This window comes from Rhinolophus ferrumequinum, chromosome 22 (genome assembly GCF_004115265.2).
Source record: "Rhinolophus ferrumequinum isolate MPI-CBG mRhiFer1 chromosome 22, mRhiFer1_v1.p, whole genome shotgun sequence".
Classification (NCBI taxonomy): Eukaryota; Metazoa; Chordata; class Mammalia; order Chiroptera; family Rhinolophidae; genus Rhinolophus; species Rhinolophus ferrumequinum.
Window position 1 is genome coordinate 19,293,156 of NC_046305.1, and position 282,570 is coordinate 19,575,725.

At 39.3% G+C, this 282,570-nt stretch overlaps 4 protein-coding genes, 1 non-coding gene and 1 pseudogene across 18 annotated transcripts; 2 read left to right on the forward strand and 4 right to left on the reverse strand.

Annotated features, from left to right (window-relative positions):
- Positions 1–14,464: 14,464 nt before the first annotated feature.
- RPS6KC1 (ribosomal protein S6 kinase C1) lies at positions 14,465–152,830 on the reverse strand. Of its 7 annotated transcripts, XM_033093399.1 has the most exons (16): positions 152,560–152,664; positions 139,313–139,348; positions 137,593–137,709; positions 132,654–132,774; positions 126,556–126,671; positions 116,797–116,890; positions 105,343–105,705; positions 82,656–82,771; positions 74,493–74,585; positions 54,782–54,829; positions 53,425–53,557; positions 43,729–45,321; positions 43,368–43,457; positions 27,257–27,339; positions 26,089–26,184; positions 14,465–16,606 (listed from the first exon to the last, which is right to left on the reverse strand). In XM_033093399.1, exons 7-16 carry the CDS (start codon positions 105,632–105,634, stop codon positions 16,496–16,498), a joined length of 2,655 nt encoding a protein of 884 aa, XP_032949290.1. In that variant the 5' UTR covers positions 105,635–105,705; positions 116,797–116,890; positions 126,556–126,671; positions 132,654–132,774; positions 137,593–137,709; positions 139,313–139,348; positions 152,560–152,664; the 3' UTR covers positions 14,465–16,495. The 7 variants fall into 7 exon arrangements, with proteins under 7 accessions (XP_032949290.1, XP_032949287.1, XP_032949293.1 ...); XM_033093396.1 differs by lacking the exon at positions 137,593–137,709 and having other exon boundaries at positions 152,560–152,829; XM_033093402.1 differs by lacking the exon at positions 74,493–74,585 and having other exon boundaries at positions 152,560–152,828.
- Positions 152,831–158,409: 5,579 nt separating this feature from the next.
- On the reverse strand, positions 158,410–160,524 carry LOC117015019 (60S ribosomal protein L17-like; annotated as a pseudogene).
- LOC117015475 (U1 spliceosomal RNA) lies at positions 159,725–159,889 on the forward strand. Its single transcript, XR_004421717.1, has one exon. It is a non-coding gene; the product is annotated as a U1 spliceosomal RNA (small nuclear RNA).
- Positions 160,525–160,695: 171 nt separating the features above from the next.
- On the forward strand, positions 160,696–179,648 carry ANGEL2 (angel homolog 2). Of its 8 annotated transcripts, none has more exons than XM_033093403.1 (9): positions 160,696–160,891; positions 163,153–163,478; positions 167,727–167,983; positions 168,684–168,753; positions 169,891–170,321; positions 171,195–171,321; positions 171,746–171,803; positions 175,989–176,152; positions 177,763–179,648. In XM_033093403.1, the coding sequence occupies exons 1-9, from the start codon at positions 160,833–160,835 to the stop codon at positions 177,912–177,914; spliced, it is 1,644 nt and encodes a 547-aa protein (XP_032949294.1). In that variant the 5' UTR covers positions 160,696–160,832; the 3' UTR covers positions 177,915–179,648. The 8 variants fall into 8 exon arrangements, with proteins under 8 accessions (XP_032949294.1, XP_032949298.1, XP_032949301.1 ...); XM_033093407.1 differs by having other exon boundaries at positions 160,720–160,850; XM_033093404.1 differs by lacking the exon at positions 160,696–160,891 and adding an exon at positions 160,958–161,338.
- Positions 179,649–179,800: 152 nt separating this feature from the next.
- Positions 179,801–218,820, reverse strand: VASH2 (vasohibin 2). The gene is made up of 7 exons (XM_033093411.1): positions 218,545–218,820; positions 210,739–210,827; positions 207,018–207,074; positions 206,391–206,465; positions 197,159–197,540; positions 195,868–195,983; positions 179,801–183,747 (listed from the first exon to the last, which is right to left on the reverse strand). The coding sequence occupies exons 1-7, from the start codon at positions 218,818–218,820 to the stop codon at positions 183,675–183,677; spliced, it is 1,068 nt and encodes a 355-aa protein (XP_032949302.1). The 3' UTR covers positions 179,801–183,674.
- A 25,156-nt stretch (positions 218,821–243,976) lies between these two features.
- On the reverse strand, positions 243,977–266,792 carry FLVCR1 (FLVCR heme transporter 1). Its single transcript, XM_033093732.1, has 10 exons — positions 265,873–266,792; positions 260,621–260,765; positions 254,826–254,966; positions 252,460–252,527; positions 251,682–251,785; positions 250,081–250,191; positions 249,481–249,586; positions 249,148–249,259; positions 246,528–246,595; positions 243,977–246,367 (listed from the first exon to the last, which is right to left on the reverse strand). The coding sequence occupies exons 1-10, from the start codon at positions 266,608–266,610 to the stop codon at positions 246,293–246,295; spliced, it is 1,668 nt and encodes a 555-aa protein (XP_032949623.1). The 5' UTR covers positions 266,611–266,792; the 3' UTR covers positions 243,977–246,292.
- Between the last annotated feature and the right edge of the window lie 15,778 nt (positions 266,793–282,570).

A 282,570-nucleotide genomic window follows, 5' to 3' on the forward strand; every position in this document is an offset into this window, starting at 1 on the left:
GTCGAGCGATAAATAAATTACAAGAAATACCAAAGGTCAAAAACACAATTTGAAGACACAGAACGGGACATGGCAGAGATATTGGAATTATCAGACTGAGAATTTAAAACAGCTATGATTAATATGATAAGGGCTCTACTGGATAAGGTAGATAGCATGCAAGAACAGATGGGCAATGTAAGCAGAGACATGGAAATCCTAAGAAAGAACCAAATGAAATGCTAGAGATTGAAAAAAACACACATTGTAACAGAAATGAAGAAAACATTTGACGGGCTTATTAGTACACTAGACATGACTGAGGGAAGACTCTAAGCTAGAGAATATTTCAATAGAATCCTTGAAAACCAAAAAGCAAAGACTGAAAAACACAGAACAGAATACCCAAGGGCTACGGGATAACTACAGAACATGTAACTTACAGGTAATGGGAATACCAAGAGAAGAAGAAAGAGAGAACGGAACAGAGAAACTATTTGAAACAATAATGACTGATAATCTCCCCCACATTAATGTCAGACATCAAACCACAGATCCATGAAAACAAAACAAAACAAAAACAACAACAACAAAAAGCTACACCTAGGCATATCATTTTAAACTACAGAAAATCAAAGGAAAAATTCCAAAAGAAGCCTGAGGGAAAAAAAATACCTTACCTATAGAGGAACACAGATAAGGATCACGTCTGACTTCTCAGAAACCACGCAAACATAAAGAGTAGAGTGAAACATTCAAAGTGCTGAAGAGAAAAAAAAAACACCAATCTAGAATTTGAACCCTGAGAAATTAATATTCGAAGTGAAGGAGAAAAAAAAGACTTTCTCAAACAAAAATTAAGGAAATTTGTTGCCAGTAGGCCTATCTTGCAAGAAATGTTAAAAGAAGGAAAACAATATATGCCAGAAATTTGGAACCACATAAAGCAACAAAGAGCAACAAAGAAGGAATAAGTGAAGGTAAAATAAAAACTTTATTTTCTCATCTTAATTGATATAAAAGACAAGATTTTGTTCAAAATAACATCAATAATGTATTCAATTGTGTATGCTTATGGATATGTCAGATATATACTTATGTATGCATATATATATATACATGTGTATATATATATATATATATATATATATATGAAGTGAATGACAGTAATAATGAAAGGGACAGAAGGGAGGAATCAGGATTATTTTGTTATTATAACATAATCACATACTCACACCACCTGTGAAGTAGTATAGTATTACTGAAAGTGGACTTGAATTAACTATACGTGTATATTGCAAACTCTGGAGTAACCACTAAAAAAGGTTTTACAAAAGTATAACCAATATGCTAAAAAAGGAGGTAAAATCGAATCATATAAAATGCTGAATTAAAACCACAAAAGGCAGAAAAAGAAAGACAAAAATAGGAACAAAGAACAAGGGCAACAGATAGAAAACAGTAATGAATATGGTAGATATTAATTCAGTTATACCAACAGTCACTTTGAACTAACGGTCTAATTATTACAGTTGATATTAAAAGACAGATTGTCAGAGTCAATCAAAAAACCAGAATCAATTATACCGTGTTTCCCCGAAAATAAGACCTAGCCGGACAATCAGCTCTAATGTGTCTTTTGGAGCAAAAATTAATATAGGACCCAGTCTCATTTTACTATAATATAAGACCGGGTCATATATAATATAATATAAGACCAGGTATAATATATATATAATATAATATAAATATAATACCGGGTCTTATATAAGTCTGGGTCTTATATTAATTTTTGCTCCAAAAGACTCATTAGAGCTGATTGTCTGGCTAGGTCTTATTTTCGGGCAAACAAGGTATGTTGTCTACAAGAAACCCACTTTAAACATAAAGACACATATAGATTGAAACTAAGTAAATGGGGGAAAATATACCATGTTAACACTAATTAAAAGAAAGGAGTAGTTATATTAATTTCAGACAGAGAAGACTTCAAAGTAAAGAAAGTTATCAAAGAGAGGCATTATATAATGATAAAGTCAATTCACCAAGAAGACATAACAATCCTTAATGTGCATGTGCCTAACAACAGAGCATCAAACTATACGGGGCCAAAAAAAAAAAAAAAAACCCTAGTAGAATTGCAAAGAAAAATGAATCCACTAATTGTTTAGAGACTTCAACACCCGTCTATCAGAAATGGACAGATCCAGCAGGCAGAAGATCAGCAAGGACATAGTTGAACTCAATACCACCATCAATCAACTGGATATAATGAACATCTATAGGCTACTTCATCCAACAACAGCAGAATATACATTCTTCTCAAGCTGACTTGGAACGTTCACCAAGATAGACCATATTCTGGGCAATAAAACACATCTTCACAAATTTTAAAGAACAGAAATCATACAATGTCTACTTTTAAACCACAATAGAATTAAACTAAAACTCAATAACAGAAAGGTAACTACAAAATCCCAAAATACATGGATATTACACAAATAAACAAAAAATTACTTCTAAATAACAATAAAGAAGACATCTCAAGAGAAATTTTTAAATTTTAATAGTTTTGAACTAAATGAAAATACAACTAATCAAAATTTGCAGAATGCAGCAAAAGTGCTTAGAGAGAAAATAATACGTTGAATGCACATGTTAGAAAAGAAGAAAGATCTGAAAACAGTCATCGAAGTTTCCATCTTAGGAAATTAGAAAAGGAAGAGCCAAGTAAATCCACTGGAACAAATGGACATCCCCATGCAAAAGAAAAAAAAATGAATCTAGACATAGACCTTACACCTTTCACAGAAATTAAAATAGATCACAGACCTAATTATAAAACAAAAAACTGTAAAATCCTTAGAACATACGAGAAAAAGATAGATAAATTTCACCATGGCGATGACATTTTAGATAAACCCAAAATCACGATCCATGAAAAGAAGGAATTGATAAACTGGACTTCATTAAAAGTTAAAACTTCTGCTCTGCAAAAGGCAATGTCAAGAGAATGAGAAGACAAGCCACAGACTGGAAGAAAATATTTGCAAAAGACAAATCTGATGAAGGACTGTTATCCAGTATACACAAAGAACACTTAAAACAAGAAAATAAACAACTCATTTAAAAAATGGGCAAAAGATCTTAACAGGCACCTCACCAAAGGAGATATGCAGACAGCAAATAAACATATGAAAAGATGCTCGACATCATACGTCATCAGGGAACTGCAAATTAAAACAACAATGAGATGTTACTCTAGAAATAACATCTGTTATTTCTAGAAATCTGGAACACTGACAACGCCAAATGCTAACAAGGATGTGGAGCAACAGGAACCCTCATTCGTTGCTGGTGGGGATGCAAAATGGTGCAGCCACTTCGGAAGACAGTTTGACAACTTCTTAGCAAATGAAATATACTTTTACCGTACAATCCAGCAATCGTGTTCCTTAGTATTTACCCAAACTAGTTAAAAACTTACGTTGCACATAAATATTTATAGCGGCTTTATTTGTAATTGCCAAAACTCAGAAGCAACCAGGATGTCATCAGTAGATGATCAACTGTGGTACATCCAGACAATGGAAAATTATTCATCGCTAAAAAGAAAAGAGCTATCAAGCCAATAAGACATGGAAGAAGCTTAAATGCCTATTACTAAGTGGAAGATGCCAATTTAGGCTACATACTGTATGATTCCAACTATATAACATTCTTTAAAAAAAGCAAAATTATGGAAACAGTAAAATGTTCAGTGGTTGCCAAGTGTGTGTGTGGTGACGGGGGGTGTAGTAGGAAAGGATGAACAGGCGGTACAGAGTTTGGGGCAGTGAAAATACTCTTTTATACTATAATGATGGTTACATATCATTGTACATTTGTCCAAACTGGGAGAATGTACACCACCAAGAGTGAACCATCATGCAAACTATGGACTTCAGGTGATAATGATGTGTCAATGTAGGTTCGACTGTAACAAATGTACCACTCTAATGGGGGATGGTGATAAGGGAGGTCTGCATGTGTCCGGGCAGGGGGTCTATGGGAAATCTCTGTACCTTCCCCTCAATTTTGCTGGGAACCTAAAACTGCACTAAGTGTTTTTTTAAAGTCTTAATTTAAATTTTTTAAAAATATTTTCTTTCCACCTCATATTTCTCTTATGGCGATTATCTGTTGTTTGTTCACTCTTTTGTTCCCCCTGGTTTAAAACGTCTTCATTTCTGAAACAATTTTTTTCTTTCATTTCTAATTCTTTCCTGAGTTGTCACCTCATTTCCCGAGTTTTCTAATTATGATTTATGTTGTTCTTTCATGTCTTATTTTCTTAATGTCTTTCAGTTCATTTTGAAACAGTAAATTAGTTTTGATCTGTTTTGTGAACACATCTTTCTGGAATGCTTTTAGTGTCTGTAAGGATATTATTCTATTCCTAAGTCTACTTTTTTCTTATAACAACTTTGTATTTATTCTTGATATTCTTTTCTGCTGTGCATTTTTATGTAAAATTCGTTTTTCTAAACTCTGAGAACGAAGCAGGTTGAATTTTAAAAGGCTTTAACTTCACAGAGCTCCCTCTTCTGTTGTTTTTGTGAAGTGCTAAAAAAAATAAATTGTGTGACATCTTGCTTTCTGGCTTTCTGAGATTTCCTGGCTACTCTTCCATTCCTTTAAACTGGACCTCTCTCTTGTCCTTACCCTGCTCAATTTTTATTCCATTCCCAGCAATTTCTCCTCAGTGTAGAGCCCTGGCCTACAAGGCAGTTCTGGCAGGTCAATTTCTAGAGAGAGTTCAAAGGGCCAGCACCTTTAATCCCTCCATTGCAAACTCTTTGCACTTACCAGGTGTTAGATGGGCAAAGAGCCTTGACCTTCAGCTGTTTTTCTCAAATTGGCCCAAGCAGTGTCAGTGCACCAGTTGGCTATTCAGGGCTCTCCTGTTCTCAGATTCAGTCAGAAACTACACTGTTGCTTCTTTTTGTCTCCCACAGGGATGACCATCTCATGCAAATCTTGTGGTTATTGGTATTTTGTCCTCACCTGTTTGCATTGAGATTCACTGTATCTTGTCAGCTGGTTTTGTTGTAAATGCTGCCTATGAATTTTTGATTTTGCAATCTAGTTGCTTGGTACATTTTTACGTGGGATTATGTGGGCAGTGTGCTACCGCCATCACCACCGCTCCCTTCCCAGGATCATCATCGTAATTCCAGCTAATGTTTGCTGTGTCCGTTTCTTGATTCCTTCCTTCAGCCTGTCACAGGAGGAACTTGGCCTCAGTTTGTAAAGAGCCCCTATATGTACATATATGTATATATGTATGTGTGTGTTTATATATATATACATGCACATATGTATATATGTGCATATATTATATACCAGGGTGCCAAAAAAATGTATACAAGTGGACACTTTGGTCAAGGTTACTCAAGCAGTAGTTCCCCGTAATCAGAAGTGTCTGGAAGCTGATGGTAACCACTTTGAGCACCTCTTGTAATCGCAGAAGTCAAACGTGATTTGTATTCATCTTTTGTTATCAGTATATATTATTTCACTTTTAATATTTTCCTTTCTTAAAATGTGTATGTATTTTTTTGGCACCCCTGGTATATAATATACGCACATATATATATATATAGGTGTGTGTGTATACACACACCTATATATATACATATATATACATATACCAGGGGTGCCAAAAAAATATATACACATTTTAAGAAAGGAAAACTATTAAAATTGAAATACATATATATATATACACATATGTATATATATTTTATACATATACATAAAATATAGTATATATACACATATATACTATATATTATATATGCACATATATGTATATATTTGTGTGTGTGTGTGCACGCACGCGTGCTTGTGTATTGGGGAGAAATGTGAGGAAAGTGGGTCACAAGTGAGTGGAGGTTGCTAATTGGAGGCAGAAACTGCAAAAAGTTAAAGACACAGTTCCTGCCCTTAGGAGTTTATAACCTAAGAATCCAACACACATCCGCCCCGTGAAGCACGACCACACTCCCGAGTTTCCAGTCGTGGCTCATACTGGCTTGCCATGCCAACTGGGGCAAGTCAAGTTCCTCCATTGTAAAACACAGAGTGCATCACTGCACAGGTTGTGGGGAAGAAAGGAATCATGGAAGCCAACACAGCCTGCTCAACCATGACCTGCGTCCTGGGCACAGGAACCCTGCGTTCTTCATCTGGCTGTGCCCCTCCCTGCTTCGGACAGCGCTTGACACGTTCTGAGCACACATCTTCTTGTACCTTGAAAAAAGTACCAGCAGCCCTATTATGTGGTAATTAATTTTAAAAGCTCCTCAGCTTCATCAATGATGACAAGAGTTAGTATGTCCGTGTCTGGGGGCTGGAGAGGCTAGCCTCAAAAAAGGACCCTTCACATTGAAGAAATGGCCTTCACTCCAAAAGTCAACCATCAGAAGACAGGGAAGAGCTGAGCTTTTAAAATGCATTTTTTATTATTCAGCCTTCAGCAGAAATGTCACCTTTCTAAAGCAAGCTGTTATCATGCGCTCCCCGTGCCAAACAGGCGCCTCTAAGGAGCAGGATTTTATCTCCACGTTTTTAGTGATTTGTGTTTCTCTTTCAAGGAGCTCCATGCCTTAAGGCACCTGAAACACTAACAGCACAAGAAGGTAAGGTTACGCGAGGGGCAGACTCCAACCACATGAAACGGGGATCTTTGCAAAACAGGTCCCGGATCAGCATCAAAGCTATAGTCTGCAGTCACCCTCCCCAATAATTCCTGTCCTCTCAGTGCTGCTGTTTCTGGTGGGCTCCTTGGTCGAAACCATATTCTCAAAGAAACTCCGTTTTGTGACAGGACCCCCATTAGCAGGCTCAGCCACATGACAGGCCCAGAAGCAGCCAGCACAACTGCCGGCAACGCTTGCCAATGAGCCAGATGCTGCCACATATTGGCATCTGGGTCCTGGAATAGCAACCATGTTCTCAGTCTGGCTAGGGATTCTGACCCTAGCTCCGGAAGGAGACAAAGGAAGGAAAGAAAGAGACAGAGCAAGTGGAGGGAGGGCAGACTGTGGAAGAGTCTCCTGGTAATTTCCCTACCATGGATTTAGAGCTTCCACAACAAAAGACTCGCTGGAAAGCTGCTACCAGTGCTGCTGCAATGGGCGGGAGAGGTAGAGATGGGGAGCCTTCTAAACCCTGCGAGCTATTTTGGCACCTGGGGAGTGGGGGTGGTTGGTTCAAAAGGAGACAGCTGCAGCAGGCAACAACTGCTCTCCCCTCCTCTGCCTCAAACCATGATAGCCCCCAGTGGAGATAAGCTACTGGATAGAGCTTAAATCGGCAGCAGAGGGACCGAGAGTGGCAACACCAGGATGACTGCCGCTTTCTGCTTTCTGGGTGCCAAGATTTACCAGTGCCAGGAAGGCTGGCTAAATGGCGAGGGTGAGATCCAGACCAGCAGGATCACAGAAATCCTTACACTCAAGACAGGTGTGATTGGGACATTCTGGTCACAGGAACAGGGTGCAAGCAAAAGGAAGCCCCGTGCCTTGCAGTGACCTTTGACACTAAAGTATATAGCCACCTGCGCGAGACTTCCGGTCCTGCCGGCGTCATATGAGGTAGAGGGATGGCCCAGGACGATGGATTGAACTGAGGTAAGTTTTGTTTGAGTTAAGAGGTGAGAAAAATAAAAGCAGCCAGTTTTCTCAAAATATCAAATTCTATCCAGCATCCCCTTTACCCATTTCATGTTTGTCAGGAGTTGCTCGGGGCCTTACACTCGACAGGTTATAGGAGCAAGAGAATGAGAGACCAACTTCACAGTGGAAGGAGTCCCAGCCTTTGCAGCCAGAAGGTGAGGGGAACAACCCCAAAAGTCATTTCCCAGAAGGAGGGTTCATTCTCTTAGGGCCAAATTGGCTTCTATCTGTTCACCAGACACTGTATTCATTCCCTCTGGTCACACTCGGGTGTGTGGGGCGAAATAGGGGTGTTAGTGGGAACCTCTGACTCCCATTAGAAAAAATTGTGCAAAGCATGTCCTATCGGTGGTGGTTTAAGCAATGCCATTTTTAAAAAAGAAGGACAGCACCGTACTATTGAGGCCGAGTCCAGGCATAGCAAGACCATAGAGACAGAGGAAGCAACTGCTGACACTAAATCCCACTTACTGAAAACGTGAAATTATCCAGTTTGCAGATGCTCAATGAGAGGTCAAATACACACACACACACACACACACACACACACACGTATGTATATGATGGTCACAGTATTTTTCATTGATGATCTCATCTAATAATCTTGGTACCTTATAAACAAGAAATATTAAAGTGAAAAATAAAGACAGTGGGTCACCCACATTCCCCTCACCCCCACACATACACAACACAACCTTCAGGGAACATCTAATACATTTCACTTGACTCCTGTGATGCTTGATGCCCATTTTCAAAAGGCAAAGCCAAGTTCGCCCAGAGTGCATACCCAGCTGAGGACCTCAGGGCTAACGAGAACACTGAGCAGCTCTGCTGTGACATCAGAATCAGTGAGAACATTTTGGTGTCTTTCCCAAACTTGGCTTAGTCTTTACATTAAGCTTTTGAATAATACAGGGATCAAATACTAAATGTCCACTGTTGCTCTGCTTACAGGGCATAAAAACTCAACAATATTCAAGTAATCAAGAATGTTGTAATTGTAATGTCGTGTTTATTCTGTTTCTAAAATGGATTTGAGGTAACAGAAGCTGTTGAAAAAAGGTGGGTATTTGACTTGAGAACTACTCTGACAGAAGGTGCAGAGTCTCTTGAGGGAACAGAACCATGCCCCCCTCCTCTGTTCTCCGTTTATCAGCTGGCTCTTCCCCTTGCCTCTTCCTTTCCTTGTCCTCATTATCTGTCTACTCCTGTCCTTGTCCCCAATGAGGCAAAGACTCCTTGGGCCAGTCTCCTGGGAAATATGCTAAGCATTGGGAAATGTCTTCAAACTCAAAACACACACCACAGGGAGTGAAGCTTATATTCATACAAGGCAGAGGTGATAAACTGATGTTAAACTAACCCAGTGGTTCTCACACGTGATCATGTGTCAGAATCACCTGGAAGAACTTGTAAACACCGACTGTTGTACAGGCCCCCGAGTTCTGATTCGGTAGACTGGGGATAGGGTTTGAGAATTTGCATTTCTTCTAACAAGTTTTCAGGTGATGCCCATGTTGGTCGTCTGAGATCACTTCTGTTTTTCATTTCTCTGAAACTTTTTTATTTGGGAATAATTTCAAACTTAAAGAAAAGTTGCAAGAGGAGGAAAAATCACTTTGTTCCCTTGACCCAGATTGGGTCCACTTTTCAAGAACCACTGAGCTAAGTGAGTGTATGTCAGAGGTCTGGTACAAAGAGAACAATCCCTGGCAGGATGGAATGCCTTCTAAGAGCAAGAGCAGAACGCTACCCAAATAGAAAGCAAACTAACGATTAAAAAGTGGGAAGAAGTGTCATAAAATGATGAAAGAGAGGTGGGGCCCAGGAGGGGTATGCACTGAACAGTAATATTACCAATCAATGGGGGAAAGGGCATGAGTTCTCCTGATTTTTCTCTTTGATGATTCCTTGGGGCTGATTTTACAAATAACAAACCCATAATCTGCCAGTATAAAGTATAAGCCAGCTTCAAGAAAAAAGGAAAGCAATTATTTGATAGGGAAACTCTACTCTGTACACTTGAGCGACATGGACGAGAGGATTATGCACCCTTTCGTATTCTACCAACTTAACTCAGGACTTTATCTCTTGCCTGAATTTCTGCAATAGCTCCTAACTGATCTTTCTGCCTCTATCGCTCTCTTTCCAATGTATTCTCCATCCTAACCCTAAAATTATCTTTTTAACAGTAGGCTGTAATACCAGCTCTCTAAGAACCTTCGCTAGTTCCCTACAACCTAGAGAATGACGTCCAAATGTCTCAGCACGGCATTTAATCTGGCCCCAAGTTACCTTTCAAATCCATATTACCTACAAATCAGCCAAAACATTTTCCCCATCTCCACGCCTTTGTACACAACTTTTTATTTTTCTGTTGTTCCTCTGGAAACTTTCCTTCTCCCCAAACAAAATCTTGGGGGGTGGGGGGTAAGTCCTTGTTTAAAAATACTATTCAAACTTCAAGGTTCTGCCCCAGTACAGGAAGACTTCCTGTAGTTCCTTAGATCTTTCCTTTGTGTGCTCACCGTCCTCTATCTGTACCTTATAACACAACATTCTGCCCTACTTATTATTTATGCTTTCTTTCCCCTGGGTTTTATAAGGTCCTTGAAGGCAGGCACAGCGTCTTTTGTTCAGTGACCAAAGAAGCACCCAAGGTGGGAGGAGGGTAGATGAAGAGAAGATGGAAAGGAAGAAGAAGAAATGAGAAAACAGGAGGAGGGCATGGCAAGGGGAAAAGTTCAATTTTAAAGTTTTCTTAATCATTCAAAAACTTTTGGTTGAAGACAGATCCTTCAACTATTTAACACATTTTCTTTCCAGAACAATCCCAAGAGACTGTACAGACGTACAAATTTCCTTTTGTTTTGCCAACACTACACACCTTCCTATTTTCTATCTATGCCACTATTGAGTCAAATATATGTCTACATAGATCTCCCCTTGGGATAAGGGCGACTTATCACTGCAGCCGTTATTTTGGCACTAAAATAGGCTCAAGTCCCTTTACATTTGTCAAATCCGCTTTGACTTTAGCCTCCTGGGAGGGGAGGGGAGAGTGATCAAACTCCTGCTTTGCGGATTAGGTTTAGGAGGAATTTGATCAACGTTCCTGAAGAGTTTATGAATTTTTTTTGCGATTTACAAAAGCAAAATGCCAGCAACTCTAAGTGTGACCAAAAGCTGGTTGTCATTCTTCCTCATCACATTCAGTAAAAGGTATTCTTGCCCAAAGAAATCACGGCAGCTCTTCACAGACACACATGGTCTCTTCCTTGACCACCACTGTCTTCAGCAAGGAGATGGACATAGTACTAACTCTAGAAAAGCTTGTCACTTAATCCTTTCCAAAGAGGCAGGTCAGCCTCTCTTTTCCTGGGATAGTAGAAATAGCTTGTTTCCACCTAACTCTTCCTGGAGGAAGAACACAGAATTGCACTTTAAATCTAGCTCAACAAAGAAGGCTCTCGAGATACTTGGGCCCACGTGCCTGACGGCTGCCCTCCTTAATTTCTCCAGACCATCACTCAATTTACCTTTTTTATTACATCTCCACAAATTTTCTCTGCTTCGATTTCTTCCTGGGATGAGACATCTGGATCAAAGAAGAACATGTGATAAAGACAAAAAATGCAAAGTTATACCATCTGACTGTATCACCACTATCGTAAATCTTCCCCAAAAGGAAGCTTGTGCTCTGGTTTCCTGTTTACTGTCCTTGAGAGAGTAAGTGATGCCGAGTCACAAAAACCTGTAGTATTTTGCTTCCCATTTCCCTACTGCTATTCTATTTACATCTTTATTTAAAAATAGCTGACTTCACAGCTTTTGCCATTTGGTAACACTTCAACATAAGGACTTAATGTGAAATCCTTAAAATGAGCTGATCAAATACTCAAAAGTCCAAATTACCTAGACTGGCGGAGGTTAATGTTCTGCATTAAATAGGAACAGAAAGTATCAATTTTGTACTCTGATGATGCCTGCCAAAGAACTAAGTCAAATAAACACATAAAATATGATAGGTGAGGGCAATAGGGTAGGAATACATCACAGTTATTGAGAAAGGTCTAAGAAGTGAGCAAATGTAGGTGTGTCCTAACCTCTTTTCACCTCCATATACTTGTATCTGGACCTTTTCCAGTGCAGAGCTGACTGAGAAGTAACCTTCTACTATTTCATTCTATTTGTAATTTTTATAGCCACATAACCACTAAGGGCTATGCTACTGAGAGGATCTGGGTAGCATACCCAAATAAGGATCTGGGATTACTAGAAAAATAATTACAAGACAACAGGTAAGTACCAATTTAAGACTGTCATTAACCTTGTCTTTCTACAACGTTGGTTTATCAAATCAGTTCACTCTGTAACATACAAAGTCCATCATATGCTGGTGGAGCTTAGAACACACCTACATTTTCATTCTATAGGTGAGGGAACAGGTCTAGAATAGTTATTGGATTAAGGTTAAAGGCTAGTCACAGAGATAGGATCAGAACACCACTCTAAGACTTTCCATTAGAGTCCACAATCCTCAAAGAAAGAGCTTGAAATACCAGGCTCCGTTACCCAGAACATTTAGCTAGACCAGAGGTACAGCAACTACTCTAAGATGATCCACTCGATGCCATGGCCTTTGCTATAAAGTAACCCCTAAGAGAGTCCAATAAAGATACTATAAGGTGCCCCTAGAGAGGCAGAGAGCATGTCAGTGCTATTGTCAGATTTCTTTCTGTTTGGATTCATAAACGATGGGCCAGTGATTTCAATCAAGGTGTCCTACGTACGGGGTCCTAACATGGTCTTACTGGTCAGAGTGTGAGTGTTATTTGTAAGTTTTATACTCTTCAGGATAAGCATTACAAGGAAGCAAAACTCAGGATTGGTTCACAATGACTCTGAAATAAAATAGGATAGGAAAAGCTTGAGGGTCAAAACACAACAGGAATTGTAGCTGTTTAAAAATGTTTAAAAGGCAGGTTTAAATATATCGTCAAGAGATCAGTTATTATAACAAGTGACTTGAAAAGAGCTATGTCTCAAAAAGTATTAACTCATGTGATAGTTAAAACAAATTGCATTCTTTTTTACTCTTGTGGGGGCTTAACTTACCCATCTGTGAAATAGAAATGGTAGATTTTCGTATCATTACTTTAAGATAGGTGGCAATACACCATAATGTTATTGGCAACCTGATGGAAAAGCTTTCTTAAAAAAGCATAGCAAGGGGCGGGCCCAGTGGCTCAGGCGATTGGAGCTCCATGCTCCTAACTCCGAAGGCTGCCGGTTCGATTCCCACATGGGCCAGTGGACTCTCAACCACAAGGCTGCCAGTTAGATTCCTTGACTCCCACAAGGGATTGTGGACTCTGCCCCCTGCAACTAAGATTGAACACGGCACCTTGAGCTGAGCTGCCACTGAGCTCCCGGATGACTCAGTAGGTTGGAGCGCATCCTCTCAACCACAAGGTTGCTGGTTCGACTCCCGCAAGGGATGGTGGGCTGCGCCCCCTGCAACTAGCAACAGTAACTGGACCTGGAGCTGAGCTGCGCCCTCCACAACTAAGTTTGAAAGGACAACAACTTGACTTCGAAAAAAGTCCTGGAAGTACACACTGTTCCCCAATTAAGTCCTGTTCTCCTTCCCCAATAAAATCTTAAAAAAAAAAAAAAGCATAGCAAAATAATAGTCAATGACATTGGTAATTTCATATAAAAATATGAAATCAAATGAGAGCGACTCGAACAAATGTTTGCACATCAATGTTCATGACATTGTTCACAATAGCCAAAAGGTGGAAACCTTATTGTTCACAATACCCAAGGGCCACTGACAGATAAATGGACAAACAAAATGTGGTCTATCCATAAAATGGACTATTATTCAGCCTTAAAAAGGAATAAAATTTTGATATATTCTACGTCATGGATGAACCTTGAAAACATTATGCTAAGTAAAGTAAACCAAGTACAAAAGAAAAAATATTATATGCTTTCCACTTACAAAGACTTAGAAAAGTCAAATGCATAGAGACAGAAAGTGAAATAGTGGTCACCGGGCCGGGAGAGTAGGAATGGGAAGTTGTTGTTTAAAGGGTACAAAGTTTCAGTTTGGGATGATTACAAAGTTCTGAGATGCATAGCGGTGATGGTTGAATAAAAATGTGAATGTACTTAATGCCACTGAATTGCATACTTAAAAGTGGTTAGAATGGTAAATACTACATTATGTATATTTACCACAATAAAAAACAAATGAGAAATACTAAGTGGCAGGTTCTTTTATGATTTTGACCCCTAGGACATATGCTTAAAAGTCAGCATCAGCCACAGCATTAGAAATGTGATTTCTAATATACTTATACACCATCAAATGTAAACAGACTTGAGTTCATCAACCCAAAGCCATCTGTCCTGTGTATTTATTACTTATTAGGCACGGTCAGAGGAATGAGTCGTGGGAGACCAAGATTGGTCTATTAGAATTTATTTGGCGTGTTTCAGCTGCGGGAGGTCATGCTAGAAAAGACCATAACCTCTCCGAGCAAGGAGTGGTATAGAGTTTTATAAGGGGGGTAAACGGGGCAGTTTCCCCTTCAATGCTTCAGGGGGTTTTCGTTGACAAAGGGTTTCAGGACATGACCAAGTCCTCCAACTCCACTCCCTGGTCCCAGGTCGCTGTCCGGACCACCCAGGCCCACCCAGGTCCGCTGATCACAGGCCCCTAGGAGATAAAGCAAGAAAGGATCAAGACGAGATGGCTTTTAAGATAAGGTTTCTGCTCCTGGCCTAAATATGGCTTAACATTACTAAAATAATTCATGTCCACCATGATTATGAATGATGCATTTACACGAAGCACAAGTTCCAATCAAAAATACAGAGAGAAATCGAAGCAATGGAATTGTGTCAACTCATTGACACAGCAACCATCTGTTGACATTGCTGTTCTCTGAATCCATGGGACCAAAATCACGTGGTAGGGCTGGGAGCTTCACCTTAGTTGTGAAGTCCTACTTTGGTGTCACAGGGCACTTCTGGAAGGAAGCGCTTTAACGGCTGGTTCTAAGTACTTGCAGATTTCCTACCAGTCCTACACAGGAAGTCATTCTTCTGCCTCACCTGCATGTGTTCCTGTTATGAGGCCAGGGGGCTGGTAAGTTGAAATCCAGTTCCAGGGAGTGATGTCATCTTGACTGAGCTATGATCCTGGTGACCTGCTCCCCATCCTGGTGTTGTCACAGCCCTTCAGCTGGGGTTCAGGTTATAAGGGGACCAAAAAGGAAAAAGGGGGAGTAGGATAAGAGGAAAAGAAAAAATGCTTGCACATTTCCTTTGTTTCACTAACGCATTTTCTGCTTCCACTGAATTGGACGGGAGGACCTAGCCGATGGCAGATGGAAGCCTTGGAGTACGGATGGGCTCTCACACAGCTCAAAAATACGAAGGAGGAAAACACACAGGAAGCTTTCATTATTTCTGGTGGCATCTAACTTGGAAATAGTGACTTATATTTCTTCTTTGCAGAAAGTTAAAAAAAACAGACATGAACACTTTAAAAATAATTGTAAATTGTTGTAAACAATGCATGATTACAGGAGCTATCTTAGCAACACAAAGAAATAACAAATACAAATGTTGGAGATAGGTAAATACCCATACTCTTTCTATACATTGTCAAGTAGATTAGAAGGTCAGATCTGGAAATCCCATCGTTATAGGTAATAAAATAGGATTGCCGTTCAATTCCATTTAGATGAGCTCCTTTGGTTCTTAGCATGTCAAGATAAAAATCTAAAATGAAGTCGAGCATAAGAAGCAGCAGAAATTGCTAACATTCAAAAATGAAAGGAAGAGAGGCTTTTCTACTAAAAACAAAACAAACAAAAACAACTTCAAGAATTAAATGAAGGAGAGATTTGAATTTTTGCCACGTTTATTTTACATCATGATTTCTTAATCCTTATCAAGTTGACACAATTTGGGAAAATAAATACTCCTTTCCCTTTCTTGTTGCATATGTTTTAGTAGGGGTAGGAGGAACAGAATATGAGCGAATAGGCAAAAGGTTTAGGAAGTCGAAAAATACGGTTGAAGAGAGTGACAGAGTGAGTGTGCTTATGAACCCTTCTGTAAGCAGTCTCAACCAACCAATTACTAAGTAGGCATCATGAAGCGTTTTCTTCTCATGTGGACTTCTGACAGTATGAAACGATTTGGGTCCACATTCAACATCCATTAATTATATGGCTTCATGGTACACATTTCCTATCAGGCATGATGTGCATTCTTTTTCCCTCACTTTTTTAAGATCCATAGATCATATTATTCATGAAGCACTTGTAGTATATTATCCAACAAATATTAATTTGATCATATATACCAATCTTGGTTAGCAGAAAGCATGGTTAGCTGCCATGTCAAGGTCCTCCTTTCAAGTACCATTTAATTCTACACTTGGAGTTCCCTATCAGAGGAAGTTCTTGAAGGGCATTCTTCTTTCAGTTGAGTTTACAACTCATCTGTGACATTAAATGCAGATAAAATAAACATCACATCTTGGTTAAAGGTTTGTACATAACAGCCCCTTGCGAATGTAGCCAGGATCTTGTCCAGACACTAATTGTAGAAGAATTGTCTTGTTCAGCCTTTTCTTCCCCCGTTTCCTCTAAACGTCGTGATCCCAGGGCTCTGGGCTCCACAAGTGACTGGGCGGCAGAGGCGCCTGTGTGCTGGAGACGCCTGTCCCAGACAAGATCAGAATGTGTGCAGGTAGCCCTGCATTACGTTCATCTCGTCAGTTCTGCCCAGTCCACAGGGGTAAAAAATGGATGAGATTTGATATCTTCAACACCGGCAACTCCGGCACCAAGACGCTCCACAGGGTTGAACTGCAAGAGCTAAAAAAGAGGATTTAGTGACTAACAGGAATCCAATAAGCAAATCAAAGGAAAATAAAACATGTATGAAAGGAGAGAACGTCTAAATTAAACTCAGTGACAAATGGACTTAAAAGCCAACTGACTCTGTTTCCTCGAAAGGGAGTATGTCTAACATCACTCTAGCTGCTGGGTGACTAGAGAATTTGGGAGACTCAGTAAGTCTTTCAGCCCCTAGTAAATTATATATGCACTGGGACTAAACTTTACCAGAGTCTGAATTAGCCAATTTTTATTCCAAAATTGTTTTTTTTGAAATAGCTGACCCAATGTGGAATAATTAGATCCACTGACTAAAAAGTGTTTTGACTTCCTCACTATTAAGAATCATATATAAAATAAGTTAGTAATATTATATTGTATGCAACAGAATTGTTGAGTGTGGGAAAACAGAAGGAGTCATATACGATTATAGCAGACTCTGGGTGTGCTGGAAGAATGTGTCTTGAGACATACATATATTCTCAAATTTTTGAGGGATAATTTATATAGCATAAAATTCACCTATTGTAAACGTACAATTCAATGATTCTTAGTAAATTTAAAGAGTTGTGCAACCATTACCACTATGCAGTTTTAGAATACTTTGATCACCCTAAAGTTTCCTGTGCTGTTTGCAGTTAATCCTCACTTCCATCCCAATCCTAGGCAACCACTGATCTGCTTTCTGTCTCTTAAACTTGCCCTTTCTGGATATCTTATGTCAATGGAATCATAAAATATGTTGTATTTTGCAGCTGCTTTCTTTCACTTCACACAATGTTTTTAAGATTCATGCATGTTATAGCAGGTATCAACAATCCATTCCTGTTTATTTCTGAACAGCATTCCACTGTTTGGATATAACACATTTTCTGAATCTATTCACCAGACAATAGACGTGTGGACTTTTCTGGTTGAAGCTAGAATGAATAAAGTTGTTTTTAACATTTGCATATATATCTTTGTGTGGACATACAGATGTTTTCATTTCTCTTCTGGACATTCCTAGGAGTGGAACTGCTGAGTCATGTGATAAGCTTATGTTTAGCTTTTAAAGAAACTGCCAAACTTTTCTAAAGTAGCTGTGCCATTTTACATTCCCACCAGCAGTGTATGAGGGTTCCAGTTTCTCTACATCCTTACCAACACTTGATACTGTCTATCTTTTTTATTATAGCCTTTCTAGTGGGTATTGGTGGTATCATATTATGGCTTTAATTTGTATTCCCTAATGATTAATGATCTTTTCATGTCCTTCTTAGCTTCCTCGGTGAATCTGCCATTTTTATAAGTGGTCTGTTTGTTGAGTTATAAGAGTTCATTATACATTCTGAATACAAGTCCTTTATCAGTTACATGATTTGCAAATATTTTCTCCCAGTCTGTGGCTTGTCTTTTCATGTTCTTACTAATGTCCTGAAGTGTAAAAGTTTTTAATTTTAATGAAGCCCACATTATCAATTTTTTTCTTTTTGGTGTAATATCTAATAACTGCTTGCCTAACCCAAGGTCATAAAGATTTTCTCCTATGTTTCCTTCTACAATTTTTATAGTTTTAGCTCCCATAGGTCTATGAGCTATTTTGAGTTAATTTTTACATATGGTACAAAGTAAGGGTCTTAGTTCATTTGGTTTGATAACATGTGAATATTTATTTTCCCAGCACCATTTGTTGAAAAGACTTTTTCACCACCCAATTATCTTGGCATCTTTATTAAAAATCAATTGACCATAAGTGTATGGGTTTATTTCTGGACTATCAATTTCAATCCATTGAGTTGTATGCTTATCTTTGCTCTAATAACACAGTAATTAAGTAATTATTGTGGCTTTATACTGAGTGTGGAAATCAGGTAGTGTAAGTTCTCCAATTTTGTTCTCTTTCAAAATTGTTTTGAACATTCTAGGTCCCTTGCCTTTTCATATACATTTTGGAGTCACCCAAAGATTTCCCAATCTTGCTCATCTTTTCAAAGAACCAACTTTTAGTTACCTTGATTTTTCTCTTTTGTATTTCATTGATTTCTCTTCCTTTCTTCTGCTTGCTTTAAATTTATTTTGCTTTGCTTTTTATAGTTTCATTCTCTAGTTTCTTAAGGTCCAAAGTGAGATTTTTATTTGTGACTTTTCTTCTTTTCTGATATAGGTGTTTAAAGCCATAAATTTTCCTTAAGAACTGATTTAGCTGCATCTTATAAATTGTGATATAATGTGTATTTGTTTTCATTTCATTAAAAACATTTTCTAGCTTCTCTTGGGATTTCTTCTTTGATGCATAGGTTATTTAGAAGTGTGTTGTTTCATTTCCAAATATTTGTGGACTCACCAGATCTCTTTCTATTGATGACTTCTAATTAAATTACGTTGTATGATTTCAATTCCTTTTAAATATTGAAACTTGTTTTATAACATATCACATGGTCTATATTGGAGAATGTTCCATGCACATACCATAAGAATGTAACCAGCAATCATTGTGTGGAGTGTTCTATATATGTCCGTTAGAGATGTTTGATGCTGTTTGAGTCTTCTTGATATTCTTGCTGATTACATATCAATTATCAAAAATGGGGTACTGAAGCCTCCATGTATTATTATTGAATTGCCTGTTTTTCCCTTCAGGTCAGCCAGATTTTGCTTCATATGTTATGAGGCTGTTATTAGAGCATGTACCTATACTTGTTATGTCTACCTATGTATTGACCATTTTATCATTATGAAACATCTGTCTTAGTCTCTAGTAAGTCTCTTGTTTTGATATCTATTTGTCTGGTATTTGATATAGCCACTCCTGCTCTCTTACTGTTTGCATGGTTTGTCTTTCCTTTCAGTCTGAAGAATTTCCTGTATTATTTCTTCAAAGGCAGGTCTGTTAGCAATTGATTTTCTGTCTTTAGTTAGGAATTTCATTTTTGTTTTTGAAGGATGAATTTGCTGGATATAGAAATTCTTGTTGACAGTTATTTCCTTTCAGCACTTTGAACATGTTGTTTCACTGTCTTCCATTTTTTCCCTTTTTCATTGAGGTATAATTGATATACTACATTTTATTAGTTTCAAGTGTACAACATAATGATTTGATGTTTGTATATACTGTGAAATGATCACCACAATAAGTCTAGTTAACACTGTCTTGCATTGTTTTCAATGAGAAGTCTGACATTAATGTTAACGTTTCCTTGTATATGAATTGTTTTTCTTTTGCTGCTTGTAAAATTTTTCTTTGTCTTTCAGTGAGTTGACTACAATATGGCTACGTATGGATCTCTTTGTATATTCCTACTTAGGGTCCACTGAGTTTCTGAGATGCATATCAATGTTTTTTTCATCAAATTTAGGACACTTTCAGCCATTATTTCTTCAAAAAGTTTTTACTTTCCTCTCCTTCTGGGACTCCCACTGTATGTACACTGATATATTTAATATTGTCTTACGGGTCACTATAGTCCTGTTCATTTCTCTTCAAATTTTTTAGTCTGTTTTTCAGACTGGAAAATTTCTATTATTCTATTTTCAAGTTCATTGATGCTTCCTTCACCTATCTCAAATTTGCTGTTGAGATATTCTAATGAATTTGTTTCCCCTAGTGAAGTCTTCATTTCAATTACTGTATTTTTCAACTTGAGAATTTCTATTTAGTTCTTTTTTAAAAATATAATTTCTATCTCCTTATGGAGAATCTCTATTTGTAGATTCATTATTGTCATACTTTCCTTTAATTCTTTAAACATGGTTTATTTTAGGTCTCTGAACATATTTATAATAACCACTTTGAAGTCTTTGTTAAATTCAAAATGTGGGGACACTTAGAGACAATTTCTATAGACTGCTTTTTCCCCTGTATATGGGTCATACTTTTTTGTTTCTGTGTGTATCTTCTATTTTGCAGAAAAAGGGACATTTTAGAGAATATGTTTTAGCAACTCTGGAGTCTGATTTTCTTTCCACAAAGACTTTATCATTGCTGTTAGATGGTTTGTCCTTTGCTTAGTATCTTGTTTAAGCTAAATCTGTAAATTTGCTTCCCCCATCCCATTGTAACAAGCAGCTATTAATATCTGCCCATTTTATTTCTTGTTTTTGTTTTTAACCTTGGCTTCCAAGCCTACTGGTCAACCAGTGACTGAAAAGAGGCTGCATCCAAATACAACAAAGGAGGTAAGGATATACAATGGGGTGAAGACAATCTCTTCAATAAGTGGTGTTGGCAAAACTGGACAGATACATACAAAAAAAATGAAACTGGACCACTTTCTTACACCAAAGGTAAACTCAAAATGGATTACAGACTTAAATGTAAGACCTGAAACCATACAGTTCCTAGAAGAAAACATAGGCAGTAAACTCTTTGACAGTGCTGTTAACGATGTCTTTTGGGATATGTTTCCTCGGACAAGAGCAACAAAAGAAAACATAAACAAATGGAACACTACATCAAACTAAAAAGTTTTTGCACATAGGAGGAAACCATCAACAAAACAAAAAGACAACCTACTGAATGGGAGAAGATAGTCACAAATGATACATTAGATAAGGGGTTCATATCCAAAATACATAAGGAATTCATGTAACTTAACACCAAAAAATCAAACAATCCAATTTAAAAAAGGGCAGGGCAACTAAATAGACATTTCTCCCAAGAGGACATATAGATGGCCAACAGATATATGAAAAGATGCTCAACATCACTAATCATCAGGGAAATGCAAATCAAAACCATAATGAAATGTCACCTCATACCTGTCAGAGTAGCTATCATCAATAAATCAACAAATAACAAGTGCTGGCAAGGATGTGGAGAAAAAGGAACCCCCATATACTGTTGGTGGGATTGTAAATTAACGCAACCACTGTGGAAAACAGTAATATGGAGATTCCTCAAAAAAATTAAAAATAGAACTTCCATACAAGACAGCAATTCCACTTTTGGGTACTTATCCACAGAAAACAAAAACACAAATTTCAAATGATATATGCACCCCTATAGTCCTTGCATTACTTACAAGAGCCAAGATATGAAAGGTGTACATTGATAGATACACGGATTTTTTAAAAAATGTGGCATATACACATACACACTGGAATATTACTCAGCAATAAAAAGAATGAAATCTTGCCATTTACAACAATATGGATGGACCTAGAGGGTGTTATACTAAGCAAAATAAGCTAGACAAAGAAAGACAAATACCATTATGATTTCACTTATATGTGGAATCTAAAAAATCAAAAGAAAGAAATAAAATAGAGACAGACCCACAGATATAGAGAACAAGCTGATGGTTGCCCAAGGGGAAGAAGGTAGGGGCGAGGGGGATTGAGGGGCAAAAAAAACCAAATCCCTCAGCCACTAAAGCTTCCATCCTTTGCTAATGGGTTGGAGAACACAACCAAAATTGAGGCCACTCTCAACTATGCCCTGGTTTTCACTTTCCACTGGGCCCTCTCCCTGCTCCTACGCACCTGCACAGCCTCGAGGTTGGTCCCCATGGCCTGCCCCAATATGGCAGAACCCTCATACCTGACCAAGCAGGGAAGAGAGAATGGGATCAGCCCAGGCAAGAATACCGCAGAGTCGCACTGTTCTTTCCTAAAGTTCCACTGTTTTTCAAGCATAAACACTTTTCAGATTGTTGTACCCCTCTGATCAATTTCCAGAACACTGAGATGGTTGTTTCTGCCAATTCTAACTTTATAATTTCCTTTTTTGAGGAGAGAATTTGCCAACTTCCTCAAATGACTATACCATTCAAATCTGAGAATATTCCCATAGCAAATATTTTTACCTACAGAATTTAGCCAACTGCAACTGAAATATTTAAAATGATTTCTTTACATTAATGGTTCTATACATATAGGAAATTCCACTATTCAAATTACACCACAACTTCTATTTCTGCTCTTTTTTCCTTTATTTCTACTTTTTCTTTCATTCATGATTCATTCATTCAATCACTTGTATGAAAAATATCAATTGCTTTCTTCCTATTACGTTCCCGTCTATTACTTGTTGAGGCTTTCCAACCTGTATCATCAGCAGTTGCCTCACTCTTATGTTAGCAGCCCTACAATTCAACTATATGCTTCGTCAAACTACAAGTTACTATATGTCATGGACTTTCAACATTGTCCTATCAATAATAATAATACGAAACATTTATGTGACACTTAATGTGTGTTATTCTAAGTGCTTAACATAGATTAATTCATTTAACTCACAACAACTCTATGAACAGCTACAATTATTATTTCTATTTTATAGATGAGAAAACAGAGACTCGGCGAAATTAAACAACTTGTTTAAGATCATACAAGTGGGAAGTAGGAAGCCAGAATTTGAATTCAGGCACTAAGGCTCCAGAATCCATGCTCTTAAACCACCATGTTACGCTACTTCATGAGTGTGTGATCTGCAAATGCCAAGAATCCATTGCTTCACTTTGATATCACCAAGTCCACAAGAGGAGTGAAGCACAGACTTCAAAAGACTGCGTTCACAGTCTTTTCACTTGAAATTATTGTATCTAGCATTCAAAATGGTTACTGTTTATTAAAGCTAATTGCTCAAAGAATTTTCTATTAGAAGTTGCTAAAATGTGCTAGGAGAAAAGCTATTATAAAACAAAAAATCTTAAGACTATCCTAAATTATCAAATCCATTTTCAAAATCAGACAATTCAGACTGACTGAAATGTGGCAGGCATCAGACTTTTAATATAAATCTAAAACATCAAATATTGGTAAGAATTAACTATAACTATAGCATGTTTGTTTAATATTGCAGGAAACATGTAAACTCTTTCTTCTTTGTTACAACTGGCTTTTCCACCCCAGTTGAAAAAGATATATGCTATAGCTCTTTCTAAAACATGACCTCATTATGAAATTCCAATATATGTTCAAATTTTATTTTTTACTTAGTTCATGGGACTCCTCTATAAATTTGCAAGGATAAATCTATAGGCAAAAGTATAACTGTTTTACTCAGGACGACCTTGCATAATCTGTCATTTTAAATACCATAGCAGGCCTCAAGAGAGATCATGCAAAAATTCTACTGCTTAAGAGAATGTGTCAACCAGTGGCAAATCCAAGATATTCACTGCCAACTTCCTTTCTAAGAAGCTGAGCAATAAAGACACAGAAATTTGTTCTTAAGGTTTTTTTTCTCATATATCCTTCAACTGACAAAGCAACTGTGTCATAATTAACTAAATGTACACTGTGAAGTATAAACATTCATGCTCTAAGGATTTGTAAAATGTATCTTTTTTTTAAAATTGCACTTAAAATGTAACTACGTTTACTTTAGCACCATTCATTTGCCTGAGATGACTGAACCACGGGGTAAAGGGGATTATGAAATCTAAGAAGCAAGCAAGGAGCTGACAGAGCAAAGAGGGGGGAAATCTCCCCAAAGCAGAATAATTATGTCCATATAAATCATTTTGTGATTTTTTTTTAAAATGACCTCTACGACCTGTGAGGTAGTGGAAGAGGAAAAGTCAAAATGACAAATTGCTAATCATGCCAAGAGACCCCTTTTCCCTTTCCTGATGATGTTTCCTCAACATGAGTGGTAGTTTCCTTAGGCAGGCCAATGACAGAGTGCTGATTTACTATATAAGCTACACGTATCTGTATTTGGGATTTAACATACCTTAAGTCTAGACTCCTTCACAATGTAATTTCTGATAAAGAGAGCAACGGTAGACTTTCATAAGTCAATGCAGGGAATTCTATTCCCAATATTATATGATGATGACAACTTCTTTAAGGAAGAGAAACAAAACATGGCCTTCCTTAAATTGCTAGCCTTCCTTAAATTATTTACCAAACAAATTACTTTGAATTTACCTTTTTGTAACACAATAAGTAAGATGAAATCAAATGAACAGGCTGTCCTTTTTCCCATCAGAATAAAATGTTTTATATATCTTTGTATTATCTCTTAGTCCTTCTGCAAAATGCTCAGGGTATTCTCATCTCAGTATTTCCAACCTATGTTTCTTTATATTTTACATAATCTGGAAAAATTAATCTTCATGAAGCACAATTCTGATCCTTTCACTCTTCTGCACAAAAATTCCAAGTCTCAATTTTGTATTCAATTAAATATTATCACTCTACCCTGCTGTTCATGACCATAGAAGCCCATGAGAGAATCCCAACTTATCTTTCCACACTTATCCACTACTATCAGTCATCACTATATTCATCCCTCCACTCTAGATAACCCAAACTTTGATTTCCCAAATTGAGTCTTTCGGACTCATTCTTTGTTGAAGTTGTTCATTCCACCTAGCTATTCCCCCCACATCCAATCCTGTCGTGCCAAAAATCTGTCGAAGGCAACACAAAAATAACGCCCACTACACAAAAACTTTCCTCCTACCACCACCACTGCATCAATAATCACCCCTCCTTATCTTCACTTGCCAAAGTATTTTTTTAAACCTCTTTGACAGCCTTTACTTATCACATCCATCTGCGATATAGTTATTTGTAAGTCTTACCCTTACAGCTTACAACACTATGCCTTCCATATAATTGTTGAATGGAATCAAAATCATTCTTCAAGAGAATACTAGGTAATTCTCTTCTTAATATATTCCCCCCTTTTAAATTTGTTTTCCATGATTAAAAAAATAATTCATGTTTCATTAAACAAAACTAAAAATTATTTTAGTTCTTGATCTTTTTCAAATAACCTTTCTCTTTATATTTTTCACAAAAGTATAAGGATCCCAGGCCTGACAGTTACTGATTTGCTGTGAGCCCATCATACCACAATGTAACAACCCTCAGTGTATACTCACAAACCCACTATTCAAAACCAGAAAGGCATTCTAAATGTGGGGAATCAATTTAAGAAGCTCACCAGAGTTCCAAGCCTATCTTTGTGATACTTTATGGTTTAATTTTTTTTTAAATCAATAGTCTCTTTCTTCAAAGCCACCAGAAATTCATTGACACCAATGCCCAAGTTCCATCAATGGATGAAGCTAGGAGTGATCTAACTGGGCATGATTTTCTAACACACTTCTCTCCTAAGCAACTTGAGTGGCCCATTCCTAAGTTGATACATTTTTTTTAAAAGACTGAAAATAGCCATACATACGTGGTTACAAAATGTAACAAAAACAGAGCAGCATCAAACAAGCTGAAAGCAATACTTAAATCTCACCTGCCTACACAAATATATGGAATTGACTAAATGTTAGCCTGGATTTTCGAAAAACAAAAGAAATTTTAGTACCAAGAAGCTTTAACTATTCTCTCTGACCTCAACAATACTTACATAATATAGCAGAAGCCAAAAAGATATACAGTATTAGGTCTGAATTTGTAATTAGTAGTGAGTCTTCCTTGCCCAAAACTAATTTCTTTAAGGTGTTGGAGCTGTGGGCTCGGTTAATTTGCATGGTTGACAGACTTGGCCAATAGGTCAATTAAATTACCTGTTGAATGAGTGAGCGAGCCTCTTCAGAGACACATTCTGGCATGTTCAAAGTAGTGTGAGTATTTATTCCTGCTGGATGACATTCAACCAGAGTCTGAAACAATCAATCAGGTATACTTCTTACCCCCAGTAACACCGTATTCAGTTCTATCACAGGATTTACAGACAGCAAGTACAGAGAGCTCGAGGACCTTCCTAATCAGAGGTGCAGTAATCCACACAGTGCCACCTAAGGAGGGGCTCTGAGCCTGCACAACTTCTAACTGGAATGAAGGCAATCCGCGAAAGCACATCCGAACTTACGCTACTAGCCGTTTTCTCTTATAAAGTTATATTATAAAGAGAATGGTTCCTAATAGGAAAGCTAACAATAGACATAAAAACAAAAAAGGGACTTGATAGCCCCAAAATTTTTTAATGTATTAAAAACCTTCAAAGTTTAGAATTTCTTAATAATAATACTTTATGTATGCATAGCACTTTATGGTTTAATTGCATGTAGAGGTGATTTCTAATTCCACACCAATCTTGGGAGTTCGGTATCATCTACATGTTTAAGGTGGGTGACTACTTACAAAAACATGACTGTTGATTTCCTCTATTTTCTTCCCAGGAGACAATCTGCATGATACTCTATTAAAGTCTATTAACCTCAAACATCTTACTTACAAGTTATTGATCAAAGAGCATAAAGTCTGTCCTTTCTCTAGAACAGACTGGAAAAATTCACAGTATTGAGAAAAAAGATGTTACCTTTAATATCCACATTAATTTTCTAAAGTGAGAATTCCCTTCTGATTTCGGACAAGATGTTTAAAACATCCAGAGAATTCTAACATATCCTGACATGAAACTTACAGATTTAACTCTGTTAAAAGGGAATCATAGAAAATGAAGAGAAAAAAATGTTTAGTCTTATATCTGACTGTGTGCTACCACTGTGACATAATAGAATTTAAACCACCAATTTACTCAGTGTAATACAATCCTATTTTTTTTTAAATCTGGTATCTTGATAAACTTACCCTTTTTTTTTTTTTTTTGTATACCAAAGGTTTTCTTATCTAGTCCCTGATCTAAAAACTAAAGGCAAAGGCTAAATGTTCTCCACTTGAAATCAAGGTAGCATCTGGGTACACTTATTCAATGTCCAGGTCACGGCTTACCTTGCCAGTGAGAAGTTCAAAGAGGACAGCACCCAAACTCCACCAATCACAGGCTTCAGTTTCTTCAGTGATTGCTCCAACCTCTAAACACAGCAAAAAAGGTTGATATTAAAATTCCAAAGGTCAATTCAACTTTCAAAATTAACATGTATTAGCAAGGTGACCTTTTTAATGCTGAGAGAGCATATACTAAATACTACTGGGCTTTCAAAATTCCTGAAAGTTACTTATCCCTTTGGTCACCTACTGTGGTTGCATTTTTTTTTTTTGATGCAGTCATATATTAAACTGAGACATGTGTTCTTTAGTTGATAGAGGGACACCTTCAAGATGCTCTACTTAAAAGTTACATGAATCTACACGTTCAGCATTTTGCTTAATTTTTCAAATTTGAGAAGGTATAGCCAACTCTACCGCAGAGGTCATGTTTTGTTTTAGAAATAAAGACTCTAGGTTCAGAAGGAACTGCAAAAATCATTTAAACCCGTATTAATTATCCTTTTACAGATTAGAAACCAGAGGTGAAATGCCTTGTCCAATGTCATACAGTAAATCAGTCGCAGAACTAAAACCTCGTTCACAGTATCCCCCCCCTCCTATACAATCATTGTTTTCAACTAAAGGAGCAGCATGTAAAATGCAAATTTACCCCTTTTATTATTCAGAAGTACAGGTAGATATGCTGTTTTAAGCCACAACTGAAACTACTGGCTAAGATAAGGGCTTTTAGAATATCAACAAATTACAATTGTATCTGTTATCCCTATCTCTCACCAGCACAAGCTCTGAAATGTAATACGAGTTTTCAGGTGTCCTGTTTCAGGTTTCTCCACAAATCAGCAAAAACTCCCCATTTCACCATTTCTGAGGCTTTTAGCCCTTAAGTCTTGTTTGATGTAGTCTTGCCTCTTCCTAACCACATTCGGGAGTCATTAAGTCTTATCAATACCTGCCCTTTCACTTCCATTAGACTGACCAAATACACTCATTAGTTGTGGCAGGTAGCCCACAACTCCTAACGGTAATGCTCCAATGTTTTTAACTAGTTAGGTCGGAACTTGGAAAGTAGTAACGGGATGTGGTGCTCTGGTGCCCTGCCTTTTAACCAATATTTAGTAAATATATGTGCAGAAGAACCACAGAACTCATAAAATAGCTTAAGTCTGGAACCAAAGGTCATGTGGACCAGAGAAAGAAAAAAGGGCCATTCCTATGCAAAATACTGAGTTACTCCATTTCAGCAACCTTCCCCCATACCCCGGCGCCTACCCTCCTCTTCTGGGTTTCATAAGATGCATGTAGAACTACGGCCCTTCACTAGCCCCTCCCCTGGCTTTCTTCTCTCTACTGAACTTCATGCCAAATCACAACCTCCATTCTCCAACTAGCCGCTCTCAACTAGGTGGCAAAAAGAACACACAGATATTTAACTAACTCTAACTTTTGCGTGAGTGACCAAAAGTTTCCTCATCCTCCTAGAGTTGTTTCCATTTATAAACAGCAGCTTGTTTGAAAAACCAAGAACTACCTAACCAGAGATTTAATCATATATATTGTGGCACATTCATATGATGGAATAGTACTACATAAGCATTTAAAATGATACATTCATGGAAGGTTTAGGTATGTAAGTCAATGTCTGGATGTATGATATTAAAACAAAAAAAAAAGCTATAAAACAACAGAACTCTAATTTTAAAAGTATGTATTTTGACAAAAAAAGACCGGTGTAATGTTTTAGCGATTTGCCTCTGCGGTGATGAGATTTTTATTTTCATTCTTATACTTATTAACCTCCATGAATATCTTGTGTTCCCACACAACTTTAATGTTATTGTACATTAGGGAGAGCAATGGACTAGGAATTAGGAGTCTAGGACTAAGAGTCTTGAGGAATACACTTGATCTCATCTGTAATATGAGGGTTAGATCTGAGGGCCTCTAGGTTAAATTTAGCTCTAAATTCTTTGACCCTCAAGGATTTCCTAAAATAGTGATTCTCTTGAAGAACAATTCCTTGGGGGCTCTCATTCAAAGTGCTTATACTACCTTTCCCTGATGCAAATACACTGCGCCCACCCCCACTCCCAACCTCCCCTTAGAGAGCCACTGACACCTTCAGAAGAGTGCTCTGAAAACTTGAGAAAGAGTGTACATTCTTAGAAACTTCAGAAAGTGAAAGCAATTTACCACGGTCCTGTCGTCAAGTAGAAATTTTTGCACATTTCCTTCCAGCCTAAAGCAGGCAATACATCATTTTCCTGTTCAAAATTCTGCAATGGCTTCTCATTGACCATGAAATGACATTCTAATGTCTTGCTTAATCAGGCATGTATATACTCAGGCATCCATGAGGTCTCAACCTATGAGCTCCTTCAACCGACACACATGAGCAGCACAGACCAGGCACTATTCCTCCCGGGAGCTCCACGCACTGGCCGCAGGGCTACATGATGTGAGGCCAAAATCCGTTTTCCCACTCCCACAGTTAATGGTTTTGTCTTCTAACGTGTTTTTGCTCAAGAATTTAAGTTATTCTATTTTCATTAATTATACAGCAAGTATATATATTTCTTAGTTTTGTTTATAATAAAGCGGATATCGGTTCACAAGACCCAAAATTATTGATCAACCATCCGTTATGAATATGCTACCAACATGTCTCACCACTTTCTGTGTATGATTTGTTGCTTTGCTCATACAGAAACACACTGTAATAACGGTAATTGCAACAATTAAAAAGCAGCTAACATTTATCGACTGCTTGCTGTATGTAAGGAACTGTGTCTAACATTTTACATGACTTATTTAAAATTTCCAAGCAACCTTATGGAGAACTTATTTGGGCAAAGTGACTCTGGAGGAGAAAATATTGTATTTGTGTGTCCTGGGAAATGAGGAACACATGACCCAGTCAGCTTAAGAAAAGCTGTGAAAAGTAAAGAGATGGTTTTATAGGGTCTAAGAACATACCCTGAGGAGTTCTATACTAGAGACACACCCCAAGTCTCTGCTCAGAAAGGTTTCCTGTTAGAATTAAGCAGAGGATCACTGAGATAAGTCTACAGAATGTCATCAATCAATGGCTAACGGAATTTATGAAATTCAGTAAAAGGTCCAAAGTGCCATTGCCAGTGTAGCCTAGACCATCCGAAGCGACATGCGTCTGTATCCCGTATCACTGCTGGGGATGTGCACCGGAGGTGAAATGTGGCACTGTGTGTGTGTTTGTGGGGTGAGGGGGTCCTTGAAACCACCAGATAGGCACAGTACATCTTCCTGTGCATAAAGATTTTTATATGTGTGGGAGGAAATATTGTTTTACTATTAAAAAAAACACAAATCTATTATGGAACAGAACGTAAAATTTATATGGAACTTCAGGATCATATTTCACTAGTTCCCTGGGGTACCCATTTCATATCACCTTCACAGTCAGAAGTACAGTGGTACCTCGGTTTTCTAACGTAATCCATTCCAGAAGACCGTTCGAGTTCTGAAACGTTCGAAAACAGCCGACAGCTAGGCCTCAGGATCCTGGCACTCAGCGGAAGCCACATGACATGTTCGACTTCCAAGTTCGGTTCGAAAACTGAAGCATTTACTTCTGGGTTTACGGCATTTGTAAACCAAAATGTTCATCAACAGAGACGTTCGAAAACCGAGGTACTACTGTACTTGGGTAGAAAAGTTTGAGAGGCACTTCATGAAACAGACAAGTTGTATTCCTTTATTGGTTTCTGTAAATTTGCTCAGCTAAGGAATCTAAGAACTATGTAGGTTCATTGGTTTTACGCTTTGAAATCCCTCGTAATTTTCTTCCAGAGTCCTTAACAGGTAGATAATGACCAATATACTGCTTCAAATGTGGACTGTCACAATGTCTGGTGAGCCTCAATCTGAATTATATTAATATATTGTAATATAATATTAATATATTAATATAGCATTATTACAAATATGCCCCAATTCTAATTCTTAGATTAAAATTGTAAAGATATACCCTGAAATTGCATTGCCAAAAAGAAGCCTAAAGTTGTGAGGCTATCCAAACTGCTCTAAAACTACTTTATTTGCAAAATCTATAGACAAAAATTAAGTATAAACCAAGAGTACTGATTTACAATAAAGCTTCATAATAGCTACTATAAACACCAGGTGAATAGTCAGGTATATGTGTCTAACTTCAAAAATAGAGAATATAAAGAAATACCAAATAAATTTGTGAGGCTATCTTGAAAGTATAACATGGTGAAGCTGAGAAATCCCTTTAAGCTCCCTTAAATTTTTTAAATCTCTGATGGAAAAAAGCAGAAACACATTTTAAATGATAAATTCTACCACTCTTTTCTCCATTTTAAAAAATATTTTTCCTATAAAACCCAACGTGTTAAGTTTCTGTGCATGTCCCTCCCCCACTACTATATTCTATATTTGCAGTTTCTAGGATGGTAAAATAGTGTCCTTATTCTCCACAAATGCAGCAGTACAACAGGCATTAAGCAAAGTGATCAGGGGGGAAAATAACAAAACGAATTCTCAGATTAACAAAACAAATTCTCAGATTCACTCAGAAAGAGCTGGTAATATTTTAAAATCCTGGATTTTTGTCTCTGAGTCAAAGAAATGTTTTGACAGGGATCTATAGTTATGCTACTGTGTGAGCCTGGCTGGGGATGTCCCTGAGAATGAGGACAGCCAGACCTCTAACATTCTTTTTACCTGTAATTTTATGATCCTGAAAGTGTTTTCAAAAGCACTCATGAGCCTTTCTCATAACTTCTTCTCCCTCCATTAATTTAAAATGCCCAAAGAGTGGGATTATACTAAAATGAGCTAGCATTCCTCAATCTTCCTGTTTCTCCTTTCTAGAAACAGCCATTCTTCCCTTTTCCTAAAAGACCTGGTGGCAAGCGAAATGAATCCGTGTCACTAAATCTAACCGTGGTCATCTTGTAATGGAGACACAGAATCATTTCCAGATTAGATTTCAAACCATCCAAAATTTTTTAACGATATCAAATATGTGAGAACTGTTGAGTATAATTTTAGAACCCTCACTTTAGTACTATCAATCTTCATAGTCTAACAATATAGAATCTTATTGATACATACTAATGATTCAAACGATCATATTCCACAAGTGAATAAACAAGTTTCCGTAAAACAATGAAGATACCACAAAATAAATGTGCTTTGCCTACCATGGATTTTCTCAGGTTTAACACCTCCTAGAACACTCTACAACAAGCCAGGATATTTTTCAGAAAAATGCTGCCGCCTTGGTAACCCATATCGTCAAAGGGCTTGCTAAAACTTAGAATAAGAGAGTTTTATAGTCCTTATGATAATCAGTAGGTTTACTAAGTCTCCCTCTTATAGTCCTCTTATATAACGTTAACCTGACCCCAAAACTATAATAAGCCTCGCTCCTAAAAAATAAAGGAGCACAAACGCAGAAAGCTTGGACTCAGGAAACCATACTATATGAGAAGTGAAGGGAAGGCAGGAAAGCATCCACTGAGACCTGAGGAAGTCTGAAAGACACTGGAGAGACCACGTGATCCGTGCGTTACTGAAATCATGACGGGTACCTAGCTACAGGCCTGCCTTTTAGGACTGTACAAGTTAAACCACATGGATTTGTCAGAGACATGACTCAAAAGTAACCAAAGATAATGATGAAACTATGCTGGAAATTGTACAGAAAAATGGAAAAGGTCAGAACACGCGTCTCCAACTCAAGCTTTAAGTGAAGATCAACCTTTCTACATAGTTTTATAAAGATGTCTCATCTTGCATCTCAAGCAACTGTGGTGCTCTCGACATCCCAAATTCAGAATTGACTCTTTAAGAGCCATCATTTTTACAATGCCTGATAAGGGAATTGGACATTCCACATTTACTTCCCCCCTTATTTTTACCCCCAGCATTTAGTCCTTGATGGATTTGTTGAGATTCACCTTCAAACTGGTGACATCACTAGATTCTGTTCCCTGGTTTTTCCAGTAAGGGAGACACACAGGTCATCTCATCCTTCCACTTACCTCTATTACAACTAACCCTAGGTGCCCACACCCATTCCAACAATCTCCAGAGACAATTCCATAAACTCCACCTTGTCATTATGCTCTGTTGTTGCTATATTCCTTCCAAGATATGGTAGGAAACAGAGTAAGCAGAATTTTCTTAGACAAGAATTTCACATATAGAAAAATTCTATTTTAATTTAGGACAAGCATTAAAAAAAAAACTGTGGAACTATGAGAGGTCATATGTTAAACCTGAAACTAATAAAAAAAAGATTTTTTTAAGAGGTCATATAAAACTCAAGGAAAAAGCAGCAATTGTTTCAAGTAAGTGCTTATGTAATAATCAAATTAAACCACCATTTAGATTCTGGAAGAATCTGTCACACAAATGACATAGCACTTTAACCAAATATCAGAATGACAATTTTAAAGGCACAGACATATATAATACACTTAATATGATAATCAGTAATAAGTACATTTTGAGGAAGGAGAGTAAATATATTTTTCTAATGCCACAGGAATTTTTCCAAAATAATTTTTAAAAATTATCTTTAAACACCTGACCTTAAGAATTCCAACTCTTTCTTTTGGAAAAGAAACATAAGTAACAAAAATACATTAGCTTTTGGAATAAAAGAGAGATGAGTAAGACAGTATGAAAATTAAGCCATATTCTTATAAACATTAAAATTAAATACCATGTACACTTTTATAGTGTCAGGAAAAGAGCTGGAGGGTACACATTTTCCCGAAAGTCTGTAAGTGTTCGATAAGATTTAAATGCTGTAATAAATGATCAAAAATTTGTTAACTTTCTTCCCAGAGAGCCAAACTTCATTAATGGCCTTATGTAGGAGTAGAGAAAGGTTAAAAAAAAAATGTGATCTATTATTAATGACATACTTGGACCAAGGAAAAGAACATCTTTCTTCTGCAATGAGCATTCCACGTCAGCTAGAACATGGAAACACTAGCACTGTGTGCCTGCAGTCTTTGCCGGCAGCATCTGTTGCTAATTGAAAGGGACTAGAATTATAAAATTCTAGTCAATTTCTCTCACCAGCTCTTGCTGTGTATAAAGATTTTCTATGCAGGGGCTGAGCATTAGTTTTCCACTACAGCTGATGACTAAAGAGCAAAGAAAAAGAAACACAGAAGAAATTTTTTTTGTATCCAACAATATCTGGAACTGAACTGAGAGTATATAGCGTATCTTTTGCTAGCTTGGTAAATTACCAGCCTATATATACAACTATTCACTAACTTTAAAGGTCTATTAATGTCCTAATTAACCAATGGTATATACCTTCTGTTTGGGTGATCTCTTTTTTATATAAATCTTCAGAAGTAACTGTCAGTGTTATACCAATTATGTCCTTTATTTCTAGCTCCTAAGATACAGTGCCTGGGACACAGGAGGCAGTTAATAAATGCTTGTTGAATAAATGTATCGCTCTTGTGTCTGGGAGCACTGTTCTTTCGAGTCATTCATTCAAAGTTCCTCCAAAGGCCTTATCACATTCATTGAAGTCCCACTGCACACAGAGATATACATTATGTCCTTTTGCACTTTTACATGGGGCAGCTAGAAAGTTTCAAGCGTTATCTAAGGCATACTCTAGCTGCTGGATGAAACACAGAGAAAAGGAGGGTGAGAATGGAGGTCGGTCAGCTGATGACTGCAGTTGTCCAGACAAGAGATGATTAAAGTGGGATGCTGGAGGGGTACCTCCAAGTGCTCCCCTCTGCAGAGCGCAACGACCACTACAGTTTATTCTGGGGAAAAAAGCCCTGGGAGCAGGAAGAAGACAGGATTGGAAGGTAACTCAAGGTTTCCCCTGCCCCTTTACAAAGTAAGAAATCCAGGAACACAATTACATGAAACTTGCTACGAATATAGTAGCTGGCCATATTACCTGGTTGCTGGTCTGGTGACATAATTGTCAGCTAAAAAGCCCTGGGAGCAGGAAGAAGACAGGATTGGAAGGTAACTCAAGGTTTCCCCTGCCCCTTTCCAAAGTAAGAAATCCAGGAACACAATTACATGAAACTTGCTACGAATATAGTAGCTGGCCATACTACCTGGTTGCTGGTCTGGTGACATAATTGTCAGCTAGAAATTTTGTTTAAATGTTATCAAACTCATATGCATTTAAGTATGCTGTAGGACAACTATACTGCCTAGTTCTCCCTCAAGGTGTCATTTTAGATATACAGACATTTTTCACAGTTTCCACCAACAACACAAAATGTTTCAACTGAAAGCAAAACCAAAACTAAAAGCCATTCTCAACTATGAGAATAAAATTGCATTTTAATTCCAGGTTTGGGTTATTCCTCTAATACCTATAACCTAAATCTTCAAAGTTTAGAAGTTTAAAGTTTAAAAGTCTGAAAGTGCACAACTGTTTAGAGAGAGACCATGTATTTGAAATGAGGTGATTTAGACAGAAGAAATTTACCTGCCGAAGGTCTCACGTCTCTGTGCAGATCTTAGTTCTCAGGGTGAGAGCTATCCTAGGGCCTGGAATTAGCATTTCCCAGCCCATCCTTTCAGGTGGGCATTTTGCTCCTTTTTCCCTATTTTATACTAGTTCAGAAAATGCTGGCAGCCCAGTTAGCATTTCTACATTCCATAAAGTCCTCCAACATCGCACTCAATTGATTATTCAAATGCCATACTTGGGGCGGGGAAGAGGTATGTGAACTGCTTAAAAGTTGCCTGTATCACTTTCTCCAATTTGTCAGTGTTATCCAGAGAAGGCCAATGACAGAGGCTAGCACTTTCCAGACCGAAGTGTCTGCAGCCATTGGGGCTCTGCTTTTGTCCACAGCGCCACAGGTGATGGGAGAGGCGTGGTGCAGCTCCACCTTTCACATACTTGCTTTCTTGGCTCATCCCAGTCTCTAGCCTCTCCTCCTGACACCACTGCATTAATTCAGTTGGTTTTCAGGTAATTTAATTTCCTGAAACCCTGGGCCTGCTGTATTATACATGGGGATTTGGACGTAAGTACAACACTACACTCAGCTAACTCAGGCTAGGCTTGACAAAATATCGAATTGTGCTTCTCTCCCACTACCCCGCTCTAAATTTCTTGTTGCCGTGGTGACCTGGCAACCATGTTGAGCTTTTCTGCAATTAACTACACAACTTGAGTCAAAACTCTTTGATTTAACTTGATTCAGCATTCCAAAGCCAAGAATTACTTGTTCGAGGGAGTTTATAAATATCATCACTACACTGTTTTCTTGTGAGATAAAATAAGAAACAGGTAACTAACTTCTGATTGACTGATTATAATTACAATTCTGAGCTCTATAGAGTCTTGCTTACTCTCTCACTCTGCATTTCTAGTTCAAAAAAATAACAGCATGCTCCATTTCCCGTTGATCACATCACAACAACTCCATTCTGAATAGCCATCAGGTGTCACAATGTTACCCAACCAACGTCGTTCAAGTTGAATAAGAAAAAGGCTAACTGAAAATTGTGAAAATGACAGACGCAGTGTGCTCTCTCCCTTCCCTGCTCCTTCCTCTCTCTCTCCTTTCTCTCCCTCTTTCCCTTTCTTTCTCCACTGCTCTGTTGAGATGTTAGGCAGTTATAGCTACATGCACTGTTATTAAAGGAACTTCAGGAATTTGATTTGCTTTACTATCTTTAATTTTTTAAAACCTTAGTAGCATTTTTAAAACATTTATTTGAAGGAAGTATTTGCAAATAATTGCTTAGAAAGAATAAGTCCTGGTTACTTCACGGAAATTCAAAATGACAAGATTTTACATGGGACAGAAACGGATCGTTTGGTCGAAGTAGTTAGCTATAGTTCTAGTACCTGAAGTTTAACTCAGCATTGCATCTTCTTTGTTAAATGTCAGAGGTAAAAGATAGTCCACTTTCTTCTTTATAAAAATATGGTGGTGAGGTCAATTAACTGCATAGTTGCCAAAATTCAATTTAGACCTGAAAATTAAGAAGCACTACACTGCCACTACTACTTCAGACTACAAGTATTTAGTCTTGTGTTCCTCTTCTAAAAAAAAAAAAAAAAATTGTCCAAGATCATAAAGAAAAAGTTCTGGAGTAAATAAGAGGTTAAAGTTAACTTCCTTTTAATAATTGAAAGCTTGAGGTAAACCCCCCAATTCTCCAATATCAGGGAGCATCATGAAATGTTCACAGATGATGTTTTCATACAGAAGAGGTGAACGACCGTATCAATTCTTTCACTAGTTCCACCAGCTAAAGCATTTCTTCTCTTGAGAGGGGCTAGTATGTTATTCACATTCACTAAGGAGCCAAATAACAGAGACTGAACACTTCACTATTAGGTCTCATTCCTACCCCTAGAGATAAATCACATTCTGGCCTGATGAGAAGTATGATTTCAGACTGGGTCTGTTTCAATATGGAGTGACCTTAATGCAGAGCTGAAAGTGACTGGCCCATCATCAGGAGGTTTGTGAGGGCTCCAGGACACATCCTGCCTAAGGATGGATCCCAAGGTTCCAGACCTTCAAACCTATATAAGGCAACCCTTTACCCTTCTTTCCATCAGAAGGGCCTTGTATGAACAAGGTAAGACCTGATTTGACTTGATGCTCTTTTTGCTTATCCTAATAGGCTCTATACTCAGGGCATAAGCTTCTCAATATACAGGGACTGCCATCAGGCAATTCCCCTCAGTGTAAAATTTTCACTACTCCATCACAAACTTGAAAAGTTACTGGTTCTCTCGAAAAAGATACAGTTTTTATGACAATAGCAACCAAAGGCAAAAGATTAAAAGTACTTGCTAATCACTCAAGAAAAACATTAAAACATTTACTATGTACCAGAGCGCTACTGTTGAAGTTTTGCTTAAGGGTAAATGAAACAAAAGAGTTACTGTTTGAAGCATAATGTTTAAATGTTAACCACAAATATTTTATTCTTTTAAAATTATTTCTAAAGCTGCCTCGTCGTCTTCTTTACTCCTTTGGAGGGGAGACAAAAAAAGACTACACCAGGGACATAGCCATGTTTCCTGGTTATATCATTATTATTTCAAAATCTGTATCTATATTTGTTTGCTTTCTCTATCAACGTTGCATTCCTAAATTTAGATTCCTCCTGCTGATGAAGTTACTTACCCAGGACCCCCAAATTTTCAGATCTAAATGATTCTTTCTTCTTCAAACAATTTTTTTTTGGTGAGAATCTTGGCATTCAAACTTCGCCCTACTCAAAAGTTGTCTTGGCTGTTTTCTTCTAATTATTTTCCATAAATCCCTCATTTCTACATGATGTGCTTTATGTAAAAACTCTAAAATATGTACTTAGAAAGTCCTATACATGAAATAATTCTTTTAACCCTCGATAAGAAATCAGTATTTATCCTTGGAGGAAAAAATTCTTGCCTTGATAAGATAGACTTAAATTTTGACTAAATTTTGTATAAGAAGGGTATTAGAGGATTTGACGTCTATGATCTTTTTTATACTCAGCAAATCTATTTCACTGCTGGTAAATTAAGGCCTAGAAAGTCTTAAATAACTTGCACAAGGTCATACAATGTGTTTATGGCTGATACGGGACAAACATTGAGGTTTGGTAATTCTCAATTCCATCTTGATATTCTAAATTTTAAAACTATGATGGCCTCCTGATATTTTACACCATTCATGGTCTTGGTCCTAGATCTAACTATCAAACGCATAACTATCACACAGAGCACCATGCTTAAAAAGTAACAAACTGAGTGTAAAACATGTTTATGGAGAAGGGCGGGGGACACCACCCTCCAAAGATATGTTCATGGACTATTTGATCACGTCAGACTAGAAGAGCAAAGGCTGGTAGTAAATAAATGTCATGCTCTAAAACTGAATTTTGCAGACAGTTTTCAAAATGATTTTTTCTGTTTCACTTTTCCCTGTCAGCTGGGAGCTGTTTCCAAGTGTGAAATCGCCTGAGAGAGGAAGCAAAGCTGTCATTTGACATCTGGGAGCATGGAGATCGGGCTGCAGTAAAGAACATTTTGGACTTCTTCGATTTACACACATATCTACTTATAAATTATCAGGTCTGAGAAGTATTCAATGAGAAATGTCAATGCAAATTTCAAGAATTTATAAACGCTTACAGTGGGGTGAAAAATAAAGGTGACAGACACAGACTGATAGCATACCATACCAACTTCTTAAAGGCTAGAAAGGGAAACTTCAGTGGTGACACATGCATAATAACTAACATATAATGTTACTTGTCTTAGATTGCATATTAAACTTTCAAATACAGTCTTTTGTATCTATATGCTTACTATTATAGGTTCTATTTTCTAGCAGCTTTTTTAAGAGTCAAAACTGCTAAAGAATACTGATGAAAAAAAATACTTCCCTGACATTTTATTTTTCCTTTTGACTTAAAATGCAACAACAGAAATTTATTCTATATTATGATAAATTAATACTTGCAATGATAAAACACACCAACTCCTTTGAGTGCGTGTTCATGGTGTACACAAATAGAAATAAAATCAGCAGAACGACACGGAAGTCCTCTGGAGAACAATAACCAGTTTACTCCAGGTTTTATTCTATAATCGCACACAATGAAGAACAGGAGAACCTGTCTAAAAGTCTCTTCACACAGCATCTGAACATCTCCTAATATGGAAACTGGACACAGTGATGTTTATATTGTCATGCTATACAATCTGCTCCTACTCTGGGGACTATGTCTTTGCTCTTTCTCTTCCTGAACTCCGGTCTGTTTCTCTGGTATGAAAGGAACCCATTTACTATGAATGATGTTTATTTAAAATAAAACCTTTCTAGAGAATCACCCTCGATAATCTGAGGATACAAAGTGAACCTAAAAGGAATGGCTTCTACTTTGAAAACAGGGCTGGGTTTGATCAGTGAATTCGTATTCTCAAGACCCTCTTGATGGGCCTGCAGCTGCAGCCATTTATTTGCTGGCTTTTTCACAGATGTAGACAGAGAACGCTCCATGGTTTTTGTCTTTTTGTTATTGGATTTGTTTTCTTTAATATAAAAAAGTGGCAACTTTTTGTTTAAAGTTCTTCGTTTTGTTGTAGAAACTTGTGAATATTGAACACCCTTGTTGCAATGACTATGGCTTTTTAAAATCTAAGATCACCAAGTTGGCAGAAACTGTACTTAAATAACAGAAGGTGATCATTTGCATATCAAAATTTATCTATCTTGCTTTTCCCCTCAATTAGACCAAAACATGTTGATTCACAGGTTTCTGTGTGTGTGGTTTTTTTAAAAAAATCTTATTTATAGAGCAGAATAATGGACCCCCTGCTAGTTTGGCATTTGCTCAAGTTTCTGTCCATGTAAATCGAATCTGTTACTGGAAATTTTTCTCAAAATATAAAGGCACATCATCCACAAGATTAAAAGATACATTGCTGATATTTTAAAGCACAGGGGCAGGTGGATGATGTTTTTAGGACAGATATGTGATAAGGGTTCCCAGGCGGGAGGAGTGAAGGGGGCGGGGGGTAGAGGCTGCAGGCTGTTTAAACATCACTGAATGATTCTCATCATAGTCTTGTGACAACTTTCCTTTCTAACCAAACATCAGGTGCTTAACATGCTTTAGAGTTACTTGGGCAATAATTCTAAGGTTAGGGCTGGGAAACGGGAGGGTTGTGGTGGGGGAGAGAATTATTTCAACCTTTAGTGCTTCCAAAAGAGGACTAAGCACTCTACGTCCCCGTGTATTCACTGGTTTGTGATGTTGAGGCATTGACATATGAGTATATTATCCTTACCCCCAGCCCTTTGCAAGGAGGAGGAAAGCCTGCTTGCAGTTTTTATCAGGAGCAATGCTATTCAATCTGGGGACAAACAGTAATCTACAAATTTTTGCTCCCATTTCCCTTGCATTATAAGAAAGGGGCAGGAGTACACAGACTTCACTGAGTTCTGTACTCAGTCGGTTTAAGATCCTCCAAATTAGAACACTAGCATTACTTTTGAGTCAAGGCCATTACTGGTTTTATTTTATCCTGTTGATAAAACAAATTAATAGGCCCAAGGAATGAAGAGACTTTCCACATTGTTCAGTGCGTGTCATAATACTAGAACACTTTTGCAACTCACAAAGCTTGAAAGTACAATTCTTTTATGCAAATAATTAAAACAAAGCAAGCCCTTCTTCAGACTACAGCTTTTTTCAAATGTTAGTGAAGGACAACCTGGAAGATGAGAGCAAAAAATTAATTAATGGTAGACTGCCACCTGCTGGTAAACTAGAAGAATTGTAATTTCTGAGAAGACTTAAAAATCAGAACTTGGAAACTGATCTGTATTAAATTCAGTATTTCAATACACAAAACTGAAAGTATGTATCTATTAATTAATGTAGTATGTTTTTTTTCCACATATATTAAAACTCTCAAGACTTCAACATGCCATAATGTTAAGTAAATATGACTGTACTTCAAACTGAAGAAAAATAATCTGCTAGAATGCCAAAGTACAACCCTATAGATAGTTTTCAATAATTAAGTTAACAATATTAATAGGAAATAATGAGTCTGTTATAAACATTAAACAATGCCTGAGACAATTTCGTTTTAATATAGTTTACACTGCACTTGACTTCAGGATTTAACAGAATTTCACTTAAAATACTCCCCAGATTTAATTTTGATTCTAAAACCTCCAAATTCATTATAATTAACTCGTATATTTATGTACATTGGTACATAAAATGTTATTTGTCATCAAATTAAAAAATCAGACGATCTGTTGGGAAAAAAAAAAACCAGATAATCATAATAAAGTGATTTTACTGTGAAATTGTTTTTGTTATCCTAATTATCTAAATCCTACTAATAAGGTTTAAAAAAACAGCATAGTACATATTACCTATTTGAGAGAAACAAAAAAATGTTGACATGCTCTACTGCCCCTAGGAAGACATAAAAACAAACAGCTCTAACTTGGGAGAAGAAAGAGAGTAACAGTAACAAGAAAATCCAAATCATTGTTTTCAGGAAATAGTTTTAGGATATTTGCTTTGCAGGTTGAAAAACTTTGCTATTCCCCAATACAGAAATAATTCTTAACAATGAAGGTTGTAACTAAAAGCAAGATCACTCCTTCAATCCTAATCATAATCATTTGCCATTATGCAGGGAAACAATGTTTGCTTCAGTAATACACTGGTCAGCTAGTAAGCACTAAATACTGTATTAATCAACAGCTAAGCAGATCACGTCAATATAATCAGCCTGAGCCCCCTTTGAAAGCCGGTGGGGTGACAAGTGAAAAAACTTTGGCCAGCCAAAGAGGCTGAATGCTAGGCAAAAGGTGAACGAACTTTGGGTTCAAATATAGCCCTATCTGCACTGATGACAGAGAGAAACTAACTCAAATCCAAACCATGTGCATCAGCGACCTGTAATTACCAACACCCCCAGAAGGAAATTTCCAATTTTTATAAAATAAAGACAATACAGTAAGAGCAAGAGAAACCTGCTGTTGTAAGTATTTGGCTAAGTAGACTATTTTAAAACAAGAACAAGCTTCCTAAAATTTCTCAAATATAGAAAGAACACTTTTAAATCTGCTCTAAAATGCCAGGTTGGCTCATCACTGAGTCACAACATTGTATTACTGTCTTTTTTTTTTTTTTTTTTTAATTCTGCGTTTTACCCATATTTCGCCTTAGGAATACTGACTGTCCTTTTAGTCAACTGCCTCACACATCTTAATAAAAAGCACCCATTTAAAAAGGTTCGGGGTATTTTAAGGTCTTTCTAAACACTAAGAAGTTAAGATAGTTCTAAGACAGAATTCACTGCCCATTCTACAAGTACAAACCCATTTAACAACAAATAAATATATACATACACACATATACATGTACACATAAAACATTATAAAACTATATAATGGTTTTAGTCCCCCAATTTTCTTTTTTGAAAGGTTAAAGAGAGAATCAAATCCAACATATACGTGGACTGCTAATGACAAACACAACTTCTACAAAGAAACGAGAGCTTCCGAACTACTTTTTCAAGTGAAACACGGTAGGAGATGGCGCTAACCTGGAGCACAGTACATTCTCTCTATGGCATCGCTGTCACAGGAATCTTCAACCTCACTCCACCTGCTAAAATACGTTAGCTGAATGTGTCCTAAAAACAAAACGACAGGAGAAATCAAAACATTTTTCTCTTCCATTTTCTGCAGAAGTGAACTGTAATTACTCCTTTTGTAGCTAAAAACAGTATCATTAAGAATAATGGCATCATTAAGTACTAGAAGCTATTACTGGGGGTGAATTTGCTGCACTGATAATGAAGCTCTAGACAGGAAATGAAGATACTAATTACAAGATAAAACGCCTACTCAGTTAATTGGAAGCAACAGCGAATAAAAAGAAATGCATTTGCAAAAGTTCCTGACCTCTATCATTCAATAAGATGTTGTTTGGGTTCAAATCGCGGCACACAATTCCCTCTCTGTGTAAAGCATCAAGGGCTACCACCATTTCAGCTGCCCATCTTTGAATGCAGCCCTCTGGGATGTAAAACCTGGAGTTTAGTGCTAATTTTTTATCAAGGTCCTCAAAAATCTGATGTATTTCCTGGTCTCCTTCTAGTGCTAACTCACTGGCTCCCGTAGTCACAGAGTTTCTCTGAAATAAAGTCTGTTCCTCTTCAACCAAATCATCAGCAGGCTCTGTAAAGAGCAATACTTCTTCAGTTATTAAAGTGTCTGTGTTCGCATTACATTCGTTAGCACCTGAGAGTGGGTCAGAAATAGGAAATAAGTTTTCTTCTGTATTGTTTGCAGTAATTGCTGACTCAACCGCTCCAAGTCCTTGAAAGTTAGGATCTGAGCTGTGTAACAAAGACGTGTGTCCTGCACTACTGCGATCAACAGCTGCTGCAAATAACATCCCAACACCCCCCTGTACATAGTGTTTCTCTGTTATAATATGGGGTTGAAGCCTAGAGGGATCACTCAATTCCTCTGAGTCTTTTTCTTCTAGAGTTTGGCACTGATCAGTACTAAGCCTGAGGCATAAAACATCGGGGGCTTCCAGGAGTTTACTTTCTATTATGCCTACATTAGTCTGTGTAAACTTAGTAGGTCCCATTGCTGCACCATCTTTTGTTGGCTCCAATTCACCAGGTAGATTTACAAGAAGATCAGGCCTTCCTTCATCAGTACCACTGACGTCATCAAAAGCAGCATCTTTAAAAGAAATGACTGGGACAGAGTCATCTGAGCCCCCGCTAATGGTGTCCTGAGCTATAACCTTGCTTTCACAGATATCAAAACCCCTGGAAGTGCTGTCTCCATCTGAAAGAGTAAAAAATGGTTTCAAAGGCTCTGACTTTAGACTATATATTTTTCCTCCAAAATCAAGTCCTAGGATTTCACTAGTGCTATCTTTACTATCTATCCTAAAGAATTCCATGGGGCTGTTTTTAGATCTACTGAGGGAATCATATGTTCTTGGAGAACTAACTGTTTGCAGGTCATTGTTTGCAGGGAAGAACTTCAGCTCATGAGCTGACAGCTGTGTGCTGGGGCTGTCACTGCCAGCAGCAGCGAGGTGTGCTGGGATGCTTTCAATGGCTTTGGTAGTAACATCATGCCCTTCGGTCTTCATGAAAGGCTCCTCATTCAATGACCCGGGTTCAATCTTTTCTTGACCATATTCATTGCATAATGTTAAATAACTAGTAGTACATTCTTCTTCTGAGCTTGAGCCAGAATCTGGCCATTTTGGAGAGCTATCCTGGCCATCATCGTCTTGGTTGCTATCATCTTGAGAGCTCAGAGTAAGACTAGTCTTCACAGGCTGAACTTTAAGCACCGTTCCGCCATCACTTCCTCTGGATTCAAAGCTACTGCTGTCGTGAGGACTAGAACTTGGCTGCTGTAGGTGGACTTTAGTAAGTGTAGATTTTTTCACTTCCTCAATGTCAAAGCTTTCTTCAGGACTTCTGTTTAGAAATTTACTGATGTATGACCAGAGTTTGCCACCTGTGAACAAGTATAACCAAAAAAAAAAAAAAATTAAGGTCCCAAATTAATGGTTACTTACTAAAACCATTAGAAAAATAAGAAGTATTCAAATAATCAATCAAAAGCCAGTCAGTGATACCCATTAATACATCAAGTCTGATATAAGACAAGCATTTTAATAAAATGTCTTCTTGTTGTTGCTGACTGGTGAGTACAGTTTCAAGCATATCTCCGAATACCAATTATTTTTGAAGTGACAACCTATTTCTTCCTTTGAAGGGAAATTAATTGTAACAAATACTAATATGAAATCTCAAAGCTGAATTTCTGCTAAATATAATTTAGCTTTAGAAACATTTATGTTCTGATATGTTATGTAATAATTTTTTCAGGCATGGCCCATTGGTTAAGTGGAAATCCATAAATAAGCACTACTTAAGACTGTATACTTCACTGGGGAAAAAAATCTGTAATATTCCCTTTTGAAAAAATGCCCAGTCCAGGATTAGAGGGGAGATTTGGCAGCTGGTATATAATTATGTCATTATAAATGATATATTAATAATATTTTTCTCATTTTGTCCCCTCCCCATACACATCATGTGTGGTATGAGACCAAATAATGCCATTAAGGAATATTAATTGGGCAGCCATTAATGAGGCAAGCTATTGTAATTCTGATTCTGTATTCTGATATATACCAAAAACCTACAAAAACCAAAATCATAAAAATCAATTTCATAGAAATCAAACAAACACAAAATAATCCAATGTTTTACCAGCAATATTTGTTCGGAAGTTATTTCACCTTATTATTCTTTTGGGGTTTTTTTAAACCATTAAAAACGAAACCTTTTGCTAATTAGAATTTTTGAGTAAATAAATATGATAAATAAATAACTATGTTAAGTATCAAAAACCTACCAAAGCTCTACTGACTAGAAACAATTTTCCTTGGCTAACTTTCTGTCCTCACTAGATTATACTTAGTGTTTAATATTTTCCCATATTCAATCTAAAGTTTAAGGATTCATATATGGCCTTGAAACTCACGCACAAGAGGAGCTAGGTGTTGATTTCATCTTTTTCAGTCTTTTGACAATAACCGCACTCCTGTAATCACAAATACATCTACTGTGGCACACTAACAATAATGCCTAAGCGTGAAGCTGGGCCTCTTGTATGCAACCCCAAAAAAATGACGCATGTTGTTTTCAATTCTCCTAGACAGTGACTACTACTGTGAGGACAGAACCAAGTCTTTTTCATCTTTGTGTATCTACTGCTTGTACAGTATGCAGGACATAACAGGCATTCAGTCAACACTTGTGAGCTCGGATGATAACTCATCAGAATGACCTGTGCCATCACAACGTAGACAGTAGCTACAGCTATAAAGCTCCTTCCAGCGGTCAGCAAGAAACAGTATCTAGTAAAGTTCTAAGAAAAGTTTCCTTCATTCCTGGGCCAACTCCACTTGGATGAGCTACTGAAATCTAAAATTCCATGTGCCTAAATTCTTTACTTTTACCCTCCAAAATCACCTCCTCTTTCTGAATTCCGAGCACTCTGACACAAAAGCTTTGGACCTAACTTGGATTATTTTCTCTCCTTGTCCTTTCTACATCTGACAAGTTTCCAAGTCCTATAAGATCTACCCATAAGGTTTTTACAGTCTTTCTCTTCTTTTAATACCTTTGACCACTCTTTTTGTTTCCTGGAGTAACAAACATTATAGCTACAACTAGATCTCTACTTTAAGTCCTTCCTGTATCACTCTACCATGCTAACTGTAGCCCAATTAATCTTCCATTTTAGCATTTTTCTATTCAAGAACCCAGATCCCTTCCACCCATTGAATAATGGACCAGCTACATCAGGGCACTTGAACCCCACAGTAATACAGTATCAACTCATGATCTGGTCCTCTCCTTCAACTCAAGTCATCATCTGTCTGAATTGGATTTCTCCACATATAACCCATGCGGGGCTTTTGTTCAAACTATACCTACCACTTAGAAGTTTCTTTCCTGTTTAATTTCCCAATTATCTGCCTGTCATTCAGAATTTGTTTTTACTTTTTTTTTTTTGTATTCCCTAGCTGGATACAATTCCTATCTTCTATGACTCCTCTATATCATTTTGTCCCTCTTATGACATTTACAATATCTATTTCATATTGATATTACTTTTATTCTTTTATTATCTCCTTTACCAGACTGCAGGGTCTTCCTAACTACAGGGAGAGGAGTCTGTCCAGTATGTAAAATCATAGGTATTAAATAAACATTTATTAAATTGGGAATATAAAAAGATGACACCTTTACAAGCTTTTTTAAAACCTTTCAAAGAAAAGGGTCTACAAATGATAATAATGTCATTAGTTTGGTCTGTCTTTCTTCCTATTTTAATACAAATATACGGTTTATTGTAAAAATTTTTAAATACAGAAAAAAAGAAAAAAGATTCAGAATATATCACGTTACCCATAACGACTATTAATTAGTACATTTATTTATCTTTTTATGCACAACTAACATATCATAAACATTTTCTGATTTTCATGAGACTATGAACTTGAATTGCTATACAGCACATCTATGTGATAAGATATTATGATATATTTAAATATTCCTCTATTGATGGACACTTAAGATACTCCAGTCTTTTACTATTAGAATTAAAGTAACACATACTTTTGCATACAAATATTTGACATCTCTGATGATTTCATCAGGACAGAATCCCAGAAATAAAAGTACTAAAGTAAGAAGCATGAATATTTTTAGTACTTCTGATATGTGTTGTTAACAACTTTATAGAAAGGTTGTCCCAGAATCCACCACTATAAGCAATGTGTTGGTACCATCTTTATAGCAACTTGCTTATATTGGATATTAGCAAGTTTACCACTTTGATTAATACATATAGTATCATATTTAATGTCCTTCTTTTCAGTATTAGATAAAAATTTCTAAATGTATACACCTGAAATTAATATAAACTAATATAGAATATAAACTATACTGAAAAATTTTTAAAGGGGGGGAATGAAAAAAAATTCTAAATGTGTTTGCTGGCACTTTCTTTATGGAATTTGTTCTTAGACTAAACAAGTACACTGAATTATTAAAACTTTGCATGTTCAAGTGAAAAAGAAACTGTTTTAGCTCTTCTCCATTCTTTGCTGGGTGCCCAGTTAAATTTAATGCTCAATATAGAGCTATAGAAACAAAAATTTTGTTCCTATCACATACTTTTTTTTAAATTAAAAAACCATGAAAATCACATAACTTCCAAGAACAGATTATTCCTATTGAAGTTTCTCACCTACAAAAGCTGAGCAGGTTTTACTTTCTACAGAGTAAAGATCAGGCCCAACAGACAAGCTTACACAAATGTCAACTTTGTTATTGTAACATTAAAAACATTAATCTAAAAAAAACAAAAAAAATAATCCCTGTTATTGCTAAACCACAAAATATAAATAGAAAACCCCTAACATATTCATGATTTTTACACTTTAGGAATATAAATGACACCTTTCTAAGTCCCACTGAAGCATAGAAAGCTATGAAAATAGCCATGAAGCGATGAAAATAGCCAATTCATAAGGTTTAATAAAAATTCTCTCTGTCTCTTAGCAAATTTTAATCTATTGGTTTTCTACAAGATTGCAAAGAAAATCTGTTAAATTTGTTTATAGCCAGAATTAGGACTTTAAATTAGTATGTATGATAAAATATTGCTGGACCAATGTTCAAAATCATCTTTTGACCCAGAAATTCTACTTCAATGAATTTGTCCTAGAAATGGTTCTCAAAAAACAAAACAAAAATACACAAAGATACATAAGTAAAAGCACTAGAAACAAATTAAACACCAATTAACAAGGGAGTAGTCAAATAAATTATGGTAAATCTGCACAACCAAATACTCTGTATCTATTATTAGGTTGGTGCAAAAGTAATTGCAGTTTTTACAATTAATTTTAACCTTTTAAACCACAATTACTTTTGCACCAATCTGATAAAAAAATAATAGCAATATGTGAAAACACTTACATAGTGTTTACCATATACCAACTATTTAATCGTCACATCAATCCTATGAAGTAGGTAATTACTACCATCCCTATTTTACAGATAAGGAAATGGAGGCACAAAAAGGTGAAGTAACTTGATCAAGGTCACACAACTAGTAAATGCTGAGCCAGCCTTGGAACTAATGTACTGGCTCCAGGATCCACACTATAAATACTGCCTCTCTTAGAGCAGACCTATATATACTCAAAAGGAAAGCTGTCCAAGGTACATTGTTAAGATGAGGCGGGAAAGCAAGCTACAGAACAATATGTAAGACCCATTTATGTGTTTTTTTTTAAAGCAGATAGGGAGTATATGTTTATATACATAGGAAATTTTCTCCCTATTTCTGGAGAATGAAATTGGGTATTAAAGTGAATATGGAGGGGAGATTTTAATTTTAATTTGTATACTTCTACATAGTTCAAATTCATTTCGTTAAATATTAGTTTTTAAAAAGTTTTAAACTAGTTAATAAAGAAAATAATTTCACCCCTTGGGTCCACAAATAACTTAGGGAGAAATTCTTTCCCATCCCCCATCTATTTGGTGTGTCCACACTTGGAGACTTTTCCAATCATTTTCTTCTAACCTAATCATTCATCTTCTCTCTTAGTATTCAACAATTATACATTGAGCACCTTCTGTGTACTAAGCATTCTGCTAAATGCTGGGATATGTATGATGAATATGACAAAAATCCCTAACCTTAGGAACTTAAAAGGTTTTAATAACACTCATGACTTTGACTGAATACAATTATTTTCCCATGTTTTCTTCCTCAGAGTTAAAATAAGAGATTCATTAATAGAAACAATGAACATTTTAAACTTCTGTCCTCGAATCTTGTCTGGTATATCCAACTGCATACCTACTCAACACCACCTTTCTTTCAGTTATTTTAGCCAAAACCTTGGAGTCATGCGAGAATCATGCCAGTTCTACCTTCAAAATACATTCAGAACCTAATAACCATTTCTCACCACCGCCAGTACTAGCACTTTGTCCAAGCCCCCCTATTTTCACCTGGATTGCTGCAACAACTTCCAAACTGGTCTCCTGCTTTTTTGCCTTTGCCCCTCTATATTCTATTTTCCACAAAGCAACCAGAGTGCTCCTTAGAGGTCCCTCCTTTGCTCAATGTCCCCTAATGACTTCCTACCCATTCAGACTAAAAATCAAGTTCTTAAAATAGCCTACAAGACCACAAGCCTACAAGATCTGCCCACCTGCCTACCCATCTCTCTAAGCTCAGTTCCTGCCACTCTTCCCAGTCTGCTCCAGCCACACTGACCTTGCTGTTTCTTGTACACCAAGTATACTCTTGCTTCCAGACCTATGTACTTGTTTTCTCTTGCCAAGACATTCTTCCCTCATGTATCCACACTGCTCCCTCTCTCAAGCTTCCTTCAGGTCACTGGCCAAATGTCTCTTCTTAGTAAGGAGCCCACTCTATATAAAATAGCAACGCCTACCTCACCCTTCTGGCATTTCCTTCTCCCTTCCTTTATTTAATTTATCTCCATCTGATATATATTTACTTATGTATTTGCTTATTGCTTATTCTGCCTCAATAATGTAAGCTCCATGTGGGCAGAGTCTTGGTCTATTTTGTTCATGGCCATATTAGAACTAAGCCTGTATCCCAGTAAGCATTCAATTCATTTCTGACTGAATGAATTAAAAAAAAAAAGCGTGCAGCCAAATGGCTCAGTTGGTTAGAGCGTGAGCTCTTAACAAGGTTGCCAGTTCAATTCCCCATGGGATGGTGGGCTGTGCCCCCTGCAACTAAGATTGAAAATGGCGACTGGACTTGGAGCTGAGCTGCGCCCTCCACAACTAGACTGAAGGACAACGACTTGGCTTGGAGCTGATGGGCCCTGGAAAAACACACTGTTCCCCAATATTCCCCAATAAAAAGAATTTTTTTTAAATAGACAGAAAATGAGTCCAAGAGACTCATGTGAATCATGAATAGTTTTGTAAGCAGAGGGAAGCTAAAACCACAAATCATAAATATTCAAGCATTCATATTATGGAAAAAAACAATTGTTCAACATTTACCTTTTTAGTAATAGTTTATCCCACATATGAAAGTGATCTTTTTATGATATATGCACAACTTCCTAATTCACAGAGGTAACAAAGAAAGTACCACTAACATGTGAAAGACAACACACTGTCCAGCTCACTTGATTGCTCAAACCAAATCCGAGCAATTACTCTTGAGTCTTTTCTCCCAAACATCAATTTCATCACAGGTCCCATGGCCTCTACCCTCAAAGCATCTCTGCTAGTACCCCAGAACGCCATGCCATCATCTCTTGCCTAGACTACTTTATTTGCCTTCTCACTATTTCTATTCTTGTCTTTCTACAACAGCCAGTGATCTTTTTGTAATGTAAATCAGACCTTGTCCCTGCTTCAAATGTCCAATGGTTTCCCAATACACTTGAATAAAAGCCAAAGTCCTTAGCCTGCCATAGAAGGCTCCTACCTACTTCTCCAAAGCCTCATACCATATGTCTTTGTCTTTAAAACAGATTAAAAGATTTTCTATGCTACTGAAGTAAATTCAGTTGAAATAGTCTTAGGGAGTATAAGAAAAGGTGAGAAGATGGCAGAAGAAAAACTGAAGTATCACTGGAGAAGGAAGAGAAGAACAGGAAAAGAAAATTGCAAACAGCAGAGGTAAAGTAGGATTGAAAATTTGCCACAGATAATCTCCAACATGAATAATCCACCCTGGGTAATAGAATATGGACTATAATTACATTCATCCTACTGACCTTGTTCTAAATTATTATGGATTATTACTATGCAAGTTATTTTTGTTCCACACCAGAGGTGGCTGTATTCCGCTATCAGATGACATGACCTCTAATTCAATAATGTCTGTAATGCACTGGTATCCTCAGATAAAAGCTGTCTATAATGTCTGAATAAAGGTGAATTAGTTATCCAATTCACACACGCAATTAACTCTCTTAATACCTGAGAGACCATGGAGCCCCTTCTGAATTTCCTATTAAATACCACATATGGAGGTCTTCCCTCCATCTGTAGTTATCTTGTACTGTACTTCATAATAAACAGTATTAATAGTTTATTGCCCCCGTCAAAAATCTTGCATTCGTTATCAAGAGACCTCATTCCGCAAAGCAATAACTCATTTGCTTGGGAAAATGAATTAAAATCAAATGTTATACCTATTAGTAAAGCACAATAGTTTTTTTATTCTCAGGAAAATAATAACACCTTCATGAAATTTAAAAATAATTTAATTTTTTTCACTATTTTGAGAACATCTCTTAAAAGCCAAAAGTTAATATTTATTATGTGAATTTATACTTATATGCTGTATTCAGTCATTCTAAATAAAAGACTATTATTTAAATTCAGGCATTAAAGGGCAAAAACAAATCAAAACACAGTATTTTTTTTTTGCCACCTGTTCCCTCTACTAAGCGCTGAAATTTCATAAATAGTTTGAAGGCAGAGTACCATGCCTCTGCTTTATACCCATATGTGATGCCAACGGCTGTATTAGTAAAAACCCAGATTAGAATAACGAGGTCATGTCAAATGTCAAGCAAATACCCGTGCATTCTAAAAAAGGAGGGAATTAATTAATTCTTCAGGGGATGCTTTTTATTTTAGTCATCTAACATTAATGTATCCTTTCAGCAGAAAACAAGAGAACAAAATAAAATCTCTAAAATAAAACTTGGCTCTCGTAGCACCCACTCACCGGAAAAGTTCTCATTATATCAGATCACTTCTAGGAGATAGTAAGTAGTTAAGTACATCTAAGAATGTCGTATTTCCGATGAAACCTGCTGCCTACCTGGGTTGTGATGTTTCCCTCCCAACTCAAAGTGCGGAAGGAAAGCAAAGGAATAAGGAAACAGTTCCTTACATGTGCTTCATTATGTTTTACCTGCTCATGTAATGACAGAAGAAGGACATTCTAGAAACTACAAAGCTAAGTAGGTGACGTTCTTCGTTCCATAAACAACTGAGAGCACAAACCAACCTTCCGCGTGCTGCAGCACAAGAAACACCGACTCCTCAGAAACGATGTACTTGTGCAGACACACCATGTTGGGTACACGGCGGGGGATGATGGTCTTTCTGTTCCCGCTGTATTCACTGCTTTTCCTGAGACCCTGACAGAGAACAAAAAGGTCAGTTGTACCCTCAGCTGCCTTTGGAGCCTGCTGTGCTCTGTGTTTATCAACCAAACTAATCTATCCAAGTTACTCTGGGCTTCAGAGAATCCACTCATCTGCTGCTCTATGCCCCTCAGTCCCTGGAGGCTCTGCTGATGGCATCTGGCGTGAATCCAGAGAACGGAAGATGCCACAAAGCTGCCATTAAAATCAATTACGTGGGTCAGTGTTTTTATTAGAGATGCTCTCAAACGAAGTCATCAGGATGACACACAGTTATTTCTCTATGACCTTTTCTTAAGTTTTATTTTACTTGTGTATATCTTTGAAAGCAGTGGACCCTGTGAGATCAATTCAGATTCCTGAGCCACAATAGGTAAATTCTACATTAAACAGGTATTTCTAAAATTCTAGTCCCAAAAAGTACAAAGATTACTTTAAGTTTTCTCCAAAGAAACAAGTGTATGTAGTTTCTGATGTCATACCTCGTTTTGAAAATCTAGGGAAATGTCAGTGATAAGTACACTCATAAAAAGAAATTTGTTTCAGTATATGTCAATGCGACCTGCCATGCTGATAAGTAAAAGCAAACGTATCAGAAAAAGAAATGTGAAATTAATGTGAAACTGATTAATTCTACATTCTGTGGCAATGCTTAAATTGGGATACTTTTAGAATATGTACTGTCACAATCCATTTCAAATACAATTTCGAAATTAAAAAATTGAGGGGTTTTTCTCTTTTTTCATTTAATTACAAATTGAGTTACATGGAAAATCAAATTGAATTTAGATCAAAAAGAGGACCAGGGATGTTGATAACATTTCCCAAATACCTGTAACAAAGACATTAAGGCAAAATTTCAGCACTTAAGAACTAATCATAACCAAAGGTGGGACTGTAAGTGGTCTTCACAAATTATACAAATTGTATTAGAGACTTATTTAAACTATACACTACACATTTAAACAGCATGAAACGAGTATTCAACGTATTCATATTATTTCCTCCATGCTCTCTTACTTAAAACGCTTCTTAAACATATGCTATAGAGTATATATCAACTGTGATGGAAGGACAAAAAAATAAAATAAATACAGATCACCACAAACATAAAAGAACATTCAAACACCCAAGAAAAAAATATTAAATAATTTTTCTTTCAGAAGCTAAATTTGAAAATAAATTTCTATTTTCATTAAACGTACAAATTCTACTTACTTTTAAAATGAATGTCTGTTCTGTCCTTGTGTCCATTACAAGTAAAACCTACATAAAAGATGAGTAATAATTTATTCATAATACAATGAAACATTAACTCATAACTTATTAAAACTATACTCTTAGGATTTGCGGGGGAAGTACTGGAATTAACTCTGCCAAGATTGTTCATTTCTGAATAGATGTTTTTTTAAAGCCACCAAACCACAGGATTAAAAAATAGTCTTATCTAAAGTGAGCTTTATTATGGTTTCCTTTTCTAAAAATGCCATATTTTGGAAACATTACTGAGTTTCCTAGATTTATTTTAAAATATATTTCTTAAAAGGAAAGGAAAAATTATTTAGACAAAGAATTTTTCCTCATGAAACATTTATGGTTAAGAAGTAAAAAGACATTTTACAGGAAATACTGAAGTCTCAATTTTCTTCCTAAAATCCCTTGCGTAGCAACTGGCTATGGTGTGATCTCAATAACTCAGGCTCTAAGGTATTCTTCTTGTACTACTTCTCCATCCTGGACTCATCCTGCACTTCTCTTTTTCCATCAGCAAATCCTGTCGGCTCTATCTTGAGAGTGTATCCAGAATCTGAACTCGCCTCCCCATTTCTACAACTATTACCTGATCCAAACAAAGACTCACCTGAATCATCACAACGGCCTCCCAACAGCTCTCTCTGCTTCCATCTTTGCTGCCCTATGGTCTGCCCCATGGTTTTCTTTTCCAAACGCAAGTAGACCACGTCACTCCACTCATTCAGAAAACAGGCCTTAGTCCAAAAAATGATCTCAAGACCTTTCATAACCTCACACACTGTCCACTCAAACTACCCATTACCCTCACCCATCTGGATGGATGGGAGAGAAGGGGAATTATCCTACCATATTAATATTTTATTATTTTGCATACATTACATCAGAGGTTGGCAAACTTTTTCTATAAATATCCAGATAGTAAATATTTTAGGCTTTGCAGGCCCATGCGGTCTTTGTTGCAGCAATTCAAACTCTGCCATGTAGCACAAAAGTAGCCACCATCTGAAATGGGCTATGGTGGTGGAGCTTTTACACCCCAGAAATCTGCGAACACTATACAGAGGTGTTTTTCCTCCAATTCCAGAGAACTGGGAGTCAAGGATGAAAACAAAAGATGTCAAGCTCAGGAAAATAAAGAATGGTGAGAAGAAACAGGCCAGTTAAGATGGAGAGTCACTGTGAGAAAAGTATGGCAAATTCCATTTTAGACAGGATGAATTTGAAGTAATAGCCACATTGTCACCTTTGACCTCTCTTCTGAGTATCTGACACAGTGTGTATGTCTCCATTTAATTTCAATTGAATATTCCCGCAGATAGCTCCTGACCTCACCTCTTCCTTTTCCCAAAGCCCTGCCCCTACTGAAAACAAACCAAAATCCTGTTGCTCCTCCTGTAGTACTGAATAACACTACCATCCACGGAAGCCCCCAAACCACAAAGTTCCATGCATCACTAAGAATTTCCTGTGCCCTACCTTCACGAGCAGTGACCAAGTCCAGTCAATTCTACCTCCTGAGTATTTTTCTTATCTACCCTCCACTCTCTCATACCTACCATGCTTTAAGTGTTTACTATGTATTAAGCTTTAGCCACGTGTAATCAAAGTTAATTCTTCCAACTACCCAATGAGATCTTTTACCATTTCTACTCTAACTATGAAGACATTACAGCTTCACCTCTAGAAGCTATAATGGTAGATAATAATGGTGCCTACCATATGTGAGAATTTTAGTGAGCTAATCCTGTAAAAGCGCTTGGTATGGCTGGTTATTATTACTGCTACCTCTACTATTACGGCGTCTCCCTGAAATGCGCCCCCACCACTTACCAAACAAGTGCTCATCTTTCCACATTCAGCTCAAATGTCTATCTCTCAGTAACACTGATTCTTTTCTTCCTTTGTTTTCCCACTTGTATACAGTACCGACTTCTACTGTAGCATTTCTAACCCTCCAATTTGGTTTTATGTTGTAGGCAGAATAATGGTTGCCAAAGACGTTCATCCCTTAATATCCAGAACCTGTGAATATGTGATGTTACTGACAAAAAGGACTTTGCAGAGGTAATGAAGGTCCAGACCGTAAAACAGATTATCCTGGATTATCGGAGTGGGCTCAATCAAATCACATGAACCTTTGAAAGTACAGAATTGTCTCTGGCCAAAAGTGGAAAGTACAGAAATGACACAACAGAAGAGGAAATCCGAGAGACTCAAGGTATGAGAGGGGTACGCGGTTGCTGGCTCTGATATAGAGGCCCACAGGTAAGCACTAGTGAGAAGCCTCTAGAAGCTCACAGCAAGCATGAGAAGAACAGGCAGCTTCTAGGAGCAAAGACCAGCCATTTGCTGAAAGCCAGGCAAGGAAGAGAGTTCAGTCTTACAACCACTAAAGAAAAAAAAGAAGAATTCAGCCAGCATCTGAATGAGCCTGAAAATAAAATTTTTCCCCCAGAGCCTCCAGTAAGGAATGCAGCACTGCCAGCACCTGGATTTAAGCCCAAAGTGACCCCTGCCGACCTCCAATCTGAAGAACTGTGACATAACAAATTTAGTTGTTTTAAGCTGCTAAGTTTGTGGTAACTTGTTATGACAGCAAGAGAAAACTGTACATGGCAAAAACTGTATTTCTTCCAACACATGTGTCTCCCATAGTAAATGTTCAATAAATATAAGTGAATGAATTCAGGTATGAAAGTTTGGAAAGTAGATGGTAATAGGTGAATGGAGCTTAGAAATTAAGTCGAGACTAGAGATTTACAATTGAGCATTCTCCACAAAGACATGAGAATACAACTGGAATGCTTACTGCATATACCAGGCACTATGCTGGGTTTTAAAGCATGAAATCATGTCATGCTCTCAACAATTCAATGAGGTAGGTATACTTTTATTAACCAGTTTTACAGAGGAGGAAGCAAACATAAAACTGTTAGCTTGATCATGCCCACAAAGCTAAAAAGCAGTATAGGTGAGATTAAAACCCTAACAGTCTGGTTACATGGTTCTTCCTCTTTAACTGCAAAACTATACTATTTATGTCTGAATTTTGAAAATTATAAGCAGTTGGAACATTGAAGGTATGTAAGACAACCACCAAAACTGTAGTGAAAAAAGTGCAAAGAAAATATAGTGGTTCAGAAAGAAGAAAACCAGAAAATACAGTAATTCAGATGTCAGGGAAAAAGAATGCTTGAGATCAAAGTAATCATCTATGCCAAACACCAAAGAGAAGCCATGAAGAACAAGGAATGAGATCTGAGTATTGCCTCGGGCAGTTAGGTAGCCACTGGTAACTTTCAATACCACATTATGCAGTGAATTGGTCGGGACAGAAGCCAGACTCCTCTGAGTTAGTAACGGACGGTAAGAAAACGGAGGTGACATACATAAATCTTTCAACAGAGAAATATGTCAGAAAAAGGAAAAATACTAAAATGAAAGAGTTGGTACACCATATACAAGAATCAACTCAAAATGGATGAAAGACTTAAATGTAAGACCCCAAAAACTTAAAACTCCTAGAAAACATAGGCAGTAAACTCTGACATTGCTCTTAGTAATACTTTTCCTGATTTATCTATCTCCTTGGACAAGGGAAACAAAAGAAAAAATAAACAAATGGGACTACATCAAACTAAATAGTTTTTTGCGCAACAAAGGAAACCACCAACAAAATGAAGACAGTCTACTGAATGGGAGAAGATATTCACCAATGATACATCTGATAAGGCGTCAATATCCAAAATTTATAAAGAACTCATACAACTCCACCAAAAAAAAAAAACAATCCAATTGAAAAATAGGCAGAGGACCTGAATAGACAGGATGGCTATCATCAATAAATCAACAAACATCAAGTGTTTGCAAGGCTGTGGAGAAAAGAGAACCCTCGTGCACTATTGGTGGAATTGCAAATTGATGCATCCACTATGGAAAACAGTTTGGAAGTTCCTCAAAAAAATTAAAAATAGAACTACCTTCTGACCCAGCAATTCCACTTCTGGGTATTTATCCAAAGAAATCAAAAATACTAATTTGAAAAGACACATGCACCCCTGTGTTCACTGAAGCACTATTTACAATAGCCAAGATATGGAAGCAACCCAAGTGCCCATCAAAAGACGACTGGGTAAAGATGTGGTACATTTGTACAATGGAATGTTACTCGGCCATAAAAAATAATGAAATCTTACCATTTGCGACAACATAGATCGACCTAGAGGGTATTATGCTAAGTGAAATAAGTCAGACTGAGAAAGACAAATACCATATGATCTCATTTATATGTGAAATCAGAAGAATAAAATAAATAAACAAAACAGAAACAGACTCACAGATATATAGAACAAATTGATGGTTATCAGAGGGGAGAGGGGTTGGGGAACTGGGTGAAATAGATGAAGGGATTAAGAAATACAAATTGATAGCTTCAAAATAGTCATGGAGATGTAAAGTACAGCACAGAAAATATAGTTAATAATGTTGCAACAACTATGTATAATGCCGGGTTGGTACTAATCAGGGGATCACTGCATAAATTATGTAAATGTCTAACCACTACGCCGTATACCTGAAACTAATACAAAATAATATTGAATGTCAGTTATAACTGAAAAAAATAATTGTTTAAAAATTAGAGCACTCACTTTTAATAAAACGACTGCCAAAAAAACAGATACGTAGATCTATTCTCTCCATAATTTCCTTTTAGCTACATGCGCCACCAATCTTGAACCTTCATGGCATGGAAACACATTTAAAGAACTTGAACCTTGATAGTTAAATTAACACACCATGAGAGCAAAAGGAGATACCAGGGCCCTCTCTCCACCAAAAAAGGACTCAATTGAAGATTGAGCCTGTGAAGACATTTAGGGTTCCTTAAATCTCACTTGTTGTGTGACTCTTTTAAGCCACTCACCAGAATGTCAATCCTATTTAAATAAGATACATCTCATTTATAAGAAATTGAAAACGTTTCACTCGGTCAAAGGTATGGAATCTGTACAAAGGAACGAACTTCTCGTTCCTACCAGAAGCCTCTTAATTGACTGAACAGAATATACATGCATAAATCAGAAATTACATCTCTTTGCTGGCCTCACTTAACCATGAAGCATGAAGTGGATCAGATAAAAAGGCCAAATTAAGATCGATAAACGTGGCTGGGAAGTGCTGCTTTGTTTACATTTTACTTTCTTCTCCTACCAAGTTTGTTTGCAGCTAGACAATGTTCACATTGAGGCAATAAACACAAGAACATATGTGATTTTTTTAAAATGTGCCCTTTGACTGTCAATTTCTCCCAAACAGGTGTTGGCTAAATGATTATAAATTGGCCTCTGGATACACCTCTTCAACTGAGCCGTATAGGGCTGGTGATAATATAATTAGACCTAAAAAACATCAGGCTGCTGAATGCTTTCCATCTGTTTGGCAATAATGTTTAGTTAACAATAGTCTTTAAAAGAAGCACCTTCAACTTCAGTTCTTAAAGTTATTTATAGAGCCATTCTTAACACACCAGCACTCCTGCTAACAGGAGCTTAAGCCACTTGGAAATTATTAGCCATACGGCTGTATACAAAGAGAAACGACTGCATTTAACATCTCTGTCTTTCCACATGTACACGCTTCAACCTCATTTAAAGTCATTTCTTAATGAACAGTGCTGTGGAGCTGCATTAATATTACAGTTGCACGCACAAAGATCATAAGGAGCTAAACATTTTTGTAATGCCAACAGTAGACCAATCTGTAATGAAGCTGTCAGCATAAAGGACAAAATAATAGCTTCTTTAACCCTCAAACAGGATTTGTTCATTTGTGGACTAGAACACATCAATTTAAAAACTACTCATGGGTTTGCTCACCTTTGTGAAGACAAAAATCTAATTTGGTACTAATTTGATACAATTGTCTTTCCAATAAAAGGCTCCTAAAACCATCTTTTATTTCATAATAAAACAAGTACTATAACTAAAACTGTCATGAAATAATTATCTTGGATAGCACACCTTATTGAGAGAATACAATTAATGTATTTCTCCCTTTCATTTTTCACGCTTGCTTATCAGCACTATATTAACATATGGTCTAACGGAAGAGATTACTCCGTCTTTGCCCGTAGTAATAATATACAGAATGACTGCTCCTCACTGGGAGAAAAAAAGCAGACAACTTATCCCGTAAGGATTAGCCTCATTTGTTCTTCAGTTCCACAGCACATTGAGACTTCTCCACTCTTCTTTCCTAACAGCAGTAGGAAAAGCTCCAACTGACTATAGGTCTGGGTCTGTTTGTTAATTATAATTGGGAAGGTCTAATATTTAACTAGGTTCCACCTCGAAAGACAGGGAGAGTGAGGGAGTATATCGAAAGCATCAAATGATGATTTTTTAAGCAAATGAATAAATTTGGAGAAAAGAGAAAGGTGCTACTATAAAAACACAATGATTGTGGTGAAGAAGCAAGTAGAGACAGCTCCCTTCACTGAAGATTAAGTGTCACCCATTCTTGAATCTTTTTAGATATTTAATTTCAATGTTGACATTCAAAGTCTGTAAGTCTCTAAAAATAACTTCAGCTCCAAGTCCTTTAAAAAGAAAGATTACCTGGGTAATTTAAGGGAACATCTGTCTCTACTTTGGTGCCTGTGACTTTACAGGACTCCAGAGTAAGTAATAAAAGTTAGAAAAATGTTTAAGAAAAGTCTACAGAGGGAGGGGAATTACTTATCTTCAGCAAACACAGCCTTTCCCTTAGTGGTGTCACAGTACTATTCATATTTGCTACATACAATCTGAACTTCAATCGTGCAAGTTTTACTACAGGGCGTTCACACATAAATAACATACTAGAAAAGAAAGGGAGCAACATAAGGAAGCCAGAGAAAATATACAAGCCCAATTCTGCAAGTGAGACAGATTTTCTCGACATAGTTTCAGATGAGTAAGATTTTACTTACTGTATGCTCTTAAAATAGTCCACCCTTCACAACCATTATTAGGTGAGTTATAAACTAAATTCATCTTGGCGGCATTGCAGGAGCTGGTAATGTTACTTACTCGCAGAAATGGATTTAAACAACAAACCTAGAGCAGCAGATCTTTGCTTTCCCCCCAAGACCACATGGTGATATTCAAATGTTATTTATATTCACTGCTAAAAACCCATCTCATTTTGTATGCTTATAATATTCCAAATGTATTTCTACTGTTAGTTGTTCATTCCATACCTTATTCTCACAAGACTAAAATTCAACTACCAGAAAACAAGAAATAGGTGACCTTTACTACCAACAATTCTCCCCACTGGGGTCTAACTGTCGCTTGCTTTGGCATCAGAAGCCTAGCAGTGTTCCCTGTACCACTGCCCAGCAACTCCAAAACAGAAGATGTTGAGCCTACAGCTTTAGCCCGTCAGAAGCTGCAGCATCAAGAGCGTCAGCATGAACAGACTGTGTAGAGGCACTTCTCTCATGTTTTGCCACGAGACCAATCTGTTCTTGGTGGTCATATACACACAAAGGTTTCACTGATGAGAACTGAAGTATACAGAGGAAAATTCGACATGGGTACTTATAACCTCTAATCTAAAGGATATTTTCATTTACTACTCCCAAAGATCTATTTTCAGTAAAGCATAAAAGGTACTCCTAGGATTTAAAGGAAAACAGAAAGAAAAAAGTCCTTTGGAGTTTCATCAGTCTTAGTTATGCTAGAACTTTCAACATGGCACATTATCATGAAGTGAACAAACAATCCAAAGAGGGTAGTACTTTGTGGATTGATGGCAATCAAAAAATCACCAACCAACTCCGAACAAAGAGAAACATGTACCTCTTTGAGGCAGGTTGAGTTCTCCAGGCTTCTATATATACCTAAGAAATATCTTCAAAGGTCGGAAACAGACTGAATCTACAGTCTGTTTATATGTAGTATTCACGATGCATATTTCTTTCTAGTTACTAAAATCCAAAATACCATAATTCAAAGTATACTTTAAATGTTTATCCAAACATCTTTAACTCCTAAAAAACATCCCCTATTTCAAGTTATCTAAGGATCTGTGGTAACTACAGACAAATTGGGGCAGGAACAGGAGGAAACGGACGACATTAGGAAGAAGAAACAACACAAAACTATGTTGGCAAATAACTAATTTCTCTATAAGAAAACAACTAATTTTAGATTTCTTTAAATGCCCAGACATTTGTAAAGGTTTTAATATGCTAATTTTTTAATTAAAAGATATTTCAGCAGTGAAAGCTCTTTCATATGCACTACTGATTCTTCATCAAACGTTAACTTTGCAACTTAACACCAGTATAGCCGGTGGCAGCCTGAAGGTTTGCCATCTGCTGCTACCCAAAGTCGCTATAGCCACCTTCAGAACATATGCATCAAAGCCCCAAGATAAGAGACTGAAGAGATACTGCCTAAGTCAGCATAAGGGGGAGGACGAACCCAGAGGCAGGCAACAGGCAGGCTACCAGAAGAAACAGAACATCATGAACCACCAAGTCACCCTTTAGAATATGTGCCCAAGGTCACAGGGGATTCTAACGGCTGAACAAAAAGACGAGAGAAACACTACTTCTAATGGAATTTACTCAAGTACTTTAAGTAAATGGGATGATTTTTCTTTAAAGAGGGACGGGGGATGGAGTCACGTTTAAAATCACCTATGATTTTATTCTAAATAAGCATACAATGAATAAAATGAAATAGAAAATTTAAGGTGTGCCGATCAGTCTGTCTATGAATAACAACAAAGGTATATTTTTTTTATATACTCACAAAATAAAGCACTTTGTTTTGAAAGGTTTGTTTTCTGGGTACCATCACACCCACAATCCAAATGTTACCCAAGGAAAATGGAATATGAGACGAGGTTTTACAAAATCCACAAAATTCCAATTAAAAACTGATTTCTGGGTACTCAAAAATGCCATTTATTTATGGTAATGACGACAATATCTCATATAGTAGAAAAAAATACTGTGGTATCTTTTAAAATACTAAAAACAGAGAACTTCAAGAACCTGACTATATTCCATTATAATACTGAATAACTGGCATAGATTCAACTTAAAAGAAATTTACTAATATGTAATTTTCTTGTGCTTCATCTTTGATTTTGTTTGTTTGTTTGTTTTTTTAGTATTTTAAATGCAGCTAAAAAAATCAATATAAAAGTATTTTTTTAAGAAAAGAATGCAAAAAGTACCTTCTTATTCTTGGTTTGTAACAGCAACAGATGCATTTAGTTTGCATTAGTTATAATCTTAATCCAGATTTTTTAAAGTTCTTCAAGAGTTCCACAGGGAAGTAGTCATAATTTAAAATTAGGGCATCGTGAATCCCGTTTGTCCTGTCCTCTATTTAAACTGAATACAACTATATAACCTGTTGAATGCAACCAGGTATAGTCTCTATTACCTAAAACAATACTGTACTGTGTGTGTATGCCCCAGGTGAACTCAATTTACAGCTCTGCATACTCAGTAACTTCAATAATAATTATGATGATTGCTTTCCAAGGATCGTAGTTTGTCATTGTGGTAGCTAAAAATAGAGTCAATGCTACCAGAATAACTTTATTTTCTAAGATGTTATGAATATATTATGAATCATACAATTAGAAAAAGAAAATAAACATATTTTGGTGGTACTGAAACAGATTTGCAAATAGAGGTAATTTACTCAAAATTCAAAGCTTACATTGTTTCATTCCTCCAAGGGACATTGAAAAATGATTGGCAAAGTTTGTTTTCTTTGACAGACTAACATTAGGATCAGTAGATAAAAATGTTTCTCCACTTCCCATCTAAAAGCCACTTGGCCAAACCTCTGGATTATTCATCTTGAGGCAAATAGCTAAAACTAGTCCTGCCATGCAAAAAACATGTTATTCTCCAGAAGATAGTCCAAGAAGTAATTATTTCAACCACAAACATTAATTTGCAATTTCTTATATTCCTATTAACCAATGTCAGTAAATGTGGGGCTATTGTTCCTCAATGATGTCTCAGACTAGCATGTGAGGTTAATGATTTGTGAACAATGAAGTTATCACAGAAATATCATGTATATACGAAAAAAGACTTTCATTTTGTATAATTTTCATATCCTAGGCCTATACATTTATTACTTCATAAAACCTGCTTCCAAAGGACATTGAGTGTCTTTGTAAGAAAACTGGGTATAAATACAGCAGAAGGCAGAACACAAAAGAAAAATTGGGTTTAAAACAGAAATGCGGAAGAGCTAGGAAAAACATCCACTTAGGAGGCTCTTCTCAGATCCAAAAAGGCTTTAAAAGCTAGATTTCTACACCTTTGTCATTCTCGTTTTGATTGTCTGTTTCTGTGAAGCAACTTGCCCAAGGACACAGAGTAGAGACAGATGAAAACTCTGAAGTTCTGGGTGTATAGGACCAAGTTCAGCTCATGCCACTCAATTCCATAATGAAACCATTTATACAATTTCTCTGGTTTGAATTCTGGAGGTCACTTGGGATAATGATTTAACACTGTTAAATTTAGATGAAATTAATTCAATTAAAAGTACAGTCTGCTATATTTAGCTTTAGATCCCTTCTTATTTGCATTTGTTAGAAAAACCTAACACTCTAGTGCTGATATAAACTGTCTATTCATACCCTGGTTTAATATTTTCATTCTACTTCTAGATGCGCTCTATAAATATGTTCAAATCAATTTGTAGGCCCTGAAAACTGACATACATCTCCCAAAAGCAGGGAATACGTCCATAGTTTTTACATAGTGTTCAGAATTAGTAGTGTATACTTGAGACAGTTAATAAATGCTATTTAATAATGATGATGGATACAGAGGCTACATCTTCAAGTCAATCAATACATATTCAATTAAGTTGCCAAAGTCAAAGGTAGCCTGATTACAATTCAGAAGAAAATGCTTCAAGGGCAAGGAAGCTATTAGTTTTTAATGCTTTTAATGAGTTTTGTACTTTTACAGCAGATGGATCTGAACTTCTGGTAATGATTAGAAGTTAACAACGATTTAATCTGACCTAGAAAATTTATTTAGTGTAAGAATACAATGTGTTCATGTACTGAAAAATTCGAAAACATTTTAAAGCATATATGAAACACCAAGGCACAACCCTCATTCTCAAATTGACAATTTCACTGACTGCAACAAAGTGCCCTGTCAATAATCTATAGCTATACTCCATGAGAGAAGGTGGAAGGGAAGGAGGAGGAATGTTCTGACAGTTTTCAGTTCAAACTACCCTCTTGTTCTGATCCTCCAGGTGTAGTATATTTTGAGGAGCAGACTCAAGAGTATTTGGAATCTTAAAACCTGTATATCGTCCCTTTGTTCTCTTCACAACTATTCAGCAAGCACTTACTGAATTCTTACTGCATGGACAGCATTCTATTCAATTAGGCATCATCAGAGAAAATAAAAAGGAATACGAGATACAGTTCCTGCCCTCCAGGACAGGTTAACAATATATTTAAGGCAGCTAAAATAATATGAGTGAAAATAATACACAATTGAATGCTACACTTCATTCAAAGAAAGGAAAGATGAGTGTTAGAGTTAAGGAGGAGGTAAGCTGTCAGCTGTCTTGAAGAATGGACTAAATATGGGTGGGCAAGAAGGAAGATTTTAGAGTCGAAGAAGCTAGAGAGAAGGCATGGTCCCCGAGCCTCCCACACCTTCAGCCTGGAACACTGTTCTGTGAGCTAAGTCCTACTCCCCCCTCACGTCTTTGCTCTGTGTGCTCTAAGAAGCCTCAGCAGAATCCCAGGCGAGGTGTCCCTCCTACATGTTCTCACAATAGTGCACTTCCTTCACCCAAAGAACTTTCACACTGTACTGTCAAGTCCAGTTCATTTTTTTTATATTTCCCACTCGATTACAAGCTCTAAGAGGGTAGAGATGAGGTGTTGTCTTATTCACCATTCTATCTCTAGTGGCTAATACCACCCCTGACACGTAGCAGAAACTCAATAAATATTTACTGAATGAATGAATGAGAAAACAGGAATGGAAAAGACATGCAGAGAAATGGTGAGGAGGCAGGCCAATTAGAATAAATGGGTCCTACCTTTTGGGGGGTAATGTGAGTAGGTAGGTATCATTCATTTTTTTTCAACACTAGATACAAATAGTATCTACTATTTGTAAATCACTATGCTAAATGCCAAGAATATAAAATTGAATAAGATATAGTCATGAAGCTGGTGTTTGACATGTTATAGAGACTTATTCTCCAAAGACGTATGTCTTGAGCACAGGATTTTCTAACAGATGTCTGTAAATACAGTGCCAAAGCATTTGGGTCATTTGAGGCATATGAAGGCTTGTTGGAGGCGGCACAGAAATAATGTCAAAAGCTACCATACAATATGGATGGATGCTATCATAGGTAAGTTCAAGCCATGAAAAGGACACAGCAAAAGATATTTAAATCAGACAGCGGAGGTAAGCAAGGAACACTTCCAAGAGACAATAATTAAGAACAAGAAACAATTAAGTGAGGAAGAAAAGGAAGAGTCAACTCCAGGTAGAGGGGTACATAATGTGTGAAACATGACACCTTGTACACCTTACAGCTTCAACAAGGCTGTAACCATGACAGCATGTGTGGTGTGGTCTGGGAGAAGAGGGGAAGGAGTAAGTTGAGAATCAATAGAAAAAATAGGGGCTAGATAGATCACAAAGGTCTTTGTAGGCTTAGCTAAGAAGTTTGAATGTCATCCTAAAAAACTATGTGAAGGCATTAAAGGATTTTAAGAGGGTTATTAGTATTAGAATGATCACGTGTAGTTAATTTTTAAAAATTGTTCTGGCAGCAGTGTTGATGATAAACTAGAGAAAAAGCAGACTAGAGGCAAATAATAGTACATCTTAAAAAAGAGATAAAGAAAATAGTGTACACCTTTAAACTTAGAAACAGTTTGGGATGCCTAAATTTTAATTTGAAACAGTTCAAGGAAAGATGGGTTAGCTATAACTAACAATACCCAGAGGATACTGGGTCAACCTGAAATAATTATTCTAGCTATATGTCACCTATAGGACTCTTTTGTTGAAAAAAATTTAACTTGAAAAAGGTCAACGAAGACATATTGATCAAAATTATGAATGCCATGAAGCTCAAAGGGCTACATAATATGTTAAATGTAACATTCTCTTAGTATAGACTAATCCTTAAAGAAACCCCATTAAAAAACATTCAAGAATTTTTAAAAGATACACAGAGATGACTACAAAGAAAACAAGATGAGAAAAGATGGCAACATTTTAGTAGACAGAAAACAGATGCTAAATGTCTATAGGCAAAAAAAACAACAACAAAAAGCAAGGCGATTCTCATTATGCTAAGTGAAATATGTCAGAGAAAGACAAATACTGTATAATATAACTTACATGTGAAATCTTAAAAAAAAATGAACTCGGAGATACAGAGAACAGATCAGTGTTGCTGGGGGTGGGAGATGGGCAAAATCCGTGAAATGGGTCAAAAGGTACAAACTTACAGTTTTAAGATAAATAAAAACTGGGGATGTGATGTACAACTTGGGGACTACAGTTAATGATACCGTATTGCGTATTTCCAAGACACGAAGAGAGGACATCTTAAAAGTTCTCATCACAAGAAAATAAAATTTGCAACTCTGTGTGGTAGTGTATGTCTAAAAACAGCAAGCCAGTTCTTACTGCAGAACTCCAGAACTGAGAGGTACCAGGTTATCTCCTGAAAACAGGACTGAGAAAGCATCTACACACTCTGTGCTGCTGCACAGCCAGCCGGACAGCTGCCCTCCTCCTCCCTGGCAGAAGACTAGCGGTTCATTCTCTGAAGATGTGAAATCAGACAGCTGAAGGTGGGATTGAAGGGTGGTACTAGAAACGGGAGCAGTACGTGAAAACCTGCATACCAAAATGGTGAAGACATCAGTCCCCCTTTCACCCGTGAGCTCCCAGAATGCTGCTGGTCTTGCACTAGATCCCCACGTAGGAGTTTGTAAGGTTCTTCTCCGTGCCATTATTTCTCAGCATTTAAAAAATGTTGTGCCATCCTTATGATGCTGATGGTTTCTGATGAGAAATTGTCATTCAAACTCTTTTCCTCCCATGCGTAGTGTTTGCTTTCAAATTTTCTTCATCTTCACTTTTTAGAACTTTTACTACGAGGTGCCTTGCCGTAGATTTCTTTGGATTTATACTGTTCAGGGTTCGCTAAGCTTCTTCAATCTGTTGGATTATGTCCAGTCATGATTCCTTCAAATACTACTTTTTAGCTCTACGCTCTTCCTCCTCTTCATCTGTGATCCCAAATGACATGAATGTTAGAACTTGGGATTTTAGTCTCTTAGGTTCCTGAGTCTCTGTTCTTTTCTTTTTTTTCCTTTCCCGATTATTTTCTCTTCAGATTAGGTAATTTCTATTGCTCTATATTCAAATTCACTATTTTCTCTGTTCTATCCATTCTTCTATTGAGCCTAATGAGGTTTTTTCCCCCCACTTCTCTCTTATCATATTTTTTGGTTTCAAAATTTCTATTTGGTTCATCTTTATATCTTTCCTTTCTTTGCTGAGACTTTCTATTTTTTGTTTGTTTCAGGCATGTCTATAATTGTTCACTGAAGCATTTTTACGATGGCTGTTTTACAATCCTTTTCAGTAACTCTAGCACTGTGTCAGCTCAGTGTTGGTATTAGCTGATTGAATTTTCTCAATGATTTTCTATAGAAACCTGGACATTTTGAATATTATATTATGAGACTCTGGATCTTATTTAAATGTTTTATTTTGCCAGTCCTCCCTGACATCATTCTGACAGGGAAAGGGATCATCGGTTGTTACCCCCAGATAGAGATGGAAGTTCAGGGTCCCCATTCAACCTTCACTGATATCTAGGGGAGGAAAATGGGACTCCTGGTGACTGCTGGGTAGGGGAAGGAGTTCAGGGCCCTGCTGCTGCCACCCTGGCTGGGAAAGGAAAAGGTGCTTCATTACTGCTCCTCACGTAGCCTCCAATGACACCAGGTGGGTGTGGCTTCATTACCACGGGGCAGTGGTCAAATCCAGAATCCCCACCAGGCCTCCTCTGACACTTCCCCAGGGAGGAGAGAAAGGGAACCTCTTTACCACCAGGTGAGGCTAAAAGTCCAGGTTCCCCAAGATACCATCCCAACGGGGATGCAGCACCTTGTTCCAGCCTCGCAAGGATGAAAGCTTAGGTGCTTCCACAGCCCGTTAGCGGTGGTGAGGTAGAACCAACATTGCTCTGTGCTGTCTGGCCAGAGTACAGGAATTACTGTGCAAAAGTTTTTGTTTTCCTAAGCTGCCCCTTTCCTCGTCCTTTGGCTAGAAAGAGCAGGCTTTTGTTCAGTTTGTTATTTTGGTTTGTGCCTGTTGGCTTTTCCAAGCTGCCCATTTCTCCAACATCCAGCCTGGAATATGTGAGGCCAAAGAAAATGCAGGGATTCCTCACCACACAGCCCACTGGGTCCCATGGTCACCGGCCAGTCTCCCTCTGCTCTCTACTTTTCAGTGTCTTCTGATGTTTGTTTTCTATGTAATGTCCAGAGTTTTTAGTTGTATTTAGCAGAAAGAAGAGGGAAAAGGACTTTAACTCCATTTTTCCAAAAGCAAAAGTCAACACCTGTCATTTGATACCGTATCAAAGATACGAGGTAATATTTTCACCATGCTGTTTAGATAAAGGACAGATTCTTATTAATCCAGTTCCATTCAGTGTCCCCTCAATGAGCAGATATCCAAATACAGATGCTTATGGGTGCCCAATGACAACAGTTTTTCCATGTCATCATAGAGAATCCTACTTAGGAACCTTAAAAAAATAAGTGCAAACCTCTCAACATCTACTCAATTTGAACAATCTCCACAAATTTTCTCAATCATATTTTAGATACACAATAGAAACTCCAATGTTTTTCCAATAGCACATCAACCTAAGAATTCTGCCTGGCAAGCATCAGACAAAATTGGGAAGCTATCCTGATTACAAAATGCCAAGGCACTTGAAATAATAAATAGTGACAGGTTTACAAAATATGTCGCATTTCTTATAACAATGACTTACATAGCACCCCAGTGAAGTGGTTTTTCAAGGAGTAGCAATGAATTCTGGCACTCCAGCCACACCATCCTCACTGGTTAACCCTGTGAACACTTATACACACACCCACATGCTGGATGACTCTCTGGCTATACACAAACCAGGAGCATTAACGCGACATGAGGTGATCACATCTTGGCACCATTACTCTAGGGTTCAAATCAGTGTTCCTCTTAGACATTCTTTTAACTCTTTTTTTAAAAACTCACGGGAAGTTGTAAAAATAGCACCATATACCCTCTACCCAGGTTCTCCCAACAGTGACATCTTATACAGCTATAGCACACGATGAAAACCGGGAAACTGACATCAGTCCATTACTGTTTATTACCCTATGGACTCCTTTAACCTTTTTATATATAAGTATACAATAGTGAACTTTCTCAGAAAGTCTCCCAGCACTTAGACATCCTATCACCAGTCAAACTACCAATTCAAACTTCAAACTCAATTGCAAATTACCTATATACAAACATCCTTATACACTCAAACATATACTGCCTCTGTATATTCATATCTGACACACACAAACACCAAGGTTGCACCCACACATGCACAAACTTATATGAAAACAACAGCAACCCATCATTCTCATCTGAGTATGGTTTTCCACTATTCTCTACTTTCCCCTGCTATTACTACATGAAGATTATGTGTAAATGAATCTGGGGGCTAAAAGAAATCTTTAAAAGCTACATAAGGTAAAAATCCATCCAATGCTTTAATTCTTCTACAACATCCCGACCAATGATTCTTCAGCCTTTGCTTGAATACCTCTAATGATGTGAAATAAATAAGGTATGAAGGAATCCAGTCCTTCTTTGGTCAATCCTAATTCTTGAAAGGTATCTCTAATCATTAACCAAAATTTTGACAACTTACACTCATTTACTTCTAGTTTTAGCCTATAAGGAAATTAACAAGTAAGTCTTATCCCTTACTACCTTTCTCCTAGGAAAACTAGACATCCTGATTTGCCCAAGATATTGTTCTGGCATAATTAATATCCCCTTTTACCCTCAAGATTTGAAAAAAACATTGTATAGTCCCTCTAAACTGGATATCCATGTGTAAATATGAAGATTACACATGTTTTTACCAAGTTTATCATGGCTCATTTTTCACTGTTCTTTATATGATATGATTTGGAGGGCCTTCACTAGCCTTACCATTTCATCCTTGCTTCTGAATGCACACCAGTTTATTTATAATCCAAGAGCCCTAATGCCTAAATTCCTTGTTGCACATATATGTTAATGAAGCGTTTTCTAATCCCATTTAAAGACAGAAAGTCACTTATTTATCTTTGAATACTAGACCAAGATACAGCTGTAGAAGGACTGTCTCTCAGGGTAGACACACGTGAGTGTCTTGAACAGAGGTACTCGTTAGCAGTCTCACATTATACCAGTAGGTGTCGCTCTGTATATAATATACTTAAAGTTATTTAAGTTTCGATTCATTCATTAAATATTTACTGAGCATCCTTATGTGCCAGGCATAGTCCCAGGTGCTGAAAATATAGAGGTGAACAATAAAGTCACAATCTTGTTCTCGGGAACTTATGGTCTAGACATTAATGAACAAATCTTTTATCTACTTTTTATATAAAACTTATAAAATAATCCTATTTCTGGGGAAATTTTATTTTCTTAAGCTAAGAGGCAATAACACTCAAAATAACTCATAAAGGACAAATACTGTAATGAGACGGAATCAGAGAAACTGTGTTCTGTACAAGCTAGATTAATGTACCCTGTGTATTTTCTAGCTGTTTGAATTTAGTCAACACTTCTCTTCCAAACGTCAAGTTTCTAAAACCCAAGTTTTACGTATTCCTCAGTACAGTGACTCTATCTTAAAAAATAATTCAAATGTTTAAAAATCTACCTATTTATGTTCTTACAAAGTAGAGACTGTGTTATAAATTTTAAGAGATTATTTGCAAAGCTTCTTTAATTCCCAAACATGTTGCCTTACCTCTACTTAGAAAAGTTCAATGTCACCTTCTAAATACCAAGTACACTTCTCAGGCTAACAGAATAAAGACAGTGATGAAATGTGCCTCAGCCAAGACTTGAGGAATTTCTCTACTGTCAAAAGTCCTTAGTCGAATAAACCAGAACTTCACAGTGACTTACTCATAATTAGAGCATAGCAATGAAAGAACACGCTTTGTCAAAATAAACAGATCTAGGAGAAGGAGCAGGTACTGTGCATCAAAAAAGTTGATTTGCCTGTACAGAAGAAATCCAAGAACCTAAAAACTATTCAATTCCTATTTTACTTCTCTGTACTCTCAAATAGAATGTTCTCCCACTGGAAAAGCTAGGGAAAACATGGTTAAGGCATTATTTCAGGCTCAAAACTCCCACTGCTTAAAAATCTTTAAGTTCAAAACTCAGTCCTATGAATTTATTTGAGAAAAATGATGTTTGTGAGAATTTAACAAGACACTGACAGCTTCAAGTAACAGCCAACCTAATGTCCCCTTTGGAATACCTCAAACTATTAATTACTGTCTAAATTCCCTGAGATACATGGCATATTGTTCACTTGTATCATGGAATCACATGCATATTTTAGAACATTAGAGTTACAAATGACCACTAAGGTGGTTCATAAAAGATAGTTAATGTAAAAAAGATCTAAATTAATTTTTACCTTAATATTAAATAAGGCATTTTCTTTGACGTTAAACGTAAAATAGTGATTGATCAAATATATTTAAAACACAGTTTATGGGGTATGGTTCTTAAGTTACACTTGTAAGTTCTCTGCGAGGCCCAGTACTATTAATGTTTGGCATATCTCAGATGGGGGAAACTCAATGGCAGATACCTCCGTAATCTCAGTATTTTTATTCCAAATATGAAAGCGTGGGGGGTGGGAGTTAGTGTATTGGAAAAGCACAGTTTTTGAAGTCACAAAGATCTAGGTTTGAATTCTAGCACTACTCTAAATTATTATCTACGTGATTTGGGGGCAAGTAACTTAACCTGTTCTAAATAACACTTTCCCACCAAGATGCAAGTAACAGAGTTGTGAGAAGGATTAAATAAGGATTAAATATAAAATGACTAATATATGGCCTGACACATAGTCGGTGCTCAATAAATAGTAGTTATTAGGAAAATGCCATTTTTCTTTCTGACCATTAGGTTGACTATACCAGTTAATGCTGAACAACTACCGACTCACTAGTAAAGACACAAAATGTCTGGTAAAGACACAAAATGTGTCTTTACCCTGTTGTAACAGGTTTAAAAAACCAAACCCCTTACTCCACTGAATGCCAACAAAGATGCCCCTTCTCCTTTAGCTCCAATATATTTTGCATGACCTTACATAAATTGCTTAGATAAAAGCTTTTTTCTCTTCTGCTTTTGTTATTTTAAAGTGCAGATGCATTTGAGTCATTTTCTCCTTTTGTTTCATATCCTTAAGATCCTAAGCTTCAAAGCCATAATGTCAGCATGCAGTCAATTTATAACTGAACTCTTGAAGAGACACTGAAGAATTACCTTGTCAATCACCCCAAGGACTCTGAAGGCCTTCAGCTCCTCGGCAGGGCTCCTTAGGTTCCAAGGGGGCCTTGAACTTAGTGATCCTGGAGGCTAATGGAAGATATCAAAGATTATACATCAATCAGGGAGGTACTTGAAGGAAGACTGCCTGCTGAAGCAAATGCCAGGCCAAAAGAAACTAAATTTATCATAAATCAGAGGATGGAAACATGAAAGGAGAAGTTGCTGTTTGTCTGTAATGTAAAATAAAAAAAATAATAAAATCAAAACTAAAGAAAATCAAAAAGAAAAAGCAAGAAAAAGTTCCAAGTAAATAAATCATGATAACACTGAAAACAAAATTTTAAAAAGAAAAATTAATGAGCTGATACAGTTTCTAGAGCAATAATTCAGTTCAGAACTGTACAACTATAATGAACCTTTGTAACAAATGGATAACTGAGGCAACAATCAATCACATCCTTATATTTATCCCAGGCGGCCCAAGAGTAATTTACAACAGGGAACTAAAAAACAATGCCATCATAGATAAACTTGAACACAAGTCATTCTCTCTCATCCTGAAACTACAGTCCATTAATGTTACTTTATAATTATAAACTATGTTTTAAGAAGGATTGGCAGATTCAAGTTCAACCATAAGAAATACCAATAATGGTGAAAAATTAAGGAACTCCATCACATAACCAATAATTATTATAACTAAACTTGTTGAAGCTAGGAAGCAGATGATTTACAGGAGAAAAAAATTTTTTTGAATATCTGTGATGTGGACAATTTAGTCTGTTAGCTACAAAAAGTCCACAAAAATCAGTGAACACAGGAAGGGATATTTCAGTACCACACAATAAAAGAATCATCCTAACTTCCCATCTGTTGGTCTTAGCTTTTCCCTATCACTAAAATAAGACATTAGACTAGGTAAATCCCAAAGACACCTGCATTTAGCATTTAATACACAAGCAGAAAGCAATGCAATAGTAATCTTTATATTAAAATGGTGATGCTGCAAAGGATGACAGGAAACACAAAGCCTTATATCCTCAAAGCAGACCTTTCATTGCCAAAAATCTATTAGACTATATAGGAGATATGCCCCACCCCCACCCATGAGTGGAAAATAAATATCCTGGTTAATCGAGTGTCATGATTAACAGCTACTGAGACACCAGTTTGGTACTTAAAGCCCTTGTGCAGGCCAACATCACCAGACAGGAAGCTCCTTGAGGACAGGAAATATGCCTTATTCATCTTTATATTCACAGTCCCTAGCACCATTAGTTGAAAGGAGAGAGGAAGAGCACACTAGATAGGAAGAAAGGAGAGAGGAAGGAATCAAGAGAGGGAGGCTGCACTGATAAATTAGGTGTCATTTACAAATGGGAAAATTCTCACTTGGGAAATTTGCTAAAAGCAGCAATTCTAATTGCTTTCAAATTCTGTGTGTGTGTGTGTGTGTGTGTGTGTGTGTGTGTGTGTGTGTGTGTGTGTGTGTTTAGGTTTAGCAAGCAAACACCAACTTCAATATACCTGAAGAAGTGATGTTTGATTAAAAACAGAAGACAACTATTTATTTTTAAAAAACACTTTAATAACGGCAATTGGACTGAATAATCTTTTAAAATCAATTTCATTTACACTTCTAGGATGTGTTTCAAGAAATACTTATTTAATATCTCATTCCAAGAGATGCTGAGCTAGGTGACATAAAAAACCGATACATCTCTGCCTCCCTAAAAGCTTAAAATCCAAGGGGAATTTTTAAGGATATGAAAACAATTAGAAGGGTATTTTTAAGACACAACAGAAATAGTCTTTCCTATCTTAATTTATATTACATTTTTCCACCTTCATTCCCTCATTCCACCCTAAGCGTAGTACTTACAAGAAGTTATTTTAATCCCCATTTTACAGACAAAGAAGGGGAAGTTTAGAATGGTTGACAGTGGTCAGAAAGAACGGTGGAAGCTCCCAAACTAGAGCCCCACCTCTATTGCCTGCAGTCTTTCTACTACACAACACAGTCTGATAATTAAAAAGTCATCTCCTCCTCCTCTATTATCAAGAAAGAATAAGAATTGCTCATGATTTGGGTAAATGGAATGTTGAGAAAAAGTTACAGAAGGAAAAAGAATACTTTAAACGATAATGCATCCATTACATCTGTCTTTGAAAATATGGCCAAACGTAGCCAACATCACTATCTCCTACTTACACTTTCTAATTCTCTGATGTCATTGGATCTATCAGTTTCCATAGAAAGTTATCGGTTCACTTTAGCAATCTCAACAGCCAAGACAGCAAACTACAAAATCTCTACTGCACCTTTCAATAAATAATTGAAATGTGTGTCCACTATGTGCATGATAACTGAAAAAGATATAAACTGTCAAAAAGGCACAGTTGCTAGCTTCAAGAAGTTTACAATTTGAGGAGCTAAGCCAAATACATGAAAAAGTTAAATTACAATACAACTTCTTCTGAAAATACACGACAATAGAGATAAGTCACTAGTTAGCGTATGATAAACTGTGGTCTCAGAAAGAAGTAGAACTAAAGGTGATTTTTAAATGCTATGTAGAAATTAGGTTAGGAAAAGGAAATCATATATAGGTTTGGAAAGAAACTTGCCTGGTTAGGGAAAAAACAGTCAAATTGTAGAACAGAGGGAAATAAAACTACACACTTAGGGTCAGTTTTCACAGGCCTTGAATGCCAGGAAGAAAAGTCTGGGCTATTATTCTCCAAAGTCTAGAAAACAAGTTTTTCCACGAGAAACAACCCAATGAAATCAGTGATTTAATAGGGTTACTTTTGTAAAGATGGGAATGGTGAAGTTGTAATGGGAAAGACCAAAGGTAAAGGGATCATTAAAGTTCTCTTTCTACTTTAGCCATCTATAAAAGTTTACGATCAAAGAGACGAACAAAGAAAGATCATGAAATAAAATCATCAGTAAAAAAATCCTGTATTTCTTATATGCAGCATTTAAATTGGGTAGAATCCCTATAGATCTCTTCCTTTTTTCAGACGGCAAAAGGAAACATAAATCTACAGAATTTGAAGAACAGAAAGAGACAGAGATCAAGTCTGACATTCTTTTTTTTTTTTTTAGATGAGAAAACTGAGAAGCAGCAAGGTTAAACAACTTGTCTAAGATGACGAAACTAGGTAATAGGTAAGGGGATGAAATCTTACTGATAAAATAATAGGACATTGTTTGGGGAAACTTCAGCCGATTCTACAGGGTTGGGGGAGGAATGCAGTGTATGTTCAGACAACAAGGTTTATTTCCTTAAGGAAAAAAGCCAAATGTTCACTTAAATGTATTAGTTACTGTAGCAGAAGATACCTAGAGAAGAAGCAAGGGGTGGTTGTATTCATCTGAACCAAAACTAAATACAGGGGTTGTGGAGGGGGGAAGGCAAAAATATATGACGATCCAACAACCTTCAAAACCAAAGACAGCAAATACGTATCACTCAACGGCTCAAGCCCATGGCAGAGATCTCTGTTAATCCCACATTCTTTCCCACAACGCAGTGCTCTTTGGATTAGACAGCACACTAGTATTAATAGAACTTATTTACTATCCTTCTTCTCATTCTCTAAATGGCTAAATGAAGCTTACCTTTGTGGTTTTTTTAAATGGAATTTTTTTAAGTTACTGTTTATCCAGCCCACCGTCTTTTTCACTCAGTATTATTCCCTATTCTCAATGTGTTCTCTCTCTACTTTTACCAGTCAGCGAGTGCAGTACTTCTCAAACTTGAACATGTGTGCACATCGGCTGAGGACCTTGTTAAAACGGAGATTGTGATGTGGGGAAGGGGGAGGGAGGGCTAAGATTCTGCATTTCCAACAAGCTCCCTCTGGACGTGATGCTGTTGGTCTAACAATCACGTCTGGAGTAGGCTCAGCTATTCCTCCTTCAATAACCTCAGAGTAAGTCACCATTACTTGGGGGGAAATAAGTCATCAAGGGCCAAAGGAAAGCACTACAAAGAACTTACCCAGAAACCACACTCAAATCCTGATAGCTAACTACACTAGTTTCTGAAGTTGGCTTTATATGTTCTATAGATGTTTGGCTTTGCCAAACTTTCACTAGGAACCTATTAACCCTCAATATCCAGTCTCCAAAGCCTCTCTTAGACCATTTCCAGCATGACGCTTCATTGCAGTCTTATTACTCGCTCATCTGGAATACCCCTGACTGCCATCTCTGCTTTGCCTATGTCTAAGAGTGACACAGTATTCATTTTAAAATATTTTCTGAAGAATTGGGAAATACCAAATATACTAGCAAACAAAATGCACAATAGAAAAATATTTTCAGTATTATTATAGCAATTGTACTCAAAATCTACAAAATATTCAGGAAAGACATACACATTCTACATATTAATTTTCATTTACATCTTGCAATGGCATGACAAAAAAATGTACTTACACTTTAGAAATTACACAATCTTTTATGTCCTAAATTTAGACTATTTACTTTTTCTAAATTTCATTTATCTTGAGTTTAAAATTCCTAGAGCTAAAAATAACAACAACAAAAAAAGCTATGTCCAGTCTATTCCAGGGATCTCCCTTTTAATGTTAATTCGTAAATCATTCAGTCATCTATAATTTTATTTTTTTTAAAGGAGAAAAAAAATCTGTCTCCTTCAGTTAAGATTTCACCTTTACTGCAAACAAAGCTCATTTCCTTTTTTTTCTAAAACCTGCTCTTTTCTTGGAGCCTTTTAGTAATGTAGTAATGGAGGGAAAAAAACAGTAAGAGAGACTTTTGCTCCTTTCTATCCTTTTTTGAAAAGGGTGTTACCATCAGTGACTGGGAAATTCAGAACTTCTATATTTACAACTTAAGACTCTCATAAATAAATTCAATAAAGCAAAAGCTTACACCATTACAGAATACTCAGGTGGAGTGAGACATGACCTAGACTGCACCAAAGGGAAGAACAGTAATCAACAAAATAATTCTGAAACCAGACAGGATTCCTTTATTTTCTTAATCAACCAGGCTCGAAAAAAATGTTTGCACATAGATTCAAAAGAGAAATAATATCTGCTTTGCACAGAATTTAAGAGCTAAAAGAGCCTTAGAAACCATTTATACTAGTCTTCTCATTGTGTTCATTGAAATTGGGGCCCAAAGAAGGTTAAAAAGAGAAATACTGAATTCACCAAGCTAATCAATAACCTGCAGAAGACATTTAAGTTAAATTATAGATAAGAAAATAATAAAGCATGTCCCTGACCTAAATAAGGGCCAGGTTTAATAGAATGAAATACAAAGTGAAAATAAACAGCAATTGCTCATCATAAAAGAAAAACAACTTGCTCTGTCTGGAGCAAGAAAAACTCTCCTCCAGCCTCCTTGCCTAGGAACTGAAAAAAAATCCTAGTATATCTAAATTGATTCACTAGGTACCCCTATTTACCTTTCTGACCCAAGTTCCCATTATTCTACATGGCCCTTACCATTCTCTCTTTTATTTCATCAATTGTGTACCAATTTTGGGCCCTCAATTATACTCAAGGGTTTGCAAGAGCAGAGACTGTGTCATCATCTGTCATATAACTCCAAAGTATATCTAGTTTGACACCATACACAGCGTCTTAACAGATGCTTAGTGAATATACAACCTAAAACAATCAACTTTCCTATACTGTATCTCCTGTTTTATTTTCATTAGAAGCTATGCATGAAGGGAAATTCTGACTGATACACTTTCTGGTTCCTTTCTCCAAGTCAAAAGCTTTGTATGTTTATTTTCCTAATAAATTATTGCTCATAGAAGTGATTATGGGAAATGTAACAGGGGGTGCACAGTAAGTAGGGTGTTTGAATAAGTACAGGTAGAACATTCAAAGTTAACATTAATGGAAAGAATAGAATACTGGTCATTTTGACTCCCTACAACTTTTACACTATTTATAGACAAGATGGATTTAGTAAACAAGTAAGTTCACAGAGGCTCATTTTATTTAATACTTTTATTATAATGCCCCCCAAAACAGAATTGAGAACGTACACATTAGGACTGCTCCCAGGAAGAGTTGCCAACCCCACAGAAAACAATAACTGAACGCAAAGTAATCTTTGGATAAATACTCCATTTCAAAAAAGTAAAACTTAATAGTGAAGAGTTAAAGGAAATAAACTTAATATAACTAAAACAACAATGATTAAAAAACAGGAAAAGATTCGCAAAGAGTACAGAACAGTCCCAATAATTAATAATCTGAAAAGGAGTCTGCATATCTCTTATTTAAAACATATTCATTATGTTAGAATAAGTAACAAGAGTCTATTACTTCCAAGTTGGAATATAATCTTTTTGTTCCAAAAGGAATGGTCTAACACATAACATCGAAAATTCTCACTAATAAGTATAGTTTTGATAACTGCATGTTTTAAAAGGTCACACAGGAAATAAAAAGGGCTCACAAAATTAGCAACAGTTTTAATGGTTCAATGACTCAAGATTAAGTATTGAGTTGTTTTTAAACTAGAAAATTGAAACATTTTATAATTTTTTAAAAAGTATAGGGCCAGCCCAGTGGCTCAGGAGGTTGGAGCGCTGTGCTCCTGATGCCGAGGTCGCCAGTTCGATTCCCACATGGGCCAGGGAGCTGCGCCCTCTACAGCTAAGATTGTGAACAGCAGCTCTCCCTGGAGCTGGGCTGCCGTGAGCAGCCGGAGGTTGGCGTGAGCTGCCATGAGCTGCTGTGGGCTGCTGTGGACTGCCGTGGGCTACTGTGTGCCGCCATGAGCGGCCGGCAGCCAGCGTGAGCAGCCAGCAGCCAGCAAGAACTGCCGCAAGCTGCTGTTAGCGGCCAACCGATGACCGGTGACCGACTGCCTCAGCCGGGGGGAGTACAAGGCTCATAATACCAGCATGGGCCAGGGAGCTGTGTCCTACACAACTAGACTGAGAAACAATGGCTTGAACTGGGGTGGGGGAAGAAAGGGGGGAAAACAAAAAAAGTATATCAAGCACTAAAAAATGTAGAAAAAAAGCATATAAAGGTATATAAAGCAGTATATAAGAGGAGATGAAAATAGGACTAAAACTAATTAATCTAATCTCATACATATGGCTTAATGGCTGGTCTTTTTGGCACTGGATTTGTATTTGTGTATGGGGGTGGGGTGGGAGAGTGTTTCCGTGTGTGTGTGTGTGTGTGTGTGTTTCTGTGTGCGCGCGCTTTAAAAAGGAAAAAAAAAGAAAACTCATTTAATTCTAAAGACAACCCAGCAAGGAATTACTATTATCCTCACTGTTCAGATGTAGAAGCTAAGAGGTGGTGTTAAGTATCTTGTCAATCTTTCATGGCTTCAAATGACAGAGTGGGGATATGAAACAAGCCTGTTTGCCTCTTAGGTTAACTAAGAAAATAAACACTTTCTTCTATCTCCAGAAGATATGATTCTTAAATTGTATCAGGAAAAAAACTTAGTTTTATATAAACAAAAAAAATAACAGAAAAGTTTCTTCCAGAAATTTACCAAATCCAGATAGCTAAGACATAAAAACAATAAGCCACACCTCCCTTTTATTTCAAATATATAAAAGAAGCTGTAGAACTGTTATTCTCCAGAGCATCTGAGATCTTGCTCCCCGGCATATGTCATCAGACTGGCTCAAATAAACTTAAATAAACAAGCCACAATATTCCTAATGTTTTGAGCATTCACCTGTTTTCTACACAAGACTAAGGGTAGTCCCAATAACCTACACATCCCTGTTAGAATTATGCCTTTATAATTCTAGCAGCCACTTATAAGACTTATGGTTAAATGATTAGTTTTAGCATGAATCAATAAAACTTAGTTTTAGCAAGAATTATAATTTAAGATTCAGACATTCAAATAAAATTTAGTATCGATTACTTTCTTTCTACACATGAGGATACCAGGGATAGAATAAGGAAAAAAGGGCCAAGAAAGAGGAGAAAACAAGCCCCCTTTTATTCCACTTTTGGTGGTTTGCTTTAATGCTTTCCTTACTACCAATAACTTAAGAAAATTACTGATAAAATGCCAAAGACCAAAATTCTCAAACATTCTAATTAGAAATAAAGCTGAGAGACAAGACAGCAAAAATGGCAAAAGAAAATACACAATGGAGCGTTAAGACATACCTGAGACACATCATCGAACTGAGGTTTTCTATAAAAGCTACAGAGACTCTCTGCTCGCATGAGATACTCTGCTGTTCTTCTCTTCACAGCTTCTCGCCGGGTAGGGCTTGACTCTCCTAAAAGGAGAAAACGAAAGTCAGGATATGTGAAACATAAATTAACTTTCTTTTATCCAATCTGAAGGTTAACTTCTTTCTACCCAATTCATCACTTGTTCACATTTCTAACTGAAAAGAAGAACGATTCAAAACAGACATCAAAGTGATTAATATCAGCAAGGTCTAAGTATCACCTGCATGAATTTTATTTATCCAAATTCTGAAACTCTCCTATTTAAACATGTATAGAGAACTTGATGTTTTATAGGAGGAGTCGAAATATAAGAAGCGTTGTATAAAAAGTTCTGCAGACAAAACACTAGCCTAGCCCAGAGAGTATACAATAGTTCAACTCAACAAATAGGACAAAGTGCAATAGATGTTTAATAAGACCTGTGACATGGATATGACATGCTATGAAAGTACCACCAAACTGGAGAATAAAATTAGGTAACTGAATTCATTCTAATTGATTTTTGTAAGTGTCACAGTTTTTTCATTAACAACAAATGAAAACAAGAATGTGATTGAAATCCCTGTAATATGTAATTATGTGAAAGTGACAAGTCATTTACCCTGTCTGGCTCTGTTTCCCTAAACAAAAGTATTCAAAGTGGCCTCCATTGAACTCCAGATCTCAAAAAAGAGGTGGTCCAGCCCATAGCGTCCTGGGTTCTCTTCTCTCCAGAGTAGGAGGATCCTATGCTTTTATCAGGTTCATATGGTACTTGACAGTGAACGTTTCATGGCTGAAAGTCAAAAACTTTAAGAACCATTGTACTACTTATGATCTCAAAGGTTCCTTTCATAAATAATATTCCATACTATTCATGACTCATTTTAATCAAAGAACTTAACACATAGTACTGGTTTTATAGCTGACCCTATGCATCTTCTGAATGAAGTTAATAAAAAGCAAGTTATCATTCCAGAAACCCTGGTTATCTGAATTTTGGCTCTGTCTCTCACCAGTCTTATAAACCTCTTCCTCATTCCCTAAAATGAAAATATACCTCAGATGATTATGGAGATTGAGATAAAAGAAGACAACACACATAAAAGATACTACAACAGAGACAGTAACATAGGAAGCACTAAATCGTAAAGGTCTCCAATCTTGATTTTTCTCTCAGAACCAAATCCTACAAAATAATGTTACCTGGTTTGCTGAATGGAAATGACTGTATTATAGCAAAGAAGACAAAGGACTTTTTGTAGTCTTTTCCCACGAAAGACTACTAGCGGGAAATACTCTCATTTCTGCCTGGAACAGCATCTTCTCTATTTCTTCTGGGAAATGCCCCCTTCTCCTCCCCGTCTTTCTCCCCCACCTCTCCTCTTCTCACCAACTCTTACCAAGTGGTTTGAATGAAAACTGCTATCTTGTTTGAGATTTCAGTCCTTCTAGTCAATACATACTAGTTAAAAAAGGGTCACAAGATGGGCCAATCACAGGCCCCACCCTCTTGTCCACAGCTGGAGAAGGGAGGAACTGGCCCAACACAAACTGGACCAATCAGTCCTTCTCTGTTATTGACACTGGAAATAAGAGGAGTGGAAACTGCCAGCGGCCACAGTTTCTACCAATGAGCAAAAAACCAACCTGAAAGAAGGAACCTGACAAAGAGAAGCAAATATGAGAGACACACATATAAAAAAAATCCTAGTGTGATTAGGGTCCCTGATTTCACCGGAACCTATATTCCTGCCATTCTCTGCCTAAGATAGTTCAAATGTGACTGAATACAGACCTCAAAGAAAAACTGCAATAAAGTTTTTATTGCAATTTTGCTAAATAACTTTCCATTCACAGCTTTTACATTTTACTATTGCATCTCTTCTCTCCTTAATTCCCAAATATAATTGGTCTTAGTGAGGGGGGGAAAATCTCTTTTGCTTTTCAACTGTGGGACAATCTATATTTATTAACTCTCCAGCTCCTCAAACCTCAGTTAAAATATCAGTATGCATCCTGCCTCTGACCTTTAAATTTATTTAATTTCTAAACCCAAGGTTTTTATTTTCCTCAGTTGAAAAACAGATGTAATCTGTGGTGTAAGTTATACTTAGGTGTAAGTATAACATATTTCAAGGGTAAAGTTTGCCACATAAATAAGAAACTTTCCCTATTTCTTCACCTACTAGCCCTTTGGTTTTGAGTTTGCTGTTCATGGACTTGAACTGCTATTTCCATTATCATTAGCTCTTCTCATTTCAGATTATACCTTTCAAGCCCTAATTTAAATCCCCATTTACAATTTTCGATTCCTCTTAGGCTCAACTCTAGTAGAAACTGCAGCAATTTAATCTTTTCACTCAGTATGATTAAACTTCAACAAAACTTCAAATTCTGCTTTATTCAACTCAACTTGCCTTCCAAAACAATTTGAAAGTCAAAAATGCCAAGAATATGGAACCCCCAATTAGAGCTAGAGTTAAAAACGGTATTTTGTGACCAAATCGCTGTTTTTTAAACTTTTGGGATTTCTGCTTTCTAGGCAGTCTCCATAGGAACCGAGAAACAAGAACCACAAGCCAGCAGTTGAAATGGACTCCTGCTGACTATAGTGGTTCAGCTTCCATGGAAACAACAATGAAGTGATGGAAATACTGGAAGGCTTTTAAAACATAACCTTAAACATACATACTATGACTCCTTCCTTATCAGCCCCTTAAAAGTGGGTCACAACCACTGCTGATCAATAGCAGCAGTCAAGGATGAAAACAACCTCTTGCAGCTTTCTGCTGCTGGATACTTACTGAGGTTTGCGAGGCCTATACTAGAAAGAAAAGATTAATGTACAGATTTCAGGAATACTTCTGTCAACTTATTGCTGGATGTGACTTTAAACAGATTTTAATTGATTAAAAATTTTTAATTGACTCGAACCTTAATTTCTTCATTTTTATTTTAAAATGCACACTACCCACAATGATTATTTTTCAAGGAAAACTAAGTTCACTGGAATTCAATTTTTAATCCCATAAGAGGTCATGTGGCTATTACCCTGTTTCCCTGAAAATAAGACCTAGCCAGACAATCCACTCTAATGCGTCTTTTGGAGCAAAAATTAATATAAGACTCAGTCTTATAGGATCTTAGAGTAGAATAAGACCTGGTAATCATATTATATTATATATTATATTAATTATGTCATATTATATTATTTAAGGGCCGGTCTTATAGTATAGTAAAATAAGACCAGGTCTTATATTAATTTTTGCTCCAAAAGACGCATTAGAGCTGATTATCCAGCTAGGTCTTATTTTCGGGGAAACACAGTATTTCTTCAGTAATATATCCATGTAGACACTTAATAACTGCTCTTAAAAATGGATACATATTTTACATTCTACCTAAAGATAAACCAATACCTTCACTATGTTTCTCTACATTTCTGTTAATCATTCAGATAAAGCAAGAATTTCCATTGGGCTTTGGCATTCAAAAAAGAAAAACTGCTCCCATAAAAGATGTCTTATGTATTCACTGTATCATCCTGTATTTCTTTACCTTATCAATCTCTGATCAGGAGAGAAGATGGAAATATGGTGATTTAAAGTGTAATCTGTGAAGAGAATGTAGCTAAAATGACAAAAAAATTCCAAAGTTGTCACTGAAATTTTTGGAAACAGTGGATTGCCTACCCTGCATTTCTCAGAGCACCAACTGCTTTAAAGTTACTAAGAGAAGTTTTATAGAAGACATAGTCTGTAGATAATAGAATCATGAAGTTCTAAGTTACCCAAGAAACCATCACCATTTGGCACTCCTTCATTATATCAAATTCTATTTACAAGGGATATATTATAACTTCCCTTTATAACTAAAGAAATCAAGGCTTGGGGATATGAAATGCCTTCTCAGTTACAAAGTTAATATTAAAAAAAAGTCTAAAACTAAACCAGGTCTTATAACATCACACACTTTAAGTAACTGAATTTGAATTAGATTATTCTAGTGTTACTGAGCAGAAAAATAAAAATGCAGAGTACAAGACTAGTACAGGTGAGTATGGGAACAAAGAAACAAGAGAGAAGCCTATCAAACAACACAGCAGAGTAGAATCAGAGAGACAGAAGAGACTGAAGATGACAGACAAGCACACAGAAAAAGGGGAGCTACAAAGAGGTATAAATTTCATTCCATGTAAAAGAGAATGGGCCTTTCTGAGAAAAACTGGTCTCTCAAACATCCTTGTTACCCAAGGATTTCCTTGGAAAACAGAGGTCTTTTCTCATTTAACCCACAAAAAAGCAAAAAGGCATTTTTACTCATAAAACTACCGTGTTTCCCCGAAAATAAGACCAGTTCTTATATTAATTTTTGCTCCATTAGGGCTTATTTTCAGGGGATGTCTTATTTTTTCATGTACAACAATCTACATTTATTCAAATACAGTCATGTCATCATCTTCTGGAACATCGTCGTAACGTACTAAATGCGTCCGTCTGGCTGAGATCTTAACTGGGGCTTATCTTCGGGGTAGGTCTTATTTTCAGGGAAACATGGTAATGAAAACCAGTTTCACAAACTAGAGTAAAAAGCAGTTCTTCCAATTCTGTTACTCTTCTCTTAGTCCCTAAAAAGAATATAGCTAATGCCTTGTCACTGGTTCAACAAAAGAAAAACAATACTAGAGGAAGAACTGGCCATGTTAGACTTCTCGAAAGACAGTATGTCTATATCTGTATTTTATGGGAAATTTTAAGGGATTTTTAAGCATATTTTGACTGTACTTGATTTTCATCACATACACAGAATTTAATCCCCACATAAGACTCTACTTAGTCACATCTTATATTCTTATATTTTTCTACTCCACAAACACTATCCAATAGGCCCTATGAACCTATCTACACTCTTGGTCAACCGTGCTTAGTTTTCATTCAAATTTATCACATTAGAAAACACATCTAAACTAACCTGGGTTTGCTGGAATGAGTTTTGTTTGTTGGTGCTTTTTTTATTTTTTTTTAACAACTTTAGCCACATAAAAGAATATGCCTGTTTGAGATGACCTTGGTGGTTATAGTTTTTTTTTTTTAAGTGCTGATTTATTATATTTAATGGTATTTTGTTCTTTTCAGGTATAGCCTACCATTTATGACTTATGCTAAGTGTTCTGACAACAAAAGGCAACCTTGAGAAGAACAGTAATTTATTGTTCTACACATCTACAACTCTGGAGCCATCAGCCTTTCTGTGTATAACATGAACCCGGTCAGTCAGGGAATCTGTTTCCCATCTGCATTTAACCAACCCCCTATAATTGTTTTTACAAAACCAAGTTATGTGACCCCTATGAGTTCAGAGTCACCAAAGAAGAGTAAAACCAAAGTCATAATAAAATTCATGCCCATGCGTTGCCTCACTTATGACTGCTTTCAATGTTGCTGAGCAGTTTTTCCACCACCAATAATACTGAATGAAAACTCACACATCATTAGATCAGTCTTAAATGCCCACACAGACAGCCTTCTCTTAGATTCAACCATTTTCTTTTGCTCCCTAACCTATTTTTCTTTGTTTTGCAATTTTAAAGGGGAGTACCCAAAAAACTAATCATTTAATCCCTTCAAAACAAAACTGCCTGGTCAATCTCTTTGTGACAATAAACTTGTCAATAAATAATCCCGTAAGTGTCCCTTATGATAATAATAATAATTCCCTAAGTGTCCCTCATCTGCTAATCAAAGGCTTCTAAAGGATATAAAGATAATTAAGAGCTAGAGATACGTTGAAAGAAAAAGGAATACAGAATTAAAACCAAGGAGCCAAAATTTTGCCTTATGATATGGAATAAAAATAACATCTCCATAAACTCAAGAATCTTTAATCTGTCACACTGCTAAACACGGGAAGTCCCCCAACCTCACACCGGCTTGCGCTCATGCTTTCATTGGCTGTAAGACACATCTTCAGAGAAATAGTAAATCATTGAAAGATGTTTAATTATAAAGATGTCATTTAAGCTATAAATTGCATGAAACTATGTAACTCAAATAATTACAAAACAATGAATAACTCTTTCTCAAAGTACCTAATCACCTGCTAGTACTGAAATAGAAGTAGTTTTCCATTTAGTGATTTTTGTTTTACTTTAAAATACTCAGATATCCACATTTCTTCCGAGCAGAATCAAGGTTTTTTCAATAATCACAGGGATTAAACCAACCCTCTCATTTTAATTTTTTAAACTGTGTTGCTAAAGACATAAAAATGTGATACTGATGACAGAGACCATCTAATAAAAAACCCTTTGCGAATCCTCATCTCTCTCTCTGCTTCTGCTATAGAGCAGCTGTGCCTCAGAGATTCACATGAATGAAAATATTTAGATGAGAAACCACCCACTTAGTTTATTTTCCATATGACTTTCCTGTAATTATTTTGTAAACTGTTCACACAACAATACATAAAAACATCTGCAAAAACAGGTAATTAATGTGTCAAGCCAAACTAATGCATTTTTTATGGTGTCCATGCTTCGTCAACTGTAATTATAACTCTTTTTTTAAGCAAATGATGATGTGTTTGTTGCAATGTGCAAGTGGTTATTTTAGATGCTCTGTTTACTGTTCATACAATCTGAATATAAAACTCCACAGCTACTTTCCCCCACAGCAATGTTTTACCTAGCTTTTTGCAGAAGCAGGAAAGTGGTTCTCTTTTCCAAGCTATAATTTCCAGTAAATATTTTTGGCATTAAAACATGAAACCCTCAACATAAAAGTTGACACCAAAATAGCCAACAGTTCAAGAAACATATGCCAGCAATATCCACGCAGACTTTCTTCCTTCAATTGTAACCCTGCAGGAAATACAGCATTTTACGCCAATCGGCTGCAGTATGCCAAGTCTCATGAGTATCAGAAGTTTTTAATGTATAATATCCATTACTGTTTTAAATGTATATCCATTCTATCTAAATCCACCAAACACATGTACCTTTGACATGAGACCAACAAATGAAGAACAAAATCCTGCCCAAAACAGTTTCACATTCAACTTATCCTGCTTGAGTTCTAACAACATGAAAGATCATAATTATTATTGCTATTATTACTACATAATAACTAATATCGCAAACCAATAACCATCCTCAGATGGACATGCCTGAAGGCCCAAGGTATGTGATCTGTAAAGTTCTGTTTTCAGAGCTAACAAAATCTAAAATTAAGTAAGAAGCACACCCTATAGTATTTTCTAGGGTCCCTTCTCTTTTTTTAAGAATTTTAAAAACATCTACAGAAAAACCTTAGTAATAAAGAACTCCAAGGAAACAAGATTTTTCTATTTATTTTCACAATCAAATTTTTTAGAATTAGCCCTCCTGGGCCTAAGTTCACGTAACTCTTTATTTTGATACAACTATTTCTAAACTGAGTATTGACTACTACGATATGCTACAGGTGTCAAGTCAGCTACTGGGATATGCCATAGGTGTGTCTATCTCCACCTGGTCTCCAAAAAGAACATGAGAAACGTATTATAGCAAATCCAATGACAGTTTCCCAATTGCCAAACCTGAGCTTTAGATCAAATGCTTATTTTGGAAAATTTGGGGTTGGGTTTGATCAACACAGAACAAAGCCCTAGTTCCAAACATTCTGGAATAAGAAAATACATGATCAAGACAAAAAGGGGAACAAGACAGAAGCTTATTTATTAAAACAAGAAATCAAACTTGGGATCAGCTATGCAAGAAGTCTAAATACTGAATTCCACTGCTTATATAGCTATAAATGTAAAGGTAATAATGCATATAATGAATGCTATTTCAAATGGCTGAATTCTACACATTGTTAAACCTTCAGGACAAATACACCACGTCTGTGAGGAGTATTGTACTGATATACCAGACGGGGCATTTTAAGCCTACTTGATATTTTCAGAAACTACTTCCTACACATACTTTGAAATTCAGCTTATTTATCACCTCCTCCAGAACCCTCCCTATAAGCTTTCTCTTTCTACTGGCCAAGCACCCGTTTATATCTATCTTTAGAATCGTTCAGATTCAAAAATGTTTATAGAGAATTTCCTAGATAAGAGACACTGTACTAGAAGACACAATAATGGAAAATTCCCCACCTTCAAGGACATTACAAGTAAATACATATTCATTCAATAAATAATTGCACAGATAATTATTTCATTATAAATACAATAAGTATTTGAAGCAAACAGTGTGCAGCACAGTTCAGGAAATCTATTCTGGTCTGAACAGAGGTAAGGAAAGGCTTCCTTTAGGAAATGTCATTGAAATGGAGAACCTGATGAAGCAGGAGGGGGTATCACTGAAGCAGTTCAGTAAAACACTCAGGGCTCACCTTATGTAAAAGTTCTAACATTTGGGAAGGACCTTGGTGCCTTCCAGGAGTTAAACAGCAGCCACTGTGGCTAAAGAAGAATAAGAGAAAAGAAATGGTTCAAGATGGGCCTGCACAGGGAGGCAGAAGCCAAATCATTCATATCTTTGTAGACCGTAATATCATTAAGTTTCATCCTCAAAGCAAGAAAGTGACATGATTAGACTCTATTTTCAAAAGATCACTCAGACTATTGGCAGAGAAAGAATGGATTAGAATCAAGGACGAACAGAAGCAGAAAAACCATTTATAAAGTTGTTAGAGAAATGATGACAGAAGGTGGGACTTCCAGAATGTCAGAGTGAAAAGCTAGACAAAACCTCTCCCCGGACAAAAGCAGTCAACATTATCAAAACAATTCTGGAAACTAACTAGAGACATACAACAAATTGGGAAATATTTATATAAGAAGAAGTACTGAACTGTAAGCACTAAGAGAAGCAAGGGTGTTAACATGGAGCTACTCCCACCCATCCCCTAGCACAACGCATAGAAGATGCGAGGAGCACAGCCTTCCTGCTGCTGGAGGGAGTTGGTCTGATCTGTCTCCAGTGAAAAGCTCCATGCTATTGAAATCAACAGCAATCAATGACAAACAACAGACAAGTCAAAATTTTAGCAGGCAAATCTAGAAAACGAGATAGTCATAGTGTGCTTTGATAAGCTCCAACATCTTGAAAGTGATACATATACACAGAAGAGACCATAGAGGGCTCCAGCTATTCGCTCATTCCTAGTGAACGGGAGGCCTTACAATAAGCAAAAAATAAAAACATACCAATAACCGTCCTAAAATGGACATTCCTGAAATATGTGATATGCCAGGACGGACTTGAATTTTGAATGCCCTAACCCACACAGACACTCTCAGCAAATGACAGAGCCTCAATGACTCATGCAATTTAAGCACGATATCTAAATAATCACTGGCCAACGGTCTGGGGGGATATTAGAGTCCAGAGTTGCTATATTACCTACAATGTCAAGTTTTCAACAAAATATTATGAGACATGCAAAGAAACGAGTATGGCTCATAAAAAGAAAAAGCAATCGATAGAAACTGTCTCAGAGAGGACTCATATGTAAATCTTAGTAGACAAACACTTCCAAACAACTATTATAACTGTCCAAAGAACTAAAAGAAACCATGTTTAAGGAATTTTTAAAAGTACAAAGACAATGAATCATCAAATACAGATTAATAATAAAAACATAGAAATGGTCAAAAAGAAACCAAATAGAAATTCTGTTAAAAAGTACCCAACAGCACATTGAGCTGACAGAAAAAAGAAATCAACAAATTTGAAGACAGCTTAGTAGACATTATCCAGACTGAACAAAATTAAACAATAAAAAGGGGGGAGGAGAGAACAAGACTCAGACACCTGTAGAAACCATCAAGCACACTAACATACACATAATGCAGTCCAAGAAACAACAGCGAGAAGGGGAGGGGAGGAAAGGCAGAAAAAACTATTTGAAGACATAATCGCTGAAAACTTCTCCAAATATGATGAACATTGACCTATACATCCAAGAAGGTCATCAAATACCATGGAAACAACAAACACCAAGAAGGATAAACTTGAGATCCACACATAAATGCATAATAACTAAACTATCAAAAGCCAAAACAGAAAATCTTAAAGGAGCAAAATGTGTAAATTAATCATGTATTAGGGAATCTCAACAAGATTAACAACTCACCTATTACCAGAAAAAATGGAAACCAAAGGCAGCGGGATGGCATATTTAAAATGCTGGGTGTGGGGGGGAAATACCAAACAAAAATCCAATAACCAGCAAAACTACCTTTCCACAATAAAGGCAAAAATAAACATTCCCACATAAAAAATGAAAGAATTTGTTGGTAATAAACCTACCTTACACAAAATACTGGAGGGAAAATAAGGAAATGACACCACAGAGGAACTCAAATCTAAATGAATAAAGAAACTGAGTAAAGGAAATTACACAAATATAACAAACAGTATAAATATTTTTCTCATTTATTCTCCCAACTAGTTTAAAAGTACATTTAAACAATAATTATAAAACAACACTGTAGGGTTTATATAAAATGTACCATATATGAAAATACTAGCCAAAAGGAGCAGAACAGAAATGGAGCATATTAAAAGCAGTTTCTACATATTACTAGAATTAAAATAGTTTTGCTCTGAAGTAGGATGTTGTAAGTTAAAATACTTATTACTATAATCTTCAAAAAAACCACTACAGAAAATAAGAAACTCAAAATGATACAGTCTAATGTATAGAGAATGATGCACTAGAAAAATATCTACTTATCATAAAAGAAGGTAGTAAAAAACAAGACATGAGACAAATAGAAAACATATAGCAAGATGGCAGACATAAACCCAACCATATTATTAAATCAGGGATGTCCAAACTTTTTTCAACGTGTTTCACCAAGGGCCATATGCGGTAAAATCCACAAACAGCCGGGCCACTCACTCGAGGTGAAGTACGTATTGCCTCACCTGGTTTATGTAAGTAAACTAAATATATTTTTGGAATATGCTGCGGGCCGATAAAAAATGGATCGCGGGCCGCAGTTTGGACACCCCTGTATTAAATACACTAAATGTATATGGATTAAACATGCCAATCAAAAAATAGAGGTCAGGGGGAGGCCAGAAGGCTCAGTTGGTTAGAGCACGGGCTCTGAACCACAAGGCTGCCAGTTCGATTCCCACATGGGCCAGTGAGCTGCGGCCTCCACAACTAGATTGAAGACGAGCTATAGCTGAGCTGCTGGAGGGGCGGCCGGATGGCTCAGTTGGTTAGAGCGCAAGCTCTCAACAACAGGGTTGCAGGTTCAATTCCCGCGTTGGGTGGTGGGCTGTATCCCCTGCAACTAGGATTGAAAATGGCAACAGGACTTGGAGCTGAGCTGCGCCCTCCACAATTAAGATCGAAGGCCAACAACTTGGAGCTGATGGGCCCTGGAGAAACACACTGTTCCCCAATATTCCACAATAAAATTAAAAAACAAAACAAAAAACAGATATCATAAGACTGAATTTTTATTTTTTCAGTATCCAACTATATCCTGTCTACAGTAGATAACATTTTGATTCAAACAAATACATAGGTTGAAAGTAAAAGGCTGGAAAAAGAGATATCATGAAAAAATAAGAAAAGTGGAATAGCTATACCAATATCCAACAAACCAGTTTACAAAAAAAAAAATGTTAATACAGACAAAACCAGACATTGTATGTTAAAAAGTTAATCAAGAAGATATAACAGTTATAAACATGCATGGACCTAATAAGTGTCCTAAAATAGATGAAGCAAAAACTGACAGAAATAAAGGGAGAAACAAACAATTCAACATCAGTCAAAGCTGTCTCAATAATTGCTAAAACAAAGAGACAGAAAACCAGCACTGATGTAGACGACTTGAGCAACAATATCAACCAACTTGAATTAACTGACACCTACAAAATACTCCACTCAAAAACACCAGAATATACATTCTTTACAAGCACACATGAAACATTCTCCAAGACAGATCATATGCTAGACCACAAAACAAATGAGCCTCAATAAATGTAAAGGAATCTAGATCATACAAAGTATATTCACCAACCTCAAGAGAATTAAACTAGAAATCAACAACAAAAGAAAATTTGGGAAATTCACAAATATTTGAAAATTAGATACATTTCTAAGTAACACATGGGTCAAAAAATAGACCACGCTGGAAATTAGAAGTATGTCAAGAAAATGCAAGCAACATATCAAAATTTATGGGCTGTCGTGAAAGCAGTGCTTAGGACTTTATGGCTTTAAACATTGAAAGAATCTCAAATTTTTTTGACCTAAGCTTCCACTTCTTAAGATGAAATCTAAACTATGAAGAAAAAACTATGCAAAATCATTAGATAGTAAAATTCATGCTAAAATTGCAGTTTTAGGGGTTGATTTTAAAGGTCTGGAATGGATTAAACCATTTTGCATTACTTTCTATGGGGAAACTGTGCCTAGGTTTTCGAACGTTTCAGAACTCAGTCTTCCAGAACGAATTACGTTAAAAAACGAAGGTACCACTGTAATGAACATATCCATCACTCCCAATTAATAATTCTTTATTTTTGCCTTCATTTTTTAAATATATTTTCACTCGGTATAGAATTCTCAATTGACAGGGTTTTTTTTCTTCCTGTATGTTAAAGATGTTAATCAACTCTTCTTGTTTGCATTGTTTCTGACAAGAAATCTGAGGAAATTCTTAATCCTTGTTCTTCATTACATGTTTTTTCCTGCCTGCTTTTATGTTTAAGATTTTGTCTCTGGTTTTGAGTAGTTTGGTTATAATATGCCTTGGTGTAGTTTTCATGTTTATTATGCTTAGAGTTTGTTGCACTGCTTGGACCTATACAGTCATGCACCACATAACAACGTTTCAGTCAATGATGGACCCCATATATGATAGTGGTCCCATAAAATTATAATGGAGCTGAAAAATTCCTGTGACCAAGTGACATCATAGCCATCATAACATCATAGCGCAAAGTATCATTCATGTGTTTGTGGTGGTGCTGGTGAAAACAAACGTACTACAATACCAGTCACATAAAAGTATAGCACATACAATTACAGTAGTAGGCTACACAACCTTGGTTATAAGTACACTCTCTATGATGTTCACATAATGACGATATCATCTACTGATGCATTTCTCAGAATATATCCCTGCTGTAAACCAGCACATGACTGTAGAATGTTTTCATCATATTTGGAAACCTTTCAGGTATTATTTACTCAAATAATTTTCTGTCTCCCTCTCCTCCTTTTCAAGGGCTCCAATAATACATAAAGAAGTTGCTCTATAGCTTACTGATGGTATATATTAATTTTTGCTTTATTCTTTAAGCTGTGTTTCATTCTGGATAGCTTCAATTGCTATATCCTCCAGCTCATTAATCCTTTCTTCTATAATATCTAATCTGCCACTAATCCCCTTCCTTGTATTTTTCATTTCTAATACTATAGCTTTCATCACTATAAGTTCAATTTGGATCTTCTGTAAATCTTCCATGTCTCTACTTAAATTTTGAATATAATGAATACAGTTATAATAAGTTTTAAAGTCCTTCTTGGATAATTCTAACATCTGTGTCATTTCTGGGTGGGTTTTGATTGATTCATTTTTTTCATCATTATAGGTTATATTTTTTCTGCTTCTTTGAATAAATAGAACATTTTTAACATACGCCAGTCATTGTGAATTTTATATTATTAGGTAGTGGGTATTTTTCTAATCCTACAAATATTATTGAGATACAAATGTACTGAGATACAGTTATGTTTCTTGGGAGAAGTTTGATCCTTTTGGGTCTTGCTTCTAAGATTTGTAAGAGTGGGCCTAGAGTACAGCTATTATTGCACATCACTGAGGCAAGATTCTTCTGAGTATTCTATTCAGTGCCCTATGGTTGAGGTTTTTGAGACTACCTGTTAGGAAAAGATATTATTCCCAGCCCTATGGGAGTGACCAGAATGTTTCCCCTAAACCTTTCAGTGTACCCTTCCTGGCCTTGGGTATTTTCCCCACATCCACTAATCAATACTCTGCTGAATATTCCAGGGAACACTCTCAGAATCTCTGTACTGTTATCTCCTCTTTACATAAAATACTAGACATCAGGCAATGGTCCTGCAAGCTCTAACTGTGAATTCTACCTTTGGTCTTACTGGACTCTCAGCTCATCTCTTCAACTCGGGGGTTTTGCCAGGATTCATCTGATTGATTCCCTCTTCCTGAACCACAGCCTGGATCACAATGCAAATTCCTGTATCACTGGATCATGTCATTTAAAGGGATTATTATCATGTATTTACATGTCACGTCTTTGCCTCTTCTCATTTATTCCTTCTCATCTTGGTTTTTTTTACTTGGGTAAAAATAGGTCTTTTATTAACAATGAAAGACAGATTCAGGGTATTGTTCCCCCTCCAAGTACCAAACCAATCAATTACAACAACAAAAATCCAATGTGGGGTTCTCTGCTTCTAATCTCTGCTTTTATTTGTCCTGGGTACACAAGTCTTTGTTCTTTATTGTCTTTGTTCTATAGTGTGCTTTTCTTTTGTAGGGGAAGGAGCTATCACTGTTCAGGACTCATTCAACTATCTACAGCAAGATTTTACTATACTTGTGAGCTTTTTCACCAACAGCCAATAAAACAGATATGCTTTCATTAATCAGAGAATAATTTAATGACATCTCATATAGTTCAAAAATCAATTTAATCACGTGTACCTAAGATTATTCTATAATCAACTATTACAGAGTGACTATTCTGTAATGATTGGTTAACTACCAAAAACAAGGCGGAGACTACTAAAAGGCAAGAAAGTGTCCTACAAACATAAAAATGATAGCCATCATTTATACAAAGCACCATGACACCCTCAAATACTTCTTTGAATGTATCAAGCATCCCTTGTATTAAAATGATTAAATAGGCAGGGTGGCTTGGCCATAAAGAAAGCCTCAAGACATTTCAAAAACTGAAATCATTCAGACAAAGTTGTTTGAACACCATGGAATTCAGCTAGAGATGAATAACAGAAAGATAATTTGAAAAATCTCAACTGCTAGAAAATTAAATAGTATACTTATGATATACTTAGAAGTAATTCACAAGTGCAGTAGGCAGACTAATGGACCCCTAAACATGCTCGTGTCCTAACCCAGAAACTTGTGGGCTAATGCAACTTTACAAACATGATTAAGGGTAAGAATTGTGATAATTATCCTGGATTATCAGGGTAGACCCCACCAAATCACCAGGGTCCTTAAAATCAGATCATCTTTTCTTCCTGAAGATCAGAGTGAGATGTAACTATGGGAGAATGGTCAGACAGACAGATACAACATGGTGGGCTTTGAAGATGGAAGAAGGCACATCCTGTGTTCACGGATTGGAAGACTTAATTAATAGTGTTTAAATGGCAATACTCCCCAAATGTATTTAGATTGAATACAATCCCTATCAATATTCCAACAGCCTTTTTTGCAGAAAGATGATTTTCTTAAAAAATTTAAATAAGAATAAATTTAAAAAATAAAAATATGTCATTTACATCTCAATTTAAAAGGTGATTTTCAGGGGCCAGCCCGGTGGCTCAGGTGGTTGGAACTCTGTGCTCCTAACACCAAAGGCTGCCGGTTCAATTCCCACATGGGCCAGTGGGCTCTCAACCACAAGGTTGCTGGTTCAACTCCTCGAGTCCCACAAAGGATGGAGGGCAGTGCCCCCTGCAACTAAGATTGAACACTGCACCTAGAGCTGAGCTGCCGCTGAGCTCCCGAATGGCTCAGTTGGTTGGAGCGCGTCCTCTCAACCACAAGGTTCCCAGTTCGACTCTCACAAGGGATGGTGGGCTGAGCCCTCTGTCCCCTGCAACTAGCCACGGTAACTGGACCTGGAGCTGAGCTGCGCCCTCTGCAACTAAGACTGAAAGACAACAACTTGACTTGTTGTACACACTGTTGTCCTTGTCCTGGAAGTACACACTGTTCCCCAATAAAGTCCTGTTCCCCTTCCCCAATAAAATCTTTTAAAAAAAAAAAAGGTGATTTTCAAATTTATATTGAGTTATAAGGGGACCCAAATAGTTAAAACAAAATTGAAAAAGAACAACAAAGTTCTCAAAGGTGAGCATAAATTTAAAAAGCTAGGAGCCAATGCATTAGAAGGCAAGGTCACACCACCAATGCCTATTAAAAATACAGCGTTTGGTTGTTAGCCTTATGCTATACCAAATTTTGTACTGAACTGGGCAATCCCTTAAAAATAAAATGGTTTAAAAAAAAGTACCATAAACAAGCTAAATTAATTTTATTTTTAAAGCCATACATTTTTACTTTCGAAATTCAGCAACAAGAAATCCTGTGACTTGCCTCCCTTTATCAAACGGAGACTCATTACTGCCTTTCTCATATACTTAGAAGTATATGTGGGTTTGTGGTTTCTCCGGGGATTTTATTCCTCATTATGGGGGAAAAAAAGAATAGTCAAGACCCAGTTAAGAGACCCAGAACGATGCAGTACCTCAGCACACTAAATCACAGTTTTTAAAGTATGTCTGGCCATCCCTGAGAACCTAGCACACATGTACCCAGGGACGGGGTAAATAAAAAATAGCTTGATATTGCTTTTTATACCATTTACCAGGATGAAAATTGCAGAAGATTGTTTTCATCTCTCAGTTGAGTCATAACATCAGAAATAGTCTCACTGGTCAAAAAATATCAACTATCCAAAAAAAAGAGAGAGAGAGAGAGAGAGAGAGAGAGAGAGAGAGAGAGAGAGCGCAACAACAACATCCCGGAACACTTTTCCATTCTGAGGTTCATAATATATGCAGGAGAGGGGAGGGAAGGGGATCTCATTTTGAAGGACCATCACTATTTTACATTTTTACAAAAAACTATTTTGTATTCACTGTCACAATACCTTGGTATATATAAGTAACAAAAACTTGTTGAAATGTCAACTGAATGGATAGATGACAGAATAAGTAAACAAATGGGTAGAAAGAAGAAGAATAAACACTCAAAATACAGTTTAAAAATATTTGATACTGGAAAAGACTTGTTGCTTCTCCATTTTAAAAAGCTAGTCTAATTAAGAGGGGAAATGTGTGAGAAGCAGCAGGGCATTAGGGAAAGAAGACAAGATTTGACCTCAAAAATATCCAGATTTAAATCCTGGCTGAAACCCTTACTGGCTTGGGCCACTGAGCAAATGCTTGCTTTATGTAAATCTGGTTTTCTCCAGCTGTAAAATGGGGATTACAGTATCTGCCTTACAGAGTAAACCAGCACCTAGAACACACTAAAAAAAAGCAGCTCCCAAATCAATGCTGCAGTTCATAACATAGTTCCCAAATGGGTATTACTAATAATCCTCACCATCTGGTAGCTTCTTGTTTTAAACAATTATTCTTGCTAACTAGGTGCCCAGCTTTTAAAATCATTATATTAAATGTCTACACCCTCTAAATTTTGGTGTCCTAAGACAAAGCCCAATATGATCAGCCATAGTTCAGCACATAGGCTTGTTCTGAGAACTAAAAATAACATTAGGAAAAACCCCTTGTACAGTGACAGGTATATGATAAATAATAAATTGTTGTTATTTAAACATTTCATTAATACCTTTATGTCATCCATTTACCACTCGACATTATCACAATTATTCCTATAAATCCACACTGAGAATACAGATAAATCATGTCAGCCACTTACAGAAATATATAAACAAGACAGAAATGAAAAGGTATGTACTAAGACATTCTCTTCAAAGATTCAAGCTGTTTCCTTCAATCTTGACTTGGATTTTCTCTCTTAAATCCATAAAGACTTAAGGACTTAGAAGAGTAGACGGTACCTTAATTTCATTTCTAGATTGAATTTCATTTCATTTCTAGATTGAATAAGTAAAGTGTCAGGTTCAAAAGGAAAATTCAAAGCTACCACTATCAGGGTATACTTTTTCTCTGCTGGATGGGCAAAGAGATCTGCTATTGTGTTTTGCATCTAGTGTCAGCTGTGCAGACACCAGTTAAGTAAGAAAAATATCAAGTCCTCTTGTCAGATCTACAAACAACTCCTTTAGGATGAATAGTTAGGATGAATAGTTACTATTTAGAATAACAAAATTTGCCAACTCTAAAGAACCCCTGTATAAAGCACTCCTACTTAGCTCTGGAAGATTTTTTCCCCTGGATTATCAGATATTCAGAAATGATTACTTTATTATAAAGCATCCCAATCCAAACCAAGGTCACAGGTAACAATTCTTATAGCAAGAGTTAAATTCAAATGACTCACTCCTATTACTGGTTACGGTGATGTTTCAGTAACAGTTCTGACACACTAGAACAAACTTTCCCCAAGGAAATATCTCTTTTGCTCATATATGTCAAGTCAGCTCACATTTCCCCCAAATGAAAGAACAGTGTCCATTATACTCAACATCACACTCAATGGTGAGAAGCTGAAAGCTTTTCCTCTAAGGTGAGGAACAAGACAAGGATGTCCCTTTCGCCATTTTATTCAACACAGTACTGGACGTGCCAGCCAGAGCAAGTAGGCAAGAAATAGAAGTAAAAGACATCCAAGTCAGTAGGAAAGAAATAAAACTGTCTCTATTTGCAGGTGACATAATATTACATAGAGAAAACCCTAGAGAGTCCCCCAAAAAAACTTAGAATTAATCATTGAATTCAGTAAAGTTGCAGGATACAAAATCAATACACAAAAATCAATTCTGTTTCTATACACTAAAAACAAACTATCAGAAAAAAATTTTTAAAAATAATCCCACTTATAATTGCATCAAAAAGAATAAAATACCTAGGAATAAATTTAATCAAGGAGGTGAAAGATCTGAAAACTACAAATCATAGATGAAAGAAACAGAAGACAAAAGTAAATGGAGAGATATTCCACGATTATGGGTTGGAAGAATTAATACTGTTAAAAATGTCCATATTACCCAAAAGCAATCTATGAATTCAATGCAATTCCTATCAAAATTCCAACAGCATTTTTCACATTAGTAGAAAAAACAACCTTAAAATTTGTATGGAACCACAAAAGAACCCAAATAGCCAAAGCAATCTTGAGAAAGAACAACAAAACTGAAGGCATCATACTTCCTGATTTCAAACTATATTACAAAGCTATAGCAATCAAAATAGTATGCTACTGGTGTAAAAACAGATACATAGATCAATGGAACAAAACAGAAAGCTCAGAAATAAACCCACACGTATATGATCAATTAATTTATGACAAAGGAGCCAGGAATATACACTAGGGAAAGGATAGTCTCTTCAAACAATGGTGTTGGGAAAAACAGACAGCCACATGCAAAAGAATGACACTGGACCCCTACCTTACATCGTACACAAAAATCAATTCAAAATGAATTAAAGATTTGAATGTAAGACCTGAAACCACAAACGCCCAGAAGAAAACATAGAGGGTAAGCTCCTTGACATCGGTCTTGGCAATAACTTTTTGGATTTCACACCAAAAGCAAAGGCAACAGAAGCAAAAATAAATAAGTGGGACTACATCAAACCAAAAAGCTTCTACACAGTAAAGGAAACCATCAACAAAATGAAAAGGCAACTTAATAAATGGGAGAAAATATTTGCAAATCATATATAAGAGGTTAGTATCCAAAACATACAAAGAACTCACACAACTCAATAGCACAAAAACAATCTGATTAAAAAATGGGCAGAAGAACGGAATAGTCATTTTCCCAGTGAGGAAATACAGATGCCCAACAGGTACATGAAAAGGTGCTTAACATCACTAATCATCAGGGAATCCACAACACACCTGTCAGAATGAATATCATCAAAAAACAAGGTAATAAGTATTTAAGACGATATGAAGAAAAGGGAACTCTTGTACACTATTGGCAGGAACGTAAATTGGTGCAGGCACTATGGAAAACAGTATGGCAGTGCTTCAAAAAATTAAAATAGAATTACCATATGATCCAGCAATTCTTCTAGGTATATATGCAAAGGAAACAAAACCACTATCTTGACAAGGTATCTGCACTCCCATGTTCATTGCAGTGTTATTTACAATAGCCAAGAAAACAACCTACACATCCATCAACAGATAAATGTATAAAGAAAATGTGGTGTGCACACACATAAATAACGGAATATTATTCAACCATAAACATCAAGGAAATTCTGCCATTTGCAACAGCATAAATGGACACTGGGGGCATTATGATAAGAGAAATAAGTCAGAGAAAGACAAATATCAAATGATCTCATACATAGAATCTAAAAAAAACTGAACTCACAGAAAAAGAGAGCAGACTGCTGGTTGCCAGAGGCAGGGGGTGGAGGGTAGATAAAATAGGTGGCCAAAAGTTACAAACTTCGATTTATAAGATTAGTACGTTCTGGGGATGTAATGTGCAACATGGTGACTATAGTTATCAATACCGTACTGTGTATTTGAAAGTTGCTAAGAGAGTAGATCTTAAAAGTTGGTCATCACAAGAAAAAAATTTATAGCTATGTGAGATAATGGATGTTAACTAAACTTACTACGGTAATCAGTTCACATCATTATGTGGTACACCTTTAATTCAATGTTATATGTCAATTATATCTCATTAAACCTGGGAGGGAAATGTTTTTAAATAACGTCCATGTCCATACGTCTGTTAAGAGGAGACTGGCATACTTTTAAATATAGTCCATGGACAAGAAGCACTGCCCTGACGTTGCATCTGACATATAGTTAAATGTATAACCTCCAGGACTGAAACAGAGGTTATTTTACATATTGGTTAAAATTAAAACTCTGTGATTATGGCTCTAACAGTTTGTATGAACAAAAATTGATCACATTATGAATAAACACAAAAAGGCTAAAAGCAATTAGTATATTACAATTTGTCGGATTTGATGGCACATTAACAACAAAAACCAATCCAGGGCAGGAATGGATATTGTGGTTTCAGAAAGACAGGCACACATTAAATAGGAAAAATATGTTTAAATGGTAACATTCCTTAAGATAGGAGGGTTTGGTTTCAAGTTCTACTGGAGAAATAATTCACCACAATTACAAAGTAACTCAAATGATGTATTTTTTGTTATTTGCTGATATGCATCCATAATTCTCGTTTTGAAGCAAAGATTTTTATTTTTCTGGTGCCATCAAGTGGCAACATTTTGAAGTGTTCTAGGGTGAAATGAAAATAACTTTTAGACAAAAGATATCACACTGAGGTATTATATCTATGTCAATTAAATACTACTGATGTTTTAGCACAAAAATTATCTGAAAAGGAAAAATATCAAGAGCTGATAGTTTACAATTATTTTAAACTCCCAACACAAAATGAAAGCTAAGACGCGGAAAAATGAGTAGATCTTTAGCAGAATTCTCCAGTAGCAAACAAAAAAGCCAGAGAATTATGAAAGTATTTGAAAAACAAAAATTTGTTATCAAAATTATGTATCAGTCAAACCATGAGAAATGCGCCCTCTTAAACTCCATTAACATGGCTGTAAAAGAATTATTTTTAAGGTAAAAATCCCACAAGGACAAAGAGATTGAAAGAAAAGATAGCAGTAACAAAATTTTACACGCTAGAAAGAAGATGGATGAGTGGTTACTGATGGGAAACTCAAGAAAGCTGCCTAAAAGTGAGAGTGAAGGATTAAAACAAGAAAAGTAGTCCAAATTAGTTAAGCAGTTAGGTCACCAATACATACACTCCCTCTTCCACTCCCCACAGCCAAGTACTCATCTCTACACCCCAATGGAAGACTGAAAGTTTATAGTCTAGGAAGAGGAAGGCAGAAGGCTTCTAGACTACAGGACACCAGGCATAGTGAGGGAAGGAGTACCAGCAGATAACAACAAAAAAAAGTGTTAAAAACACAGGAGATTGTGGTCATCTCAATGGTCCTGACAAACAGTGAAAAGGATAATTTTCTGGAAAGAAAACCATTCGAAAGAAGTTCCCATCAACCTTTGATTCTTGTGTTCAAGAAGTCATGTAACTAACTGCAGCATGCTTCATTCTGTTTAGATAAGGAAAAGGCAAAAAATTAAAATAAAAATTGATGCTTGAAGGAAAAAAAAAAGTAAGTTCTTACATTCAGCAGAAACATTCGCTCTTCATGTCTCATATCACCACCATTCATTATCTGAGAATTTACTGCAACTAACGAAGAACAGAACAGTAGGCAAATCCGAGAACCTTTACAGTCTTAGTTTAAAAGCCCATTTCATCTCATCTCTTCAAGCCATTGAGTAAATGCACTAAAGAATCCCTGTGAACCCTCCTGTGAGAGCTGAAGGCTGGTGAACACTGGTCATGTCAGAAAAAAACAGACTATTATTCATATAAGACGTGGAGACTTGATTTATTTTTACATCCTGTTTTTGTTGATTAATTCATCAAAGTAGAAAGTTAAGTATCCCTGCTACTGTCGTGCAACTAAAAGCATATAACCATATTTAGGTCATTTAATCTTCAGTCATTTCTCATTTTCAGTCTTGTTTTTACATAGGATTATACATGAGATATAGTTACATGTATACACTTTTTCCCCCAGATACCAACATAAGAACATGCTAAAATATATTAATACAGATAAAATTGTACCTTGAACACCTTCTAGGAGTAAATCAACTCCCTTCCTATAAAAATCAGAAGCAGCTTCATAGTCGTCTTCTTCTTCCTTTTTTAAAGCCAGCTTTATTAATTCTCCTGCTTTCTCCAAATAATCTCTCTTGCCAAGCTTGGATTTTAAACTGCCAGGAAAGAGGCTACGATTTTCCCGTTCTTCTTCTGCTTTGTTCTGCTCACTGTCAGAAGCAACAGCCCCTAGTGCTGAAGGATCCGAAGAAAGATTGAGACCAAAAGTTCTACTGGGAGAATTCTGATTGGAAGCCATTCCATCCTCTAACTCAGCAAGAGATTCCACGTCAACAGTAAGAGATATCAGGTCACTGTCACTGGAGAAACCTGGAAATACGATCACAACAGTAAATACATATTAAACTGAGAACTAGCCTAAAGAATACAAATCATGCTGCCTATTCATTTTTTCAACTATCCAAGTCAATTAGGAAAGCTGTAATTTACTGATGGAAGTCAGTGTCTAGCAAACTGTTTCAGCTTAGTTCATTCATTTTTGCACTTCCTCTAAAGCTCTGGAAGACCATCTTCTTGCCTTAATTATCAAACTAAAACTGAAGAAAAGTCTTTATCTGGCCTCACTGTCAAAAACAACTCTTACCACAAGATCTTGTAAACCATTTATAGAAAGCTGAAACTTGTACACACAGCTGCTATGAACATGATAAAGGAAAAAGAGTAAGAGCTTTAGAGAAGACAAAAAGAAATCCTTGAAACCCAGCTCTTAAAACTTACTCTGTGACCAACAGCAAGTTACTGAATAGTATTATTATGCAGGGCTTTTAATGAGGAACAGAGTTAATGCGTATACAGCATAATATACTATCATTAAATCGTAACTATTGTAGCAATTATATAATAATTATTTAACTATTAGACAATGTATCCTCACAGGTGTGCTTTTAGGTCACCATCTATATCTGCAAAATGTATGTCATTTAGTTTTCTTTTTTAAGAATTGAATTTTCAGAATATTTTGTTTCAGTCTCTTCCACAGCTTTTGGAGAAAGTTCGGGTCTGTATTTGCATCTTAATTTTCTAGCAGAAAATGAATAGGTGCTACTGAAATACATAGCAATGAAAATTACTCCTCTTATTTCATGTAACTGACTTCAGGGTAAATGAGCGTGATCTACAATAACAGTTATTACACTTTTTGGTATTAGAACCTCCCTTTACATTCTTAAAATGACTGAGGACCTCAAAGCGATTCTGTTTATGTGGATTATGTCTGTGAATAGTTACCAATCTTGATATTTAGAAAACAGACTGAAAATGTTTTAATTAAACATTAAACCCCATTACATGTTAACATAGCTTTTATTAAACAATATATTATCCAAAACAAAAAATATTTAGTGAGAGAAGTGGCACTGTTACATTTCTGCAAATACTGTTAACAGATGACGACTAGCTTCTCTGATTCGCACCCAATCTGTTGTCATATGTTATAATTGAAAAATTTGAATAAAATACCACATATATATGTAATTGAAAATGCGGTAAATATTTTAGTAGCCTTTTTAAATAATTGTGGATATTGTTTTTTGATACTACACCAAAACTTGACAAGTGGTAGTTTCTTAAGGCTACCATGTAAAATATAAGTTTCTAACAATGAAATTTCTATTTCTGTTACATTCAAATCCATTGGTCTGTCTTGCACTCTGAATGGATCCATCATGAGTTTGTAACACCACACATTGGTCATTTTGAAAATACTGGTTCCCTGGGGCGGCCGGATGGCTCAGTTGGTTAGAGCGCGAGCTTCTGAACAACAGGGTTGCTGGTTCAATTCCCACATGGGCCAGTGAGCTGCGCCTCTACCTAGATTGAAGGACAACTACTTGGAGCTGTTGGGCCCTGGAGAAACACACTGTTCCCCAATATTCCCCAATAAAATTTATTTTTAGAAAAATCAAATACTGGTCCCTGAGTTACACTGACCTTCCAAATGGTGACAAATTTCATTATTACAATATCATCCAAAACAACACATTAGAACTATCACTACCAATCAAACTAGGAAATTCTTTAAGTATTCAAAAACTTAGTTCTTAAAAAAGCAAATTAAGCGACATACATTTTGCAGATATAGACGATGACCTAAAAGCACACCTGTGAGAATACATTGTCTAATAGTTAAATAATTATTATATAATTGCTACAATAGTTATAATTTAATGAGTTATATTATGCTTTATACGCATTCACTGTTCCGCATTTAAAGGCCTGCATAATAACTATAAAGTAACTCAAAGTGGCATGTAACTTATGACTTCCTAAAAACTTACCTTCAGTCCCTCAGTAGCCACAGGGGGTTAATTCCAGGACCCCCTGCAGATACTAAAATCCAGGGATGCTCAAATCCCTTATACAAAATGGTACAGAACAGTGCAAAGAGTGCAAACAGTGAGTCCTCCACACCCAACCACAGATAGAAAATACTGTTTTCAACCCATAGTTGGTTGAATTCGTGGAAAACGTGGGGATACGAAGGGCCGAATGTATATTTACTGAAAAAAATTTGCATGTAAGTGGACCCAAGCAGTTCAAACCTGTGTTGTTCACAGATCAATTGTGTACACAAATATTCAATCATTATGTTGTATACCTGAAACTAATATAATGCGGTATGTCAATTATACCTCAATAAAAGAGACAGATAGATAGATCCAATTTTGTTTCTTAAAAGCAACAGATTTCATTAAATGCACAATCTCAGATGAGATCCATTGGACCTAGCAGAACTCTTTTCAATTCTTTGACATTTCAATTGTATAGACAGTACTTCAAAATCTTTTACAACAACGTATAAAAGTATCTACTGTTCTGAGAAATATATAAACTTTATAAGAGTTTTTTAAATAAATTTTAAATATTTTATGTACTTCAATGCAAATTTATTTCCTTAAATGATGCCTTTATATAACCTAGCCCATTGAAATGAATAAACAAATGGACAAAATGTAAAAGAAAGGTCCTCGTTTATGTGGCTAATCACAGAAAGGAAATGCTGTTACAGATCTTTCGTCGGCGGTCCCGTGTCTTGTCACTATAACCCACACTGTCTATCGCATTGTGCTGTTTCATGCTTTGCCTGATGTTCCTTTCTAACAAGAACAATAACAGCTAAGGGCAAGAGGATAAAGTTATGTATACTCAGTTTCTTGGCTTTTGACAACAAAAATCTAGTGTCATAGTCACGTTTCCTCTTACCTTTCCAACTTTATTTTATTAGCAAAGGAAATCATGATTAAATGAAACGAGATCAAAAAAGTTAAGATCATCAAAATACCTAGGGAGAAAGTCAGATAGTACAATAAAGTAGTAAATAAATAAATATTCTATACAAATTGTTTCCTTTTCAATTTCTACATAATTCTAAAGGAAAAATCTTTCAAAGTAAGCAAGCAAGTCATAACGAGCAGGTTAGGAAGAGGAATTTTTTTTACCCTAAGTGGGAGAAGCAAAGGTAAACAAAAAAACTTCTTCTGGTTTAACTTTTTTGGAGGACAATTTGGCAATACATATCAGATGCCAAAAAACACTTATATATTTGACCCAGAAATTCAGCAATTTATACCAAAACAACCAGAGATGTGAAAAAAGATCTAAATATAAGACTATCCATCACAAAAATTAGTGAGAATTTTGAAATAAATTTCTAACAATAGAAGAATATGGTTCATCCCTATATATTATACAGCTATTAAAAATGTTATAGAAGAATGTTTAATGCTAAAGTATTCGTGACCTATTATACAAAGACAACAAACTGCAAAGTAGTATATAGGTGTGTGTGTGTGTGTGTGTGTGTGTGTATATATATATATATATGTGTGTGTGTGTATACACACACACACACACACACACACTGTAATTCTAATTTAAAAACACAAACAAAAAAAAGGCTAGAAAAATACACTAAACACTAAAAGTAATTTTCTCTGTATGGCAGGATTACAGCTGACTCTTACATTCCTTGCACGTGTGTGACAAGCCCTTAAGGCTCCGTACATGAAGGATATCAAAGGAGATACAAAAACGACTAAAATTGGGAACCTGAAAATAAAGATATGTTATACCAATATCATTTACAGAATACAAGCCTGTATGAATTATCTAGCAGCCCGTGCCAAGAATTTCTGACTCAGAAGACAGAAATGATTATAAAGACAGATTTGTTTAAAGCAGACTAACTCCTGACACTTGTTTGCCTATCTTCTTCAATTCTCCTCTTAAGGTGTTCCCTCCCAAACCTAAAAAGCCTAACCCTATCATATCTCAACCATATACAACTAATCATCTTTTCTAGGGTTCTCTGATACCATTCTTTTCCATATTGAAGGAATTTCTAAATTCCCTTCTTCTCAATGAGGTATTCCCCAAACAGCTCAAGAATAGCCCCTTCAGCACCACAGCAATAAATAATATCTATTTAAACATTCAGTAACTAGTTTATTCCTCTAATATCTTTAATATATCTACTTAATACAGTGCTTGCTCAATTCCTTGAAATCACAGTCCTGTCATTCAACCTGTTTTATACAAAGCTACATACTCGTAAATATCACATGAAACAGAGACTAGCTCTCTATAACCCAGAAAGAGAGTTAACAAGTAAAATATAGGGAGCAACAAACAAGTAAGAGGTTTTCATTAAGGTGAGTAGGAAGAAAACTGTCGATAAGGCAAAGCAACAACTGACAATAGACACTATTTGTCAAAAGTCAAACCAACCTGAAGTCAATCCATGTACAATATTTCCCCAGAAAATAAGACCTAACCGGAAAATAAGCCCTAGCATGATTTTTCAGGATGACATCCCCTGAACATAAACCCAAATCGTCTTTTGGAGCAAATATTAATATAAGACCCAGTCTTATTTTCAGGGAAACACGGTATAAAAGGGCCCTCTAGGTGATCGGGAGAGTAAAAGGTCCATCCTTCACCAATGCCATCAAGTCAAAAACCTAAGCCTTTTTTGGAAGGGATGAGGGCAGGGGGGTGGGGTAGGGAGTCAAAGGTTCTATGAAAGCGTTCTGCCTCCAGATTCATTTCACAGAGATTCAAGTCTCGGGGCTATTAGAGGGCCCCAGGTGACTGGTTAAAAAGCAGCTACAGACATAAGGGGTTTATTTAGCATCCCAGTTCACCTACCTACCCTCACCTTCTGTGCTTTGAACTGCTCAGAGTAAGGCAGTATAGTGCAATCTGTCTAGGACACCACCTCTCAAAGACAGGCACCAGGGGAAAAGGTTGAGTTGCCACAGAATAAATCTTTATACTGTAAACTATCAGAAATCTGTATTTGAAGACCGTCTGCAAAAAGATACCAGTTTTCTTTAGAACAACAGGTGGTCTCTCATGGTCGACTATATATAAAGTACATGGCCTCATTATTATTAGCTGATAGCTTTCACTGAGCCCTGAGGTTCAAATATTGCCACAGTCAACGAAAGGGAATTTCTACTTTTCCTAGTAGCAATGACTCATGCTTCACACACAAAGCAAGATATCTAGCCAGCAGAACAAAGGTCACCCTGAGATAGAAAAAATACATATCAATCTCCATTAAGAAACAAGCCCTTATAAATATGATTTTAAGTAAATACCTAAATCTAAAACTAGTTAAGATTCTAATATTAATTAAGATTCTAATACTAGTTAAGATTCTTGAACTTGATTACCGATTCATGATTCATTAATAGCTATTGTTCCTAAAAGAACCATTCCTTTGATGTTTCACCTTTTTATAACATCCCTGAGACATGTCTATGCTTCACCCTTGAAATTTTATGAAAAGAGCATCAGAATATCTACTGTATGTTTGCTGAAAAACAGAATGAGCTCAGAAAACAACACATTCATCACAATTATAACCCTAATACTGTTATCATATCATGAACAACAAAGATCTATGAGTTGGCTTCCCTTTCTATCTAATGAACATTTAATGCTGCTACTCTCCATAAACTTCTCTGCAAATCACACCTGTTTGTTACCAGCACACAAGCAGCTCACACTAAGCTTTCTATACCAAATAGTATGTATTCCCGCTGTCTTCCTCTTGATAAAGTTAAAACTCTTCATTTCACAAAATACAGTTCTGTCATTGCTATTAAACACCCAGAGTACCTTGACTGCCTTAAGCAGAAGGCGTACTAAACCTCTCGGAAATTCCAATTTTAATTGTAAAATATGGGAGAAGGTACCCTTACAGCGTGAGCTCACCCTTCTCATTTCCTCATCAACGAGTCAAGTTTCTACTCAGTTTTACCGAAATCAGTCTCGTTCTATTGGCGAGACCAGTACTGAGCAGAGGGACCTTGGGTTGCGACCCTGACCCAGAAGGGTCAGCAACAATTTCGTAAAAAGGAATTTACAAACCTCTTCACCCTCAAAAATGAATTTTATCCAGTACTTGCTTTGGAGAATGAAACATAGTGCAAATATTTCTCGTTTCATTAAAATTATTTCTGCTCCACAATAAAAAGAAAAAGCAAGACAAGAAAAAATAATTTAAAAAATTAAAAAATAATAATTGCAAAATAAGGGACTTATCTATATCATTCCTGATGTTCCTTCTATTCTCAAATACATTCCTACAACATATTAATATCTTGAGTTTTTATTTGCCTCCCCCAACGCCTAACGCCCTATTCAACATTATCTCAATAGCCCTTGGGTTTTTAAGAGTCAATATTTGTAATGTGTATCATTTGTTTTACATGCACAAATACACACAATGACACATTCTCATTTGTGTTTATCTTGAGAACAACGAGCTGTTCTTTTTTTCCCATTTATTTTAAGCTCCCGACCAAAGAAAATTTAACTAATAAGGGGCAGTGAATAAAAGTTAACAAGATAAGCCCTTAAGAGAAAAAAAGAACTTCAAACTAAATAAGCATACTTTAAAATAGAGGGCCTAGACTAATCCCAATAACAGATTTAGAGTTCTCGTGGTGCCACCTAGTGGACATTTATTATAAATTCTACTTAAATTTAAATTACTTTTAATTAGACTTGCTGTATTTTGTCAACATACACTAAACCATGTAGTGCAGATTTTAAGTTTGTCTTAAAAATAGATTTAAGTTATTAAGCATCCAATCAACTGAAGAATATTCCTTTTTAAAATAGCCCTGCCTCAAAGCGTCTTTATATCAACTAAATGAAAATAATAAAAAGTGAAAGAAAACATAATAAAAAGATATTTTGACACCACATAATTTTTTTCAAACTTAAATAACTACATACCTTTCCAATTAATCCCCCCGATATAATATAATCAACATTATTCAATTTAACACTTATTAATTATAATCTTCATGCTTATCTATTATACATAATGGAAAAAATTATTACCCTGCCATCAAATAAATACACAAATCTTGGACTGGAAGTGATTTTACGAGATCCCTTACATAGACCAGCAATAGATGTTCAAGATGTACATACATCTCATCTATTTTAAAAAAATTAGTTCAAGAAAGCTTAATAATAAATCCTTTGTGGAGACTATAATTATTTTATTTAAATGAGCACTTAGGAGATCCTAAGCCACAAGTTACAGGCCGGAAAAAAAAAGCTAGATATGGCTACTCCAGAAGACCCCTAAGACTATTCACTCTTGCGATCTACTTCATATTAAGAAGTTGATCTCTCAATTTGTGTTTGTGGTCATGATCCCCTAATTATTCTCTTATTGGTTACATACACATGGAAAATGTCCCTCCCAAAACTGCAAAGGAAGTAATGTATTAGAAAGAGGAAATGACACAGGTTACCAGATGAGACTATACCAACATCAAAGTCTCCAATATCAAGGCCAGCATGGCAGTAAAGCAACCTACATCCTTCAAACAGACCAACAGATGAGAGAAATATGTCAAGAAGCTCAATTCCCATGCATTGTTTTGGCCAGGGTTCCACAAATGTCATAGTAACTTCATGGCTAAGTTTAATCCAACAAAAGATGGAAGTTTAAAAAGGAAATAATATGTTAACAATCAATTAAATCTTTCATCTTTGAGAAAATATATAGCTTAATTTTTCTGAACAAAGGAGATCAAGAGTAACCAGCATTTCATTTTAAAATCATAAAACAATATTAACTTTTTATCTAAAACCCTACTGAATAACTTTATAATTTCATATTAGATAAAATATATTTACTAGTTAATCACCAAACTATTGGTTTTATGAAATCTTAAGGGGGTTTCCTCTATACCAGGGGTGTCCAAACTGCGGCCCGCGGGCCAACTGCAGCCCACAATCCATTTCTAATTGGCCCGCAGCAAATTCCAAAAATATGTTTAGTTTACTTAAATAAACCAGGTGAGGCAATACGTACTTCACCTCGAGTGAGTGGCCCGGCTGTTTGTGGATTTTACCGCATATGGCCCTTGGTGAAAACCGTTGAAAAAAGTTTGGACACCCCTGCTCTATCCCATTGTACTATAATTTGTTTTAAACCACTAATCCAGGTCTTTATGTTTTCCTCAGAAAACTTTTTTTCAAGGTAACTTAAAACTTACTGCATTTTTATGGTTCAAATAAAAATAATGATCACTTAGCCTCTACATCTGTTCTCTGAGAGGTGATACACTTGCCCGCATCATTCTACAATAATTCTACCTTGAAACAGGTAGAAGGACCTTGAAACAGCAGACTGTATATTAAGATTTGCCCTTCTGGTTCATTCCACTAGCAAACTAATTCACAAGTATGAAAACTGAATCTACCTTCAAAACACCATGTAAAATACTACACTCAAAGGAGTTGTTATAGAATGAATCATCTCCTCGCATTTTGGCTCTATACCCAAACCACAGCATTTGCCAACCACAATCCCTCTATAACCCTCCATTTCACTGCATACCTGTGGGGCTTGGCTGGCTGCCGGCTTTCCTGCTCTTGCTACTAGAAGGCCCTCTCCTTTGGTTGTCTCTGGGGTTTGCAGACCTTTTGGTACGAAAGTAAATCTTACATTACCCAGTCTGCCAGACAATCTCATGATGTTTAAAAGTCATTTCCCCTCTCAAACAGCATTGAATTTGCAAGCTGTCTAACACTCCAATCCGTATCTGTCAACAAGGTGTCTTTCAGCAGGATTAATTAGCCAAGCATGAAGGCTTTTTGTAAACGGAGGGGGTAAAAAACATAAGCATTAAGGGCATTTCCAGTTCCACGTTTTTCATTCTTCGTGGATCACAGTGTATTTTAGAGATGATAACATAACTGGAAAACTAAACTGTGTCCTGAAAGGATAAAATGGCAACATTACTTCTAGGAATCTTAAGTCTTTTCCTATGTTTTTAACAAAAGTGTTGCCCCCAATTTCTCTGATAAAAGCATATTTCTAAAAGAGAAAGTCTTCCAAGGAAAACCCATCTTGTAAACTCTGAAACAACTACTTTACGTAGGGTGGCCCACACTGCCCAGTTTGCCCAAGGCAGTCCTGGTTTATGCTTGGTATCTTCTTGTACTTATTAAAGGGCTCTTATTTAATTTTTGGAAGTGTCCCAGATTGGACAATAAATTACTAACTCACCCTAGCTTTAGGTTATGTTTCCTTTAACACTAATACAGCCACCTTTTTACATAGAACAGCTCTGCATCCTCTAGAACACCACCCTAAGAATAGCCTTTCCTACTAGTAATGCTCCTCCTCCTCCCCCTACACTACAGCAAAGGATAGACGACCTCTACGGTGCTCCCATCCATGATTACCCTACACTACAACAGGCCCCCGAAACACCCTTATCTCACCGTGGCTGACTCCCACCTCGTAATAAAGGCTTATAATGGATAGCAAAAGAATATAACCATCCCCAAATCACACAACCTTCAAGTCCTGTATCAAAAAACAAAAAGATAAAAGAAATATTCTGCAATTTCTAAGAGCTCCTCATTGAATACTCTCCTAGAAATACTTCTAACTCTCCCATGTGTCCTCTATTGGACGTCACCAAACCAGCACGTTTTATGGGCAGTAAACACACTCTGCCTCTTTCTCAGGAGTAGGGTATCTCTAAGACAACAGCCAGATCAGGTTATCCCAGATACATTACTTCCCAAGGAAACTAGTTCTAGAAAGAGAAATCACATTAGGATCCCAAGAAGGGACTAGATTTTCCAAAGTTTAGTAAGGATCTCGGATCAAAACAGATTGCGGAGAATGGATATATTTTTTCCAAAAAACATGATGGACTGTAAAGTAAAATTACTGTGAACAATGTTTTTCTATGACCTTGGCTGATTCAGGATAGAGTCAAAGATACTGCGGATTCAATGGAGACCCCGGGGCCTGAGGTCCCCATACATTACTCCAAACACGGAGTATAAGTTAATGGACTTTGCTTTAAAGTTAACAGGAGCCACCATGAAAAACAAGAAAAGTTAATCACTTCTCAACATGGCGGTACCAAAAGAAAAACGTATTTTAAGTGCATGAGCCTACTTAATGGATGGGAACTTGTTGCTCCCACCAAATCAAGATGGGACTTTACTGCAATAGATCTACATCAATATGTCTATTGATGTGTGACATCAATATATATCCCCACACAGAAACATCACTACAATGAAATTATGGCTACCACCCATGTTAGGCTCATAAAGCATGCTCCTCTGCCATAAACTCTTACATATGAAAGAGATCAAGAAGTACCACCTAATCTGTAATTTTACTTTGATATAAATCAAACCTAAGCCAAATCAAACAAATCTACCTATTTTTAAAGACTCGCCCCATCAATGTCCCCAAATCTTCTTTTTTTAATTCCAAAATCTTCCCTAGAAGAAAACTAGCTAAGGAAATCCAAAAACCAAAACATATGTATTTTAAATCTTCATAAAAATTCAAGGATGAATTAACAGAGGAATAAAACAAAAGAATAAGCATTCCTGACTTAAAGTGATTAAAAGTACAAAAATCGCTTTGGTTTAGGCTCATGTTATTTATTATAAAACACATCAAAAACACTAAAACTGCCTTAGCTTCATTCTTTGGGTACATGACTAAACTTTTAAAGTCAATCTTGAAATTAATTGTCTAAAAGTCAGATGCTGCTAAGTAAACTTAAGTAAGCCATTCTTATTCCAGAGAAAACAAATTTGTAACACTCACTGTACCACATTTCATCAAATCTAAGATGCCATTAGCTGTAGGAGGAACGGTTATATCACTAAGAAACAAAAAAGCTGTCAATTACATGCAAGACAGAATCAACCCAATATCCTCACCCAATACCAGTGACGTTAAAATAAATATGAAGGAAAAAACAGCATCCTAGAATTAATGAAATACTCTCAAATTCCTATATTCATTTTTTTTGCAATGCAAATATGATTTATAGTCTTCTGTAATCAAAACTATTTAAATGAAAAAAGAAAAACATCTCTTACCTTCTGTACTACACTCAGGTAAGCTATCAGTGAGGGAATCTGAATAAGCTTCAACAGGACCAATCAATTCAGAACCATCATTAATTATTCCACCCTAAAAAGATCAGAGTAATTATGTTTCACCGTCAATAGGAGTATTAAAAAAATCAGTGATAAATGAACAATACTTATCTCAACTGAGTATGTATAAGGATTACAAAAACTATTCATCTATTAAACTAGATCACAATTGTTTTCAAAAATCGATAGGAATATCAATATTGGTTCATCAATTGTAACAATGTACCACACAAATGCAAGATGTTAATAGAAAGTCTGAGGGAGAAGGGGGATATATGGGAAAATGCTACACCTTCTGCACAACTTTTCTATAAACCTAAACTGCTCTAAAAAATAGTCTATTATTTAAAAATTCAATAGGAATATTACCATTTTTTAAATAATACATGGTTTTTTATAAAAGCATTATTTTTAAAAATCTTTCAAAAGTATTCATTAAAAAATGTAGAGAAAGAAAACACCCACCAGCTAAAGGATATTGTTCACAATCCTTAATGACTGGTCATTCTAACTAGTGATAAATGGATTCCATTAGGAAGGCATTTAATTTTGTCAAATGAAAAACTATTACTATATCACACAGCACCTCAGGAGATTCCAGAAGTGACCTGAATTTGAAAACCACTTAAATACAATGTAAGTAAAACTAAATAAATTTAACATATTTTTATTAAAGAAACACATTTTTAATAAATGTAAAATCTATTTCTCAATGTGACCACCATTTTAACCTATAATTAGATTTGCCAATTAAGGCCTCAAAAGACTATTTTCTCTTGCTTACATGCAACTAGAGAATGCTATTATCAGCCAAACAGTAGTGGTATGATTTTGTGCTGTGGTTTTATGCACTGATACAATCATGATAATAATGGACTTATAATCCTTAATAATTACAATTAATTAAAAGAATAGCTCTTCTGCTCCTTAACACCTTTTCTTCTACCTTCCACCAACAGTTTTATGCCCCCAAACACAACTTCCAGGATAACAAAACCCAAGAAAAATACAAGATTCCTATTTCCTTTTCTCGTCAGCACAAAGAATTCAATAACTATCTTTACCTAATTAAAAGTCTCCCTGCCAGCTTACCTTTAAGAAATAGAAATTTGAAATGGTCCTTCTCAAATTACAAAATTTTAATACTTAGAGAGTTAAGTGGACTGAGACTTTAAAAACAATTATTCTTTAGAAGCAAGAATTTATATTACTTTAGTCTATTTCTTTATTAAAATATTCAAATCATAGCTTAGAAATGAATGTTTCTCCAAAAAGGAATATCATTCTAGACTAAGGCATCCTTTGAACATCATCCAAACCAAATTTTAAGAAAATATGCAAATATTCTTAAGAATTTTAATAAACAAAGTTGATTCTATTTACAATCTCACTTAACAGAAAGTGCTTTTTTAACTATTCCACCTCCAGGTGTATAGTGACTTGAAGTTCCCTACTTATAAAATGGAAATGATGCTTACAAGTAATTCAAGGAGTTGTTAGGACTAAAAGAGTTCATACATGTAAAGTGTTTACAACAATGTAAGCACTCATTAATTTTTTGTTATTATTAATATTGGTTGATGTAAGATCTGCTTGTAAGATAAAATTAAAAAAAAAGAACGAAAAATGAAAAATGTTTTAGTTCATAATCCTAAAGAAATTTTATTTACTTAATTTAAAAACAATATCATACAAAATAATAAAGAAATAAACAATATTATACAAAATAAAGAATAACTCTTTAATTAAACAATAAAAACTTTTCTATAGGAACGCAAGGGAAATAGTAGGAAAATATGCCACAATTCTATTTTAAATCTCTAGTTCAAAAACATTTACCTTTTGGTATTCCTGATTATGCAGTTAAAAAAACAAAACAAAACAAACAAACAAAAAAAAAAAAACCTCTTCTTATATAGCATCTCAAAGTTTCTGATAATGAAAAGTCAACCTATCAGGGAAGGAAGGAGTTCGGGTATGGTAGAATAAGTGAATAAGTAGATCAGCAAATGCTCTCCCCAAAAGGCAATATAACTTGGGAAAAAAATCTGTCAAAACAACGATTTGAGAGCTATGGAAATTGGCCAAAAACATAAAACAAATGAAGAAGTGGTTACTCATGAAAAACCGCAAAACCACAGGTAAAAACTGTGGGAATCTGTGGTATTCTTGCCTGGGGTTGTTCCCATCTTCCATCCCAGCTGTGTTACCATGGTAATTATACAAGGGCAAGGCAAGCCTTGAAAACCAGCAGATTCACTTACAGAAGAGGCTGGCGTAATTTTGATTGAAGCACAGAGAAAAAAAAAAAATTCACCCCAAACAGCGTTATCAGTAATAGTAGTGATCTCGGTGCCAAACAAATGGCAAGGAAGCGTAAGTGGCTCAGCAAGCATAAAGTTGTGGCAAGCAAAGGACTAACACATTAGCCAGACATTCACCAGGAAAATCCAGAAAATAAGACAGCCACCGGGGTTCTTAATCAACTCTCTACCACCCATGCAGGAGAGACCACAGAGGGATCAAGCTATCTACAAATCCCTGGCAAACCATGAGATGGTGCACACGCACAGAGGAAACGCAAGAGATCCCAAAGGAAAGTAAAAACCAGGGCAAACTTAATAAATTGCCTGAACTTTGAAAACATGCAATCAGCATAAGGGAGAAGTATACAATGGAATAAAGTATGTAAGTACAAGACAAAACCAAACACTGTTTGACAACTAGCTATAATGATACAAGGCTAATTCCTGCTAAGTCAGGATTAAAAATACAATAAAAACTAAAAATTGAGCATAACAGCCGTCACATACTACACATTAAACAGACTCCACAGATTTAGTACAGACATGTTACTAAACACACTAACAAAACAATGGCAACAACCCTCGGGGGGGAAAAATCAGAATTCAGAGTTGCTATACTATCCAAAATTTCCAATTTTCAACAAAAAATTAGACATCCAAAGAAAAAGGAAAGTGTGCACTCCATACAGAGAAGAAAAAAGCAGTCAGTGGAAAGTTAATTCTAAGAGGGCAAAAATGTTGGACTTAGAAGATCAAGACTTCAAAGCAGCTATTTACAAATATGTTCAAATAACTGAAGAATATCATGATTAAAGCATTAAAGGAAAGTATGATGACTATGACTCATGAAACAGCAAATATAAACAAACAGAAATTATTTAAAAGAAATAAATGAAGCATTACCGTAGAGCCAAAAGTGGAGACAACCCAAATGTCCATCAACTGATAAATGGATAATGTGGCACGAGATCTGACAATTAAGTTCGCGAACCCATCCTAGAAAAAGCGCTACATACCTCATTGCTGAATATCACTACAGTCACCTTTGAAGTACTGCCCTTGGGAAGCTATGCACCGACACCAGTGCCTAGTGCACCCTTCACAGCAATTCTGGAACTCTTTTTCTGGAATGGCCATCAAAGCTGTCGTCCTATTACTCTTTATGTCCTGAATATCATCAAAATGTCTTCCTTTCAATATTTCCTTTCTCTTCATGTAAAGAAAGAAGTCATTGAGGACCAGATCAGGTGAATAGGAAGGGTGTTCCAACAGTTATTTGTTTACTGACTAAAAACTCCCTCACAGACAGTGTGAGCTGGTGCACTGTCATGATGCAAGAGCCATGAATTGTTGGTGAAAGGTTCAGATCGTTTACATCTTTTTCACACAGTCTTTTCAGTACTTCCAAATAGTAAACTTGGTTAACTGTTTGTCCAGTTGGTACAAATTCATAATGAACAATCCCTCTGATATCAAAAAAGGTTAGCAACATCGTTTTGACTCGATTTGGACTGATGGAACTTTTTTGGTCGTGCAGAATTAGCTGACTTCCATTGTGAACTTTGACGTGTTTCAAGGTCATATTGATACACCTATGTTTCATCACCAGTGATAACACGGCCCAAAACATCGTCTTGCCTCTCCAAAAGGTATCGGCAAACTTCGACTCTTCTTTGCTTTTGTTCATCGGTGAGCTACTTCGGGACCATTTTTGCACACACCTTTCTCATGCCAAGATTTTTAATTAAAACTTGCCTAACTGTTTCTCTATCAATGTTTACATGGTCTGCTATGCTTCTCACAGTTAGCTGATGATTTTGACGCACAAGTCAATGAATTTTTGCAATGTTTTCATCAGTTCTGCTCATTACTGGCCACCCTGACCTCTCTTCATCAGTGATGTTCTCTCCCCTAAGAAAACGTTTAATCCATTTGTAGACTGCCATTTTCTTCATGGCATTATCCCCATAAACGTGGACTAACATGTCCCTGATTGCACTTCCACTCTTGACAAGTTTAACAATAAATTTAATGTTTGTTGGTTGCTCTAATACAAGCTCAGACATTTTTGCAATGGCACACAAAAACACACAACAACAACAATGAACACCACTTAGCAAGACACCACCACACGTCGACACAAACACAGCTGTGAGACACTGATATACCAAGGTTATGAAACTTTATCGAGCTGTTTGTACGGTGCTGCCAATGTAAGTGCACAGTGGCAAGTTCACAAACTTAATTGTCAGACCTCGCATATTCATATCCACTTAATGGAATACTATTCAGCCATAAAAAGAAATGAAGTTCTGATACATGCTACAATATGGAGGAACCTTGAAAACATTAAGCTCTGTGAAAAAAGCCAAATGGAAAAGGCCACATATTGTATGATGCCATTCATGTGAAATGTCCAGAATGGGCAAATCCATCAAGACGAAAAGTAGTTCAGTAGTTGCTAGGGTTTGGGCCAAGTGAGGAAGGAGTGAGTGCTAATTAATGGGTATAAGGTTTCTTTGTGGGGTAATGAAAATGTTCTGGAATTAGTGATAATGGTTGCATAACCTTGTGAATATACTAAAACCACTGAACTGTACATTTTAAAATAGTGGATTTTATGTTATATCAATTAATCTTAATTAAAAATAAAAAGAACTAGATGGAAATCCTGGAGCTGAAAGGTATTGTAACAAAAATTTTTCATTCACTTGAAGAGTTCAACAACAGATTTTGAAAAAGAGAAATAACCAATGCACTTGAAGATTAACAGAAACTATCCAATATGAAGATCAGAGAAAAAAAGGCCAAATAACAATAAAGAGAACCAGAGAGACATGTGGTACAATACCAAGCATACCAAGTTATGTGTAACGGGAGCATCAAATGTAAAAGAGCAAAAGGGGCTGAAAAAGAAATATTTGAAGAGGGGAAGACCCAGTGGCTCAGGCGGTTGGAGCGCTATGTTCCTAACTCCGAAGGCTGCCGGTTTGATTCTCACATGGGCCAGTGGGTTCTCAACCACAACGCTGCCAGTTCGACTCCTTGACTCCCACAAGGGATAGTGGACTCTGCCCCCTGCAACTAAGATTGAACACGGCACCTTGAGCTGAGCTGCCGCTGAGCTCCTGGATGGCTCAGTTGGTTGGAGCACATCCTCTCAACCACAAGGTTGCCGGTTTGACTCCCACAAGGGATGGTGGGCTGTGCCCCCTGCAACTAGCACGGCAACTGGACCTGGAGCTGAGCTGCGCCCTCCACAACTACGACTGAAAGGACAACTTGACTTGGAAAAAAATCCTGGAAGTACACATTGTTCCCCTACCAAAATTAAAAAAAAAAATTATTAAAAAAAAAATTTTGAAGAGATTAGGGCAGAAAACTTACAAAATTTGACGAAAAACATTAATCTACAAAACAAGAAGATAAATTAAAACCCAAATAGGATAAATAGAAAGAGAGCAATACCTACACTAACACTGCTGAAAGACAAAGGCTAAATTCTGAAAGAAGCAATAGAAAAACCTTATACAGTGGAACTGCAGTACAATTAACAGCTGACTTCACATAAAAAAACAATGAAGCACAAAAGGCAGTGGAATGATAAATTCAAAGTGCTAAAAGAAACACTGTCAATCAATAATTCCATATATCCAGCAAAACTATCCTTTAAAAATGAAGGGTAAGGTAGCCGAATGGCTCAGTTTGTTAGAGTGTGAGCTCTGAGCTGCAGGGTTGCCAGTTCAATTCCCACATAGGCCAGTGGGCTGTGCCCTTCACAACTAGGTTGAAGGACAACTTGGAGCTGATGGGCCCTAGAGAAACATAATGTTCCCCAATATTCCCCAATAAAAAATTTAAAAAAACATTTAAAAAAAAAAAAAAGAAAAGAAAGGCACCATGCAACAGTGACTATAAGAAACCAAGAGTGGCTACATTAAAATCATACAAAATAAGCTGTAAAACAATAATATTACTAGAGACAAAGAAAGACATTTCGTAAGATTAAGAAATGTGATTAACCATGAAGACATATCTATTATAAACATACATGTACAAGACAACCAAACCCCAAAATAAAGTAAAAATTAACATAACTGAAAGGAGAAATAGAAAATTCAACAATAACAATTGAAGACTTTAATACTTATCTCAACAATTGATAAAACTAGACAGAAAATTAGCAAAGATACAGAAGACAAACAACGCAATCACCTAACTTGAACTAAATGACATTTACATAAAACTCCATCTAACAACATAATACGTATACCTTTCAAGCACACATGGAACATTCTCCAGGACAGATCATATGCTAAAAAATAAATCATGTCTCAATAAATTTAAAAGGACTGAAATTATACAACATATGATTTCTGATCACTACCACAAGAAAACAAAATTAAATACCAACAATAGAAAAAAATTTAGGAAATCCACAAATATTTGGAAATTAAAGAACATATTTCTAAATAACCAATGAGTCAACAGAAAAATCACAAAAGAAATCGTAAAATACACTGAACTGAATAAAAAATGAAAATAAAAAATTATGGGATTTGAGGCTCAAGCAGTGGTTAAGAGAAATTTATAGCTGTAAATACTTATGTTAGATAAGAAGAAGCATTTCAAATCAACAACTTAAGCTTCCACTTTAAGGAATTAAAGAGTTAGATAAAGAGCAAAACAAATTCAAAGCAAGCAAAAGGAAGGAAATAAAGTTTAGAGTATAAATAAATGAAATGAAATGAAACAGAAAAATAGAGAAAAAAAAACAATGAAACCAAGTTGGTCCTTTGAAAAGATTAACAAAAATATCAAATATTTAGCTACACTGACCAAGGGGGGAAAAAAAAGACAAGACACAAAATTACCAAACTCATGAACTAAAGAGGTGACATCACAACCATCCCTGTAGAAATGAAAAGCATTATAAGGGAATACTATGAGCAATTTTATGCCAACAAATTGAAATGCAATCAGCAGATGAAAATAATTTGGTGACATTATGATAATTTTCAAAGCTGAGCAATGAGAAATGGAGGCTCATTATACTACATCTACTCTTGTGTGATTAAAAAAAAAAAAATCCAACCAAGTGGCTAGATGGTTATTTGCACATGGTTATCTATCTATCATCAGTGTTTCTACAAAGAAAAAAACTATAGTATGATAGCACATCCTGTGGACTGGCTACCACAAAACCTCCCATCCATACCTTCATCCCCAATCAGAACTAGAAAGCTAAAGGAGTCACCCACCCAGACTTTCTGAAGCTAAGGATTTAGCCAACAAATCCTGTGACCAGTTCTAGCCAATGAGATATAAGAAAGACTATCTCTCCATAGGGAGGTAGCTTTACTTCTCTTAAACTACCCAATCTTTTCTTCCTCTTTGGTCTCTCATTTCACAAAGCATAAAAATAAGTATCTTCCAGGGATCAAATATATGGTGATGGAAAGAGAACTGACTCTGGGTGAACACACAATGTGATATATACAGATGATGTATTACAGTATTGTACCCCTGAAATCTATGTAACTTTACTAACAATTCTCACCCCAATAAACTATTTTAAAAAAAAAAAAAAGTGTCTTCCATTAGGAATTCCCAGACCCAAAAGAAATGGAATGAACAGTTAACTTTTATTTAAAGTGTTCAAAGTCTACGATCTGACTTCTTTATTCCTAGACTGATTCTTTTAGCCCTTGGCATGTGTTACTTTGCATAACTGCCTTTCACAATTTCTATAAAGCAATATTCTTCTTGCAATAATAATGCTGCCCTTTTCTATAAGCATAGACTCCCTGCCACACAGAAACAGCTGGAACTCCAAGTAGCAAAAAGCTAAATACTTTATCAATTTGACTTGGCCTTTGATCTTAAAGATCTGCGTTAGGTCATAATGAGGAGCCAAATTTATCATCTTGGCCTAATTTGCAGGGTAATGAAAAATTAAGCAAAAAAGTCAATCAGTGGGAATTTTATTGTTACTACAAACTTTTCTATTATTATTTCTATTTCTATTATGTACTGTATAAGTCATAAGTTTGTAGTAATATCTTTCAAAGATCAACTTTCTTCAGTAAACTAAATCAAAGTCATAAAAAATAAAGTCCTTTTGTAGGTCGACTAGCATCAGGAAAATTTAAAATCCCACTCTTTATATAACCTTGCTGGGTATATGTTCTAAGAAATTACATTTATACAAATGAGTAGCTTTTTAGTTGAAGAAGGAAAAAAACAATTGTGGCACAATCACCTAGCTTTTTCCTACAAAGCTAAATGCAAATTGTGGTCATTAAAGGCACTTATCAACCAAATCAATTTGCACAGGTTCAATTAAAAATAAGAAAATTATTATTACAAATGATGAAGAACTCAGAATGAAGGCATTACATGTCAAGGAACACTAATATCCAATGAGCTCTGGCAATATAATCTGTACTAGTCTACCGCTCTAAAACTATACAGTGACTACCTTAGTTCTATATTTACACAAATTAGTATAACAAATTTAATATGGACTTACAGTGGTTTCTATCCTAAAAAAATATCTACCACTGAAAGACACCTCAAAAAGTGAAGATAACTATTCGAGTTTCTTGATATTTAAATGTATTTCAATTATGATGTTATAAATTAGATAATCTCTAAACCCTCTGCATCAACTTCTTAAAATCTATGAATCAAACATCTTATACATTTCTCTACTAAAAATAGAAGATAGGCCAGTCCGGTGGCTCAGGCGGTTAGAGCTCCATACTCCTAACTCCGAAGGCTGCCAGTTCGATTCCCACATGGGCCAGTGGGCTCTCAACCACAAGGTTGCCAGTTCGATTCCTCAAGTCCTGCAAGGGATGGTGGGCTCTGCCCCCTGCAACTAAGATTGAACACGGCATCGTGAGCTGAGCTGCCGCTGAGCTCCTGGATGGCTCAGTTGGTTGGAACATGTCCTCTCAACCACAAGGTTGCCGGTTCAACTCCCGCAAGGGATCGTGGGCTGCGCCCCTGCAACTAGCAACGGCAACTGGACCTGGAGCTGAGCTGCGCCCTCCACAACTAAGACTGAAAGGACAACAACTTGAAGCTGAATGGCACCCTCCACAACTAAGATTGAAAGGACAACAACTTGACTTAGAAAAAAGTCCTGGAAGTACACACTGTTCCCCAAGAAAGTCCTGTTCCCCTTCACCAATTAAAAAAAAAAAAATTTGAAGATATGCCATAGACATTGTTATTAAGCTACTAACTTACTTGTTTTAGTGAATAATGAAATTCCAAAGTAAATGACACTTTGCTTTTAAAAAAACCACTTGAATCTTGCTTTACTACAAATTAGAAAACAAAGGTGTTTAATAAAATAGAAAATATTTCAGAAAGACTACCAAACCTTGAAAAAATCTTCAAGCTGTTTGCTGTTATAAAGAGCGGGAATATTGGCAGAGAACTGTAGCAGATCTTCAGCACACTGTCTCCTCTCTTCAATAACAGTTTCATCAAATCGTCCTAGAATGAAATAAGAAATCAACCCTACGAAGAGAAGGCTCAAACACGGGTTCATAACAGTTTATGTTCACTGAGAGCAGCAGCAGACCTATCACCGTACTGCCTATCTGCAGTCTTCTGAAGTCAAATCCAGTCTCCACAATGGAAATCAGCCACACTCTCACCAGAAAAGAAAACAATGTTTCTGATAAAACAAGAGGCAAGGGTGTCAACTGATAAATAAATGGTGCCATCATAATCTAAAGCCTGTCAATGTAAGAAACTTACCATTTAAGAAACTGGTGGTTTGAAACTAAAATTGAAAAGAGAATTATAAAGAATTCAAATGGTTTTCTATAGTAATTTAATACTGTAATTACTCAAATAATTTTCTCTTTCCCACTCTTTTTGATTTCTAAAGGAACTGAAGAGAGGAAATTATGAGAACATCTGTGTATCAATGGGGTCAAAACTCTCAGTTTGAAGCAAAAAGCTTTTAAGTCAAATTCCATGTGTGATGCTATCAGCATAGATGACATTTTGCTTGTGAGAAAAAAAGAGAACACACACAGCACCCCTGAGCTCTGGTTTACAAGGTGACCGAAAGGCGGTTTTCCCAGAATTTTTTTAATGATACATATAATCTGATTGCTGACAAGGCATTTTTCAAATAGATCATTTTGTTTCTACCCCATATCAGATTATTGGTTGGCATTTGTCATATGCCATGTACCATACTAACTGCAATACAGGTTTAAAAAAATACAAAATCAAAAGAGTAGCATCATCATACACTTAAAACATTTTCAGTTGCTTTGCAAAAATGTTAACAGAAAACTGAGGCACAAAAGATTCCTAGTATATTACTCAAGGCAACTGAAATTGAACCACTAAATATCTCAGCTCAGGGGTCGGCCCGGTGGCTCAGGCAGTTGGAGTTCCATGCTCCCAGCACGGAGGGCTGCCAGTTGGATTCCCACATGGGCCAGTGGGCTCACAACCACAAGGCTGCCAGTTCAGCTCCTCGAATCCCACAAGGGATGGTGGGCAGCGCCCCCTGCAACTAAGATTGAACACGGCACCTTGAGCGGAGCTGCCGCTGAGCTCCCAGATGGTTCAGTTGGTTGGAGATGCAGCATGGGCTCTCAGCCACAGGGTTGCCGGTTCGACTCCCGCAAGGGATCGTGGGCTGTGCCCCCTACAACTAACAACGGCAACTGGACCTGGAGCTGAGCTGTACCACCCACAACTAAGACTGAAAGCACAGCAACTTGACTTGGAAGAAGTCCTGGAAATACACACTGTTCCCCAATAAAGTCCTGTTCCCCTTCCCCAATAAAATCTTTAAAAAAAAAAAAAAAAAAAAAAAAAAAACCTCTGCTCTGAGTCTCTCACGCTTATGGTGAAGTGTCTGCTTCATGGTCACTAAATGAAGTGGTCTTAGCGTTAAACCTGGGTTCAAGTACTAGCTCTACCATTAACTAGCTGTATCTTATGCAGATTATTTCCTAATTTATAAAATGGAGAAAATGAACAATGTACATAAAGCTCCCAGTTCCATGCTAGGCACAAAGTAAGTACCGTGTTTCCCCGAAAATAAGAGCCAGACAATCAGCTCTTGTCTGGTTGTGTCTTTCGGAGCAAAAATTAATATAAGACCTGGTATTATATATTATATTGTACCCGGCCTTACATTATGTAAGACCAGGTCTTATATTATTGTAAAAAAAGACCGAATCTTATATTAATGTTTGCTCCAGAAGACGCATTAGAGCTGACTGTCTGGCTAGGTCTTATTTTCGGGGAAACACAGTACTTAATAAATCAGTCATGGTGTCCTTGAATCTTCAAGTACCATCACGGTGTCCAGCTCACAGAACATGCTAATAAACTTTTGCTGACTGCACGAGCGAATAATGAAAACTTATAAAAACCATCTAACAAAAAGAACTCTCTTACAGTGGAACATTCTATCCTAGAAAATAGTAATATTTCACTAATAAGAAATTTTAACAGTGGGTCCATAAACAACCCCCTAAGCTTAATGGATGGGTTTCAGAGACAACAATCCTACAACAATCAATGCATATGTCCATTGGCACATTTTTCTAGAAGGGTCTCTAACTGTTATCAGCATTCTCAAAGAGCCCAGGGCCCAAGTCAAGGTTAGCAGGGAAGTCAATTAGAGGATTCCTAACATCCAGTGTACTTTTTATTTACTACGGAATAGGATTCCAATTGCTATCTCAATTTGTTCTCAACTTCTTCCTAAGTAAAATAACCCCCAATTTCTAACTAGGTACATGGCAGCCCAGGAAAAAAAGGCTGTCATTTCCAGCTTGCTTTTGCAGTTACATCTGGAGGTGGACTAAGTTCTGACCAATAATATATCACAAAAGTTATACTGCAGCTTCCCAGAAATCTCTGTAAGGGACAGCTATTACACACCTTCTCCCCCCTCCCTTTTCTCCTTTCTGCTTTTCCCTTTCCCAGGATTATGACTTGGAAGCTAAAAACTGACAGAGCAACAAGCTAGGAGTTTCGATTCCTGATTTCTGTGGAGCTGCCCCTGCCTGAGGCTACCTCCAAATCTTATACCACAAGAATGAAATTGATGTCTACCTGGTTTTCAGTTTTGTCACAAGTAACCAAATCTAATATAATTCATTATGCTGTATCTGTTTTTCTATTAGCTGTCAGTTCATGTGCAACAATTCAATTAAACCCAATTCTCCCCATGACAAAAGCACATCTAAAATGACACTGCTAGCTTGCCTATCAATAACATTACCTGGAAAAAACTTCCAAGAGCCCCAACCCATAGAGCAAATTCTCTGGCCTAAAAACAATCTAAGTTAGTCAATCCTGAGGAAAATCTACTGGCCAAAAAATTTAAAATGACACTTAAGTGTCCATTATTCATTCTTTTTCCTAAATAAGAAATTAAGTATGCTTATAATTATCATCCAACATATTTATCCTTTAAACAAAAAAAGTAAATAAATTCCAGTGCCTGTGAATATTTGTAATTTTGTGATCATCAATAATTTTAGAACAGAAACCCAGAAAATGCACAGATTATAATATATTTTAACCCATAAGACCACCTGCTATTATCTTTAAATGCATAACTACTGATTAATAAATTTTAATGAAACTCTTCCTAATATTTGATGACACCCTTAAAAAATCTTATTGACTAGCTGAAACAAACACATAAAAATTTGGGAGCTTTAATTCCAGAGTGATCAATGACTCATTCCACCTCCCCAGTAAGCTAGACTAAAATGCTTAAGCAATGAGCATATCAACTTCTAAATAGAATACATATGTCAAAAGTCTTTGTTGTACTTCTATTGATCTATGCATTTTCATTCCACTAAACTTAGACAAGCATAGATGAATTAAAACATTTTTCAGAGTGGAGCACAACCAAAAATAAAGGCTTATGCATTAAAAGATTCAATGCACTGAATGCTATCACCAGAGCAAATGTGATGAAAGAACATGCTCACTTCTTTATTCCTAAGATTTCAGAACAAACAAAAAAGTACTGGTAGCATCGACAAAGAAAGTAGATGAATTTTAATAACTACTGGCCCTAATATATATAACAAAACCACCTAATTTTAAAAGGAAATTAGAAAGTAGCAAGATTCAACAGTCATCCCAATGGTAAACAATACCCTGGTAGCTATTCTCTAGCTGTTAACTATTTAATACCATCAAAACTTCCATTTATAGACAGCAACAATGAGAAGCAATAAATAGGCACTTCTCTTATCACTGCTTTAAATTTCCCTTCACAGAGTAAATGTTCATTTTCCTGTGAACACAGTAGAAAAATTGAATATACTTTACAATAGAAAATGAAAAACAAATTTTTCTGACAAAGTTTACTGTGCAATATTATATATAATGTATATTATTATTTGTGCGTGAGTATATATTATATATAAGCCACTCCATTGCTCCCAAGTACTCAATAAATAATGGTTTATTAAAATCTGAGGCAGGAAGGTAAATTCAAACATTCTAATAAAGCTGGTAAAACACTGGAAATAGTCTCTCTCTTTGATTTAAAAGCTGCCTTTGGGACATACAAGAAGGTATTATCCCTATCTTACCAATGGAAAGAAAAAAAAAAAAAAGAGGCTGGGATGTTAAGTTGTACAAGATCACACCACTGGTAAATAGTGGATTGAAGATTTGGGCTTAAATCTATCTGATTCCAAAAGGCATGTTCTTTTCACAATAACACCAGAATAGTAATTACGTATTTCATGGTTCTGCAAATTACACCAGGAGTCTCTTTTGCTGCTGAGGCTTACGTACAGAAAGTGTGAGAGTAGCTAAAAAGATAGATGATTAACCACCAGTCCCCTCCACACAACCACAGCTGCCACCTACAGGGGTCACTGCGGTTATCAAGTATTACAAATGGACTGTACCATTTACTAAAGAGTGATAAATTGCTTACTTATTAAGATTAATAAGAAACTTTCACTCTATAATATGTAAGGATGTGAAGAAAAATTGAAGATAATCCATTAGCAACAGAAAATAATAGCTAAGAACCAATTTAGAAGCCACTCCCTTTCACCCACTGACAAGCTTATTGTTCAAGAAGCCAGGCTGTATATCGTCCAACTTTAAATTTAAAGACATGTGCACAGTTAAATTCCACAGTACAAAAGGTTTAAGGTAAAAAGTAAAACTATCCCTCTTTCCACGCACTCAGAGGTTTCACATATTATACAAATGTGTGTAGCTACATCTTCACACAAATATGTTTTGTCTATTTAAACATAGAGGGAATCTTACTAAACATATCTCTGTGCAACATTTGTTTTTAGATTCTGAAAAACATATCCTGGACATCTTTCCATCTAGTAGATCTCAAATGGCTGAAGAATTCTATTAATTGGCTAAATTATGGCACATGCATACAATTATGTATTGAGAAAATTCAGTGTAAATTTCTTCTATTAAAAATGCTGCAAGGAACACCCACATGTATGTACATATGTGTGTGTACATATTTGTGTCTGTGTGTGTTCTCAAACTGTGATCCACAGACTGCTGAAGAAATCAACAAGATCAAAACCATTTTCATAATAATACTAAGACAGTAGATGCATTTGCACTGATAATCTAATAGCAACAGCAGTAAAACTGCTGACCTTTTAGCATGAATCAAGACAATGGCACCAAACTATACTTACTACTAATCACCATATTCCTTACTGTCATTCACTCATATTGAAATTTTTTTAAATGCTAGTTTCCCTTAAGAATGTCCTTGACAAAGCAGAAAATATATTAAATTTATTAAATTTCAACCCTTGAGATCATTTCTTTTTAAAAATCTGTGGAAAAAACAATTAATATGCAACTATTCAGACTTAGACAGCTGGCAGATATTTTCGCAAAAATAAACAAAATGAACCTGACACTTCAAAGTAGCACTGTTTCCAGTGATGAAATTCAAGCTGCCAAGTCACTGTGAGCTTGACAACTTCTCAATACTTAAAAAAAATTAAAAAATAAAAAAATCAAATAAAAAATAAGCTAAAAAAAAATTTCCTTCAGAGGTCTGTGATATTAACAAATTTCTTTTGATATTTTATAATGAAACGGGTCAACATTCACCAAGATACAAAGTATAGACATTTAAAAAAAAAAAAATCAAAAAATTTCAGAACTATAAGAATAATGCAACATCATCTTTTCTTATGATCCTATAGGTTTTCTTTCTTTGTTTGGTTGGAGTTGGAGTTGTTGTGTTATTGTTTTATGGAAGGGGAGGAGTAAATGCATTTTGAGTTAGCAAAACTATACCAAGAACCTGAAAAACAATTTCGGGTGCTTGCTGCATGATATGAATTACCTTAACAAATAAAGGAGCTTCTGACTTAATGGTACAGTATTTCAGGGTTTAGCATATATACCTAATTAGGTAATCATCACTTTTAGAACCATAAATTCAAAATAATCACTTACCAAACACTATTCCTTTAGCAAACGGAGGAAACAATTCTGAATGTCGGAATAAGTTTTTGTGAATTTGCCATAGTTCTTTGTGTAGTTTCTTAAAGTCACTGTATCTCTTCCACACGATTATCTAGAAAAGAAAATTAAATGTGTATCTCACAGTGAAACTATTTAGGTTCATATATCTGAACAACAAATAGTCTTTTCATGGAAGCACTAAAAATTGTCATGCAAAAGCAAAAAAATAAAACTTTAAGCAATACATGGTAACCGTCTAAAATTAACTAAAAATATTGGCTTTAAAAATATAAAACAGTAATTCTTCCTCCAAATGTTCTATTTTGGTTTTTAAAACAAGCACTGTTTTCTTCATACTGGAAAAATAGTCACACTAGTACAAAGAAGGTCTATCCTACATAAAATGTCACTTAATCTCTTAAAAAGCCAATTACTAATGGTCTGGAAATGAACTATACGTCAAAATATATATTTTATTCCAAAAACAGCATGTTTATAAACAAAATAATTGATGTAGACAATTTTTCAACATAAAATACATACTCAGCATTTGCCTAAAAGGATAAAATAACACTGAAGAAGAGATAGCTGTGTAGCAAATAATTAACATGAACTTTTTTATTTCATAAATGTCAATTTAAAGTAGTAATAAGATTTCTGGAGGCAAGGTGAATCCTGATCAGAATACCATTAAAACTAGTATATTCCAAAAACAAAACAATCATCTACATTATACAACATGTAAAAGTTTACCTTAACTAGTTTGAATTATTGTTTAGCCTCATTCAGATTAAATTAGAAAAATAAACTTTACAAAGAAGGATTTGACACGTGGCTTTGATATCACTGATCTCAGTCTCTACAAAATAGAGTAAAAACTGAGTTTTAAATTCCGTCACCTGGTGTACTTGGGCCTTTGCTTCTAAAAAAACCTACTTCCCTCACTTATAACAAGCTCAATATTAGAGTGCAATGCTAATAAGCAAAACTTAAGCCAAGCAGGTTACCAAGTGTGATTTAAGACTCTTGTCAAAAATTACTCTCTACACATAGGAATTTCTTCACTAAGCTTGTCATACTACCAAAAATTTGACCATGATTAATAAGCTTCTTGTTTCAAATATAGTTATAATCCTAGGAGACTAGACAGACTATAACATGAATTAATTTAAACAAACTACTCCCTCCTGATGCTTCCTTTTATTCATTTACTAAACAACAAAAATAGTCATCAAAACAAATATTTTCATGGCCCTACTTTGTGATAGGCACTGGATGAAGAAATGAGAAACATACTCCCTGTCTGCAGAGAGTTCCCAGTGTCGTTAGGAAGAATAAGCCAGCACAATAACTACATCACAAGACAGCCACGTGATAAATGCTAGAAGAGCAGTGAGCCCAACGATGTTACGGAAGGAGCACCTAAACCACCAGCCTTGGGATCTCAAAGGCTTTACAGAAAAGTATTATCTTAGGTGAGCTGCCTGAAGGGAAACAGTGCTTAGACCAACAAAAATAAGAGGAAAAGAAGAGGCTGTGGATGAAGTTTTTAAGAGGACAGCGAGATGTCAAATATAATTACTAGAATTTAAGCTTTTGCAACTGGATAAATAGTGATGCTGTTCCTGAAGATGAAGAGCCAAGGGAGAAGCTGTTTTGAGACAAAAACAAAGTTCAATTTTAGACATATCTGATAGGTAAGGCCTCTAATTCGAGAAGTCCAATGGGATACATGTGTTTGGGGTTCAAGAGAGCACTAACCAAGACATATTAAATTAGGAGTCTTCAGTAGAGAGGTGGTAATCACGCAGGAAAGGTTTCTCAGCATTTGTAACGAGATGAGGAGTCTAACAACAGAATGATGAGGAACCCTAACACTGAGGAGGGGCCAGCCAGAAGAAGAGCAAACCAAGTACAAAGTGAGTGTTCAAGAAGTTTGACTGTGTAGTGAGAAAGGCCACATGGATAGAAGAGATTTTATTTTTAAATAGAAGTGAATGAGACAAATGCTGATAGCAAAGAACCAATAATTCCAGCAAAAGACAGAGAGCAAAGAGGAACTAACTGGGACGGCCAGATGGCTCAGTTGGTTAGAGCATGAGCTCTTAACAACAAGGTTGATGGTTCAATTCCCATATGAGCCAGTGAACTGTGCCCTCCATAACTAGATTGAAAACAATGGCTTGAGCTTGGAGCTGAGCCCTCCATGGGCAGCTGGTTGGCTCAGTGGTTAGAGCGCAGTGCTCATAATACCAAGGTGGCCGGTTCGAGCCCCACATGGACCAATGAGCTACACCCCCCACAACTAGATTGAAAACAACAAATTGACTTGGAGCTGAGCTGCGCCCTCCACAACTAGATTGGGGGGGGGGGAGGGAAATAAAAAAAAAAGGCAACTTGACAGCCTAGAAAAACACACTGTTCCCCAATAAAAATTTAAAAAAAAAGAGGAACTGGGCCGGCCCGGTGGCTCAGGCGGTTAGAGCTCCATGCTCCTAACTCCGAAGGCTGCCGGTTCGATTCCCACATGGGCCAGTGGGCTCTCAACTACAAGGTTGCCGGTTCAACTCCTCACGTCCCGCAAGGGACGGTGGGCTGTGCCCCTGCAACTAGAAAACGGCAACTGGACCTGGAGCTGAGCTGCGCCCTCCACAACTAAGACTGAAAGGACAACTTGAAGCTGAACAGCACCCTCCACAACTAAGATTGAAAGGACAACAACTTGACTTGGAAAAAAAAGGCCTGGAAGTACACACTGTTCCTCAATAAAGTCCTGTTCCCCTTCCCCAATAAAAAATCTTTAAAAAAAAAAAAAGAGGAACTAACTGAGACAGACAAACCAAACACTTGGAAAGTAAAAGTCTTCAGGATAGTGAAATTAACAGTGACTTTAATTTTCCTATTTTATGCTTCTCTCTAGTTTCTAATGTTGATACATGAACATAATTCTGTCGTGGGAAAAAACAATGTTGGTTTCATATTTTTTAAATAGACTAAATTATTATGGTGGTACTACATTAACAAGAGCTTAAAAGGGAAGTGGGTGACAGACTTGTAAAAGTCATCGTAAGACAAGTGCCATCCTTAAAGCCATCAACTAGACATGAGAACTATTCAAAAGACTGTTGCTCATGGAAACAATTAAATCTGCAGATAAAATTCATATTCTAGTTAGGGTCATTTTAAAATAGAGGCAGAGTAACTTAAGGGGCAAAAGTTAACAATTCAATCACAATAATAATAATACCATGGTATATAAACCAGTAGACAGTTTGTCAGAGCTAGAATCAGAACACCCCCTCCAAGATGAGCATCTGTGTTTCTTCACCATGCCGTAATTTATTCACTCAATTATTTCTTATTCTCAACACTAGAACTGTAGAACTGAAATACCTAAGAGCAAATATAAACCCTCAAGAAATGTGGGAAACCAAACATCACAAAATGTCTCCATCCACTGCCTCCTTTTCTCCTTACTTCTGTTAAGCTTGGACATTTCTAGAAATCTTCAAAATGGAAGAGTGAAAAGAAGCACACTTCCATTAAATCAGAAAGTATTAATGTTTATAATTGGACTACACAAAGTCCCAAAAGATACATGCAAAAATCATTTTCTTTAATAACCAATTTTTCCTATTATAAAAATAAAAATCAACGTATAACAGCTATTGCTTTATTGAACCAACTCTGCAGAAATTTCTTATTCATTAAACTTATCTGAATAAAATTCTTCAATTAAATATTAATTCAGTGACAATCATATGTAGACTACAAATTTAATAAAAGCTTAGAACTGACTCTGGGTGGTGAACACACAATGTAATTTATAGATGATGTGATACAGAATTGCACACCTGAAATCTATGTAATTTTACTAACAATGGTCACCCCAATAAATTTTAAAAAAAAATTTAATAAAAGCTTAATTTTCATTTAAAACATTCCCTTAAATATTAGGTTAAAACAGTTTTCTTTTAAGAGAATTTCGTTTAATGATACCAAAAACCTTTAAATCTCTTGTATTTTACAAAACCACTCAATTCAATTAACTTCACCCCTTTACTGTCCTATACCACTTAAATTTCACTGGGTCATCTTTTCTTGCAACCAACATCACTACCATACTATTTGCTTGAATATTTCTTTTCCCCCCTTTTCAAGAGCGTTTTCTTTCCCGTGACAATTTCTGACACCAGTGAAGTTTACTACCTAGAGAGACACAGAGCTCTATGTAGGCTACTGTTTTAAAAGGTGGGGAAGGAAGGGTACAACATTTCCACCACTTTCTCTACCCTGTTGCAAGTGTTTGTGTTCTAGAGATTCTCCTGAGCAAGAGGCCACATTAACTGTTGTTGTCCCCCCTCAGATTCACCCATACTGCTCTTAATAAATAAAAATTTAGAGGGAATTTATAAAAGATTTAAAAAAAGAACAAAAAAGGTACCTGGATAATTTTAAATTATTTACTCCATGTCAGTGTTTAAACATTCTTGGAGGAAAACACTGCTGTATGGTAGCATGCACCAAGGTACATATAGGGAAAAAAAACAGCAAAATTTCTCCAGTTTTAGAGGGATAGCATATTACCAGCCCTATATTTGGTTCGATTAACTGTACATCTACTAATCCTCAATAGCCCTCGTGAAGCCTGACTAAATTCTCAAGCAATAACGAAATGAATCTGTTAACAGAGAGAGAAAGAGTAAAAGAAAAGGAAATAGAAACAAATTCTAGAGGGTGAATTCCTCTCCTAAATGAGAATTCCAATTAAATGACATATGCGAGAAACTAAAAAGTGTTGTTATAATTTCAAGGTTATTCTATATTTTAAGAAGCTAGCTAGACAGAAGACATCATTTTTTTTTAATTTTATAATTTTATAGCATTTCTAACAAAGGACCATGCAATCATCTAACTAAAGGACACTTACAAGAGCTTTCTGATGAATGGTTCACCAACAGTTGTTATTATAAAAGACTGTTCCCCAAAAAAGGATTAAGGAAATGGCAGAGAGTATGTTCATGGATAAGTTGGTTCAGGATTCTCCCTGGAAAAGGGGAACATCAAGCTACAAACTACAGCAGAGCAATCAGATAAGGTATTCAAAAGAAACACAACCCATTTTCAATTTTAACAGAGTTGTAAATTTTCCAAAGTAGAATAGCCTAATATTGATTATTAATTTAACATTCTAAAAAGTTCCAAATTCTAAAGAATAGTTCATACTAATCAACTGACACTTAAGTAGAGAGAGTACTTTGCTACAAATCACTTTCACCGCCATTTTAGAAGAATAGATATATAGATATAGAAATAGATATATATAGATATATAGATATCTCCTTTTCTTCCAAAATAACAATATTACAACATTCTCTTCATGGCTATTGGGAATGGGGGAGGGGGGTGAGATATCTTAAAACCCTAAGGAAAATAGTATGAAATCTTTTTAAAATATGTCTTTTATTAAAATATTTTTGGCCATGGGACATAAAATCAAATATAGCAAGAAATGTTAATGTATGAAAGTTAAAATATTTGAGTATTCTAAACCTGATGTCAGATACTCAAACCAACCAGTACCAAACAATCACCTTAAAGGTATGAATCAAGCCAGATTTTTCAGTTAGGAGTAATGTAGCTTGCAGCTAAATAGAAAATACATACCCCACTTAAGACATTAAAATTCAACAAGAGAAAAAACACTGTTGCAGAATCAAGACTGCTAATTTACAATGTCTCCTTTAAACACTTTAGTAAAAAAAAAAAAAGTTCCCAATATATAATATATATGCCCTTCTAATCTTAGTGAAAATGAGATTGGGGTGATCACTTCATAAAATATATAGATGTCTAATCAATATGTTGTACACCTGAAACTAATATAATATTGTATGTCAACTCTATCTGGAAAATAAATTAAATTTTTAAAAAAGAAAATGAGCAAGTATCAAAATGAAAGTAAATAAAAAAGTTAAAAGCAGCAAGCTCCTCAGTTAGGATTCCTAAAGTATATAACAAACACAAAGTATACAGAGAATTCCACAGTTTTAAGCTGGTATCATTTTAAAGAGAGGGAAAGTGTCTGCAAAAGAACTTACTATAAAACTACAAAATTTTAAAAAGAAACACCTACATCCAAAGCAGTTTTCCAATATGTCAACATGTCAAGTCAATATAAAAATGGAAGTGAATGGAAACCCATAATTTAATATAATAATCTTTAAAATTAATGCAGCTACCCAATACTTTTCATTTTTTTTACTAAACAGGCATCTTGATTTTGAAATAGGTAATTAGGGGCCCTTAACTAATATTGAAATCTTGAAATTATCACATTATTAATAGCACTGTAATTCCTGAAATTCTTATTTATATAACTTAACATTTACTAAAATTTAACACAAACTTAATAGGTCTGAGTAATTCTTCAATTTCTTATTTATATAACTTAACACCTACTAAAACTTACCTCATATTTAATAGGTCTGAAATAGGATATTTCAGTTACTGTTTTGTGAGCTGAAGACAATCTCCACACAAACATACAAAGACTGACATACAAATAATTCAATCTCCTCAATGAAGCCTTTAATTAAAATTTTTGTCAAATATATAAAATAAAATTTTCATATGAATAAATATGTTACCTCCTGGACATCCTCTGGATTTCTTCGTGAAACAACCTGCAATAAAACATATACAGAAATATCTAATCATTATCAAAATTTAAGATTTCACATTTGCGTAATTACTTTCAATCATATTTGTATTAAAAATTCAATATGCTTAAAGGAAAATACCGTATTATATCACGAGAAACTCAGCTATATAATAACGTCACTAGCTGAATAAAATACATACTAAAAAATTAAGCAAAAAGGCAGCTGAAATAATCCACATACTAAAAGTTCACGTATTCCATTCAAAAGAGAATGCCTCAGGCCTTTACTCTTACTTGACATAATTCTACCAAACTTGTCTATCCCGCTTCCCAGCCTCCACATAAATTAGAAGCATAAAAAAGAGCTGCATCTGGACAAAGTATACAAGAGATTGCTCTGCATTATTTCTTACACTTGGATGTGAATCTACAATTAGCTCAGTTAAAATTTCAATTAAAAAAAGAGCAGCCACACCTCAATATCTGTGAGAAGTAATCACTGACCACCTAATGGTAAAGAAGACAACAAAAGTAACTTATAAAAAATTATGAGGACAGCATTCAAGGGCAATCCTATCTATGTTCTTTGAACAAAGAAGAAGGGGATTCCTATAGAATTCTCTAATTACAAAAGGCCAAAAAAATCTAACACCGTTTTGAAAGATTTCCTCACAAAATTTTTGAAAAGAAGTAGGCTGGGTGCTTAAATCATCAAACACCATTGTAGAGAGGGAAAAATCTCACCTTAGGTATTAATACATAATACTATCTATGTAAATGTAAAATTCAGGAACTTGGTACCACACACATTTTGCAAAAACAAACAGAAACAGATATCAGGTAAGCCATTCCTGGAAATCAAATATATGTGTACTACATAAGTAAAAATATATTAGCTAACAAGAAGAAAGTCACATAAAAATGGCTGCCTATGGATGAGAGGAAGAAAAATTATTTGATGACTAGTGACAATACCATGAACTGGGAATTATGATCAACTCAACACTACTGAGGTCCAAAACAAAAAATTACCATGTAAAGTCAGACACACCTGGGTTCAAATTACAGTTCCTCTACTTACAGGCTTGATATCCTCTATAAAATGGGGATAACAGTCCCCACGTGGCCTGGCTATTGTGAACCTCAAATAAGAATACAGCAAGAACTCCGTAATTAAAACGTTAGCTCCCTCTCTCCCTTACTAGAGAATTTAACTATCTTGAAAGGTCCCACCTAAGAATTCCAGACAGGAAAAGTTCTAATTTCTTGCCACTCTATTCTCCAACTTCCAGGATATATAAATTTGGTAAACATCTTCTAGCAATTTTCATTAATGTAGCACAGTGCTGTCCAACAGAATTTTCTCTGATGATGGAGACAAATGCTCCCTATCTGCATTGTCCAACAGTAGCCCCTGGCCACATGGGTGTGGCTGCTGAACTTGAAGTATAACTACTGTGACTGAAGAACTGAATTTTTCATTTTATTTCATTTAAATTAAAATAGCCACATATGGCTAACAGCTACCGTATTAGACAATACAGATTTAGAATAAGAGGCTATAACTAACAACCACATGTTATTCAAAGATTAGACTTTAGCTATTATTTTCAAATGCCACCCCCCTTATTCCACCAAACACACACACACACACACACACACACACAACCTTTCCAAATTATGATGTTTCACATAATAAAATGATTTAATTTTGCCTCACAAATTTTCTTATATTTTTGTAAAATGAGCTAATGAGAAGAAAGTCAGGAATAATCAATCCACTAAGAACCCACCCACCAAAAATAGTCAACATATAATCATTGGCAATAAGGTTTATTTAGGTGTACCTTACATTCTACAAGTTATATTTTTCTGAAAAATCAACAGACTTCCTGAGTTTATAACTCAATCATTTTACAAACATACTAAGGTATCTTATTATTTTAAACAACGTTCCTTTACACATACAAATGGTCTTTTTGTGACAAAATAAATTATTTCCTGATTTGATGTATGAGTACATATTACAAGTCACACATTTTGGATTTTCTTCAGGTAAGCCATTCCTGGAAATCAGATATATGTGCACTACATAAGCAAAAATCTATTAGCCATCCCCTCATTATATCTATAGTTTTAAAACCACCTTACCAGAAATAACCAGTTTGATTATGACTTCTCATCCATATTCTGAGTGGCTCACATACTTCTGCTATGCACTGGGGCTACGATATGAGCAAGAAAAGTCCCTGCCTACACGATGCCCACAGTCTCGGGGTGCACATGACTGTGTGGGTGGGTTAAGGGGAGGGGTATTTCCCAAACTTATTTTAGTTATCTCAGAGAAGAGTAGTGTGCTAAGCAACAAACAGGGGAGTGCTTCATCCTAGACCCTTCCCCTGACACTGAATGCTCAGTGTCCAGACCACAGCAGCAAACTGCATCCCATTAGCAAGTCAAGAACACCGGTTAGTGATATAAGACTTTTAATATTTTCAGGATAATAAGTTACTTAAGGTTATTACAGAAAATACAGAAAGTCAAATTTTAAATATTCTTAAACTATCTAAGTGAAGATGTTTAATTTTAAGCTTACAAGAGGAACTTCTCTTCACCCTTAAGTGAAAGGGAGAAAGAAAATATACTTAGAGTTCAGAAAATTAAATCAAAAGCTATTTGCTGACTATAGACTATCTCTTTCCCCAACAGCATAAACAAAGCTCAGTGAAAATCAAGTCTGGAAATCAGAGGGCTATACTTTCCTGATTCTCCTGTTCTTTCCGCTTTGGTTTTTCTGCTTCTCTTTTGTAGGTTCCTCTTCCTCTCTCTACCTGCCAGCACTCTGTGAGCACTCCAAGAATCTGTCCTAGAAGGTTTCTTAGCCTCTTTTTTGTTGTTAAGAGAGAAAGTCTCTATCTGTACTAATACTGTTCCAGGCACTGTGCCAGGCATGGGGAAAATAACCTTGACTTTGTACATTTGCATTTGGAAAGCATCTTATATTAATGATTCATTTTATTCCCTCAACAATCTATGAATTAGGCAGGAATGTTATAATGAGTGCCCCTTTCATAGACAAGGAAACGAGACCCAGATACTTATATGATGACATATGACTATTCACCTTTAGATTTGGAATGAGAGCTCAGATTTTATGAATCCTGGTCTAGTGCTGTTTCCACTGTACTACATTGCCTCCCTCATTTATCTGTGGTATTTTCAGCAATAATTAAGTTTAATTACTTCCACAAAACCCTGTCACCACAGGCTTCATTTATTCTTTTACTTATTCAACAAATGTTAGTGCCTACTCCACAGCTAGGTACTGAAATACAAAGGAGAATACACCAGGTCTGATTCCTGTGCCACTACAATATCATCATTTGCCAGACACATTACCAAGTTCAACCACTTGCACCCCACCCTAAGGGATTCAGTAATCTCATTTAAATAGGTTAAGAACGTATCCTCTGAAATGGAAACCAAAAACATGAAACGATTAGGATAACATGAACTGAGACCAAGTCCATTAGTAACAACTTTCTTTTTTTCTTTTTTTTTTTTTTTAACTGGAACTCGGATTTTTTTCCTTTTTAAAAAAAAGAGTTGTATTTTAAGTGTGCTTTTCCAGGACTCATCAGCTCCAAGTAAAGTAGTTGTTTCAATCTCGTCGTGGAGGGCGCAGCTCATAGTGGCCCATGTGGGGATCGAACCGGCGGCAACCTTGTTGTGAAGAGCACTGTGCTCTAACCAACTGAGCTAACCGGCCGCCCCACAACTCTAACTATGTAATTCTCTTCAGCAGAACTGCAAAACTGATGAAAAATAAGAATATCAATCAGAAATTTAAGAATATGACCATACTGAGAAATGAACAAAACTGAGCCCTCAGACCCACCTATTTACAACTTTTAATGCTGTATTAGCAATTATCTTAACAAGTAATACCACGTCTAAAATAAAAATATTTCAATGCACCCTGTAGATTTCAATATTTTGTCATAACATTCAGCCAACAAATTCCTCAAAAGTTGGAATTTAAAGCAGTGATATCTTTCATTTAAAGTTCACAAATTTCCACTGCAAGCGTTAACTACCAATGGCTCAGTGAAGTACTATATTTATCTTGAGAATTCTCAAGATATATATAGAAAATTCTATTGCCAAGTCATCCTGAAAATTATTACCCTCAAGCAGTGCTTCACAAACATTGCCGCCTGGAATACCAGTATTCTTTAAAATTAGACATCTCAAAGGGAAGGATTAATGATGAACTCAGTTTACCTTTGTTTAAAAAAGAAACATATACTACATTATCATGCCTGGTAAATCTCCAAAAGGAAGATATACAGTATTTCCCAAGGTCATCTATCCACTCAACTTTTTATTTTTAGCATATGTTGTTTATTATTGTTTTATTTACTTAGTGCCACACCTACTAAACTTTGGAACACTGTTGGGAAATGCTACTGCCCATGTGCCTTTGTTAATGCCAAAAGCAAACCTGAATTTAGGAAAACAAATAAGGGCTCTAGTGAAGGTAACCATCTCTGACTGTGCTAAGTAAGAAAGTAAATCCTTCCCTTCGTTCAATCATCACAACAATCCTGCCTGATGCGATAACCAAAGTCAAGAGCACACAGTAACATACTAAGCATATTAATCAGCGAGAGGCAGGACTGGATCTCACAAGTCCATGCTTCCAAACAAAGTGCTCTTTCCAGGACAAAACTAAATCAGTCCTCCTAGAGATTCAAATTCCAGCTATGGGAGTAATGTGCCTCATGCCCACTAAGTGAACTCTTTTTGAAGAAATGTAAATCAACCAAAAAATAGAAGTTGAAGAAGCACTTTGGCAGAACAAAAAGAACTAAGAAAGGGATCTGAATACTGGCTCTGGCACTAGCCATGAACTGATTTTAACCAGTTCACCAATAAACCAAAGAAAAAGCCACCTTAAAATGAGCCCTTTTGCCTGTCTTTAGAACAGGGACCAGACATTGTAGCTTGGCCTAGGCTCAGGCCCATAATAATCAACAGACTATACCGTCATTAGGTCCTCTAAATCCTTTCCAGTGTGCTAACTTATTTTATTTACTTAATAAATATGACCAAGTTTCCTTAAAAAAACCAGTCAAAAGCACTCTTTTACCTAATTACCATTACAGCAATGATTTGAAATCACCCTCTTGATTCAGATATATCCAAAAGAATTGTCTTCTTCGTAAGATTGAGAGATAGCTATTGGAAAACAAAACTGTAAAAGTTATTCAAATCTAACTGTTATATTTCCGACAAATAGAGGATCACAAAATGAGTCCTTTTAGAAACAAGTAGAATAAGATTAAATATACATTTTAAGAAGGTACTTTTATGAGCAATTTATTATGTCAAGATTTCTGATGGCTACTTCACTATTAGTGTTAAGCTGCTAGTTTAGGGTAATAGGAGAACTTAGAGGATAAAATGTTTACAAAAGTAACACATTTTTTAAAAAACTAAGTGTCAAGGTACAAATAATCAAACATGGGCGGGGGGCGGGAACAGGAACACGCCCACCCTTCAGTTTTCAAAGACAAGACCGTCCAAATGTAGGAGAGGTATAATAGGATATATAAAAATGTAGGGCTACACTATCCTGAGCAGTTCCCATTGCGGTGATCAGGTAAAGCAAATGGCACATTCATCAATATAATGCATGCAATCCTTACTTTCAGACATTTGACTTTCATAAAATCCCTACTTTTATATAAACATACTGACACCTTTAAACTACATTTCATACACATAAAACAACTCTGGCAAGAACAGTAGGCACCTCCGAGCGCCCAGCTCACAAAGGCAAGGGTTCCCATACCAACCTCAGCCTCCCTCCCACTCCATCACCTGCATCTCATCTCGTCTCTCCCTCTTTTCCCTGCAGGGCTGCAGGTGTAACTGGTTGGCAAGAATATTTGGGCTGGTTATCACCCACCAGCCAGGTAGTCTGGACCCAAGAGACAGCACCTGCACAAACTATAATTAGACATTCTACATTTTTTAGTTCTCTGGAGTGTTAGAACTCCCACATCAGATAGACAAAAGTCAATGGGACAAATTTTAGACATTCAATTTTCTAACAAGTTTTTATGAAAGTAAGGAAATTGCTGCTTTCTACATTATTAAAATCCCAAAATCTCAAGAGAGAATAAAGAAGCTATAAACAGCAAGTTACCTCTGGGTACTCAATAAATGTTTGCTGAAGTTGTTTTCTCACTTAAAATTTTGTCAATTAGTATAGCACCCTCAAAAGGTAAACTACTTTCCAATCAAAGTTCAAGGAAATCAAAATCCTTAATGTTAAAGAAAGTTTGCAGTTTAACATAAAATCTTAATATCTGGGCATACAAGTTGTCAATAAACAAGATGGAAACAGAAATTTTTTAAAACCCCCTTACTAAAACTTTTGGTATATGAGACAGTCTTCTACAAAACAATATTAAAGTCAAAAACAAAAAAAGAGTAGAACAAAACAAGAATTTAGAAAAAACTGAACTTGAGAGCCATGATTTTTCAAAATTTATAAGCATAAATACATTTTACAACAAATTAATCTCCCTATCCCCATGATTACTCTATTTGCTGAAAATATCTCCAAATTAAACCAAAACCAAGTATTACTTCAAAAAATCTTCATGGACCTACTGTTTTAACAACTGAATTCTAATAATTCTCACTGCTTTAACACCGGCCATTTGTAAAAGGTTAATGGTTTAAAATTTAGTGGATTCTTTTATTCCTTTAAAGTAACTTAAATTAGTACTTGAAATGTTTATGAATATGCATTAATTTCAAAATAAAAAGGTAACAAAACTAAAAATTAAAATATGCTGCCACCCATACACAAAAACTTCACAGTGAGTATCATACTTAAGAGGAAAAGACTGAATGCTTTCCTCCTATGATCAGGAATAAAGCAAGGATATTCATTCTTACCACTCCTATTCAGCATTGTGAAATAAGGCGAGAAAAAGAAATAGAAGATTAAAAGGAAGAAATAAAACTATCCCTTTTGCCAGACAACATTGATTGTTTATGCAGAAAAAACAAGAACTCTACCAAAACTCCAAGAACTAGTAAGTCACCTTGGAAAGGTCACAGGATGCAAGGTCAACAGAAAAATGAACCAAATTTCTTTATACTAACAATGAAAAATTGAAAACTGAATTGAATTTTAAAAAAAACACGATTTACAACAGCTATGAAAAGATGAAATACTCAAGAATTAGTCTAATAAAACATGTACAAAATCTGTATGCTGAAAACTATAAAATGCTGATAAAAGATATCAAGGAACATCTAAATAACAAGACATATTATTATGTTCATGGATTCGAAGATTCAACATAGTAAAGACGTCAATTCTCCCCCAAAATGATCTACAGATTTAATGCAATTCTAATCAAAATCCCATCAGGATTTTTTGTAGATATATAGACAAGGTGATTCTAAAATTTATATGGAAAAGCAAAGGGACTAGAACAGTCAAAACAGTTCTGAAAAAAAAGAATAAAGTTGGAGGAATCATACTACCTAACTTTAAGACTTATAAACCTACAATAATTAACAATGTGGTATGGAACAAAACAGAGAACCCAGAAACAGATCCCCTCACATGGCCAATTAATTGAAAGAGGTGCAAAGGCAATTCAATGAAGAAAGGCTAGTTTCTTGAGCAAATGGTACTTTGTTACATTTGGACATCCACATACAAAAAAAATGAACCTCCTCCTAAACCTCACACCTTATACAAAAATAAACTCAAAATGGATCATAAAGCTAAACGTAGAAACCAAAATAAAACACCAAGAAGAAAACACTGGGGAAAAAAATTTGTGACATGGGGCTAGTAAAGAGTTTTCAGACATGACTCTAAAAGCACATCATTCCATAAAAGAGAAAAATGATAGACGGAAATTCACCAAAATTTTTAAATGTTGCTTTGCAAAAGACTGTTAAGAGAATTAAAAGATATGCTACACATTTGGGAGAAAATATTTGCAAATCACATACTGACAAAAAAAACTTACATCCAGAACAAATAAACAATTCTCAAAACTCAACAGTAAGAAAACAAAAAACCCAATGAAAAAAATGGGCAAAAGACATTCTCAAAAGGTGAAATACCATATGATTCTATTGATTTGATACTCTAAAAAGACAGAAGTAACACTGGTAGAGAGTGCATCAGTGGTGGCTAGAGGATAAGAGGTAAGGGAAAGGAACGTGAAAAAGCAATGGCATGAGGGAGTTTTTTTTAGAATGATGGAACTGTTGTTTCCTGATTATGGTGGTGGATATATGAATTTATACATGTGTCAAGATTCATAGAATTATATTAGGTTGGTGCAAAAGTAATTGTGGTTTAAAAGGTTAAAAGTAGTTGCAAAAACCGTAATTACTTTTGCACCAACCGAATATAACAAAAGATCTATTTTACTGTATGTCAATTTTTAAAACAGTTTAAAAAAATATACTGCCTATTTCCAGGCTTCTCTCAAGTCCCTACAATAGCCCAGGCTCTGTGCTAGGCTCCAGTCTCCCCTCAGATGAGACAATCAAGTCCACTAAGACAAAGGCATTAATGGAGGAGTATGTAACTCACATGGAGTCCTACACCTAAGAAAGGATTCCTAGAGAAAACAGGGCAGGAGCGGACCCTTGAGAGGAGCAAGAATTGCCAATACAAATGGGAAAAGCATTTCAAACAGAGGAAGAACATAATACACGGTCACTCGGGAACTTACAATTAATTCCTTCCCCAAGCACAAGCAGACCACGTTAAGAATACGGTCAGGAATTGAAAGCAAGTTCCCTCCGAGCAATAAAATAGTGCTTCCATTTGAATCTTTGGAAGTGGCTGTTTTTAGACTCAAACCTAGCAGCACTTCTTCCATTCATTCCATTGCTCCCTCCCCTTTGATCACATCGTCATCGTCATTGTATTCTCTATGTATCGTCACTTTTGCCCAACTATAGCAAGGCCCCGTGGGAACAAATAGGCGTTCCCACATGTACACCCACATCGTCTACTAAAATGGGTTGTATAACGTAAGTATTCTGCAGCGCAGCACTGGGATTAAAAGCACTGTGACTGGGGCCAGTCAACCTGGGTTCAAATCTAGACTCTACTGCTTGCTAGCTGTGTGCTCCTGAGCAAGTTACTTAATCTCTCGATGCTTCAATTTCCTCATTGATAATGTGAGAATAATAGCACCTACTCATTGGGCTACTATGTAAAATGTGCTAACTTAGATAAAGTGCTCAGAACAGGGCCTGACTCATAGTAAGCACCATATAAGTGTTTACTATTACTACTCAACAAATATTAGCTATATAAAATGAGGACTTATGTATTCTCGTATTTTGAAAACAAACCCAAATTATTTAAGTATGTGTTAAGGCCTGCACGCTGAAAGCTAGAAAACATTGTTCAGACAAAGAGCTAAATAAATGGAAGATACATATATATGTTCATGGATCAGAAGACTCAATATTACTATCAATTCAGAAACTGACTGACATTCTCCATTTAATCCCCAGATCTGGGTAGGCATGTTTATAGAACTTGATGAGCTGATTCTAAACTTTATATGGAAATGAAAATAATCTAGCCAAAAAATTTTGAGAAAGATAAAGTTAGAGGACTTAGACTACCTCATTTCAAGACTTAGTATAAAGCTACAGTCAACAAGGCTATGTACTATCAAAAGAAACAAAAGCGCATGTCTATACAAAGACTTGTATACAAGTGTTCATAATAACTTTATTCATAATAGTCAAACACTGGAAACAAACCAACTGTCCATCAACAGGTGAATGGATTCACTGCAGTATAACCATATAATGGAATACTGGTCAGCAATAAGAGAGAATAAAAACACACAACATAGATGAGTCTCAAACACTCATGCTGAGTTAAAGAAGCCAAAACAAAAAAAATAGTGCATACTGTAAAATCCCATTTAGATAAATTTCTAGAAAATACAACCTAAACTATAACAGAAAGCTGACCAGTGGTTGCCTAAGGTGGGGGGGTAAGGAGAAGGGACTGACTGCAAAGGAACATGGGGAAACTTCTGCAGTGATAACTGTTGTGGTGATTCAACAACTATCGATAGATAGATAGATAGATAGATAGATAGATAGATAGATAGATAGATAGATCTATATATATATTTGTCCAAACTCATCAAACTGTACATTTAAAACTGGTGCATTTTATTGTATATAAATTTTGCCTCAATATAAACAAAATAAAGTCATAGGGCAACACTGTCTTTTAAATAAAGGCATACCTTTTGCTATCCATACTTATGGAAAGAATGCAGGCAAGAATCACCATTCACTTAATGTTGTTGATAAATCTATATTACAATATAAATACACTATTACAGTGTTACTCAGCATGATGAAACAACCAAAAATTGTTAATGGTTCTTTTATATTTCTGTCTCCTTCAACTAAAGACTTAAAGGAAACCTACAAAATAATTTGTGAATTCTGAACAGAGGTAGTTATTTTACATAAAAATTAATAAGCATCACAGAGTTTAACTAGGAAATCTGTCAAACAAGCTTGTAACTGGCCAGAGGTTGTCTAAACCTGCCAGGTTCCAGAGAACTGTAAGAAAAAAGTATAAAGGAGATTTAAAAAGATGAGCGTTCTTATGCTACCCAAAATTTAACAATGTTACTTCCAATGATTCTAATTCTACTCCTCCATAAAGATCAAGAATATAGAGATTATTCCTTAAAGCTAAAAGTAAATCAGAAGTAGGAAACACAGAAGGCATTCCTAGTTTGTATCTCATGGAGTTCTCTCAGGAGAGCACTACTTACCTGGTTAATTCTCCTGAGGAAAGATGGTTTTCTCCTTACACCTCAAAAAATAATAAACATTTTACTTGTTTTATACTATTAAGCACAGTTATTTTTTTTAGTATATCTCCATGTTGACCCTCAAACATTAAAATTAAAATATGTAACATAAGGAATAAATGAGGACAGAAACATTTACAAGGAGAAACAAGGCAGTGTAAGCAATTTTCAAGTTCAAAAACTACAGCAGTAATATATAGCATGCATATTATATGGATTTGGTTAGTTCAAAGGCAACGTTCTACTTTACGTTCTAATTTATGTTGTCATAAAAGCTCAGTAAATAGTTCACAGCTTAAGAAAAAATTTTTAAAGTCTGAATTGGGTTAACCTTCCCTTTTGTGAAGAATAAAAGTAATTACCATTATCATTGCTCCCTCTTCCAAGTTCCCCACCCATTCATACGTTCAAGCCTTTCTGGGCTCTCTCCCTTCCACCTATCCCTCTCCTTCTATCCCACCTCTCACTACCTATCTTAATTGGTACAGGCTCCCTGATCCCTTGAACCAGAAGCAATCTCTATCTTGTGAAATCCCACAGCTCGTTCCTATAGTCTCTTATGACATTTAATACTTTCTATCTTGCACTATGCTTCTTCAAGTCCAGTGAACTCTCTTCTACTCTGAGTATCCTTGAAAGGAAGATCCATGCTTTTTTCAGCCTTGTATCCCTCACAGCACTTAGTGCCTGGAACTAAACACTTATTCATCATGTCGCCTAGAGTAGAGAGGAAAACATTCAACAATGTTTTTTAGGCACTATGTGCCATGCACTGCCTTTGGTGTTATAAAAGGAAACAAATACCAGTGATACAGACCTGCTCTAAATCTACTGGAAACCCAGACATATAAACAGTAATACAAAAAAAAATGTGGCAACTGTTATAATACAGAATGAACAGGGTGCTATGAGGGAAACATTACGTTGAAAATCATTCTAATTCCATAAATTATATTAGGAAACTAAGTCTAGATTTTTGAAGGGCCCAATGACGACAAAGATTTTAAGAGTGGTGTAATAAGGGCCCCTTAATCTTAAAAAAATTTCTTACACAACCTACAACTAACACTACACCTATACAGGGAGCAGCAAAATTCCCTCTATTCTCAGTACAGTGCCCTGCAATAGCCGGGCCTGATCTTATTATCTGTAAATATACTTGCTCATCCCGTCTTCTCACATTTGGTTCAATTCTGCACCATTTCCATATACCTCATGCCACTCCCATATCCCAAACTCTGCTTCTCTAAGTCTACTTCATCTTCAAGGTTCTTCTCAAGGCCTCCTTCCTGAGCTCTCTATCACACGATTACTATATCCTCCAAATGTATATCATATTATTACTATACCAGTACCTCTCTTTTTTTAACAACTGATGATAATGACAAAGTTAATTCTTAACCTTTTATATAATTTGGAGTTAAGCAGAAGTGGCCTCAAATCCCAGATGTGCTACTGCCTTGCAATGTAAAGCTGGGTTATGAAACTCCCTTGAACCTCAGTTTCCTCATCATTACAATTAGGATTCAACTGATGATGTGTACAAAATGCCTCATATACATACATACATACTCATACATACATTACATACATATAGATATATTTAATTTTATTATTCTTATTTTTCAAGAAGGGAGATGCAAACTCTCTTTAAAAGGAGCAAAAGCAACGAAACATAAAGTGGGTACTACAAATTGGACCGATTAGTTCACGTAAAGAAGACTCACAACTTTTAAATGTGCCCTCAAGACAACTCACACAAGACATCGTAACTGGAATTTCTCATGTCTCCTACTGTAAACCACGAAATACTAAAGGCCAAAAGACAGACAAAGATCCTAGGCTGGTGGCCCTAACACTTGACATCCTTCTCTAAGTCTGTCTGCCTCAGCGCAATCCTGACGCTGTATGAACGGTGGAAACAAGAAATATCACCCATTACATAAATCAAACAATACATAAATTATTTCTTGAATCTGCATTATCCCTCGGAAGCGAGCAAAACTACTTCTGCAAATTTCAGCCTCAGAAGAGAAAATCCAAATGGGATGGGGGCTGAGTCATGAATTAAAAGTCAGCGATCTCTGCTCCACCCTGGAATAAGGAACCCTACCGCCACCTTCCCCAGTGGAATCCCAGGCATCCCACATCCAGCCCTACCCCCGCCTTCCTGAAGTCCCCACCTCCGACGCAAATCCCGGCCCACCCAGTGCCCCTCTCGGTTGTGACCCGGGGTCAGGTACCCTCATAAGAGGGTCCCCACACCAGCCCGTCCCAATTCAGGCTCCTACCCCCGCCCGACACCGGCACTCACCCGGGCGGTAACCTTATACACCGTGTAGCCCCTTGGGTGTCGCTGGGGCTCGGTGACAGTGTAGAAACGGGCCAGGTCGGCACCTCGCTCCCGGGTAGAGCTCATCCTCCCGCCACCTCTGCCGCCGCCGCCGCCGCCTGCGGGGTACCATCAGGGTAACCCCTCGCCGCGGCTCTCCGGGTTCCCCAAGCGGCGGCGAAACGGCGAGGGGGCGGTGGCTCCACCAGCGCCACCGGCGCACAGCTCTGCTTCCGGGTCGGCAGAGGAGCTTCCGGGTCAGGCATCATCTTGCATCCTGGGAGAAGAAGATTTCATTTCATATTCTGAGCCGTATTTGGGCCTGGGCCCGGCACGTCGGCGAGGGTCAGGTGGTCGCACCGCCACTCTCGTCACTGAGGAGATCTGAGTCGTCCTCACCGAGTCTCGTAGGGCGCTAACTCTGTCACTGCTGTATTTTGTGACAGCTGTTGCAGCCACGACATACCGGTGAGAGCTTGGTCCTCCACAGCCCTACCCAGCCCTTGTACACGCTTGTTTGGAGTCCTAAAGGGGTGGAAGATGCGCTAGCCGAGCATCTTTCCTTCCCTACCCACGGTCTATCATTTTAAATACCCACAACATCTGAATTCTCGCAGACATAACCCGTCCTTCTAACACGAATCCCGTCCACCTGTCTACCTCCACAGCAAACCCCAACTCTTATCAATCTAAACATTTATTCCCTTAGATTCTAAAAGCGGAAGCTTGCGTCTGAAAGGAAAATAAATAAAAATCACACGACCTCTCAAAGCTCTAGTTTCAATTGATTGCTATCCACTGCTTGGCAATTCCTTTACCTTTCATTGATCAGGAGTCTCTCTCCATAAGTCATTCCACGTCTGCCATTTTCTTCAATCCTCTATTCCTCTTCGGATTGCCTCCCTACCCTTTGCAGTGTTGCCTCAAGTGGGCAACTTCTTTACAGGGGAAAAATTAAAAGGAGCCCTTAGTAACAATCCCTCCCTCTTCTCACATTTGTATTCTTATCTAATATGTAGACAGATCCCTACTTCATTTTTAAGACTAATCACTCCACCTGTGCACTGAAACCGACCATCGTTGGCAGACATTGTTCCATCAATGACATCCCAACTATGCTTTTTATGCCTGTAATCTCTTCCTCACTACCAGCTCCTTCTCAGCCTACAATGCCTAAATCTGTCATTTATTCATTAAATTTGAATTAATCACGTCCTACATGCCAGACATGTCAGTTACGCATTGGAGTTACAGAATCCCTGCTCTCAAGTGCCATCTAGTAGGAAAAAACAGTTAAGATACATTGTGACAAGTACGATGACAGATGTACATATGGAGTGCTATAGAGTACATCTAATTCAGAACTGAAGATTAGCTAAGCTTTTCTGATAAAGGGGAAACTATGGCTGACTCTTAAAACAAGAGAGATAGGAATTAGTCAAGCAATAGCAGTGAACTCCGGGGAGGAAAGAAAAAAAATTTTTTTTAAATATTTTATTGGGGAAGGGGAACAGGACTTTTTTATTATTATTATTGGGAACAGTGTGTACTTTCAGGACTTTTCCAAGTCAAGTTATTGTCTTTCAAAGTTGTGGGGGGCACAGCTCAGCTCCAGTTGCCGTTGTTAGTTGCAGGGGGTGCAGCCCACCATCCCTTGCTGGAGTTGAACTGGCAACCTTGTGGTTGAGAGCCCACGCTCCAACCAACTGAGCCATCTGGCCACCCAGCAGCTGAGTGGCAGCTCATTGACTTCATTCTAGTTGCAGATGGCGCAGCTCGCTGGCCCATGTGGGAATCGAACCGGCAGCCCCAGTGCCCAGAGCTTGCGCTCTAACCACCTGAGCCACCCTTCTCCCCAAGGAAGGAAAATCTGATTTCCAGAGTTGCCACATTATAATATTCAAAATGTCCAGTTTTCAACAAAAAATAATGAGCCATCCTGAAAAACAAGAAAACATGGCCCATACATAGGGGAAAAGCAATCAATAAAAACCATGCCCATGAGGAAGCCAAAATGTTGGTCTTTTCTAGGAGAAGATTTTAAATAAGCTATTTTAAATATGTTCAAAGAGCTAAAGAAAAGCATGTCCAAACTGGCCAAAGCCAAAACCAAAACTGGCTCAAGAAAAAAGAAAATCTGAATAGGCCTATAACAAGTAAAACTATTGAATCAGTAATTAGATAATGGTGATGATTGCACACACTTGCAAAAACACTAAAAAACCACTGAATTGTACACTTTAAAATGGTGAATTTTATGTTATATGAATTTTATCTCAATTTTTTTAAAAGTACAAGATATCACCTTAGAACTACAACAATGGCTAAAATCTTAAAAACTGACACTACCCAATGTTGACAAGGATAGGAGCAACTGAAACTTGCATAGGTTGCCAGTGGGAATTCAAAATGATACAGCCACATTGGGAAACAGTTTAGCAGTTTCTTATAAACATACTCGTACACATACCAGATGTCTCAGCTATCTCACTCCTAGGAATGAAAATATATGTCCACATAAAGACATATGTGTGAATTTTTATAGCAGCTTTATTCATAACAGCCCCAAAATGGAAAAAATCCAAATATCCACCTAATAGACTGTAGTACCAGAATGACTAAAGGTAAAAATACTGATAATAATAACAATTTCATTACCTGGATAGATACTCAAGAAAAGTGAATATATCCAATATAAAAAGACACACATAAGGAAGTTCTAAGCACTATTATTCATAAGATCCAAAAATTTGACACAACCCAAGTGTCAATCAGCAGTAAAATGGGTAAGTTAAAATGTGGTATAAAATCATACAGTGGAATGTACAGAGCAACTAAAAAGAATGAACTCCTGCTACATTTATCAACAAGGATGAATCTTGCACACATAATGTTGAACATAAGAAGGCAGACATAAGAGTACATATTCTATGATTCTATTCATATAAAGTTCAAGAACAATTGAAACTAATCTATAGCGACTGAAGTCAGAATAATGGCTCTCCATAAAGTGTGGGGTGAGGGGTAGTACGTACAATGGGTATTGCCTGGGAAGCACATGAGAGACTCTTCTAGGTTGCTGGAACAGTTCATACTCTGATTAATGGTTACATAAGCGCATACACATGAAAATATTTATCAAGCTCAATGTTTAAGATTATGCACTTTGTTGTATGTTGTACCCCAATTAATGTTTTTTAAATTTTTAAGGAAGTAAAAACTACCCTGGTCTTCCTAGCCTCCTCCCATCCATCCTTCATAGTCCCATTAAAATTATTCATTTTAAAACCATGTCATTACGTCACTCCTCTGTAAAACTCTTCAGTGGGTCCTGTTGCCATTTCTGTCGTAGTTTCTAGAATCCATGATGTCTGGTCCCTGCTCACCTGTCAGTCTCATTTCTCTGGGTTTCAGCCAAATCCTTTGCAAATTTGCACCTCCAGATCTTCAAACCATGTTTCTTTTGAAATCCCTACCCCATACTACCCCTAACCAGCCTCTGGAATCAGCCCACTCAAAGACTAATTTCTCTCTAAAGCACTCTTTCACAGCCCCTGTATTCTTTTTCAAGGAGAATTAGGCACTCCTTCCTCTCTGCTCCCATGCCTCTATCCCACATCTGAACTACAGCACCTGATTCAATTCATACAGGGTAGTGATATGTTACATAAGCTACCGTCTTTCCCCGAAAATAAGACCTAGCCAGACAATCAGCTCTAATGCGTCTTTTGGAGGAAAAATTAATAAAGACCCGGTATTATATTATATTATATTATATTATATTATATTATAGTATATTATATTATATTATATATTATGTAAGACCCAGTCTTATGTAGGACCCGGTATTATATTATATTATATTATATTATATTATATTATATTATATTATATTATATTACATTATATTATATACCCTGTCTTATAGTAAAATAAGACCTTATATTATAGTAAAATAAGACCTGGTCTTATATTAATTTTTGCTCCAAAAGACGCATTAGAGCTGATTGTCCAGCTAGGTCTTATTTTCAGGGAAATACAGTAATTTAGGACTGACATGTTTTTAAATCACTACATTGTGAGCTCCTTAAAGATGGGGACTATTCTTCACTGGTATTCTTACCCTCAGTATCTGTCACAGTGGCTGGAAGATAAGAGGTATTTGCTGAATGCATGAACTCCAAGGCGCTAAAGATTTTTTTCCCTGCCAATCTAATTACATACATTAAGTATAATTATTTGTTTTATCTTCTTCACCAAAGTCATTGACATATAACTACTGACCTGAGCTTCTGACCAGAATGAAATAACAAATGTTCCCATATTAAACTCATATATGTAATATCAGTCAAAAGCAAAGGAACTTGAGGTTTTAGTACATCTTTGCTTCCTTCTTGCATTTTCCTTCAATTTCTATTCGATTTTTCAAAATATTATAATAGCTCGAAGATTCCCGTAAATCTTTTTTGACATCTAGAATCCCAGACTTCTCAGATAACTCTTTATGAACTAAAGATTCATTAAAGAGAATAAAGTGATACATACCTTACACCTTGATGTTAGCATTTGTGAAGGATAGATACTGCTTCTAGCTAATGTGTAGTTTTGACAGGGGCAAAGTCAAAATACTTGGTAAACTTACCATCAAATAGTTATTTATTTATTCATCATGTAGACAAACAAAAGACATGGTTTTTCTCCTCAAATGGGTATTGGACAACCACAAAGAGTATTTTATTCTTTCTTACATGCAGCTTTCTCATGCTTTCCTCTGCTGTTCCATTTCTCAGCCGCTTCATTCTCCTCTGCGTCAAAGGAACTCCTGCTAAGATCTACTCTTGAATACCTTCCAAAAAAAGATAATTCTAGAAGCCTTAAAACAGACCAAGCCAGGCAGCAGGATCATTTGTCAGAGTTAAGCTCAATTCCACAACATCCACGAGCCTCTGCATTATAGGAACTCGCAAATGTGCAAAGCACCCATTCTGGGACTGAGAGCTGGGGAAAAGAAAGGGTTTAGGGGTGGAGGGAAGAGAACAGCTAACCTGAAGTTTATATCCTGACTACCTAGTTCCCCATCATTGTACCTCTGTTTTAAAAGGCTAGAGACCAAGAGTTCTTAATTTAATCAGCCTATACAAGCTTAGAAATAAATGAGAAATTCTAGCAAGGACTGAGCCCTGTAGTGTTTTAATCAAGAACCACTACAGAACATATACCCATGGAGGATTCCATTAGCTTTCCAGACTGATTTACTGATTATTTTAAGACCGTTAATTAAATCTGCCCTGTTCCAAATTAAATATTTAATTTGCCACCACTCTGGCAGGCTCAGATGTATTAATAATATTAGGCTGGAAAATTGAAAAACAGTATGAAGAAAAGAAGGGAAAGATTCCACAACCATCAGGAATTAGGAGACACTGCACCAGACTACAAGGTTCCGCAGGGGAAAGAACTATGTCACCATGACAACCTGGGATATTTTTATTGTGAGAGTTGAGAGGTTATAAAGAAATCTTTAACAGAATTTAGAGGTTCAGAGTGAAGTAGAAGAACATGTGTGGGAGTTGAGACACATTTCAAATTTAGATTTTAATCTTTATTTCTTAGCTTTTCCTTGCAATCCACACGTTGCCAAATCCTGTTTTTCTAAGAGCAAAACACAAAAGTAATTTTTATACCCTATATTTATATATAAATGTCATGTACATGTACATATGATTACGTAACTTCATTAATTGGGAGGTTTTCATTAACAAAGGATACAAGGTTTCTTGAAAAACAGGAAAAATTTATATCAATCAATAGTTCAAAATAGGTTATTAAACATTAGGATACGCATTCTTGGCTAAAAAACCTGAGAGTATTAAATGAATACCACATACATTGAATCTATACTGTATTACTTTTCATTTAATTTTATAACATTTTTATCTTGTTTTTAATTTCCTCTGACAGTTTCCCAAAGGGTCTGCATAAAGTTCTGTTCTATGTGTACAAGCGTATTATTTATTCAGTATATCATAGTTTATTTAACCAATTTTTTTTTCTGCTTTTACTTTTATTAGCATTTATTTGATGCTGAATTTACTCCCGGGCCTTAAGTTTTTGTTTCTTCAGTTTCTTCTGGGAGATCTTTTTCTTCTGAGCAACCTCCTCTTCTGGTTTAGGAATAATTTGTTCTTTTTTAGTGAGGATCATCTCAATGTGGCAAGGAGAGCTCGTGTATGGGTTAATCCACCCGTGAGCTCCGTAAGTCTGCGCTGCATCTTGGGAGCTTTGTTCACCTGGATGTGCTCAATGACCAGAGAGTCTACATCTAAACCCGTAAGTTCAGCCTTACTCTCTGCATTTTTAAGCATGTGCAGTAAATATTCTGTACTCTCTTTGGGCCAACGACCCTGCGTCCAACCCGACTGTTTGGCCTGGGCACACCTCCCAACTCCACCATTGTAATGATGGAATGGCACATATTGCTTTTGTAACGTGACATCCTTTAAATACTTGGTGGCTTTTCGGATATGCATATCCTGGATGGCCAGTTTCACGAGTGTTCTTAAAATGAATCTGTAGATTTGAACCTCTCAATTTACATGATTTTGTGGGGTTCTCTGGGTCAAGCGAATAGCGAACCATTTTCAGAGGTCACCTCAGGGCGCTTTCGGGAACTATTTAACCAATTTTATGTGTTCAAGTTTGTTTTGCATACAAAGTTGATGCAACATAAAACAATCCTGCCTCTGTGCGTCTTATAACAGATACTTCACAGCTATCATTTTATTTAATCCTCACAATATTTCATAAGCATTATTATCTCAATTTTTAGAGATGAGGTAACTGCAGTCAAAGAGGTGATATACATATGAGTATTTGCCAATGGCACACAGGTTGGACGTGTCAGGGTCTGTGCTAAAACCCTGATCTATGTGACTCAGGAGTCTTCCCATTTCCTGTGCTCAGTGTCCTCAAGGTTCTTGAGGCATAAATTTTGTACTTATAAAGAAATTGCTTCTGGACATTACATAACACAATATATTTGTACTTCCAGCTGAGATATACATCCTTGCACTGAAGATATCCTCTGCTTCATACACATAGCAATGAGAGATAAATATAAAAAGAGAAATTAAGAAATAAAACAACAATACTTACCTGGCAGTGGAGATAACCATGATCACCAAGGTGGTTTTCCCAGGGCGAGGCTTATCGCTTGCACTCCGGATGTGCTGACCCCTGCGATTTCCCCAAATGTGGGAAACTCGACTGCATAATTTGTGGTAGTGGGGGACTGCGTTCGCGCTCTCCCCTAAAAAAGAAAAAAAAAAAAGAATGAAAGAAAACAAAACAAAAACGACTAAGGTGCTCCCCTAGGAGAAATGGTTCAGTATTCACTAATTCAATGTTGGCAGTAGTTTTGTAGAACATAACTACCACAAGAAAGGGTAATCAACTATATTTATACTAAAGGAAAAAGTTTTCTTCAAATGTATATGATTTCCTTATTAACACAAGCCTTCCCAAAAAATTACTCCACTGCTCTCCCAAAGAGCCTATGTGCTCCTGCCTTCCAGTATCTTTTGCCCTTCTGCTCTCTCTACTTTATTCTTCCACACTTATATCTCTTGGAGGAGTCTCCACTTAAATAATGTTTTCCAAGAACCTAGAATCGTATACCAAATTTGATAGAGATGGACACACATGACAAACAACATACGTTTAAAAGTGACCTCTGCAGAAGTGTTCCTGCAAAATTAATTGCAAAATTCGGTGGCACCTCAGTTCTATGAGAACCCAGAGAAGGGCATTTCCCTACCTTGGGCATCCACCTTCCGAATTTCCCAAGGACATTGTAAAAGTACGCGAAAATAATTTTTTTTTCTTCTCAGTTCTCATACAGTAACCACACTGCACCCTCCCATATGCCTTAAAACTACTCAGCAGTTTATTTCTTCCTGTTTCTTTAAGACGCAGGACGGGTGTTTTGCCCTCTTCTGAAATGGCTGCCCATTCTTCACACGCTCTGCGCATGCTTCTTGAACGCAATTCAGGCTTGAGACAATTAAGTGACTTTCGCGGCGCAAGATGGGGACTTGGCCATGGGCGAGACTGAACCTCCCAGCATGCTTTGCAGCCGGGCCGGGAGGCCCGAGGTCTACTGATGGGGAGTCCCTGGAGCTTTCAGTCGCCAAATCAGCTGTAGAGGTTGAGGTTGAGACACGGGCCTGAGACCTGGACGACAACAGAGAGGGAAGATGGAAGCGTGGCGCTGTGTGAGGAGGGGCTACGGCCGCTGTGTAGTGGGGAGAGGCCGGTCAGTAGGGCTAGGTGGCGGTAGGGAAAGGGAGGGGCGGCCCGGAGGAACCGGGGCGGGGCGGGGCGGGCCGGGCTGGGGGAGGAAGGAGGAGAAAGAGGGTCGGGGCGGTGGTGCGGCCGCGGCGAGTCTCCGGAGACCCCGAAGGCTAGGTAAACCCGGCACGCAGCCGGCGGGACGCTGGACTGGCTAGGGCCCGGGCACGGACCGCATCGGCCGCTGGCCGGGCTGATGCCCTTCCCACCAGGCTTGGCCTTGCAGCACCGGCCCACTATCCCGTCGCCACCTCCAAGCCTGCGTGAGCCTCCGGGTCCCCGGCCTGCTCTCCTACTTCTGAGCATCTTCTGGGAGCTGACCGCCCGCGGGGAGGCCGCCCGGCGCAGTAGGTCCCGGGGCGGCCTGACCCCGAGGAAGGCGCGCGCGCGCGGTTCACGCGCTCAGGCGTTGGTTTGTTGGTGTTTTAATGCCTCGAACTTTAGTCACTTACATACCAACCTTTACGATTATTACCAAATTCTCGTTCACGCCTGTATTACTTACTAGGTTTTTTTTTTGAAATTGACTCATTGAAAAAGAGCACTTCAATCGGTGCTGCATACGTTAGCGTCGCTCTAAGCTGTTACCTGCGAAATCTTGGGTTTGATTTTTTTTTTCCTAATACACTTTAAAATAAATACTTAGATGTTAAAAATCAAAAAGTTTAATTGTGTACCATATGAAACCGATTGGTGTACCACACATGGGAAGCACAGCACTGTATTAATTATTACATAAGTTAGGGGGATCTGGTTTTCACTCCTATAGTTCTGGGACTTGACAATTCAGTTCAGCAATGTTTTCCTGAGTACCAGCTGTGTGCTAGGCACTGTGCTAGGCCCTTGGGAAGACGGATTAAAATGATTAAGAAAGTTCTAGCCTTGAAGGAGCATATCATCTTAAGAGAAAAAGACATCTATATAAATAATTACAAATATAGAGAATAAGTTTTGTAGTGCAAGTATTATACCTCAATATGGTAGTTTATTAGGATAGACAATGTATGGAACAAGTGCCCAAATCTCCATGGCTTTCCGAGTTTTCACAAAGCAGGATGGTCTGCCCATGTAATGCATTTAAAGATTTACAATTAGTCAAATACATGGTGATGGAAGGAGAACTGATTCTGGGTGGTGAGCACACAATGTGATATATAAAGGATGTATTACAGAATTGTACACTTGAAACCTATGTAATTTTACTAACCATTTTCACCCCAATAAATTTAATTTTAAAAAATGATTTACAATTAAGTTGAATTTAGAGAATAACTTGAAAATGCATAAACTACAAAATAATAAAAAAATTAAATGTTGAAATGAAACGAACATAATATATAAAAGTCAAGTAACAGAAAATACAGTTTAAGCAAAATTCCTTTGGTGATGAAAGTGGACATTGTTGGCGCGATCTTGGAAGTGTACCTTTAAGGAATTCTGGAGGAAAAGATAAATGTTCTTCTTAATCCTAACATTTTGCCAGAATACTAGTAGTATAAGAAGATGGTGCTTAAGAGAGCCTGAGAGCAACGTATCTTCAACATAATGATAACACTACTTTAGAGATATTTTGGATGATAGGTTAAGTTGGTGCTGTTGGGTTTGGAGTGTTGGTGAATTTCTAGTAAACTTTATCCTCTTTCATTTCCCTCAAGGAGAAGCATGCTTTAAAAAGGAAAAAAAAAAAAAAGATGGAAAAATAAATTATCTGCCTGATTAGCAAGAGAGTTTTGTGAAATTGTAATAGGCTTTTGTTTTCTTAGCTATCCAAATGTTTGGAAAATATAACCTTTGTGTAAAAAAACTGTTCAAAAATGTGTTTTTACTCCAGACCCAAGTTGGAGGAGAGATTTACTTTAATTGTAGTCAGCTTATGTGTTCCATATTTGATTTAAGTGTTATTTTTGCCGTGGATTTTATTTGTTGAGTTATATAAGATGCTAGAAAGCTATTCTGAATACCAGTTTGATGGTTGATTCATTTCTCAGTTGAACTGTGGGCTTTTGAAGTGTATGTTTTTTTGGGAGGCTGGTGGATTCATAGTTGTTTAGCAAGAGTATTGAGATATTGCTGCTAATAGATCATGGCTGTTTTCCCCCATCCACAGATTTAGAAGTCAGATTTTAAACATTAGACATTGTCTTCCCTTGAGGAAACAGATTTAGATTTCATGTGGTATAGCTGAACAAAAAGTGGTGCCTCAAGGAGTATATTTATTTCTTTTAGATACCCCATGTTAACTCATCACCAGAAGAGTCTGGGCAGAGACTGGACTACACCGTGGGAGAATCTGCAAAGGTGTTGCTGGAACAGACATGTTTCTAGTTGTATGAGGTGGCCTGGACATTATTCTCGTGCTCCTTACCCGTACTTCAGTAGTAGGCATTTTTCACTAAATTGGAGACCACCTTGTTTGTTTGAGTCTAGAACTCAGTTTCAGTACTGGAACTGGAGACCTGACAACTTGAGCCAGACATCTTTGCTTCATCTCTCTAGTTACATCATGAACACTGAGGGAGATGAGCCTTCGTCAAAACGAAGAAAACACCAAGGTAAAGGTGACGTGTATCTTGGTGCAGAAATAGACATAAGCCATAGACTAATTGAAGCTTTTATATCTAATCTTCAAGAAAACCTCCTGCAGGTTTTAGAGATATTTGGGGTTGGTTTTCAGCCAATAGTTTTCTGTTAGGAAAAAAATAATTTGTTTAATGAACTTTTTATTTTTATCTTTAATTAATTGTGAATTACTGGCAGTAAAAATAGAAGTGATTCTACATATAGAATAAGGTGGAAAAGAATGGAGGACTAGGTTAGAACATTAAGTTTAAGAATGATTTTCAAATCCAGTGTTTTTGAAACAAAGGTCCTTAGATGTCTTAGAAATTGGTGGATGTATTATTGGGAGTTCACGGATCTATTAAAAAATTACATTTCATGTTTTCGTTTTTAATGCTAACTTATTTAATGCTAACTTTAAAAAATAAGACAGGATTCCTTTAATAGAAACAATCATAAATGAAAGATACTTTACAGAATAAGAATAAGCTTATTCTATATTTCTCATACTGGAGTCTATAGATGTAATCTTGAGAGTCTGTGGGAAGTTTTAATCTTTTAAAAAGGAAACCAGATCTTACTCAATTTTGAGAAACAGTTTTTTCTAAATATATTGATTTTTTCTATTTTTCTCATAACTCTTTTTACCGTAAACAGTTCACCAGGCTCCCTCTGTGCTGCCACCCCCAACGTACATGAATTGTCCAAGTAGGACTTGGAATTGTCTTTCTTACTGAGCTGTGGTTCTTAGTGAAGATAAGTCCTCTGAAGATATTTGAAAATAGGCTGCGTGAGTGTTAATGTGTAGGGAGTGGACATAAGTTTGTCAAAAGAAGACATTCACAGTAAGTCTCACCTGGAAGTTAGAGCTAGAAGATTAGCTTATGTTCTGTTAAGTAGAAATTCTACACATTTAAGTAGAAATTCTAAGCATTCAGAAGTGAAAAATCTGTTTGTATAGTATTTAGCCACAGTATGTGTTGCTAAATATTTCTTTAGATGAATGAAAGGTGTATTTAGAGGCATTAGAATTAAGTTTCTAAGAACAATCCATAGTCTATAAACCTAGGGTTGTATGATGATATGAGTGCTTTTCATTCACATATTCATTGTTCAACAGGTCAGCACACTTGTTTAGCCTTTTGTAAATCTGGTGGCTCTCAGGTGGAGCTGTGGAATAATGCCATAAGCATGGGTTTAGGAACCACTCCCTGCGCTCACTCTGCTCCACCACTAATTGTGTGAATGTGGACAGGCTACTGAGCCTCTCTGCTCCTTGGTTTCCTAGTGTAAAATAATACCTACTTTGAAAGCCTGTCGAAGATGAACAGAGATGTCCAAGTGCCCAGCACACTGTTGGCTTCATAGTAGGTACTCAGAAAATCGCGATGGTGTCGTTTTCCCTTTGATGGATGCGGAATTACATTTGCACACTGATAAACTTGGATTGCAACCTGACTCTCTATATGTCCATTCTTCCTAGGTATTGTGAATAAGGAAAATGCTCTTCGTTAAGCCATGTCTGTGACTTCCGATATTTCACTAATACTTTTCAATCAAGAGAACAGCATTGCTAACTTGCCTATCACTTTAAAGTGGTATTTGAAGGATTTATGTGACACAATTATGACTTTTTAATTAGGCACCCTAAAAAACCTGATCAGGCCTATTGCTTACTTTCTTTGATTCATCTGTCTTCTCTGCTGTGATCACCTTGTTCCTCCTGACATGGAAGGTATATAAGCTTTCGTAGTGTGAATTTATGTTGTGAAGTATATGAAGGCCAAAGACTGTTTACTCCATCAGTATTCAGATTGTCTTCCATGGACTTCTAGTATTCAAACACGTTTCCTTATGTTTATTCAAAGCAAATGTGGTCAGGTCAAATGTGTTTACCCCATCATTCCAGCCCCAGTCCCAATACCAGGGGTTGATGTTCATGACATGAAAAGTAATGTTGAAGGGTTTTACAACCTCTAGAAGTTTGAAAGACACCGTATAAATTAGGTAATCTGATGGTCTGAGTCATTTAAAAAAATGGAATTGCAAAAAGAATTGACTTAAAACGCTTAGTTGCCAGGACTATAAAAATCTGAATGCGTTTATATGCCTTTCAGTATATATGTATATATATATAATTTTTTGTGGAGTTTTTTTCAGCTTTCATATTTTAATGTGATACCCAGTATAGTGCTATAACTGATGAAAGCTTACATCTTTTTTGCATAACTGGAGCCCTTTCCATCTCCTGTCCATATGAGGACTTTATGATTTGTGGCTAAAAACATAAGTACTCCCCAATTTATAAATGAGTTTTGTTCTAGATCATCGGTTCTTGAGATTCAGTTATATCTGAGTTCCCCATAGAAACTCAGATCCAAATCTCAGTAGCTCTGTGGAGCTAGTACAATTAGCCTTACTTCTGGGCCATTGGGGGTAGGGTTCTCTATATTCTGTAAAGGAAAGAGAATGGAATAGTTTCCCTCCCTTTTCTGGGCATGGGACAAACTCTAGGCTAAATTCTGTGACAGTCGAAGGCTTTTATTTAGCTTGCTTTTCTCTCCTTACACGTTTTTTCTCTTTACCCTTCTCCTCAGGCTCCAAGCACCTTCATGGTATCAAAGTCTCCAACTCCATTGTTCCACTCAGACCTCACTAATCACAAAAATTATCCTCCTCTTTTATCCTTTGATCAAAATTTCTATTCCCTTTGTGCAGCAGATTATCAGCATTTAGATTTTGAGGAAAGTAATCTGATTAAACTCATGTATCATAGGATATTTTTGAATTTTACTTCAAGGGCATTTTTCTGTTGTATTAGTATTCCAATAATAAGTACAGAGGGTGCCAAAAAACCGTATACACATTTTAAGAGAGTAAATAACTGTATTAATTGTAATACTCAGTATATGCCGGTAACAAAAGATGAATACAAGTCACATTTGACTTCTGCAATTACAAGAGGTGTTCAAAGTGGTTGCCGTCAGCGTCCAGATACTTCTGATTGCGGCAAATTACTGCTTGAGCAACACTGACCAAAGTGTCCACTTGGATACATTTTTTTGGCACCCCCGATATATCATCATTATAGATTTGGGAAAATCTCCCACAATCCTACCACTCAGAGATAACTGCTCTTAAAAATACTGATTCTTTTCTTTTAATCTTTTCCCCCCGTGTATAGAATATTTTTCCTCAATTTAATTTTTAGTTGCTGGAATTTTAGGCATTGCAATCCAGTGAAGTGAAAGCCTTCGGGCAGAAAAAGAGTTGGGCTTTCCCACATAATCTAATCATGCTTGGAAATCTATCTCCGAGTCTATTTTCTAAGTACTTCCCATTTCTTGTTTTCTCCTTCATTTGAACTCACAGATTCTCTAAAAGTTCCACGTTTTTCTTCATGCCTTCCATGGCAATATGAGTATGCTCTTTAATGATGGAGTGAGGGACACAGACACACACGGTGGTCATTTCTAAGTCAAGAACTACCTATAATTGCCAAATTTCATGCTTTTTGATCCTCTTTTCATCACTTTTTTCAGGGTACATGATGTCTTTGCAGAATATAAACCATCTCGCATTCCTGGTTGCTGCATACTAGGTTCATCAATCAGCCGTTACCATTTACTAGCATTCTGTAACCATGTTACATTTAACTTTTGCTTTGATGTGCATTTAAAAGATGTCTTTTTTGTTCATTTTGTTTGTGTTTTCCCCTTATATTTTAGGCACTAAATAATGCTTCCATATATTGCCATTATACACCCTTCATTCATGTCTAAAGCAAAATTCTGAGATGAGTTGTTTCTGGAACTTAGTTCACCACTTGATTTTATCTTACTAATAGGGAATAAATAATGTGAAATTATCTTATTAAAAAGCTAACTGTGACATACAAACATATTATGGTTATAAAGGTTGCTAAGCATGTCTGTGAAAGAGCCACTTCTTAACCATAAAGAATTGAGAAACCATGATCCCTGTATGGTTTTAGTTTCATTAACACACACTCTCAGTCTCCAGAATGACTTTTTAAACCTGTCGTGTACCTCTTGGTCAGTCAATATATCATTTTACTGCCTTTTAATCAGTTTGATGACAACTTCTAGTTATTTAGTGCTCCTAAATAGGGAAACACATGTTGTTTATTGCGTATGCAAATTTTTAAAAGGCAAGAAAATACTTACAGGAAAACATGTGATATGTTTTTTACTTATATTTTGTCCAATATGTTTTAACAGGCACAATAGAACGGCATTGGGAGTATATATGTAACCATAATAAAGAAAAAATGAAGATCCTAGGAGACAAAAATGTTGACTCCAAATGTGAAGACAGTGAGAACAAGTTTGACTTTTCAGTGATGTCTTATAATATACTTTCACAAAATTTATTGGAAGATAATTCACACCTCTATAGACACTGCCGGCGGCCAGTGTTACACTGGAGTTTTAGGTTTCCCAATATTCTGAAAGAAATTAAACACTTCGATGCAGATGTAAGTACAAAATATCAGAATTCTTCACACAAGAAAAAGTTAGGTTAACTGGTTCATTTGTGAACTAAATAGTTTTCTCCCTTTGGTAAGGAGACAAGACGTTTAAATATAGTGATGGAACAGTTTTAAACAAGGTATCGTGACTTTCAAAGAATAATTTGCTAATGGTTGTTGGCAGAAATAATCATCTAACTTTTCATAAAAGATCCAAAAATTTTAAGTATTAGTCCTAAGGTAGGGACTGGCAACATATTAAGTATTCAATAAATACTTTGATTTTAAATTCAAATTTAAATTTAAATTTGATTTCCTTTGATTTTAAATTTAATTTGTGCAAAGATTATGCTAAATGATGGCATTCAAGAAAATTACCTCTTAAGAAAGGACCAGGAGGATTTAGTACTAATAAACATGTAAATTCAGGAAAAATATTCTGACATATAAATTAAAAGTATTTCCTTTGGGAAATACCAGTTTTAGATAGTAAGAGAGCTTCATGTGATTATAGGCCAGGATTTGGGGGACTGATCAGATGTGGAAACATTAATTTGGTAGAGCTATAAATGACAAGAAAAAAGGATTTGTATTTCAATTTTCATCAGGCTTTTAGAATTTTAGAAGTCTTTTTTTAAGATGGAAGCACCAGAAAATTCATATTTACATATCTTTGTTTAATTCAAGCCATTTTTTTTCTTCCAAGGTACTTTGTTTGCAAGAAGTCCAAGAAGATCATTATGGAACAGAGATCAGGCCAAGTTTGGAATCGTTGGGTACAATGTAACTTTTATTTTACCAAATTTGCTTTGGAAGATTGGTATGTTGTTAAAGCATAACTTGCTAACAAAGATATGTGGCATATTTGAGCCCAAAATCTTAATTTTGAAAAAACTTAATTCCAGTTTCAAAAGGTCAGGAAAAGATAGAGGTATTTCAAGTGGAAACTTTTGTGTGGATATAATCTTAATTCGAAGAGAAAGGTGTATAAGAATCTCTTACAGTTTCCTTTCCAGGAGTTGCTCTGCCCACCACTAGACCCCTAAGATTCTGAGTTCCGTGAGGTCTACTTAGGTCATCATGAAAACACACATATCTACCAGTGCTTATTGGATGGAAGCTAGAAACCTCTTTGATGAATGAACACTTCTAAAAACAGGTTGTCTGTTTGAGAAGTGCTGCCTACTTTGCATTCATTCATTCAGCAAGTATTTTTTGAGTGCCCACTATACATCATGCAGTGTTTTAGGTAGTGGGTATACAGAAGTGAGAAAAACAGATAAAAAGTCTTTGCCCTTGTGAAGCATACATTCTAGTGGAGAAAGGCTGACAGTAAGCTAAATAAATAAACAGAGTTCATTAGGTAATGATAGTTTTCTGGAGAAAAAAGGAAAGTGGAATGGTCAGGTTTCTATTTTAAATAAAATGATCAAAGAAGGTGACATTTGAGCAAAGACTTGAAGGAAGTGAATGAACAAACGATGCCTGGAGCATTCCAGACTGGAAATAGCAAGGAAAAGGCCCTGAGGTTGGAGTTCCTTAAGGCAGGGGAGCCCAGCGTGTGGAAGGGATGGAGGTGGGGAGTTAGAGGCAAAAAGGTCAGAGACACGTGGGTAGATTATTATCTGGCCTTGCTGTCTTTGTCATGATTGACTTACTAGGATGGAAATGAGAGTGTGATAATACACATTACATATTTAAGACTGAAGTGTGCTAGTCAGAGAGCTCTTAGACCCAGTCTCAAACGTTTTTTGAGTCCAACACTTACTAACATCCTACATTACTAATGGTTTGCAGGATACACTTGTAAACATTGTTAAGTAATAAAATTGTTAAATAATGGGAGAGCTGTGTTTTGCCGTGTGTATGTGTGTAAAGCAGTCCCTTGTTTTAAATTTCTTTCTTTCTTATAGGTTATCACTGTGAATACAAGAATCGGACAGGAAGGAAACCTGATGGTTGTGCCATTTGCTTCAAACATTCCAAATTTTCACTCTTGTCAGTGAACCCAGTGGAGTTCTACCGCCCTGATGTCCCTCTGCTGGACAGAGACAATGTAGGATTAGTGTTACTCTTGCAGCCCAAACAGCCCCAAACTGCAAGTGGTGCCTCTCCTGCCATCTGTGTGGCTAATACCCATCTGTTGTACAATCCAAGGCGAGGTGATATTAAGCTGACCCAACTGGCCATGCTTCTGGCAGAGATTGCCAATGTTGCTCATCAGAAAGATGGCAGCTTCTGCCCTATTGTGATGTGTGGTGATTTTAATTCTGTTCCTGGTTCTCCGCTCTATAGTTTCATAAAGGAAGGAAAATTGAATTATGAAGGACTTGCCATAGGAAAGGTAAGTGCTCCCTTCATTACTGTTAAGAGGCGGATGTAGTCCTCTGTTCATTGTAATGTAAGGAAAATTATCACAGGGCTGTTTGAAAACCTTGGGTGATCCAGTGCCCTCACTTTACCAAGTGCTGATGGTTTTACGCAGCTACCAATCAGCCATTACACCTTGTTGAATTTCATCTTTCGTGGTGACATTCTGCTTGGAGGAATTGGCAGTCAGCAAAACATCCAAATTGGAGGAGAAGAAGAAAAAAAAACATTGACAGACATGAGTACGTCATAAATAAGGAACTACTCAGAAGGTGGCAGAATAGAATTTTGAATACTGCTTATGGACAATACATTTGGCAAAACAGTAATTGACTATTTATTGTGATTTTTCCTTTACATAATGATAAATATTTTAATTCCTTAGCTGAGTATAATATATCCCATGTTTTTATTTTCATTGTGCGCCCTTCTGCTTACTTCAGATCATTTGATCTTCAGTATATTTAACCAGAATAAGTTTTCTACCACTGAGTTTTGAGTGATAGTATAAAATTTAATGAGTTAATCTCACTTAGATTTATATATTAGGAACTACGTTACAGGTAGCGAAAGAGGAGAGGCAATATTAGTCCAAAACTGTACATCATTTAGATGTCCAAATTAGATAAAAACATGTATAGAAAAAGATTGCCATTTTCATGTAAGTAATAAGGGCTTTCTGAACTGTATTTGAACAAGATTTTATAAGCACACATAATCACTTAATATAATGAATAAAGGGTCATATTTACCATTCTTGGCTTCCCTTTCATTTAAGACATAAACTTTCAATACATAAACTATTTAAAATCTATTCACTTAAGATACCTGTTGAAATTTTGTTTAGGTGTCTGGCCAGGAACAGTCTTCACGGGGACAAAGAATTTTATCTATTCCAATTTGGCCCCCAAACCTAGGTATCTCACAGAACTGTGTGTATGAGGTACAGCAGGTACCAAAAGTAGAAAAGACGGGTAAGTGTTTGTAATACATTTTGGCAGTCTTCTTAAGTTTCCCTTTGAAGACATAAAACTAAATTTTTAAAGGGATAAAATCTCAGGAATGAATATTGATATATAAAAACATACAGCTGTTTACTCTTTTCTTAAAGATCTCTAAATTTACCTTTTTGAAGTTGAACTTCCAAAACTATCTTTGCATGAATTACTTGCATGTTGCTTTGGAAATGTTTTTATTTTATGTTTGCTAATCTGGAGATCAAATCAAAACAGATTCCAGATGAAACATATAACTAGGTATCTCTCTTAGTTTAAGACAGATACATACCTAGTTTGACCTGTCTTTAAGTATACTTCTAGAGTAAGAGGGCTATACTAGGGCAAACTAGAACAAAACAATACATTGATAGTATTAAAATATTTCTCTTTGTTCTTACAGACAATAATCTGACAGAAACACAGCTGGACAAAACAGAGGTCCTAGTGACAGCTGAAAAGTGAGTTCTGGAAAGCAATAGTACACTTTTGCTGACTTCTGTTGATCACGTCTCAAAAATCACTTGGATAAAAAAGGGAGATGTGATGTTGTTCTGGGGAAGAATGCTGTCTCTTAAGTCAGACCCGAGTTCCAGTCACGACTTTGCTGCTTTTCAGTTTTTTGACTTTGAGCAAGAAACTAAACATCTCTGAGGTCCAGTTTCCTTATCTATAATTTGGGTTGTTGTAAGGATTAGATGAGACGAAGCATGTAAAGTTTGATGTTTGACATACTCGTATAGTAAGTATTTACACACTGTTATTTATATATTTAAACAAAGGTCAACATCACAGAAAAATATCTTTCAGATTTCAACAGGATCATTAGCCTCCTTTAACTTACTAGATCTCAAAACAATCTTTAGAATTGACCCAAAAAAGAATATGTCAGTAGAGAAGATAACTGTTTATGCTTATCTCATCAGAGGTAGAGAGGTGAAGATCCCTGGATTCTTTATTATTAAAAAAAGTATGACTGCATGGGGCTATGGTTGAGAAACAGATGTATGTTTACGTAACAGATGGAGACTTAAATCTTGTCTCTTTGGGAGATTCTTGAAATATCTTGATTGTTTTATATTATGCCTCTTTTATAGTTTTGATTTTTAACGTTTAAATTTTGGGACCAAATTAGAATCATCTCTCATTCATTTAATCTGCTTTCTTTTCAGTATTACTTTTTTTCGTTTACTTTGTTATGAGAAAATATTACCTCATACAAGAATAAGAAAGGAAACAATTTTTTGAATTTTTAAAAAATATATAAAAATTTGATTAAACCTTTCAAATAGTCCAAACTCCCCTGAGTAAGATTAATAAAAAGGCTAATCTTACTAACAAAAACTTAGTTTTGAGTAATTCTAAAATTTTTACAACAAAATGAAGTATAAGAAAAGATACTTTTAAGTATTCATATATAAACAGTTTATATACACAGTTTAAATCTATAAACTGAAAAGCCAATAGTAAGATAACAGTTTGTAGGAGACCTATTTTACATTTAATAGTATTATAAATATAAGTCCTTAGACATAAATAATTGCTAAAACTTGGAAGTAAGGGCATTTTGAAGCAATTACCTTTGTTCATTGACATCGGAGCTCTTTAAAAGCAGGGCAACATCTTTATCTGTGTATCCGCAGCTAACATAGTGCCTGGAACTTAGTAGATATTTGGTAAACATTTGTTGGATGAATAAAAAAAAATTTTTTTTAGTTTTGTTTTCTTTCATAGCATAAAAGATCCTTAAAATTCATGATGTGTTAATAGGAAATGATTTTTAAATCCTTACCCATAACATCACATGTATTTGTAGTGTGGGGTAAATGTAAACTATTATAGAAGCTATTTCAGATGCAGTACAAAATTCTCATTTATCATAGCAAGAATAATCATAGAAAAATATGGCCCCTCTGATATCAAAAGTCTGGTGGGTTCTAAATAGCATTCCTAAAGGCCACTTTGATATTCTTTCTTAAAAACAATAAAAATCTAATACAGGCATACCTGAGAGATACTGCAGGTTCCATTCCAGAACACCGCAATAAAGTGAATATTGCAATAAAATGAATTTTTGGTTTCCCAGTGCATAAAAAAATTAACATTTATACTGTAGTCTCTGAAGTGAGCGATAGCAGTATGTCTGAAGAAACAATGTACATATGTTAATGAAAAAATACTTTATTGTTAAAAAAATGCTAACCGTCATCTAAGCCTTCAGTGATTTCTAATCTTTTTGCTGGAGAGGGTGCTGCCTTGTCGATGGCTGTTCACTGATCAGGGTGGGGTGGCTGAAGGCTGGCGTGGCTGTGGCAGTTCCTCAAAATAAGAGAACAATGAAGTTTGTCACATCAATTGACTCTTCCTTTCATGAACAATTTCTCTATAGCATGTGATGCTGTTTGACAGCATTTTAGCCACAGAACTTCTTTCAAAATTGGAGTCAGTTCTCTCAAACCCTGCTGCTGCTTTTACAACTAAGTTTGTGTAATATTCTAAATCATTTGTTGTTATTTCAACAGTCTTCACAGCATCTTCACCAGGAGTAGATTCCATCTCAAGGAGCCACTTTCTTGTCAATTTGGTTCAAATCAACTCTTAAAAAACAAAATAAAACAAAACCCTTTCTTTGCTTATCCCTAAGGAGCAGCCCTTCATCCATTCAAATTTTGTCCTGAAATTGCAGCAATTCAATTACATTTTCAGGCTCTATTTCTAATTCTAGTTCTCTGGCTATTTGCACCACATGTGCAGTTACTTCTATCAGTGAAGTCTTGAACCCCTCAAAGTCATCCATGAGGGTTAGAATCATCTTCTTCCAAACTCCTGTTAATGTTGATTTTTGACCTCTTCCTATGAATCATGAATGTTCTAACAGCATCTAGAATGGTGAATCCTTTCCGGAAGGTTTTCAATTTACTTTCAACAGATCCATCAGGGAATCACTATCTGTGGCTGCTATTGCCTCACTAAACGTATTTCTTAAATAATAATACTTGAAAGATGGAATTACGCTTTGATCCATGGGCTACAGAATGTATGTTGTGTTGGCAGGCATGAAAACATTAATCTTACTGTACGTCTCCACCAGAGCTCTTGGGTGACTAGGTACATTGTTAATGAACAGTAACATTTTGAAAGGAATCTTTTTTTTTTTTTTTCTGAACAGTAGATCTCAACAGTGGGCTTAAAATATTCAGTAAACCATGTTGTAAACAGACATGCTGTCATCTAGGCTTTTTTTATTCCACTTATAGAACACAGGCAGAGAGTTTTCAGGATGATAAATGGGCATGGGCTTCAACTTAAAGTCACCAGCTGCATTAGCCCCTAACCAGAGAGTCACCCTGTCCTTTGAGGCTTTGAAGCCAGGCATTGACTTCTCTCTAGCAATGAAAGTCCTAGATGACATCTTTCAGTCTAAGGCTGTTTCATCTACATTGAAAGTCTGTTGTTTAGTGTAGCCATCCTCATAAATTATCTTAGCTGGCTGCCGCTCCTACATCAGCACTTGCTGCTTCACTTTGCACTTTTATGTTGTAGAGATGGCGTCTTTCCTTAACTTTTCTTCTGCAGCTTCCTCACTTCCCTCAGCCTTCATAGAATTGAAGAGAGTTAGGGCCTTGTGCTGAATCATGCTTAAGGGAATGTTTAGGCCAGTTTCATCTTCTATCCAGACCACTAAAACTCTCCATATCAGCAATAAGGCAGTTTTGCTTTTTTATCACTCGTGTTCACTGAAGTAGCACTTTTAATTTCCTTCAAGAACTTTTCCTTTGCATTCACAACTTGGCAAACTGTTTGGTACACAAGGTCTAGCTTTTGTCCTGTCTCACGGCTTTCGACGTGCCTTCCTCATTGAGCTTAATCATTTCTAGCTTTTGATTTAAAGTGAGAGACGACGTGCGATTCTTTCATTTGAACACTTAGAGGGCATTGTGAGTTTAATAATTGGCCTAAGTTCAGTATTGTTATGTTACAGGGAATAAGGAGGCCCGAGGAGAGAGAGAGATGGGGTAACAGACAGTTGGTGGAGCAGTCAGAACACATACAGTATTTATTAAGTTTACTGTCTCATAGGGGTGTGGTTCATGGCACCCCAAAACAATTACAATAGTAACTCAAAGATCACTGATTACAGATTACCATAACAAATACAATAAAAAAGTTTGAAATATTGTGAGAATTACTACAGTGTGATACAGAGACACAAAGTGAGCAAATGCTGTTGGAAAAATGGTGCCGGTAGAATTGCTCGATACAGGATTGTCACAAACCTTCAATGTGTAAAAAGACGCATTTGCGAAGTGCAGTAAAATGGAGTGCGCTAAAACAAGGTATGCCTGTAAATTTAGAATACGTGTTTATTAATGAGAGAAGGCTCTCAAATATAATTAACAAAAAATCACATAAGTATGTTAATTATTGAGCTTTCCTCCCCTCCCCTCCATTTCACAGCCTTGTTAATAGGTTTTGGTATCACGCATGAATAAATGAATGCCACATTGTGATATCGTCTATTTAAATAATGCTTGTCCTAATGTCTTGGCTTTGTCTAGAAATGAAATGAAAAAGTGTTTTAATAGGAGGAGTTATAAATCATGAAAAACTTGATGGCTGCTAAACACTTTTTCTTTTCAATTTAGGTTGTCTTCAAATTTACAGCACCGTTTCAGCTTGTCATCTGTTTATTCACATTATTTTCCTGACACTGGAATTCCAGAAGTAACCACCTGTCATTCCCGAAGTGCCATAACCGTGGATTATATTTTCTATTCTGCTGACAAGGGAGAGGTTGCTGGGCAACCAGGTGAGAGTGCACGTCATGTTAAGTTCTGCTTGAGGACACAGGAACTAAAGCCTCAAGGTCGGAGTTGAGAAAGTTAACTAAACTTCTAGATGAAATTCTAGATTTAGAACTTAAAAAATAATTTTAAAGTGGTATGATATTTAACAGATTGATTTAGCCACCTATAAAAGATGGAGGCAGTAAAACACCTCAAAGCAAGTTATTACCTAAGAATCATGTCCTCCGTACTACCTGAGTTCCCATCACCTTCTGAGTCTTTCATATTGCACTTTGGTTTTATATACCATAAATTTACTGTTTTCTTGTGACAGCAGCATCACATAGTTTGTACTTAAATTTTACTAAAGTATGCTGCCTTCATTTAAGACCTTGCTTATACTACCAACAATAGACAATTCTGTCACGTTGACCCTGGAATATTGGATTTTTCTGGAAAGAGAAGTCTATAATATGACTGTGTGCTTTCAAAAAAGCAAAGGTGATAAAATACTTTTCCTTGTATGATTCAATGAAAATAAGGTTTGAACTATTAACCGAAGGATTTAGTGTGGAGAAGAAAATGCAGTTTCATATACCTGGAAGTCAAAATACCATTCAGAAAACTTTGAAAGTCCAAAATGGGGGCATCTTTGTCTTCTCATCTTTCCTTCCCTTTTTTGGTGCTCCTTTTCTTTTTCCCCTTTGTTTTCCCTTCCTACCAAGGATAACATTAGTAGTAGGTTGGTGCAAAAGTAATTGTTTTTGCAATTGTTTTTAACCTTTCAAACCACAATTACTTTTGCACCAACTTAATAATACTCAGGCGATGGCTTACTCCTCCCCACTACATCAGTTCGGCAAAATGCTGCTTTGAATTTATAGCAAGGTTCTGGTAGTTGTCATGCCATAAATGTTCACTGGGTGGCGGAAGTGTGTCATGGACCAGCATCTCAAATTTTAACATTAAGAGCAAGTCCTCTTTCTGTACTTCTGTGGATACTGACTCTCTGGGACCAGATTATACTAATATATGGTTCAGTCACCTTATAAACTTCCTACTCAGCTGTGACTAGGCTGTCTAGTTTTATACAACTGTAGAATGGTCGATACATAGTTGTCAATTTTTACATAGTTGTCAATTTCAAATTACTCTTAACATTCTTATGTATGACATTTTCTTCTGAAGATTATTTGGGGGTGGCCGATTAGCCCAGTTGGTTAGAGCACAATGCTGGTAACACCAGGGTTGCTGGTTTGATTCCCGCATAGGCCAGTGTGAGCTGCGCCCTCCACAGCTAGATTGAAACAACTACTTGACTTGGAGCTGATGGGTCCTGGAAAAACACACTTAAAATAAACAAAAGTTTAAAAAGAAAATTATTTGCAGCTTGAAATCGAAAAATACCTGAAATAGAAAAAAACAAACATCTGAAACTGCTGTGTATTTGAGAATTATAATTAGGTTATACTCAATAAAAATTTAATCGTATTCTGAAAACTGTTTCATATTAGATTTCCAAAGGGGTCTCAAGTTCTATATCATTGCTGTTTGGGGGGGAAAATGACTTGTATGATTAATTTATAATTACTTGTTGACACAGTTTCACTAAATATGTGTTTCTTTAATGTAGGAACTGAAGTTGCTTTGGTTGGTGGCTTGAAACTTCTAGCTAGACTGTCACTTCTTACAGAACAAGACTTATGGACTGTTAATGGACTTCCAAATGAAAATAACTCTTCAGATCATCTGCCTTTACTGGCCAAATTCAGACTTGAGCTCTGACTTTTCTTTGATTACATATGTACTTTTCTTTCCAGTTTATATTCTTTTTCAAAGAATGTACAGATTTTGCATGTTGTTCATTTTTACACTGTGGAGTTCCTGAAGAGGTTATGTTAAATACCAAATGCTTGAAACAGATTATCAGAAGAAGCAAGTTTACAACAATTTTCTTTTTTAATAATGAAAGACTATTTTCCTGACAAGTGAGATCTAAATGCTCTCTATTGTAAAAGAATTGTATATTTTTTATTCTAAATTCCAGTAAAATTGACAGTGATTTTTAAATATAGTGCATCTTCTTTAGTCTTCTTAGTAAAGAATTTCATGTTTTGGTAAGTTTTACAGTGGATATAAACTATCTTTGAGTTCTTGCAAACTACAACTCATTTTTCTTCCTGAAGACCTGATTTCATTGTGAGGACCTTATGTTTGAGTCCTAATTAGTTATCTCAGAAGTCATTAGGTCATTCACAAGTCATTAGGTCATTTTAGTTTTTCAGGGGGGCTTGGTAATGCTTTTTCAAATTGTACAAATTGCTAAGTCCATCTTATTGCTATCCTCAGCCATGTAATATACCTGCATTTTGTTGGGAAAATATAGGTCACTATACAGAGAAGGATGAGGTACTTTACACAAGCCTTCTCTTTCCATCCTGTAACAGATCATTACAGGATGCCTGAGAGAGGCAGAATTTGGGGTTATGCCTTTGTTTCCCTAGCAGTTTTTTTTCTTCTTTTTTTCTATTCAGTTTCAAAAAAAAACATCCCTGGGTTGGGGGAGAGATTTTATTTTAGTGGGTCAGTTCTGTAGAAATGTATTTTAAGAAACTTATCTTTGGAACAAAGTGGCAGCTATAAGTTATTTTTGTTTTGCCTCAGAAATTTGAAGAAGCTAGCACAGCTCTAGTGGGAGATACCAATTTGGAGACCTAACACTCTTAAGTAGTCATTTTAACTGTTTTAATGGTAATTTTGTTTCTAAAATGTTTTTCTTTTGCCATGATGCAGCAGTGTGAGGTGGTGCTGACATTTTTTTATAAAGTGGTTAAGAGTGGGTCTAATAATCCTGCAGTTTGGTTCCATATGAGTGTTTGAATCAAAAATTCTACAACGTAAAAAGTGAAAATTTCTTCTTTTTTAGATATGGGGATCAAAGAATTAACATGCGTTTTTTACTAAGTAATTTTGTAATTGAGTTATACTGAATTACAAGTTTTTACAATGCATTTTCTTAATAGAATACTTTATCTTTTTTCCCCCCTCTTTCTTCCGCCTCCCCCTGCCCCACACTCTGGTTCAAGCCCTTGTTTCTCAGTCCAGTTGTATAGGACACAGCTCCCTGGCCCATGCTGGTGTTATGAGCCTTGAGCTCCCTCCACCCCCGGCTGACGCAGTTGGTCACCAGTTGTCGGTCGGCCGCTTATGGCAGCTGCCAGCCATTCATGGTGGCCACGGCAGTACACAGCAGGCCACGGCAGTACACAGCAGCCCTCGGCAGTTCACGCCAACCTCCGGCTGCTCACAGCAGCCCAGCTCCAGGGAGAGCTGTTGTTCACAATCTTAGCTGTAGAGGGCGCAGCTCACTGGCCCATGTGGGAATGCAACCAGCGACCTGGGCCCTTTTAGTATTGGGGAAAGAAAAATGAAAAAATCATGATTATAGTAATTACTGCTTTCTGTTACGTGAGTTTATTAACAAATAACTATATATAGGTCATTTTTGACAAACTAACATCCCTGAAAACAGCTGTGAAAATATTTTTTATATCCTCATTAATACAATGTGATTTTAGGCCCTTTTTATGTGCTTCACTTTGATAGTTAATCCATAAAATTGCTTTCTACTGTAGCATATAAAATGAAGTATTATTTTATGGACTGGAGGCCAAAGGGTCAATGTAACTTTTTCACACATTTTTAAAGCTCTACGAAAAGTAGTTATCCAATTGTTTTTACTTTTTCTGGTCAGAAGAGTTGGTAACTCTGTTGGAGCCTTGTATTTACCCACCAAAAGCAGTGAAATCTGGTTAATTGCTAAAACCAAGTCTCCTACAACTTCAAATGCTATACTATCCAAGTTTTAAATGGAAAGGGATACCATAATGAAATTTTGGTTTACTGTACCTTTTGATACAAAAAGAACATGCATGTTTGAATTCTTTTTTTTTTTTTGAATTTAGCAACTTTCTGCTTTTAACCCTTTGCTTTCCTAAAAAACTAAGTTAGAATCCAGAGAGTTCAGGGGATTGCGGAAACAGATGTCAAGTCACTTGCACTGTGTATCTATAAATTACCTAATAAATTATTATACTAGTACATCTGTGCCAGAAGGTTTTGTGGTAGGTGTATGGAATAAGCTGCGAAGGCTTGCCTGTTGCCTCTTCTAAACAATTTTATTACCCATTTCAGCCTTTATTACTTAGGCTGATGTTAAAATGTAAGTGAATTAAGATGTGCCAAAATAGAGTGATGTTTAATATAGAGTCTGAAAATTGTGGAAGAAGACACGTGTGACAGTGTGATAAGTTAGTTGACTAGGACAAGTATATAATAAGAGGACAAGGGAAAAAAAAGATCACACCATCTTCCATTTTTTAGAAGAAAAACAATCCTTAAGTTTCCAGGATGGTTTTATTAAAGTCCCATGCTGTATAAACATACAGGTGATGAGAAAAACATTAACTTGAAACATGCACTATCTGGCATTCTCTAAAATACTATTATACAAGTTTTCATTTACTTAGAAAAATATCCACTAAAACAATCACAGTTTTCCTTAAAGATTAAGGGGAAAAAAATGTATTGGCCAGAACAAAGTCCAAGAGAATAAACAAGATTCTGAATTGTATGTCAAAAAAACTGTACAAGGTTGTACATAAAACTATAGCTTACAAAAGCCTTGGGTATAGTAAGAATACTGAATCAAGATTTCCAAAGTTCTATTTACCAGTATCTATTAATAAAATCCTTATGAAATAATTGACTTAGAAAAAGTGAAATGCTCATGATTTCAGTGTATAGAAAATACTAAATACCACTTTCTGAAACAAAGTGTACTCAAAACAGCACAACATGTAGTCTAAATTCAAGGTTTCTGTCATTCATTTAAACTTTGCATATATTGCCAAATGGCTTACGCATCAAATATCTCTTGCATTGATAACTTTTTCAAAACTAGATTTCAAATCATTTTATTTTAATCTTTTGAATTATAGCTAATTTTAAAATCAGTTTTTGGGGTAAATCATGTCATGGGTTTTTCGTTTTTTGGTTTGTTGTGCCTTCAATATTTAAGTTACTGCACTAGAATTTAGTGGTTTGGTGCCTTTCCCATATCTTTTAGAAATTAACATTCCATAGGTATTAAAACAGAGTGACAACTAAGAACATTTTCAGTGAATTTTCATGTTTCTGTAACTAACTAGTTTTGGGGAAATGAATCGTACAATCAAGAAGTTAGTGTGGAAGACATTAGGTTACTTAATTGAATAATCAAACCACTTAGCAGTTTTAAGACCTATACATCATATTAGAAACAGTTTGTATTCCTATTATTTTCCCCTTTTTTGTCGGAAATGAGGCTATGCAACTATTGACTTTCTATATTTTAGTTGGGACAGTCCTTAAGTAACGCTTAGAAAATCCTATTCCAAGTTCTTAGAATGATTGCAATATTATTCTCTACTTATTGGATATAATAAAGTTTCAGATTGATAAGATGTATATACCAGGGGAGCCAAAAAAATGTATACGCGACTTGTATTCATCTTTTGTTATAGGCATATATTGAGTATTACAACTTTAATACAGGTTTTCCCTTTCTTAAAATGTGTATACATTTTTTTTGGCACCGTGTGTGTGTGTGTGTGTGTGTGTGTGTGTGTGTGTGTGTGTGTGTAATATCTCAGAGAGGAGTCAGTTTGTTTTAGAATGAGAATGAAATGATTCACTCACTTCAAACATCTAAATACTTGTGGCCATGAGGCTGCAAATGGGTTTGCCTTGTGAAGATATATAAAGATTAATTTATTTACTACTAACTGATGTTATTCTTGAAGAAAATGATTAAGTTCAGAATTTGTAACTTACGCCGTATTTTAATCTAATCAAGATGTATACTTACTTGCTCCTGTTCATGTAAAGATCATTAGACTTCTTTAAGAAAATAGTACTTTCCAGTAGTAATATTGATTTTTAGGGTAAAGTGAGCTCCTGTGCACATGGCTAAAGGATGAAGTCCTTTTGCTCTCCACGTCAGCCTCAGGAAAATAACCTCAATGAGCAGTTTATTTTTTTACTCACTTCCTAAAATCACCCTCAGTCAAAGAAAGCCAGAAGGGAAGCACTAAGACTAAAGTAACACTTTTGTTGACTAGCAGATGTCACTTAAATATGCCTTTTGGTCTCATGAGTTGGCATGGTTATTAGAACAAATGAAACGGGAAGCTGTACTCTTGATAACAAACAGACTTGGAATGCTGTTAGAGTTATTCTGTGGGGTCTGCAGCCAGAAGTTACACTGTAACTACCATATGCAGGCCAGATAGTCATACTTGCTTCAGGGATTAAGTCACGCTATAAGGTGTAACATTGTACTTGAAGACTTTTCCATTTAAAAAGAAGTTCCACTTCTCTAACTCATTGCATGTTCCAATACCAATTCCTAAATGTCATGAAGTGGTACTGAAAAGCAAGATACTGGAAAATAATCACATTGCGTCACATTTGGTCTTAATATAAGACATCAGAACACGTCTCTAACAACAACGAGTCCTTCAGAATCAAGGCCTGCCTCAGAGTTGAAAAATCTGATGAAATGTGAACAGAAAGGTTACCTGTTTCTCAAGACCTACAGATTTACCTTTCTGAGTGTGTTATTGCCAGAGGTTATTGCAATACTGCTAAATTTTTATAATAGTGTGTGACCTCTTCTGTTTTTTTTGCTCGAGTCTGCAAAGTTTAAATGTTAGTGACAGAACATAGACTAGCTTCTGAACGTGCTTTTTTTGTTTTTTTTTGAAAGAACAAAAACGGCTGTCAGTGAATGCTTTAAGAAAGATTAAGAAAGAAGTTAACTCCAAGATCCTGAAAATGGTTTCCCGTATTGCCAAAAGAATTTCAGTGCTTTTAGCAAAACACTTGCATATAATACCTTAAATCTCATCACATGTATGCACCAGGAAAAAATTTCCAAACTTTGTGGAGATCCCCGTGGGAAATACTGGGGAAACAATACAAATAGAATATATATATATTAAAAAAAAAAAAAAACCACCATTAAGTTTGCATATCTGATGTCAAGATGCTGAGGTAATATTGACTGCTTAAAAAAAACCCCACCAATCTTTGCCTCTGTTATTGCTGCAAAAGACATTAACACTGATTGAGTTACCTTACTATATCAAAAGTGGGAGGGAGGGTTTCATGAACATTTACTACTGTTCATGAGGCAGAATGTTCAAAGCAAGTAAAAGAATGTAAGTAAGTGGAAAAATACAGAACTACAGTTATGGTATTATCTTTTCTATCTGGAGTGAGGGAGGCAGTCCAACCCCAGTGGGGTTTATGATTTTAGCCTTTTCATAGTTGCCCCTTTGTAAATTTTCTAGTTTCCGCCCACTCATTCTATTTCCAAGTGAAGCCTTAAAAATAAAATTCACAAGTTCTTAATAAATAGTTGCAGTTCCTCCTGAAGATGCTGGGTAAAGTGCAGAGAGAAGCACCATTGAAGCCCTCTTGCTGGTTGGTGTATGGCTTTGCCTAAATTCGGATTTGATAGCCCACTTCATTCAGAGTGCTGAGATCAGCCACCTTCTTTTCAGGCAGAGCAGGCCTAAGGGTAAAAGACAGAAAGGGGGTGGGGAAAAAGGGATGGGATGGAGAAAGAACATTTAGTAGTTTCAGGGGCCTGGACTCAGTTTAAGGAACATTGTAATAGGCTTTCAGTCTAGAGTGCCAAACAATTTTACAGGTTGCTGACTGAGTTGGTTCAACTTGAAGCCTGAATTGGGTCACCCTATAACTTCGGAAACCCAGTCCCTGTGAACTTGACAAGGGTCTAAAAAGTCACACTACAGGAAAACTAAAAATCTGAGCCGAATTCTCCTTGAAACCTTGGCTTCCTAGTGTTTGTGCCTTGGGGGAAGCCCAGCAGCTGCAAGACATCTCAAGCGACCCCGATTCGGGCGAGTCTCAGTTATCTCCGACAGAGGTTACTATTCCAGATGTGAAGGTACAAAAGCAGGGTGACTCTTCCGAAAAAGCACGTCAATATGCAAAATCATTCAGTGGCAAAACATCTCTCTTAACACATTTTCTAAAGTACTTTCCAGTTCTTGTGCTAACTGTAATACACAATTACACCTCAACATTATGTGTTCTCCCCTCCCCCATGTGCCCTACTTTTAGAAAATCCAGTAATCAAAAATTCACTTTTTCGAAGATTAAGCTTGAAGTACTCATCTGTATTCCTTGCTTTGGAAAAAGATTAAGTGGGAGTCATTTCCTAGACCAATTAAAATATGATTTCCACACTACCTCTCCGGGTATTGTAACTATGTAAGCATATTCCTTACCCAAATATAAATTAACCACAACATCCATTCCGCCCTTCTTCCTTACTAAAGACACCTCTGATTTCTAGCCAGGCACAGAGCTGCCTACAATACAAACTGTATTTCCCAGCCTCCCTGAAACCTGGACGTGGCCTGGAAAAAGGGGTCGCCAACGAGAATGAAGAGGAAGCGGGGTGTGGCCATCAGCTGCCAGAACGCCTCTTCAAATGACAGCTGGCACGTGCCTTCATCTCTTTCTTTCTCTTCCTTCCTGCAGAAGTGATGGCTGGGGCTGGGCCCTCGAGTGGCACACTAAAAAGGCAGAGCAGTACAACGCCCCCCCACCACCTCTGTTGAGCTTCTTTCACATTATGGGGAATCACGGTGAAGCCACAGCTTCAACTTAATCTTCCCCGTGGCCAAAGCCAACGCTAACTGGTAACGTTTCCCTCCATTAACTCACTAATACACGCAAATTCAGACAATGCTACGCACAGTGGGTGGTGAGGAGGCCTAAGGCAGGTTAGTGTGTGGAGTAAGGAGAACATGTTTCTAGCATGTTCTCTCTAATTCCACTCAGGACAAGCAACCATACCCTAAATGGAGTCCAGAGACTCACTTCTAAGAGTCAGTCTTCTTCCCTGGAACCCTAGGTCCTGTGTAGGCCCTAAGCCACAGTGACTCTTCAGATCTCCCACTGTCTCTGAAAAGTAAGCAGTTCTTGTGGTAACAAGAGGATTCCTTGTGCCGTGGTCCTTGCAGCACCTACCGAGTCGCTCACCCTAGTTTCCGCACGTGCTTTCTTCCTGGCCTGGCACCTTCCTCAATACCAAGTCACACCTCTCCTCCGGAAACTCGTGCTGCCCTTCACATATGAAAGTAATGCTAATAAGACACTAGCTTACTAGTTTTCAGGTGCTGGAAAGGATCTGCACTGACCTATTTTCTCCCCCTCAGTCTTTGGACCAACAGCACCTGCTGGAAAGTTGGTGGTAGCAGGACAGGCTATGGGAAGGTCAAGGGGACCCAAGACGACCCACTCAACCCTGTAACGTGGGCTTTCCCCAGACCCCAGCAGCACCGAGCCACGGGCGAGCCACCCGCTCAGAGTTCTCAGGTGGCCACTCACCTGATTTCCTCCCTGTGGAGCCACTCAGCCCTGAGGAACAGAATTTTCACATTTTTCATGGTTTGTGAGTCCCTAAAACTTCACCCTTTCCCTTTACCCCTGTTCTGCTATCAGCACCCTTGGAAATAGGTACATTTTCACTTGGGGGTCTGGCCTCCTTTTTCTAAACCTTTCCTTAGCACTTCCACCAGTTCCCCTATGCCTCCAGGCCCTGAAAAGTCACCGTTCTAAGCTGTTAGGCCTTCCAATGTGCCAATCATTTTTCTAAGAGGGTTATATGGATTAATTAATACCATCACCTTATGGGGTTGATACCATTCGTACCCATATAACAGAGGAGAAAACAGAGGCACTGAAAGTTACAGAACTTGCTCAAAGCAAACTCATATGGTTAGCAAATGGTGGAGCCAGAGTTTGTCCCCAGAATCCAGAGCCCATGCCCTTAACCATGACACAAACTGCCCCTGTCCTCCTGCACTCCTCAAGGACCCTCCCAAACATCTGAGGATGACACCGTGGCCACTCCCGCTTCCGCACCTGGCCTATGGACTGCCCTCCCGCATGTCTTCCTGTCACCCCTTCAACGTGCAACCCGAAGTTGCCACTTCTGTGAAGTATTTCCTGACTTCCTTCCCTCACAGCCCACACAGCTCCTTGCTCTGTATGCTATGGCATTTCTTTTTGTACGTCGGTTCAGGAGTCCTGCACTTTCATAATCCTGTGCCTGCCTCAGAGATTGAACAACTTGAGAACAGGATCAAATGAATTCATCTATGAATCGCTACAGTTGAATATCCTGAATCTCTCAATAAACTTTGGTCGAGTTCTCACTAACGTGTAAAGGGCTGATAAGGCTTCATTATGTCACCCTTATCATGGGATATTTTTAATTTAACAGAGACAAAGTCCTAAGCTAGGAATCCAAGTCACCATGACAACATTCTAGGAATTAACAAGTAGGAAGAATATGTATATTTTTTTCCTGGGTAGGAAAGGCTTTAGATAACCTCTGAAAGCCACTTGGGGAACCTGCCCACTTGGAAAGCTAAGTAATGACAGATAGCTTGAGGGTTTCCAGAGGAAAGGAACTAGGTTGTCTCTTTCCTCTGTATCCCACCCCGCCCACCTCCCCCTAGGAACCCAGAATCTAGAGGAGGAAACAAAAGTCTAATACTGGCAGGAAATGAGTTAAACTGAGGTTCCTGGTGAACTGCCTGGAAGATGAAACCCTTTCCTTTCACAGCCACACCACTGCCACTGCCTGGCCTGGCGAAGGGCAGAAGTGGGTTAGCACAGCATGCCACCTGCCTGCAGGACCCAGCCAGAAATCCTGTTCAGTCCTTGCCAGCTCCTCTGAGGGCCAGAGCTGGGTGAGCTATTGTGTGGGGAAAGGCCTCTTCCAAGGGCTCCCCGGCTATAATTAGAACATTGCAAAGGCATTTATTTTTCAGAAACACACGCACCAGGGCGATGATTCAGCCGGGTTTGCACTTGCCCAGAACCTTTCATCAGATCTGGGGTTATATTTTAGACGGAACGATATGTTTCTCAAAACCCCTCCCCAGTCCAAATAAGGGTTTTCCTTTTGAAAGGCTCTCAGGCCTTCTGTTTTGGGGGAACAGGGATCTCTAGGGAACTTTCTTTTGATGCATTTTGTGCAAGGAAGGAGGGGGCACACAAATGGATAATCCCTGCCTCATCTGTTGTCACACCAGTGTATCCAGGATGAACTAGAGTGACTGCTTGACGGTCTGATCCCAAGTCTATCCTGAACCCCAACCTCTGGCCTGCATTCCAGGGTCAGCTGTGACAGAGGCTGTTGGCAGGGGGGTAAGTTGGGGAGGACAGGTCGTGGTTCCACAGAGAAGGTATTCTGTGAGAAATCCTCCTAGTATTCACCCCCGCTCCCTAAACCTTGACAGTCCGGGGAGAGTGGACCACCTCCTACATGTGCCAGGCAACATACCGTCCTTCACACAGCCTGAGGCAGCCTCAGTGAAGAGGAAGAGCTCAGCTGGAGTGGATGAGGGTGTCAGGGAAGCCACAAGAAGCCTCAGAACCAGAAAGTGACAGCAGCATATTGGGGACCAAAGTGGGGAGCACATCACATCCTGGGGCTGAACATACAAATTGGCATGTGTCTGTGTGACACTGGGTTTAAGAAAAGAAGCAGTAAGTGGAAGGAAAGCCTACAGGGTTCCCCCTAAACCGCTGAGTCCCTTTTCTGTACCTCTGATCAAGGGCTGTGTTGGGGGCATCTCCTCTCCTCACTTCTCAACGCCCCCCACCTCCTCTGCCCGGCTGTTGTTGGGCGGGACGGGTCAGAGGGCCTGAGTGGCAGCCGAAAAGCAGGGCTCCTGAAACTTGCCTGCTACTCACTCATTCACAAGGATTTATTAAGCAATACTTTGTGCCAAGAACCTTCTAGAACCCAAGAACCTTGGGGTGACCAAGACAAAGAGTAGTAGTTTCTGCCCTCAGTGGAGCCAAAATCCATTCCCTTTCTTCTGATGCAAATTTACCTCTTGCTTCTCCCCTTCGAGTGTAAGATAATTCAGGGACATGGCCCATCTATGTCCACTTGGGGCTGCCTGATGGGGGCCACCAGTCAGTCCATCCATGCTTCTTCTCCTGTCTCCCCCGACGGCACACTACCCTTTTGGGTGGGGGTGCACATGTCCATGTGTTCACATGCACTCACCCTCACACACAGACACACTTTGGCTGTATTCTTTGTGAACTCAGGAGTCTAGAAAGGGACATGCAGTAAATGTGCCACTCTACCATTAACCTCTTAATCTGTTAAGGATGTGAAACAGATTAAATCGGGATGGTGCTGCCCAGCATTTACAAGTCAACCGGAGACCCCAGGCCCTCCTCTTGTCTAGTGTGGCAGGAATCAGGGCAGGCCAGGCCCCGATTCAGGACTTCTGGCCTATTTGGGTAGGCCGGCTGGAGGAGCACTGGGGTAGAGGAGTGGTTCCTTCACACCTGTCCCCCTCCTTCAAGGCCAGTCGTGCTCCTCACTCACATTCCTCACTTCCCAGGACGGCAGGCACCCCGCTGGCAGCTGGCAGGACAGACAGCTGAACTTGCTTTGTAAATAGGCCTCAGCTGAGAGAGATTTGGCTCTGAAAAGACTCTCCAGCCCTTTGCCCATTCCTTCAGGCTTCCCCAGGCGGGAGCCACAGGCCACTGTCTGAGATTCCAGGGCACACCTTCAGGGCTCTGATTTCACCTCTCCTTGCTGCGACAGAACCCCGCTAGGAACCCTAACTCTGACGATCTGCAAGAGTCAGCTCTGGGTGCCCTGGGCTCACTCTGCCTGTGGTCTCCCCTGATAAGGCCCATCACTCCATCTCGGTTTCCCCAAGCATCCCCAGGGGCCCTGGCCCATGTGAAACCCCGTGGGGAACTAAACTGGGCATTCCTCTGCGTGGGAAACTACTTTCTCTGGGCTTCTGGAAATAAACTTTACATCATCTTGGCGGTTTTACTTTACTTTTCCCTCCATAGCCTTTCTAGTTCTCTCTCTCTCTCTACCCCTTTTATCTTCTATGCTAAGGAAATTTTCTCCTTTCAACCCTTGGGGACCTTTTCTCGTTTGGGATCTAAAGACAATGACTTCCTGCTGGGCCCTATTCAAAGTGACTTCAGTGTGGTGAGCACAGGGAAACACTGATTCATGACCTCATTAAACAGCACCAGACTTGCCCTCACTCAGCCAGATGCCTGGAGGTATCTTCCTGATCCTTCATGACAACATGGAGCGGGAATTGCCATTGACCAGCTTGTGGCCCAGCAGGGAAAGGAGACCTCATCTTAAGGTGGGGCTTATTGACCTGGGCAACCCTGAGGGTGTCAGGCAGGGTGAGCAAAGCCCAGGAGAGCCACAGCCGCAGAGACTGTGACATTATGATTTCAAATAAGAAATATATGATTTGGTCTTGCTCCCGTTTCCTACATGTGAAGAGCCCTAGACGCATCTTTTATGGTGATGAGGTGACTCTGAGTGGACTCCCGGATGGTGGCTGGTCACCAGAAAGACCAAGCCATGATTAGAAGCTCGGACTTTTCAGCCCACCGCCCCTTCTCTTAGGAGGGGGAAGGACTGAAAATGGAGCTAATTATTAGGTTGGTGCAAAAGTAATTGTGGTTTTTGCAAATTTTTTTAACATTTTAAACCGCAATTACTTTTGCACCACCTAATATCAATCATGCATTTGTGATGAAGCCTCCCCCAAAATCCCACAAGTACGGGGTTCAGAGAGCTTCCAGGCTGGTAGACACATCCATGCTCAGAGGCCAATGCACCCAACCCCACGGGGACAAAAGCTCCTGCACTTGGGACCCTCCCAGACCCCACCTTATGTATCTCTTAATCTGGCCATTCATCTCCTTCCGTTATCATATCCTTCAATAAACTGGTAAACTTGAATGTTTTGCTGAATTCTGTGAGCTGCTCTAGCAAATTAATTGAACCTGAGATGGGGGTCATTGCAACCTCTGCTCTATAGCCGGTCGGTCAGAAGCACGGGTGATAAATTGGTACTTTCGACTAGCGTCTGAAGTGGGGGCAAGGAGAGGCAGTCTTGTAGACCCGGGCCCTTAACCTGTGGGACCTGACACTATGTCCTGGCAGATAGTGTCAGAACTGAATTCAACTGGAGGACACCAAGCTGGTGTTGCCGAAAATTGCTTGGTGTGGGGAGAAAAACCTCCACCTATTTGGTGACCAGCCGTGTCAGAAATGAAGTGTCCTGGATGAATAGTAAAGGAGACGCACAAGAGAGAAACTGTAGAGAAGAACTGGGGGGGTTTTCTCTATACAGAAGGACAAAAACTGGGCTTTCCCGTACAGAGAGAGAGAATGAAGAAATCAAATCAAAGAAAAAGAGAGGAAAATAATTATGAACAGCAAAGAGGAGCGGAGGACGGACAGAGGAAAACAGGAGCCGATGAGAAAGAAGAGAAAGAGGTTGTCATGCATCCTCAGGGACTCCTGCCCAATTTAGAAGAATGTTCCACACGGTCACGCCAATGGGTAGGAGCTGCTTTCATGCTAACACAGGCAGTCCAGCCAGAAAACCACTGTCCGCTCATCCCTACGCTCCCAGGTTCAGGTCACAGGCAGCAAGCCAAGAGCCCTGGGCGGTCAGAGATGCAAAGGACCCCAGAGGGCACTCGTGGTTCTCAGTGGGGGTGCTGTAGCATTGTAGGCAGAACAGTTCTTTACTGGGGAGAGTGGTCCTGAGCTTCATAGGACATGAACCATCCCTGGCCCCTGGGCCCTAGTGGGGAGCACGCTCTTCACTTCCCGTCCCACCGCATTTCTAGCCACTCTCCCCCAGAGGGGATCCTGGCCCCTGTTGAGAACCACTGTGACCACCCCTCGGTGAAGAAAGAGCTACAAGGAGACTAAGGAGGAGGACTGTGGAGGAGGAGGCTTATTTAAGTTCACAGAAGACCTTTTAAACATGGATCTCAACCTCCTCCTCCCTGTCTAAGAACCACAGGAAACAACTCTACTATTCTGTGTGGAAGGTGCTTTCAACACTCCTCGGGGAGCAGAGGATGAGCAAGGATTGGTGGGTGGAGAGTAGAGGAGTCTCTGTTTCCCTTTTGAAACTTTGTCTCAGCTGCTGCTACTGTGTTTCCCCGAAAATAAGATCTAGCCAAACCCTCAGCTCTAATGCCTCTTTTGGAGCAAAAATTAATATAAGACCCGGTATTATATTATATTATACCGGGTCTTTTATTATTTTAAAATAAGACCGGGTCTTATATTAACTTTTGCTCCAAAAGACGCGTTAGAGCTGACGGTCCGGCTGGGCCTTATTCTGGGGGAAACGCGGTAGTTGCAGCCATCGCTCCTTGCCCTCCCACTCAGCTGCCTCTTGTCAGCCCAGTGACACGGAGCCTCCTTTCCAGAAGGATTATTCAGACAAGTACAAAAATGGAGAGGAATGCAGGGCTGGAAGTCGCTCCAGGTGTAGGGAGGAGGGGGATGGGGGCATAAAGCCACTAAAATTATCCACACAGATGGGCTGGGACCCCACAGCTGATGGGCCTCTTGCCTGTTATGGTCATTTGCCACCCTCTGGGCCACGCCTCAGCTTCATGATGGCACCCAACACATTTAGAAATGACTTGATGGCCTTACGTAATGCGGAAATAATAACAGTGACAGAGTCACCGAACTCTTCCGAGTCCTGACTATTCTACAGTAGGATTCCCAGAGATTGGTGGAGTTAGTGGGTCATAACCAAATTGGTTACTTTCTCATTTCCTTGCCCAAAGCAAGATTACATGGAGAAAAGCCTGCTTGGTGAAGGCCACGGGTAGAAGCTGAGAAGCTGCTTTTCTCCAGACACAGCCCTGGGAACCAGGGTGTCCGGGTACTATGGTGTAGCAATGGCAGAAGCAGGGATCTGGAGAGGGAGGGAGGGGCTTGGTGCGTCAGTTCTTCTTGTGGTCCCCACCTCTCTCAGCCCTTCATTTTACTCTCTTCCAACATGGCAGCCTCTGTAATCCCTTACCCAGCCCTGCAGCTCAGAAATCAGGGTGTAGAAGAAATTAGGGAGAGAATCTTCTCTCTTGTAACACCTCAATCCATTCTGAAACTTCAGCCAAAATATTTGCCATCTAGATTCCCTTCCCAACCTCCAAGCGTGGGGAAAAGAGAAAAGAAGTGGCGAAGGCTTCCATCACCAACAATAACCACGGTCTTACTGGATTTGCTCATATAAAATTGTCCACAGGAACCTACAAGCTACCTGCGCTCCCTTGATGGTCAATGTCTTCCAAAGCCAACTGGCTCTAATTGTGGAAAAAAAAAATCCCCAAATTCTGACCACTGAGAGGAGTGTATGAAGAGCTTCTGGAATTAGGGCTCTGCCCAGGAGAAAGGGCTGTGGGGACAGGACATGGGTCAGGGGGTTCAGGGGCTGGTGGCAGCCACTCTTCACCATTTTGGAAAAGGATGTTTTCAGTGAACAATGAACCATCACCTCGGTGCTCCTGGGGTCTCCCTGCTGGGCATGGAGGGAGGAGGGGGATGGAAGGGAATCCCCATCTTTCTGCAGGTCTTCCTTCCCGACCCCTCTGGTGCCTGCCCTCTCCCTAGTCTTGCTCCCCATTCCCAGGCCCCCTCCCACACTTCAGGTGGGAAGGAGGGGAGAGAGTGAGCGGGGCCTGACACTGGAAAGTGGATTTGCACTCACAACTGTGGCAATCTAACAGCTGTCCTCTCCAGACACGGACAAGGACGCTTGCCTTGGCTGCATGACAAAGGAGCCAGAGATTAGGATATGGGCATGGCCTAGGGGAGGACCAAGAACTGAGTTTCTCTCTCTGGCTCCCAGGAGAAAGAGCGCTTGGGTTCCACACAGAGTGACTTTAGTGGGGCCCAAACATGGGGCCAGGCCAGTGTCACACCCTCTGACTTCACCTCAGTAACCTCATTATCCAGAAGCCCAGGCAAGACTGGGCAGGGCTGAGCTGCTGAACCCCTCGATGGCCTCAACTTCCCCTTGCAGCAGACCCTGTACTTTCATCTTCACATCCTGTTACTTTTTAAGGCCAACTCCCAGTTCTCCCAAACCGACTGATCAAATGGTGGATCTCCAAGTGTGGTCCCTGGACCTACCTCGTCAGCATCACTTGGAAACTTATTAGAACAGCACGTTCTCAGACCCCAGCCAGGTCTGCTGAATCAGAAACACTAGGAGGTGCCCCCACCGATCTGGTTTGACAAGCCCTCCGTGTGAGTCTACACATGCCCAAGAGTGACAGGACCCTTCTCTCTCTTCAGCAGCCCTTTCTTCATCCCGTACTGATAACCCACCCACACTTCCTCACTCCCACTGGGTGACCAGGCCTCCTTCACTGGCAGGATAAAAGCCATTTAATGTCTAGTCCGTCCACTTCTACCTCATCTACCTTAAACCCTCCCTCATTCCCCCCTTTCTTTGCTCCTACCCTCTCAACAGCTGTCTGCTGCAGGCACACGCGTGCCCTGCACATTCTGATCCAGCCCCCCTCTCTGATTACTCCTTGCCAATCTCCTATTCTGGTTCTTCCTCTGGCCTACAGGGCCCTCACATCACTTCTTTTTCTCTTCTCACTCTCCCCACAAGCTTATCCAGCTATCGTTCCAGCTGTCACTTCTAAGTACATGGTTCTAATATTATCTCTATTCCCCAACTTCCGCAAACTCCAGACCTGCACTTTTCAGCAGCTTCTAAGACACTCCCCCTGGATGCCTAAGAAGCACCTCAAATTCCACGGTCCAGATTCAAATCCCCCCTCTTCTTCCACTCTTCTCAAAGCACCACCACCACCACCACCACCACCATGTAGCTTATCATCCTGACTTTTGTCTGCACCACCAGTTTCTAAGATCTTATCGACTTTACCATCTCTGGACAATCATGGTAACTTTTTCTGGTTAACGAGCCTTGGGCTGCAAAGTTCCTGAGGATCCAAGTAAAATGAATCCAACAGGAATCATCTTAAAAAACAACAGCTTTCATCTATTCTGTGCCTAAATCAATCAGGTAGAATGCTTAGGGTTTCAAGCGCTCTGGGATCACATCCAGAGGAAAAAGGACTTTTTGGACTGCTCAACATTTGCTCAAGATTGGGAGCCCCTAAGAGAAGGACTCAACCCTCCTCGGGCAGAAAGGATAACAAATCAGATTAAGGGGCCCCCTCCCCTGCATCATGAGTAATCAGATTCCTATTTCTGGGTCACTCACTCTATGGGAAGGGTTTACATGTTCATAGTCTTCTGAGACCACTGCTACTTTGTTCAGTGAAAGCAATGAAATGGATGTTTGAATCAGAAAGGAGGAGAGACAGGGTAAGAATCCGGGTCAAGGGTCAAGCGTGGTGGTTAGCATCAGGAGCAGGATTAGGGTCGGAGGCCACGTCTGAAATGTTTGAAGCCATCCTGCTCCCTAAAAGGACAAACCTAGGCTGAAACCACCCTGGTCTCCAGCTTCTCCTGCTATAGGACCAGCCAACCCCCCCACTCTGTCAATTCTCCCCTTTCAAATCCTGGACTCCGGTCATTTCAGCCAAGGCCATCCTGGCTGTGGATGCTGAGCCCTGGGGTTGCAGTAGGAAGTAGACTGGAGACACACCAGGAACCTTCCTTGGCACGGACAGCACTCCGTCTTGTCCTGTTCTTCAGACAGATCCCACCCTCCTCTTCCTCACCACCTTCCCAGAGTCAGGGGAGCTGGGCTCTAGCCCCAGTTCCATCACTGACCAGCTACAAACTCAGTACTAAGAACCACCTTGTTTTGTATTCTGGTTTCTTCACTGGAAAATGAAAATTGTAAAACTCTGCCTGCTTCCTCTACAGGATTGATAGGACAATAATGAACAAATCCCTCTCATTCCCTCTTCTAACTTGCTCCTGACGCCTTGCGAGGTAGGCAAGGAAAACGGTTTTATCTTCTTAGTCGCATGAAGAAACAAAGGCTCCCAAAGGATTTGCCCAGGCTGCCCAACCTGGACCTCTGTGCACTGTGCCACGTGGCCCAGCATGGTGAGAACATCACGTGACACAGCATGCGGCCGTTGCTAATAAAAGCAGTATTTTTTCCCAGTGTAATTATGGCCCAAATATTTGCCAGTGGATTCTCACTGGTTACTTTGGGCATCCTTAGCATCTGCAATCTGTCATTTCTCAAGTGGGTCATTTCGACCTAAGAAGTTGGTGTGGAGTTACTAGCCTTCAGTCTAAAACAGGGGAGGGTAGAGTCAGCCAAGGAAGAGGACGAGCCTGTGGGTATTTCTGATGCCACCATCCATGGAGGGCAATCACACAGAGTCCTATAGGGTTTCAGAAAAGTTCATCAATTCTAACAATCCCATTTTGGAGATGAGAGAATTTAAGCCCAGAAAGCTTTCACGACATGCCTGTCACATAGGTTATCAGCGCTGAGCTGGCTCCCGACCCAGTTTCCTAATTCTAAGTCCACTGCTCCTTCCATACTGCCAGGATTTCGGGCTACCGTTCATCTCACAGTGTCTGGGGCTTATCCCTCCAACTGTGTCTACAACTCAGTCAGTAGAGTAAGAGGAATGGGGTGATGTGCATGGTGGATCCTTTTCCATACAAGGTGTCCCTTGAATGAAGGGCAGTCCTCTTGGAGCTCCCCGTTTGGTTCAAATGCCAAGCCCAGGACACAGCTTTGTCCCCGAGGGCCAGGACAACCCCACGAATGGGTGTGTTAGGACTTGAGGAAATACTACTCACGACTTGTCTCGCCTGCCGAGCCGTCTCGGGGGGCTTGCCTGTCTCCTTCGGGGGGACAAGGATTTTCCCCGGCTTCTCACTTGGGTTGGAGAGTGGGCACTTGCAGGTTTCAGGATCTGAAGGCGATATGAGGAGTTACCACACAGACCCCACCCTCGTGTCTTCCCACAGAGCGGCATCCTGGCCCCCAGCCCGTTCATGAGCCCATGGTTTAGAAGGCCCTGAGCTGGAAGACTTCCGGGAGAAGTCTGAGATACAGATGTTCCTCTCTCGTTCTGCACTGGCGAGAAGCAAAGGTACCACTTCCCAGGAGATGATATGATGACACTATGCCCGCTTTTCCACGGCACAGAGAGGAAGCAGAGCCCAGTGCTTCAGCCTCCGGGGGCTGTGCTTAGTTGCTCAGCAAATTCCTGTCTCATGAAGACAGAGTCCCATCTATATTGCCTGTTCTAGAGTGGTTTCAATTAATCAAGAATCTCCACTCCAGGTTCCGCATACGGAAGATGACAAGTCCCCATGTGCTAAAGACAAGAAAGCCTGGATTCAGACCATCCCTTTCCCCTGTGGTCCTGTGTCTGCACAGGCATTCTTTCAGTGACTCCCCAAGTCCTGGAGGGACAAGGACAAGCAGGCATCATGTCATCTTGGAAGTGACATGGGAGGAAGAAGAAGGGCTTATGAGTACAGTTTATATAAAGCCAGCACCATGCATGCTGCTTTGTTTGCTTTTGTGACACCCAGTCAGAATTTTTTGCCAAAGGGCTTTGCAACTTATAAAGCAAAGCAGAGATATCACGTGACTATGCAACAGGTCATAAAGCAGAGTGACCCACTCATCCTAGTTTGCCCAGGGCTTTCCTGGTTTTAAATACTGAAAATCTCATGTCCTGGGAAACCCTTCAGTTTCAGAACAACTGGGATTATTGGCCATTCTATTACAAAGGCAAGACAGAACTAGAGCCTTAATAGAAAATGACAAACATTTTAGATTGATTTCATAGAAGGAATTGCAGGCCAAGACATTGCTTTAACTGTAACATCTAAACTCTGGTTTTTGAAGTAGTATATGCAAAGAGAGCATTTAATTGGCCATCTCAAATAGCAAGTGACTTGTCTTTTTTTGTTTTCAGAGTGGCTACCAAGCAAGATAACCTCAAGAAACTTTTGACCATCCCAAAAATATGGTCAAAGGAAGAGAGGGAGGGAGGAAGAGGAAGAGAAAGAGAGGGGGGAGGGGGAACGGATAAAGAACTCTCTTGCATCACTCATTTGCCTTCCCAGCACCTACCTTCATCCTCATGTCCCTGGCATATTTCTCCAGCTCCTTCCTTATGTCAGCCCTCAGCATCTTTGAGACGTTGAGGACCAGCTGCTTCCACTCAATAGGCTGGAAGCTATGAGGCTCATGGGGGACATACAGCCCAATCTTGACCTTCTTGACTGTGTGCAGGTATTTCTTGTAGGAGTCTTCAAAGTCAAAGATAAGGTCACTCAGAGTCCTAAAGGTCAACGGCTTGTCCATCAGCTCAGCCCTTCGGCTCATGCCCAGTGAGCCATAGCGGCCATTGCAGTAAATCCCCAGCACAACATGGTGAAAGCAGTTTCCTGAGAAGTAGGTTTTAAAGCTGATGGGGAATCGCTCGATGGAAGGCTGTCCATTGGTTAAGTATCTTAGACAATCTGAGTTAAGGAAGAGAGAGGAGGCCTTGAAAATTCAGAGCCTGGACTCCCAAGAAGGGAAAGGAGCCCATCCAGTCGGTGAGTCCATCCCTCCGCCTCTGAGCAGGACCACAGCTAACCTTTTCCAGAATAATCACTTGATTATCTTGGAGTACCTAGTATTCTATGGCACAAACCAAAACCAAATTAATATGGGACAAAGAGGAAAACCTTGCCATCTTCTTTAGTACTTAAATAAATGTAAAACAAAACAATAACAAGCCCCCTTTTCCTTCCTAGGTTTTCTACAGGGATGACAAGCTATGAATGTTTTTTTTTGTTTGTTTGTTTGTTTGTTTGTTTTAATACAATCAGAATGATATTCTCAGAAGTTAATTCTGGCTGGAGTATGTGGGATACACCAGGAATAAATGGCCTCTTCAGGGGTTCAGGGGAGAAAAGACAAACAGAATCCAGACAAGGCCATGGAGATGTAAGAGACAGACTGCCTGATTATCTAGATGGTAAGGGACAGAAGGGTGTCAGGATGGGTCATCTGCTCCTCTCATTGGCCCCATCACAGCCCTGTCAGCAGCCGTGGGTACTACGCAGAAAACTGCCTGCGACACCTGAACCTCTGGCTGCCCTCCATCCCCAACCCACTTGGCATCACCAGTTGTCTCCATGTGTTGGCCCGTTAGGATGGAGTAACCTAGCCTCTCACTAGTACCTGAGTTTAGGCCCAGCAACCCTACAGGGTGCAGCTTCAAGCGACTGACGCCACATCCTGGGATGATGGACAAGAGGCATCATACCCTCAAGTCCATCTCAAAGGGTCTGGACAGCCCTGGTGAGGCGTGGTCACCCAACGACCCCGCTTTTCTGGAGAGGGATATTGGAAACTCATAAAGTCACTCCTCTGCTGAAAATCTCTGGTGTCTCAAGACTGTCCCTAAATAATAACCGAGATGCTTAACATGGTGGCTTGTGCACTGTAAGTGCACGGCAAGTGGGCACAGTTTTCCATTCTGAAAATTGGTCTTCACCATTTCTTGTCCCCGCTCCAACTTACCTTCTACACAGTGGCCTGAATGATCCATTTATGCCAAAATTTGGTACATGTCACTCTTCTGCTTAAGTTTTCGGTGTCTGTCATCTTCTCCAAGACTTGAGCCAAATCCCTTAGCAAAGTCCTGCCATGATTTTGGTCCCTACTTGTCTTTCCTTTGTACAATCTCATCACCCCCTCAGGTCCCCCCTAGCACACACTCTGGGCTAGGACCCTGACCCACAGCAGGCCCATGACATTTTTGAAGGCTACAGCCTGAGACCAGATCTGTGCCCACTGCCCTCGGCACATATACTCCCCCATAACATGAAGTTAAATATAATTGAAAAATTTAAATGACTTTTAAATAGCCTTTATATTACTAAGATTTGAGACCAAAGTGATCTATGAAACTCTCAAAAATATGCCACGAAACACACTCTATATACTACATCATGTCCCGTCTTTTATGGCTTCACTCACACATCAGCCTTAAGAGTACAGGGGATTCACACCTAGCAGAGACGTTTGGGGTCTCCTAAGAATCATTAGCAATCAGGATGCTGTGGGCTCACGAAGGCTGCGCTCTGAAAGCAAAAGCCTCACTATAATCCCCTCCCTGTTCCTGGGTGTGATACCTTCCGTGAACTTCCTCAGCCCGGGTTAGGTATTCCACCCCACCCCCACCCCCACCCCACAAGAACGCCCATGGCACTGGGTGCTTCATCATCCAACATTCTGTTTGTTTGTGTCCTGTGAGAGCAGGGGTTGTGTTGTGCATCCTGGTATCCCTGGGGTAGCATGGGCCTGGCACACAGAAATGCTTGCTTAATGCTTGCTGAAAGAAGGAACCTTCGATTGTGACGATACATTTCCTTCCACTTAAAAGGACTGCTCTCAAAGCAGGGCTAATCCTGGTACCCTTAATAGAAAGAAGCTGACAGAACCTTACCCCAGCCCTGAAGTCAGCCTTGCCCTCTGCCCTCAATTTAATAACAGAGGGCTCCTCTCTATAAAAATGGTTAGTTACCTGCTTTCTCTTCACTTGATCATGTGAGATCGACTGGCAGTCAGGGAGTGAAATCACATCCTTCTGAGTCCTCTTACATAAATGCTTTCTTGCTTTCTGGGACGAGTTCTCTGGGGCTGGAATAAGGGCATTCCTTAGTTGTTTAAGTCAGTGCAACAAACACTCATTGAGTGAGTAGCTTCTGTGCCAGACAGCCTGCTGGGCAGGGCTGTGGAGCTAAAGAACGCAGCCCTTCTCCAGAAGTCTGGTGGGGAGACAGGCTCAAAATGGATACAATATGATCAGTATGCCAGTTCCTCAAAAATTTACACATAGAATTACCACATGATCCAGCAATTCCACTTATGGATATATATCCCAAAAGAATTAAACGCAGGGACTCAAACGGATACTTGTACATCCATGTTCACAGCCACATGAGTCACAATAGCCAAAAGATAGAAACAACCCAGGTGTCTATGGATGGATGAATGGCTAAACAAATGTGATCTATACATACAATGGATTATTATTATTATTATTCAGCCTTAAATAAGAAGAGAATTCTGGCACATGCTACAACATGGATGACTCTTGAGGACATTATGCTAAGTGAAATAAGTCAGTCACAAAAGGACAAATACTAAATAATTTCACTTTGGGGTATCTGGAGTAATCAAATTCATAGAGACAAAGTAGAATGGTGGGTGCGAAGGGCTGAGGATACAGGGGCGGGGAGTGGGGGGAAGTTAGTGTTTAATGGGTGTGGTGTTTCAGTTGGGGAAGATGAAGTCCTAGAGATGGATGGTAGTGATGGCTATACAACAAATGTGAATAATCCCAATGCCACTGAACTTACACACTTCAAAATAGTTAAAATGGTAAATTTATGTTATGAATATTTTACCACAATTTAAAATAACACCCATATTTGCAGTCTATGTAGGTCAAATCATTATGCTATACAACTTAAACTTATACAATGATGTATATATCGATTATTTCTCAATAAAACTGAGAGAAAAAAAACCCAAAATGTGATGTGTGCTGTAAGAGAAACATGCCCAGTGACCACAGGGAGAGCAGAGAAGAGGCCCCAAAATTAGTCTAATGGAGAAGTGGAAGCGGGGAGAGGAGAGGAGAGACCACCTGTCCATTCTGTCACAAGTCACCAGTCTCTACAATGTGTTCCATCATTATGGCCATCAGTAAAGCCCTGGGACCTGGAACAACTGGCAACCAAGAGGAAGGGGACAAGGAAGGGTACATGAGAGCAGAGGAGCAGCCTGAACTCTAGGGAAAAGAGAGCAGAAGGGGCCCAAGCTCCTGGTAGACCTGCCTAGCATCCAGCCTGCCGGAGATATGTCTAACCCATCTCTACTAACAAACCTGCTACTTGAATGAACCATCGTACTTTACTACCAGGATTAAGCCCCACTAGAGTCAATGAGGGCCTCAAAAGAGTGGCCATGATTTGTAAGATAATTGGAACCGAAAGTTTATCTCTCCAGTATGCACGAGAAAGTGTGCACACACTCAAGCAAGATCAAAAGAAGAGGCTCTTCAAGAATAAATCCTGAAGAGATCCAAGATGGCGGAGTAGAAAAACACGGTGCCTGCTTCCTTCTGTGAACACGTGAAAATTACAACTAAATTACAAAACAATCAACCTGGAGCACCATTTGAACACTAGCGGAACAGTTTTATAACTAAGGATATCAAGACACCACATTAAGACTGGTAGGAGGGGTGGAGACATCAACGTGGAGGTTGAGAATCAGAAGGGCTATCTCAGCTGTGGAGGTTCACCCCAGAGGAGCAAAGGGTCCCAACTCCACACCAACCTCCCCAGCCCAGAGTACTGCTGTCAGGAAAAGGAGCCTTTACAACATCTGGCTGTGAAAAACAGTGGGGATTCCAACCATCCGAATGGGTCAGAAGGCTGCAGGAAACTCAGACGTCCTCTTAAATGGCTCACACATAGACTCACTCACTTGCAGGCACTTACCTGGGGCTCCGGCGGAGGAACGGTGACTCAGGGGGCGTCAGAGGCATACAGGGGGGCAGACTGAAGTGTGTGGCCTTGGAGTGAGGCCATTTTCCCTGTGAGGGGGGCCTTCTCCCCTGTAGCCGGCAGGCAGGCACCATCTTTTCTGTGTTGAGCCCACCCCCTCTAGCCAAAACTGAATCTGATTGGCTTGGTGAGCTCCACTGCTCCGCCCTGCTGACTCACTGGGACCCCACCCCACCCAACTTCCCCAACACCAGAGGCACTTTATCAGAAAGCAGCCAGCCCCAACCCACATTGCACTCTTTTTTTGAAAACTATTGGAGTCCACAGGCCCCAGGTGGGCAGGGACTGGCTTCGGTATACTCTGGGACTTTTGCTGAGTAGCTCCAGGCTCAATACTGGCACCAAACCAAAGTCTACATTAACCTGGTGACCACAACTTTTCCCACGCTAGTTGCTCCCTGAGATCCTGACTCACTCAGCTTGCACGAGGCTTTATGAGTGTCTGAACCTTAAAGGAGTCAGCAGTTAGCAGCAGGCCTCGGGGTGTCCAAGCTTTTTATGCACCTACTCCAGATTTGGTACTGGTGGCAGATGTCCCCATTTCACAGTGTGGCCTGTCACATGCCTACAACTTTAGTACAGGCAGTGAACAACTGTGGATCGCTTTGTTGCTCCTACCAGGTAGTCCTCAGCAGGTCACAGGCGGTGGTGACCTGGGCCTGCAGCACAGCCCCTCCCAAGAGGTCCCAGAACCAACATATCTGGAGGTTGGCTTCAGACCACAGCAGAGCACCACCTAATTAGCCCCACACAAGCAACAAAGGGCAGTCTCAACAGGCACCAGTGCCTGCTGGGGTGAATCCCACTCAGTGGGGTAAGCCCCCAGAACAGCGGTCTATGAGCTATAGAGGTAGCCAAACCCCACAGCCAACTGTACTGAGGGTCACTCCCACCCACTGATCCCACAGCTCAACTATAACATAAGGGCACACACAACCCACACAAGGGAGCACCCAGAGCAGGTGACCAGGGAGACTGTGCCAGGGCCCCACAAGGCACCTACTAAATAAAGCCACCAGGCCAAGACTGGAAGACATAGCAGATCTACCTAATACATAGAAACAAACAGAGAGGCAGCCAAAATGAGGAAACAAAGAAATACGTCCCAAATAAAAGAACAGGAGAAAACTCCAGAAAAAGAACTAAATGAATTGGAGGCAAGCAACCTATCAGAGACAGAGTTCATAACATTGGTTATAACGATGCTCAAGGAATTTAGTGAAAATTTCAACGAAGAGATAGCAAGCATAAAAAAGGACATAGAAACCAAGTGAAGAATACAATAACTGAAATGAAGAATGCACTAGAAGAAATCACCAGCAGACTAGATGAAGCAGAGGACTGAATCAGCAATTTGAAACACAAAATAGCAGAAAACACCTAGTCGGAATAGCAAAAAAAAAGAGTAAAAAAAAAAATGAGGATAGTTTAAGGGGCCTCTGGGACAATGTCAAGCGTAACAACATTCATATGATCGGGGCACCAGAAAGAGAAGAGAGAAAGCTAGGGATTGAGAACCTATTTGAAGAAAATGAAAACTTTCATAACCTGGCAAAGGAAATAGATACACAAGTCCAGGAAGTGCAGAGAGTCCCAAACAAGATGAATCCAAACAGGCCCACACCAAGACACGTTATAATTAAAATGGCAAAGGTTAAAGACAAAGAAAGAATCCTAAAAACAGCAAGAAAAAGGCAACTAGTAACTTATAAGGGAGCTCCCATAAGACTGTCAGCTGATTTCTCAACAGAAACTTTGCAGGCCAGAAGGGATTGGCACAAAATATTCAAAGTGACGAAAAGCTAGGACCTACCACCAAGGGTACTCTACCCAGCAAAGTTATCACTTAAAATCAAAAGACATACAGCATACAGCATAGGGAATACAGTCAATAATATTGTGATAGTGTGGTACGGTGTCAGATGGTTTCTGGACTTATCATGGTGATCACTTCTTTTTTTGTTTGTTTTTTTTGTTTTGTTTTAATTTTTATAAGAATTTATTTGAGCCAAAACTGATGACAATTGCCTGGAAGCAAGATCTCAAATGTTTTAGGTGATCACTTCTTTAGGTATATAAATGTTGAACAACTATGGTGTACACCTGAAACTAATATAATATTCTTTGTTAGGTATATTTTTAATAAAAATCTTTAAAAAAAACCAGAATGAATCCTGAACTTTGGGCTAACGTCAAACAAGATCAAACCAGGATGGACACAGGCTTCCAAGCACAGCCAATCAGACCTGTTTCAGCGTTGTCACTATTTGTGTCCCAGACCTCTGTTCTTCGTCATCAAGAGGAAAGCAGGCCACAGGGATGCTGACACAGAGCAAAGAGGAAAGACAAAGATGCTGTACGTTTTAGAATTCAGGTCTGTGTTTCTTGTCTGTGTCCAAGAGTCAAATTTCCCTGAGTTTGGCAGTGTGCGCTGCATTTCTCCACTCTCCCCATACTTTTCTGAAATGTCACACCGGTAAGAACAAAGGACAACCAAGAGCACCCTACCCGCAGATTTGGCCGATGCTAGAACTAAGGCCAGAGGCTGGTCACAGGTCTATTTCCATAATCCCAAAAGGTTTTGGGTAATTCCCGTAACCTAATGTAAGGTTTAGATGTATCAAATTGCACAGGGAGAAGACTATTGTGTACATGACTGTTGTGTAAAGCAAGATGACTTCTGTTCAGGTGCACTCAGACACCCCTCAGCAGGGGGTCTGAAGTGAGCTTCCACCTGGGGAAAGGCCTGTGCTTGTGATCACCCTCACTGATCCCCACCAGCAAATCCCAACTATTGTTCACCTTTATTAAACTTGTAGGAGGCTCTGCCCAACAGCTGTGGCTGACTTACCAAAGGAGGGGGGCGCTGAGCCATCTGCTGTCCCCACCTGTCCTGTCCTCCTGCTGGGCTCCCCAGGCACACATTTCATTTCCTTTGTGGGGAGCAAAGAGGAGGTCTGAAAGGAATGTTGGGGAGGGGCCTCAATAAAGCTCAAGTTTCCATTTTTCCAATGTGGGCCCAGGCATTCGTGGACGACCTTGTTTCAGATCAGGCCTGCCAGTGCTCTGCAGGGGGCACCAATTCCTCCTTCCATAAAGAGGTCCAGGAGACCAGAAAAGCAGACTAGGCTTGTCCCCCTGTCTCCAGTCCAGTTCTCAGCCACCTGACCTTTCGCTGACTGCTGCATCTCCTTTCTCTCCTGCTTTTCCTTCTACCTCTCAAGCTGTCCTTCTTGGTCTCATTTATGGGCTCTTTGCATCCAACTAGACCCCAGAATAGTGGGACTTCATCCTTGATCTTTTTCTCTTCTCACTCCTTGAACATTATCTACCACCCGCAAACACTCGCAGCTCCAAGCTCGCATTTACAGCACTGAGACCCCTCAAGCTCCACAGTGACATCCCCACCCTGATATCCCACAGGCATTTCAAACTCAACATGTCCAAATCTGAACTCACCTCCCTATACATCTGATCCTCCTTTCTAAGTCCTTCCATTGGACTTAAAAGTGGCATTACTATCCAATCACCCAATTTTCTAAGCCAGAAACATGGAGTCACAGCCTCTTTCTCCTCTAACTCCTCACGTCTAATCAGTCCATCAGTGGTGTTGATGACAACTCCAGCTCCATCCCTCCACCTTCATTGCTGCTGTCTTAGTTCGGGTCTGTGCTGAAGTATCTCAGCTCTCCGTCGCGCTCGTCCCTCCAACGCATCCTCCACAGACAGTCACCCAATCCAGAAACCTGTATTTGTTGACTCCTTCCTCATCAACTACACCCAGCTGGCCTCCAAGTCCTGTAAACTCTACCTCCCTGATATCTCTTGACATCCATTCGCCTTGCCGGGACCATGGTTCAAGCATCCCCATTTCCCTCATGTCACAGCTTGTACTTGGCTCTGCAGATCCAGCCCCATCCTTCAATCTGCCCTAAGACCCACCTCTCTGAAGTGTACACCTCCCCCCAAGAGCTTCCATCTGGGCTGCCCATTGCCTTTTGGGAAAAGGTCACACTCAACAGCACAGCACTAAAGACCTAACTGCTCTTACCTGGGACCCCCTCTCAAGCTCCTGACTTGCTGTGTTCCCTAGGTCACTGTCCCTTCCAGCCATCTACCCCAAAGGACTGGGAGTTTCCTTGCTCTTCTACCAGATCATGTTCTATTGCTATCACCACTAATATGTCAGTTCTATCACAGTCTTCAGGGCCATCTTCACCTTAGGCTGAGTCTGGTGGAAAACAGAACAGCAAGTGTGGGAGAGACAAGACCCCTTTTGCAGCTCTATGTTCTGTAGTCAGGACACCGCACCATGACATGGTCTCCTCCACAACCCACTCGTAGAATTTTCCCTGGAGATGGATTTGGAGGATCCCATTTCCCCTAAATACCTTTCCTGTTGCAATGCCAGATTAATGCAAAAAACAATGATACACACACTCTCTCTAGTTCTTCTAAGTTAGAATTCTCCTTATAACTAGTGAGGCTGGTCTGAGAGCTGGCCCGGATGCAGGCTTTAGCTAACAGGTCACACGGATGATGGTCTAAGGAGCCAAGCTCTGATTTCGTTCAACTCCAGATGGTGGAAATGAAAGGGAATCCTTAGGAGAGCTTGATACTTTCCTCCAAGGAAACAACAGCCATCATCTTGTGGATCTAGGATGTCAGATAGCCCCAGAGTGAGCCCACCATCTATGGAGTAAACGGAAGCAAACAAACTTAAAGGATACATGCCCAGGATGACGGCTTCAAGGCATTTGATAGGCAAGGACTCCCGAGTCATTTCCTTCGCTGTTTCCATTAACCTGTAGGACAGAGCACAGCAAAGGATCTCAGGTCTTGTTTAACGATGCAGTCGGTCTGTCCGCCAATCCATCAGCATGCCTTTCTCCACACTAGGCACCATGCAGGAAAACAGAGGGAACCGGAAGAACTCACCTCACAGGAGGGTGCCAAAGCACATCCACACTTGGCACAACCAAAATCCTAAATTCTACACTCCTCTCTCCAACAGTGAGCTCCTGGATGGTAGTGCCCACATTCCATCGCCCCAGGACAAGGGACATTACATGGAGCAAGTAGAGGAGGCCACATGAAACAAATTTCATAGCCCCCCCCACCCCCCATCCTCTGAAAGAGTTAGTCTCCACCACTAACTTAGCTGTTAGAATGGCCCAGACGGCAGCCACTCCAGAGCTTCTACCTCCAACATGGCCCTGGGGCACCGCCCCCCATCTCCACCCCTTACAGACCAGGCTATTTGAGCACCAGGATACAGGGATAAAAGGTAGGAGAAGGAGTTGGCAGCTCTCGGGTAGGAGAGACGTCATCTGGCCCACAGATCATGCACCACTTACCCACTCAGCGGTCTCATTTTCCTAATTTCAAAGAACTGGGTCCCTGTATGATTGTATCTGTGTGAAGTATGTAAAGGGAAAGTGACAGGAAACTCCAAAGGTCCCAGGAATCCAGCAGAGGAAGCTATGCGTTGATTTCTCAGTGGGATGAGGAAGTGGGGGCTTTCCAGAGGTGACTAGTAGCCAGAAGATAGCCAACAGCCTTTAATGCCTCATTGTCCTGTGGAACTCTAACTTCTAACTTAGGCCCCACAGTACCTTGGACCTTTATTGTAGCTATTTTCAATCTGCTCTATATTCTGGTTAGTTGAATACATGTCTTAATGCACCTACTAGACTGCAAGATCTTTTTGAGAGTTGAAATCATTTATTTATCATCTTCATATCACCCATAAAGCCTCGTACAAGCTCAACATATTCCAGTTAGCAAGTATTAATAAATGAATGAGGAATAGTAAATGGCTGAGCAGACAAATGGATGGATAAATGGGTGGAAGAGTAGATGGATGAATGGATAGAAGGGTAAGTGGATGGAAAGAAAGAAGGAAGGAAGGAAATGCAAGGGTGATAGAAAGAAAGGTGGCAGACGCTGCAGCAGAGCTTACTGTGGAAACATCACTTTCATTTCATGCCCGGACTAACACTTGACATTGATTACTAAATCTGAGAAGACGACGTTACCCACAACCTGGGATTTAGTGGGCTGCCCAGAAGGTCTCAGGGACCGGTCAGACTGCACCAGCTCCTCCTGTAGGATGGAGCTCTTTGAGATGGAGCTCTGATGCTGTGCTCTTTGAGACCGGTCTTGATTTTTCTGGGCTCACTAGTCATTTTGTGTGTTTCCCTATCCTGCCTCACACATAATCCTACAGAAACAGTGCACATTGGGAAGGTGGTAATGAAGCATGAACTTGTAACCCTGGCGGGGTGGGTGTAGGAGATTAGACTGTGGCCCTCCAGTGGTAGAGGCAGCTGCAGAATGTGGTGCTGACCGCCTCAAGGCACTGCACATCCTCCTGAGAAGGGTTGGGAGTCCTCTCCTGGCACAGAGGGGCTTGGCCACTCAGACACGAGCCCGCTTAACCACCACCTGAGGAGCTCCCTAGAAGCAGATTCTAGGCCCCACCCCTGGAGACTCTGATTTCAGGCCATGGTTTTAACCCTAGCTGTCATTCAGAGTCACCCCATCTTGATTGCTGAATTAGAAGTTCCAGGGTAAGGGCCAGGGGCTAATTTTAACAAGCTCACCAGCAGTTTGGAAAGGACTGGCATGGTCATAAGGATAACCAATAACAACACAGGCTTGCCCAGCTTTCAGAAAAATCCAACACACAGAACCCCAGAAGTAAAAGAGAAAAATGAGGGACTATCTAGCCTCCTTGTGAAGAGAGTTTTTTTTTAACTTGACCAAAGATTTCATTCACACAGTGAGATTCCCAGTATATTTCAAGTAGAATTCAACTGGGAAAAATTCAATATATATGCCCAACTTTCCCTGTTTACATATATATATATATATATATATATATATATATATATATATATATATATAGTCCATACATCTAGTGCATAAAGTGAGATAAACCTGCAATAATTTAAAGTTACCTGGCCATCTCTTCTCAGCTCCTAACAGTTATTAGCCCTGAAAGTGAGCTGGGAGGAAAGCTTCCTGTAAATACTGCCTTCAAAGTGAGAGACTCACTGAGCCCACCCTCAGAAGGTTCTCTCAGACAGCAGAGCTCAGGTGGCACCTCGTTCCAGAACCTCATGCAAGACCAACACTCCTGTTGTCCAATGCTCTGAGGCTGTCAGAAGGGAAGGCAGGATTTGTCCTCTTATATCCCCATTGCCAGCTGAGCACAGCAATATAGTCAGAACTGGCCCCAAGAGGTCCCGTACTCTAGCATGGATCACTGTGTTCAGGACAAAGTAGGAAGTCCCAAGTCACTAAATAAAAGTCCGGTCAGAAGGGAGAAGAGGCCACACTCTGCTTTGTGTAGTGATCAGGTGACTCTAATGACCAGGTGACAGGGAGCATGGTCCCAGGAGCTTGCTGATGCTTTCCCTTCTCCAGCTCTCTCTACAGTCAGTGATCTAGGTCAGTGACCATCATAATGCATCAGAGAGAAAAATAAAAAAGCAGATCCCTCAGGCCAACAATGAAAACTGGACTGAGAATGTGCTGTAGGGTTTATAGAAGAATGAGCAGATGATATGGAAAGTGCATCCAAATTTGCCCCTACCAATGCATTCCCAGACAGGCTATTCTCTTTAATCTCTGGCCAAATGATCCTTGTGAAGGCCATGCCTTAGATAGAAACGGGGAGCCATTCTAATTTCTGTCACTTTCTGGAATGTTCTGTGAGAGTCGGGAACATCCGGGAAGGTTCAATTCTTGGGGTCCAGGTCTTCTACCCTGGCAGGAGTTTACGCTTCTGGACCACATGGAGCTCCCCATGTTGAGTCCCATTTTGGGAATCAACACACCAGATAGCCTTCCCAGGGCTGGGGCTGTCTGCCTCACCCCTGGAGGCTGGTGCTACCTTCCCCCTCTAATATCGCTTCAGGATTCCACTGGGAAGATGCCACGCGGGGGAGTTCATGTATGACGTGGGAACTGAAAGGCTAAGCCAGGAATTAGCCCACCCAAAAGAGCAGGAATTGTGTTATTCCCATCTGGGAGTACCCATTCCAGTAGGGAAGTCACAAAAATCCACAGGAAAGATTCTTGCCTATGGCACCAAGACGAGAGGGCTCTTCTGGGGCACGTGGGACCTGTGTCAGTACCCCATGAAATCCTTTCTGCTAAGTTCTAGGTCTTTAGAGGGGGAAGGACAGAGGTCAGCAGAGGCTTGACCTTTTGGACAACGTGCTGGAAGCCTGGGGTGATGGCAGCTGCCTCCGTAGGGAGTCTGATGCTGGCTTAACTTCGAAATGCTACTGACTCGCTTGGGCAAATGGCCGGTGCCTCTCACATACACTTCTGCCAGCCCAGCTCCCTTGGGACTCCTGTCCCTGATAAAGCACCAGAAGCAGCCAGTGGATCATCTGCCTCGGCCCCTTTGCTCTTTCAATGTTGCTCATGCAGGCCCTCAGAACTGATCTAATCCTGACCACAAACAACTTGAGGACACTGGGAGAGAAAAGAACCACACTCTGGCTGGTCTGAACCCAGCCTGGACCCACAGGGCTCCTCAGCTCTCCTACAAGCTCAAGCGAGGGGAGCGGGCTCCCACCCTACAGCCCCATTCGTTGATGCGAAATGGAGCAACGCCACCAGTCTAGGTCACCTGAGGAGCACAGGCAGTGCCAGGTGAGCCTATTATAGATTATGAGCAAAAATGAAAGGAAAGAAAAAACAGAACGCTAGGAGTGAAGAGGGAGAAAGAAAGACAGTAGAGGAAGAGAGGAGGGAAAGATGACTGAGAAGGAGGAGGCGGAGAGGAAGGAGGAGATGGAAGGCACAGGGACTCCAGGTGGCCCACCACTGACTCACTGCCCTCTTGCCATCCTGGCCCACGCTCTGCTTAAAGGGAGAAGAACCTTATCGCTGCAATTACATCCTCTGTTATCACTCCTTCTAGACTCTCACGTAGGGCCATCCCTCCATGCCTGGCCTCACCAACCTTAGAGAGCGTTTGCTGACCAGCTGGGGACAAACATGCCCCCAGGTTTGCGATCACCACGTCTGTCCCCTGCTCAGACCCTGGTGGAAGGATACTGTAGTGTCTTCATGTAGTTCTGGATTGCCTGGAGCCAGTCTGGGATAGTCATCGACAGCCTGTAGTTTGGCACCTGGGGTACTGAAGGCTGCAGAGAAGTAGAGAGAGAGATCTTTTTATCAAGGAGACACTCTGAGGGCCAGGGCCTGGGGCCAGGCAGTGCTGAGACCACCGGAAAGCTGCCCCTGAGAGCAGATGGCCGCCCTGCCATGGTCACCTGTTCGAGGGGTGCCTCCTGACAAGGTCTCCCCAGACCAGTCAGTCCCTTGCTAAAGGCTCAAGTTCTCCCTCTATGCGTTCCCTCTGCACACACTCCGCCTGGGTCACCGTGGCTCTCCACGGCGCTCTGTGGGTTGTGTGAGCACAGCCGGCCTCTCCATGGGCATCTCTGCGCCTCCTGTCCTACAGGGTGCCCCGCTGAGCCTGGCCCAAGGCGGTCACAGAGGTGTTCCATTCATCCGCACGTTTTCACTGCGTGACTACACCTTTTGCTGCATGGTTGGTGTGACCCACTATATGTGCTGCACTCCGGGGCACCACTGATTACCAGATGAATGGTAACGCAACATGGCACCACAGCTGCCACTTCTCAACAGCCCCCACCCCCCCCCCAACGCCCATCGTGTCCCTTCCCCAAGTCTGGCCCAGATGGATTAGGAAAGAGTCCCCTCTTGCCTTGACTCTCACCAGGTAAGTGCAGCTCCTCTGACTCAGACGCCATCTCGCCCTTTTGTCCCTCATGGCTGCCCAGTCACCTCGTCATTTCCTAGTCTGCCTCTTAGTCAACCAAGTGTCTACAACTGAGATAGTTTTAATCCCTGCTGGGAAGAGAAAGAAGAAACGGCAGGCAAGGACAGAGAGGGAGGTAAGCGCCTCTCCTCAGGGATTTAGAGCTAAGACACCACTGAGCTCCGAGCAACCTTGCCAACGGGGCCACCAGCAAGAACAGGTTGGGGCTTCCAACCCGGCCACTCCTGGGAAGCAAGGGACGGTTTCTGCTTTATCCCCACTATGTTCCTCAGTCTCTACCTTGGCCTCTCTGGTGGGGTGGGGCTGCTGGGGACAACAGAGTCCCTGAGCCCACGTGGGCCTTTGGCGCCTGCAGGGCTGCTGTCCAGGACAGGGGAGGCTCCTCCAGGCTTAAGCCGATTAGGGAGGAGCAGAAGGGGCCTCAGGACAGATTAGTTCCACCCTGGGCACCAACAGCGAAAGGGAGGCCCTGGGGATTTAGGGCTTAGCTGATGGACAGGGAAGCTGCTGGTGAACAGACTTGGGGACAGTGCTGAGCAGCACGGCTGGGCACCCGAGCTCTCCCAGCTCCCTGGGCTCAGGCCCCACAGTGAGGCTGGAGGGCATGCTACCCCCGGGCCCGCGGCAGGGTGGGGGGCACTCCCAGACTTCTACACCCTGGGCTGCATTTACTTCAAACGCTACTTATTCTTTTCCTCTCAGTGCCTCTATTCTCTCTTGGCTTTGAAACTTCCTACTTCACAGCCAAGGTGCTGTGTGTGCGTGTGCATGTGTGTGTACACGCACACATGTGCGCGCACACACACACAGCTGTTCTGTGAACTACATGATGATTACAATGTATCCGCTCAAATCACATTCATGTCTCGGAGAGTCATTTTTGGGAGCCAAATGTTCCAACGGGAAAATATGCTCACGTGCCCCATCCCCAGAGCCAACATATGAAGTGTCTCCTTGCTATTCTGCCCTAACAAACACTAGCAAGGGCCCAGCCTGTCCTTGTTTTTTTAACAGTCACATCCACTGATCTCTCCAAAGCTGGAATTCTGCGGAGGAATGTGCGAGAGATTTCACAGAGAAGTGAGGAGACAAGGGGAGATGTAAATCAACATGTCTTTAGCACCTCCTGTGTTCCAAGTTCTAGAGAAGATACAAAAGGGGGAGGAGGCACAGAGATAGAGGAAGGGAGGAGGGAAACTACAGTTTATTAAAGCATGAGCATATTTCTACACAGGAAAGTGATGTTGGTACCTATTTAATAGGAAATCTGATAAGCATGGGAAAATGCCCCACAGACTCAAGGGCCACCTAACAGATCTCCAGAGGGGTGTCCCTTGGCCACAACCCTGTGGTGGCCAGAGTAACTGGGTTCAGAGTCGGCTATGGGGTCTGACCACCAAATTATTTCAACTCCCCAAAGCCCAACAGAGCCCACGAGAGCCGGATGACGGCGTGGGAGTCAGGCAGCAGCTGGTCCTCAGGATAACAGCCCAGTGGCGCCCAAAGGCTTTTAAAAACAGCTGCCTGGTTACCTCAGCGCCTGCTGAGAGTGAGTATAGGAGCTGTGGCCACATTCCCCAAACCCCAGCTGGGAAGCAGAGCTGTGGTGGGGAGAAGAGCTGAGCCTACTGAGGAGATGACGTCATACGGCTACAGCTCACGCTGACATCTGGGACTCAGGCAAGGGCTCAGCTCCCAACCAGCCCCTCGGGCTGCCAATGCCCCCACAGGACTATTAACCAGTGGGGAGGGGCGGCCGGTTAGCTCAGTTGGTTAGAGCTTTAGAGCGCGGTGCTCTTCACAACAAGGTTGCCGCTTCGATCCCCACATGGGCCACTGGGAGCTGCGCCCTCCACAACTAGATTGAAACAACTACTTGACTTGGCGCTGATGAGTCCTGGAAAAACACTCTTAATTAAAGAAAAAAAAAAAAGCGTTACTATAACCAGGTGGGCTCCTTGGGGTGCAATTACAAGTCCGACACATAGAGGTTCAGTTTCCTGCTTTGTCCCCGGTCAAGCCGTATGACCTCTCTAAGCCTGTATCCTTCCTGATAAAATCGACAAATATCACCTACCTACAGCTTTCTGGGCTGGTTATGAGGTTTATATGACCTAATGTATAAAGCAGGCAACTTGGGGCTTGGTACTCGGTACTTTTCAAGTGTTAGCTATGTTATCATTCATCAGCAGTGTTTTCTCAGGGGTCTAGAATGGGGAAGCCTGAAAGGTCTTCACTTTTCAGGAAATGGAAGACAGAATTAGCAGGGCCTGAGTCCCCGGACACTCAGGACTCAGGAGCGTCACACACAGATGCCTTCTCACCCTAATAAATGAGGACGAAAACATCCACTTCCCCGTGGGGACCATGAGATAATCTCAATTCACGAAGAGTTCACACAAAGTGATAAGAAAACTCTTTCAGCCTCAAAGAAAAATAAAATGGCCCCAAAAGGTGGAAGCAACCCAAGTGTCCATCAACAGACGAATGGACGAACAAAATGGGGTATATATACACACAATGAAATATTCTTCAGCCATGAAAAGAAAGGACATTCTGACACATGGTACAACATGGATGAGCCTTGAAGACCTTATGCTAAGTGAAATAAGCTATTCCCAAAGGATAAATATTATGATTCCTCTTATATGAGGTTCTTATAGTAGCCAAATCCATAGAGACAGAAAGTAGAAGGGTGATTGCCAGGGACCAGGGGTTTGGAAGGAATGGGTAGTTAGTGTTTAATGGGTACAAAGTTTCAGTTGAGAAAGAAGAAAAGGTTCTGGAGATGGAAGGTGGTGATATTGCACAACGATGTGAATGGACTGAATTCACAGAACTGTACACTTAAAAATGGTTAAATTGGTAAATTATGTTATGTATGTTTTACCACAATTTTTTTTTAATGGCCATAAAAAGGCAATTCACAAAATAAGAAATGTAAATAGTGAATAAATATTTGGCAAAAATGTTCAAGCTCACTAAAAATTTAAGAAATGCAAATTAAAGCCACTGCAAAATGTCATTTTTCACCTCTCCAATTAGCAGAGATATTCTGAAATGTGGATATTCAACGCTGGTGAGGATGCTGTCTCATACAGTCGGATGGGAACATAAATTGGTACCTGTTTATGAAAATCCCAGGGCACACTTCTTCTGTTTTCTCTCTGACGGGGGTCCTGAGAGTATCTCTTCTTGTTAGTTTTCTGCCCTATTTCACCTGAAACTCTAGACTACATTGTCCATAGACCCTCCCCTCCAGGTTCCTACCTCCTGCCACCTGCATTCAGCCGCCTTCAAGCCACAGCCCAGCTGATGAAGGCAGAATCTTAAGCCAACAGACCAGAACCACCCTCTTCACCAAGCACTACAGGGTGGGGGCCCTGGGGGGTGAGGGAGTAGGAGGAGGAGTGGAGTGGACAGGAAGATGGTTATTCAAGAACAATGAAACAAACCACAGACTCGGCTTTTGCAGACAAGCTCTCTTTCACTCCATTCTTGTCCAACACAATGACCTGTCAGAAGAATGTAAGGAGGAAGGATGTGTGGACGGACACAAATGTGTATCATCACCATGGCATCACCACGTGGGAGAGAAGGGGGAAAGCAGAATAGGAGCCGGGGAGGCAGTGAGAGCCCCTGGTACCAGGAATCTTTGACAAGAAAGAACAAGGAGAAAGCAAGGCCTTTTGCAGTCCCTGCTCTGAAAAATACCCTGGGTGGGCACCAGGCAGAAGAATCTCCTCTGGCAACCTGGAGAGCACAGATCATCACTCATGAGCCCAGGATGGGCCTGAGGCCCAGGAATCTGTTGACAGGGACCTGGTCCAGAGGCCCAGGGGTCACAACCCTGGGCAGAGCAGCAAGGACAGATGAATGGTTCTGAATGCAGGACAGGAGAGAGAAGGAGCTACCTGTGTGAGCCAGCAGAGGGCAGGAGTGGAGCCCTGACTGCAGCAAAGTCTCATCCCGCAGCACTCACTTCTTCGCTCAGGCAAAGCTAAGTCCTCTAATAAAAATTACTTGGTGAGAATGAGTCACAAGAACGTGGGGTTGTTTTTTTCTGGGCCAGCCACCTCACTTCCCATTCTCTGTCTCCTCCAGCTGACTGGAGTTGCTTTCTTCCACTGTCCATATTAACACTCTGGCCTTCACCTAGTCAGTTGTTAACTTCAGATCCAGTACCCACCAAGGGAGAGGCCTGTGGTCACAAAGTTAAAGGAGAATCGCAGAGCTGGCGAGCTCCCCACTCTGCCTCCAGGTGAGGGTACCTGGACCTTCAGGCAGAACTTACCATGGCTGCCGACAGAACGTCCTATAGTCAAAGGAAGTGTCATTCAGTCCTCTTAGGTCTGTGACACCTTCCCTGTTCACTTCTTTGCCAAATTCAATTGCCAAAAAATGGTAAATCTCCCTGAAACTCTCCAACCCTTCCACTCTGACCCCACCACCCCTCTCTTTTGCACAAATTCCTCAGGAAGACATTGATCTGGTTAAAGGAGCAAAAGACTTGGCCCCAGAGGGAAAAGTCTGCCAAACTGAGTGCAGGAATAGACCTTGAATCAGAGCACCCCCTGGAAACAGGAGCTTTGGAAGCTGTCCCATCTCAGGGCCTGCGTAGGGGTCAGGGTTTGGGAAATGTCGGGACCAAGGATGAGACATGCCATGATGGAGTTGGGGACAGAGAACCAACCATTATGACACAACGTAAGAGAGAGAGAAGTCAAGTTCTTTTTTTAGGCTCAACAAGCCAATGCCCACGTTCTGGCTAGCATTGTCCTGGCTTGGCAGGAGTTAACATGTGACCTTAGGGTTACTATGTGATGTGGCCACTCTATAAAAAAAAGGACCACACTTTTTTAAGAACACAGCATTCAGCCACAATAATGGAAGTATTGAATAGAGGCCTCAGGGAGTAGTGCTCTGTGTTCTAAGCTGCTTAGACAACAGTTAGAATATTGTGTTTCACATGTGCTAATTTTAGGGGGATTGACTGATGACAAACTAGCAAATGTCCTAGAAAGAGGATGAGGAGAGTAAGCTGATCTGGGAACTATGACACATAAGAAAAGGCGAAAGGAGCTACCTGTGGACCTAGAAGACTAAAGGAAGATGCAGACTGACAGAATGTCACAGTTAATGAGACTCATACTCCAGTGCACCTCTAGTGTCACACAGACATCTCTAGTGTCACCAGGTCAGCATTAGAGGCCTAGAGACTCAACGGTCACAACACCATGAGATTTGAGAGTTGGAAAGAACTTTTCATGAAGTCTGGTCTACTCCCATTTTATAGATAAGAAAACTGAGGCCAGAGATTTTTTTTTAAGTAAGTGACCTAAGCCATAAAGCTAGAGGTAGCACAACCAGGACTGGAATTCAGTCCCTTCCTTACTCCAAGAACCCCATCTCGAGACCATCAAGGGAGGGTGAGTAGCAAAGGAAGTTGTCGTGTGCTGCCCTAGTGCAAAGGGCAACACAAGAATCAGTGGTGACACGTGACTACCAGGGGAGAAGGAGGGTTTCTGTTCAGTCTAAGAAAAGAGTTTCCCACCAATCAAATCTGGCCAGGGCTGGGACCAGCTGCCCTGTGAAGCAGTGAACCCCGTTTTCAGGAGGGCTTCAGAAAGAGAAAGGGATTCTCTTGAGAGGTGGGAAACTGGTCTCCATGATCACTAACATTCCCTGAGTCCCACCAACAAGGGGGGTGACCCCGCCCCCAAGATCAGGAGAAGGATAAAGCCACAATTAGAAGCATGGTCAATGCTGAGGGTGTTGAGTTAGACAGTGGGAACGGGCCGCTCTCTCTTCCCTGTAGCCACCTCTCTTCCGGGTTTAAAGGCTCCCATCTCCTCCTTAAGAAAAGAAAGGCTCACTCAAATAATTGCACGTTCTGAAGTCACAACCACAATCCAGAACCTTCTGATGCTCAAGGAGGACTTACAGCTGACACTACAGCAGGCAAGACTCTCACTGGGCACAATGAAGATCTCCTTGACAAGCCGAGAAATAAAACACTGTAACTGACTGCAGCAGATGGGAATAGGTGCTGTCACTTCCCCAAGGGCACACACAGCTCTCTGGCCTGTAGGGCTCAGATGTTTGGGTCACCAGATGCTCCAGGTTGGGGACTCCACCAGATAGATGGCCTTCCAGGTCTCAGGCCTGGCATTCCTAGATGTGCCCAGGAATCTTCTGTGCCAGGGAACCCATCTGCCATGCTACAACCCCCCAGAAAAGGCTCTGCACCATTTCTCCCTCACTTTGCGTTTTGACGTTTCATATAGCGACCACTGCACATCTCTCTTCCTCCGTTTTGCTAAGTTATCCTGGGCCACCAAATCCAGTCAGCTTGCTGGCTCCTCTCCAAGGTAGAAAGCCTCTTTCTCTATCCAGTGAGACTAATTCATCATGTGTCCTGGAAAATCCCTTTTAAGCCATAGCCAAACTCTTTTTTTTTTTCTTGGAGCCCAGATAAGCTGGGAAAAGAGATAGTTCACTGTTTCGCAAGTTTCAGAGGTGAAAGTCACTGTCACTTAAAAAAAAAAAAAATTGGCAGAAAGTCTAGAAATGATTCACGCTGAGACGTCTGACTGGTTGAGTGCAAATTCATTCACAGCTTAATAAATCATTTGCAAGGGGGAGACAGAGAAAGACCAAGAGACTCCAAAGAGGGGAAGCAGGATGGGATCCCTAGGGGGTCTCTGCATTCTTGGCATCGCTGGTGCTACCTGGGGACTACAGCTCTTGCTGAAGGAGGATGGACATGGGGGTAAATAAATAAATGACAGAATCTGGATGGAGATTCAAAGAAGCCTTGGAACAACTCGACCATAGAGTCCCAGGACAGCACCTAACCCTCCCTCCCCCACTCCTAAGGCTTCCAAGACTAACGTCTCAATTAAGCAAAGGGGATGGGGCTGTGGAGAAGACTGTGGAAGAGAAGGGAGTTTGTAGCAAGACCAGAAACACGGAAATTGCCTCTTATTTGCTCTGTACAAGCTGAAATGTTCCCATCACCGCCCACCCCACCCACCTCTTTGGAAGCCACTGACCTTTGCCAAGAAGGCGGCGTTTCTGATGGCGCCCACCATTTCTCCCCCCTTGGGGTGCACCTTGGCCACGTGCATCCACATGCGCTCCCAGGTGTGGCTGTCGATGGGGAAGCCGCTCTTGTTAACGTGAAACAGCACCCCGCCGTCTTTGTCCTCCTCCTCCGAGCCCCCGCTGGTGGCGAGGCTCACGGGTCGCGCGTGGCTGCTCCGGGACCGGGTGCCTTTGGCGCCCTTAGGGTGGGGGCAGCGATGAGTGCCGGCCGCAGAGCCGGTCATGTTGCGGCCGGGGCCCGGTGGGCGGGGCGGGGGGCGCGCGGCGGCGGCGGGGGGCGTGTGCGCGCGGGCGCGGCGCGAGGATCAGCGCCCCGCGGGGGCCGCCTCCTCCATGCCTCGCGCTGCTGCAGGACGCGCCAAGGGGAAGCGGCGGCGGGAGCTCCGTTTATGGGCCGTGCCTGAAATCAGTGAAGACACAGCACACACCGCAGTAAGTGGACACCCTGGGAAGCCGTGTCCAGCGGCGGTGGGGCCTCGGAGTGTCCCCACGTCACCACCCACCCCCACCCCCACCCCCGCGCGCTGACAGACACCCCCCACCCCAGGATTTGAATACGAGCTTCCAGCCTGCAATTACCTCGAGAGGCGACTGGAATTTTACCACAAATTTCACGCACACCTAAACACCGGAGGGAAATAAAGGAGCGTGGAGGAAGCGGAGTGGACGGGGTAGGGGGGAAGAAAGGCAGCTCGTGCAGCGCGAAGGAACGGAAGGTCCCCGCAAGGCTCCACATATTGCTCGGTCGCCAGATGTGGCCGAGCGCGGAGCGAACCGAGAACGTGCCGGCACGTGAGCGCCCGGGGTCGGCGCGAGGGCGCCGCAGAAGCCTCGGTTTGCAAAGGCGGCCGCGTTCCTTCCAGGTAGCCCTCCCGGAGCCCCCAGGCTCCGGTGGAAATAGCTCCACCCGCCCGCGTTCCCCGAGTTCCCGCGCCAGGCACCCGGGGGGAACCCGCTGCAGGCAGGGCGCGGGAAGGGCGCCGCAGCTCCCGGACCCTACCTTGGGACGCTCGGCCTCATTACTGCGGCGCCTTTCCGGGCGGCGGGGGCTGCTGGGGCTGCTGCGGCCGTCCCCTCATTCCAAGTCCCATTCTCGAATGTTATTCTGTGACATATAACCGAGTCACCCGGGCAGCCGCCGATGTTCCGAATGCGTCCATTGGCCACCGCAACAAAGAGGGGCGGGTCCCGGGCTCGGGACTCTACAACCCGGAGCTCCGCGACGCTCTGATTGGCTCTGGGGGTTCCGGGGCGGGAGGGGAGAGGAGTAGGGAGAGCTGCGCTGCCACGAGAAATCCGATCGTTGTCTTGTCCTGGGAGCCCTGCGAGGCTGGAGCGTTTGTCCAAGGGACTTAAGACCGAGTTTCCCCAGGGGTCGTGATACTGCGAGGGTTTGCAACTGTGGGAAGCAGAGGAGAAGTAAAGTCACTGAGGTAAAGGAGGGCTAGTCGTTAGAGCATCATTCCTTGAGGAAGGCTAGACAGTCACCTGCCGCTACCGAGAGGTAATGGATGGTTCAGGCAGGGGCTGCCCACGTGACGGTACAAAACTACATCTTTTTTTTTTTTTTAATCCCACATTGCAAACTACCCAAAACTAACAAGGGGACATATCATGTACCCACCCGCTGACATTAGTCATGATTAATAAGGTCCGTTTAAACCCAAGCTCAATATGCTACAGTAAAACCTGAGAAGCCAGCCAGACCCTAACTGCTCTGTCACAGCTGCAGAATTAGGAGGCGATGGAGACATGCTTCAAAGCCATAGTGAAGTGGGAGGCCCTTCCACACTTCCACTGAAGATCCTTTTCCTTAAAGACCTTTTTTCCCCTCCATTTAAATAAAGAGAAGAGCAACATGAAGTGGGAAGAGTACCAGACCACTGACCTGAGGGCTCGCTCTAAGTCCAGGTTTGTCACTTGGCTAAGCTGTGTGACCCAGGACAATCCACTTGCCTGTTCCGGGTCTTTGCTTCTCTTTCTGAAAAGAGGAGAGAAGACTCATTCTCCAAGGTCTGCTCTGACTCTAAGGTTCTGTGATCTTTTGACCTCCTCTCTCATGGGCACTTAGGAACCTGGCCATAATATCCTCTCTCTTTAAACTCCAGGCCGGCATGCCAGATTTGAGACGGTGAAGCAGTTGCGATACCAATGCTAACTTAACCTAGAATTAAGAATGCAACTGTCAAAGAGCCACTGACGATAGATCGGTTTCTGGAACTTCTCTTCCATGGGAAGGTGTGGTGAGAGGCCATTGCCAGCAGAGGCCCCTGGAGTGTAGCTGAGAGCCAAGACTTGGGTGAGGAGACCTGGATTCTGGACCAGTCCTGCACTACTGCATGTCTAGGACCTTATAGATTCAACGATGAGAATAATAACTTAGGTCCACAGAGACAAAGGGAACAGGCTCATTCAGGAAATTACCCGAATAATTCAAGTGGAACAAGCAAACCAGAACAACACCAGGAAATTAAAAAAAAAAAAAATTATCCTCTCACCATTCAATTGCCTCAGTTTTCATTTCCTGATTAAAAGAAAACATGCCACAGCGAGCGATCTATTTTCTCATCTCAAACATCCTTCCTCCCTCTTTTCTCACTCGTCTCTCAGATCCATCCCTTTCTCTGCACTTCCCTGCAGTTTCAAGTCCAGGAGACTAGGATTTCAGCATGAAGACCTGTATGCAGAGGATGAGAATTTGGCCTCACAATCCCTCAGGAGAAAACTGAGCTCTCAAAGCTCAAGTGATCAGACCAGTTGGTGAACATCGCAGAATGTCTGGCAAGTGTCACCTTCCCTGGCATTGATTCCCAGTGTCCGACTCAGGCCAAGTCCAAACATCTACAATTACTGTGTTAAACCAAGGCCTGGATCCTGCTTTGCTTGAATCAAAATCCTAGGGACCAGAGAGAGCCCCAGGCACCTCAGGACTCCCTGACAGTCCGGGAAAAGCTCTGGAGGTTCATCTCCAATATTCCAACTGTCTATTCTCTTATTCCTTGGGGGTGAGGTGCACTGGGGAGCCCAGTGACATATGAAGAGAACTGTGAGATTTGGCTACATTTCCCACAAGGTGGTGAGAGGCTTCTGAATTAAATTGTGCTGTCCCAGTGAAGGGACTGGACTGGGAGGCAGAAGAGCCCTTCTGTCCACATTCTTTTGCATTTGAAAGCTGTGCTAGTGGCACGGACCAGCCAACTCTGTTCTTCCTTTCCCTTTGTGTTTTGTGTTACATCACACTCAAATGAACCCAGGCCTGAGAGATTATGGGTTTTGAAAGTTCAGGTAGTTACTAAGAGTGACGTATGCACACAGTGAGACAGAGCCAACTTGTGATTTGAACAGGGACACCTGGTAACCACGTGCTCAGCCTCCGAGAGCATAGTCACTTCTGTTCATTGGCATAATGACTGGTATAGCGGAGACGTGTAGTGCGAAAGTTTGGAACAAGAAAAACTGGGTTTAAATAGCATCTCATTTTTCAAGTGCCAGCTGCTGGAGTCTCAAAGGTAAATGAGACAAAATCCTGACCTGATGATCATTTTTCTAGCTTCACCACTTGTTGATGCTAATAGCCTAGTCATGCGTGTATCAGACACATCTCATGTGCCTGCTCACATTGGCTAGACTTTGCCTGTTTGCTGGCTCCACAGCTACCTCCACAGCCAATTAAATCTGTACGCTTCAGCCACCAGAGACTGACTAGTCACTTGCTCAGCCAAGTCCCTCTTGGATGCCGTTGCACAGCCAGGCTGGCCAGCCACATGTCTGGAGCCTCTGACTCTTCCACTACTTCTGGACTCAGAGGAAATGCCACACTACAGGATGTGGCTTCTAAGCAGCCATCAAAGGAGCTGGATGAGTCCAAGGAAATTAATTCCCTGTGGGGAGCAATTTGACCAGTGAGAAACAGGAGATGGAAGGGAGCTGGGCAGATACATTCTCTTCCTCCCGCCTATTAACTGTCCAGAGTCATAGTTTTCCAACGTAGCCTGTCTGGAGATGCCCTACGTGGCTGAGCAGACATACCGACTGAGTAACCTGCCATGGCTCTCCACAGCCGCTCGTGAAGCAGTTACCTGCATGATAACACAGCACCTTGCACTGCTTCTCATCCTACCCTACCTCATTTCCCTTTTCACTCACTCTTGCTGCCTTCTCAGTCAGACTTAACCTTTGCTTCAGATTCTGTTTCCTAGGGAAAGTGAGCTCAGACAATTGGTGCTACTGGTGGCTTTAGAAAGCAAATTCTCTGGACAGATTCTGGGGTTGTATTGCCTACCTATCTCTGGCTCAATAGAGACCCCTTTGCTGGTGATAAGGGAAATGGTAATAACTCTGGTATGCAATAATCACAGCTTTCACTTGTGTTTAATGGGTGTACATTGGGTGGAGAGTAAGACATTGGGAGATCAAGTAGCTGTGGCATTCAATCTGTTTGGAAACAACAATAATTATAAGGAACCAGAGACCTGGGAAACAGACAATGACAGGCTCAGAGCAGTTAATTACCAACTCTTGGAATGCTCTGGAAGCTGGAATGCCTCCATGGCAACTTTAAGGGAGAGCCTTATTTCCTGCAGCCATAGGATGGACTCTTAAAATCAAGCCCAGGCCCTGAACACAGGGTAGCAAAGGATACTACCGGCATGGCCTTCACAGGCTTCCATGGCAAAGCCAGAGCCTGATGAGAGTGGGACCCTGAGGCCTGCAATAGGGATGCGGTGATGGAGGAGCATCTTGACCCTTCAAATCCTCGGAATTCTCCTGCCCAAAGAAGACCCCCTTCTCCACAGCTTGTTCTCAAGACCTGCCCTCACCACTTGTTGCTTCCACCAATTCCCCTAGTCAAGCTGTAGCCCACTCTGGGAAGAAAAAGAATATCTGCCAGAGGTATTTGTAGGACTTGGCTACTGTGTACTGGCAGGAAGCGTGGAAGTGGAGACGGGGAGTGGAACTTGAAGATATTACATTTGGGGGCAGGTGTGAAGCAGAGCTCAGTGAGGAGCCTCCACTGATTTGGAGATAATCATACAGAACTCAGGATTTAATGTTTTAGCTACGATGCCTGGAGCTTGTCCTAATAGTTTGCTGGGGTGGTTCTTGGAAGCCTGGTCTCAACAATGGCCTATAATAAACAACTCTGAGAAGCCAGACTTCCCTGGGTAGTGTTAAGGAAAGCATCAGAAGACTCAGGAAGGTGGCTATCTTAGAAGGCTGTATTATGAATCGCTCAAGAACCCACCACCTGGCTAGTTCCCTGGGCCTGCCCAGCGGACATTCCTTTCACTGAGGCAAGAAAGATGCACCAGTAAGAAGGCTTTTGGAGCAGTTGGTAGTGGCTATCCTTGCCGTCCAGGGTTGCCGTCCAGGGTTGATGGTAGTTGCTGTATCACTGGGCTCCCTACTCTTAGTGAAGACGACAAAAATCGCAGAATGGCAGAGGCCAAGTGGAACCACATAATTCTAACGGGCAAGGTGGACATACCACAGTGGACAGCCAGGTGGAGGAATGATCTGGGGGTCGTTCTTTGCAAGGACTCGTGCTACTGGCTAATAGACCGTGGTGTTCCTAAGGGAAGGGTATTCATCTACTTTATTGTCCAAACTGAGCTACATTTGAGAGTGTAAAGGGGTGCTAGTAGTGATTACATGGGGACAGTGGGTCTACACCAGGACCATCTCAGTCAAACTGACCCCTGTGGTCACCCTACCAAGGCTGAGACATAGGAGCAGCCAACCAGGGTGTTGCTTGATCTGTATAATCAGAATAACCGGTGAGCAGAAGGCTGACCAGTCACCATGGTGAAAAATCAGACTCTCACCTGATTCCCAAAGCTAAGCCAGATCTGTCCCAAAGCTATTGCCATTGCCGAGTGAGCCCAAATGACCACCTACAAAAGCTGATGCTGGCCCGCCATGTAGCAGCATTCCTCAGGGGAGCCAGGTAGCCACCTGGTGGCAGGTAAATTTGTATTGCATCTTCTGCTTGGAGAGGGCAGTGATGTGACTTTACTGCAATCAGTATAAACACCATATAGGTTTGTGTCTCTGCCCTGAGGGCTTCAGGCAGGAACACCATCTGAGAGCTAGAATACCTTACCCATTGACATGTTACCCCATACAACATTTCCTTAGGACGAGACACATTTTATGGTGAAGGAAGGGGCAGCAATGGGCTCATGACCACGGTCTAGTCTTACTCCATATCCCACACCCAGAGCAATTTTGCTGACAATACAGTGGGAAAGCCTGTCGAAACTCAGTTCAGGCAAAGCCAGGGGCAACACTTTGTAGACTTGTGGCACAGTCCTCCCTGTTATGATATGCTTTGAACTAATGACCAATATGTGGTACTAATCCCCAATAGCCAGAAAGAATGAATCCAGGAACCAAGGGAAGTAGAAGTAGCACCTTTCACTATTAGACCTAGTGAGACGCTTGAGGAATTTGTGCTTTTCGTCGCTGCAACTTTGGACTCTGAGATAGCTCTGCCAGGATATACAGTAAGGTTCCACTGATGTGGAAGCTGTGACTGCTACCTGACTGTACTGGCCACTTAAGACCAGTGAGCAAAGCACGGAGTTAAAATATCATAAGTACGTCAAGGAGCCTGGATCGCTCCTTCTGGATTGCAGGAGCCCCAGGGATTCACTGGGATAGCTCCTAGTATTTCCATGCCTGGTAAAGCAATAATTTTGCATTGACAGCAATTACAACTCACTAAGAGCGGTTCAACTGAGAGCTTCAGACCCGCTCCCAGGTGTGTCAATCACCCAATCAGGCAACCGATTTAGATAAACCAGCTGAAGTGCTGGACAAGAGTGAGGGAAGTCTAGACTGGGTGATGGGGAAGGGAGACGGTGAATATCGGTTACAGCCGTAGGGCCAGCTGTAGTAGCTTGAATCATGCTGACTGTAGCTTGACTCATTGGCCCTCTTCCCTTAGGTTTTCTAGGAGATTGCAACTGATCACAACCTTGACAAAGCGTGAGGGTGTTTTATTCTAAGAGAGAGAGAGAGAGAGAAAGAAAGGAAAAAGAATGATGGCTCTGTATTCTGGGATGGGACCCAGGTATAATGGAAGCGCATGCCTTCCATCCTTGAAGGGGCAGTGATTTGTCTTGACCAGAATCCACATATATACCACATATGGACTTGCTTTAAGTGTGCGCTGGGCTTCAGCCAGCACCACCATCTAAGAGCATCCATTGACATCACCCCATACAACTTTTCTGGTTGATGAATGGGTAGACTGGATTGGACGTACCTTATGATGCCTTCTCAGATTCTCTTGGCCTTGATTGGTTCTGCAGCCAACCAGCTCCACACAGTTCCACTGCCTAGGCCTTTCTCTTTGGCTGCTGTTGTATAGCCAGCCTAGCCAGCTGGTAAATGTGTTCCTGGCTCCTCCTCCTACTTTCAGACTTGAATGTGAAATCTGGCTTCTGAATGGCCACCAAAGAGGCTGCGTGATGTAATCCAGAAGCATAGGTGTTAACTCCCTGTGGGGCAACCAGTGGGAAACATGAAATAGAAGGTTTATGAGGATAAATTCCCTCACCTGCCTCACTGTTGGATTTCTCTGAGGTACAGTTTCTCCATACAGCCTGTCGAAAGACTTACCACATGGTCAGGTGCTCACCCCTGCTAAACAACCTGCTTGGTCACTTTGAGGCTCAGTGACAGCAGAGGCCAGAGTAGAAACCCATCACCGTGTATTGCTTCCCAGTTTTCTCGGACTCACTGCTCTTTGTCCTTATTCTTCCTGTTGTGAGTTAACACCCCTCAAATAAAGCATCGGTATTTAATCCTTGCTTCCAGCTCTGTTTTTAGGGCAGAAGTTCTTCAAATTTTAAATCACCGAGGGGTTTCATTAAAATGTAGATTCTGATTCAGTAGGTGTGAGATAAGGCCTGGGATTCCACGTTTCTGATGAACTCCCAATGATGCTGCTAGTTGAGGACCATACTTTGAGAAGCAAGTTCTAGGGAACCTGGGTTAAGACAAAGTTTTAAGAAAAAAAAAGTTGAAAAAAAATTCTAGGGGAATTAATTACCTAAAGGTGAAAAGCAAATTTTAAATATTTAGAGGAAAATATAGGCAAATGATGCAGGATAGGGAAAGTTTATTGGGCAGAATTCTTCATACTAAGCCCCAAAGCTGACTCTGGCAGACCGAGTAGATAAAGCATTTATTAAAGGATGCTGAGTAGCTCACAGAATTGTCAAGAGGACTAGAAAACCAGGCTTGAAGCTAAGCTTCTGACATACAAAACCATGTTGCAGAATTGGACCGATGAGGAATTCCTACTACCACCTTTAATACTAGACCATAGAACTTGCATTGTCGGCTTGACTTGACCGGAGTGGCGCTTACTGCCACCTACAGTGCCATTTCTGTGTAGAGCTCCGCCTGACACCCCCGTAAGTCCTCAAATCCAGACTGTTCAGCCATCACCCACCCTCATCAGCAGAATGGATGTTTAATGCTGCAGAGCTAATTTCCTCCCCCTGTTTTATTGTGAATCAACATCTCACATTGATTGAATGTGGTGAGTGTGACTGGTAAAATCCAGGTCCCTTGTTTGTGCCCTACCTGCAAAGAAAATTGAAGAGGGAGTTTTCTAGATTTTATCTTGGGGGGAAAAAAGATTCACATGGTGGGAAATGTCACAGACATAACAAGAGTGTTCAAAAGAGGCTGCGCAATTCTGAAACTATTTGAAATGTCTGCTAGGATTAAACGAATGAGTAAACACATTGCTATTGTTGGGAGAGAATGTTCTCACAATGGAAGCAGGGTCATGCAAATATGGAATGGAAGGAAGCAAAAAAGAACCTTGTGGGATGAATTGGAGTTATAGGTATTGATGTGAACTCGTTTCTAAATATGCGTATGTACATGTAAGATGTATGTTTACACATGTGTATGTGCATTATAGATTTACACTTACTAGCACCGTCTGCTGAAAAGGTCAAGAAGCAGAGAGAGAGGCCCCTGCAGCAATAAGCACACCAAGAACCCATATCTTGGTATCTTAAAACCATTCCCCACCGAAGGGAGCCAAGGCTCCTTGGCAAAATGGGCAGTTCCATGAGTGGCGCAGGGTAAATACAAGATGAGCCCAGAAGATCATGTTCTCTCAGAAAGGAATATCTTTAAAAATGATGAAGGCATTTCACAAGCACACAAGGACAAAGAGTCAATTTGAAGGGGCTCCCATTGGTCAGATCTGGGACGATCTGAGCACAAAATAATTAAATATAGTAGCGAATTACAAACCATTGGGGCAAAGAATTGGAATCCATGAGTCCATATTGATTATAAATAGATAAATCAATAAATAAAAGGGAAAGAAGGGAGGGCTCTTGCTTACAGTAGAAGGGCATGCCTTCGAGAATGTGAATGTGGACAGAGTGCTAGAGTGAGAAAAGCATCATTTTGCAACCTTAATAGTAAAGATTATTTCAGCAAGAGTCATAAATAGATGCTAAATCCAGGGGCGACATTTTGACGAGGAGCACGATGTCTGCATTGTCTTAAAGTGTCTTCCTCTCTTGAAACTAATAAACAAATACGATTGCTTCTTAGTTTCAAGAGAAAAAAATAGTTGGCCGGCAGCCGGCGAGAGCTGCCGTGAGCTGCTGTGAGCAGCAGACCGACGACTGGCACCGACTGCCTCAGTTGGGGGAGCACAAGGCTCATAATCCCAGCATGGGCCAGGGAGCTGTGTCCTACACAACTAGACTGAGAAACAACAGCTTGAACCGGAGGGGGGAGGAGGCGGAAGAAGCGGAGGGAGAAAAAATAGTAACTATTCAGTGGATTAGTTACACAACACCTTCACCAGGTGATCAAAATTAACGTCACCAGTGATGGGCTAGTGGACAGATGTCTCTAGATGGGATGTCCTGACAAGGACACATCCCAATGCACTATTCCGGCTGCAAATCCGTAACTTGAACCTAATCATGAAGAAAGGCCAGACTGATCCAAAATGAGAAAACTTCTATTTTAAAAACTATATAGTTTTTAAACTGTCAACATGATAAATGACAAAGAAAAATCTGTGAAAATATTCCAGGTTTAAGAGACATGACAGGTAAATATGAAATCTGATCTTGACCTGCAGGAGAAAAGAAACGGTGTAAACGATATTATTGGGTCAATTGACCAAATTGAAATATAGATGTTCAATTAGATAAATATTGTGTCTATATTTACTGAATTACTGTAGTATAGTGATGTAAGAGGAGGTCGTGATTCTTCTTAGGAAACATACACTGAGGTTTATAGGAGAAAAGGGCTATGATATATGCAACTTACTCTCAAGTGGTTCAGGAAAAAATCCACTCTGTGTGTGTGTGTGTGTGTGTGTGTGTGTGTGTGTGTGTACACAGAGAGAAAAATGATATAGGAAATATGGTAAAATGTTAACAGTAGATGAATCTGGGAAAAGGGTATATATGGGCATTCTTGGCACTATTCTGATTTTTGCCACTTTTCTGTAAGTTTGAAATTATTTCCAAGTAAAAAGTTTTAAAAAGTGGGGGGAACTGAATAACCTCTGAAAACATAATTAATGTTGCTATAATCCCTGTGAGATAGGTATTATTATTTCCATTTAACAAAAGAAAAAACTTTTGTTAAATGGAAAACATTTAACAAAATGTTAAATGTTAAATGTTGAGGTTTAGAAAGTTTAGGTAGCTTGCATAAGATAATACAATTAGTGTCAGAACTGGGAATTAAATCTAGACTCTTTCTTTTGCTTAATCCAACTCTTTCTTTTGCTCTCCCCTCTCCTCCCCGCCCCTCCCCTTCCTTCCTCTCCCCTCCATTTTCTTCCCTCCCATTTTTCCTTTCTTTCTTTCTTTCTCTCTCTCTCTCTCTCTCTCTCTTTCTTTCTCTCTTTCTCTCTTTCTTTCTTTCTCTCTCTCTCTCTCTCTCTCTCTCTCTCTCTCTCTCTCTCTCTCTTTCCTTCCTCCCTCCCTCCCTCCCTCCCTCCCTTCCTCCCTCCCTCCCTCCTTCCCTCCCTCCCTCCCTTCCTTCCTTCCTTCTTGCAATAGCAGGAAGAACATGGATTTAAATGGTAATCACACACAATTCCCAGATGTCCTAATGATCAGAAAGTTTTACTATCCTGATGTTTCAAACTTTTACCTTCCACGGAAGTCCCTTGAATTTCAGGTTCATTTGTTTTTCTAACGTATTCTTTAGAGAGGGTATGCCTGGGAAGTGGGGGTGTGGTACGAAGGACAGTTAGAAACAAATTGACCAAGACCAGGGAAAGGACCACAGTGAGGCCTGAATAACCCACTGGCAGCAGCGGGGCCCTGGACAATGTCCTTCCTGCCAGGTTTAGGGTGCTAAGGTGCTTTGAGGACATTTGGCGAGAGGAAGCAGAAATTTAAGACTTTCTTGGATTACAGCTACTTTTTGCCCAGAGAAGAAGATCAGCTGCTGTAAAATTCCTGCCTTCTCCTACAGTGACAGCCCTCAGGGAGAAACCAGCTGTTCCCTACTTGACAGTGCAGTTGGAGGCTCTTACCCACCTGCCCCTTCTTAGGAACGAAACTGCCTTGGTCAGTTCGGGCTGCTATAACAAAAATACCATAGACTGCATGGCTTATAAACAACAAACATTTCTCAGAGGTCCAGAGTCTGGGACATTCAAGATCAAGGTGCTGGCAGATTTAGCATCTGATGAGGGACGGACTCCTGGTTCATAGATGGCTATCTTTTCACTGTGTCCTCACAAGGCGGAGGGCACAAAGGCGCGCTCTGGGGCACCTTATATAAGGGCACTAATCCAGGCCCCACCTCCTAATACCATCACCTTGGGGGTGAAGATTTCACATGAATTTTGGAGGGGATACAAACATTTCGTCTCTAGCAGCAACCTTCTTGCAAACTCTTGGATCTGGCCTCCGGGGGGGCTTTCGTAAGGTTCACAGAGAGAAGCAGTTGCTCAGATGCCTTGACATCGCTGGGGTGATGTAAGGAAGCTCCCCCTTGGGTTCTCTGGCACTTTAGGAAGATGAAAATGAAGGAAGTTGAACAAGATAGCATCTGTGTCTTAAAAGAAAATGGGAACGTGCTGACCCAGGCCTGCCCAGTCTGATGAACGAGACATAACACAGTTGCTAGAGACGCGTCGGTTGAGATCATACAGGAGCTATATTGGGGCTTCTGGAAGTCTAGGAACCCAAGTGATGTGAAGGGAGCCCCACCTGCTAATCTTCATTCTGCCTGTATCATCCTGAGTGAGGCAGGTACTTGACGAATTCCACAAGATGTGTATTATAAATACTCACAGAGATGAGAGTTGGACAGTCTTCCTTGAGCAGGCCTGGCCACTGAGCAACTTTTCTGGGTTCAGATCTCTCTACTGTCCGCTGAAAAACTATGTTCAGATTCAGTTCCTCCTATATCGGTCAGGGGCCAAGCAGGGGGAACTCTCAACAAGGTTTAAGTGAACTATATTTTTGAAGGGCCTGTTGACAGAGGCATTGGTAGGGTGAAGGGAACCATCGAGAGTAGCGTGGGACCCAGGACGAGGGACCCGGAAGCCATTAAAGGCCGTGGGCCTGAAGGAGCTGGGTGAGGGCAAGAGATGGAAGCCCCGTCCATCAAGGGCAGTGTCTTGGGCAGAGAGCAGAGCAGAAAGTGGAGTAGGGGCAAACAGAAAGACAGACGAGTGTGCTTTGATCTTCAGGGCCAGGGCACAGGCCCCAGTGCCCTCCAGGGGAATTTCACACACACGGAGATGAAAGGGAAAGACAGATAAGATGTAACAAGGACACCACGAAAGGGAAAAGAAGACTTGGGCACCCTCAGAGGCTGACTGACTTCCTAGGGGAGCTGAAGAGAGTGTGAGCCCAGGGCTGTGTGGGGAGGTGGCTTGATTTGCCCTGAGTAAGACCCAGGGGTCTCTTGTGGACAGTCCCCTTTGAAGCTCACTGAATATCTGATTTGAGGGTAGGGGTCAGCATTAGAAATGTGCTGACACGTCTTCCTTTCTGAATTGTGTCACTTTCCTCCGCCCTATGAAAGACAACAGCTGTTCCGGGAGCAGGGTGAGGGCACATAACAAACGTATCTTTTGGCCAAAGAAGCGCTACAAAGCACTAAAGAGGACTTCAAACTCTCAGTATTATCCTCACATATTATTGCATGTACAGTTGTCTCTTGAACAACATGGGTTTGAACTGCACAGGTCCACTTCTATGCAAATTTTTTTTTCAACAAAGACTATAAATGTGTTTTCTTACGACTTTAATAATGCTTTCTTTTTTCTAGCTTACTTTATGGTAAGAATACAGTATATAATACATATAACACACAAAATATGTGTCGATTACTTATGTTATTGGTAAGGCTTCTAATAAACAATAGGCTATTCGTTGTTAAGTTTGGGAGAAGTCAAAAGTTACTTGCAGATTTTCAACGGCACCAGGAAGGGGGTTCAGTTCACCTAACCTCTGAGTGTTTCAAGGATCAACGATAATGAGAACATACTACATGTCAGACACTGTTTTGAATGTTCTTCCTGCATTTACTCATCCCATCCTCACATCCCTAGGAAATGGGAACTGTTATGGACTGACTTGTGTTCCCCTAAAATTTGTATGTTGACGTCCCAATCCCCAGTGTGGCTGTATTTGGAAATGGGACCTCGAAGGAAATAAGTAAGGTTAAATGAGGTCAAATGGGTGGGGACCTGATATGATAGGATTAGTATCCTTATGAGAAGAGACCCCAGAGAGTTTGTCGCCCTCTCCCAGCACACGCACCAAGGAAAGGCCATGGGAGGACACAGCAAGAAAACAGCCATGTACAAGCCACAAAGAGAACTCTCACCAGAAACCAAATTTGCCGGCACCTTGATCAAGGACTTGCAGCCTCCATAACTAAGAAAATAAATCTCTGTTGTTTAAGCCACCCAGCCTGTGGTATCTTGTTATGGCAGCCTGAGCAGACTAAGACAGGTGCTGTCAATACTCCCATTTTATAGGTGAGGAAATTGCAGCATAGGGAAGCTAAGTGGTTTTCTTAAGGTCACCCCGTTTGCCTTTGACTTTGATCACTTCTCTGGGTCTTGCTTTTCTTATAGGAAGAAGATAGGTGGGAATAGATCAGGGGCCATGCACTCAGTTGTCAACAGGGGTCAGGCAAATAACAGAAATGAGTGACATTGGCCAAGTGGGGACTGTGGCAAACTGTAGAGGGCAGGCCCCTTTAGAGAGGGTAGCCCTGGTCAGCTTCAACTAACGGTTGGCCAAGTAGCTGGTGTTCTCAGATCTCGTTTTTCAAGACAAACGTGGAAGTCTGGATCTTTTGGCGAAATGTGGGTTTTCAAATACTGGCAACAAATTCCATCATGAAACAGTGGGCAAGCCAATCAAGACATACATATCCGTGGGCCATGTTTGACGAGCAGTGTCTGGTTTGCCCGCTCTGGACTAGATGATTTTCCTACACTCCTTTCTCCTCCCGCTCTCCTTGGCAATGATTCTCTGCCTTTGGCAATATTCCTTTGTGGAGACTCTAAGCCCCCTGCTTTCAGGAAAATGAGGACCGTCACGACGCAGGATTGTTTCAGGGTACAGTCCATGCAAAGAGCACTCTGTCCGCTTGGCTGAGCCAGGTAACTCGGAGTCCATTTCCTCTTCTGCAAATTGGTCCGGTAACACCCACCTCACAGAGTTCTGGAAGGATTAAATAAAGGCATGCATGAGGAAGCAACTGGCAAATAATCATCTGTGTGCAGAGCCCTACTAGGCCTCAGAGCCCTTATGCTCAGAGCTTTCCATATGCTATCTGGTGTCCCTATGTACGGTGTTTGAGCTCCTTCCGTAGAGGAGACTGGTGGCTTTCGTGGTTGTCACATGCTTGAAATAGAAACGATTAGCAAAGTTCTAAAAGGTAGCAGAGGGTGTTCTGGAAGGCCCAGGGCACAGCTGCGAGGTGGAGAAATTGTCAGGGATGAGAGCAGGAGTGATTCCACCCCTGGAAGACAGGGAGGGACGAAACAGCCTCCTCTGTTGTGAGGGCTTGGGAGACATAATTAGTAAGAGTGTAACAACGCACTGAAAGTTCTACTCGATGCTTAATAGTTGCTTAATAGCTGAGTATAAAAATTCCAGTGGGTCCATTTTTAGTTGGGGGCTCATGAGAGTTAAAATTCTCCAGAATGCCCAAAATATTCTGAGCGAGGCTCCCAGGGAGGGGGTTTATTTACTGTGCTGCTGATGAAGGAACAGTTTATCTGCTCTGGATCATCTTTCACCATAGCCTTTATCAGTGGCTTTTTTTTTTTTTTTTTGGCTGCTGGTGATGTTTTTTGTAAATAAATGAGATCAGATTTGTGTGTTCCAAGGCCATGATTTAAGTTAGCTGTTTGCCAGCTGTGATGGAGACAGAGTAGGGCCTTGGGGGCCAGCCCTTCCTTTGCAGAGCTAGATGGAGTCACCAATGAGGAGAAATGAAAAAGGAGACAAAACACACTTTCTTCCAGGTCTTGCTGGGGACAGCTCAATGAGAGAGAGAGATGATCGGGGAAGGACTATGGCCAAGAAAAGATTAAGTGGGTGAAAGGCAGCTGAGGTGCAGGAAGGAAGGCCAGAAACAAACTGGGCAAGAAAGAGAAAACAAAGAGAGGCCCAGGGCGGGTGAGGTGGGGTGTTGCACTGGAGACTTTCCCAAGAAGCTGAAGAAAGTTATGATGCACATGGTTATACAGGGAGGACCGCTCAGCGCAGGAAGGAGGACGTGAGTAAAGCTGCAGAACGTTCGGGGCTGGATTCAAACTCAGTCCACTCTGGGCAGATTGAGGAAAGGCTTCAAGGAAAGGCTTCGAGGAAAGGCTTCAAGTCCACTCTGGGCAGATCGAGGAAAGGTGTGACCTGAGGAAGAACATTCTGCCACAAGAGCCAGGAAATCCTAAGATGCATTTTCAGAAGAAATGTGGCTGATGCTTTTGGAGGAGAGAGGTGCACACACTGTGTTGGGACTCAGCCTGCCCGGAACTGGCTGGGATAATCCTGGGCAGGCCCCGCCGCCCCCCGTCTTTGAGGGTCAGTCTGTAAAGTGAGGGAGTTGGATTAGACCCCTAGTTCTAAATGTTGGCTGCACATTAGAATCACATGGGGAGCTGCTCAAAATTCTGATTCCCAGGTGGCAGCCCCGACCAATGAAATCAGAATCGTTAGGAATGGGTCCAGGCTTCAGTATCCCACAAACCAGAATACTGTTCACGGCCAAATGTGAGACCCTCAGGGCTGCATGGGCTCTAAAGGTCTCACTCAGCCCTGCCATTCGTTAAGCCTTTAAGTAAAGGAGAGGGGATGTATGGCAGGCCGTCCTCAGTAGAAGCCAGGCACCGACCAGATGGCCTCTTGAGAGTTCCACCACCCTAAGATTCAATTATTTGAGACTCTGAGTGGACAGACTTTTGCTGCTAAGTTCCAGCCACCTGTGTTTCTCCCTATTAATTCATTCCACAAATATTTATTGAGCACCTACTATGTGCCTAGCACTGCGTAGATGCTGGAGATAGAACAGTGAATGAGACAGATCCTCTCTTGTGTCCAACTCTTGGGACAGATCTGAAACGAGGCTAAAGAGAAGGATGCAGGATGGCACGGAGAGTGGGAAGGGAAGCTTGGGAATCTATTGCTTCATACAAAGTTCCCCAAACTGACACATTATTTCATCAAACTCCTACGGTTACGAGGAATCTAGCCTTGTTGCATTAATCCCATCTTCCTTTCCTCCTCCTTCCTCCTTCACCTGTGGGGTCATCATATCTGCAATTAGCAAGCCACTGTAGAATCAGAAAAATTTTTCTCCCCAATTCCAAATCCATACTCGGAAGTGTACACTGTGTCTTCCCAACTCAGCTTAAGGTCCTCCCAGCCGAGGGCTTGGCCTTGAGTCTTCTGGGGGCGCATGGTGTAGTTTAGAGTGTGCAGGCTACAGACAGAAAGCCTGCATTCAAATCTTGCCTCGTCCTCTTGCTAGAGGCTATCACTGGGTGACCTGGACACAATCCTTAACGGCATCCCAACTGCCCAGCTCAGATCTGCATCTTCAAGGGGGGATTGTAGCGGTACTAACTTTCACACTGTCGTGAAGACTAAATGAATTAATGAAGGCACAGCAGTGTCTGGCACATGATCACACTTAGTGGGTGATGACTATTATTGTCCTAGAGCAGGAGATGTTAAATGTGCTGTTCTGACTGAGCTCATGGACAGTCAGCAAGGTTGTATGTTGTGGTGGCGTCTCCTCTCTGTCTCATTTGCATCAGGGCAGGTGTCTGAATCACTGGTGAAGGGAAAACTAGATGCTGTAACAGGTAGATCCTAAAATCTCAGTGGCTTAATTCAGTGGTTCATTCTTCTCTCATGTCACGTCTAATGGGCCTGGGAGGGGTTTTCTGTTCCATGCAGTCCTCTGGCCTGCCAGGGCGACATCATCCCCAAGGCAGCCCAGGGCTATGACATCCAAGTGGCCCACAAACTGAGAGAGTGCGGATTACATGGACGCCCTTTGTGGGCCAGATAGGAATGGCAACATTCCACCCACAATCCACTGGCCAGAACTCAACAAGACCCAAAGAACCAGGGAAGGGTGCCAGGAAGAAGTCCTGGAGGGATCTCCAGGGTCTGGCCTCCAGGGGTCTTTTCAGCTGGTGAGGCCGCTGTCTCGCCATCCCAGGCCCCTTGCATGGGTGGTGGTTATCCTGGGACACTGCGCATGTGTGGGGCTCACTCCTCGCTGGTCTCCTTCCTCTCTGACCTTCTCCAGTTACTTCCCTCCAATTCCTGTTCTCTCTCCAATAACACCTCCCCACTATTGAGCTCCTGTGCTTGGAGAAAGGTTAATTGTTTGGCCACTGAGGGCTTTGGTGGAGAGAGATGCCCTAGGGATTCAGTGACAAAGGATGTTTGGAGTGGGAGTGCCCGCAGAGGAGCCTTGCAGGAAGGAGAGCCATGGTCACCTCCACCTGCTTCCTGTGAAATCAGAGAGTTAGATCCCAGGTCCCTGGGCTCTCAGGAGTATGGGAAGGGCTCTTAGCCCCTGACACTGTTCCCTGACCAGCAAGCAGCAGCCATATCACCTAGGAACTTGCTAGAAATGCAAATTCTCAGCCCCACCTCAGACCTGCTGAATCAGAAAATCAGCTCAGAAAGAGGAGTAACCTGCTCAAAAGTCTAGTAAGAGTCAGGGCAAAAGTGTTTGAACAAGCCCTTTGGGTGATTCTGGCGCACACCGGGCTGAAGATCCCTCACTCCTGCCGGCTCGAAGCCCCAGCAGGAGGGTGCAGGTAGGAAAGTGCTTACACTGCCACCTAGTGGCCACAGTGACCAACAGCCCAGCCTCCAGCTCCGGAGGAGGCCACGCTGCAGCTAGCACGTTGATTATTAGGGAGCAAGTTCTGGAAAGTGCTAGGGAATCCACAGACCCAGCAAGAGGCTCATCCAAGTCTGTCTTGTGGACAGTGTTTAAGACTTAGACTAGAGTCCAGGCCAGAGCCAAACCCAAAGTCTATTTCCAGGAGGGTAAACCCATCAACGTTTACATTTCATGGGACCAGGCGCAGCTGGCTGGAAGAAGCCTCTAGGATCAGACTGAGGACCCCATTAGGGGTCAGACTCCAAAATGCTGCTGCCATCCTCGTGGGATACCAGGAGAAGCAGAGCTGCCTCTTCCCTGGGAGACACAGAATTCCAGATGCAATCCTGCCAACTAGGCCCCCGAAGCCGCAGGGCTCAACTGGTTTGACCCTCTCTGGGCCTCTGATAGGAGCTTGGGGACCCTGGGGCAGAGGAGCAGAGGGGGAAGAGAAAAATGAGATGGGCCCTCAGGACGGAGCCCATCTCAGCCTCTGTGACAGGGAACTGCAGGGTTGGAGGTGACATCAGAGCTCAATTAGGGGTAAAAGTCCAGAGACAAAGGCCACTTGCTTTCCCCCTTGACCCCTGACCTCCGACACCGTAGGGTAGGAGGCTCAGCACTCAGGGGATTGGCTCTGATTTGCATAGTTGTAGAAGGAGCTGGCAGTGCTAGGCTTCCCAGAGGATGCACCCAGCTTGCTGGGCAGGCTGTTTGGTCTTGACATCTGGCCTGTCCTGGCTGAGCACTGGAGATGAGATGCTGTAGAGCATCTGTGCTGTGGGGGGGAAGAAGCAGTGTCTGTCGTTTAACCCATTCACACATAATTCCCAACACACTGATGCTAAGACTCAGCTCAGAGAGGTTATCACCGGCCCAAAGTCACACAGCTAGTAAGAGGCAGGGCAAGTATTTACTCTGAGCACTAACACACCAAGGCCTGTGTATGCTCTGTCCACCACTCTGTACTGCCCACCTCCCCACTGCAGAGCCCCGCTCTGGGCTGGCTGTCACGCTGGGCTGTTCTATCCAGAAACCCGCAGGACCCAACAGCAAGAGAGAGCCCCCTTGCTTAGCTTCCCTGCCCTCTGCTCCCAGGACCCTGTTGGTGGCTCACCAGTGACTCTGACAAGGGAGGAAGCTCCAGCCAACTTAGAAATGAGGGACACTGGCCTGTGTCCCAGATTGGGGGCAGGGCCTCCCCGTCCTCAGGGCTTCCAGCGGGGGAGAGGGGGTGCAGAGCAGAGCCTGAGGGACGGAGAGTGGAGGGAGCAAAGCAGCAGCTCAGCTTGTGCAGAGGAAGGACAGATGGGGGCCCTGGGGCAGCTCAGAGCAGCCTGGCCACCAGGAACCCCAGGTGTTGGTGCCCGGTCGAGCAGAGTCTAGGATGGTGGTTCCCAGATGCCCCCTGTTCTCCTGGGTCCATCAGGTGGGCCACTGATGGTCACCCTACAGGTCACACTACAGGTCGCCCAAACCAAGGTAGCTTTTTAAGATACATTTTCTGCTGCAGACTTGAAACCACACAACCGTCACTAAAATAAACATGAGAAAAGCATGAATGAATTTATTTAATATATTATTGTCATGAAAAAGCCTAACATACAAGAACTTCAGTTTTTCTTGGAGGGGGTCTGTCTCAGGAATATATGGGTGTGATTCGTTGGACTTTTTGCTGTGCCGAAAGTTCCCAAGGACCCCCAAATTTGGGAATCCCCAGCGTGGCTCACGATCATCATCACTATAATTAGATGCCCAGAGTGTCCACCTCTAGATGCCTGGAATTCCTGACTGACCCAGAGCCTCACTGCAAGGCCCGGAGGATGGGATGGGCCAGTAAGAGGCTGCCCGGAGAGACTGGGTGTGCGAGGCTTCTTTCTCGAGGGTCAGCACGGGCCCAGTGCCGTGGAGCAGTCCAGACAGCTGTCTCGCGGGTGTTGGGAGGCAGAAGTGCCAGCGGCAGACTTGTGCCAGGGCTAAGAGAGCCAGCACCTGACTCCCCTCCAGGTTGATAACACTGCTGACTTCTCCGGCGTCCCTCGGGTCACCAGGATAGGCTGGCCCGTTTGCTCACATTGCCTGCCTGAGGCTGGGGCTGCTGCCAGGCCCTCCCCGTTTGGGTTTTCTGACCTTCCTTTTTCCCAAGGAGGCAGCATGGAATAGGAATTGGCCTTCCCTGGAAATCTGCCCTGTTCCCGGCTCTATTCTTTTCTAGCTATGCAACTTTGGGCAAGGCTGAGTCTGAGTTTACTTTTCTGCAAAATGGTTATAATCAGTGAGACTCCAGAAGTTTTTATAGGAGACACTTGGGGGGCTTAAGGAAACAGGTGGGAGTGCTGGGAAATTGTCTACAAGCACACATATACCATTTTACTTAGATTACAGGCTTGTTGGAGGGGAGTTAGGGGACTGGGAGCTAGAGTGATGCTGAAACCTCACCCAGCCATCTTTTGGTGCTGCCATGGTTACCTGAAGCAAACCTGCTTCCATCACAGCTGGGTGTGATGGTCAAATGAGAGCATGTCGATGAAACCCTTTGGGAATTATACTGCTGTCAACAGCATATTATTATCCCCTGCTAAAGTAGAACCCCAACCCTTTGGTTGGGAGCCTGACCAGCATTGCTTGCTAATCGATTAGTGATGTTGCCTGTGGACCCTTCTCCAGAGGGGCCAGCAGTGGACACTTTCCCCGGCTCTGGACCTTGCCCCAGGTAACGACGTAAGCCAGGGACTTGGCCGGATCTTTCAAGCCCCTCAGAGCATTATTTTCAGTATGAATCTGCCTACTCATCACCAACCCAGGCAGTCCTCCAAATAGGTGCTAAGAGCCTTCCACAGCGGAAGGGGGCTATGGTCCAGTTGCTTCAGAAACACATGGGATGCTTGTGGAAAATTCCACGGCCCCATCCTGGGTCTAAGGAATCAATTTCTGGGAGTGGGCTTGAACAATCTGTGTGTGTGGTGTGGGGGGTTGTCTGTCTACTTGGTTTTTGTTTTTGTTTTGTTTTTTTTCCACTTGTGATTAAAAAAAAAATCACAAGTAACCATGGTTATTGTGCAAACTAAACTTGAATTTTGGAAAGGGTTTATGGGATCTGGGCCCTTGCCCAGATACAGTTCCTGTAAACCCTCCACATTCTGGAGAATCTTTCTTATTTCTAAAGAGCTCACCTGTCCCTAGAGGGTGATGAAGTGACAGGAACGCACAAAATATACCAGCTGTGTGTCCTTTTGGAAAAGTCAGCTAAAACAGTGCAGAAGGAAACTCGAGAATGAAAAAAGGACTGGGGAGGCCAGATTTTAAGTGCAGTTGGAGCTTTTGCTAAGGGCAGAAACTCCAGTCTGTGGGGAAAAGATAGAAAACTAGAGGAGGCCTCACAGGGACGTAGGTAGATGCTCCTGTCAGACAGCTCACATATCCGCTCTGTCCTGCAGACTCCCCTCACTACCCCCCCCCAGAGTTCATCCTCCCTGATAGGCCCGACACCCAGCACAGGCCCTCCTTAGCACTTTCTCACCAGTAAAATGCTCCATATGTCTCCCCAGACTGTGAGTGTTGGCATCGGGTCTTGCTTGGCTCTGCAACCCCAACCCCTGGCCCAAAGTGCAGTTAAAGGTTTGTTGAATGAATACACGAACAACTCCCATAATTAATCTGTGGGATCGAAACCCAGAGATCTTGAATTTTAAGAAATAATTTAAAGAAGTCCTTTTCATACGACTCGTTATCCTTATAAATGGTACAAGAAAAACAAACAGGCAGAGAAAGGGTTAGGCAAGCCAATTCTAGATAGTTCTAGAAATGAGCAATTTAGGGACTTGGAGTCCTGTGTGAGTCTGACCCAGTGTGGCCATCCTGGGTATCACTAGGCGGTTCCTAGAGCATAAAAATCAAGACCAGAAGCCTAGTTGTTTTCCTCTTTCAAGAGAAAAAGGCTCTCGCTTCAAGCCTAGGTGTTTCCCCTGTTGAAAATGGTAGATTTCATGCCATTTCTGAGAGCAGTCTCTTTTCTTTTTTGCTACCTTTCCTCCAAGCCCACTAAAGGTGTTGGTTGCTTTCCTGGCTTAGGGACAATCAAGGGGCTGTGGGGACAAGGTGTTGTTAGTTCTGTCTTCACCAAGGAAAAATCTGCCTTCCTAGAAGCCAGATTTTCCAGCCCTCCCTTTTTCTCAGCAGAATCCTTTCCTCTCTTCTCATATTCACCCTGTTTTCTGAATCCATCCCGAGGAAAGGAGACAGGAGGAAGGTAACCTTCTGATAGGAAAGGGGGACAGCTGACACTCTGTAGGACTCAGCCTGGCCCTCCCCAGGGCTCCTGTGGGTGACTGAAGTTGGTTTCTGCACAGAAGCAGGTGTGGTCCTGCATGGGTTGGAGATGGGCCAGCTGTGCCATCTGCGTTTTTCCTCCACCAGTCACAGATACACAGGCCGGGCTCGGAACTGTGGGGGTGTCTGAGCAACCAAATCTCTACCTGGTTCCTCTTCACAGGGAAAATGCAAAAACCTCCCATCTGGATAATGAAAAAAATAGCCAGGTGGTATCTCCAGTGAAGCCAGAGGAAGCGTTTCTGGGGCAGCCAAGGGGGAGCATCTGTGGAGAGGGCCTGCCAGGCCCAGGTAGACCCACCTGAAGTGGCAGCAAGGCCAGTGGGCAGCTACTGTAGGGTGGGAGTTCTCAAGGTGTGGGCCCGGCCGCATCAACATTACCTGGGAACTTGTTAGGAAGTGGCTCAATACTCCATATAAATGATTTCAGTGGCAGTTGCTATAAATAACATCAAGTTCAACCACTTAAACGCCATGTTCTCCCAAATCAGTCAAGTGCCTCTCAAGTCCCTATTTATCCTATTTCTCACAAGGAGAATAATGGATCTGATTCGTTAAGGATCTGATGTATGCCTTCTCCTTAAAAGTGATCATCACCGCAAACCTGCAAGGTAGAAACTATTATCCTATTTAGTAGAGGAAGAAACAGAAATTCAAAGGGCTTGAATTACTTGCCCGACACCATAGACAGCCAGATTCCACACCTAAGCCTTCAGGCCCCAATGGCCATGTTTTCACACTACATACCATGACGGGTGCTTTCAAAGGGCTCACAGTGTAGTAGAGGCAATAAAATAACGCACTTAAATAACGTAACCACACGAGGAAACTGTGTTATGAATAATAGTGCTGAGAGTTGCATAGGTCTGCAGATAACGAAGCCGAGCCCATGTGTAACCTCCCCAGGGATTCCAATACTAATCTCCTGATGGTGAACTGCCAAGCTCCATCCACCCCGACCTCAACCCTGCCCGAGCCACAATGGTCTGGAGCTTAATCGTTTTGGTTTGGGGTCAAAATATGTTTATGAAGATTTAGGCTTTTCACTGAAAACGAAATCACTGCCTCTCTTATTTCAGCCTCACTTTTATGCATTATGAAACTATGACAATTGAACCTACCAGTTAATTTCAGGGGGTCCAGGGCCATTTCAGTGCCTGGAGGAATCAGGTGTTTCCCTGAGAAAGAGAGGTGTGCTCAAGCAGCATTTATCAACCAAAACCAGAAATCAAGTTCCGACTGGTTACTTGACAGTTTGTTCTCTATACAATCACCATGTCATCATGGGCCTAAAATAACAGAAATGAAGGAAAAGTGCAAATGAATAATATAACAAGATTAGGTAGAGGCCTAATTCGTCATTTGTCTCAATGGAAAATGAAGCTCAGGTGCCTTACCTGAATGAGTCTTTTCCTCCATCTCTCCCGAATCCCATTCTTCTCCTTTCTCTAGGCTTTAGGGCCTGCAGACCCCATCTCCTCCTCCCTCACAGTCAAACCTGCTTTCCGGACATCTTTAGATCTTAGTACAGATTTAAGAGAAGGTGTCTTGGTGGTCAGTGGCTTTGAAACTTTACGTCCTTTAGGGATCCAAAGACATTCTGTCTCCTGTACAAATGTCCTAAAGGCATTTTCCAGGCATGGGATCCTGTCAAGACCCTGAAGTCACTTCAGGGCAGGTTGTCACCTACAGGAATGACTAATTGACTTGCAGGGAGGGTGAGGCAGTATGATGGTTTTGGGAAGCTGAGGCTGGGCAGGTGGCTTACAGGAGAAAAAGGTGGCTTCAGAAATCTATTATTTACCTGTATATATATTTGCCTGCTATGGAAAATAAGGATTGTATTTTGTTTCTGGATGGAAGTAGTTTTTGTTCCATTGAAAATCTAAATGCAATTTCATTGACTCTCAATGGGATCTGAGAGAAGGCTTAGATTTTAAAGTCCCTATTTATGACAGGGTAAATGACAACAGATAAAAGGCTATGCATTACTTTACATTTATTTCAGTTTCATGACTTTGCCTCAGCATTTAGCTATTTGCAAAACTAAACAGAGCTGGAAACCTCACCTTGAAACATCACGCTAATTAAAACGGTATGACAAGAGGTGGTCGTACCATTTTTTTATGACTTACCATTTATATAGGAGGTAGAATCCTCCTTTGCAGCTACCAATTCTCTTCTTCTTGGCCTCATTGATAAACTACCCAGTTATGCCTGTGGGAGTAAGAATGTTTATTATACCCCATTTTTCAATGAACAAACGCGTAGATTGTTTTCGTTACGTTAATTAGCAGGGCCTTGAGGAAAAATGACACACATTATAGGATATAAGGTACCATACAGGCACATGCTACCAGGAAGAAAAGACAGAAAAGTCTGAAGCTTACGTGGTGTCCCCACGACAGCCCACTGGAGGCAGCCCGTCTGCACAATGCAGGGACAGGCCCCCAAGTAGGGAGAGGAAATTAAGCCCTCGCTACTCTGCTGATTTAGTTCCACAAAATAACACTCTCCCTCCTTGGTCCATTCTGAAATCTTATAATCCCTTTCCACTCCCTATGTGCACCTAAGTAACAGAAGTTAAAAAAAAGCCATACAAAATTAACATTAAAAAAATAATTTATTTCAAGTCTGAAACACTGAAGAACAAGTGTACAGATAACTACTACAAGAGCAAAAATTAGAACATGAAAAGTGACTTTAAGACAGACGGGTCATTCTTCCAGTATTACTCGGAGTTTACACATAAACATATTTTTAAAGACATTTCTCTCACATTCACAAACGGCAAAAGCTATATTTGCAACAGTTATAAATGCAACAGCTAATGAAAGCATCCAATTTCTTTCTAGAATTATTTGATTAAAATTTACACAAGTTTGGGTTACCCAATTCCATTTCCCAAAGATATGACACAAAATTATGACATTCTTGATTGACATATTACAGACAACTTTAATTCAAAATACAGAAAAATTTTCAATTCATTTTGCATTTTGTTATATCCTATTTCATCCTTTTTCTAATCAAGGAAAAATACACATGACATATATGTATCACTTTTTCAGAAATAAAGTATTCCAATTTTTATCTATTACTTGATCAAAACTTCAGGAATTCAACAAGTACATGATTATTTTAAACAACACAGACAGTTTAAAAATAAAAATAAGAGGAGGAATCTTAAAATATACTTTTGGCCACAAAACCTGTGGTATAAATAGCTAAGGAAGTTAATGAGTCAGCATATTCTGCCTGAGCTTTCTGCATAAAAAGGTTAAACACAGATTTTACATTCCCTGTACCCAAAAAGCAGCAATCGCAGTTGTTTAAGTTATCCGGGAATTTCTCTAATTGTAGTCCAGGTCCTGTGTTCAAGGATTCAGTATGCCCCACGATGAGCAGAACTTCAAATTCAGAACAGTACTTGGGATCCAATTGAACACATTCGTGATATGGATGAAGAAGATGTTGCCCAGAAAGTTTCAGGACAGCTTAGAAATGGATCCAGGACACAGACCTGGACTTCCTGATTCCCAGCTAAGTTGTTCTGGTGACACATTCTCCTAGGTAAGATGCTACATAATTTACTCTCGGTTGATTACAGACAATGTTATCATTTCAGAAGAAAGCAAGGCAGGTACTATGCCCAAATCAGAACTGCTAGCTCACTGCAAGAAGACCAAGCTTCTTTTTGTTTATATGGATATAACGTAAATATCATGGCTATTTAAATAGCGTTACTCTGAACCTATCCCCTTATCAGTTTAGAGAGTCTGAATGGGAACAACAGTTAAATTCTCACTGTAAACAAAATGCAGTGGTAGGCACTGTGGAAATACATTTGGTCCTCTTCTCCTTACCCTGAGCATGTGAAAGTGACTGTTCCTAAAGTATGTCCACTCTGTGGTGAAAACAAGAATCCATTCCCTCAACAAACCGAGGGAGCACATACTTGGGCCAGTATTTCTCAAAGGAGAATGGTCGTAAAAAAATGACAGTAGAGAATTAGAACAGACAGCATTTTAAGAGGTCTCCACTAAATGGGAACACTTGGGCCGAGCTCAGATTTCCTTATCTTCAAGGCAAAAGTATAAGATGTGACTATCCAAGAAATCATGGAAAAGCCAGTAGTAACACATAGGATGAAATTTTCTTACTTGAAAGTTATATATTGGGGGGAAAAAAAGAGCAAGTAAAAAAGTGAATGGGTACAAAGCTATTTAAATGGGCATGAAAAAATATATAGTGTTACCATTTATACCATGATAGGAAGGCAGCTCAGAGAAGAACTCAAGACAATGAGACTGTGTCTAGCTCCATAGCTTAGTTAGAACATAAGTCTAAAACCAAAGGCCTGGATTCAGACTTTCCACAGAATTGTTTTCATGGCCATTGACAGTACCTGTTACAAAGCACTTTGTAACAAGAATATATTAGGAAAACCATGGCAGTCTCTGGGAGCCTCGTCCCACAGTGTCCTTGGGTGGCTTAGTAGTGTCATTGCACTCACACTGAGGGGCTTGCACAGCTGGTCAGAACAAACGAAAGGGAGCCAAATAGCAATAGATCGTACACTTGGTTCTACGGGATATGTACATGTAAACTGCATGTACTCTTACGTGACTTAAGTGATTAGACCTCCACATTATCATTTTAGAAAGCTTCCAAAGCTTCTATTTTCTACAAAAAAGAACACTTTTGAAAATAAATGTCAAGAAGATTACTTTCAGATCAACAATATAAGACTAAAAATGGGACACTTATTAGATAAATGGTAGTGTTAAAATGAGGTAAGTAAAAGTATTTCAAGCAAAATATTGCTGAAATTCACAAGTAAGCAAAACCGTAAGTGCATGTAGAGGTCATACAATAACTTTCAAGTGAGTGTCCATCCCCTATAACCTATAAACCAAACCTCACTGCTCAATTGTCATGATATTAACTTTTCCTTTCACCTCAAATTGCTGATTCTGACTGTTTTGACATCATATCAGTTTTTGATTCTTGATCTGTCGGGCTATCAACTGGTACCTGTAGAAAGAAGATAAAAGATTTAGAGCATCTGGCATACGCCATTATGACAGGTCAACTGCTGGCTCAGGAATAAAAAGAGTGCTGACTAGATTGGCTTCACACTTATTCTATGCACACATTTCTCAATAGTATAATCATAAAAATACTTATTACTTACAGCTTTAATATTGCCATTTGCAAGTCCTATATTTATATTGTGTCTTCTCAGATCAGACTTGATTAATGCTGAAACAGAAGCATCAATGGAGTTACCATAGAGTATACATGAATATACTTTTCTCTACGCTGTGCAGTTTTTTTTGATATTGTCAAATTCAGCATACTGTAGTACCATAATATTCAACTGCATCCTTGTAGCCTGAAAACATAGTACCTCTCTAAGCCATTAACTTAATTAGCAAGTCACTCATTAGTGAAGAAATAGAGGATTCTAGAAAACAGATACAAAGATGAAAAAATTGCAATTCTTTCCCTAAAGCACTTTCCAATCTAGGGAACTAGTGGCATACAAACAATTATAACACTGTAGGATAACTGCAATACAAGGTGTAGTGGGAGCATGGGAGAAAAAAATGCCTGTGTAAGCCAAAGGAAATCAGGGAAGGCTTGCCAGAGACATACTTGAATTGAAACTTGAAAAATGAGTAGGAACTTGTCAAGCAGATAAGAGGAGCGAGGAAGGCATTCTAGGCAGGCAGAATACAGTATATGCAAAGCAATTGGGACAGGAAGAGTATAGCCTTTTCTTGGCACTAGAGGTAGTCTAGGATCATTGAAGCATCGAGTATGAGAGAGGTGGCAGGATATGAGACTGGATTGGTAGGTATGGTGTACACTGTGTGAAGACTCTACACTGCATCTAAGTGGGGAGGGCACTATCAGGCCTACATATTAGGGTGCTCAATCTGGCTGCTATGTGGAGGAGGATTCCTGGCAAAAAGACTAGAGGCAGGAGGGTCCATTAAGAGGCTTTAGTCCTGCTGAGAGATGGTGAGGCGTGAGTGAGTGAGAAGTAGAGATATAGAGACAGGCTTCAGAGAAATTTTAGAATAGAACCAATAAGCCTTGGTGGTTTGATAGTACATGAAAAATGGAGGGAAGAGGGGCGGCCAGTTAGCTCAGTTGGTTAGAGCGCGGTGCTCTTAATAACAGGTTGCCGGTTCTATCCCCACATGGGCCACTGTGAGCTGCGCCCTCCACAACTAGACTGAAACAACTACTTGACTTGGAGCTGATGGGTCCTGGAGAAACACACTTAAATAAATAAAAGTTAAAAAAAAAATTGGAGGGAAGAGAAAGAAAAAAGTGGGTGACTTGAGTTTTCTTGTTTGAATAATTGAATGGATGGTGGTCCTAGTTGTTGAAACTGAAAACACAAGAGGAATTTCCCAGTCCCTTTCTTGTCTATACAAATGAATACTGGATATAAAAATCTATCACGCTTTCTCCAGTAAAATACTTAACATGTGAGAGAAAGTACTTAGCATTTTTAGATGGTGAACATATCAATTTAAAATTATTTTATAGTTCTTTTTTCTCTTAATTTTCTAGACTTGATTTGTTTGAATTGACATTTATGAATATGATTATAAAAATGTGAAAACAGAGTTCAAAAATGCTCCCTTTTTTGGTTCAACAATAACACTCTATTTGATAGTTAGATATGTTATTTTCTTGGAAATTAAGAACCAACATGGAATTACTTATAACAGATCAGTAGGTAAGGCAGTTCATGTATTACATGTCTCACAGTTTTGTATGTTTTACTTTGGTAACTGAAGAGAAGAAGGGAAAAACTCTCTCCTGGTGGCATTTTTTTCTTGGAGGTCACAGGCGACATTCACCATCTTTGAACATACTGAATGAATAATAGCGACCTTAGGTGGTTGTGTATTTCCAAAATAAATGTTTGCCACTGGTAAGAGCTCATGGATGAGGTTTCAGAAAGAATGATCAGGTATTCAATAAACATAAAAAGAAGGCTTGATTCACGTCTTTCTCATAGATTCCGTCTTTCATGCTCGTAAAGGGATGCAGAAAGAAATGAACAAAGTGAAAAAACAGTAGAAGCCAACATGGGCCGGAGAGCACTGCTGGCCGTAAGTCTTGCTACTGTGTCCATTTTACTTTTCTGTGCCTGAACAAACTATGGATAAAAGTTCTTTAACATGCTTTTATTCTGGAGATCAGGCACTATTCTCATTCCTGCCCACGCCTGTTCTGATTATACCGAAGAAGCCTAAGAACTGGCTAACCATGCTGCATGTTATTTCCACCACCATCATCTGACCTCTTCTCGTCAGCACATTATAATCATAGCTAACACGAGAGGCATGTCCTCTCACATATAGTGTCAGACACTATCTCAGGAGCTGTTCAGGAACCACCTCAGTTAATTCTCATAGTAGCAACGCTCGAAGGCAGGCTTTTAAATACCCTATTATATAAATGAGGTCAGGAGTACTTAAGAGGTTAAGTAACTTGTCTAAAGTCACACAGCTAATGAGCAGCATAATCAGAACTTGAGGCCAGGTCTGCCCACTCCAGGTCTTAACTGGTTCTTGTTATAACAGTTTTGTTTTTATGTATAGTAATTGTACTGAATTGGAAACCTGAAAAACAAATCAATAGATTCACATCCTTGGAAGAAAACAAATAATGTCCTTTTTATCTCATTTTTTTTTCTTGAGTTCTGCCAAGCCATTCAGAATCAATATACATGAAAATTAAACCTAACACGATACAAGTACTTTTGCCAGAAAAATGCCCTAATTTACCTGTTAAAATGATGCCTACAAACATCCAAACACAGAGGAAAATGTTTCCTGCCTTTGGACCATACTCTGATGTGAGCTTTCCTTGAGCCAACGTGAACAAAATTCCAAATATCTAAAATAGAAAGAATAATTTTGTATCAAGTTCTCTTCTTTAAAATAAGTGTAATATTTCCCCCCAAGACTTTTCTTAACTGTTTTATTCATATGATTTGACTTCTACAAACATTCACTGAAAGGTGGAATTTTTAAAACAAAAACTAGAGTCAAACTCATTATCCACCAGAATGTTCGGTAAATGAATCATCTCAGGTGTAAGAGAAACCAGAGGTTTACCTGTGCAGCAGCATTAAGAAGACCAGATGAAGTACCTTCAGATTCGGGGTAAGTGATTTCAACAGCAAATTCAAAACCCAAGGGGAGGTAACCAGTCATGAAGAAACTAGAAAAATAAATCCAGAATTATAGAAAGAATTAACAGAACAACAACATCACATATTGAGGCAATCATTCTACTTCTCAGGCCTATTTTAATAATCAAATAAAGAAATGTTATGAAGTTGGTATGTGAAAGTAAGACACAATTATTGTTCACCAATCATCCCAAGGTGATAAGAACTGAGAAGCAAAACAATTCCTTTTTTCCTGAGAAAAATTTACCTCTAGTTTTCTAGGTCAGTAGTCTTTCTAACTAAATAAAGTTACTTGGACTAAGTAAGGCTTATCCATTTTTTTACCTACGTATACCAAAAAACAATTTTAAACTACTTTTTATAGTTCTAAAGAATATGCACTCATGTATATACACAGGATGAATCTTCTAAAGTTTAAACATTGGAAGCACTGGATGAACTTTAAAAATTAAAAAACACAGGAACAATATTTCAGAATTACAACAGTATGCTATCACTTCTCCTAAGCACTGTTGATGCTTACCCAAGCACCCCTCCAGTAATAAACACGATGAAAATGTATCCAAGGTCCAGTGTGAAAGTAAATATAACCATTCCAAAAAAAGACAAAATGTATACTATCAGAGTAGTCTGTCTAAAACAAAAAAAGAACAAGTTAGTATTTTGTCTGATTTTCCAAGGCACATAAAAATCGTGGCTAGCCATTGCTCTCTCCATACAGTAATAAATTACTTGGTTCCCAAGATTAGGTTTCCCTTATCTATGGAAAATGTTTCCACCAAAGCATGGACTTCAAGCTTAAATTGAAAGATTCAACAGCAACAGACAACCAAGACCACACCAGAACCAATGCTGACAGGAAGGAATATTCGTATGGTTCAAATCATTTTTATGCCTCTAAATGTGATAGTTCCCTACTCGTATTTCAAGACTCAGATCAAATTCCATCTCTTCCAAAATTCCTTTTGTAATCACTGAAGCTTACAACATTGTTTCTTCCAAACTTATCATTTTACTACCTAATTGGCACTTGACATCTATTGGACTTATGACATCTATTTTAGTCTGTAATATTATTATCTAACTTTTCATATGTGAATGCCTTGTGTTCCCCATTTAGACCACAAGTATTTTAAGGACAGGGACCATTACTCCTCGCCACAAGTCCTAATTATTTAAGAGCAATGCACACAGCAGGAGTTTGGTGAATGAATGACAGTTACCCTGAGAACACATTTCTATGCTTATCAAGTTTCTAATTATATAATGGACCAAAGACTGTGAATAAATTTAATCCTTTACATATGCCCCCTTCATCTATAAATTTAATGGATTGCACTCTAGCTACCATTGATAATGGTATCAAGCATATCTTGGGCCTTGAAGGTACAAAGGACACAGTTCCGTATTTCATTCATTCGTTTTATTCCATTCTATTCATTCATTCTCAGTTGCATTCATTCATTTCCTCCCCAAGCAGATGGAAACTTTCTACCTATTAAAAAAATGTAGCTAGTTTTTTAAGGCCCAGTACAAAAGATGCTGCCTTCCTCAGTCTCCCAGTTGATATTACTTACTTTTTCTTTTGTATTATTAGCATTTTGCTGTTTTCATATGGATATACAATTAATATAGTATTTTCATACTATGTATTACAGTTAAGTGGTGCTATAGTTTGGGGACATTTTAGCCAAAAAGTTTTTAGCAAAAAAAAGCCTTATGCTCAATAATAATTTTTTGATAGGAAAGAACCACTTTTTGTTTGTTTTTAAGCTCACAACATAAGAAAAGAGTAGTATAAAAAGTCAAATATTTCTCAGCAAGGGTTTTTTTTAGAATAGAAATGATCCCTTCTAAAGTGGTATGTCTGAGTATCATTTTAGGATTTTACGGGGAACAAGGTTCATAAGATAACCAATTCTCAAAGTTGAAATAAATATGACCAACAAAATAAAACAATATATAGATAACAAAAACATTCAGAAGAGAAGGGAATCCAAGAGTGTCTAAAATCCAAATATTTTAGTAATAACACTTTTAAAATTTCTTAAAATACAAAGCAAAGTCTCCTTTAAAAAAAAATACCTTAGGTTGTACACCATACATTGATCTACTTTTACTTACTTGTACGTTTTGGTATAATCCAGCCACAAGCCACAAAGAATGGAACCCACCATTCCAGCTACTACCAGTGTTAGCCCAATCCTTCCAGCATTCACTTCTTCTCCCTTAAAAGAATTTTCATAAGAAGTTAATCAGAAACTTCTAATTCAAACAGATCCTTCACATTCCTGTACCTTTTCAGTCAATGGAAACAGTCAGATATAATTAAGTATATAATAAAATAGGAATATTCAGTATGTGTTTTAGGATGGGGGTGAGGGGCGGGTAGGGGCAGGTAAAGCACATATAAAGGACATTCTGTTTTAAAACCAGAAAAAAAAAATTCCCTAAAATATGGGAGAAATCAAAAACGAACATTTTCTTGATCCTCCATAATTAGAAGCACAATGATTTTTGTTAGAATTCTTAAGTAATTCACAAGTGAAATTAATCTGATAGCTTTTACACAAAACTGCTTTCTCCTTTTAAAAACAGAGGTCAGAGCTTAATATTTACTTCTTTATGTTGGTTTCCCTTAACATTTTTTGTCTTTTTCCATATAAGCAGTCACACTATTTCTTTAAAAAAGAATAAGAAGACGACTTAGGTATTGTCAAGGCAATAACTTCTGCTTTCCATTTTGTGTGTTTTATAAATTGGATTTTAAATTAAAACAAATATGAACCTTTTATAGCAACAGGGGCATCAATCTTTAATTTTATGATCATGCTAACAGAAATTCTATTGCTAAAGAAAATTTCTTGGCGAGGCATGCAACATAATAAAGGCAGCAACTTACCTCATAATATGTCAGTATTATTTGATTTAATAATGTTGAAACTGAATAAAATACTCCAGTCATGATACCTAAAATAAAAAACAGAAAACTATAAATGTACCACTTGCCAGTTTGTGGAGTCGTCTGTGACGACTGTGAAAATATAATGTGTTTCTCAGACTGACAGAGAAAACTTAAAATTCTTGCCATTCCCTTTCAGGATGTGAACTGATCAATTTAACACCCAAACTTACTAGAGATTATGATAGTAAAATTCTGTCATTACACCATTTATTATTATTTAGATGCAGATATACTGACCATAAATCATATTCCTACGCATAACACTGGATATGGCAATCAAGCCACCGGTTGCTTACTGAGAGCCTGCAATGTATTCGATGTAAGGAATGTTTAAGCAGAAGACAGAATCCCTGCTTCAGAGATTTTGCCCCTGCATCAAAGACTTACAAGGCAATTAGTAAGACAATACTATTAATAATTAACGAATACTTAAACAGAAAAGTAAAAACAGCTGGTTATCAGGAAGCATATGACCTCTGTGTTTTCCCGAAAATAAGACCTAGCCAGACCATTAGCTCTACTGCATCTTTTGGAGCAAAAATTAATGTAAGACCGGGTCTTATATAAGACCCTGTCTTAAGACCCGGTCTTATATTAAAATAGGACCAGGTATTAATATATTATGTTATAGTATATTATATTATATTATATTATTATATAAGACCCGGTCTTATATTAATTTTTGCTCCAAAAGATGCATTAGAGCTGATGGTCCGTCTAGGTCTTATTTTCGGGGAAACATGGTAGGTTTGAATCCTGGTTTTTCCTTGCATCTACTGTGTGCCTGGACCACGCACTTGCCATACAACTTCTCTTGTGTTGTTACCTTTTGATAAATAACCCTTAACTGTTGTTTACTTTTCAGATTGTTTATATTATGTCCCCAACTGGATTATAATTACTTCAGGGCAGAAATCATGTATCATGCTTCCTTCTAATCCACAAAGCATTTAGGGTGCTAGTGTACATTTAGTTGATATTTGATCATTATTGATGGGATACATGAATGAATAACAAAATGAACGATATGTAAGGTAAATGTTAAGCTAGCTCTCGTAGAATTGCTTAAGGAGAAAATGGAGCACATTTCAAGCCAAAGAAATAATGGCACAAAATGACAGAGACTGGAATTAACAGTGTGTAAGCATGTGGAGGCATCCTGGTGTGTGTAAGTGTGTGTCTGTGACAGGAGATTGGATATAAATCTGGTTGAAAGAGAACATTATATTGGGAAATAAGAGATAAAGGAAGATATAAGAGATAAAGGAAAGAAGCCACCTTAAATGACAGGCTAAAGAATTAAATTTGCTCTATACATTAACAGTGAACCACTATAGTTTCTCTACTTTCTAGTTAGAAGTTTTAGATGTAAGGTAACCAGCAAAATGAAGAAAAGGAACGATGGCATGCTGAAGTAGTTAATGAGGAGATGATAAAACTATCATCTGGGATTTGCTTATAAATATTCCAGGAAGTAAGTAGAAGAAATAGATAAAGCAAGATTGGTGAAATGTTGGTATCTGTTGAAGCTGAGTGATGGTGGGTACAAAGGAATTTATTGGAGTAAATGTTCTACTTTAGTGTTTAACAATGTCCACCAAAAAAAGGGGGTGGGGATGAGAAGTAATCCTGATACAAGGGTAAGAGTTTAAGTCAGGGCATAATTTGTTATAACTTGTAAAACAATTAAGTACCAGGTGTGCGATCCTAGAAAATGTAAAGAGAACATCAGTGAGGGGGGTATTGGTGGCTAATGTGAACGGTGTTAATATAAGGAACAAAGAACGAACTGTCCGAAATCCCTGAAGGGAACCAAATGTGTTGGTGTCTGCAGTCAAAGCTGCAGTGTTAGCACGAACAGGTGCTGCTACCGCGAAAGAGGGGAGGATGAGAATCGTCTTTTTTAAGTTAGAACTGGTTCCGGTGCCCTCCTTAATGTCTAGTTTTGACTGAATAGTCAAAAATGCATGCCAGTTAGCACAGGGTCTAACGAAACAGCTGTTGATGACATTTACCGTGTGTTTACAGCAGACATAAAGGACCTAAAAATACCTGTGAGAACTCACAAAAGAAGACAGTGCTTCTCTAATCTGAGATCTATTAGTTTATTTTAAAATCGTGTAAAAAAATCCATGCTGAAGTTGTTGCTTTCAGTTCACAATTTAAGTTTATGCTATCATTATTTTTGGAGTTAACAAACTATCTCATTAAGTAAAGCTCGAACCACTGGATTAAATGAAGAGAATCTACAAATGCTCAAAGGTTTATTTAGACATCGGAGACAAGAAAAGGAAACCACTTACCATAAGTGATCAACAAAAGGACAAAAGGAATGTTTTTAAATAGGTTCCATATTGATTTCTTATAGGAGTACTCCTCAGGGGGACTGTCCTGAAGAGCTGCCCGGGCCTGACTGGGCGGATACTGAGGCTTTTCTTTGAATGCTGGAAACATACAGGAAAAGGTAATTAAACAAACACATCTTCCTTAGTGAACACTAAATGCAGTTTAAGTTTAAAGAGGTAGTGAACGTCTTTTTTACCGTGAGGCTTTCCATTTTCATGAATTTCTAAGTGATGACTAGTTTGACATTGAAACTGAGTAACCCTCAGAGATTTGGCCCATTCAGAACTGCAAAAACATTAATAATATGCCACAACCTTGCCCACTGATCATTCCATTTTTAGTTAAGCAAGATTAATTTTTATTATGGTAAGTATTCAACAATTCTATTTCTAAATTTAGTTCAATTTGTAAGTAGAGGTAACATCAGATAAGAGCAAGTCAATATGTTATTGAACTGTCTTGAGTTAGTAACTATTTTCTTCAGAAATTTGATGTAAATGTTATCATCTGATCCAATTACACCTCTAGAACTGAAAAGGCCCAGGTAGATTCATGGGAGCAGAGCCAGGTCCTTTTTGCTGACTCACTCTCGCTGCATATGGAAAATCTAGGGGTAAGGCTGAGAGACATAAAAGTGTGATATATGGTTTCGGATTCTGTAAGTTCTAGCACAGCCCATTTCTGTGGAGTTAGAGAAGATTTCACAGGCTTCTCAGCCACACATTTAGAGACTGCCCTTTTGCTGGGTAGTGAAGGATCTACTAACTTCCTGCAACAGATGGCTAGCGAGAGATTTCTGTGGGGTTTAGCTAGCCAGAAGTCAAGACTAATGGACAGGAGAGCTGAACCGCTAAAATTTGGTACATCAGAAATTAAAATCTAATTTTAGTACTGACTCAAAAATTTAAACTAAAATAAATGGAAAATACTGTATTTCATTGAATCTAAGATGGTTTGATGCTGGCACTCAGTGATCTTGCCAGGTATCAATAGAAGATTTTCACGTAATCATGTCTCAAATGCCACCAATGTTACATGCCATCGATATTTTTTTTACCATGGAAAGAACACTTAACATGAAATCTACCTTCTTAACAAATTTTAAGTGCACAATGTGGTATTGTTAACCACAGATCTCTATAATTTGTTCATCTTAGATGCCATTGGTGATTAAAGCATCTTGAATTCAGAGAGTTCATGAAAAAATGTACACTTTAGAATCAATGAAATAGGGTAAATTCAAAAACCAAAAAATAAAATAAATGGATCCAGAAAAAAACAGCATTTGCTAAAAAGATTAGAGCTTCTATTCTCTCTCTCTCTCTCTTCCTCTCTCATTCTCTCTTTTTAAATAGTTGCTATGTCTTTCTTCCAACAAGGAAGGCCTGCTCTGCAGTTCAAAAGTAGGCTACATCTGATGGACCTGGCTGTCAATCATAATCATGTAGAAATTTAAGAATAATACAGATTTTAAAATTCTACCCCAGGCTCAATGAATCAGAACCTCCAGAGCAGAACCTGAGAATCTGCATTAAACACAAAACTCTCCAAATGCTTATCAATACCTAGGCAGGTTTTAAAATCACTGAGAAAGAAAGAAATCCTTAAAACATCCATATAATACTATAATTCTCTAAGTCTGTTTCCTGCTAAAAATAAAAAAAAACACTAAAATTCTTTACTCACCAACACATTGATTAATTATGATGTAACAAAAACGTATCAAACTAAAACAGACTTCTATTTTTACAGGTCTCACAACTAATTCAAGAGGAGATATAACTCATAAATAGTTACTTTTTAATATCCTTACATTGGAGGACTGGTAGACATAAAATGTTTAAGTTGTTGCAATTCCTCCTCTTCCTTTCACCCTATCTGCTCCTTGCACTGTTGAGAACGTCTGTTGTCCTCTCCTGAAAGTGTCCTAGTTAAGATAGGAGATATCTCTTTTTATTAATATTGGTAATACAGAACTCACACAGTTGTAAAACAGAGTTTCAGAACGTTAAAACTATGCTTACAAGGTAATCATGAATATTTACTCAGTCTAGAGTATCGTAGGTTTTTATTTATTATGGTAAAATAAGTCTAAATGGCTCGGAGCTGAACCCAAACACAAAACAAAACCAATTCTTACTAGTCTTTAACTTGACTAGATTTATTTTGTGAATACAAGTGTTATCTTTTAGTTTCAGGCAGTCAAAAGCCCTCTCAGACAAAATCAGGCCTGTACTTACTAGCTACACGATATAGCAAAGTTGGGCTTAAGTCTACGTGAAAGAAAAGAAAAAGAACAAAAAACCATTGGTCTATGACCCTGTTTACGCTGTACTGTATTTTCAAAGAACGAATATGGTTTCTTCTTTATCCTTTGAAACTGGAAAACAATAGCGTTCTTACCCTCTTCTCTTCTCTTCTCCCCACCCAAAACTTGTACCAATAAAATAATTAATTATTAAAAGCAGTTATTCTCCACCCCTGGCAATAGGCATATAAAGTAGCCAAAGGATTTGGGGGCACCACATTCAAACTTTTTCTCCCATGAAGAAGAAACAACAAATCTATTGTGTTTAGGTCCGCTGCTACATTTTGAAATTAGATTATAACATTATCTTTTGATTTCATTATTTGTCCCTGTGTGACTCAAGCAGACATTACACAGTAACTTATAATACAAATACAGGTTTGATTCCTGGCTCTGCCTCATATCACTGTGTCCTGAAGAAGTCAATTCCTGTCTCTTGACCACTCGTATAGCTTCCTCATCCATAAAAGAAACAACAATAAGCTGTTAGGAGGATTATATGACACAATATATGTAAAAGAATTTTTAAATTATTGAGTGCTACACAAAATACACTCTCTTTTTGGAGGAATATTTCTTTTTAAAAAATCAAGGACTAAATTTATCTCAGGGGCTTGAAACTCTTATAGACTAAGTAAAAAATTAAAAGTTTACAATAGTACCCTGCATATAAATATCCTGAATACAAGAATCAAAAGTGAAATAAGGCATGCATGTTATCCCCTCATGTGTTTAAGGACCTGAATAGTAAATATTTTGATTGCCATTACTTTTGTTTTCTATCATCCACTCACTTTAGTGAATCAGGATGGTGAGGATTTTAACTAACACACTTGCATTAAGTGATATTGTTTACTGCTCTCCTGTACAAGAACAGCTTTCAAATACAGCAGCATTAGCACTTACACAAGAGGAATTTGAATTGGAACAAAAAAATAAGACTAAATAAAAATTAAAATGATATCCTTTTACATGTAACATTTTATAGTACATGGAGTTAGATTACATAGGCTCAAATTCCATTTTCAGTATGTACTGTGACAGTGGTAAATGAAATTTACATAAATTCTGTGCCCCAGTTTCCTCATCTATAAAATAGGAATGATGATAATAGTGCCGCCCTCACAGGGCTGTGAGGATTAACTGCAATAAGCATATGTGGAGTGTACCTTTAAACATGTTTGGTACATAGCAATCAAATTTAGAGGCCATAATACAGTTCTCCCAGTGAGAATGGGGTGTTAGGGTGAAATTCAGTGGAAGGCTTGCGTTAATTTCTAGCAATGCTCGATGGATTACACTCACATGTAAGCTCCATGAAGAAGGGTAGAAGGGTTACATGGCACGAACCTGAGGGCAGTACTTCAGGAAGGCCGCTGAGCACCAGTTTAGTACACGTCACGTTGCTGACAAGCATCAGCAAAACTAAATTATTCTGTAACATTTGGTTGGGCTTCCGAAGTATTTATGGGTGGAATTTAGAGGAAAGTAGGCTTGTCTTTTAGTAATTAAGGACCTGTAAGTAAGGATTTTAAAAATAATCCATATTTTCCTCGATAGCAAATACTTGAGTAAAAGGAAAACAGGTACATTTTTAATTTAAATGTCACAATTTTCAACCTAAGACTTTAACATCACAGCTGTATATTATATCTTGCTTTTATCCTGCGTTTGGTATCGTAATATTACAGGTCACCAAGCAAAACTTGACAATGAGCCCTTTTTTTCCTATTTCATTTCCATTCCATTTTTTTCCATTCTTTTCCCCCCTCATTTCCATTTCTACTGTCTATTCATAAGCCATGAGTACATAAATAATTATGTACATGAATAGTTCTCTTTTAATTTCTCAAATAACACAGGGTGATATGCCAATGGTCACACCTATTATCGCTTTACTTGTTCTTCTCCTTTGACAAATAAAAAATCTTATATTTGTAGCATCTCATATATATGTTGATACATATATGTGCATATATATAATTTCATATCTATAGATATCTTATAATCTACTACTCTGTCACTTCTTCCAAAGAGACAAGCAATTGAATAAAAAGGAAAACCAGAATTTATGTGAAGATTCATACGCAAAGGAAAAAGAATTTTATATTTTAAGAATCCCTATTGCTAATAGAAGGCCCATTTATGCAAAATATATGTAAACTATATTTCATCCAGCAAATTAAACATGGATATCAGAAAAAGGAGACTTATATTTCTAAAAAAATAACCGGTTGCTTTTAAAACTGTGTTAAACTGCTAAAATAGTTTGGGAACAATTTGTCTTTTTTCAGTAGTCTGCACACAGCAAATACGCCACTCCCTAAGTGAAACATAAAAACCAGCTGGATATGTCAGAGTATTTTTTGTGCTACCAACAGAAACAAGAGTTCATGACCTTAAGGGAAATGAAATACGTGGGCTGAGCTTCCCCTACCTGGGTCCTGCAGCTCATCTCTAATCTTCGCATACATTTCTTAGAAAACTAAAGGATTTCATATCTGGAGATCATAAAACTTGAATTCTTCGTTACTGTTATAGCCATGGTAAAAATAAATAAATAAATAAATAAATATATATATATATATATATATATATATAAAATTTTAATGATTAAAAGATGGCCTTTCAACTTTAAAGTTCCTTTCCTCTTCAAATCAATTTAAGCCATACTGCGTGCCTAAAGGGCAGTATTGTAGTTATGTTAGCAGCTGTATTACTTAAATAAACCTTACCTATCCTTCAAGCTGAAATCAAAATTGTTTCCCATTAAGAATAATCTTTAAAAAGCAGACCTTCCCAAGCCTTCTTCCAAACTGATGATGGCAGCTTGCAGCTGATTTTGACTGGCTGCTTCAAGAGACAGGCCCAGACGAGAGGACTCAGTGACGAGTGGTGGCAGCAGTGCTTTGCTGGAGTGGCCTAACAAGCAGACAGTTGCCACAGTTTGAAATTCTGCTGAACAGCTTGCCACTGCCCAGGATCATTCACTGGTCAACATTTTCAGATCCAGCTAATCGTTACAATGGAGCTCCTCGGAGGGACTTATCATTAAAAGGAAGGTTGTAGCCTATTTGCACCATTGCAAAGCATTGAGAACGTGATCTTGGCTAGGTTAGCATAAGATGCAGAACATGTAGAGGAATATGCAAAGAGGAGGCGGGTCAGATGCTGGAAACCAACAGTTATCAGGGAGGAAAGTTAGTAGGGAGACAAATGAGATGGATTAGTCTTCAAACCCTTCACAATAGTAAAACAAATGGACCGTAACATAACCTCAGCGCTGTAGCATTCACTATCTGAGCAAGACAGTGCTATGGCAAGAAGGAAACAAGCAAATGGCAATTGAAATATCAACAAACATTTTCAGGGTTGGTTATCTTCCTTCGCATATGTTTGTCATGCATTTATCTATGTAAGCTTTAGGGAAAACAATTCACTTACCAATTATTGTTAAAATAAATAAAAGTGTGGCGACAGCTGATGTTCCATAAAACATGGTACTGATGTTATGAGCCAGAAGATCTGTGTTATTCTGTGTGTTGGGCACTAAAACTGGTGGTAGCAAAAAGCCAACTGCAGTTCCAAGCTGTAAAATAAACAGTCCTGTTTACAGCAATTATTAGAAGAGAAGTACATACTGCCAATTAATACAAAATAAAGAGAACAGCTAGTATATGTCAGGTGCTTCTGTAAACTCTAAAGCACATTGTGCTAATGTCTTTTTAACAATTGTACTATTAAAGAGAAACTGCTGACAAATGTCTTCCTTATTCAATACACATTCACTGAGCTCCTTCGATCTGAACGATGCTGCTACAAAGTTGTGTAAGATACAGTCCTTACACTTGATGCTTACAATTGAAAAAGGGACTCAGAATATGTAAAATATCACTGAGAAAAGACAACCTATGGAATGGGAGAAAACATCTGTAAATCATGTATCTGATAAGGGTCTACTATCCAGAATATACAGAGAACTCTTACAACTCAGCAACGAAAAGACAAACATCCCAATTCAAAATTGGGCAAAGGACTTAAACATACATGTCTGTAAAGAAGGTATACAAATGTCCAATAAGCAGAGGAAAAAAATATTCAACATCATTAGTCATTAGGAAATTGCAAATCAAAACCACAATAAGATAGCACTTCATACCCACTAGGATGACTATAATTAAAAAAACAAACAAACAAAAAACCAGAATACAAGTGTTGGCAAGATGTGGAGAAACTGGAACCCTTGTACACGGCTAGTAGAACTGTAAAATAGTACAGCCATTGTGGAAAACAGTTTGGCAGTTCCTTAAAAACTTAAACATCGAATTACCATACGACCTAGCAATTCCATTCCTAGGTATATACCCAAAAAACTAAGAACTGGTACCCAAACAAACTTTGAATATTGTATATGAATATTCCTAGCAGCCCTATTTGCCATCGCCAAAAGGTAGAAACAACCCAAATGTCTCCCAACAGATGAATGCATAAACAAAATGTGGTACATCTATACAATGCAATATAATGAGATATTCAGCCATAAAAAGAATGAAGTACTGATACATGCTACCACAGGACCAACTTTGAAAATGTGCTAAGTGAAAGAAGCCAGACACAGGTCACATAATGTATGGAATGTCCAGAATAGGGCAATCCAGAGAGAAAAAGCAAATGAGTGGATGGATGCCAGGGGCCGAGATGGAGGAGGGGGTGGGGCGTGACTGCTTAGTGAGTACTGGCTCTTCTCTGAGGGCAGATGGAAATGTTTTGGAACCAGACAGAGGTGAGGATGGTTACACACCATTGTGAACGTACCAAACGCCACTGAGCTGTCCACTTTAAAATGACTACTTTTATGTTATGTGAATTTCACATCAGTAAGAAAAAAATACGGCTAAACATGATAATCACAGATAAATAAAACCAAAGTATTAAAGGAGGCTAAAAGGAGGGAAATATCAGATTCTTTGAGTAATGGAGTGAGGAGGAAGGGCCCAAAAGCAGGTTTCAAAAAGGAGGGTGAGGCAGAGATAGTAACACTTACCAAATATTTCATTTGCTTCCTTACAGAAAGCTGGATAGAGGTCATTAAACAGGTAATTACAAGAGTGTGTGGTAAGTACAGTATCGTGGTGAAGAGGTAGAGAGAGGGTGATAAGCCTGGGAAGATCAAGTAATTTATCATCCAAACGAGAACACTACTCAGAGTGAAAGGGACTCCGTGAGTAATTATGCTGGACAACAGGTGTACACCTGAACCAGCCAAGGCAAACTAGAACATATGACCACCCTGTCTAAGAAAGTATTTTGGGGGAGCACTTTGTACAGTCTTGGAGTTCAGGAAGTTTCCGGAGGAACAAAGATCTGAGTAAGAAACTGGAGTTAGTCAAGTGAAGTAGAAGTATGCCCAGCCAGGGGGACATCATGTACAAAGGAAGGAGAGCACGACCTTGTGAGAAACAGTGGTGCACAGTTCCCCTCCGAGCAGAGACAGAGTATGTATGTGAGGAATGAGGGGTGTGGAGAGAGGTGAAGCCCAGGCGTTGGCGGGAGACAGATCCAGAGGGTCTCACATTGTCACCATAGAGATAGAATTTTATCCTAAGGGCAATGGAAGCCACTGCAGCCGAGTGCCCCGGAAAGATGTGCACATTAGAAAAACCACCCCAGGTGAACGTGGAGAATAGAGGGAGGAGAGTAAGAGCTGCAGAAAGGAAGGTCTGTTAGCTGCAGGTGGCCAAAGCTGAGAGCAGCAGTAGAAATGAAGAGAAATGAGCAAGGAGACATGGAATTTTGATTGGTGGGACATCCAAGTGGAAGTATCCAGCTGGCCAGTATCTGCATGAGTCTGAAACTCATTCATATACTCAGCAAATTTTTATGGAGAACCTACAATGTGTCAGGCACTGTAATAAATGCTGGTGATACAGTTGTGTGCACTCAGAGCTCATGTCTATTTTCATGAAACTTACGATCTAATGGTGGGCGTGAGAGATGAGTAATAAAGAACAATTAAGAACAAATAAGAAACATAAATATTTGAACCTAACAGTGATAAGCAACTACATGGAACATTAAAGTATAATGATGTCATAAGAGTGACTGGGCAACTCTAAATGGGATCGTCAAGAATTGCCACTGAGGGCCGGCCCGGTGGCTCAGGCGGTTAGAGCTCCATGCTCCTAACTCCGAAGGCCGCCGGTTCGATTCCCACATGAGCCAGTGGGCTCTCAACCACAGGTTACTAGTTCAATCCCTCGACTCCCGCAAGGGATGGTGGGCAGCGCCCCCTGCAACTAAGATTGAACACGGCACCTTGAGCTGAGCTGCCGCTGAGCTCCCGGATGGCTCAGTTGATTGGAGAGTGTCCTCTCAACCACAAGGTTGCTGGTTCGACTCCCACAAGGGATGCTGGGCTGTGCCCCCTACATCTAGCAATGGCAACTGGACCTGGAGCTGAGCTGCGCCCTCCACAACTAAGACTGAAAGGACAACAACCTGACTTGGAAAAAAAGGCCTGGAAGTATAGACTATTCCCCAATAAAGTCCTGTTCCCCTTCCCCAATAAAATCTTTAAAAAAAAAAAAAAAGAATTGCCACTAAATGATATTTAAAACGAATTTAAATTGAGAGCTGAGTGACAATAAGGATGTAATGTGATCCTATGAGGAAGAACATTCCAGGCAGAGGGAATGTTTCTGCAAAGGCCCTTATGCAAAATTCAAGCAAAAATAAGACCTAGCCAATCAGCTCTAATGCGTCTTTTGGAGCAAAAATTAATATTAGACCCAGTATTATATTATATTATTATATTATATTATACCCAGTCTTATATTATTGTAAAACAAGACCGGGTCTTATATTAATTTTTGCTCCAAAAGACGCATTAGAGCTGATGGCCCGGCTAGGTCTTATTTTCAGGGAAACATGGTAGTATTATTGTTTAAGGAACCAAAGAAGACATGTCAATAAGATTCTGTAATTCAGAGTAAAGAGTTGAGATTTTAAGTACTATGGAAAATCACTGGCAAGTTCAACAAGCAGGGCAATGACATGACCTGACCTATGTTTTATAAGGTTCTCTCTCAGGTTAGAGACCTGGCCGTATAGATGGGTAGTTAAAAGCTAGGACTCAGGAGTCTGACAGACTCATTGTGAATGCTACCACGAATTAACTGTGTGACTTTTGGGAAATAATCTCATCCCTTCAAGTCTCAGTTTCTGTATCTATAAAATGGGAAGAATAATAGTTCCTACCTTACATTACCAAATTAAATGATATATACATGTAAAGTACTTAACATAGTGCTTAAGTGAGTGCTGAATACTGTGGAACATTATTATAAATGATCACTCCATAATCTAGGCTAAAGATGCATACTTGGGGGGTCCTGAGCAAGTGCGCAGCTACTGGAGCCAAGGAAGGATGAGAACACCTAGGGAGAATGTAGGAAGAAGGCCCAGAGGTGTGCTGAGTGTGAAAAGGAAATCTGCCTATGAGAAAATGTTTCCATTTATTACCCATGAAATAGACAATCCATAGCTATGGAGTTGATAATATTTCTGTCGTGCTCAATGAAATCTTAATCTTGAATGTAACTTTGTAAATGTAAAATACCTTTAAGAAAACAGTTCCTACCCAAGCATGCAGAAGCAACCAACTAAAATATCAGTCACAAATTATTCTGGATACACAACAACTATAATTCAAGCTACTCCTTTTGTACTTTTAGAGAAAGAAAATATAAAGCAATAAGCAAATGGAGTTAGTCTTTTTTATGGATTTTAAATAAATCTTATCCTGATCTTGAAACAAGTGTTGGAATGGAAGTAAGAGAGTAACATTCTTTTGCTACATAGCTACATGTAGCAATATATGTGTAGAGAGAGGTGAAGTGTTTGGTATACAGATTTTTAACTGGATTTTTGGCAAGCTGAATCAACACTCAATACAATTTACATAAAGTATCATAGGAATTCATATACAAAATTTAAATTTAAAAGAATCAATCAGGAAAAAAAAACACAAAAGAAACATTCTACCTAGTAATGCTATTGGAATACTAATGGAATTTGAACCTATAGTGTTAGGAAAGACTAGGAAATACCTTAATGGAGACCTGACAATATAAGCCACCCTTTTACAATGGATTCCACGATCTGGGACTTGTCTTCCTTTTCTTATTGTTAAAAATTGGCAATTGGACTCAGGAATGTTGTGAGGTCTTTATCACTACAGCATTTATTTAGCAGTCATTTATAAGTGTCTGTTATGTATCAGGCACTCTGCTGACTGTTAATATACAAAATTAAACGGGATTTTCACATGGACCACTCAAATGAGAACAAACTTCCCAGAATGCAGCACCTTCCTTTTGCAAAGAATACACTGGGGGTGACAAAAATAATACCTACCCACGTTTTATTCATTATTGCACTGACAAGTTTTCTATGATGCTACACATATAAGGGCCAATTAATCATTGTGTAGGTAATACTCCAAGCAAGATGATCAAGTGCTCACTTTAAACTGGTTTTGAAAGTTCTGTCCTTACAAATAGATCAAAACCCTTCTTAATACAAGAGCCTCCTATCTTATCACTACTCACCTCCTCTCCTTCGTGTATAGACAGGCCTATATGAGGTCCATCCATATGCCTAGCTCACGTGGCCTATGGCTTTTATCTGGTCCTTACCTGATTGCCTAGCACGGCGGTGGCACAAGCTGTGGACACCTCCTTGGGCCCAAACCACACTGAGGCGATGCGGGAGGGCAAGCCTAGGATGAAGACCTGGGCCACAGAGCACAGGGACTGGCCCAGCATTGTGACCCAGAAGAGATGCTGCTGCACACTGCCGCACTTGACCCAGGCGCCCAGGCAGTTGAGACCGGAGCCCAGGAGGGCGGTGAGCCGCAGACCTCTGGTGTCCAGCAGCCAGGTGGCCGGAAAGATAAGGGGCACGTAGGCCAACATGTACACCATGGACAGCCAGTCGATGTGCAGCGAGGAGACGCCGTAGAAACCCTCGAAGACGTTGCTGATGATGCTGTACTGGATCCATTGGAACGAGTTGACCAGCGAGTACAAGCTGAAGATCAGAAGCACCACAAAGCGCCGCGCCGAGAGCGCCGTCCGGGGCACCTGGGTGTCCTCGGGCCCTGGGGTCTCCTCCCCGGCGCCCGTGGGCAGCAGCCGAACTTGGGTCTCCTCTTCTGGGGCCAGGTGAGTCTGCGGCCTGCCCAGGGCTCCCGAGGCGGCCGCGTGGCTGTCCCGAGGGACCCCATTTAGGGCCAGGCAGCCGGCTTTGGTCCCTTTCTGCGGCTCCGCGCTTGTCTTTCCGGCTGGCGCGCCCCCAGGGACCGGGAGGTATCCGTTCGCAGGCGGGTGCCCGGGCGCCACCTCTATTCCCTCCTCATCGTCGGACTGTGCCATGTCACTGTGCTCCCGGTTGCTGCCTCGCGTCCCCACCCCCTCCCCCACCCTTCACACCCCGCCCGACACCCGAGGCCCTCCCTGCACCCCAACCCCAAACTCTTGGCCTACCGCTCCTGCGACCCTTTCTCCGGCCGAGGTAAACCGGGTATAAGCCGCGAACTGCAACCAGCACTGCCGGGCTCCGCAAGCTAAGTAACCTTCTCCCCGCTCCGCGGGGCGGGCAGTCCCTGCGTACCAGGCCCCGCCCCGAGAGCGTCCGTCACCGCGCTCTGCGGCCCGCCGACCAATCAGCGGGAGCCTCCCCCCCGCCCCGGCGCAGGAGCCAATCAGGAAGCTTCCGTGAGGGCCGAGCGGGGAGCAAGTTTGCCCCGAGGCCCTTAAGGAAGCACGGCTGGAAGGATGCGGTAGCCTCCAGTCCTTCGACCTCGGGGTGGCTGGGCGGAAGGTGGCCAGCGACTTGGGCAACTCCAGGAGGGGAATGAGGGAGGCGGGAGAAACGGGGGGGAGACAAAGAGGCAGGCATCACTCTCTCCATCAAGAAGGCCTCCCCTAGGGCGGGATCCAGCACTCGGGGAGGACGAATTTAACCTCTCGCCTCAGCACAGCTGTCCGTCAAGAGTAGACAGCGCCACGTTTCAGAAATTCGTGCTCTTTCGGCAGAGGAAACACCACCAGAAAGGGTTCCAACACGAATAAAGAGATTCCGTCAGAAATCTGCCCTTGTGAAATTGGAATTCCCCCACCTCCGCGCCGCTGACGAGTGAAGCCCGTGAGCCGCGTGGTGCCGCGGCGACCCTGTCGCTCAGCCTTCGCCCTCGGACCAACACCTGCAGTTAGTAATTACTGAACACACACACATTCGGTGGGTTCAGTGGGTTCCAAGTACCAAACTTGTTTTGAACGGTATGTGCCAAACACTGCCATGGGCTTTGGGGAGTAAAAATGAGACAGTCCCTGCTCTCTGGAGCACGCGCGAGTCTTCCTGGACTAGAGAATCCAATGGGTAGGAATTTAAATGAATGGACCTGTCTTTGCTTGTCCCAGGTTGATGGTGAAATTCAGGTACCTGCACACTTCTCATCTCCTTTCTGAAACCAGAAACTGGCAATTTATATTAGGCCTCATTTTCCTCTCCACGGAGGCAGCTTCCTGCATGTGCTCCTGCAAGGAAGCCATTCTTTCTGATTGTTTAAGCTCCTTTTGTTTGGAGATAATTTGTCCTCTCTGTGTCTTTAGCAAGAAGGGTTGTCCTCTCTGTGTTCTTAGCAAGTCCTCTGGGTATTCTGGATACCAGCCAGCATCTAATTTCCCTCTGCATTTTTACCAGCTGGCGCCTATCCTCCTCTTGTCCACCTTGTCATTTGCCTTCCCTGCACATGACAAAGCTCTGTATCTGACATTGTCACCATCTACAAGGAGGTCTAGAGTAGGGGAGAAGAGCATCAGATCCAGACCCAGCCTACCTGGCTTTGAATCCCAATACCAGTACTCACTAGCGGTGTGACCTTGGGCAAGTCACTAACTGTTCTATAATAGTCCATGCTTCATAGGATTGCTATTATGAGGACCAAATACATGAATGATGCCTGGTACGTGGTTTAAACATTCTTAGTTACAATTAGTAAGGTAGTCTACAATAGTGGTTAAGGATCCAGGCTCCAGATCCAATTGGCCTGGATTCAAATCCTAGCTCGTTCACTTTCTAGCTGCATGACTTTGGACTAGTTACCCTGTGCCTCAGTTTCTACAAATGGAAAATGAAGACAATATTCTCCATGAAACTACTATGAGAAATAAATGGCTAAAAAATATAAAGCACTTCCATGGTGCCTGCCTGACCTCTGAGCGATAGTAATACTCTGTAAACGCTACCTATAACCTTTATTATCAACTCATGTCTCCTCAGTTATATCTCATTCTCGCATTATCTTAGATTTGACCCCATCTCGTCTATTCAAGCCTGCTTGGATTGCCCCGGAATTACTCCAATCTTTTTCAGACGAGATTTATGATTGTAGAGCCCCTCCCTGGAGGGTGCCGTGTGGCTGCACCTCAAGGGCAGCACACAGGGCGTTTATGCTTGGCCTAACGCGACGCCGATTTCTTATCATCGGAGGTGGTCAACAGTCTAACGGACCACGATGTGACATATCTAGACAAGAGTTAGATGACATCGATGTTGAACCAGGTATGTTGCAGATAAGATTCATGAATTCCATGGACAATGGAGCTATGTGAGATCGAGGATTGCTTCTGACTTTAAGTTTCTATGATTTATGAAAAGTCAAATTAGGTATTTCCAATGAAAGTAGTAGACAAAATTCATATGCCTGTTTCAACCAAGCTCCATAAAATAAAGAAAGGAGTACAGAAAAGGGAAAGCTCAGCAGTATCTCTTTATAGTGTCATTTTCATCTCTTAACCTTGCGTCCTCTCTCTTGAGGCTTCAATGCTAGACACTTATTAACCAGTTTAGGCATGAATCATATCAATATCAAATGGATGTAAAACCTAACATGAACCTTAACCTCTGCCAGCGAGGACACTACGGTGAGCATCACTTGGCTGCGAGTCAAGACGAGATTAGGCTACATTATGGGTGCGGAGTGTCTGAGAGAGATTTGAGTAGCAGCTCAGAGATATGAGACCTGAATGGCACCCAGGAGCCAAGGTCCAAAATGCTATTAGGAGTGAGATGTGGCTGTTCCTGAGCAAAGGTTTCCTGCAGTCTAAGAGGGTCAGCTGCAAACCAGAACGGTGTCACTAGATGTGAAATCCACGTTTCACGGGGAGGGGTTAGATTTTAGCTGCCTCGCCTTCAGTTTGCATCTCGATTACCATGCTCCGTCCACCTGAGTGGCCACGGCTATGCTGTTCTACTCTATAGAATGATTAATTTGGGAATGGAGAGGTGGAGGAGGCTTAATCACTTTTAGGATCTCTTTAAGAAACTGACATCAAAATTAAATTACAAAAATAAGTCCAAGACTTTCAAAGAGACCCTGAAGCTTAAGTTATATGAACATGATGGTAAGTCCACCTCTGCTCTGCTCACCCTTCCCACCTATTGCAATGAATATCTTTATTGCCTGATTTGCACTAAAAGGACTGTGCAACCCTTTCACGTGTTTCCTGTTGATCCACTACTCTAGAGTTCATTTATTGAAGCCATGATGAAGGGGACTAAGGAAAATAGACTCCCATCTCCGTTTCTAGCCCTGGCCAATCCAGAGCATCTACTAAGGATTCTTTTTTCCCCCTTCTTCCGCCTCCCCCGCCCCCTCCAGTCGGAGCAGTTGTTTCTCAGTCTAGTTGTGTAGGACACAGCTCCCGCGCCCATGCTGGTATTATGAGCCTTGTACTCCACCTGGCTGAGGCAGTCGGTGGCCAGTCGCTCACAGTGGCTCTCCTGGCTGCCGGCCACTCAGACGCTGGCCATCAGCCCCTCATGGCAGCCCAAGGCAGCCCAGCTCCAGGGAGAGCTGTTGTTCACAGTCTTAGCTGTAGAGGGCGCAGCTCACTGGCCCATGTGGGAATCCAACAGGTGACCTCTGCATTAGGAGCAGGGCACTCCAACCACCTGAGCCACCCGGCCCGTCCCAGGATTCTTAAGAGTTGTATATGCTTAGAGTTGAGAGAACAAATATCTCCTGAAAACTATATTTAGAGGAAGTGTCAGATGGAGCAGGGCCCCAAGGAAAAACTGAAAAATTTGAGGGGACTACCAGTATAACAATTACAAGAGTAAATATATTTATAATCTCTGAATTGTTTTCAAAATGATTTGAGCTTCACAAGAAAACATATGCATATTAATTGTGTGTCTCTTCTCTGCCCTATCCCATCATTACATTTACAATACAGTCATGTGTCACCTAACAATGAGGATATGCTCTGAGAAATGCACCTTTAGGCAATTTCGTTGTGCGAACATCATAGAATGCACTTAACACAAATCTAGATGGTATAGCCTACTGCACACCGAGGCTATATGGTATACCATATATGTCTTATACGTGGTCCGCCCTTGATCAAAATGTCAATATGCAGTGCTAGCCTGGACTGTTTTTAGCATTATCAGCTGTTAAAAGAGACAACAGACCGAAAATGGAGTCACTGTGGTAAGCCCCACCAAGACTTAACAGCTAACCTAATTGCAATTTCCGTTTCTCCCAGGAGTGGAATTTTCAACCAATGACTCTGGAATTTCTTGGTTGGCACCAGTGAAGTAATCTGTCTGATAAAGAGCCCCTGCTTTCCCTTAAGGGAAGGTAACCTTGCCTGAAATAATCCACTTGATAACCTCCTTGTCCCACCCTACTTCTGCCTATGAAAACCTGCCATTTTGTACAACTCCTCAAAACTCCCTTCTGTTTGCTAGACGGGATGCTGCCCAAGTCATGAATTGTTCAACAAAGCCAATGAGATCTTTAAATTTACTCAGTTGAATTTTGTTCTTTAATATGTCTCCCTCCAAAAAACTATAAGCTTCTTGGGGGCAGCAACTGTCTAAATCATCTTTGAATCTCCTGCTCCTAGCATCATATCTGGAAAACAATGCTCAACACATAGTCAATGAATTAATTAATATTATCAGTTGAGTTTCTGACTGGTCCTACTTCTGTCACCAATTGCAATTTGGTGACCAACTCTAATGTGTGGGATTTCCCCCTTCCCTTCTCCCCCTCCCCCCGCCCCCACACCAAATGATTCTCCAACACACCAGCTTGGTGTCCTACCATTCAACTTGATTCTGATACTATCTACCCAGAGATAGCATCAGAGTCCACAGATGAAGGGTTAAGTCCTACAAGACTGTCTCCCCACCACACACACACTTCAGACACCAATCACAAGTACAGGTGGTCATCTGTATGTGGACAAAAAAAGGGGGGGGTTCCATAGAAAGTAACCTCACAGGGTGATCGGATTATAAACTCCTAACTGGGCAGGTCATGGTGGGTAGTCACACCCGAGGCACATAACTTCTTTAGTAAAAGGTTTACCGTTGCCTAAGCAAGCTCTGTCCATTATTTCTATGCATCTAGGTTAACACCTAGATTGAAACACCTAGGTTGAAATTCCCCCCTTCAGACCCCCTTCTAAATCATGCCCTCTCAAGAATGCACATAACAGCTCACATAATTGCAACCTGATCCTGTAACCTGATCCACTCTTTGCTTTCTCCCACCTTCATGTAATCTTCCTTATGTTCCCTCCTTAATCTCAAATGTGTAAAATAGACTGCAAACTGTTATTCTCCAAGCATTTATCTCAGTCTGTTGAGATGTTGTGTTCAGGCATATCCTCTGTTTGGCTCAAAGGAGTTTTTATAAAACTTCTCTACAGGGTTGGATGTTCTTACTTTGACATGTGCTTCTGACCTACTGGCTATATTTACATCCAGGTTCCCACAATCCATTCTTTGGGTTCGATTAATTTGCCAGAGCGACTCACAGAATTCAGGGAAACATTTTGCTTACTCAATTACTGATTTATTATCAAAGGATATAATTCAGGAAGAGCCAGATGGAAGAGTCGGATAGGACAAGGTATGTGGGAAGGGGTGCAGAGCTTCCATGCCACTCTCCCTGCATCTCCACGTTTTCACCAACCCAGAAGCTCTCAGAACCCAGACCTTTTGGGGTCTTATGGAGGCTTCATTACATAGGCACGACTGATTGAATCATTGGCGAAGGTGATTGATTCAACTTCCAGCCCCTCCCCCCTCCCCAGAGATCTGGGGTGGGACTGAAAGTTCCAATCCTCTACCCACATGGTTGGCTCCACTGGCAACCAGCCCCCATCCTTAGGTGCTTTCCAAAAGTCACCTCAAAAACATTACAAAAGATAACTTTATCTTCTCATCTTGGGAAATTCCAAGGGTTTTGGAAGCTCTGTGCCAGAAACAGGGGTGAAGACCAAATATATATTTCTTACTATAAATCACAATATCACATTAGTATAGTAGTAGATGTATTAGCTACCATAGCAGACTAATTCCTGATCTACAGCTTGGGAGTGTGAGGGTGCTAATACACTGCCTCGTTTACAGGGTGGGTGAAGGAGCTGGGTGTGGCTGAATCTGCAGGCTGAAGACCATACCTACAGCAGAGGACTGGCAGAGCAGAGAAGGTATCACACCACATTGTCCACTTGTTGCCGCTAATATGCCATGTGCGTGTTTGTCATGCAATCTTCATCATGATCTACTAAGAAATACTTTCCATCGTCTTCTCAATTTAGCCAAATCCTACCCATCCTCTATGTGTGGTCCAGGTCAGCTCAATTTCCACCTCCCTCCTAAATACTCTGTCTCCATGACTGCAGCCCCTAGACCTCGCCCTCTTCTGACCCTGGTAGCACCTTTGGAAACACTCACTGAACTCTTCCTGGCAATTGTGGGGGTCCACACTGAGTCATCCAAATATGTACCTCTGTGGGATGCAGATTGTTTTGAGCTAAAGGTAACTTTAGCCACAGGCTCAAGAGAAATTTCTGCTTGCCCTCCTACCCCCTTTACTGCCTAGAAGAATTTGAATTAGAGGCCATGCCCATAAGAGGTTATCAGAGATAACTTCTTTTGATCTATCTATAGGGAAGGGCAAACCTTTATTTACTAAAGGTTTGCTCTTATCATCCTACAATGACCTTTTGAAGCCCACAAGGCATCTTACCTCATTCCTAGCTCAGGATCTTATATACCCATGTTCCTTTTCTATCTCTGAACCTCTCATGCATGTGTGTGTGGGGCTCCCTGACTCTCTCACATACAAATATATAGGATTGCTATACATATGTATTATTAAATTTGGTTATTTTCTCTTACTAACCTGTCTCATGTCTATTTGATTATTAGACCAGCCAAAGAACCTTGAGGGTAGAAGAAAGTTTGTTCCTCCCCATACAATGTTACTTAGTTTCTTTTGCATATTTATTTTATCTGTTACCTAGATTTGAGCTTTTTGAAGCCAGGGACTGGATCTTATATCTTATTTTATAATGCCCTCAGTACCTGGAAAAGCTTTTTACTTTGCAGTTCATGTCATTCAGAATCACTTGCATCAGTAAATCCCTTTGGGTGGCAGTGACTAATAGCAGGAAAATGGCCAGCCCCATTATTGTAAAATTTTAAAATTTAATTTAGATCACAGGTTAAATCATGCCTTCTCTCCCTCTGTAATGTAACCAAATACAGCTTAAATACAATTTTACATAGTTGGCCATAATAATACCTACCTAGCATTGCATCTTATAACCTTAGAGTGTGAATGAAATAAGACTTTGGTAAGGTTTGAAGTGAGTAGCAAACCAGAGCAAGTCCAAGAAAATGGGGATAGGACACCTTAGAATGTAGCCCGACATTTCCCCTGGGACAGTAATCTTCGAGCAAGAAAAAAAATTATTGGCTTAAGAATTATCTAAAATGGGTTTTTTATGCGACAAATTTTTGCACTGTAAAATAATGATAAAGTGTTATTCTTGGGCTTAGCACGCATGACTTTCAGAATTAATAACCTAATCTACTCTACATCTCCTAAAAATTTATAATGCTTATATTATACTTTATAGTGTACAATGTCCTTTCATCTACTATCTTGTTTAATAGCTCTGTACTGATTGATATCAGCCCCAGTTTACAGCTAAGAAAGCTGATATAGAAATCTTCCTCCAGATTATTCTCTGAGAAGGAAGGACTTGGATATAACCCCTGAATCTCAAGTGCCAGGGTTGTGCCCGACTGACGAGGTCTCTAGATAAGCCTTTTGAATTATCTGGGAGCTTTGTTTGAAAACAAAACAAAACAAAAACAATGAAAAAAATACCTTGTTATCCTTAGCGACTACCCTGCATTGGTCTCAATAGATAGTCACTGTACCCATCTCATTAGAATTGGGTGGTCGAGTTTCTTTTGCTGACCCTACATATAATTCCCTAGAGAATTAATTTCCCTGACATTGTGAACTGCCTTCCTGAAACCAATCTTTTTTCTATCACTAATTCTTGCAAAGAGGTAAATAATGATTTCTGTGTTGCTGAAATGTATTTCTGAAGATTATTTTTAGTTGGAGCCTTCCTCTTCTGAGGAAAAAGATAGGAATAAAAGAATTCCCCATGTAAAATATTAAGCTTTAATAAAATCAGTCAAAATAGGGATGATTTACTAAGTACCTACTATAAACCCTTAGACTAGAGGCTCCCTGCAGGCAAGTTTCCATTTGTTCCCAGTACTAGAACAGCACCAGTCACAGAGTAGGTGCTCAAGAAATATTACTACATGTAATAAATGGACAGGCACAATGCAATGAACTTTACACACATATCTCATTTAATTCTAACTACCTCCCCATGTCTAACACACACACACACAACTTAATAAAAAAATCTGTAAAAATCCCATTTTACAGATTAAGAAACTGATATTAGGAGAGGTTGAGTAATTTATTCAAGGACACCTGGCTGATAAGGAAATGGTCTCTCTGACTCCAAAACTTCTCTTAACCAAGGTTCTATAAATAGAAAAAGGTTGGAATGGCACAGATCAGAACATTCCATCACCAGGGTAGCATTTCAGTGGGTTGATTCATACTAGTGGACTTCAAATAGGCTTTGGATTGCTGTATGTTAAAGGTAATTTAAAATAATATACCTGTAGAAACAGCAATATATTTTCTCTATGTATAGTAGTCCCCCCTTATTTGTGGTTTCACTTTTTGTGGTTTCAGTAAACTCATGGTCAACTGCAGTCTAAAAACATTAAATAAAAATGTCCAGAGAGAAAGAGAGAGATTACATTCACATAACCTTTATTACAATATACTGTTATAACTGTTCTATTTTATTAGTAGTTATTATTAATCTCTTACTGTGCTTCATTTATAAATTAAACTTTATCGTAAGTGTGGATATATAGGAAAAAACATAGTATATATAGGGTTCAGTACTACCTATTGTTTCAGGCATCCACTGGGGGTCTTGGAACATATTCCCGGAGGCTAAGGGGGGAGTACTGTATACAGTTGATTCTTATTTATAGTACTTATGTTCTATAAAGTTGTCCTGAACACTGAATTAGCAAATACTGAACAATTGTTCCTAGGGGAAATTCAGGGTTAGGTTCCTGCAAGCCTCTGGTCATGCCATTTTTCTCAATTGATCAATACGTATATAACCTTGTTTGATGTGTGTTTCTGTTTAAAGACATCTTATTGAATATACATTGTTGATTTATTAACGTTGAACTCACAGCCAACAACACTATAACTCGTGCCTGAACAAAGCTTATCTAATACACATTTTCTCCATAAAGCACATCACAGCCTTCTTGCACTTAGGGACACTAGACAGCACATCAGCACTATGCTTGAGGGGCATTCTAAACAGCGAAATCAATAACAAGCACCAAAATGCAAAAAAACTGTGACACTAAATAGACATGAAAAGGTTACTTGTTTACAGTATGAGAGCTGAAACAAGACGACAGAGCGTGCCTTGTTTGACCTCAGCTGGGGACATGCCAGTTGGGGAGACTCAATTTGGTTACTGCTCTGACCATGGCCATGAACGACCATGAAAGCACCACAAGTATTGATTTTGAGATAACAGACAAATTTGATTGAGTGGGTGAACTTGTAAACATGGAATCCATGAATGATGAGGATCTATTGTATATGCCTAATATTTTCAAAGTCCTTTTAAAAGCTGTAGGTTATGCACATTACTTATCTCCATTTAAGAGACTATAAAACTGGGTGAATTAACTATAGAAATTGATCTGTCCCTATGTCACACACAGGGCCAGTTTCATAGGCATGTGACCTCTATACTGGCACAGGACCCCCATGATCAGAAGGGCCCCACACTTCGTTTAATGCTCTGCTGTCACCATCTTGAAATTCTCAATGATTTTTCAACAAGAGGCCCTGCATTTTCATTTTGCACTGGGCCCCACAAATTATGTAACTGGTCCTGATCACACAGCAAGTAAACAGATTAAGAACTGGTAGGACAAAAAATGCTATTTATTTATCCAATTGAACAACTCTTTTACTCATAGTACCTAATTCATATATTACAGTTACCATTTATTGAGGGTTTTCAGTATTAAGCTCTTGACATGTATGAGCTCGTTTAACCCTTATGACATTCTGTGAGTTAGGTATTATTTCCATTTAACATACAGGGAAACTGAAGCCTAGAGAAGGTAACTTAACCAAGGTCATGGAGTTAGCATAGATTGAATAGGAACCAAATCTTTTTGACTCCAAAATCCATGCTCTTACCATTAGACTCTTGCTATGTCTAATTTTAGTTGGCTCCAGTTTTCAGGTGACTTGTAATAAGAGCTTGATAATTTTGTGTTCTTCTCAGTGGACTCTTAACTAAGACATCTACATTTCATTTCCAGTAAACTTATTTAATGGGCTTTAAGAAAATATAAATTAGCTCAAAAGTACAAAAGAGACAATTACCTTGTTTTCTTTTTCCTTTCCTTCAGTCATGTTCTCATTTGTTTTTCATATGTACATCCCCCAGAGAGGATAAACAGTAAAAATATTAAAGGAGATGGAATTTAAAAATTTTAATTTCTGACAAATTATTATCTCTAGTAAAAGTTGAAATTAATGACAAAAATGAGGTACTATTTGTAGATTTATTTCATCCATATTTTCTATTTCCATTACACTGGATAATTAATTGGTGATTAGAAAAGAATTAGCCTTATTGAGGTCAATTTAATTCTTTAGTGTTGAGTGTATAAAATATTTTGTTTTCATTCAATTTAAACTTGCAATATCCAATGTACAAAAGGTTTCTTTTCTCTTTTCAATTCTGTAATTGACTTCTTGTCTAAAGAACTGTTTACTTAAATCACTTAAATAACCAAAGGATCATTTTCTGGTGGGTTGTACATTATCTTCCACATTGTGAGCAAATATTACTGGATTTATATCTTTAAGAAGTTCAATTTGTCAACTGCTTTTTATTGGGCTCCTAAATTATACTGAGTTCAAACTCCAAAAGTTATTGTAAAATATATAATGCCCAAACCCAGGATTTTCCAAGGGAGACAGGAAACAGAAATATAAAATGGAAAAGTTGTACATGCAAAACTTAAGAGATGCAAAACTTAAACTGCAGTTCAGTAAAAAATAGTTTTTCTTCTCATATCCTTTACCTAAAAAAAAAACAAACAAAAACAAAAAAAACTTTCTCTTATACTGTTAAAATTCCCAGAAACAAAATGAGTATAGGAGAGTTAGATACTGTCTGAAACATTGGATTAGAGAAAAATAGCTTTTCTTGTTTCTCCTAGTCCTAAAATTTTGGGAGCAGACCTCAGCCAGAGGCCAAATCCAGCCAGACTCTCAAGCGTGAACCTGAGTTCTCAGGTGAGCACGGCCTAGATCAGTCAATCCACCACTGAGCACGAGAATAACTGTTTATTGTTGTATGTCGCTGAATTTTGCAGTGTTATTGTGGCTGTAAGTGCCTAAGACAATTCTCTATCTTTCAGAAAATTCTAGTCTTCCTCCTGGCCTTGCAAAGGGAGAGTGGAAAAAAGTCCAGAATTTATTCTCCCTTAAAGCATTTCCTTTTTTGTTGAGGGACAACAATTTTCTGCAGGTATAAATATTTGTGAGATTTATCTGTTAGCCAGAGAACTTTGAAAATATACCTTTTCTCCTTTGGCGTTCTTAGGAATAAAAAACTGAAGACTCTGGTGGGTTTCCTAATACAGTGTGTATTTTGTGGTTTTTTTCACTTCAGTGTGTTTCAAAGTGTAGTGTTCAAAGAGTAAACAACCTAAAAGTCTAACAATAAAGGAACTGATTAAATAAATTACTGTAAGTCTATTGATAGACTACTTCACTGTCCTCAGGTATTAGATTTTTTATGACTAATTTTACTACTAATGCAATGACATGAAAAATTTTCACAATATAATATTGGGTGAGAAGAAATCAAGACTCATAAGGTATTACTTTTCATTCATTCAACAAGCTGATATGCATTAGGCAATGTGCTAGGTGCCGATCCCAATTTTATTTGACAGCTTTATTGAGATGTAATTGACATACAATAATACAATGTTTAAAGTATACAATTTGATAAGCTTTGATATATGCATACACCCATGAAACCACTACCACAATCAAGATAATGAACATATTCATCACCCCCAAAAGTGTACCCACCTCTCTGTATAATCCCTGCCTGATGCCCTTGTCCTCACCCCCGCTCCATTTCCAGGCCACCATTGATCCTCCTTCTGTCACCGTAGAGTAGCTCACATTTCCTAGAATTTTATATGAATGGAATCATCCATTACATATTCTTTTTTTGTCTGGCTTTCTTTCACTACACATAATTATTTTGAGATTCATCCATTTTATTGTGTGTTATCAATAATACATTCCTTTTTTATAACTGAGTAGTATCCAATGTATGGATAGACCACAATTTGTTAATCCATTCAGCTTTTGATGTACATTTGGGTTGGTAGGACTTTTTGGCTCATAAAAATAAAGCTGTGATGAACACTCATATACAGGTTCTTGTATATACAAATAATTTCTTCATACACTTCTATGGAGATGCACTTTTGTTGAGTAAATACCTAGGAGAGAGAATTATCCATATGGTGGAGACTCGTATATGTTTAACCTTTTAAGAAGCTGCCAAACCGTTTTCTAAGATGGTTGTGCCATTTTATATCCTCAGTAGCAGAGGATGAGCATTCCAGTTCCTCCACATTTTTACCAATACTTGATTTGGTCAATCATTTTAATTCCAACCATTCTAGTGGTGTGTAGTGGTATCTCCTTGTAGCATTGACTTACATTTCCCTAATGATTGATGATGCTGAGCATTTTTTCATGGGCTGACTTACCATCCGTATAACTTCTTTAGCCCATTGAAAATATAACTCTGCTGTCTTATGGTTTCTGTTGTTGCTTGTTGAAGAGTCAACTACTAGTCCAACTGCCCCTCCTTGTAGTCTCTGATTGCTTTAAAATTTTTCTTTTAGGTTTTTTTTGTTTTGTTTTTTTCAAATTTCACTGTCATCTAAGGTGTGGATTTTTTTTTTTTTTTAAATCCTGGTTATTCTTTGAGCTTCTTGAGTCTATGGACCAGTATCATTCATCAGTCATGGGTATTTCTCAAACATCTTTCTAAGTCTTGCCTCTGCCTCAGGCTTGTCCTCTGGACTTACTGCTCCACATAGGTTTAACCTTCTCACTGTGTCTTCCACATATTTAACTTTCTCATAGTTCCTTTCTTTTTGTCCTGTGCTGCACTCAGGATAATTGCTTCTGATCTATCCTTCAATTCTCTAATTCTCTCTTCATTTGAATCTATGTCTGCTGCTAAACCCATAAGCTGAGTTTTAAATTTATATAATTTTTCATTTCTAGAAATTCTCATTGGTTTCTTATTTCCTACAGATAGTTGCAAACTTATTTTCTTCTTTCATTAAATGTAGTGTGCATAGTTGTTCTATAATCTGTCTGATGTTTCTAATGTATGTAGATTTCATGGGTTTGTTTCTTCTGTTCTCATTTCATGATGCCTTATTTACTTGTGTGCTCGATTGGTTATCCTCGGCTGTGTGCTATTGGTCATCTTTTTAAAAGTATTCTGTGTGTGGTGGGGGGCGTGGAGGGTGGCTCAGGCGGTCAGAGCTCCATGCTCCTAACCTCGAAGGCTGCTGGTTCAATTCCCACATGGGCCAGTGGGCTCTCGACCACAAGGTTGCTGGTTCGACTCCTCGACTCCCGCAAGGGATGGTGGGCAGTGGCCCCTGCAACTAACAACGGCAACTGGACCTGGAGCTGAGCTGCGCCCTCCACAACTAAGACTGAAAGGACAACAACTTGAAGCTGAACGGCACCCTCCACAACTAAGATTGAAAGGACAACAACTTGACTTGGAAAAAAGTCCTGGAAGTAGACACTGTTCCCCAATAAAGTCCTGTTCCCCTTCCCCAATAAAAAATCTTAAAAAAAATAAAAAGTAAGTATTGGTGGGGATTTCCAAAGGCCTAGGAGGAAGTCCTTTCAGAAAAATTTGAGTTTGCTTCTCTCAAGCAGTTGGATGTATTCCCAGCATGGTACCCCTTTAGCTAAATTCTGAGTTTGACATTTCTTGTAACCACCCTTGTTTCTCAACTTGACATTTCTTGTAACCACCCTGGTTGTGAATTTGGGTTGAAAACACATGCACACGTCAGCTAGCTTTCATCACTTTTCATGGAGGGATTTTCTTTCCCCCAGAGCTATGCTTAGTGCTAAGACAATACTCACCTTGAAAGTTAGAGATGAAATGAGTTTATATCTGGTTCACTCTTACCCTGAGGGGCTAATCCTTTGAGTCCCAACTTAATATGGGAAAAGTCTTCTTTAGATGCTCCACTGTGCACAGGCTTTGGGCTTTGATTTTTGTGTCCCTTGTCCTCAAGGCTCTAGCAAAACTACTTCTCTAACCTTGTGGGATCGGACAATGTTCTTAGGGCAAGCACAAGTTCTGTCTACCTCTCTGGGTCCTCGCTCTTGCTTCCTCTTCATATTTGATTATTTCCTTACTCTCTTGTCATTTCATTATTAACACATTTTAAAACTATTTTTTCCCAGACTTTTTAGTATTTTTCACTATGAGGTTTGTCTGAATAATCTGGTCACCGTTGTCATTTAAATGAAAGTTCTGTTCATCTATTAATGTCTGAGAGTAGCCTTTGTGTGTAGAAAGTAATACAGGGAAGGGGCATGAAGACAATTTTCGCAGCAGAAGGAACTGGGAGGTTGGAGTCCCAGCCTGCCCCCCACGTGCTACAACACACAGAACTCAGGCAGACGTTGATCAATCACGCAGAGCAAACTAGAGATTCCATTAGGACCCTCCCTGCAGTTCAGCCCACAGAGAGAAGACACAGGTGGTGCTTTAACAGAGTTAAAGACCTACCTGCCCCTATTCTTCTTGCGTCTTACTGAAGCTAAAGATTAACTTACTTAACTTACCATTGTTCTTCTATCCTCCTTCCCCCCTACACATGTACCAGTGAATTTTCCAAGGAAGCAGAAAACACAGATGTCCCTCGCCTGGGGATGGAGGGAGTCTCTCTTCCACTAGATTAGAGACCGCAGCTCTGTCTATGGGGTGGCTTTTGTTTTCTGTCTTACTCTCTATGAGATAAACTTACCAGCTCATGTTTGAATTCTTTCCTATGTGAAGCCAAGAACCCTCTTTTCTGTTAACAAAAGGACTATTTACAGTTTCTTGGATTTTAAATTAATACTGATTTGCTAAAATTAAAACATTAAAAACCTTTCTGGTAACCTTTGATTTCAACATACGATTCTTCGATTTATAAATAGGGTTACTTTTGTATAAAGGATGATCACCCTTATTTTTTTCTGAAGTTAATGTTCAGTTATCCCAAGTTGAAAAGACTGAACACCTCTAAGTAATCAGTCCATTTACAAACTTAGTTACTACAAGTCCTTTAAATGTTTCAAACTTCCTTCGTAAATTTAACACATCTGATTTTAAAGCACTTCAAATGCCTGAAAAGACAAACTTACAGCCCTAACAAGCAAACTCTTCACAACACTTACATATTTAAGCTTTTATATTCTACTATAGCCAATTAAATAGTACTTGTTATGATGAAATCCCTGAACTTGTTATGATGAACTTGTTATGATGAAATCCCTTTGCATATTTATTGTGAAAGAAACATCCAAAATGAGAATTTGCTTGTGTCTGGATCAAGAGTGATTTTCGCTTTTCTATCTAATGCTTTCCTGTTATTTTCTTCAATGCATATTATTATTATTATTTTAATTAGTTTTAGGTGCACAAAACAAAGTCATAATTAGACGTTTATCATTTATATCCCTCACACTGTGTCAACCCCTGTCCCCCATCCACTATCCCTCTGACATCGCACACAGC

What these genes read in the sequence shown, in the direction of transcription:
- VASH2 (XM_033093411.1), bottom strand. Translation starts at nt 218,820, where the DNA reads ATGACCGGCTCTGCGGCCGGCACTCATCGCTGCCCCCACCCTAAGGGC. An exon ending in AACTACATGAAGACACTACA is followed by an intron (nt 207,075 to 210,738) that starts GTATCCTTCCAC and finishes TACTTCACACAG; the next exon opens with ATACAATCATACAGGGACCC. An exon ending in AAAATGAGACCGCTGAGTGG is followed by an intron (nt 206,466 to 207,017) that starts GTAAGTGGTGCA and finishes TCTGTCCTACAG; the next exon opens with GTTAATGGAAACAGCGAAGG.
- RPS6KC1 (XM_033093396.1), bottom strand. Translation starts at nt 152,664, where the DNA reads ATGAGCTCTACCCGGGAGCGAGGTGCCGACCTGGCCCGTTTCTACACT. An exon ending in TGTGCTGCAGCACGCGGAAG is followed by an intron (nt 45,322 to 53,424) that starts GTTGGTTTGTGC and finishes ACTTGTTCACAG; the next exon opens with GTGGCAAACTCTGGTCATAC. An exon ending in TTGAACTTCTCACTGGCAAG is followed by an intron (nt 26,185 to 27,256) that starts GTAAGCCGTGAC and finishes TGATTGTTTCAG; the next exon opens with ACTCTGGTTGAATGTCATCC.
- ANGEL2 (XM_033093403.1), top strand. Translation starts at nt 160,833, where the DNA reads ATGGAAGCGTGGCGCTGTGTGAGGAGGGGCTACGGCCGCTGTGTAGTG. An exon ending in TTAAACACTTCGATGCAGAT is followed by an intron (nt 167,984 to 168,683) that starts GTAAGTACAAAA and finishes TTTTCTTCCAAG; the next exon opens with GTACTTTGTTTGCAAGAAGT. An exon ending in GTCCTAGTGACAGCTGAAAA is followed by an intron (nt 171,804 to 175,988) that starts GTGAGTTCTGGA and finishes TTTTCAATTTAG; the next exon opens with GTTGTCTTCAAATTTACAGC.
- FLVCR1 (XM_033093732.1), bottom strand. Translation starts at nt 266,610, where the DNA reads ATGGCACAGTCCGACGATGAGGAGGGAATAGAGGTGGCGCCCGGGCAC. An exon ending in CCGCCGTGCTAGGCAATCAG is followed by an intron (nt 260,766 to 265,872) that starts GTAAGGACCAGA and finishes TTTATTTTACAG; the next exon opens with CTTGGAACTGCAGTTGGCTT. An exon ending in ATTACTGGAGGGGTGCTTGG is followed by an intron (nt 249,587 to 250,080) that starts GTAAGCATCAAC and finishes TTATTTTTCTAG; the next exon opens with TTTCTTCATGACTGGTTACC.